At 40.5% G+C, this 288,358-nt stretch overlaps 4 protein-coding genes across 16 annotated transcripts; all 4 read right to left on the bottom strand.

Annotated features, from left to right (window-relative positions):
- Positions 1 to 13,086: 13,086 nt before the first annotated feature.
- On the bottom strand, positions 13,087 to 17,769 carry DUSP6 (dual specificity phosphatase 6). 2 transcript variants are annotated; one of them, XM_050899359.1, is made up of 3 exons: positions 17,079 to 17,769; positions 16,011 to 16,448; positions 13,087 to 14,616 (listed from the first exon to the last, which is right to left on the bottom strand). In XM_050899359.1, exons 1-3 carry the CDS (start codon positions 17,479 to 17,481, stop codon positions 14,309 to 14,311), a joined length of 1,149 nt encoding a protein of 382 aa, XP_050755316.1. In that variant the 5' UTR covers positions 17,482 to 17,769; the 3' UTR covers positions 13,087 to 14,308. The 2 variants fall into 2 exon arrangements, with proteins under 2 accessions (XP_050755316.1, XP_050755324.1); XM_050899367.1 differs by lacking the exon at positions 16,011 to 16,448.
- Positions 17,770 to 55,689: 37,920 nt separating this feature from the next.
- Positions 55,690 to 114,398, bottom strand: POC1B (POC1 centriolar protein B). Of its 2 annotated transcripts, XM_050895038.1 has the most exons (12): positions 114,351 to 114,398; positions 113,955 to 114,039; positions 104,889 to 105,060; positions 103,918 to 104,097; positions 102,521 to 102,628; positions 100,892 to 101,007; positions 100,374 to 100,507; positions 99,542 to 99,610; positions 94,050 to 94,202; positions 85,160 to 85,246; positions 57,975 to 58,157; positions 55,690 to 56,749 (listed from the first exon to the last, which is right to left on the bottom strand). In XM_050895038.1, the coding sequence occupies exons 1-12, from the start codon at positions 114,363 to 114,365 to the stop codon at positions 56,645 to 56,647; spliced, it is 1,407 nt and encodes a 468-aa protein (XP_050750995.1). In that variant the 5' UTR covers positions 114,366 to 114,398; the 3' UTR covers positions 55,690 to 56,644. The 2 variants fall into 2 exon arrangements, with proteins under 2 accessions (XP_050750995.1, XP_050751001.1); XM_050895044.1 differs by lacking the exons at positions 55,690 to 56,749; positions 57,975 to 58,157; positions 85,160 to 85,246; positions 94,050 to 94,202 and adding an exon at positions 97,568 to 98,168.
- On the bottom strand, positions 109,823 to 113,429 carry GALNT4 (polypeptide N-acetylgalactosaminyltransferase 4). The gene is made up of 2 exons (XM_050908993.1): positions 112,882 to 113,429; positions 109,823 to 112,761 (listed from the first exon to the last, which is right to left on the bottom strand). The coding sequence occupies exons 1-2, from the start codon at positions 113,427 to 113,429 to the stop codon at positions 111,678 to 111,680; spliced, it is 1,632 nt and encodes a 543-aa protein (XP_050764950.1). The 3' UTR covers positions 109,823 to 111,677.
- A 21,593-nt stretch (positions 114,399 to 135,991) lies between the features above and the next one.
- Positions 135,992 to 171,130, bottom strand: ATP2B1 (ATPase plasma membrane Ca2+ transporting 1). Of its 11 annotated transcripts, none has more exons than XM_050895109.1 (21): positions 170,734 to 171,130; positions 165,593 to 165,790; positions 164,476 to 164,730; positions 164,270 to 164,395; positions 163,758 to 163,901; positions 161,094 to 161,132; positions 159,806 to 159,967; positions 157,962 to 158,176; positions 156,530 to 156,772; positions 153,850 to 154,091; positions 150,808 to 151,045; positions 149,701 to 149,880; positions 149,530 to 149,617; positions 149,119 to 149,225; positions 146,959 to 147,150; positions 146,544 to 146,757; positions 146,203 to 146,414; positions 144,185 to 144,292; positions 142,099 to 142,281; positions 141,698 to 141,856; positions 135,992 to 137,456 (listed from the first exon to the last, which is right to left on the bottom strand). In XM_050895109.1, exons 1-21 carry the CDS (start codon positions 170,936 to 170,938, stop codon positions 137,145 to 137,147), a joined length of 3,822 nt encoding a protein of 1,273 aa, XP_050751066.1. In that variant the 5' UTR covers positions 170,939 to 171,130; the 3' UTR covers positions 135,992 to 137,144. The 11 variants fall into 11 exon arrangements, with proteins under 11 accessions (XP_050751066.1, XP_050751073.1, XP_050751090.1 ...); XM_050895116.1 differs by having other exon boundaries at positions 141,671 to 141,784; XM_050895133.1 differs by having other exon boundaries at positions 141,698 to 141,784.
- Between the last annotated feature and the right edge of the window lie 117,228 nt (positions 171,131 to 288,358).

Below are 288,358 nucleotides of genomic sequence, written 5' to 3'. Positions count from 1 at the left end.
GAGAGGAAGCCTGGACACAGTTGACAGAATAGTTTGCTCCAGGCTCCGCTCCAGACAGACAAAACGGACTTGGACTGCAGCAAGTTTAACTCCCTCAGTCCATGACAGTTGTCTGATGTTATTCCAATAGGCCTTGTGTCCTCAAATCCCCTACGTGCTGTCATGGCACGCCACAAGCAGGCAATACATACTTTGAATTAGTAAATCACAAATGCTTAATAATAAGCTCTCAGGGCCATACGGGAGAGGAGACCTGGGCCAAGGACTATCCCAAGTCTGGCCACACTGCCCTAAAGAGAATAGTTACTCCTGAGCAACATGGACAGGAGTCATCTTGCACCACTTGGCCTGGGGTCAGAGACTACCCTTGGGGCAGCTGCCCTGGTAGCACAGACACGGCCCCAGAGAAGCCAGGGCAGACGTCAGAGCTCCCAACAGAAGGACTTTGCTTCCAGGCTTACGGCTGGAATTTGAACTATTCACACCAATAGGTGCCACCCCTCGCCGTCAGCTTTCACTCGGGAGACTCGGGCAGCCTCTCCAGCCCTTCTCCTCAGAGGCTGGTTAAAGTATTCTCTCAAAATAGATAATGAGGTAATAATTTTATTTTCCTAGTTGCTTAAGGAGAGTGTTAGAGGAGTTAATCCAGGGATCAAAGGTCTTTGTTAGCAGAGAGTCTTTTGAATCCCATGTGTGCCGGTCACAAAAATAACACAGAAAGTGTACAGGTCTGAAAATGACAGCCAGGATGGAAACCAAATCAGCCACTACCTTCTAATGGCATTTAGTGTCTTTTAAATGTTTGGGTCAAGTTTGATTTCGCTGGTTTATGTAATCTGTTGTGAGATTTAGCCAGCTGCTGAATCTTTGCATGCAAGTAAAACTTTCCAAAAGGGCCTTAAACTCCAGTGACGAGTAGTTATTTGTATGTCAACTGCAGCTGCTATTTATAGGATGATGAAAATATCCCCCAATCAGTAACTCTCTAAGAGACAGGCATTTCATAAAAATAGATTATAAAAAACAAACAAAGAAGCAGGCCTATTTTAGGTCAACAAAAACATTGATATTCCAAACTCTCCTCGTAACCCTTGTATTTAAGACATCGGTAAATTCAGATAGTAAACCCATTCAGACACAAACACATCAACTTTACATAGGATAAGGAATTCGTGTATTCAGGGAAAAGGAATATTAATATATCCTATGGTGAATGAACACAAAAATAAGTGGAGGTTTTTAATGACTCACATAAAATTAAATTAACTGCTTTCTGTGATACCCAGTAGAGCTTGCATGAAGGCACTTACCAGAGGTGTATGTGCTTTTAAAGGGTGTTGATTTAAGACCTGATTTGTTTGAAGACTGACTTGAAAGAATTTCAAAGGATGTAGCTTAATTAAAAATATTCCAAACTTTGCATTCCTCGCAAAACCTTTTGACCTCTCATGACATTTAATGCTTGAAGGTGAGGAGTTGACTGACTGCTTCTCACTTCACCAAAGGCACTTCTGATCCTTCCCCCTATGCAACAACCGTCATTAATTGTTGATAGGTGCTCATTACACCAACCTAAAACGAGCACCTAGAGAAGTGGCAGGTTAGTATGTTGCAGGAACCTACTGCACCAGGGGTATTTTTTCCAGCTATGTGTCAAACATGGCTCACTCTTTCAAAGATCCCAAGAACACAGTGTGCACGCGAAGGTCTGCGCGTTGCAGCCATCGCAAAGTCTGGCATTGCCACCGACGGAGGAATCAAATGGAGCTATCCATTAACAGGCCAGCGAGGAGTCATTAGAGGGACTCCTCCGACCCCCGCTGCCTCCCGTGACGGATGGCCTGCTGTCACCCCCTCCGAGGGGGCCTCTCACCATGCAGGCTGTTTGCATTCAGTCAACACTTTGCTTTTATAGGCCTGTGGAGCCAAAGATTGCTAGACTTTTGAACCCCAGGCTAACTTCTGTCTGGCTACAGCCTCATTTTCTGGAGCCAAAATCTTTTTTAACAACTACACAATAACAAGTAATTAGGGTAAAGTCTGCTAATCTTCTCCTTTGGGCCTGGAGGTTGTGTATTCAGAATCTGTTGGGGTGAAGGTAGAATTACTGCCATCAAAGCCTGAGGTTACTTTGTAAAAGGGGTTGAACTCTAGGTCAAGGAAATGTTAACTGGACAAAGAGAGATCAGGGCAGATAGTGTTAAAATTAAAACTGTCCTACTGAGATAATGCAGAATTGACTGCTTTTGCTCTGGAAACTAGCTGAATGCAATACGTGAAGGGTAGGCTAGAGCATTTCTTTCAAAAGGTGAAAACATAGTTAGCAATAAAGGATCTATTGACTTACTTTTGTTTGGGAATTTATTTTTAGTCTCTTTATTCAGTAAGACAAAGTAAAAGTTCTTATTTTTTATGTCACCTTGTATTTGGGCCACCCTGTTTCCTAAAGCTGTTTGATTTACTAAATTAAATAAGCTATTTCTTAAATATCTTCTCTCTCTCTCCCAAAAGCCCCAGCACAAAATTCATTAGAAATGGAGAGGTTTCTGCTCTTAAGAGTCCTGAGGACAAATGGGACTTGCTGGGTGGCCGGAAGGATAAACAAGCCCAGACTCACACATACAGTGGAGGAAACGTGCTCCAGAAGAGCGCGGTGTCGGTGCAGTGTCCTGGATGTAGCACAAGGCTGATTTTTGTGCCTCCGCTGCTTGCACATAGCATAGGTCAAGGAGAGATTCCAGTTTTTCAAGGGATTAGAGCCCAACCACTGAAAATCTTTAAACATTCAAAATAAGACCACAGATTTTGCCTGGAAATCTGTCACAGAGCAGGGCAGCCCTCATTCCACAGCGTGGAGTCACTCCAAAATTAATTCCACTCGCTGCCGTCAAGGATAACAAATACACCGCTACCCCCTCACTGGTATCAAAGCTGACAGCTCTGACAGGATTGGCGGCACTTTGTTCTCCCCCGTTGCTGCGAGCAGCCCTTTGCCTGCTGCTGCCAGTGGATTTTGAGTCCCTATATGGGAGCGGAAGAGCGGAAATGTTGAGGCCAGCTATTTCCCGTGCCAGGTCCCACTGGGCTCTGCCACGGCACCCTGGCCACCTCCCTCGCTTTCGGGAAACGGACAGAAATGCTTCGGCTGACACAGGCAAGGGGTATCTTTGGAAATCCTCAGTATGTGATGGCAACTAGCACAGCAGTGGAATTACCTCACAGTTCAATTCTCAGGGCAAAGATGTATTTAATGGTGCTGCAGTTGCCAGCTGGATTAAGCCAAGCACAGTAAAGCAGATACGGCTTTCTGCTTCCAAGCTGAGCTATCAGAAGGATCCTCTTGTGGGTCCTCTGCAAAGTTGAAGGCTCCCAGAGTAGCTGATACAGGTACCATCATGGCAGAAAAAGTGTTTTGTACAAGACCAATGGTAACAAAACCAGCTCTCAGCTCTGTGGTGGAACACTTGAGTGCACAGGGAAAGACGTCTCCAGCCCCACATCTCTCTCCCAAGGAGGTGGCATCCTAGAGCTCTCCCCTGGGCTGTGGACAGAAGACTTTCCAGTCTCTCCACAAAAAAAGGCAATAGCCAATTTTCTTTAGTTCCCTGTCATTTTGTTGGCATTTCCCAGGAGTTTTAGGAACCCCAAGCTGGTATTACCTTCATGAAAATGTAAACTTTCTTGATACATGAGCTAAATGAAACAGGTTTCATCAGGAATAGCTTTCTTTTGTGATGGGTAGGTTTTGCATATATTTTCTTTTAATTATATCACAGTAAAATAAATTAGTGGTGATGACTAATCATGGACACAAAGCATTTTTTTTTCTTTTGAAGCATTCTTCTGACATGGAGATAGAAAATTACAAGTGCATTTTTACGTTAATTATGGCCATGTGAATTACCCCAGACAGATGGCACAACAACAATGCTAAAATCCACCAAAGTGAAGGGTGCCTTTTTTTCCGAAACCTAGCACAGGAGCAGTGTCCGTGATACAACAGACATTGGGATATGTTTCTTCAAGGTTCAGATTAGAAGTAACTGCTCTCCGCTGCACTATCAGCAACATCAAAACTAGTTAACTTTTGCCTGGTTTAAATGCCTCACAGATTAAACTAACCACTGTAACTGTACCGTGAAGCATTTCTATATTTGTGTGAATATAACAAATCGGTCTTTAGTCAGATACCTCTCAGACTGAAATGCAAACTTGTCTCCTAATTCAAATGTCTCCATCCATACTCTTTTCTGTTTTAACTCTGCAAAATGGCATTTTGTGGCTACCAGCGAAAACTGCCCACCAAAGCACCACACAATATTTCTTCAATTAGGACAGCTTTTCGGTTTAGAATATGATTTATAAGCACATTGTGGCTATTACACAAAGGTCTGTTCAAAATGGGAAGAAAAAGTAGACAGAAAATGATGCTGCAGAATAAAAAACCGGCCTTCTTCGGTGAGGAACTTGTAGTTTCGCACATGGGTGTTACCCTGTTGGGCAGCTAGCAAGGCAGTTTGGGGGTCTTGCAGGCTTGTTTCCTTTAGGAAAGAAATCAAGTGTGTGAGTCTGTCATGCCCTCTGGTACCACCCCACTTTAATTCTTGAAGATTTTTTCCATTAACCCAACAGAAGCAGAGATCAGGAAGCACTTTCCTTGCCCAGAAACCCCCCGGCCTGTCTTTCCAATTAATTCTATGCCCAGACACTGGGGCCATAGTTGGATTTTATAGCTAAGCCAATCTCAGCTCAAGCTAATGCCAAAAGATTCAGTTCTGTCTGTCCCTCTATTGCCACTAATTGCATCCTCCTATTCCCAGCATTGCACTATGCCTGATGCTTTTCTGACCTCATGGTGTGCGACATCAGGGCTAGATCACCAGAAAAAATATTGATAAGTTTTGCAGAGCTTTGCAGACAGGCAAATGCTTATGACAGCAAAGGAAGAAACAAGATGACACAACTGAAAACTGAGAAGAAGGAGAAAGGGAATAGACTGCCTTTTCAGAGGCATCTGATCATCTGATTGCCTGGCCTAGCATCAGACTGTACCCTGCACCCTGACTGTCTGCTCCATCTCAATGGGATGACCATGACTGTTTCCCTTATAGTCTGGTGACTTTTTTCTTTTCTGACAAACAACAGCTTGCCCATCATATTCTTGTTCTTGCATGCACAGACCAAGTATTTTAGTACTGCTCAAGCTTTGTCATGCAATCCTTGCCTTGGGCCATAACCCATGTCTGCTTCCTACCATCTTTGTATAATAGAGCATTTATTAAACTCTCTGGTACCTGAGTCCGAAAGAAGCAAACCCACTGTCTTTAGCCAGGTCTGTGATTACCAACAGATCAAAGACCTGCCTGACAAAAATTGTGACTTCAGGCAGACACCCAAGATAGATACAAAAACGGCTAGAAACTTCTACAGGGAATGAATCAATCCTCATCATCACCATAGGTAGAAGGCACAAGGAAGAGAATCATCTGACATGCACTTTGGAACAATACAAGTTCCTTTCTATGTTTCTTGAATAACAGTAACTCACATTTACAAGAATACATTACAAAGTCTGTTTTTCCTTTTTTCCCCCAAGTAATGGCACTCACATGCACAGCTCCTAGGCCTGATTCATCACTCTGTTACTTCAGCTTTATTTCAGGGACTCCATTTATAGTGCTGCAACAACATGAACTATGAGTCCTGTCTGTGATGCTCTCAAAAGCAAAAGGGTAGGATGGACTTTTAAGTGGCTCGTGACTTAGGACTGAGTTGCCTAAGTTCCCTGTTTGATGCTCCTCTGTGGGACCAGCTCCCCAGGGTGTGAGGGCTCTGCACTTCCCAAACAAACTGCTTCTTCCTCCCTTATGCTGAGCAGCCAAAACAGAAGGGCATTTAGCTCATTAGTTAATTCAGAAAATTCTAGTAATGTGAGAAATTGCCCTGCCCAAGAATTCCTAGCTTCTTCAATTGTTAGTCGACATTATCAATTCTTATGCAGCCTGCAGTGTGCAATGTGTTTTCACAGCCAAAAGAATGCCCCAGTGTCTGATTTTGCCAATAGTTAAGCATGTGAATAACTTACTGACAGGAATAAGCTCATTGAACTCTGTAATAAGACTCAGCAATCCAAGGATGTAGATAAGAACTGTCGTTCTGGAATATAGCAACATGCACATTATTTAAGTCAAGCTACACACTGTACGTGGCTATGCAGGACTCAGGAAAAAAGGAAATTTTCTTTTGACCTCAGATAATTATCGTATTTATTATTAACATCACAATACTGTCCCATAGCTCTAACCAGCTCTCATTAGCCGAGGTACTGTATAAACATACCGGATGATTAAATCCCTGCCAAAGGAAGATTACATGCACTTTGAAGCATAAAAAATGAGAATCCTGTTAATTTTATTCCACCATAATCGACACAGTTTTTTAAAACCTTAATACTGTAATAACAAACGGAGGGCTTGAGTGTGATCTCTGCTACTCTTGTGTAAAGCCATAGGAATGCCATTCATTTAGACCTCAACAGAGAGGTTGAAATATGTATTGTTGGCATGAAGTAAAAACACTGTTAGAAGAATATTAAGGTTGCAATGTCAAGCACTTTGAAGCTTACAGAAGAACTTGTGCACCTAGCTGACACCTGAGACACCTCAAAGTGTACAAAGTTTAACTGCCGATGAACCCCAGAAACAGCTACATTTTCTCATCTCTTGCCTTCCCAGCAACATCACCAAGGTGCCCTGCTTTCTGTCAGCTGACGTGCATTTTCTCCTCTGCCTAACACCAAAACTGTTCTTAGATGACTGATCTCATCTGTATTTTGCCCAGGGAAAACAGGGATGTAAAGAGTATTTATACCGCACAGTGCAGAGACACTCGAGACAGCTGTGATCAGTACTCCTCAGGTACAGAAACAGTATAGCTGTGCAATCAAACTTACCAGTTTCGAGGCAGATTTACTGCACAATCCTCTGCCTCACTGACACAACATTACACATCCCCTCCCTCCTCCCAGGGTGCTGTGCCGTCGCTGCTCGGTGGGGCTGGCAGCTCAACACCAGGAGCCAGCTCAGCTGAATTTTATCGCTGCTAACTTACAAAGAAAGTTCAAGATGCAGTTGCTTGGCATGTGCAAATCACCATCTTCCAACTTCTCAAATCTCGGGCAAAAGGAGCTTTTCAGGGAAGCAGCGCCAGGCGCATTCTCGACACACCCTGCCAGATTTTGTGTCCCTTCCTCCAGGCACAGAGTGCAGAAGATGTTCGAGAAAACAGTAACAGATTCTGTGACACAGACAAAAAACAAGGCATTTTGTTCAGAAAAAAGGGCCAAGTCTTTTAGGATGACATTTTCAGAGGGATATTAATTTCTTTTTGTCTTTATAGATCAGCCTGAGGCATTTATATTCGAGATCAAACAAAGTCTAGCAAAGCTGTAAACATCTGAAAAGTCCTCTTTTAAGAGGAAGCATTGGTCCACCTTAATAATAGACATTGTCTACTGTCTGCTCTGATGGTAATTTGCGAATATAAAAAAGCTTTTGTTCACATACAGTAGCCTGCAAAATTTCACTTAAAACAAAAAACCTGGGTGAGGGATTGTAAAGGTGTGTGTGAAAGACTAATCTGTTGTTCCTGTTCTGTATTCCCAGAAATCAGACGCATTTTGTCTTTATTTGTAACAGAAACATCGTGCACAGAATCTGAGCATTACTCAATTCCTAATGCTTAAATTGAATATCAGCTCAGTGCCGGGCTTCAGCATGGGCTGAATTTCAGCCCAGATGAGAGGTGCTGCGCTACATTTCTTCACAGAGAGCAGGGTTGGCCTAGAAACCCCTCAAGCAAATGAATGTGGTAGAAATACTGACACAGAAAATGCAATTTAGATCACTGATAGCACAGGAAATCCTAATCAATCACGCAATAGCTGAAGCCTCACTGATCCTGAATCATTTTTTTTTTATGTGTTAGTAGGTGCCCAGGACACTAAAATTACCATTTTTTAAAATAAGGAGAAAACTTCTCTCTCACCGCATTGAGACATTTTGACTTTCTAGCTCTATGTCTAGTTCAGAATCCTGTAGTGTTACTGTACACAGGGAAAAAGGATCTACAAAAATCACTAATGTCCCTAGTGGTCTCTATATAGAGGCAGATAATGTCTTCAAGGGGTTCAAGAGTGTTACGACCACCAGTCTGTGGCGGAGTCTCCACTGGCAGTCTCTGCTGCTATGCTGATTTACATCATTTGAGTGTCCAACCTATCAACTGAACAGCTAATGTGATTTCACAAATACTAAATACTAGTGCTTCCAGTCTGTTTTTGTAAGGACATCATTTCCCAGCAAAGGGAAAAAATGCCACCTTTAAACTATAAAGAACTTTTGCCCTGAGTAAACCAAGTGTCAGCCATCAGTATGTTTTTCAGATGGCTTCACTTGCAGATGGGAATTTATTTCCTACACAGTTGAGGTCAGCAGGAAAAAAAGATGAAAAAAGAGACTTTCGTAATGCCCCAAAACATGGCTTTAACAGAAAAACAGAGAAGTTCATTAAAATAAAAGTCTTGGAGTTAAGCAAGGACATTGCCCATTTGGGAAGGTGGAAGATCTCGGTAGCAGGACTTTCCACAACACTTGTGCCTCTGGCAAAATGAGCAAAGTGCTTCACCATGGTCTCCACGTTATGGTAAACAGACCTCCCACTTAGTATCATTTTATGTCGCTGGTATCTGCAGTGCTGGAACAGCCTAGGGATGGGAGAGTGCCAGCATTTCTGCGCGCTTCCTGCGTCCTGGGGATCGCAGCTGTGAAGTAGAGCAGGGCGCGCTTTCTGTTGCATCTCTCAAATATAGTCCTGAATGCAACTTCTGTCATTAAGAAATATTTCCTAAACAGACTCCATACCCCCACTTTCCATCTGATAATCATCTCCTTGTGTTTGTGGTAAGTCAACATCCTTCTTCTTTGCCTTATGAGGAAAAGCTATGGCTGTGAGCAGTCCAAAATTCCCTCAGTGCTTGCAGATCCCTACGATAACAAACAACAGAAAGCATCTTACACGCTTTTTTCCTTTCCTTACAGAGACAAGCACTTTACTCAAAAGACGGCAGCTCCCATACCAGCTTTCTGCCCGTGATATCTACTAAGTTACAGCACATGCTTATCTCTCAAATTTGGCAATGAAGAAAGGAGACGCATGATGCAGCACCATCCGTTTCTGGCTGTTGCAGGGGGGAGGAAAGGGCAGAGTTCGTACACCCCAGTGTCACCACATGCCGTGAGAAAACACCAGTGGGTAGCCTTTATTTCCCTTTGGCTATGAGGTGTTCAGAGCAAACTCAGCCACCTTCCTTGAATGCAGCATCTCGCTGGAGTCCCAGGAGTCACTCATATGTGCTGCTGTGTGATGGAGGGGTCTGGCCCCATACTTGCGTTCCTGGGGTAACTGAGCAATGCTGAACACGCACACTCAAGGTCTATGAGGGCACTGAACTGAGCTTAGCAATTTGTTCCACCACCTTCACTCAGGCAAAGCTTTCGGTGATTTATAGCAGTGTGGAGAGAGGGCCTAAGCTGAAGCCTCCTTTAAATGTTCACATGCAATTGTTTTTCCTGAAGCTCTGAATAAAGTGTCATCACGCTTCTCAACAGGGAAAAATTTTTGGGTAAGCTTTTCAGAGAAGCTGAAGAAATGCTCTCCAGACACAATTGTTAAGCCCGGCTTCAGTTTTGCTAGCAGAGCCGCCTTTGGTGGCCACGTTTTCAGTCTCTCCCCGCTTTCCTTACCACTCCCCGCTCCTCAGAGGGGGGTCAGTGCCCTGTGACGCTGGATGGGCCCCGAGGAAAGGCTGCTTCCTCACGCCCGCCCTCCCTGTTAGCAGCAGCAGAGTGCTGGGTGCTATACAGAGAGGAGCCAGGGAAGCCAATGTGGAGCCAAATCTACACAGTGACAGGGAATGGAGATGGGGAATAAGGTCATCTGCTAGGAAGTGGCAAGAGGACAGCAGTGGTATTTTCTTACTTCTTCCTCTCATATACACCTTTCCTATAGCTCACTACAACTGACCGAGCCCATGAGACTCATCCTGTTTTTCACTGTGAAAACAAAGAGGAGCAGGGAGGCTTAAGGCTGGGAGAAAGTGGAGTTGATTTAGGAAACATGACACAAACAGCAAGAGAGTAACGGGAAAAAGAGAGGGTAAGAAAATGAAAGGAAGTAAGAAAGGACGATGGAGCTTAGGAAAAGGTCTGTGAAAGAACAGAAGGCATAGGGGGAAGAGCAGCATTAAAAAAGAACAAGAAAGAGAATAGGGAAAGAGAACATTATGGCTACAACAACAAAAACCAGAATGAGTTGGAAGACATTTTGAAGGTGGCCATAGAGCGGTTTGAAAGGGTGTGAGCGGGAAAGAGGAAATGCAAGAAGGGGAACCAGTACAATGAGCTACACGATGTTATTGCACAGAAAATGGAAAGCAAAGTTCTAATGTGCACCCAAACACTGAGGGGAACCTTGGCCTTACCAGAGCAAGGTGGACATGGATGCCACAGGACACAATTTCACCCTTTGTGTTAAAGGCACAGATGGGTCGTGTGAGAAAGGTCTGATCACTCCTGAGGGTATAGTTTTCCTTCCTAATATCTCCATAGCTTCTGAAAGAATTCAGTACCTCACACTCCTACATTATAATATGAAGCAGGTTGCGATTTTTTTAGCTGCAAAGGGGGGATATTCCCCCCCTTTCCCCTATACACGTCAGGCCTGTCCCTACAGGCACAAAGGATTTATTCTTCCCTTTACAAATTACTTTACCAGCTGAGGAACTACAATAGCTGCTAAACCCCCCAGAAGCCCGAGACCTCTGCCCCATCCCAGCAAGGACTGAAACGAGGGAGGGGAGAAAGGAAGCGAGTTATTTTGAAACAAGTGCTGGGGGGGACTGCAGGAGCAAGCAGAGCCCGGCCTCAGAAATCTGGCAAGTGCTCGTGTAGCATGAACCATTCCCTTCACCATGCTGGGGCAGAGTTACCCAGGAGCCTGTGTGGGGAGGGTGAACGTCGCTGGTGAGAGCCCTCACCGCTTTTCCCTCCAAACCGTTTGTAATTAAGAGCCGGCACATGAGCGTGTGAACACCTCCAGCAAAATCAGAGGTTGAACCAGGTTTTGGGTTGGCTCCAGTTCTGGTTTGGGTTTTCCTGTGACCAAAGTTGTTCTCGCCCAGTCCTGGTTCAAGTTCAGCCAAGGTTTCTGACTAACAGCCCTGGTTCAGGCCTCGCTCGAGGAAAAATCTGGAACAAGTTTTCTGCCCAACTCTGCTGCGTGTGTGTGTGTGTGAGCAAAGTTGGTCTTCTTTGCTTGCCTGTCCCGAAAAATGATGAATTGCAGAAGTACCCATTTGGTTTTAGTCATTCGGTGAAGCAGGAAGGAAGCAGGAAGCCCTTGTGAGCACTAACTTTTCAAAGCAGCTTGCAAAGACAGCCAAGGCCCTCCTCCCCTAGGCTACATTGCTGCACGCTGCTCTTTACCTCCTCACCTTAACGGGCACCTAGTCACAATTAACATTTGCAACTCATTCAGCCGGAAATATTTGCCCGGTGCAAACAGCTGAGGCATTCGGCATCAGCCCTTTCTCTATGCAAGGCGTATTAAAAAGGGGGAGGGAAGAGGAGCCCTACACTTGCTGAACGGGAGAGGCCCAATTGCGCTCAACAGGTTCAGTTCACGCTGTGACCCTGCCCGGCTTCCTGCTATTCAGATGTGTTACTTCCCCTTTGTGGTAATGGCCTGTGGCAGCCGGCCAGAAAACACTATTAATTTCAGAAGTGGCCTGACAACAAACCCACAGTGAAACGAGAGGAAGTGGCGGGGAGGCCATCTGTTGACTTCAGCAGAACAGTAGGGATGCAGCTATGTAGGTTCTACAAGGAAAGCAGATTAATAATCCACAAAGAGGAAACTGGCTAAAATTATCCGCAGACCATATTAAAAAAAAAAAAAAAAAGAAAGAAAAAAAACCAAGGGAGTCACTTGAGCTGCAGCTGGACAGGAAATTGCTAGAGCTGCTTGCAAATCTCCACTTTGAACAGAGCAGCATAGGGAATGCCAAGAGCGGAAACCGTTCAAAACTGGATTAGCACAAGCCAAGTTTGACTGCAACCCACTTCTACTTTCACAGTTTATGCACTCAATCTAGGCCACTACTGCATGAGACACTGACTCACTTTTTTTCCCATGTTTTGTTTGCTTTTCTTTTCACACACTTGCAGTTTCTAAAATTATTTGAAATGTGCTCTGGCTGCCAGGAGTTCTGCAGAACCCCAGCCGACAGCCCCAGCTGCAGCACCAGCCCATCACCGTGGTACTGCACACAAAGTTTGGCACCACCCTACCTTGGGCCACTTCTCATCAGGAAGGATGTTAATGAAAATAAGTTGCAGCAGGAAGTTTTGCAGTCGCTATAATCCCCCTTTTTCCTTCTGCAGAGACAGGACTACTTGAAGGGTCCAAAGAGGAAATGAGGTGACTAAGGGTATATAGAGACTTTTCCTCCTTGCCTTCACCTGCTAAGTTGCAATGTGGCTGAACAGCAACAGAAAAAACATTTACAGGCTGCAGACCGTTGATGGATCTCTGCAAAATGAGTTCCTGCCAGACAGATAAGGAGAGCACGAACCCATCTCCTAGTATCTGTAATAGAGTGGCCAAAACTTGTAAACAAACCCAGAAAACAGCAGCTCCCTGCTCTTAAAAAAAAAAAAAAAAAAAAAAAAGGAACCTTATGGCCCAGGGTCAGGTGCATCCCTGGGGTAGCAAAGGGATGCTGGAATATTTTGCAATTAACCTAAAGGCCTTCAAAAGCATTCCATTCACCAAAGCAAGACAAGAATCCAGCACATGCACTGTTTATTCATTTAGGCACCACTCGACCAAAGGGGAAATCAAGGCTTTATTGTCTTAGGGGCTATACAAAAGCTATTGAAAGCAATCATTACCTTTAAACAGAACCATATGTGTATGTGCAATTAACCACACCCACAGAGAGGGGAAAGGGGGAATAAACCAGCCAGGTTCTCAATAGCCAAAAATAGTTATTTATTTATTAATAATTTAAGGTTTTACATTCTTATAATAAATTCCATCTTAAAACTTTTACACCGTGAATTAGACTCTCCCTTATTGGCAACCATGTGCAGGTTCACTGTGCGTACACACAGGTACAAATGCTCGCACATACTTCCAGTTTTATAAAAAAAAAAGAAAAAGATGCAAAATATTGCATTTGAGGTGAAGCTCCCTGAAGAATTTGTACAGAGGTAATGCACTGTTTAGCACATCTGAAAGTTTTAAAAAGTGATCAAAAATCTTTCTCATTCAAAGACAAACCTCCTCCCAGATGATCTATTTACAAAAGGTAAGGCAAAAAATTAATTTAATTTAAAAAAAAATATATATATCATGTGGAAACTACATCAAAAGCGTGAGAAAAAAAAATCACCACAAAGAAGAGAAAGATATATGAAAGAAGAAACTGTACTTGCTCACAAAACATGATTTGCAAACTTCTCACCATTGCCATTTCTCCCTCATGGAAAGCTTGCTTCAGTTGAACAATAAAATTAAGCATGCTGCAAATACATTATTTGCAATTAAAAAAAAAAAGAACAAACAAATAAAGCAGAATCTATGAAGAGAACAAAGACACAGATGTCCCTTGGATTGATTTCTTGAATACATGTGAACTAAAAAAAAAATTGCAAACCGATTTAAGATTAAGTATTTACATTGATCAAGTAGAATACTACCGAGCTTCCCGGCAAACAAGTACTCCAAATACACTAAGCTGAAATCTCTTTCTTTGGCTTCTCTAAATTAAAACAAACAAACAAACAAAAATAACCAGTCTTCACTGAAGACAAAGATGTGTGTCACAGATCCGAAAGCAGAGAGGGAAGCAGGACAGTTCCAGTCTCTAGAGAACACGTGCTCAGCCTGTCCAGCCTTACCCGACCCCCCTGGAAGTCCTCGGACCCAAGCCATGGCGCAAGCAGGGATGAGCACGCTGCCCACCTGCCGCCTGGTCACCGCGGTCCTTCCCAGAGAGCTCACCACGTTCCCTCCCTTCGCAACAGCCAATTCCATACTGTGTAACCTTTCCTAGCCTGCACTGGCAGCTGCTTTTTGATAGCAGAGGCCAGAAAAAGAGAAAGCTGCGTTTTCTTTATCGCTGCCAAAGAGAAACCATTGAGGAGTGATCCCATGAAACGGACAGGAGAAGGGAGGCGGTGGGAGCTCACGTGGACTGCAGGGAATCCACCTGGAAGACATTCTGGTTGGAAGGGGTGGTGAAGTACAGCTGCTGGTTCGGCACTCGATTGTCACAGGGGCTGCTCAGCCCCAGAGTCCGCTCAAAGTCCAGCAGCTGACCCATGAAGTTGAAGTTGGGCGAAATGTTGGACTTCTTCATCTTGACGATATCGTAGGCATCGTTCATGGACAAGTTGAGCTTCTGCATGAGGTAGGCCACTGTCACTGTGACCGAGCGGCTGATCCCTGCTAAGCAATGCACCAGGACGCCGCAGTTCTTCCCCCGTGCTTCATCTGTACAGAGACAAAGAGGTAGAGAAGGACACATAAGACAGGGGGTTGGTAACTGATCTCTCACCACAAGTGAGATTAGTATCAAGGAGGAAGAAATGATGATTCTGATCTCAGTGGCCAGCAGTGCAACGCAAGAGTTAACTTCACCGGCTTAAAACCAGGACAAGAGGAGAATCCACCCCTCTACGTACATGTACCCAAGAGCTGAGAAAACTAAGAATGAGACAAAGGGAGCAGGATACGCTGCATGACAGTTTTAAAAGTCAGTTTTAAAAGACACACTTTCGCCTGGAGATTTGCCTTAAATTCTTACAGTGCCCTTGCCCCAGCATGGAAATCCTGCAATATGTCACTGAATGCCTTTTATACAGACCAGCAGACGGCAAAGGTCTATTAAATTATTCTCCAACTGTTGTGCAGCTAACAATGGAGGTATTCAGGCATTTTAAAAGAATGAGGGAAGTCACAGGGGACAGCCCATTAGGAGGAACAGGATGTCAACATTGGTTGAAAATGGGTTCCTTTGTAATAGGAAATGCATTACAATGCCTGGAGATTAGTTTCTTTGTGGCTTCCAGCCCACATTTCTTCCTGCTGGGCTCAGATTACCTACATTCTCCACTATTACCGGTATCATTCAACCGGATTACAGCACAGCTTCCCAACAGATAATGCGATGCCCACCCCACCGCACCCCGATGGGGTGATTTTAGTTCTCCCCGAAACGAAGGAGAGTGCAAATTTTAACCAGAACTCCTTGAGCCCAAGGGGACGTGTTTCCAAAGCTGACGGATAATGTCTAAGGGCTGGCTAACCGAGGCACCGAGCCCGAGAGGTATATCATTATTACCACGAGATTCAATTAAAGCTCTGACTATGCATTTGCCAGGGATACCGCTTATGAATAACTTGTATTTAAAAGCTAAAGTTAGCTTCCCAGATCGTTTCTTTTTATTATACCGCTCCTTAGTAACCTCAAGAAGAAAAAAAAAAAACAAACCAACAAAAAAAAGGACGAATAAGCCATCAACCCCGGGCTCATTTACACTCCCCCCCCGCCAGGAAGAGATTTAAAAAGATCCCCCATCCTGCGCATTGCCCAGTCCCCAGCTCTGACAGAAACGGCTCAGGGAGGAATCCCACAGCCAGCCAAACCAGGTATGCGTTTGCAACCTGCAAACGTCGCTTACAATTCACCGGGACTCCTCAATAACCCCCCGAACAGTCCCCAGCCGCCCCTTAACTTAAGCCGGCTTTAAAACCAGAAAGCAGGCATCCCCCAGAGACTGCCAGAAACGCTGCTACCGCTTCTTGCCCGAAATCTCCTGAATTCTGCAAAACAAATTTAATTCTGCCGCTTGACTTATAGCTGTTAGCAAATAACCGGGTCTCACCTATAAAGGAGATGGCCTCAGGAAAGAACTGAGACAGATTTTGGCTCCAGTGGTCAGAGATCGGGATCTGCTTGTACTTGAATTCGCCGGCGTTTTCAAAGAGATTAGGCAGGTTGGGGGTAACATTCAAGATGTATTTAATGCCAAACTCTTCTAAAACGTCCAGATTAGTGGAGTCCTTGGCACAGCCCAAGTAGAGGTAGGGTAAAATCTCCACTGGGAAGGAAGGCTGGTTGTTGGAGAGAGGGCTGCCATCGGAGTCAGTGGCACTATTGGGGTCTCTGTCAATGTCAGATTCAATGTCTGATGAGGAATCGGAGCTGATTCGGAGGCCTCCCAAGCCCAGGACTGGCAAAGGAGGAGAGCTGCTGCTACACGAACTGTCTAGGTTAGTTTCGCAGTGCAGGGCGAACTCGGCCTGGAACTTGCTGAAACCACCTGGGGAGAAAAGCAAAGGGGGAGGGGGGGGAAATGCAAGCTGATATAAGATGGCAAGCCGGTTTACTTCCCTGGTGCAGCCCTGTCTGCAAAGGGGCATCTGTTTCCCACCCTCTCGAGCCCCGGGAAATAGAAAAAAAATATGTCACGCTCTCTCGCAGACAGACTAACCTAAAAGAAGGTTTAAGAAAATCGCCTGCTGCGGTGGAGGGCTCAGCACATTCAAGACTAACGCTCTGTGTCGCTTCGCCCTGCGGGGACCTCTGGAGAGATGTCTCGGCGGCAATTCTTTCTGCCCCCGCCGGCTCATGCCGGGATCCCCGTTAGCCCTGTCCTCCCCACGCTGCTACAGCGATTCCAGTCCTCGAGGTCTCTTTAAACAAAGCGAGGACAGGGATGCTGGGGGGGGGAGAGGGCAGGGGGAAAAGCCCCCTGCCCAGGTTGGTGTCCTCCCGGAGTGTCAGTGTGCAATGCCCGGGGGACGCTGCGGACGCCCCCCCCCCCCCTTCCCCGGGCAGAGAGCCGCACCGCCGAGCCGCGGGGCTCGCCTCCCCGGCACCCACAGCCCCGGGCCCCCAGGCAGGCAGGCAAGCAGCAATCTCTCCCCCAACCCCGGGCGGCCCTTCTCACCTTCCAGATAAAACGCCTTGCAGCCTTCGTCTTTGAGGCGCTTGAGGAGCAGCCCCAGCACGGACTCGCCGCCCGTGTTCTCGTTCCAGTCGCGGCTGTGCTCGTCGTACAGCACCACCGTGTCGGTGCCGCACCGGCGGGCGAAGCGCTCCCGGTCCTCCTCGCTGCTGGCGACGAGGGAGCGCAGGGGCAGGTTGCCCTTCTGCAGCCGCCGCAGCATGATGCCGGGGATGGCCACGTTGATGGCCGACTCGATGTGGGACGACTCGTACAACTCCTGCGGCCGACAGTCCATCAGCAGCAGCCGGTCATTGCCCATCTCCAGCTGCTCGTTCAGCCACGCCACGGATTTACTAATCGCCATTTCCGACGCGAAAGGGACGGGTCTGAACGTATCTAGCATGAGGAAGGACGGGGGGAGCGGAGCGTGCTCTGGAAGCGCTCCTCTCTCTCACAGAGGCATGCGGCTGGCTCGGCGGGCGGGCTGCACCCCTCCAACTCCGCACAACTTATCTCCCTCCGCCCCAGGAAAATGAATCACGCAGCCCCCCCGCGCCGCCTCCCCCGCGCCGGGCGGCGGTGGAGTCACGGGGAGGGAGAAGCGGCCCCGGCGTGCGTGTGTGTGTGTTAAGTGTGAGTGTGTGTGTGTGCCTGCGTGCGCGCAGCCAGCCTGCCCGGTCTCCTCTTTTTTTTTTTTCCTCAATGAATCCCTGAATGAACCTGCCTAATCGCCGCTGCAGCCCGAGCCCTTGGGCTTTTCCTCCGCCCCGAGTGAATGAAATCCAATTAACGTGCCGCCGAGCGGGGGCTCCCCCGCTGAGCGCGGAAACACCGCGCCGGTGCCGCCGGAGCCCCTTCCCCGCCCGCCCGCCCGCCCGGCAGCGGCGGCAGCAGCGCCCCTCGGCCGCGGCCCCGCGCAGCCCGGCGCCCGGCGGCTCCTCAATGGGTACAACCGCGGGACGTCTCAATGGATACATTCTCCGGCGCAGCCAATGGGGGCGCGCGGAAGGGGCTGTTGCCGCGGCGACGGGCCGGCTGGAACAGGTTGTGTTGATGAATCGTTAATGAGTTTGTCATTCACAAAAACGGAAAGGAATTTCCGCTCCGGATAAGCCGAGTGCAAACAAGCGGCAGCCGCGGCGCGGCGGGCGGGGGCGGCGGGGGCAGGTGAGGGGGCGCGGCCCTGCCCTCCCCTTCCCTCCCCTCCGCGGGCACTAGCCGCCGCCGGCGGAACGAAAGGCGCCTCTTCTCTCCCTCCATATTTTCTCTGCCTAAATCTGACGCCCGCGGGGGGCTGGCCGCGTCCCCCGCAGTTCCCCAGCGCCGATCGCGGCCCGGCTTTTCCTTAGGGCGTTCCGGGAATCCCGTTTTTAGGGAGGCGGGTAGCCGCTGTCCTCAGCTGATCTCTACACGGGTGAAGGGCAAACCCCGAGCTAATCTCTTCCTACGCGGCCCCGCTTTATTCACTGCACGAAGCGCAGCCGGGGAGCCGGCACCGCCTCAGGAACAGCCTGCGGGCACTGCTAAAGCCCGGGCGGGCCACCCCAAAAACGTGACCGGGGAAAGCGGCCCGCCTCGGCGCGGCCGGCCCCTCCAGGTAGCCGGTAATTGAACCGCGCTCGCCCGGCTGCGGCGTGCGGTCGCCGCCAGCGCGGAGCCCGTCGCCACCCCCGGCGGCGCGGGGAGCGCCCTACCCGCCGCCAGCACGGCGGGGTCCGGCCCGGCGGGGCCCCGCGCACCTGGCAGCCCCCGCGCAGGCGGCCCCCGGCCGCCGCACCGGCTCCTCCCGCCGGGCGCCCTGCGGGTGGGGCCCCGCTGCTTCCCCCGGCCCCGGCCGGGCGGAAGGGCACCGCGGTCCCCGCCGCACCGGGAGGCGGCGGCGGGGGGGGGGGGGGTGCGCTGCGGGGCCCGGCGGAGCGGCGCCGGGGTAGCTGGGGCCGGGGGGGACCGGGCGGAGTGGCGCCGGGGGTGCCGCGGGGCCGAAGGCTGAGGCGGGCGGGGCTGTTCCAAGGTGCGGGTTGGCCAATGGGTAAGTGAAAAGCGAGGAACGAAAACAAACCGGGAGAAGCCTGGCCTAAATGCTAATCCCGTCGCCAATATCTTCTTGGGAGTAAAATTGCTCTGAAGAGGCTAATCTCGTTTACACTGCTGCTGTGCTTCAGGGCTCATTATTTTTAACCCCGGCTGAAGGCGGTTCCTTAGGTAGTGAGTCGCTGGAGAGCGTTGACCCTGGGAACAGATAGTGGCCTGGACAGTCCTGTGTGTTCTGCACAGAAGACATCCGTGATGTTAATTAAAGTTGGCACGTCAATTGCTGCAGTTTCAAGCAAGGCTGACACCCAGATGGCATTAACGACATCCTCCCTAGCAGGGATTTTGAGAGGATCCGTGCTTGCTACCTTTTTCAAGGGCTTGAAAGTGGGACTGAAGTGTTCCACAAACCTTGCCCTGCCCCTAAACAGGGGGATTTGGCCAGGCTGATGTGTGACTCACTGGACACACACCACATACATACCTTGCCCCACCGCTCAGTGGGGGCAAATTGTCCAGTCCTCCTTGCCCACCGTGGTCTTGCCCTCTCTCGTTAAAAGAGTTTCCAGGCTGTTCTTGCCAGGTGCTTCACTTGTTGTTCAGCTCTGCATATTCAGGGTATGGTGCTCAAATTTTCAGAGCAGTGACAGATCAAAGCAGGAGCCTTTGATTTTTATTTATTTATTTGTTGATAATTTTTTCCCCCTCTCTGTTACATTTAAGTCTTTTGTTTTCACCCATGTCAGGGCTCAGGCAGGACAGCAAATTCTTTGGGGCTGGCACTGTTGGTCACTCTGCATTAGTATGACAAATAGCACAGTCCTGGTAAAATGAATAATCAGGTCATAATTTAAGTACTACTTTTTTTTTTTCCCCGTAAAATTAGCACCATGTTTATTCTTTATCCTTCTTCTCAAGTGTATCAGATCAACTTTAGTTCAAATTTTACAAACTAATATAACCCAAAATTCAACCTTACTAACCATGGGTTTCAGGCTTAAGAAATGAAAGTTCTGGAAATGGAAATTCTGCAAAGCATGAGCAACTGAAATAGAAATTCTCAAACCACCTCAGCTGTAGTTATCTCTTAAGGTGCAGTATAACATGATGCTTGTCTTTTACAACCATCTCAAACATTTCTTATTACACATTCTAATAATAAGCTGTATTTTCTCTCTTAACCTTCATCCCAACAGGAGCCACAGCCAGAAGAATCCTCAAATGTTCGATTGTCACATAAGGGGTCAACTTACTTAGAAAACAAGCAGAAGGAGTCATCTTAAACTATAGTGAATGTGACCTAAAAGTTAAAGATGGGGACAATTTCAGTATAACATTGAGACAATTCCCAGCAAGCTTGACACAATAATAAATACAATTTTTTCCCTTGTAATCCATGTTATAATTAATTAACATGGTTCTTTGGGGTTACATTGTACTTTGATTACATTTTTAAAAATGAAGATGCACAGGAAAACATCAGCACATTGCAGAGTTAGGATTCGAAGAAAACAGAACAAGCCCCAAACTACCTCCATCAAACACTTCCATATTCATATAAGGTAAACTTGCCTCTCTGATGACTAAAATATTTTAGGAAGAAAATATGTTCTGATTATCATCTTCAGGGCATTTTCAGTGATGTTTTATGGCAGTGGTTTAAAATAAAAATCTTAGTCATTCAACATTTTAACTGACAGCTGCATATTAGGCAAGCAGTTTATCAAACCCATTGAGATACCTGCCTAGTAGTAATGCAACAATAAATAATGGTAGCATTTAAAGAGATTTTTGTCATTAGTACTGTCAGAGCTAATTGAAATGTTATGAGCATTAAGGTTAAGTATATGAAGGCAATAAAATGTTAGATGAAGCATGCTCAAGAGGGTTGTATTTCCCAAGTGGAGCTGGGGGCAGAGACTTGTAATGATGATGGCTATAGCCAGCTCATTGCATGGCAGCAGTCTGAGGGTGGCATTTGGCGAGTTGGGAGCCAGGTAGGAGATTTTGCACTGCAGCAGAGTTAAACAAGTAAAATACAAATTACACCCTTTGAATTTGTAGTAGTACCTCCCTCAGCGCACACCAGCTGAAGAACTCTGAAGGAGAATGAAAACTACGTGGCACATCATTGTTATCTTTGTGTTTGCATGCATGCATGCATGCACTCACTTTTCCTCTCTCTGGCTGAACCACGCTGTCCTGTCAGTCACTGAGGGATGCAGGAATGGATTCAGTTAACCATGCTACTATCTGATGCTTTTTCAGAGACCAGATCTAAAACCCAAGCCTCACCAGGAGGTCACTTATCCTTCAACTTCCAGAAGTTTTTATAGTACCTAAGCAGTAAGAAGAGCCTATTCCTGTTAACCATATCCCCTCATTCATCCAGTCACTGGCAGAGTTAGCTTTTGAACCATGGAATATTTATTTCTGGGTGGGGTTTGTTTTATTTTGTTTTGTTTTTATGAATGAAACCTCTTCAGCCCAGCTGAAAGCTTATTCATCACAGAAAGCCTATTAGCTGGCTTTTGGACCATAAAATTTTTGCTCATTCTTATCACGTGTAGAGGCCCGAATAGATCTCCATGAGTGCTTATAACCTGAGCTTGTCTTGGCCAGAGATGCAGACACAGAGGACAAGAGCCTCGCATGGATGACGGAGATGAGGTCAGTGTTGCTTTGCCCAATTCCTTCATGTCTCTCCCTGTAATAGAAGCCCTGGCCCTGAATTAGGCAGACAGGCTATCTACATAGTGTAATGGGAGAGAGAAGTACCAAAAAGGCAGGTATCTATGACATTTTGAAACCAGGCCAACTGGGCCACTGTGGGACGCTTCACAGCCTGGGATACTCAGGCAGCAATGCAGGGGCATCCTGAGGAGGCTAAGTACTGATGAAGTTTCTTCTTGCAGTAGACATCAGGGATGGGACAGTTTTTTCCTTATATAAGTGCTTTCTTTCTCTAAAGATGCAGGTTCACACCTCTCTTCTACTTGATTTGGAGCAGATTTCAATAGGAGCCTGTCTTACTATGAGAAGATGGGGCCTAAAGTAGGAAAGGTTTTTCTGCTTCTTTGGTCAGACCTTTCCCATGTTGCATCAATCAATATTTACAAAAGCAGGGACTCCAGCCTTGGTTTTCCACATCCCACTGATGACCTGAGTCAAAGTGGCAGAGATGCGTTCTGTCTCTACACTGTTTAATGTCGGGTGAGTGAAGTACACTCTGGGATTGCCTGCTAGAGAAGGCCAAGGAGCATGAAACATGCTGGCATCAGGATTTTGGTTGAGATGCCAACTCAACTCAACTCTGGAAATGCAAGAGCTTGGAAAATGTAGTGGAGACAGGTTTCTCCACTGACAGGTCACACTTAGGCATGAATTTTGAGCATCTTGACTGTCAGCTTTGACTGAACCAGCAGATGCCTGTGATTCAGCTAGGTAGTCATTCAGCTTTAGATGTCAGAAGTTAGATGTTCACATTTTAGCTAGTTATTTCTCTTAATAATCACTTTCAGGGGGTCTTCAGAGAGGACAAACTGCACTCTGGTGCCACTCAGTTCCCTTCACTGTCTCTAAATAGTGCCTAGTTTAACCAGCCCTTACTTTTAGGTGCTTACCTTACAGTCTGTGATTCTCACCTCTAGGTTTATCTGTAAGTCCCTCTCACAGTTCCTTTTAATTTCAGTAAAAGTGAGAATTAATGATCTGTCTGTGTTGGTTTGTGTGAATGATCTATTTGAAAATAGAAATACACAAATCATCCTAGACCAAACTGGCCATAAAGTACAGTGCTTTTGGTGCAAAACTTTGGTGCAGGGTGCCTCAAAGGGAGAACAAAAGTGCCCTATAAAACATTTTATTTGTTTTATGTAAAGTACAAACAATTTATGGAAATGGCATTTAACTGATTATTCAATGTCCAATTATTCACATCTAAAATAATTCCTGAAGTTGGAGAAATAAAACACTGAATGACTCCGTTTAGGAAATCCTTTTGACTCAAGTGCTTTCCTTGAAACAGCAAATAGCTGGATGACCTCAAGCACATATTTAATTGTGCCTTGTAATAAAGTAATGTAATTAGCAATTACTTAGGAATGACGCTTTAAACTACTTAACAGCTACTACAGGCATGCATTTGTTCAAGAGGTTTTGTTTTCTTTTGACTTCTTGTAGTATAAACTAAGTTCCTTTCTGAATGTAGCTCATACGTGAGTTCTCCAAATGGTTCCTCAGGGTGTGCAAAGGTGAGCAGTTTTGTTTGACAGCAGATTGCTAATGGCTGTAGGGCTCTCCTTTCTTAGAGGATAAAACTAAGCTTGCAGGAGGCCAGTGCAAGGCACACATTTAGCCAGGCTCACAGTGTATTGGCCAAGCACACAGGCCAGCACTCTAATCTTTTTTTCTTCCTTTTTTTTTTTCCTTTTTTTTTTTCCCACTGCCATTGGTAATGGCAGTTTTGGTGGCACTGACCTGTGTATCACTTTACAGTGGTTTACATTCTGCTGGCAAAAGAAACGTAGCACAGGTGGGCAGCTCTGTCTTAAAAATAATAAACATGAAGAGAACAGAAGGCTATGTGTGTGCATACTTTTCTTATAATTAATTACATGTTAATTTGAAAGCTTTCAAATAAAAAATGGACTGTATAATAGAGGCAGAAAAGAGAAGCAAACTAAATTTTAAAAGTGGTACTGAGACTGTGATTGCATAAAAATACTGATACGCCCTTAAATTTGGTGGCAGTGATTGAATTAATAAATTAGCTTACCAGTTGGAATCCAGATTCATATGGTTCTGTTACCTTAGCTGAGGAAAATAGCAACTCCGATTCAAAAGTCCTGATCCATGGTGCAGGAATATCATGCTATTTGTATAGGGACAACAATGTGCTTGTATTATTTCTTTGCCAATACCAAAGAGTTCAGTAGTGCCCCAAAGCGTGTTCTCATGTTTTGCATGCTGGTGTGTTTCTCTCTGCTGTTGCCTGCTATTCAGGGACAGCCTGTATCACGCTATACTGGGCACATACATCACACCAGATGAGGCTGCTGAGAAAATGCTGTAATCTCTTTAGTGCTGCCCATTTTGATGTGCTTGGAAGGGCTTACTAGGCACTAACATGTGGGCTTACCTGAGGAGGCATTAGTGCTATCGCTAAAGTATGTTCCTTCAATAGCATTGTCCCATTTTCATCTCGTTCACTCATCCTACAAGGAAGCAAACCTGACAGCATCAAGCAAGTGTAGAAAGCAGCTCTCTCTTCTCAATGCTAAAGATTTATTTTCCTCTGCGTTTACGAGGTCCCCTGCTCCCAAATCTCTCTCTTGTTCTGACCATGGGAATAAAGCCTGCCCCTGGGATGACTGAAGGCTTGTTCTAGACCATGAAAAGAGTAAATAAGGACTGCATTTGCACAGTGCAGGGTAAATCAGCTGTGCAGAGAGCAGAGCAGGGACAGCAAATTACGTAAGAAAAAGATCTTCATCCTGGGACAGGCATATTCAGGAAAAGAAATGCCACACAGCTATCTTATATTCTAGTTCCAAAGAGAGGCAATTAGGAGTCCAACCCAGGCATGAACAATTCAATTTCCGCTGTCTGTTTTTTATATGGCCACTGGAATGTGTCCTGGGGACCCGATGGAGCCAAGCACACAGTTTGGCTCCAGGATGTCACAGGGGGAGAGACGTGGACAGATATATGTCCTGGCACCTGCAACTCCCATTTAGCACATCTGCTTTACTTTTCACAGCTGAAAAGTCCCGCATGGGGACCTCTCCTGGGCCAGGCAGGACCTGCACCAAATGGAGTAAATGCATTGACAGAGGCAAGTTTCCGTATTCTGGGGGTTTCCCTGGTGACCTGCTGCTGTCAAACACAGTTTGGTAAAAGCTTATCGAGGGGGAAGCACCAAACTGATGGCCCGACCTAGGTACTAAAATGTCCTACTCTGTTAAAAAAAAGGGCTCAAATCACATGCTGAATTTGAAGCATCAGCGGCATTGCTGGCTTCCAGGGAACAGCATGTGACATAAGTCTTCGTGTCCTGCGGTGCAAGGGCCTACCTTTCTGGTTTAGTTTGCTATATTTTACACCCACCTCCCCCCCCCCCCCCCAAACAAACAAACAAACAACCCAAACCAGGACATAAAAAGAAAACTGCCATACTACAGTGGTCTCAAGGGGTCAGTCACCACAACTCCTAAGTCCCACAGATCAACCTGGTAATTTCTTTTCATCTGGAAGCTCGAGAGACTTTGGTTGGTGGGAGAGGGAAACCAGTAGAAAGAATTTGGTGTAGATAGAACAAATGGGGAAAGGATAATGCCCTAAACATGGAGCAGTATTAAAAATGTCTGGGGCAGTATTGGGTTGTGCACACTACTAGGAAAGTATATATTTAAGGTGTAGAGTCCTTTTGAAAGGCGTACATCTCAAGGTATAGCCATAAATGGGTATGGCAGTTATTTCTTCATCTTTGATTCAGTATTTAAGAGCTTTGCAGTATACAACATAGCTTGAAGACTGGGTGTGTACAAGTGTAATCTCTGGAAATGTTGACAAGAGAATTACTGGTGTTAAGTTTATCCTGGCTTTAGTATGCTTAGATATTTATGAGGACTTAATGGTAGAACTGTCCCATCCAAATACCAGATCGTCACTTGGTATGTCAGAGCACAATGGCATGATGATTAAAGTACCGTTCATGGTCACAGTTTATATTACTCATTTGGTACATTGGTGCCACCAGCATACCACAAAGGTAAATTACATTAAATTATTACTTTCTCTGAGCAGTTTTGTAGTATAGCAATAGCTGTAAAGTATAAACCATTTTCACAAAGTTTCCTATTCTGGCTAAACTGTGCACATAAATCTCTGTTCAAGTGTTCACAAGAGGTTGTTGTAGAGATGCCTACACCCCTATGCTTTCCAGTGGTACATTGGAGCCTCCCTGCTCGCTCTTAGAGGTTTTCTCCGGTAACTGTTATAAATGTTGGCTTGTTATTTTGTTTTTGCTTCTAGTCCCATTTTGCACCAATCATCTGCTTCATTTAATGTGGCAGTCCCATCAGATCAGAGAAGTTAAGCATTTCTGGAGCACAACGGAATTTGAATGGGAATAAGACAGAAGTGTGCAGGAAGCAAGGACCAGGATTCAGCAGCTCCCTTTCCAGTCAGTGAGGTCAGTGCCTCAGCACAGGGTTAGGATGAGCTGCATAGAGGGGAGCGCTGTCCTGCAGATAAGAAGGTTCATGGCCAGCTGTAATAACTGGATTCAGAAAGGTGAACATTACACAGCACAGAGGTCAAAACTGAGTAGGTTGTAGGTACAGTTGCTCCTGTATCTTGTTTCAGCAAGGAGAATCCAGAAGACCATGGCCAGCCACATCTAATCCCAGCCCTGCCCTTGTATGGGGCTCAGGCAGATTTTTGGAGAGCAGATACTCTCTGCAGCATTGCCATTTTTGGCTGCTTCCTCCGTGGTGGGTAGGCAGGATCCCAAAGATATAGATTATCCTTTTTTTTTTTTTCCTGAGTGAAGTGTAACTTTATTGAATCAGGGGAATCACATTAGAATTACGCTATGGATGATGTATCCTAGATGGTTAGGTCTTCAGATACGTAGAGGAACGCTCAGTGAGTCAGCCCTGCAATTTTTGGTGGAGTAGGTCTATTCCGGCGTGTGGGTGTTCACAGAACAATTACGTAAGTGTCAGGGTAGCGAGGAACTTTTGACATTTCTGGCAGCTTAACTGAGTTCTTTTCAGTCAAAAATACACTAATTGTTGTTCTCTTGCATTAAACACACATCATTGCCTTAACTGGATTTGGAGGGCATTTTTTTAAGCGTCAGTTGTCAGGGCAAGATATTGGAGCAGTTTTATTCTTGAGAAAACAGGAGATTTTTCACAGTTACAGTGAGACGAACATTTGTGAGGACCGTTTTAAATCATATAAGAGGGTGCGAAAGTTGCTATGCCATATGCCTGGAATTTACTATGGTAAAGCTAATTACTGCCACTGCATGCAAGGGCCCGTCAGCATTTTCATCATCACACCCACCCTCAACACCTTTTCTTTTTTTTTTTTTTTTTTTTTTTTTTGAGTTTTAGTTTGCCTGACTTTTTTGCCTATATAGTTTTTGGGCTGCAGAATGATAACGCAACCACCAAACTAACACTTGAAATGCCTTATGGCCTATATTCAAGGTGAGTAGGTTCGGTACCCCACTGAAGTATGGTGGATTAAATTACAAGGCAACTGCTTTTCTACATGTATTTCAGAGGGAAAGAAGGAGAACTGGTTTGTCTCCCAAGAGCAAGATACCAAAATTAGTCAGACTAGGTCAGTGTCCAAATGGCATTTGCAGAGAAGATTTCTCTCTGAAATTTAAATATGAAAGAAACAAAAACTGATAACTGTTCTCTGTGCCTTGGGTACCAAACCCCTCCAGTCAAACTAGCCAACGGATTTTTTTTTTTGATCTGGATAAATATGAAATATTTCAAATGATCATGACCTTGATATACTGTCTCTTCCTCTACATGGTACAATTAATGAGCCAGGTCACAACTCTGAATGGTGCTGGGCATCCAGCTGACATGCCTGAGTGATCATCTAGCAAAACAGCATTTGTCCATGAATCTTGGGGAGTCAAATGGCTGTAGGATGTTTTTCACCTAAAAAAGTATATTTTCTGAAGTCAGTCAGAGAGAAGGGCTCTGTTACATGCTCTGTGGGTTCAGAGGGAGAACTGAACCTACCAGCTGTGTGGGTGCTTATCCACACACAGCATGTTGGCTGTGTTAGCAAGTCCTTACCGAGACTGGAAGTATGTAAGATGAGGACTCTACCAGTGACAGTATGTGGTGAGGAATCACTGGGATAACCTGTGTTCTTCGGGCTCCAACCAATATATTTTTGGCCAGGAATTTTCCTGATTAGTGAGGACAACTTCAGCCTGAATGTTCTGGCTTAACGATATATACATTATGCCAGCTCAGACTCTTAGCGTAAGGGGGTATATTTTATTACTTGTCTCTGAAAATAGTAGACTCGAAGTTTGAATCTGAATTCGCTGCAACCTTCCAATTGCTTCTCCAAAACTTAGAAAATTCTGGAGATCTGCAGAGTGAATCCATGGCCTTATATCACTTGCAGTCTGGTGGACTGAAGGGATTCATTGTTCTGATGTGTGCAGGAGGAATTGCTTAAATCCGATGAGCAAAAACAAAGGGACTCTCAGTGCCTCATATTTCCTCCCCAGGATTTATGCAAAGTAAATAAAGGAACCAAGTCTTCTGCATTGAGTACTCAGGATGAGAGCACTCTTCACTCTAGTCCAGTGCTTTCAACCGCCACCCGTGTTGATTCATGTAGTTACTCAGAGAAAACTGGAGGCAAATAAGTATGAGTTCTTGCATACCAAGAGCTCTCTATGCTCACTGATAAAATTAATCTCTCAGATTCAGACACAGACTGATTATTTAAAAACAATTGTTCCTGCTCCTTTGAAACTCATTAACAGCACACGTGATGCCTCTGCTATGTCAGGTGGACAAGAACTGTTATATACAGGTAAGGAGAGGTCACCTACCCACATCATTCAGCTTCAGGTCAACTCAGAAATGTACAACAGGGTATTTCCTTTGAAGAGTTTTGTTAGCTGGACTTCTTGTTTTCTGAAAGCCTATAAAAGTAAATGTATGAATACTGCATTATTAATTGGTAAAGCTAAGAGATATATTGCTATGGGAAAATACTGATTACAATCTGCTAATTATCAGATGCATACCTGTCCCTCTCTATTGAGGAGGTATCTCTTGATTCAATCACTTTGATGCTATTTATCTCATCTGAGTAAGAAGATCAGTATTCTTGAGCTAGAGACTGGACTGGAAACAAGTAGAGCAGTAGGTATTCTGGTTTTAGTGGCAAGGCAACTGTAGGTAAATTGACCCAATTATCTTCATCGATATGTTCCACAACAATAGCAACTGTAACATTAAAATAGTAGCAAGAAACAATAGAAAAATTCATAGTCATTAGAATAACAGCAGTCTGTGCTGTGAAAACCATTTTAGGTGTAGTGCCTCACCTCCCTGTGAGTGGTGTTACAGCAGTTTTTCAAGCTATGTTAGCTGACATAGTAAGGCAAAAGCAGTGCCTGGAATAGGACCCATGATGTTGATATTGTCTTTTTGCTCTTATAAGCATAGCCCATATTGATTTTGCAACTGAGTCCCTGCAAAAATATATTGCATATTACTTTAGAAGGCAAATGAGGCCAAAATTGCAGAGAAATTAACCAAGGGCTTTTTATTCTTAGGGCTTGGAATTGATCAGTCGCTCTGATCATCCATTAAGCTGGATTTAGCATATTGCCTTTAGAAAGAAGGGGAAAATGACCACAGAGACAGCAGGATGAGATGGGAGAAAACATGCCAGAGGGATCAGGTCCAGCTGTGGCAAGGCAAGCTCCAACCAGGGATTACAAGTAAGCTGAAGGTGACCCCAAAACCTCCCCTATGCCAACAGCTGCCCTGTGGATCTGTGCAGCTCCAGCCCTGTGCCTCATGTCTCCTTTCCTCTCAGATTCCTACCTGACCTTCATACTCAAGCCTCCAAAAATGTGTGAGCTGCCTCCATTCACTATGGGTTGAAGAGTTTGCCTGCGAGCAATTCCTGGGCATCTCATGTGTGTCCTACATGCACTGTCGTGAGGCACACTGATGAAAGGGTTACATGGCCCGGTGAGGAGGGAACTAAGCATTTGCTGAGGTTGTTTTTGCCTAAGGCCACCCTTTAGAGCAAGAGCTTGTTTGGGAGCAGCCAGGAGACTTTTTCCTCATTTGGGGTGGGGTTATGAACTGTGGCTGAGGTCAGGAAGGAAGGAGCAAGGTCTAGACAAAATGGGGCCGCTGAACCTGAGATAAGCCTCCCATGAAATGTGGTCTCTCTTTCTGAGAACAGGCTGCCCGCCTAGTCTGGTCTCTGTCTGAGCTCTTCTTACCAGCCTGGGGAGAAAATGCCTTAGCCAACATATTCTTAGATAGAGACTGTTTTCTTTAGCTCTTCATAATCTGTCCAGCAAGGGCATTTGTTAAAACTCAAGGTGTCTGTTTTTGTTTCTGCTGCTGGGTGAGAAAGCACCTCACGCTTCTCTGTGGGCATGGTCTAGTTCACTTTTGGAGGAAGTACAAAATGCTTCTTGGGAAGTGGCAGGGAGGACTTTGTTCTCTGACTCCTTTCCTTCTCTCAGGTCCAAAGAAGGGTTTCTAGGAGGCAATTTGGTTTTTTTCTTTAGAAGACATAGCACTTCTAGGAACCTACAGTCACTGTATACTTGGAAGAGAGAAGATGGATGTATCATTTCAGAGGAATCAAAATGAATTGCTGAGATCTGTATGTCAAATATTTCCTCCAAGGGTTTTCTTAGCACAAGGTCCATGTTCTTCTAAAATTTCCCATGTGTTCTCAGGGCTTTCATAAGAACATGTGGGCTATATTTGCTATGGAATGGCCCTTGGACCAAGGTGAATTTTACCTTCTAAGAATCAACTTCAGCTGAAGCAACCCAAAGATCATGTCAAAAATTTTTCTTTGCCCTGCTGTCAGTGACATTTGTGAATGATGGAAAACCATCCATATGGCTAAACAGACTATCTCCACTCCCCCACAAGTAGTGACTTAGAGGATGAAAGTGATACTCATCCTGATCATCTGTTTTGTAAAAGGATATTTATCTCAAGCTTTCAAGAATGTCATTATTATTGGGGGAGGAGGGGAATGGGCAGTAAGACAGGATCTGTAATAGATTATTGATGCTGGGAAGCGGGTAAGCCAGAGGGAAGGAAACCTGTCTGAACCCCACCAGCCCTGCTATTGCCCAGAAAGAGGGGCTATGGGCCCGTCATAATAGGAGGAGGAGGAGGAGGAAGCATTCTCACCGTGGTCAATTAGGAGTCCAAGGAGACTAAGTGGGGTTTGAAAAATGGTAGGGCCGTGAAAAGGAGGGGGACGACGACACATCTAGTGCATGTGAAGAGAAGACTGGTTAGGACAGGGACTAGGGACAAGGCTGTAAAACTGTTTCTGTGAGCACATCCTTGAAAGCTAATCCCGTTGCGCTGCAGGGAGGCTGGCAGTGCAGGAGGCTGAATCTCAGCTCTAGGACTCTGGTCCAGTTCAGCAAATGGCACGGTTCTGATTGATACTGGCCCAGAGTATGGCTCAGTGGTTGCAGCTGCCTAAAAATGACCTAATTTAAACTCCGTTTCTGAACTAAGGAGCATGAAAATTTCAAAGCTTTTTGCTTCCAGTCAGGACTTCCAGGGGTGGTATTAATAGCTTTGGTGAACTGTACTCCATTGATTTAAAGCACCTGTGCTTCTGAAAGTCAGGATTTTATCAATTTTTTATCACTTACACAGGAAGCAGTGCTGGGCTTAATGCTATTTATCCAGCTGGCCATATTGACTTTGACTTAGGAGATCAAAGCATTTGGGTTAGGGATTGTGTAACATCTTCCTATAAGAACTGTCAGGGGTAAATTTACCAAAGCTTGAAACTTTGATTGATGATCATTTTGCATGAGTGCTCAGCATCAGGAAGCACACAATAGACCCTTTCTCTTAATGGAGCTGCAGGCTGTGGCACCTTTCAACATACATATTTTGAAACACATTTCATCACCTCCTGGAACATAACAGTACACAAAACCCTGGAGGTACACTTGAAAGAGAGCTTTCCCTCGGCTCCAAGGAGGTGACCCAAGACCCTTTAAGATGCAGCTTGCTGTAGTGCAAATTGAGAGCCAGTAAGGAGAGTAAGTTATTTGTCTTTTTTTTTTTTTTTTTTTTTTTTTTTTTGCTTTTGCCATTGTAATAACAGCATGTCCCAATAGGTAAGAGGCTGGAAGGTGCTAGCTCAGGAGCTCAGAGATTCAGTCCTGTACTGCCATGAGTCCTCGTTGCAGCACTGCAGGCAACAGCACAGCCTGGCAGATGATAGATCCAGCCCTTCCTCTGAGGCTAGATAAAAGAGACTTGACTTCTTGTCCCAGCTTAAGGGGAGAAATGTCACCTTCTGTGAACCGACTTCCTCCATCTATTTATATGTGAAGGGTACTAAATATACTTGTTAAACACTTTGGCATCTTTTATCACGAATTATTGAGGGTTTATTCACATCCTCTAACTTTTAAAAGGCAGGACACTGGCCCCCTTCACGAGGGTACTGATGAGAGACTGCACAGAGCAGAGCTCAGCAGGAGATCCTAATTTAGGGGTGCTAGCTGCCCCCTAACAGAGAATACCTTCTACTGTTGGCTATAAAAGGAACCATGGAGAGTAATCTCCTGCCTGTGTCTCAAACGAAGCTGTGCAAAATATCTGTCCCAGCCTCAGTGGAATTAAAACGATAGCGGTCCCCTCATGACAGGAGGTGGTGTCAGCATGGATGTACTCTTTGGATAGTTGCCCTTGCTGCAGTAGCAGGGGGCATGTACAGAGTTAAAACAGATGAAATATGACAGCTAGTTGTCTGAGTTTTTTTCTCAACATAAAATTAAAACCCAATAAGTTATATAGCATTATACTGGCCTTATTACTGTCCATCCTGTGGGTTTGAAAGCCATGCAGAGCTTTGATCTGCTCTGAAAATTATTGCTGTTGTACAAGACAGTGTTACTCTTTTTTTTTTTGGCTAGGTGCTCAGAGTTCAGACTACGACCAAAAGATGGGCCAGCCCTACTTTGGCCCATCCCATCCTCTAGCTGTGCCCTGTGGGTCTGTCCTGGGGACCGAGTGTGGCTGCAGGGAGCCGTGCTGGCCAGCACTTACCCAAGACTCAGGCGTCTGCAGCCAGCTTGCTTCTACCCAGAGCAGCAAGGGTATTTTGAGTGGTGGTAAAGGGGGCTTGTCGCTGCTGCCGCCGTTTTGTCTGCTAGTCATAGCCTTCATCCTGAGTGTGCCACAGCCGGTGCACAGCTGGCCCGTGTTACTGCGGCGCGCAGAGGTCTCCTGTCCTGCAGAAGGGCGGCAGTTTGAAAATGTTCTGTGGGCTTTTAATTTCTTTTCCTTTTCTTTTTTTTTTTTAGCTACAAACAAACAAACAAAACCTAAATATTTGGAGTGCAGATTGCACGGCTCAAGGACCTAGGATGATTAAAAGCAGGAGCCATACAGAGACATCCAGAAATGATTGTTTTTAACAAGACAGGAACTTTGTCTGAAAACAGGATGACCTGCTGCAAAAGACGCCAACAAATCCCTGTAGAGCTTTAGAAAAAACAAGCAGGCGCCTGAGTGTGCTTTAAAAAAAAAAAATCCTGCCTAGTAATAAAAAGGGATGTGACGGTAAACAGGAAAAGAGCACTCCACGCTGCGAGCAGCCCGGAGGAGGAGAGGCTGGGAAGAGCGCTGATCTGAAAACCTGATATGGAAACTGAAGGGAAAGATTTCTTAATGTTCCCCAGGACAAGCTCCCTGTGAAAACACAGCCTCAATGCAGCTTTGAGTGGCAGTTGCCTACTAGTTCCCGTGTGCCTTTGTACCGGTAGTATGGAGGGTTTGGGAGAGTAGCACAGGCTCTGCAGCTTTTGTTGGCTGGCTTCCGTGGCTGTAAAGAAGTGTCATTTCTGACTTGCATGAAATACAGGTGTAAGAGACATTTCCACTGCATAACTGTATTTCCTGACAGTGAAGTTACTGCAGTTCTGCACACCTGTGCTGCAGTTATACTCCAGTATGGCTCACTCTCCCAATTTTAGTGTGAATTTCATGACATACGTTGTTTTCTGCTAAGCCCTAGCTCCTCAAGTCTTGCAATTTCATGACAGTCTCGGTTTTCATGTATCTGAAATAAGTCTTTCTAGTCTTCATGCCTAAGAAAGAAAATCTTGAAATCATAAAGGCAGCTTACCATAATGCGTAGACTGAAACCCCTATTATTGCTGTTTTTTGGATGGTGAATTTTAAAATCAAATACTATTTCGAGGAATTAGGATATTGATATTTGGGCTTCATCACGCTGACAACTTCTGCTTGTTGGCAGAATTTGCGGACTCAAATACTAAGCAGGTTTCCCATTGTAACCCGCGTACTGTCAGTGAGATACCCGTAGCGACAAATGTGATGGGATACGTATGCAGCATCAGGCCCAGGGACAGCAAAGTCCTTTACAGCAGGTTTCTCCTCGGTGCTGCTCCAAAGTCAAACACTTCCTCAGAACTGAAATAACAGCTTACTGCAGCTTGTGTGTTCACATGGGGCCAGAAATGGATTCAGCAGGCCGTAAAATCCACTGACAGTAAAAGATTCATCCCTCCAAATGTACGGCCTGGCCCGTACCAAAAGGCAGACGAGTGGTTTGGGTTGGTGTCAGTGGTTTGGCTTCGTGTTGGGGCTTTTGGCACGGAGGTTGCTCCCCTCTGGGCACCAGTCAGCTCTGTGCAGTCAGCTTGGCTGCGGCAGCGATGCTCCTGCCCTCGCCGAAAGAGCACAGCTTTTCTGTTTTGGTGGGTCCTGTGGGAAACGCTGCAGTTCAGACAAACACCTATGGCCTTACAGGGACCGACGGGAGTTACAGAGAAGTTTTTGGATCGCCTCCCGTGGATGCAGCCCTAAATCCCTGGTGATGCACGTCCAGTGCTCCGGCGCTCCTTCAGCTCCCTGCGGGTGTTTACCAGCCCTGGCTTGAGAGTGCCTCTGTGTCCCTCCATACCAGGCTGCCTTCCAGAGAGGCTCCAGCCTTTCTGAGTGGGGGGAGCGGGGAAGGAAGACTTGTTTGTGAGCTCTTCAGATAATGGAAAAGACATTAGTCTCCACCCTCTTCTGGGTATTGCTTTAAGGTTGACAAAGAACAACTTCTCCTTGCCCAGGAGAAGGATGGGTGCTGGAAGTGCTCAGCACAGCGGCTGCCCTGAAGCTGGGCATCTCAGATTGGGGGCCCAGCTCTGCAGCCGGTCACAGGGGCGACAGCTACCCCTGCACGCCTTTTCAGCCCCTGCATCTGATGCAAAATGCTTCCCACTCAGGAGCTGTTTGGTTTCGATTTGAAATCAGTTCACCTGCACCATGTGGTTTTGCACCTGCTTTCTCAGGTAGCCCAGTACCTTGGGCAAGGGGTTTTATCCATTCACATTTTTATTACATAACGGACATAGGTTTTTTTCTTTGCTTTAGTGTAAGTGAAAGGTGATTTGCTACTGTTAATGTATGTGACTGCCCATAGATCAAATACTTATCCGTGGCCTGCAGTACCCTTCAGCACTGCACTACTTGAGATTAAGAATTACATAGTAGACACTATGATCAGAGAAATTTCCAATTTCTGAGAAATGAAATTAAAACTGAATTAATTTTTAATCTCATCAAGATGGATAGAAATACCAGCTGTTTAGTCCACCCGTTACCTGATTATCTGATCCTCACATGCACGCTCACAGGGACACAAACAGCTATAGCAGCACGCTTTGGTTTGCCTCTAGAACTTCCAAACTCACTATGAACACGGAACACAAAAACCTACTTGCAGGGTGTCAATAAGCATGTCTGTGGAAGGATCTTGAGAATTTTATTCTTACAAGATGTTCTTATCCTCCTTAGACAAGCTAAGACATGATATCATTTATGGTGGTCTAAGAAAAATTAATTCTAAGTAAACATGTCAAGGTGGTGACAGCTTGATTTAAAAAAGATTGTAAAATAAGTGGGCAAGATACTTAAATACATCATTGGGGAAACAAAAAAGTGAATTCCTTCTCCATAAGCAAGAGATGCTTTAAACTCTGCCTTAAAATGAATACAAATAGGGTGAGATGTCCCAGGTCCCAAATTCATCTCACAAATTGCCAAAGGAGCACAGCAGAAGCAGCATCAGTGGAGATCTAACATGGCAAAAAATGTTTCATTTATGTTAAAAAATGGTGCATTCAGGGCAACTGCTTAGATTTCTGCAAATATATTTTTTTCCCCGTAGCTCTGTCTTAAGTAAGAGGTAGTGGCTTCTGTTTGTCACTTTTTATTTGAACGGTGGATCTTATGAGCCTTTTTTTTTGCATTTGCATTTGAGAACACTTTAACTCTTGTGAATGAATTGTTCACCTCAGCCTCTTGGAAGGGAGTCATGGAGGACTGATGCCATTAGTGCAGGATAACTTTTAGACCATTCACTCTTCAATGGGCTATGAAGTAATTGGCTATTTTTGTGCTGCCCGGCGGGGTCTCCGGCTTGGCCCAGTATTGTTCCCTCAGTGGCTGCCATGCCTGCGCCCCGCAAACGCCTGGAAGCACAAACCTCCTTCACTGACAAAAAAGGCCATTCAAGCCAGCCATGTTGCTGCAAAAAGCTCACTGTTTTGGGTGGTGAAAACACAGTCTTTTCACAACACCTCCCTCTCTCCAGGGGTATGCTGCCACTTGCAAGGGCTGGCCAGGCAGCACGAAGGTCATGCTGGGCACAGAGAGGTGCAGCCCAATGATGGCATCCCCGGCAGGGGACAGTCGTGGCTGCCGCCATCCCCTGAGCTGGCTGCGGGGAGGTGGCTCCTGGAGAGAAGACAGCGGGGAAGAGACCAAAGGCGAGGCAGGCTGTGATTAAGGTTTTGGGGAAAAGGGGCTATTTAAGCAACAGGCCAAGGCCGGCAGGGACCTCTGGAGACCATCCAGTCCAAGCCCCCTGCTCAGAGCAGGGTCAGCCAGAGCAGGTTGCCCAGGGCCAGATTCTGCGCCTCTAGCTGTCAGCGGTGCAGAAGCAAGCCTGAAGTTTGAAGCCTTGGAGCCAGAAGTTTGGCATTGCACAGCTTATGCCAAACTTGTGCTGAGAGGTTCTGAGCTACGAGGGATGATGCTCTGAAAAGATCATTTCAACAAAGCTCTTTTTCTTTGTATTCCAACTAGTCACAGATTATTTTTTCTTCTCCCTCCAGATATTATTTTGCATCATCCTTGCCATATGGAAGAAAGGAATGATGCCGTTCTGATCTGCTGCCATACAAATATGAACTGTTGTTTGTGTGATCTTCAGAGTAGATTAGAACTGGGAATTTCCACTTTGGGGGGATTTTCAACATGTTGAAATTAATTTTCCTTTCAATCTAGACAAGCTACAGTAGTGTCAAGTTTTCCTACAAATTAGAAATCCCGTCACAAATGGATTTGTAAAATATGTAAAAGTTTATTTATCTTTATAAACAGTGCTTCAAAGCAAGATGTTCATTGACAACTTCCTTTTATTATTTTAGATAATTTGATTTTTAGAAGTCAAATTTGATTTTTTTGGCCATCTAGATTCTCAAAATATTCCATGAGGAAGGATTCTCAGAGACAGTCAGCACCAACATCGCTGCTCCCTCTGAAGTCATCATTGACTTCTGGGAACACAACATCACAACAACATGAGTGCTTTTAGCAAGCCCAACGTTGAAGCATGCCATTTAGCACAAGGAGTTAAAAAAGAAACACTGTGAAGATGGGGGCTGCGGGTAAGCATCTCTCCAGTGATACGTGTCATCTGTGATCAGTCATACCTGAGTTGCGAGGCATGATGATGGAGCAGCCAGTGCAGGGGTTACTATAGTAAGCGTCTGTTTCCCTAACACTATAAAATGACATATGGATTTCCTTTACAGGAGGTTGGCTACTCCTGGTAATGGAAATAATACAGACACCACAGGTACAACTGCTCCTAATTCTCACAGAGGGTTTAGGTATCGCCGCATTACCTTTCCAGCACTCTGGTTTCTGAAGACACGCGTTGGCTGCAGTGGCAGCGAGCCAGTGCTCCCCAGGCAGGTTCTCCACTCCAGCTAATAAATCCTCCGGGAGCTGGGCTGGTAGCGCAGGGCAGTGCATTGGCACTTCAGTGGCTTGAAGAAGAGCTGGCTCGGATGTAGGGTTCATGCTTCGACAGAGCCACGCTGGAGACAGCCTGGGTCTCTCTGCCCCACATCCCAGCCACTTTTCCATGTCGGGAGGTGGTGCACTCGCGTCCCGGCCAGCTCTGCGTAGAGCTGATGGGTTTGGGCTTAGCCCTGCTGGGACACAGCCATCCTACTTCTTGCCTCATCTGGCTCTGGAAGCAGTACAGGCATGTCTGTGTGGTGCTGCCCCCGAGCCAGGAATCCCAGCTGGTTTGAGCCAACGTCCCGATGGCACTGTTTGTCCCCCAGACAGCTCAGCAGCCCAGACACTGGGATAGAAACAGACTCGAGGAGACCAGGTGGCGTCATTATACCTCTGTAAGAATTAGACGAGTTCGTGACTCTTACAAGGGCACTTACTTACAGTACAGGGGAGATTGGACTTTGCATCACTGAGTTTACATGCTGTGGCCTGGACTGTGCCAGCCCAGTCCCACATGTGGATGGCTTCTTACCCCTTCCCATCTTCATTTCTTAATCAGACGTAAGCAGTGCAATGCTGAAAGGTGCAAAGCAAAATGTAAAATTATTTATTAGGGTACGTTATACCAGTGCTCAAAAACAATGCAGCAAAAAGAAAAACAATGAACAACATGGAACTGTATCCACATGTATTTTGGATAACAGTTTGCAGTAGCACAGAACCAGTTTCTGAGGCATCTGACTTACAAAGTGCACCTTATGGCCTTTCCTGGTATGAAATTCAGAACATTTTCAAAGTTTCTTCGCAGTGCAGACGGCAAGTTACTGTTGACTAGATGAAGTGATGCCACAAGTGGGAAGTGATAGATGAGAAGACAATGACAGCTCTCGGGGCGCAGACGGATGCTTCTCCACTGCAGTGCAGGGATAGATGTATCTTGTTCAGTCCAAAATTGCATGTAAGTTGTTATTGTCCAGTGTCACCGCTGAGTGAAATAAAGCTGAACTGATTACTAATACAGTCTCCAGTCCTTTTCCTGTAATCTGAATCTATACATCATAGCTCCAGGTTAAATCATATGTATTAGGAACGAACATAAAATAGCTACAGAGCTCAGAAGTGCAGATGACTGCGAAATCATATGTTAATGAGATAAAAATTGTATTTTTCCTCCCAAATGCAAAGGGACTATTTAAAGAAATTTTCCTTGGGGGAAAAACCATTTCTGAGGGTTTTTTTCCATTGTTTTTCAGCTTCATTCCAGCCCAGCCAAATGAGCCAAGCTACCAAGAACAGGGCAGTATCACCCGTGAGTGATGCAAGAGCAGCTGGGGAAGGGGAGGAAGACGGTCAGGGACGAGTTGCTGGGGGAGATACCTGGGGCTTTGGCAGGGTGTTGCGCTAACTCCTGAAGAAAATCAAGCAGAGTCCAACTGGAGTCGAGAGCTGCTGCATGAGGGGAAGGAGGAGATGGGGTGGATTCTCTTTCCCAAGAATGATCCTGTGGTAAAAGATGAGCAATAACTATAAGGAGAAAAGAAATATAAGGGACAAGTGGAGAAAATGCTTAGTAAGGGACAGAAAATGCCAGGCCTTCTCATGGTCCACTGACTCCCTTGCCAAGCAGCTGTGTCCTGCAGCTGATGGATAATCCTGGACAGGGAACAGCCAGCCAGGGAAGGCATTTCATGAGTGGGGTGTATAGGAGGCAGTGCTTCATCTCTAGGCCTCGGTGGAGGAAAGGGAGCAGAGATAATGTCCTGATGGGTAGTAGCAGGCATAGATGTGATGTTCTTTCATCATGCTTGTTTACAGTGTGGCAGCTGGGCTGAACACGCTCATTTATATTGCATTGCACGGTGTGTGAGTGCTCAGCAAACAGAGGCAGGTATCTGAAAACAAGGTATTAATAAAGGCTGCAGATCAAGAGCACGGTGAAATAAACCTGATCACAAATAGGCGTTAATATTGCACTGCAGGACAGTAACTCCCGCACTAAAGCAAAGAAGGGCTTTGAATGTGTGGACTGCTGGCTTCGTGCACTCTGGCAAGGACCACCACACTGATGTTTATAAACCGTCCTAGAGGGTGTCTGAGAATAGCACAGGGGCTGAGCAAGGGCAGATAAGTTCTCCAGCAACACACTGCAGTTGAATTTAGGGGGTGAGGTAACTGAATTAGGCTTGGGCCACCCAGCAGCAGTCCAAACCTGGCCAGTCGTGCTGGGCTACACACCTGTGTAGACCTAGCTTGAGCAAAGTACTCCATTGGGGCTACCACAGCTTGGGCAGCCTTTGCTCATGGGAGTTTCTCTTTCTGAAGAGAGTAGAAGAAAAACAAGCTGGACAAGCAGGGCAAGGAAGGAGGAGAGATTTCAGACTCTTCTGTAAAGAACCCAAACTATAGCAAAGCATCTGGAAACATGCTTCCTGAGAGCGAACTGTTGCACGTGAAATGCTATGCTATGATAGGGAGTTGAAGAAAAAAAGATTGGTGACTTTGCAGATGAATGACCAAAGCGCCGACATGAGAAAATGAGCTCTTGGTTTGCCATAAAGGCATTTGTTAAGCTTTCAAGTGTTGAGCAACAGGAATGTAAAACCTCTTTCAGTTTGGTGGCAAAAGGCAGCTGAGAAGTAGGGGTACTTGTCTGAATTAAAAATCGACTTCTGCTAGACTAGTGTTCCTGGCAGGTTACAACTGCTTCCACCCCGTGCCTTGCTGCCACTTTGTCTGGAGCAACGCGCTCTTAACAATAGCTGGTGGCTGGAAGGTACAGCGTGTGCTACACTGCTCATTTCCCCTTCCTCCCAGCCTGATTGTTATTGCAGCAGTCGGGACCAAGAAGGGCTCTTTAACACCATTAAGCTGTGAGAAACTGCGGCTGTGACAGTGAGGGTCTGACTTCACGCCATACGAAGCTGAAGAAAAATATTTAAAGAGAGAAAATGCCTTCCTGTAAGTACTTTGTACTGTAAAGCATATGTATATACACAAACACTCGCATGCACATACATCCGGGAGGAGGTGTGTGTCCATGGGGGGAAATCCTGCCTGCACCAAAGTCAATGACAAAAATTCCCACTGACCTTGGCAGGGCAGGGCTTCAGCAACCATCTGTGCATGTGCTGGGACGTTGTGCAAGAGTTCAGGCACACTGCGAGTGCATTTACTCACGGTAGGGCTGGGGGATGGCAGCCCGAGCCATGCTAGCAATGCACTGAAATACAGCTGGGGAGTGAGGGCTCGTCCTCAAGCCAAGCCCACGCGCCAGCAGCGGTACGTCGCCATGTTGTCATGGCTTTCTGCGTCACATCTGAGCTGGAGCAGCTTTGCCTGCCTGCGAGTCACGAGAGCATTCCCAGGCAGTGTCCTTGCCTACCCCAAGGGACTGTCAGGGGTCTTTGGTTGCTTGTTTGGTTTTGGCTTGGGGACTTTTTCTTTGCTTGTTTGCTCCCTTGTTTGTTTGTCTTTTTAACATTTGTTTGGATTAGTCTAAAAATTGGTGAACTGCCTTCATTTACGCTGCTCCCAAAATAGGTAGGATAGTTTTCAAGGGTCAATTAGAATGGCCAACAGGCCCTTGGATAACCCTAATCCTACATTCAGTGATTTCATCCAGCTTATTTTACCCTTGGCTCTGCCTTTGGTGAGGCAGAAGTTCAAGAAACCTACTTCTACAACTGACTTTACTGGTTACTGTCTTGAAAACTACTATTTTAAGGTTGATGATAATTCTATTCCAGTGATTTTTTCCAACTGTTTTGAATTTGTGCAGCTCTAAGCATCTTTCAGTGATAATATAGATGGAAATTTAAGATCCTAGCATAATGAATATAAACCTTGGTCTCCTTAGGTACATTTTGGAGATCCATTAAAAGTAATTTAGGGGCCCAAGGTTTAAAGACCTGCTCTAGTATGTTTAGCTATAATGTGCCAAAACTTAAGTGGCTATTTTCACATCAATCCGTGCATGCAGTGGGCCAGCCACCTGATTTTATTAACATAAAATGTGTATTGTATTTATGGTTTCCTTCTGTTCATAACTATCATTTTGTAATAGCTGAATTTCATTTTTTCTGTCCTTCTCTGGCACCACAAGCATCACAAACCAGCATCACCACATGTGACAGGCATTTACCTGCCACCTTCATCCTCACCGCACACCTCCCAGCTGGGGCTCCTCTGTAGGGCACAGAATTAGGTGACTCCCAAAATCGGAGCTGTGATTCCTGCAGGAAAGCACTATGTATCCATGCCTGGGACCAGATTTGGGGCAGTATGCCAAGTTCTTTTGAGAGTTTGGCCCTAACTCTAATTACCATAGCTGATGGCTGCCCACTTCTGAAAATCTGCTGCAATGTTACGGGTGCTGAACATTTGGAAAATCTGGTGTTAAAGACCAGCCAGTCTGTGGAGTGCTGCCTCAGTTCAGGGGTGACGTGAAGGACAACAGAACAGGGGGCAAGAACTGCTAGTAAAGGAAACCAGAAATGCGTTCAGGGTAATAGACAGTGTCTGTTCAAGATTCCAAATACCTGGCGAAACCACACCAAAACAGGAGTATTACTAACAAATGTCAAGCATTCCTATTTCTGTGTAACAAGTATAAAACGCTAAATCACTTCCAGAACAACAGTCTGAATTACCTTTGCAAAAGACTAGCATGTCCTCAGCTCCTGCAGAAGAGCTCTGAACGAAGATCCTGAATCCAGAGCCTTCCAGTAGCTCTGGGCAAATGCATCCTCACTTCCATGCAGAGCTGTGGCCCCTTGGCCATGCTCTGCATTTCACTGGAAAAGCTGGTAATTGCAAGCTGCTGAAGAAGAAAAACTGCTGAACTGCTTTGGAGCTCTGAGGTCTGGGTGGGTGAAATTCATTTCAATTTAATGAAATTTTTTTTTTCATTCATTTTAAAGATGTGTATGAACCACTTTCAGAATGCCATTATCATCTGTACTTTTTTTTTCAGTGAATCTTTACACTGACTATTTACATATTCTTTACACTCTCCCTTTGGCACACCCTGTATATGGAAGCCTGTACAGGATAACACATAAAGGATTGTGGTAACCACTCTATAAAGATGTAAAGTGCAGTCATTGCCACAGTACCTACAAACCAGATTCTATCAAATTTACTTCCAAACAGGGATCTTGGCTGCCCCCGAACGTATCTGGATGACCCCCACATGTGTTAGCAATATGCTGCAATGACATACATGTGTTCCCACACGGCCTATCCCCACACCGACGGCACAGGTTCCTTTGTTCAGAATCACATTATGCATGTGTTTGTTATTCATGCTTCTGCTTCCCCAACTTTCCTTTGATGTAAATTTAATACAACTTTTTTCATCATTATTTGAAACAGAAGCTCTGGGACAAAAGGAGCATCAAATACAGGATACACTGAATAACATTAGGCAATGTTTTATACTTTTTCTGCAAGTCTAAGCCATAATAAAAAATACATATTTCTCAGAAGAAAAATAAAAGTCTCGACTTTTATTCAGGAGCTACAGACTTAGAGTTAGGGTCAGGCTGGGATGCCGTGGCACTAAGCTGACCGAAGTCTACTGCAGAGGGTTTGTGTCAGGGGAGGCAGGAGGAGATTCAGATTGGCTTCAGCTGTGCTAAAGACATTTTATTTTAAGTGGGCATTAGCTTCTAAGTGAGTCCCCTGCAAGTCCTATACTGTGTCATGTACAGTTTTGGAAAATGAATGGAAAGACGCTTATGTGAAGGCTGGGAAAGATGCTTAATCTTAAGCTTTACTTTCCTCTTTAAATGTTTCTGAACCACACCTTCACCTGTTATTAGCTTGCACGGTGTATGAAGATAATGCTACTCTGTGCTTAACCTTTAAATAAAATTTCTGTGATTACTGGCCCTGGTTCCCAAAGCGACTGTGAGAAATGAACAGAGCAGATGGGAGCAGGCTTTCCCAGTGGATGCTACAGAACATTTCTGTAATGATTTAAAGCCATGTTAAACAATAGCTTGTTCACATTCAAATGCAGAGCATCCCAAGATGCTGCGTGAGGCAGGGGAGAGAACTGAAATTGCTTTTGCGGAGATGCTAGGCATAATTAAAGGCTTACGTCTGAATCTTACAGCTAACAAACTGCTGTACAACAAGGGAAACAGCTCCCTAAGTAGCTTTTTACAAAACACTAAATATACTATCATAACAATAAAACCTAACTATGCAGCTGCTGGTGAATTATGTGCATTTGGTACTGTGGACATCACGTCCCCTCTCTCCCCTTGAATCCATCCCTTTCTGCTGCTGGAAAATAGCAAAGGTCCTCCAAGGAGCAGCTGAAAAGTTTAATAAAAGTAAGTCGGAGCAGCTTAATCTGCTTTTGCAATCTGGCTGTACTTTTTCTGAAAATCATGATTGTTCCTTTGGCAAAGTTTAGGGCGAAGTGCGAGCTGTTAGCATGACCCCGAAGAGGGGGGAGAAAAAAGCTGCTTGCTGTCTCCCCTTTTGACATGACAAATAAAGGCAAATGTGTGAAGGTATTAGAGCCCCACTGCAGAGCAGGAAGAGGAAAACAAATGGCACCACACCATATGCCCGTAATCCCAATTAAAATGCATTCAAATACATTTCTCTTCTCCTCAGCTTCCCTTTTCCACACCAGTGAACAAGCGTGTTTGACAACAGAGTGTGGGAATTTCTAGTTCACTGAGCAGGTTTCCTTTCTCTTTGCCCCTGCAGCTACCTGAGGCTGCTGCTCCAAACCCTCGCCGCACACGCCAAAGGAAGCCCTGTCTCCCCTCGCCATACAGCCAGGCATTGCGCACCGTGGCAGGGACTCAGGGAGAAAGCAAACTGGGAAGCAGCAGACACGGCTTGAGGTAAAGCGTTCTCAGTGGCAGTGCTGGGCTTTTGATTTCCTAAAAGGAAATCAAACCTTTTAGGCTCCCTGATGATGCCGTGCTTAGCTCGCTACCTTTCCCAGGCACGGAGCTTCCTGTGCTTGAGGAATACATACAGGGAAGCATCTAGCAGGCGAGCGGGACCTCCTGCCTTCAACAGGCACGGAGCAGCAGGCACGGCAGCCAAGGTGAAACCTACTCAGTGCCACTGGCAAGAAGGGGGCAGGGGAAAAATGCCGCAGGGTACTTAGGAGGCTGGAAAATGCCTTGGAGTCAGGGGGGTCATGAACATATGAGAGGATGGCAGCATGGGCTGTTCATTAGTGGCTGAACGGATCGAGATAGGGAGAGGATGTTAGTGTGGCAAATCAATCTGCAAGCATCAAATTGATTTTAAAAAATGCAAAAGGATGCACTCACCATTATAAAATCGAATAGGAAGAGCAACAAATAAACATGGTCTATGGTTCATAAAACCATGGTTAGCTAGATAGCAGAACCCTTTTCTCAGGCAGGATAGCAGGCAACCTCATCTGCAGCTTTTCACATTTCTACTTTTCACAGTTCTAATGCAGAATTAATTACTTCCCTCTAAAGGCCCTTCCCTCTCCTCTTCATCTTCCTATTGACATAAAAGCTATTGACTGGACCTATAATCACAGCATTGCTTTTCACTGTCTCTTGCTTCAAATTCTGTTGCTTTCTCCCTTGTAGCATCTCTCAGATCTCAACCAAGAATTCAAAACACTTGCTTATAACTTCGCGGTCTCCAGGTTTTGGGTTTTACATCCCCCTCCTTGCCAGCCTTTTCACATCTCCATCCCACTGCTTCCTACACAGAGTACAGCTGCCAGGTTGATGATACAGATGCAGAGATAAAATTCAATTCTCAAGAGCTGCCTTAGTAAAATGATTTTAACATACGGTTCCAGATAGTTTTCTCTGTGTGCATTTTCTTTATGCTTTTAGGTTCACCGCATCGACCTGTGCTTCTTGAGCAGGTGGAGCAACCAACAGCACTAGCAGGGTCCTCCGTGCTCACTCGCACCACAGGGAAACTGCACAGTTGGGAAAGATACCAAGCGAGTGGCTCAATAGATGTTTAGTCGAGCAAGAGGCTGCTCTGCAAACTGGTAGGAAACAGGGTCTAATGGACCAGGGTCATTTCTTCCTGTTGCCCCAAGCTTGACTTCTCCCAACACTACAAATCTCCTCGGTCCTGCTTCACACTCCTCGGTGTCTCGTACTGTCCCCATTCACTCTGCAGTTCTCAGATCTTCTCTTCTGTCTGTTTACCCCAGTCTCAATCTCCATGCTGAGCTAGTCTCAGTCCCACTGTATCCGCATTTCGTCTGGCCTGGGTCATTCTCTGTGATAGCTTTCAGTGAGCTGCCTGCCTGTGTCCTCAGAAGAAATGTTTCCTACACCAGTTCGCTCCCATCAGCTGTCCATATGATTTCTGATGCCAGAAGGTCTCCAGGAAAGGTCCAAAGGGGTGGTGGTGGTGGTGGTGTCACATTATCTCGTTCTTCAAAAAGGCTGAAAATTTCTAGAAAATTTCATCCTGAAAAGGATACCTAGCATGGAAAACTTCATTCAAGTGTTGGCAAATTTGTGGGAATGGCCTCTTACAAAAAGAAGTGCAGGAAATGAGGGCTATTTGTGGCACTCCTAGTCTGGTGGTTGAAATAATTATAGGAGCTCTTGCCCACCGCTTTCCTAACCAGGAGTAATGGCTCCCAAATGAGCTAAGTGATTCTGTATGTCAAGCCATACTAGTGCTGTATGAACTGTAATATTTACTTAAAACACTCTTGCAGACAACGTACTGATTCAAACTTGATCCTATAGCTGCTGCAAACAATGTCATTATTATACAGCTTGTTATCCCACGACAGCTGGCAGAAATGAGCTTGGTAATTCACACGCAACTTTGAAAATGTGCCTGCACTTCTGACTGTGTTATCCATCATGACTTCTTAATGGCCACTTGGACAGGCATCTACCTAACAGTATCGGCACTGACACTTCAGGCCGATCAAAAGAAATGAGTGAACACGAGGCAGATTCCTCCTGGCGTATGCTGAAGTTATGCCCGTGGTCTTTTTTTGCTGTGTAACTGTGGAGGCCACGGTGTCTCTGTTGTGTGAGGTAACCCACGAGAGAAATCTGCGAGGAGGCACAACGTTTTGAGGTTGCCTCATACTATTCAGGGTTTGGCAGGCCCATTGTTTATAAAACATTAATACCAAACTGATGCTTTTGGGAAACTCCACCCATGAGTGATCCAGAAAACTTCCTGATATGCCCAACAAGACTTCAGCCAAGTGCACTAATTGTAGGCTGCAAAATATTTTTTCAGAGGAAAAGGACAGGAGAAAAGAGAGGGTGAAAACACAGAGAGGAAGAGATAAGCAAAGAACTGATGGGCTACAGTAGGATGGACAATAGAGGCAGGACAAAGTATTAGTGCAGAAGGAGGCAGAGATTGTGGGTACATTTGGGAAGACCGTTCAACCTAATTATCAGAGGCTGTACTTAAGCAGAATGTGGTTCGTGTTTGTCCTCTCCCTCTCTCTCTCTCTGCCTGCATTCAGCTTCTGCTGGTGTTGCCTCTTCCACTCACACCCCTAAAATTTAAAGCCTCTTCTTCTCCTTGGAGGTTTCAGGGTCTGGCAGGGCTTACAGCATTGCCTAGAAAATTACACTGGGGCACATCCCTTTCTTCCCCATTCTTTCTATAGCTCCTGGCCATGCTGTGACAGCAATACAGTCTGATCCAGTTAGCTATGCTAGCCTCTTGGACAATCCACTTTCGTATGTAATGGGTTTCCTGATTGAGAAAATATCATTAAAACTGAGAGTTCTGGAAAAAAAGAGATACTCTAATGCTTAAAGAGAATACTAAAATGATGCTTACAGCTGGATTCTGTTGTTTGGTAACACCAAGACCAAATCAACTCCAGAGTTTAAATCATCAGATCTTGGCCAAACGCTTCTTCTCAATCAGATGCTTTTCAAAGCCAAGTTAACCCAAGTACACAGGCACAATTAACATACTGATGAAACTCATGCGCTGAAGGAAAAAAACGTATAGGAGGTTGTTAGAGGTTGAGAGTCTGGAGTACAAAGGCAGATAAAGTTGACTGCCTACAGCGTGAGCCCTGAGGTGAAAGAGAAGTTATCTGCCTTGCCCAGCTTGCTTCACCTATTGAGCCCCCAGGATCCTGGCACACGCCTGCACAAGGTCCTGCCTTCAGCTAACCCCACATTAAAGAGAAAAAATGAAACAACCAGCACCCCCCAGGTGATTCAGACTGAAGTGCAGAGAAATATCTCTGGCTCCAAGGGAAGATGGAGCAGATAAACCAGGGAGCAGCAGCCAAAGCACAAGCAGCTGGCCACTGAGGCGGCTTTCTAGAGTATATCTCTGTGCCTAAGGTCCCAAGAAACCACCTCACGTCCACAATTCCAGCAGCCACGAGTGCCCAGAAGACACTAGAGAGGTTGATGGAGCCTCTGTTCCAGAAACTGGCCTGGGAGAAATGAGTGAAGGAGACAGTGCTGAAGGGCACTAGTAGTACAGAGAAACTGAAATGCCATTAGGCAGTTTAGAAAATAGAGAGGAGGAGACAATATTGGCATCGGGAGTTCTGAAAATGCTCAGAAATTAAGCTCAATGTGGTATGAAAAATATGTCACTTCCAGAGCAGTTTAACCTGAGCAGCTTCTCTGGAAGGGAGGAAAGCTGCTCTGGGTCTCCCACATAACAAACCAAGGGACTGGGCTATGCGAGGTCCTTATTATCAAAATACCTAATTCTGAACAACCAGAAAAAGCCGGGCAGAGCCAATGTGTATTCCTCCCAAGACCTTTTCCCTCTAATTAAAAAAAAACAAAACAAAACAAAACTCAAAAAAGGAAGTCAGGAAGAATCACAGGTTGAGTCCAGAGCTGTCCTGGAGCCGCGGAGCCTGGAGCGCTGCCAGGCAAGCTGGCAGGAAATCAGGCGGGCTTGTGATGGAAACCTGCCTGTGTTTCATCGGAAGTTCATCCAAACAGAGACGCTTCTGCGAAACATTTTGCTTACGACAAATCGGCATTCTCTGACAAAAACCTGTCCTGTTGGAAACCTCCCAGCCAGTGTTTCTTATGGCATAATCGTTCCTTCAATAAAAAAAAAAAAAAAGAAGAAAGAAACTGGGTGTGTGATAGCTAACATTAATGGGCTACATTATATATAGTTTTGTAAGTGACTCCTTATATGGGGCAAATCTCAGAAATGAGACCTCGGGCATTTCAGTCTGGTTTTTCACAATAAGTGCTGAAGGCTCAGCTTTGTTACCCTACAATGTACACAAATGTAAAAGTAATGGTGAGATGCTGGGTGAGGATAGAGTGATTTGATTGTATGCATCATTTTTTCATTCTGAATAGCATTTTTCAGATGTTACAGATTGTTAGTTTTGTATTCCTCCCTGTTCCTCCCAAATCCATTAGACAGGAAAAATATGGGTAATTCCCTCCTAATGCTCAGATTATGTAACAAGGGCATAATTCTCTCACTTTGAAATGACGAACTTGAGCATTTAGAGAAAAGAGAGAAATGTGGAAAACACATACACAACTTGGAATAGCTGAATCGCTGAGAGCATTTTTCTTTATAAAAGAAAAAAAGACAAAATGAGGGATATTTCCCCTTTTATGGTTTGAATGATACTGGACACCTCTCTCATTGTAGCATCTCTTCCAAAGGACTACCCAAAAGGCTGTAGGATAAGGTCTGCATACAAACTGGGGACTTATTCCTGCATACTCTTCATTTATCTGAGATCTAGAGCCAGAAGTGGGAGGTTCTAATTCAGATAGCTGTGAATTAAATAGCAAAGTAGCCATTTAAACTAACCAGAAGCTCAAGTTATAATGGCTATATTTGTTTTCCACATACCTTTGAAAGAAAACAGCCATCAGCTGCTATTCAAATGTTCTTTCTTTGCCCCCCAGTTATGTGAATACAGTGCGCAAGATTAAGACATTTTCAGCATGTAACTTCAATCATGTGAGAAGTCCCACTGATTTCAGCCAGCGACTTCCTATTGAGTCAGCAAAGTACTTATGCCTGCGTGTGATTTTAAGATGACTAATCTCCCTGGCTGTGTCTGCACTGGCGGGTAGGTACATTGGGCAGGATGTCCTGCGGCCCCGGCCCCCAGCATACGCCCTGGCTGCATCCTGGCTCTGGGCTGGGACGAGATCGGCGTGACCACGAGCTCCCACATGCTGTGCTTTCGTTTGGAAAGAAATCCCTGTGCCCAGAGCTGGCAAGACGTGCAGCGTACTTTGTGAGAGTCTGCAGCCGGGGTGATTGAGGGGATGACTGGAGGGGCATCTACTCTGCTGCATGGCCAAAAGCCCAGCTTCGTGCTTAGTGTTACCCACATGCTGAAACTCTTTGGTAACTTGAAGTGGTACTATATCAGCCCTGGCTCGAATGAGGCTGTCACAACTTCTCTAATGAACCTCTCACAGTCTTTCAATAATGCAGCTATTTATAGGCTAGGTCTATACTGAATAGATTGCAGAAGCTGCACAAAAGCTCACAGTATTTCAGCAATGAAGCTGTAGAGAGACATCAGCGCAGAACAAAACCACTCAGTACGGTTACATACAATCAAATATTATAATCTACTATGCTTTGCCTGATTACTCTCACTGCTTAACTGAAAAGTTAATGGCATCTTATTACATTTATAAAATTTTCTTAGAAGTGAAAGCTGGTCTTGTGAAATACAAGAATTTTCAAGTCTTACAGATTAAGAGCTAAGCCCTGCTTTTGCTCAAAACACCAATTTTTAGGTGTAGCATCACTTAATTTTAACAGAATACCCCCAGTAATCAGTGCAGAACTTGGACACAGTCAGAAACCATCACCAACCATCTCATCTTTCTCTTTCAAGTTGCTCTTTTTAGGCTCTAGCAAACATCCTGGGTCTTGTGCTCCCAGCATGTATCACAGGGTGAAAATATTAATAAAAAGAATGATTAAAAAATGTTCGACAAGGGCTCTCATGAAGAAGAATTGCTGCTGGGAGCGTTCTGTCTTTTTCACCACCCAAGCACACTGCATCTTAAATGTTTCTTTTTGAGATGTGCGAGACAAAAGTAGCACGAAGCAGCAGGACCCTTTGCACATGGCTCACCTGAACCTTTCTTAGAAGAAATCAGAGAAAGGATTTTACTGCTTTGACCTTCCCAGAGTTCCGCCTCTATGACACTTGTTCACGAAATCCCAATAAACAGCAGACTGCCACAAACATGCTTTCCTTATGAATCTTATAAATCTTCTTCTGAATCTTATGAGAGAATTGACATTCAATACAGGTGTTGGAATAAGTGCCATAAGCCTTTGGCTTCCACCACTCTGGCCAGAAAAGGCTTCAGTGACACCCTCTAACACAGAGACTTGCAGTTCCTGCTACTTTCTCTTTGTCCTAAGGTTCTATCTCTCTAAAAGGAGCAGGGATTTCCTCTGGGGATTAGGAGGAGGAAAAAACTTGAGACAGAGGTACTATTTCATTACAATACAAAGCATAAAAGGATGAAAAAGATAGCTAATGGTTGTCTTTTCTTCTTCTCTTCTGGCAATTGCTTCCTCTTTAGCAGCTTTGAAGAGAAGTTGGGTCCCTCTGTTTTACCCAGGTCTGTAAGGGCACAGGCCATAAAGGGACTTACAAACCTAACTACTACTCTAAGTTGCAGAATCCTATATTTAGATGGCGTTGAGACCCTCAGTGTTTCTTCTCAGTCCACGCCTACTTCTGCAAGTGCACTGAGCCCTCTGATGCCCAGGTCCCTGCTATAGGCACGGGAAAAATCGTGTGACCCCAGTCACCAGCAGACTCAGTACCCCCATTAATGCCAAAGTTCCTGGAGGATTCCTGAACTAGATGTTCCTGCACTGGTCGAGACCATCGCTGCTTCCCAGACAGCTGAAGGACGAGGTTAGGTTAGGCACATGGATCCAAACCAAAGTCCCTGCTCCAGTGGACTCGTACGAGTAGCCTAGAAATTCCCAGAGATGCTTGGACTCAAACTATTAAACTATCAAACAGCAGCTCTTCTGACCCTGACACACCCAGATTTTTTTTTTCCACTTGTTTTAATAATTTTTGCTTCTGAAGACAGGGAAAATGGAGAGGCAAGGTGAAGACCTTAATCTGATTGTGTAGCTTTGTGGCAGGAAAAGTGTTAGTGAAAAGAAGCAATTTTTCTGCTTTAAGTTGCATTTACAAATACACCGGTGGTACCTTGTCTAGAACTGCTGACTTTCTTACAAAAGAAATATTTTGGAAGGGATGACACATTTTGTCTTGTATAAGGTTCCTCGGTGCTCAACAGTAAAATTCTTCAATAATCAAAGACCTTATTTTCATATTATTAAGACGTTTAAGTGTAAGTACAATACTAAGTTATAAATATGTTCTGTAACGGGTAATAAATGCAGCTTATTGCTCACTGACTAGTTTAGAAACTCTTTTTTTTTCTGCTGGATTTAAAATTTCTGGTGAAATTGGTGAGGAGTGTACTCAGCACATCCTGTTAGCTGAGTCAATTGAAATTGCACCTGTTCTTGGATGCAAGTCATAACAAATGCAACCCATATACATTGTAAAGAAAAGGACTTGTATGCACTTTTTCCAATTAACATCTGCCTTTTGGCAAGTCATTAACCTATTTTCTCACAAAGAAACGGCTTCAATTGTATTATGCATCTGAAGCGTGCAAAAGTCCCTGAGGGGGCACTCTGACAAAAACATACTGTTCCTGGATCCAATGTGAACATACATATTCATTAATTGTTTGGGGCAAAGAGTACAGAATTTCTGATTTTTACAAGTCTTACAAGGTAAACAGGTTACATAAAGCTATGTCCCTGGAAATACATTCACATCCCAGTTACCGTCGCTTAGTAGAAAACTCAAGAGTGGTTTTGTGCTGTGATATGGCAATGAAAATAATTGAGCAACACTGCAATAAGACTTTTAGGACAAAAAAACCCCCTGTTTACCCTAAGAATAGTACAGCATATTTATTTATTTAAATAAATTTAAATAAATAAATATAAATAAAGGTGAGAAGTTGTATTTCTCGAATCCCTCATGCTACAGGGATCTGTTCAGGCCATCCTAAAACAGCGAGGAGAAGCTATTCTACCACAATTTCTCCAGCCAGAAGATTAATCAAAATTTAAAACTACAGTTTAAGTTTCTCACCATAAAGATAATGATAATGAAACAACGAATTACTATCTTACACATGTAAAAGCAAGAAACAACAATCCCCCAAAGATGAGGGAGTTGTTCAGATACATTTGCCTCCAGGAACTGGTTTTCCAAAACCATAAGTTTATAAAAAAAATGTCACCAGTAGCAAAAAGTAAATACTGAAGATTTTTGGAGAATGTAGTGGTGTGTTTAAAAGAAAAACACCACCAAACCAAAAATGAAACAACCTCCAAAAAATAAAACAGAAAACCCAGAATACAGTTTGAGTTGTGAAGTTGGTCCATAAAGCACAATGGGTTATTGGCAAACTGATGTCTCAGTCTGATTTTGCCCTGGTATTTGAAAACTTCTATGTTCAGATCAAAAGAAAAAGTGAAGTGCCTTAAGGTCCAACGTTGTAACATTTAGCCATTTGGTGTCTGCCCCCATGGTGATAATTAGGAACCCCTAAACGCATTCCCAAAGGAAGTGCATATTGCCATCCAAAATGAAAAACTGAGAAAAATACCTTTATTGCCTCAACATCATGCTTTATGTAATGCCCAAGATAAAAATTCCATTAAAATTCCACTAAACTTTGATGGGAATTACAAACAAAATTTAAGACACAGTAGTAACTGGCAGCATTTCTTTCAGCTTGGAAGAGCTTTTTTGTTTCAAAATGTCTGCAGAAGCACGTATGATAAGTTGCTGAGCTACTGCATAACGCTTTGACACTTTAGGAATTTGAAGTTGGGTTCCTCCAGAGACAGTCTCCCAGCGACGCCAGCAGGAGAGGTTATTCCTGCTGCCACCTTCTCTCACAAACCTTGGGGATCTACTGCATGTCATTCAGACATTGGTGTTCTTTTTTTTAGTAATTGAGTCATTTTTGCAGTAGCTGGCCTGGATGCTGGAAGCAGTCTTTCTCCAACAGGGTGGCCTATTTACATTTACTATCAGAGGGATAACTTAGCTTGAGGAAAGCTGGACTGCATCAGGTACCTGGTTCAAGCTTGTTTAGAACAAGTATGGATTTTCAGTACTTCACTGCGGTCTGCAATACAGATATACTTTCCATAATAATTTAAAGACCTGTGCAATTATTTTTTCACATGGTGCAGAAGCACAACTAAGGCTAAACAGCAGTCATTTTCCTCTAGCTCTATAAGATAATTCAAATTAGTCAAGTCACCAGATATTTGACAGAGCACAAACCCTAGAGTAAATGCTTCTCAGAGTTTAACCAGCCTCTTCAGGTGCTTTTAAAGAAAGTTTTTCTATTCCATAGCTGTATTTGAAATTATATGGATCAAGAGAATGAGATAACTAGCCCACATCAACGTTCCTTTAAAAGAAACATCACGTTAGCTAGTTGTGGTTGTGTTTTAGGAGAGCCATCACAGCTTGAGGAAAATACCTCCATCCCGTTCTCAAACAACCATCTCTAGTTGTACAGACATCCCAAGTGTCATGCATGTTGAGTTTCAATATCAACAGACCACCTGATAGAATGACAAGAACATATCTTAATTGGAAATGTTATGTTAGTTCACCAGATTCAGAAACAGCAGAGGAATAAACTGGATTAAGTAGTAAATGCTCCAGATAATAGCTACTGAAAAGGAAGAAGGATTAGTGATAGGAGCTAAGGCAGCAGAAAGGAAAATTTCAGTGGAGATTTTATTAATACATACAGAAGTAAAAGAAATTTCCAAATCTCGTTGATAAATAATCCTGAAAAGCTTAACCAAAAAAATAATCTACTGATTTAAAACATATACATATATAGTCCACTCAGAGAAAACAAGAAACGGATTTTAATAGCTACATGGTTTTGCGTCTTCTAATGGAGCCAAGAAAAGGCAAAGACCAAAAGAGTATTTGCAAATGCATAAAGCAAAGTACATTTGACCTAAAAGACAGTATTTACATAACTATGCATTATATAGCATTATAAACAATTGCATAATCAAAGGTCAGGCTGTTCACATTGGAATATGTAAGACCATCCTTTCACAAAAAATCTGTGGCTAGGATGTTGCATAGAAATAGTTGCATCTAAAATTTTTATAAGAAGAGACTTCTTCTTTGCGATAAACAGTACTAAAGACTGAGCTGAAAATATGTAGTACTTGTTGGTAAAATTCAGAGTTTACCAAGCAAGTGAGGTGATGTCTGGCTATCTGAAGGTGATTACTATGAGAGAAAATGAAAAGTTATAAAAGAAAAATTGACTGCTCATTGCTTTGGCTTGAACCACAATAGTATTTGCAGTGAGCTTCTGTACTTAAGCTGAACTCTATTGATGTTAATAAGGTTCAGCCTGGCAAATGGGCTTTATCTATATACAGTCAGTTGCAGAATTGGATTAAAATGCTCCCCCCATTTGAAGTGTCCTATTTTTCAACAACAAAATGTGAAGCTGCAGAAATGGATGACTACGTAGTTTTAACTGTGGATTTACAACAGGTGTTCTGCAATTGCCATTTAAAAAAATAATAGGTAGGCATAAAGAAGCATAGATGTTTCCTATTAAAAAACAAGACCTACAATTGTCTTTCTAAAAATTGCAGTTTTATTAAAAATAAAACCAAAATCATCATACATTGTGAAGTCTTTCCTGATTTATGGCTTCATTCATAACACATTAACTGATGGGTGACATTCATAGCATGCAAAGCTCGAGCACCTGTGGAAGTCCTTGGAGGATGAGAATCTTTTGTATTTATCATCTAGATTTCGCATCATTTTGTGTTTGGTTCAAATATATTTTCCAGAAGTATGAAGCTGATTTTTATTTTTCTAAATATGAAAAATGAATTTTGATGGGGATGAGATAAGCAGAAGTGCTCAACTGCATCAGTCTTGCAGCTGAGTTCACACAGATGCAATTATATTTTCAAAGTTTAAGTGACTTCATTTTCATATTTGTAACTAAAAGTTTTTACACTACATCGTCTTACAATCATCACTAAAATGTTTAGAAGATATAGAGTAGCTGTCGCTACTTTTTGGTAAAAAATTCGAGAGTATGTAAGGGACAAAGAAAACCTCTGGCATTTTTGGAGTTAGGGCTAATTAGGTCTTATTTAATTTAGGTGCTTGAGTAATGTTGCCTTAGCACAAAGAGCATTATTTTTACAATCCTTACCTGAGTTAAAAAACCTGTATAGTGCACTTCCATAATAATTGCTATTCATCTAAAAATATGTAGTTTGTTGCTTAGTTGTATTCAAAGATCTTATTAGGTTGAAATAAGAGTCTTGTAACAGTCAATGGGAATGATTTTAGAAAATATTAGTTTTGGCTGGGCTACACTTTATTAAATATATAACCAGAATATCTGCTTGCTACCAATGTTTAAAATGTGTTGTCTATTTTTTCCTTCAGTTTTTATTACATTGACTTCTTAGAAAAGGAGGATTTTTTTTTTTGCTTATAGCAAAATCCAGTGAAGTAACATTTATTATTTCCTTGTGAATATATGAAACATATTCATCAATACAGTTTGTTTTCATCTTTTATTCTTCCTGTCTTCCCTGAAGTAACATTTTTTGCTGATTTTCTAAGCATTCTTTCAATTTATCTTCAGTCAAAGTCAGACGTTGTTCCAGGATTGAAATAGTCTGCACGAAGAGGACAGTAATTTCAATTTGTTTTTATATTACTCACATAGTATTATAAAAGTGTGCAACATAGTAACATAAGAAAAATCATTTTAACTCAACAGGAAAAAATATCCTAAGATGACTTTTCCTTAGCTATTCCACTATTTACAACTGTATTTAAAAATAATGGCTTTGTATCTATGGAGATTGTCTAAAGGTTTAAAATTGTTTTCACAAAATATTTTCTCTGAGAGAGAGAAATATATGCATGTATATATAAATTACTCTGAAATACTATGCGAAAGTTGCATCCATATTTCAACAGAAAAACAGCCATCACTGGTGACTCTGAATAATGTCTTCCAAAAACCTAAAAGAAACTTCTAAGGCATCCCCAAAAAGAGGAAGTGAGAAAAATACACTATTAACAGGGATTCTCCAAGAGATTACCTTCATCAGAAAAGGTAGGTTTCTGGACACATGCTGGCAGTTTCTTTTTAATCCAATTTACTACACAAATAATTTTCAACTGATGACTTTACTCCATACTTCCCAAAACTTATTTCTTGACTTAACATATATATTGCAAAAGACTGCAGAAAAAAAACCTCAGCCGCTCCCTTTTGATTTGGTTTAATGTTAATATATCACAGACTACAGAGTAGTATCTTAAAACATAGATTGGCTAAATTTGGATTACTAAAAAGAAGTATTGAGCATTTGCAAACAAGTGACTCAGAGTCACTGACTGAGACTAGTATTTGTGCAGTATCACTGACACTAGGAATTATTCCACTGCTTAGACTCCTACCTAAGCCAACACCTTGAACACTAAGTTTGAAAAGGGATTCAATGGTACATTGCCAATTTACTTTGTTCATCCCCTGCTAATGCATGAGTGTTCAAGCTGGAATCTGACAATGTCTGCTAAACAACTGGCTTCTGGCAAATCTACACTCGATCTCACTACTGAAAAATAATGACTCTTTTCCTCCAGAGTTAAAAATACAACAATAATCTTTATGATTATGTAGCAGGAAGCTTTCACTTTAGCAAACACAATACATGCGATCAATATTTGCTGAAAGGAAAAAACCAAAACAGTCATTTGACTATGCAACTATTCAAAATAACCCCATAGACTTTAATATTCTGATTTATGAACATGGTTCCTGGGGGTTTTTTGCCCATTGACAGCATTATCATTTTCCACTGCAAGTGTTATCTGTTATTGCATACTTACTAGAGTTAAAACATCCAGCTGCTCCACAATGTGCTCCAAAGCATTACCCAGGGAGGGGGAGATGCCTGTTTGCCTGTCCACATTATGCACAGCTGATTCGCTCTCATTCTCTGACTTCCTTTTTGAACTTGTTGCCAAGACTGAAGCAGGGGGATACTGCAAATCTTCACTGCTGACATCATCCTGTAACACAGAAACACCATTTGAAGATTCAGTTGCCTTTGTCTTCATTTAATTGGAACCATACAAGAAGAAGATAGGCAGAAAAGTCTGGCTTTTAATTTAAAAAAAAAAAAAAAATCTATTTACACATATATGCACACACACAAGGGCCTTCAGATTTGCTTCTTGTTCCAGGTCCAGTTCATAACACTTCAATTCGTTCTGACCTAAGAGAGAATTTCAGCTGCGATGGATGAGGCAACAAGAGAAATCTCAGCAGTCTTTAGGTACATGTTTCAGGTACATATGATTGAGGAACTACATGCTGTACTCCTAGAGCTTAAATTAAATCTTGAATAAATACTATTGCTGACTGGAGTTTTCTTCAAAAAGATAGCTCTAGTTCACAAAGGAATTCATTCACAGCAGTCATATGGATGAAAAATCCATGTGACTAGATGATCACAAGGATTCTTTCCACCTTTTTTTAGTACGAACTAACCTCTTCTTTCAGAATAAAATAAAATTAAGTAGTTTTTAGTTGTTTATTCAGTGGCATTATTTTTAAAGAAGCTGATTCCTTCAGAAAATGAAAGGAGGAAACAACAGCAAAGACCCACACAATGCAAAGTTTAGAGAGAAATAACTTTGATGTATAAACATTGTTCCAGGGTAAGTGAGAGAGCATGATCTTCCCAATTACTTCTGGTTTTGTTGTTGCCTTGAAGTTCTTAATGGTACTTTTGAACGAATGGTACTTAACACGAAAGGTTAAATCATCACTAATTCATTAGAAGGTCCTTCATAACAACTTTACCTGATTTATTAATGACTTTTTGAGATTTCTTTGAAAACTTCTTATACCTTCAGATAATTTTAGTTTATTTTTACACTAAAATAAACTGAGGTAGTCAAGTGTTATTATCTTTAATTATATTTCCAATATCCACAACATTTACAAAATCAAACTTTTAAATGGTTACAATTTAAGTGTTTCTCTGAAATTTATCGACAGCTGATGAAAATATCCATTAGCTATGCAAAGGGAAAATTTTAGCCTTACCTGATGTATTTAAAATATACAATATTTACAATGTATCCCAAATATATTTATGTTGTAAAGCTGAACAGATTTTCAAAAGAAAGAGTCTTAAAATCATTGTCAGACATTAAAAAAAAATTCTCCTAAGTCTATAAAATAATCTTGTAGAATGTAAATTGCTAGGCAGAATTAGTGGCAAACCTCTACAAGATTACTTGGGCATGTTGATGAGTTTCTGTCAAGAATGATTTATGTGTAGTTGACCCTGCCTTTGAATCAGGTAGGATCAGAGAGTGATGGATGAAATACTACTACTACGATAATGTCATGATTTTAAAAGTAAGTAATACTAAATCATATCAATATTATCAGGAACTTATAATGCTGCATTATCCACGATACTATTTGTGTGTCTTCAGTGCCATCCTGCACAGTCCTGACCAACTAACATGCTCTGTTCTCTGGACTCATTGTTGCTGATTCTCCAAAATCTTTTCTTCCCTAAGTGCTGGGGTTGTGCTATCTACATCAATGAGAGAGAACTAAGCAAGAGACAAGTTGTGTCCACCATCTATCTGGAAGAGCTTTTCTTTTTACTAGCTGTTGTGGTTTAACCCCAGCCAGCAACTAAGCACCACACAGCTGCTCCTCACTCCCCCTTGGTGGGATGGGGGAGAGAATCGGAAGAGTAAAAGTGAGAAAACTCGTGGGTTGAGATAAAGACAGTTTAAGAGGTAAAGCAAAAGCCACATGCACAAGCAAAGGAAAAAAAGGAATTCATTCACTGCTTCCCATCGGCAGGCAGGTGTTCAGCCATCTCCAGGAAAGCAGGGCTCCATCACGCCTAACAGTTACTTGGGAAGACAAAATGCCATCACTCCGAACATTCCACCCTTCCTTCTTCTTCCTCCAGCTTTATATGCTAAGCATGATGTCATATAGTATGCAATACCCCTTTGGTCAGTTGGGGTCAGCTGTCCTGGCTGTGTCCCCTCCCAACTTCTTGCGTACCCCCAGCCTACTTGCTGGTGGGGTGGTGTGAGCAGCAGAAAAGGCCTTGGCTCTGTGTAAGCACTGCTCAGCAATAACTAAAACATCCCTGTATTATCAACACTGTTTTCAGCACAAATCCAAAACGTAGTCCCATACTAGCTACTGTGAAGAAAATTAACTCTATCCCCGCCAAAATCAACACACTAGCAAAGCACAGGAGCAAATAAAAAATGCCACACACATAGAGTCAGTAGAAGACCGTGGGTCTAGGGAGAGGAATGGCTGAAAGCAGAGATTGTGGTGGGGTAAGAGGGTTTCGTATCTTAGGAAGAGGAGGGCAAAGAAGAAAGTCTCACCACCCTCTCTGGGTTAAAAGCTCCATTGTGCAGTTAAGTTCTGCAAGGACGGGTCTCAGCCTCCAAGCAAGAACCCATGAAGTGCAGAGCATGGGGTTGTTAGGGACAGGGGGAGATACCCCTGCATACACTTCAGACCTTAACTTAAAACGCTACAAAACCACATGAAATCCTTCTGAAGGTTTGATAGTACCATGGTATTTGGTGATAAGTCACTTTCATTGATTTCATTAAGATGAAAGAAACAGACAAATGAACTAGAAAGATACCTCCAGTTCCCCTTCAGCCCTCTTTTCTGTGCTTGGTGACTGATTTAGGCAAATGAACTAAGCATGTCAAGTAATAAAAGTCTGATGCAACTAATACTGAAATCCATTAGTGATTTGTATTGATACTGGGTTGTGTCAAAAAATAAAAGTGTGCTAGACATCAAACTACAGATTTCAAACACTAAACATCCCAGGCTGTTCTACAGAATGTCCTAATGGTTACAACATTTGCATTAGACTACAGAGAACTGGCCTTCTCAGTCTAAGGCTATTTAAACTCATGGCTCATAGCGCAATGCTTTGTCAGCCAGGCTGTTGCCTTTTAAAGGTGTGAAACTGTGGAAGAAAGGGTACTCTCTCTGCACATGCTGTTCGAGTTTTGCCACTGGTCAACAGAAAGCAGCTTTAGTTCAGTGGTTAGGACGTTCAGTCAGGAGCAGGTAAGTCCTGTTCCCATGAGAGGTTTTGTATTTTATATATAAGTGGATAAAATGAATAAAAACTCCATATGAGAAAGGATTTGAACCCAGAACTTCCCCACTCCTAACTAGATGGTTTAATTACATCTTTCTCTCCAGTACCATGAATTTCAATTTCTTCTCAATATGAAAAATCTTGTTATGTCAACTTCAAATTATTCCAAAGAATTGTACATTGTGAAGGAGTCACTTGTTAGCACAAAATGAAATAGAATACAAATGGTTTGATTTTTGGACAAGGTAGGCAGAAAACGAACTTCCCATTTAATTTTACTTTGCTTTAGCTCCTTGCTTTAAAGTGTTAGAAGTCCTCAAAGGAAAGTATTATGAATATCTCAGAATATTCTGGCTCACAATGTATCCCATGTACTTTTAGATGAGTATGAAGTACATAGGATTACTGCATCTTAAGACTGTCCATATCTTCCATTTGCAGATTTCATTATATGAGATACCATTAATTCAATCCTAGAAAAGTTCAGATTCACTGTGTTATTTCTGACTTATGAAGTTATATCTGAGGTCCTTGGGAAACAGGATTAATGGAAGTTTTTTGGCACGCTTACTAAATCACAAGATGGAGATAGCCTCAAATGCTGATTAACACGGAAAAGATTAAGCTCAATTTGGCATTCAAATACTAAAGAAAAAAAAATTGCCATACATTAAAGAATTTCTGCCTTACAACCAATCATACTATGAAGAACATCCTTGTATTTAACTACAACAGGAGAGTCTGTTAGAATAGACTTCTTAGTGAGATTTCTATAGAAAGATAGTGAGATTACAAAGATAGTGAGATTACAGAAACCTTGCTTCTGTCTGTAAATCTTGACTGCTTGCTCAGAAGCTTCCAAACCTCAACCAGGATTAGCCAAATTTGACAGAGAAGTAGAGGGCTCACTGATTAAGTTGCAACAAATTTCAGGAAAATTGGAGGCAGGGTAGATGGGATGCATTGCAGGAAAGACAGGTAGAACTCAAGCATTATATATTCTGCATGGCAGCAGTAAACCTGCCGAGTTATCACATGCCTTATAAAACGCAGGCAGTTGATGAGGGAAGTTAAAAGTGTCAGTGAAAAACAGCCAGTTGGTGCAGGAACAATTCGACAGCTTATGCAATTATTCTTTGTAGACACTTGTATGTGTCCTCTGAAAATTTTGGCACCTTTTGCTGATTTTAATCAAGCCTAATGAAGAGGTAGGGGTCTCACAAGTAATTAAGTTCCTGAAACCTTCAGGAAACCATTTGCCAGAGTTTCCCACCTGAGGTTAATGCAGCTCTCCAAGTTCACACTCCTTAGCTCCGACGGGGAATGAGGATGTGAGTTTCAGAAGTGTGAGAAAATCCCAGGCTGGAACCCATGTCTTCCCAGACAGCAATATCAATAAGCTCGTTGGAAATAAACCTATCGTAGTTTGTCTAATGTTAACAAAGAACTTGTATGAATGTTTTGAGAAGTACATTCATTTTCTTGCCGTTTGAATGATACAAGTAATTAAATAACACAGCCAAAACAGATGTAACTGTAAACTTCAACTGATACTCTCTGACTTTGATTAAAGGCATACTGCTTTGCAAGTTCAGCGTCCTATGGATAATCTATTAATTCTCAAGTACTTAAAAATAATAAAAAATAGATTTAACATTCAATAGCACTCCAATAAAAAATTTGCTGTCTGTGATTTGAAGTATTAGGATTTAAAATTAATTTAAATTAATGGAGCAGGAGAGGAAAACAATCTGAGGTTATTAGACATCGACAAGTTCTTCTAAAAACAGTTCTACTCTGAGGTTGGTGTTTCTCAGTTTCTTTTCAAACAAGCCTGCTGTACTTCAGACTGAAAATAAAGTAGAGATTTCAGTTTAAGCTCCCACAAAGTGATTACAAATTTTGGTACTAAAGGCAACCTAAATAGATTCTTCCAACCCAAGGAGGAAAGCTGTCAATTCAGGTAAACAGAGCAAATGCTAAGCTACTAAAAATCTCACCAAACATTTTTTTCTTGCAGTAAAATTGATCCAAAATTCAATGTATCTGACAAATAGGCTGTGAAAAATGCTTTGTAGCTCAGTAAAATGCCACCAACATTGCCAAGTCAGAGTGCTGGAAAAGTCTTCTTGTAATTTAGTGAGTTAAGCAGGAAACTGAGATTATTCTGTTATATACTCAAAGACGTATACGGACAATGCGACACGAAAGTGCTTACATAAATAAGGCAAAGGCCTCGATGTTTGTCAAATATGAAAGGATCAAATACAGATAAGCAAATAATTGAACTTTCAAAATTAGTAACAGAGAAATGAAATGAGACAGTTTCAAATTTTCAACTTATCTAAGTTGTGCCAAAATGGTTGTTATTTTTATCATATTCTTGAAACTTGTAGAGATTTTTAAACGTTGTCAGACATGAAGTATGCTGCTATACCCTTGAGGTGCCTGCTTTATATTTTAACCTTTCCTAGTATCTAAATTTACAGTCTCCTCCAGCTCAGTGAAGGGTCCAAAACTGCTGAAATCTAATGCAACACTCAAATGCCAAAACATTGTTATAAAGGAGTGACACTAGTCTCAGTAGATTTCCTTTACTTTTGGATACTGATCAGTTCATGTCCACAACTTCTATTCAGCATAATCTTTTTTATAAAAGTTCTTTTTAAAGAAACTCTTTCTACCCAACAGCCTATTTTACATAAAGTGTTTCAAGAACTAGATGTTCCCTTTCCTTCAAATTAGCCCCTTTCTAAAGTACTTTAAATACTACCAATTCATACACAATTCTATATGTTGCCATCAATGTAGTAAAAATGCCTCATAAGTCATAAAACCAAACAATTCTGAAAGACTTCAGAGCTATAGCTTATTTTGAGAATAAATTTGAATAAGGCAATCAATTTTAAATTGTTACTTCTGAGCAAAGCTAAAAAGAAAACTAAAATGTGTACAGTGTTTCCATTCACAGCCCGTTAGTAATAAAATGGACTCACATTTGGGCAAATTCATGCGAGTTACAAATAAGGAGGAGAAGGAACAGATTTAATTAATCAATAGGAAGTTATTTCCATGACATTACCAAGCGGATGTTCAGTAGAAAATTAAATTTAGTTTATAAATGATGTCACAAACAGCAAACCATAATTGCTCATCTTTGTTTTCTGTCAAGCAAAATAGCCAAAACTCTGTGGGTGGTACTTAATCAACTTGTGAAAAATCCTTACACATAACCTTATCACCTTTGCCTATTCCCAAATGTTTTCCCACGAAACGTTCACAGATCAGATAGAAACAAACATTGCATCCCAGTCTCCCTTCACTTCATGATGTGTAAGAATAGAATCTGAGTAAAATGCATCCATATATAAAGATGCCTGAGCAGTTTTATTTATAGAGAAAAAAAATTCCCTCAAGGAAAAAAATATGAAAAAATACAAGTCTCTGTCACCCAATTGAAAATCATTAGTCTTCAATCTTCTAAGAGCTTCGAAATCAGAAAATATAGACAACAGCTTCCAAATGAATATCTTAATGATCTTATAATTAAGATGGGCTTATATGAAAAAGTGACATTGGTAAGCTTCCTAATGAATCACAAAAATTGGCATGGTCTGCTTTTTAAAAACAATCCTTTAAATTTTGAACACATGGTACATTTGCCTACTAATACTAAAACATTTCTGATACTGTGATTAAAACAACTACAAACAATTAGTCATAAGTAGGGGATTAAGCTCAAACAGACCAAAGAGCAAAGGCATAACAGAGTAGTCTCCCACCTTACCAGACCTTGATTTCCTGTTTTTTGGTTATTTGAAATCATGAGAAGTTTCTCAGGAGAAGTAACAGTACTATCATTATCACTGCTTTTCCCTCCATCTTGTGAGCCTACCCTCGAACGAAAATGGTTCACTGTGGATATGCCAAATTGAATCGTTCGGGAGATGGTTTTTTCTCTGTTTTTTTGTAGGCCGTAATTATTCACAGATCACTATTGCTTTGAAATTTTTTTTTCAGTCAAAAAGTGATCCACATAAAACAGAACTCTCTGATCTATTAGGCTAACACTAAGTATGTTAAATCACAATCTGTTTTATCAGTTTCTACTGCAGAAAACCTCCCTGTAGTTTCAGCTGATGACAGCACTCTTCATTTCCTCTCCTCTCGCGTGCACATGAATCAGCACAGCAAAAACCTGCCATGTGCCAAACTGCAGCTTTCTGCCCCTTGCTATCTGATGAGGTAGTTCTGGTATAATTTATTTGCAAACTTTAATTGAAGTTTTGCATTCAAGCAGTAAAATACAGATAAATTATGCAGCGCATCTAAACCAAAGTTCTACCCAGCATTTCTGGCTTGAGCAGACCTCTTTCATAACAACTCGTAACACAGAATTTCACACTTAATTCAAAGTCTTTCATGGCTTCTTACGCACCTCAGTCTTCTCTAGCTCTTAAAAGAATGTCCAAGCTAAAACGAAAAATTGGATGAGGTGCACTTACATTAAGTGCTTTCAATCTGACAAGGAAATATTTGGTGTCGTCCTCTCTGGCACAGGTATCATCACTGAAGGTAGCACATCCTTCAGTTTAGAACCTGACCACCTGAGTAGTGGTATCAGGATACAAACTCACAGCCGACAAACCAAGCCAGACTATCAGACTGTATTCCTTAGCAAAACAGGCATTTTCACCTAAAATGGTATAGCACTTTAGGTCTTGAAAACAACAAATTCAGCCTGAAGCTAACTGAGTTTATAGAGGTCATGAGCTTTTTCCCAGATTGCTGCTGATGGTCTGAGAAAACACTGTAAAACAGTGCACATTCAATGCACTGACTATTTTGCAATTCCACGTGTACAGAATCTAGTACAGAACAAAAAAATTCTTCATATTCCATTCATGTCAAGAGAACACAGAAAAAGAACTAAAAATAAGCCTTGTTTTCTCCAAGAAATATAAAAATTAATTATATTTCCCCAATAAAAAACTCATAGAAGTCCACAAATACTTGAGTGCATCCAGTTAGAAACAAATAATATTTCTGAAATATTTTTCTAAACTCTTAGGTAATCAGTAATACCTAAGCTTTACTTAAAAACAGATTAAAAAAAATTTTTTTTTAGTTTGCTCATTGATGTTAGTTTCTAACATCAATAGTTCTCTGCACAGTCAGAGTCTGATTCAGTAAAGGGATCCACAAAAATTGAAGAGCTATGCTCCGTTTCCACTGGATTTAGATAAACCTAACCCTTAAAATGAAATACAGTACCTAAATACAGTAGCTATACAGCTTGTAAAGGAAGAAAAAAACCACAGCCCCCTCAAACATGTTCTAATCAAACCACTACATTTAAAGCATTTAGAGAAAATTGAGGATTTCCCCCCACAAAACAAGCAATACTGCTGAAAAGTCAATAAATAAAAAAATAAATGTCATGAACTTCCCACACAAACTAGACAGAAATCATTAGAGGTTCAATTTCCAAAGGTGAGAATTTCCTTGCCAGGAAGTCAATTCTAAATATAACAATTCAGGAAGACCATATTCAAACACTTTCATAAATTATAAAAATACTTGCACCACAGGCACTAAAAATAACAATATGTATCCTATGGAATAAAGGTAAAGGAAGGTAATAAATGATCTTCAGTATATCTTCAGCTTCCACAAGAAGCTTTGTAAAGCTGAGGACAGATAATGTGAAACCATGGAAACATTCCCACTATTCACAATTACAAACAAAAGTAGCCAATTTTAATTTAGGCAAATTACTTTGGACTGCATGTGTGCACATCCAAGGGAACATCTTATAGCTAAAATCAATGCTAAAGTTTCAAGTGATGACTTCTTTTTACCCATATAGAGTCCTAATAAAAATTATATTACATACTCTGCTTGAACTTCTCATCCATACTAGGGCAGGGAAAAGCTGAAGGAGAGCAGGAGGAATACTTGTAACAGAAACTGGAAACATAATGAAACAGATACTAGAAATGAAATAATGACAGCAAATGAATAACCCTATATGGACAAGGCCTCCTATTCTAATACTATAAATAGAATATTGTGCTGTATTTGATACTATAAATGCTAATGAATAAAAACAGAAATAAAAAAACCTAGGACTTTCCTAGCATGTCGGCAAACTCTCTATACTCCAAGTAGCAGATTGTGCAGGTTCACAGAGGGCATCAAATACATGGAGGGAAGGAGGCAGGGTTACCTCAGAGTGTGAGTGAGAGCACAGCATCCTCACCAGGAACACATCTACTCAGAGAAATGACAACCGTTCTTCTGGATTGCCTGCTCAGGACTTCTTTCTGTCGTCTTCCCCCTACTTACTTAAGAAACTGACTGAAAGTCTCTGCTTTAGACCAATAGCTAGCTAAATAAGTCTAACTTTACAAAGAAACAATAGCTGGTAACAGTATGATTTATTGTGCAGAGTCTTCAAATATATATAAGGGCTAGCACTTCATCTATCTCATTCAAATGGCTGGCAAAGTCACCTAGTATATTCATTGGTATTGTTCAAAATTAATTTACAATGAAAAGAGATTGTTCAACAAACCCAAAGGAATTTCTCATTCTTGAAGGCACGTTTACTCCTAGGAAAATGAAACCAAAGCTATTTTCCTTAAGTTTAATCTTTCAAACTAAATCATATACTTTACAATATGTAATTGATTTCTCTTAGATAAGTGTCTCATATGCAACCTGTTGGGGCAAAACTAATCTTGATCAAGTTACACTGTATGTAAATGACAAGAGCTAAAGGAACACACTTCTGTCTTAAACCCCACCTCTCAATAAGAATGAACAAAAAATTACTGAAGACAAAATCCTGAAAAGACAGACTCTGCCAGGACAAGGAGAAGGATTGAAGGACGTGAGCAACCTCCTCCCAAACCCTGCAGAAAGCTGAGAAGAGCTGCAGTCCCTGTGCACCAGTCTTCACAGACCAGGGGTCTGGTGCTTCACAAGGGTGGGAGGCTGCTGTACAGGAGACCCAGTGCCTATGCTGCAGAGCCTCCCTTCATGAACATACACATACTACATTAGCAGAGCCCCCTGCTGTAGAAGGAGCGCAGAAGATCTGTTTGCCAGCCCATACATAAGTATATACTCATACATATCTACACACAACCTTCTTTCAAAGTTATAGGCAAAGCCAACAGAAGCTCTTTTCTGTTGGCACAGCTGCACCTGTACCAATGGTTTTTGTCAGGATAACAGCGTCACTGCTATGGTATGAATTTCTGTTTTGGTACTTCGTACCAACGTAACTCGTGTCAACAAAACTTTGTTGCATAGGCAAACCTAGCTTGCCTCCCGTTAGGGGATGCTAGGAGGTGCAGGGTGTCCACACAAAGATTTCACAGAGAAATCTTCTCTTGTTAGCTGAGATCTGGCAGCTTTGACTTCCCTTCAGAGCAGGGGTTACAACAGGAGGGTATACCACTTGACTGGGTGGCTATTGACAATATCATTGGGTTTGTTTGCTCCACAGAAGTAGAAGTAAAATCTCCTCCAAATTATTTACAAGAAAATATCAAGGAGTAAAAAGCATTAGAAACTAAGTTAGCAATCCAGCATATTAGAGTCCAAAGTTATATCCAACAGGGCCAGCACAATTGCTTGAAGACTTTGCCAAAGAGCCAGATGCTACTATTGTGGGGGGCGGGGGGAAGATGTCCAATGTTTCACAGCTTGGAACTGAAATTTCCTGACTATAGCCAGGAAAAAAATATTTTACTGTGTAATAGAGGAACACTGTTCCTCAGCATTTGACCAAGGCTTTTGTTAATAAAATGTTACACCTATAATGGATGACGAAGAAAGGTTTGACAAGGACATCAAACACTTTAACAGTAGTGTCACAGAAAACTCCCATAAGGATAAAATGAAGCTTCAAAATTTTCCTTAAAAAGTCAAATTTATGTGCTTTTGTTAGGTTTCATTTAATACCTGGAGAAAGAAGCAAAAGTCTACACTGAGCTATTTCAGTGCTCAGCATTAGTAATAAGCTGAAGGTTTGGACTAGCTGTCCAGTTTGTCCAGGTGAAAACAATACTCAGTGCTGCTGAGCTTAGTTCAGAGGTGGGATTTTCAAAAATTGCTTTAGCAGCAGTAGCATAACTTTGTACTTAAGTCAGTTGAGTTTTACTATTTACTGTGATAGGAATCAAATTAGGGAACTGCAGAAACTGAGAAATTTGAGAACTGCATACAAATATCCAAGAAATGTTAACTTTGGAGTGGTCTGACATGCCTGTTATACTCTTGAAAAATCTTTTATTTTAATTAGTGTTCTATTACAAACTTCTGTCAAAATACACACATTGTTCAGCACCAATTAAAATGCTAAATGTGTTGGCATATAAGATTGGTAGGTAGATAGGTTCTGCTTGGCTGTATTAAAAAAGGAATTCAACAACGATAAAAATTACAGTTAAAACATTAAAGTTGCCAATAATAGCTTTATTTTGAAATGCTTCATAATTTTCTCCCACTGTTGGGCTGTGACAGTTGGAACTTTGAGGAAACCAAAATAAACACCTTACTGATTTAAGAATATGTTCTGCAGTTCTGCCAGTTCATTAAAATCAGAATTCAATTAAAAAAAAAAAAAAAATCTCTGTGATAAGCTGAGAGAGTGGGTTTCATTGCTCAAGCAATTCATTAGCTACCACGCTCTAAAGATTCATCTTCTCCCTATTTGAGACTTGGTATTTGTATTTTAGCCAATTTCTTCCTACCTAAAGTGACAAAAATTAACAAACCATTGGAGGTGACTAACTGTCAGCATGGGATAAATGGCAACACCACTCTGACTGAATTTGGGTGGTCGGGGCAGGGGGAAGGGTAGGGATGGTGGCTGACTCAGTGAGTTACAATTCCAAGAACATTTGTTATTCTTAAATTTCACAGGAACATACTACTAGAAGAGGTCTTGATCACTGAATCCAGTCCTCAGGTACGAGAAGGAGTTTGCATCTATACCATTCTCATTAAGCAATCTCTTATTTTGGAACTGACAATATCTCCCATGGTAAATTTCTTTGATGACTATTTATTTATTTAAATTTTAAAAAGCATAAATATGGACAAAACTTAGTTTATACAGATTATGTTCTAGTCAAGTAAAAGCGTAAAACCTTCCCACTTCTGCCTCAACAGATGCTCTTAATATCACAGTGGTCACATCCACAGGCCTGTTGACTTTTGTTAAAATAAATATGGATAAATAAATAACAAGAGTAGTCAGCTAAAATTTAGGGGTTTGCTCTCCACTTCTGCAAATGATGCTGGGACAAAGCCTCCTTTTTCCTTAGTTCTTTGCATGAGAATGTCTTATGGATTAAGATCCTGATTAATATTATTAGTGATGTGACATGGCTGGCTACTTTGCAGTCAGCTTTTCCTCCCTGCCAACCCAAAAGAAGGGGGGCGGGGGGGGAATCTAGTACAAACTTCTGCCACTCTCAGCAGCAAAATGCTATGAGGCCAACAACTTGAGGGAGCTCTGCCTCATGATTCTTACAGGATTCCTTTGCCACCAAGCTGCAGAGAGGCAGTTGGTGAACACAGCAGAAGGGAAGCAACCTAGTCTAGTGTCCCCAACAATTCACAACTTCGTGTTCCAGATCCAGTCGCTGTCACACCTTATTACTCTTTCTTGCTACAAGAGCAAACTCCACTTACAGTTTCTGTTCTCTGTAGTGATGCTTACATGACCAGAAAAGCTGAGGTACTACAAGCAGATACACAACTCACAAGAAACAAGACCAATGCTTACTCCTTCATTCAGCAAGGTGTAGCATCTTTTGCACAGAAGAGGTTCTGAAGAACAGGCTCACTGTGGATTGGCACATCTCTCCATTTAATGTATATAAGCAGAAAATAATAATATAATTTATGATTTTTCAGAAAAACAGCATAACATCACGTAGGGCAGTACATACACAAAGCAATACCTCCTTAGAATATAAGGATATATAAAAAAGGCTATATATAAAAATACAAATATAAAAGTATATATATAACATTTTTCTATGTGTGTATATATGTACACGGATATATTCCATACATATATATGCATACACACACATTTATATAAAACACCTTACAAACTCTTACTACCTTAGACTAGAAATAAACTACAGCTCTGTCCCCTGTAACATGCCCAGCTTTAAAACTGTGTGTGTATATATGTATTAGGAAAATAAATGGAAAACACTAAATAAAGGGTTTACCATTTGAAGATAAATATTAAATTCCACTGGTCACAGTGTATTACTTTATTCATACATCCACCCAGGTCTAAATTAATTTGTTAAACACCCATGCAATTCTTCTGCACACAGTCCATATTTAATTATGTTTGCTGCTACATTACTAGCACTTGTGTGTTCGGGGGTTTTTGTTTGTTTTGAACAGCCAAACTTAAAACATTGATTAATGTTAGTATTCTCTGTGTGTTCAAAATGGGAAAAAATATGACAACACATTTATATATACTAAGTCATTGTTTAACTTGCTCACCTTCCTATTGCTCTAGCATACAAAAAGCGTCTTGGAATTATATTTAGTATTAGTAACATCCAGATCAGAACCATCACAGTCTAAAACAGTATTCAATATCAATTGTCTTTATATAGGTCTACACAACTCAATATATTCTTGTATGACTGCTGTATCAAAGTCCTGACAAAAAAAATGAATCTACATTGCCAACTGTTTCTTTTTGGTGTAAAGGAACATCCTTTTAACGTGACTAATCACACTGGCAGCCAAAACAGGAGCATCAGTATGTTCCACAAGTAGGACTGAAAGCCACAGTACATGTACGACTTGGAGCTGAAGCACAAGGGTAGAACTTGCTCATGTCACGGTATCTCAATAAACTACCGTATGTCTGTTCTGGAAATCTGGTCCTCTGGTTAGACCAGGGCAAAGAGAAACCAGAAACTTCTATTCTGTTCCTGCTTGCCATTTCTTTGGCATTGAGGTCTGATGCTTTACCGAGCAACAGAACAGAAATTTTGTTAAGAATCACCATGGATTCAAATTAAAGCCCTCTTGCTTTGTAATGATGACTAAGGTGCAGTCTCTCTACAACTTTTCTGTTTTTAGAAAAAACTCCCTTATTTGTACTAATACTATGATCTTTTACAATTTCTGAAAGGAAATATATACTTTGGTATTTTATTATCACCAGCAGCAGCCTGGTGATAGCAAAAATTTATGGAACTGTGTGTCCATGCAAGGTACAAGAAGATGTATCATTTCCCATACTCTAATGAAAACACAGCATCACTGGCACTCCCTGTCGCCTATGTCCCTGCATCTTAAGGAAAATAATTTATAATAATAATAATAATAGACAACATTAACACAAATCTTTTCTAGGAATCAATCAAGTTAAGTGCATAACACTTACATATAAGATACTCCTGCTAAGAACAGCAGCTTAGATTCTGAAATGTGCTTGCGATCCCTTGTGCTCATGGCACATAGTGCTTTCTTTGAAAGTAAAGCACATTTCTCTAAATAGTTTGGTTGTACGGGTTAGAGTTGGATTAGGGATATAACTGAATTAAAAGAAAGACATAAATCATATTTAAGTACTTCACTAAATTAGCATTAATGAAAAACTGCATTAAATACTATCCACTGGGGTATAGATAAGAAATATAAACACAACTATGCTAAAAGGCATGTAAAACAGAATATCATACTGTTATGTCCCCTTTATTAATTTCATTTGATTAAGGCTGACTGTGTGCTTGCAAGTGCATAGAAGAGCTAAACAATGTGTAATCAATTGTACAGTATCAGTTATGACAGGTAGTGGTCTAGTCAAGATGTGGAGATGCCACACTCAGTGGGATATGGAAGAAGGCATATCCCTACTGTGTGCCGCACTCCATACTTGATGTTAAAATGGCAATAAAACCGAAAGCAGTTGGCGCTATAATCCCAGATCAACAGCTGGCATTCCAGTCCTAAATGCCGAATTCCTGTTGGGGATTTAGAGCCTTCACAGATAAAATATACTGTCGCTTTTTACAGCTGTAAAAGGCAGAATAATACAAATGACCATAAATTAGAAGTGATGAAACACAGCTGATCAGGATAATTGAAGGCCTCAGCAAAAACTCTATAGCCATTAGAATTAGGAGCAACAAAAAGGACATTTTAGCCCACTTTCCTAAGGAAACAATGCTGAGACTATCATTTCTGTCTGCTTGTCCCCACACCTCACTTTTAAGTTTTGAACTTGTTGCAGATTTAAGAGAGTTTGATGGAGGAAAAGAGATCCTAGAGGAGATGATTTCATATAAGTTTCCTGAGAATAGATTGCCAGCTAAAGAAGAGAAATCAGTAAGTACTCCCACTGGGAGAAATGCTCTGGCATAAGTTTACACATTATTGTAGACCAGAGAATGCATGAGAGAAACAGAACTTATAATTACCTCAAAGCAAAGGAAAAGCTTCAAATAAAACCTTACAGTCAGCTATGAAACACAGATTTGTAAGAAGCTACGCTACATAATTTCTGTTACAGAAGGATTATTTGTACTTTACAAATATCAGGAACAAAAGAAGTCCTAGCAATGCCATACTTATTAGCTAGAGGTGTTAGAGTGATGCAGAAATTTTTTTAAGTGGTTAACGAAGTATTTTTATCTTCCATTTTGGAAGATAATAAATGCTGTAATTGTGTTTCTGGCAAATACTATCTATTCTAACTGTAGCAAAAAAGACTGTTAAACAATTTACACTGTATGTAAACATTTTTAAATCCTGGGTTACATAGTTTGAACTCAATGGTTTTGAAATAACAAGGTAATGATGTTGATTTTTAATATATCCTGGAATAATGGAGAAATACCAGGGGAGTGGGGAAGCTGACATTCCATCAGTAGTTAGAAAGGATAAACAGGATAACTGTGTGGTCACAGGTCACAGTCAGCTTGAGAATTGTGTCAGGGAAAAACACTGAAAAGTTGATTTAGGACATATATAGCAAAGATTTAAGGCATAACGTCAAGCAAATCAATACAGTTTGAGAAAGAAAAGAAATGGTCCACCAAATTGAAGATCTCTCTAGTGAAATATTTAGTCAAACTGTTCCTGAGAAAAGTACTTTTTTTTTTTTTTAAAGTCTGTAACATGCACGCTACAATTTTAATTAACACATTTTAGGTTGTAATGCAGTATGAAGTCAATTATCTAGCCAGTGTTTCTTCAAAAACAGTTAAATCAGAAGGTTACTACAAAATTACGCTGGTTTTAGTGATTCCACTGAAATCTATTCTTGTTTCAGTCCCATGCAAAATGTACCAGCAATCTGGAAGATCAAGTTTACAGACAACACAAAAAGGCATACCGGAAACCTACTAAAATAGTCAAGGTTACTTGGCAATCTGACTTCATTCAGCTGTCCAAATGCAACCTTATGTGCACATGTAAGACCTCAGAGATGAAGACACTCTAGAGTAATACATTATAGAAAGCAGAGGTGTTGAAAAGAATTACAATAACATAATATATAACTGAGTGAAATGATAAAACTTTGATGTGATAAGGTTATTGAGTGAAGAATTACAGTAACTTCTTACATGTAGTTATAACTAGCTGAAAGTACTGAGCAAGAGGTAGTATTGTACTCTTACACTACACTGGCAAAAATTGGAAGCATGGACACAGAATTCCTGTCCTAAGAGATGTGTAAGAAATGAGGAAACACCTATAAGAATGAATCATGGCTTGGAAGAGTAATCTTTTCAGTGAGCAACACTTGATACTGGTTTATCTAAGAATAGGTTAAGGATAAAGTAATTAATTCTCTTAAATCTCTATGTCAAGAAAGGGGTCTTCCTCTACAATAAAAATACTGCAATAGTCAACTCAGAGTTGCATTGCAATGCCTATGCTTCACGTATCTGATGTGCAGTGTGGAACTGACATCTTGACATTCAAGAAGTACAATCTCCACGCAGTTAGAACATGCCAGAGGACATCGATCTATCCCTCCAGTATCTATGCCTCCCTCCCTAGCACCAACCCAAGCTGGTACAACCAGAGTACCATACTGTGAGGGGATTTAAAAAAAAAAAAAAAAAAAAAAAAAAAAAAGGTACAGCTTTTCAGAACAGTGATGCCACATATCTCCACTTAGGGTGTCAGTCACACAGCTCCTACTTCTTTCTTTTCTTCTTCCCCCCCCCAAATACTATTTATTGCAAAATGCATAAGGGATGCAATGGAACCCAGTGTTTCTGTTCCAGAAGAACAGCCTAATCACTAACCATGGGCTGCTTCTCACTTGCTTTCCTCTGATGCCATATACTTTCAGCTTTTACTTTACAGTGCTTCAAATTCAAGCATGAAGGATGGAGCTGCCTCCATTCAGCCTCTGTCTCGATTACCTGCTGTTTAGGTTACAGCCATGCAGACAGAAGAAAGCAAGCTGAATCCTCTTAGGCTGAAAAAAATAACTGAATCCAACACACCTACTGCCTGAACAAAAGGAAGCCATTACTACCACCTCCTTTGCTCGTATTTTTCCATTGCATCTTAAGAAAGATGATGTTCAGATGTGTCATGCATGTAAGACACCCATATATGTTATAGCACAATCCCATTGGATACGTGGCTCCATGGACATCGGTCAACCTCACTTAGGTTACAGCCAGCACTAATCTCCTACTTAATCTCCAAATAATTTTTTCTCATTATTTCCTTTGTGCTGGTATTAGTGTTTGGATAGCTGAGCAGATCAGGGAATTGACTTGGATGGAATTAACCAGACAAAAACAGTCGTTAAGTTAAAATGACTGTGAAATCATCCTTTAGCATTGTCCTACCTAATTTCTGACCCCAAAACTATTTTGGTGGAAGATACAAGCCATGATGCTTTCAGAGTTTTTCTATATCAAACATCCATCTGATGAAGGAACATTTTTGCCCTTGGTGCTGAATTTTATTTGAAAAGTCTCAGTCTCACTTTAAGCAATCTATGTAATTTTTGGATCTGACTCAGTGTTTCCATTACCTCACATGAAGCAAGTAACTACATCTCTTACAGCAAACTAGATAGTAATGCAGCAAGGTTTGCAAGGAGAGATGTGTTGTATTAGAACAATTGATATATTTGGAAAACACTCAAACAAGCTTTTAGGCAGAAAGCACCCTCTGGGTTTAGATATCACTGTAATCTAAGTGATAAATAGAATTCGCTAGCACTTGTTCAAGCACCGTCATTTAGGAAAAATAGGAGAAGATTTAAACAGTGTTTGCTTTTGTAACAAGCTTGCATTAACCATTTCGAATTACATATTGATTATATATATATATTTCATTTTATATTCAAGGTTCTACCACACTGTTGCAAGCATGCTGCGCTAAATGTAGACTCCAGTAGTATTTAAGAACAAAGGGTAATTTAAGGGCAGTATTTTAGCTTTAGCATCTTGTTTTCTGACATGCTTGATCTGTAGCTCAGCTTTATTATCCAACTTAAGATAAACAAAAATAAAACCTTGCAATCTTCTCTTAGAGAATCACACACTATGAACTAATCTAAACATTCCCTTGTTTCTCAGTCCCACAAAATGTGCGATCTCAGAATTATTCAAGTCCCATGAATACTAAGAAGTTCAAAACTTAACTTGTGCTACTGCATGAAAAAAATTAAAACAGGTGTTTACAGAGTAACAGAGCTACTGAACTCTAACTTCATTAACTTCCATTAAGCTAAATGACTCACAAATGGCATTTAGATCAGTAGTAAATCATCATCTAGGTCAGCAGGAAGCTCATTACAGACTGACAATCCAAGTGACAGAAACACTTTTCTACAAGTGCTACAGTTGTAATTTCCTGTGTGAAAGGCTTGCTGCTGTTCCTGCATTCCTCAGGGGACGCTTCTTCTCAGAGGATGTTACTCTTCCCCAGGAAGAGGAAGGAACCAGTTGTTATTGGATGTGTGGGTTGATAGCTGTCGGGCATTTTCTGCATGCCGCAGAATCAGCTGTGAGAACTGTGAATACAGCTTAGATTCCCAGCCAAAGCAGGGGAAAACACTGCTTGGGCAGACAAGGTCAGAGCGTACATGTACAGTATCTCAGGAAGCTGAAACAGAAATAATACCTGGAACTTCCATCCCTCTAGTTCCCAGAAATGTGCTGATTTGCTAAAGGAACAATATATAGACATGGATCAACTTGAAAAGCATTCCTGAAGCACTGCACTGTTGCCACGATTAAGACCCTATACGAAGTAAAATATTGCCAGTTCTAAGTGTCATCTACAGCAAGCCAGTTATCTTACAAACCAGTACCGATAGCCCAGCAATAGCATCTGTTAATAGTGTCACTATGGGCAAAGGCAACATAATTAAACAAACTGCCTTGTGAGGAAACTAAATATTGAAGCTTGATTTTTTTATATGGCGGGGGAGCGGTGTGTGTAGATTTTTTTTCCTGTTGGGTCCCTCTCCTGAGCTTCCTGTCCTACAGCAACTCAAGCTCCCTCTGTATGTGCTGTGACACTCTTACAGGGCAGGTCACCAGTAGCTAGTCCATGCCTAGTCCAGTATCAGTGACTTCAGTGTCACATCCCACTGGCTTTTTCTTTAGTGGCAGCACTAATATTTTTCCTTATTTTACTAACTGCTTATTTCCAAACCTGGTTAAAAAAAAAAAATCCCACCAACTATTTGTTTCAAAAATTATTAGGGAGATAAGACAGAGACAGACAAATAAACAGTACAATCTCATAAGGTACATTTCCTCAGGAAAGCAGGCTAAAAATAGTATAGGAAATATTATATTCTTGCACTCTCTAGTGCCCAAATTCAGAATTCTGTCTCCAATGAAAACCTGACTTTCTCTCAAGCTCCAGTTCACTCAAAGAATATAATGAAGCCTATTAAGGAACATCAAGACATGTATTATTACCTAATTATGTAGCGGCACAACACATTTCCTGTTCTCTCCTTGTAAACCAGCAGTTACACACTGTGTTAGAATAGCATCACTGCAAAATGCAAGGGCCATTTGGATCATATTCTTCTTTTATTACAAATGTTGAGTTCACCTTCATGTATCTGATCTTTAAGCGTTATTTGATGCTAGTGGTATCAAAGCGTATTGCTTTTAAGATTAAGTACACAAATATTTTTAAACATGTCTGGGCCTCTACAGAGGCTCAAAATGCAAGTTTAGAAATTCACTGTTCAATATGCCAAACGCTTCATCCTTTTGGCACTTGTGACAGAAGATGAGCCATTTTGTTCATATACACCATACCTTCTTTGGAAGGCCCCTAGCTGGGGAACAGAAAAGGCACTCTACTGCCTCATGGTTGTTCCAGATGGATTAAGTGTAGCCTTTGGGAGGGATGGGAGACTTTCCTTCCCTGAGAGCAGCTGAACATGTTTAGCTGCAGAGCTGTGGGGAGAAGGCAGCCTATCCTCTTCCCCCAGCCCCACACATTGTACCTGCACAGCGTGCAAAGACTAGAGAGGTCTGTCTGGAGCATGCTGTAAGCCAAGATAACACTAAAAATTGCTTGTCCAAGAGCAAGATTGGACAGAGAGAAGGATTCGTTTGCAAAGACACAAGAGTGGAGTTTACAAATTCTTACTTTTATTCTGCTGCACTGAACACTTCGGAGTTCCTCTATTTACAGCATTTATACTATGTTTTTATAAGACCTAGCATCAGAGATTCAGAGCCTGTTTGAGAGTTTTTCATATGCTCATCTATGGAAAAGGTGCAGACAGTTTTACCTCAAAACTTTGGAGAAACAGAATCTCTTCACATTATTCCCTAATTTCATTCCGTGTTTGTGATTTGGAGTTCAGATCATGGATTTGGCAGTTTGTTCAAATATGCATTTACTGGTAATCAGAAGAATGGCAGTATATGAAAAAATCCATAGCTATTCAGGGAGTGGCCTTTCTTATTTCTCTGTCTGGGAGCAAGGAAGGTAAGATGATGTGAGAGGCTGGGAACTGTCAATTTTTATCAAAGCCCTTCTACTGGTGGGATCACTCCTCAATGCAGAGCTCAGTCTAATTGGCAACTGAGTTTTGGACAAGGAACACAAGCAGGACATTTTTCTCTTTTTCTTAGAGGACAATGATTCCAGTCTTCCTTTCAAAGAGATAGTGCCAGAACTTTCCTTTGGTAGAGAAAAATGTATGAATATCATGCAATGATCAGAGTTTAAGTGAAAGGCTAAACGTCCGAGGTCCCAAGAAAACTTGATATCCATGAACTACAGAAAGCTGTTGTGCTTTCGGATGAACTATAACAAGCAATAAGGGCAACCACTGTACACAGTGAAGTGCCATATGAGTTTTGCTCTACTGGCTGTTCCCTTCTGAATTGGACTTGGGCTCCAGAGGAGATGATCTATGTATAAAATTCCTATTCTTCCCTTTCTTCCTTTTCCCCTCCCCTTAACCTCACTGAAGACAGTTCGTGTTTATTTCCATGTAAGGCTGGAGCCAGGAAAGGATGTAAATCAGAATAAATTTAAAGTTGCACGATAAGAAAAATATGCAGTGTTTTTAGCTTTTAAGATAAAATTTCTGTTGTCATCCTCTTCTACAGGATTTTGGAATTGTGTTAAGCCATGCAAGGAAGAGACGTTACTCCAAGACCTTTTCAAAATAAGTTCCCGTGAGGAAGAATAGTTGTGTAAGCCTTCATGTACACACAGATGGAAGAATAGATGCAAATTTTGCATTCATAATTGCTGTCTTTGCAAAATGTGGGGTGTTTTTTAGGTTGGAGGGGTCTTTTTTGGTTGTACTCAAAATAAAGGCAGAAAAAATTGTATCAAAAATACCTAAACCCTGAAATACATACTGGGGAAGCAATGTGTATAGGATAAATTGAGAGTACAGCTACTTCTGCTTTTTGCATCAAGACACCTACTACAAACGCAGTACAGATAAACTAACAATGTCTTACCTTGAGTAATAAAAGTTGCACATGCTCTTATTTACTTTCACATATTTTACAAGTCGGGGGGCGAATTTATTTGGTCACTTTCTATTTTAAAACATAGTATGTTCCTCTTGCTCCAAACAGGAACAATCCTTATCTTTCCCCTTCCAATAATTAATCCAGTCTTAACTTTGCAGAAATCGTACTGTAAATGAACAATAAACATGTCTTGTTTTCAGTGTTAACTAGCGCTGGAAGAGAAAGAACAGCAAACATCTCCCAGCCAGCGCAGACATTCTGACTTCCAGATTACAGTACATTGCTTTGCTTCCTCCAAATCCTGTTTACATGAGCAAGGTCAGAGGATGGAACATTAGAGAGCCTCTACAGTGATTTCCTGCTGCTGTCAGTAAAAACTACCGAGACATCATCAACTTTCCCTTGTTCCCAACAGCTTATCAGGGACTGGAGGTTACCGATGTATTGCCTTACAGACTTGAAAAAACCCAACCTCTCTCAAAACTAAAAGTAAAATCAGAGGATGAAACAGGAGGAAATAGTTCCAAAGGGAAACAAGACTTCCAATTTTTCCTTTTCAATAGTTCAGAAAACAAAGGCAATATTAAGCTGCTTGACACATGGAGAAGAAGGGGTGGGAGAGAGGTAGTAATGCTTTCAGTCTCTTCAATGAGATAGTAAGGAGAAAGAAACACCACCCCCAGCCCCCAAACCTTGACCCCAATTCAGTGAACATTTTCAGAGTGTAAAAGGCTAGAACACACCTCATTTTTAATCACTGCAAAATATGAAGGCTCTTACCATTGGAAAAGTCAGGGCATTACGCAAATACCAGTTAGTTAAGCATATATAGCTTGGTTTTATACTGGTTTCAGTAACACACAGGAGAACTGAATAAATGAATCATCAAATTCAAAGCTATTTTCCTGACAATAATAATACACAGACAGGAATTCTTAATGTTTTTGTAATTATAGTCCAAAAGAAACCAGCTCCATACTGAAGATTACACTGAAGTTTTTCCATCAACACAATGACCATATTCCCTTCACTAAGTTTACAAAGGAAGTTGCATCAGTGTGAATCTTAGATGAAAACAGTTTTTTCACTGTGTTCAAAAAGAACTGGCCTTACAGCTTTAAGTTAGAACACAAGCTGAAAAGATAAGGTGTTGCTTTGATGAAGCAACAAATTAAAATTCCTTCAAAAGAAGAGGAGGAGTGTGAGGAAGAGATAATACCAGTATTTCCTCATACAGATAAAGCTCAAAATATAAATGAATTACTAAGAAAATATCTAAACATGTATTTTAAATCCACAATAAAGAATCAAGAGTGTTAAGTTTTTACATATTTGTTTTTCAAATCTTCTCCAGGCAGACCGTTGTCAAGAATAGATGACAGTGATACTTAGCTGCACCTTAATTATCTGGAGTTGTGTGTCCTGTTTTGGGCTTCTCAATACAAGACATTGACATCCTGGAGCAATTCCAGTGGAGGGCGAGCAAGATGGTGAGGGGGCTGGAACAAGAAAAGGCTGAGAACCAGGTTTGTTCAGCCTTAAAAAGGAAGGATACAGGGAAATCTTTACTGTCATCTGAAATATCTAATGGGTGGATAGAGAGAAGACAGAGCTAGACACTTATTAGAGGACCAGTGTGATAGAATTAGAGGCAACAGACATGTTGGAACACAGGAAATTCTAGCTACATATTATAAAAAAAAAAAAAAATATTTTCACCAGTCAAACACTAGAGCAAGCTGGATGGAGAGGTGGTGGAATGTCCATTCTTACGCATATTAACAAATGAACTGGACAAGGCCTTTAGGAATCTGATCCAAGCTGGCCTTGCTTTAAGGGGGAGGTTAGATAAAATGACTCCAGACATCACTCTCAACCTATACTGCTCTATCATTTTTATTAGCAAATCTTTACAGAAGGGAAGAAAAGGAATACCTTTTTGCTCTGCCACAAGTTATCTTAGGGGCAGTAATAGCATATTTCCTATGATCAGTAGGACAGGACAGAGTTCCAATAGCTAAAGAAGAGATTCTCAATAGGTAGAACACTTTCTCCTATTTCCTGGAGTAGCTTGAGATCTATGGGAGTTTTTCTGGTTACCATTAGGAATTTTGATAGCCATTCAACAAAACATTACGAGGTTTTGTATAGACTTCCAATCTCCCTGAAGATATTTCAGGGAGCTTTAGGGAACTCATCACAGATCCTACAAAAGCTTCAATGTTGTTACTTGTCCCAGAGAAGCCAGTCTTTAAATACTTCAGACAGTGATCCGAGAAAAGCTGTATCTCTCTTCTTCAGTAGAAAAATTAAAATAAATATGTCGATTAGCTACTTCCAGTGGTCCAGGGAGCCAAGGTGTTCTGTAAATAACCCTTAGGGCCCTGCTGTGTTACATGCATGATAAAGACATTGAACAAGAACCCTTAAAGATATGTAAGTGCAGAGTGCATTTTTCTCTCTACACATATCAGAAGGGCAGAAGAACTGCTTAAGGTAGAGCAAAACACTTCAAAAAGAATAAGTAGGTATAGACAGGACATTTGTAAATTAACCTGGCAAGCTGATCAAAGATTTTTAGTCATTTGAACAGCATTCTTCCAGTAGAAGTAGGACCAAAAAGCCATAAGCAGCTTTAAGATGGGTCTTGACAAGTTTGCAAGGGGAAAAAGAAAAAAAAAAAGTGTACAGTGATATTGTCTTTGACAACCAGTAGAAAAAGAGCAACTCAGGGGAGCTGGAATCAGGGAGAGGAATGGGGGAAGAGGATGAATTAGACTAGAGGTTGGTAACCTCAAGTTAGAGGAGGATAAAAAAAAAAAAACAAAAACCCACAAATAATGCACACAGTTTCATTCAAGTGAGGACAAACAGTATCAAGAGGAAATCTGGCAGTGAAGGTGGGATGGGAAGAAATCCAGCATCTGCCCTCCCCCTTTGATTTTTAGGAAGAACACATGAAGCCTCTGTAGACAGGGCCTCTATACATTAGGGAAGTTGAGCCAGCTTCAGATGAAAAGGTCCAAGTCACTGAGATCCAGAACCCTTTGGAAATAAGACACAAAGAGACTGGATAGCTGGCCTGATTAAGAAACAGGTGATAATTTCACAAACAACAGAAGCTGGTAATGCAGCAGACAGACACTGGACAGGATGATGACACTAAAAGATGAGTTGACATCAGAAAGTAGGGAGGACCAGATAGGTTGACAAAGTTGGGGAAAGTGTTACTTACTATGGGGGAGGAAGGATGCTAGTGGCAGAGAAAACATGCAAATGGTTTCTGGATTTGTGTCAATAGTAGTGTGTTGGACAGAGCAGTTGTCCTTAAGGCTGTAAGTAACAGGGATACAGAAATGTTGCTAGATGGAAAAAAGATGCAGATGGTGAATGCTGAGATGCAGAAAGGTGAGAATCAATGGTGAACAGGAGATCAAGATAATGGAAAAAAAATGTAGTGATTACTGACACAGTCAAAAGGCATGAATTTTGAAGCAACATTTTTGTAATGAAGAAGACTGTAAAACCAGCCAGCCAGCAATCAAAAGGATGCTGTCTCTAGTAGGTCAACTTATTCCTACTATAAGTTCTGGGCATAAAGTTTTATAAACTGCTCTCATATCAAAAGAATTAATGAAGGAGATGAAATGATTGGCAGATTTATAGGTATGTAACAAAGAATTACAGTGTAACCATACATTTTAACTCTGTGATCAGTATTAAGATCAGGAAGTAATGAACACAGAGTATTTTAAAGTGATAGGTAGCCAATAAATTATATCCACCACAATCCAGTATCTGTCAAGCCTACTAAAGAGATTTCTGTAAGTCTGCAAATCACTTTTGACAGAAGTTATCTTAAAGAACTGTATTTCCATTGTGAAAACACAACACGACAACTGCTAAACCTTAAAATATATGAATTCATCATCTCTCAAATAAAAGTTATATGATTATTTGTTTTGAAGAAAAGGTTTCTCTTAGACATCAACCTCTGTATCATGATCTTCAATAAATGATCTTAAAGAATTTTATAAAGTACCTACCTTCACAACATACCTTTTCATAAAACATTCATGACAAAATAGAACAGCAGAAACTACACCTGCTGCCTATTTATATGTATTAACCCTTCAGCCACACAAACTCTTGTTATGGTAACTAAAAATGCTCAAGATACAATTTATGCCTTCACAGGAACAGATTCAGAGCTAAAAGAGAAATTCTCATTTTAACCTAATTCTAGAACAGTACGTCTTTTAGATTTCATACCAGGAGAGCATATTTCTCCTCCTACGAAACTACCGTTAAAACATTGCCTTCCTTTCCTCCCACATGCCATACCAATGTCATATGAAAAGCTAACACTAGAAGGATCTAATCCTATGATTCTGTCTTAAAATGTATTACTTTTTTTTTTTTTTCTCCTAGAGAACTACTAGATGCCTTAAAAGGAGAAAAATTAAAACATCACTTTTGGAATTTTATCAATGAGACAACTATTCTTTAGGTTTCCCATTATTTGCAGATAAAGACAGTTACAAAAAGTGTTTGAGAATAAGCCACAAATTTTAACAGTAATATTTAGATATAAATAACATGGGCTTATAATTAGAATTTCTCCTTAGTATATGGGTAAAATTACTAGTATAACGTGAAAGCTTTGCTATTACACCATCTTCTGGTTAGCCTTGGGAACTGTGAAAGAAAGCTTGAGAAATTAGGATATTGAGCTCTGAGCAGTTGACAGTTGTTATTTCATTCAAAATATATTTCATTCATACCGACAGAAAGAGCACATTTCCAATAACATGTTAGTTTAAGCCATACCCTGTCTTTTCTTTTTTCTTCCCCCTCCCAGAAGGCAACTTACCGGAGTACTGAAAGATGAAGAGGAACTAATCTCTATGACAGGTGGGTCAAGTGCTTGTGTATTAGTCACATCAAAGGTAGGGTTGACCTGTTGAAAATGAATTATAATATTATTTCAGCACCAGCAGAGAAAGGGAAATAAGACTGAAATAAAAAGGACCACTTGCTACATTAAGGCACCACTATTCACTAAGGACTGGAAACAGGCTTCAGAATTTTTAAAAATAATGGTAGGTTGTTACCTTCCAACCATGTAAAATGCAATCATATAATACAGAAAGAGAATCCAGATACGCATTTATTACAGAAATAGAATTTATACTTCATAAACATCCATCACCCAAAACTAACTCAGGGGATTCCTACCACAAGAGGTACAAGTATTAAGAAGTTCAGTTGTATGACAAATCAATAAAAATGAAGTTACAAATACTAGTTGGAAATGGATTTATTAAGACAGCTAACTCAAAACCTGCCCAAGGCTGAAGCCATGCAATTAACAGAGTAGCCAAAGATGTTGCTGAAATACTGAACAGTAGGAAGTATTCAAGCAACTTCCCAACTCTGTAACTGTCACTTGCAGGTGCTTTTGAAAGTTTTTGCATATGCACAACAACTATAAGGGCTCCTGAAAGTCACCTTTGAGTTTTACTTTCCAGTGTCAATCACTTGCAGGTGCAGTGGTAGGCCGTCTTTCCTGTTTCTCCTTCCACCAGGAGGACTGTCCCCAGCAGAAGTGGTGTAGTACCCTGGATAACTCTAGAAGCTTGAGAGCTGCCCTCTAGCAATGATGCTCAATTAGCTTGTTACAGTCCACAGACAGCAATAGCCCTCCACTTGTGGAGGTTTCCATATACAACTATGCAGCACTCCGGTTTTTATGTTACACTGGTCCCCTGCCTGTTCTGGTTTAATTAGGGCACATCCTCACTCACAGTCTCATACCACAGCTTGTAAGTCCTTGTAATTCCATTCAGCCTGAGCTAGGATCAACGTGGTTGCAGCCACTCTGGCTCAGCAGTGCATAGGAAGGTGTGCACCAAGCCAGTCCCTAAGCCCGAGTTGCCTTACTGATGTGGGTACATCGTTAGCACCAAAGCTGAAAGTGAGCACACACTTAGCAGCCCAGATTGATCAGTTCCCAACTCACACTCAAGTTCCTCAAATCATCTATCGCTACCAGACAGACTGTCGACATGCTTGCTTCTTATGTGCCAACTCCGATTGTCAAAATAAGTTGAAAAACACTGTTGTGGAAAACAGGTAGGAGGTAACACTGAAATCTGTGATAAGTTAACTGGCCAAACACCGCTTTATACTGGGATAATGTCAGATGCTGATTGATCAGATATGTCATCACAACATCTGTGATTTTGACATCTTAATATCACAGTTGGACTACTCACTTATTGTTGGTTATAGGACTTAATCTATAACTTTAGCAATATTTTGCTTATGTCCTTTCCTGAAAGTGAAACATTAACAAAATATAAGAGCTGCTGCTTTTATTTATCTTATGGTTTCACCTAAGGATCAGAATATCCTCCCTATAAAAATCTGTGTGCGTATTTTCCCTACCATTGTATTATCTAGGTGTATCACAGCCTAATACGTTTGCCCTCTCAGCGTAATGTATGGAAGTACTATTCTTATTATTTTATGAACTGACAAAAATCACAGAAGGACTAGATGACTTTCAAATCACCAAGAAGTCTGGTGTAGTAAAGAGAAATGAACTTTCCTCTTTTCAACTTTTTATCAGTAATCCAACAGTGGCCTTATCAGAGACAGCATTAATTCCAACCATCTTACTTGAAAGTGGGAAAAAAATAAAGAAAAACCCCAAAACTCACACTTGCCTAGTGACAGGGTTATATTTTAGATGCTGAAAGTTTATTAGATACAAGGGTCATTTTATTTCACCTTTTCAAGGAGAAAGAACCTACCATTTCACCTGAAGACTGACAAAACTCTGACTCAGCTAGAGCTGCTCACTCAGTAACAGCTTCAGTGCTATTTCCACAAGCAAAAATCCCTGATGCTAGGGTCCATACCTTGGCATATAGACTTTTAGGTCAGAGATCCATTTGTTAAGTAGCTAGAATTAGATCTTAAAACTGGAGTTAGTAGCCAGGGAAGGCAGGCAATAGCATCTTGTACTGCCTGAAACCTTTTCATTCAGTTCATTTGGATTTCCATAACTCACATTCAGAAATTCAGGTTAAAACTCATAGAAGTAAGATCTTCCTCAGTAAATGTGGGCAAGGGGGCAAAAGAAGATGAACAAAGTTTACTAGCAAGCTAGAAGGTAAAAAGACATTTAAATACAGATGTTACCTGATTATTCAAGCTGAAAGTGATCCTCACACTTTGCAGCACTTCAAATCAAAGATGACGAGCCTTCCTTAAGGGGAGAGCTTAATGCTGTTTTTAAGCTAGTTCACCTTTCTGACTAGCAATGCTTAGCTCTTTCTTGGATTCAGTTTCAACAAGCCATTCTTCATCCATGAGCTCTTTTTTGGAGGTATTCTGTCTTTTAATTCAGATTATAGTTGCATCAATCGAGAATGACCTACCCAGAGACAATCAGGAAAACCCATCCTGCTACAGGGCTATCAGAGCTGATAACTTAAAATACTCCCTCAATTCGTAGATATTAGGGTCAAGTCTTGCTTTCTTCCAGTTTTGTCAAATGGACTTGAAGGAAAGAAAGGGAAAAAGGAGAACCAAATTCAGGTAACGTGGTCTAAGTAATAACTTTCCATTTATCTGAAAGTTCTACCATTTTAACTGGACTTCTCCTTTAGTTTCTTCTCTACAGAAACATGATTAATTAAAGTCTCCTCTGCATATAGTATTGCTTACCCCTTTATCAGAGTTAAGGTGAGGAAGAGGGGAACTGCAAATTTTTTTTTTTTTCCCCTCTATACTTACCTTGTCTATTTAGATTAAACGGACAACTGTCCTAAAGAGCTTACATTTGTTTAGTGCCCAGCATAACCAGGGTCATTTGCTTCTGACCTTCAGTCAGTCCTGTCATAAATATAATTAACACATTATCTGACTGTCAATCATACTATGGGCAGCTAAGCCTAAAGTCTTTTTCTGACATGCATCATTTGGGCACTGAAGAGAAGACAATGCACCTGCAGGACTCTGCAGAAGAGGGACAGCAGGTGCCTACCACCTATCAATACTCCAATGTAGACGAGCTACTGTAGTATTATTACTAATAGCTCTTGAAACATCTTTAAGATAATATCTCCTTGTTATATACATCAGAGATATTGTAGAATGAGTTAAATGCTTTTCTTGATACGGGGTTGCTAAATAAATACATGGTATGATTAAGTTAAGAAAATGTGCTCTTTATGTGGAAGTGTCACATCCTGGAGCTGGAATGAAAGTCTCCTCTGCATATAGTTCTGCTGATTGCTTTATGAGAGATAAGGGGAGGATGAGGGGCATTGCAAACACTGACTAGGGGTGCAGGAACTGTCATAGGCCATATTAAAAGATATATCTATGTATATAGATACATAAAATTGTTAAGCAACAAGTCAGAAATAGCAAAGTGTCTAAAGAAAAGAGCACAAAAACATGCAGGCTGTAGCTAAACCCTTCTTGCAGATATTCCTCTTTAATATTGCACTAAAAATTAATGAGGTAATGGAGGAAGTTAAGTGTAAAAGTTTCAAATGACTTGACATTTCCTGACAAGGTGATCTAGTTAGCTGTCAAATAACCTCACCAAACATATTTGGAAAAACTTAACTTTAAAAAACAAGAAAGAAAAACCTGAACACTAAAAAGCAAGGTAGAGAGAACTGTCATGTATTAAAGGTTTTCAAAAATACTCTTCTAAAGCTTTCCTTTAATTACCTGGTAAACTGATATATAAGTATTTTCAGTATCTTCTTCCAATACGGTGATACAATTATCACAATTTGATCCATGGCACAAGAAACTATATTTGAAGAAAGGTTTCTACAGAATCTTTTGAGTAAGGAATTGCAGATTTCTAAAGACTGAAGTGGAGCGAAACCAAAATATATTATTTAAAGAAAGTGAGAGGCAGGAATTAGGATCACTGCTTAGGACAGAGAACTAGGGGAAGAACAAAAGAAGCAGGCCCAACTTTGTGATTCTCAGCTATATGCTTTAAGTAAATGATTATGCCCCTACAGATATCCCTCTGTTAATTTGTATAAAGTATATCCAATCTCAAAAACAACCCCCACCCTTCACTTTAATTTTATTAATTTTTAGGTTTTTGATGTAACACCAACGTCTTATGAAATGCGTGATAAAAATAAAAGAGGACGTTTTAAATGACTCACATAAAGTATTTCCTAGGAAAGTGATGTAGCTAGCTGTGAAATAGTCTCTCCAAACATACCAAGAGAAAGTTAGCTTTCAATTTGATTAAACACTGTTCTTTGTGCTAGACTGGAGCCCTCAAGCCAAGCAAGCCATATATTCTTATTTCTACTGCCACCTAGTGTATATTTGGATTTCCTTCATCTAAGAAAATACAACTGAAATTACACTGAAAATTTTAAGATGAAACTAAATCAACAGTAGCTTTTCATGCTCAAGATATAAACTCTACACAACTTAATATGTTCAAACCTCAATGCTATGTTTTTAAAGGAAATTTGGTTCTATCTCCATCTGCGTTAAAGGGGTCTCTAGTATATCAAAGATTATGTACAAACATAGGAAATTCAGACATACAACTGTCACCAAGTAGAATGCATTTCTTTTAGTATATTGCACTAAAACTACATTACTGACTAAACACACTATTTTCAAATATCTCCAAAAGCTCCTTATTTCAAAGAAAGACAATGAGTGGGATTTATCTCAGCTAAATTTAGACATACTGCTAGACACCTGTATTTGAGCTGCTCACCCAAGATTACCTCTATGGTAAGTGGAAAAAAGTAGGCGCCTTCCAAATTGACTGAATAATTGTAATGATTATTAAGCTTTAAACCTCTACTTACTTGAATATTCAAGAATCACATTGATCAGTGCAGTTGGAGAACAGTTGTAAAGATTTATAGGTCAAGAACATGAAATTCAACACTTAAAATTTAGGCTACTGCTGGTCTGAAGAGGAGGAGATACAAGTAAGAAATTTCTTGTAAAAGTTAATTATGCTTCAAAAAGTAGACAGGGAGAGAGAAAAATCTAGAGAAGGTATCTTAAATATTACTGGCTCTGTGTATAGCTTTGAAGAGTGAATAAGGAAAAGTTCTGAGAAAAGGTGGAAGTACACTCAAGCTCCACATTTCAGTCACTATTCTGAAGGCAAAAGACCAGGTGATACCTGCAATTCTTAATGCCCTTGTGCAAGCTGTTTTGTTCAAAATAGCATTTCCAACTGGTGAGGCGTGAAAACACTACAACTGTCTCTCTGAACCCAGCTGAATAAATTCTGAACAAAGCCAGTTCCATTTTATGTGTACTATTTTCCCAGAATCAAGTTCGGGAATAGCAGGGACCTTGCCACATTGAGGCAAGCAGGGATAGAGAAGCAACAGGTACCCAAAAGCAGTAAGAAACCTGGAGAGGCATGAAACATCAGGAATTAAAAAAGCACGGACAGAATTACTTCCCTCTTGAGTTCCACCTGTACACTTGTTGAAATTTTTGTGTTCTACCACACAATTTGGTGTGGTAATCACAAGGATTTGAATTTTATCCTGAGGCAATCCATCTTCATTCCTGCTATAGAGATGACTAAACTTAACCAGCTCAGCATAACTCAGGGCAATGTATTATAACACATCTCAAGTGTCTAGATGACATTGTAGTGGCTTGTAGCAAACCTTAAAAGGTCATCTGTACTTTTAAATATCCCATATTTGAACTGCCTCCTCTGTCTGCCTGTAACTCTTGCATATGTTACTAAGTCTCTTAAAATACTGTTACTTCAGTTTAGTCCAGATCAATCATCTTCCCTTGTTCCTCATGAAAAAGAAAATAAACAGAAAGCAAGCAGTTCTGCATTTTACCTGAGGTGCAGATAAGACACTAGGAAACACTGTGTCATCACAACTGCTGTGCTGTAGTGGAACAGATCACGCAGAGAGACTGGGGAATCTCCATCCCTCTTCAAGGCCCCCTAACTAGACACAGCCATGGCTGACTTGATGTACCACTGGCAACAAGACTAAATGACCTCCAAAAGCTCCCTCTGACATGTCTGTGGTTCAACTCCTCCTTTCCCCGATATATTAGAAACATGATGAGCCATAGAAAGAGGAGGTTGGTGCTGCAGTGGAACTACCTAGTGCTAAAATTCTCTCTATTGCCTGTTGCTCAGAAAGAGGTTGGGATGTTAAAAAAAGAAAAAAAAAAGTATGTTTGTTTTAACTGAAGGGGAACAAAAATCTTTTTCTTTTTTTTCTTCTCCAGAGTACAGCATAGCACAGTGGGGCTAGAAATGCTGCTTTTTTTCAGTTACAGGAGGAAATACTTAAGAAGATGGAACACTGAAAAATTTCAAGCATAGTTAGTGCCACTAAAACATGTGACTACTGGTAGTAATCTGATACTAGTTTTGTCTGGATAAGTTATGTCTCTGTCCATATGGTGAGGTCCATTCTTCCTCGCCACAACAAAAACCCCATAATTTTTGTTGAGACAGACAGGAGGGGCAGTAAAAAAAGGAAAAGACATATGGAGCAACAAACCTTGATAACTTCACTTTAACACTGTCTAAACTATTATATTATTACATTAATTCTGAAAATAAGCTGCAAAAGATATCCTAATCATTATTATTATATTAATTTACAAACATAAAAATATAGTACATTACAGTAATATCAGTTTTGTTGAAAATATCAGACACTGTTCTGTCTCAAAGAATATAATGTACTTCATGTTTATTTGAGAGCAAGATAGCCTACACATAATGTGATGTTAATAGAAAACCGAACACAGCAACCTTATTCTTAACATTCTGAAATTAGGCCAGAAAATACACCAGAAGAGTCCAAAACTTTGCTACAACAAATGCAAAGCCATAGAGCCCTTTCACTACTATGGAGCAGCTAACCCAGAAGCCTATAAGCTGCTACAAATGTTACAGCCATGAAGAAATGCAGACATTAGGTTAAGTGAAATCTGTCAAAGCTAACTGATAAATAATTTCTTGACGTTCAACTATCAAATTTCCTTTATATGCCCTTTCAGTATTGGTAATGAGGTGCTTCCTAGCCTTAGTTTAACTTTAGCCTGAACTCTAATGCTTTTCCAGAGCTTCTCAATTACCTGGGACCAGGGATAAAAAAAAAAAAAAAAAAAAAAAAAAAAAAAAATCTGGAAAATTGCTTCAGATAATATTCATATATTTGCCAGGCATCTAAGCAGCAGAGGTCTGGAAAAGTTGACACGAAAAGAAAGCAACTGAACCCTACAGCTATAAGCTACTGTGTTTGTTTAGCACATGTTATAACTGGGTGCAATTTGAATGGGTCTTGAAGCAAACTGTTGATGCAGCAAGAGTGGTTTAGATCTGCTGGCAAATGCTGTGACTGAGTTTGTTCCAGCACTGACCACCTATACTGAAGGCTGGTACCAATAAACTTAACTTCATTCATTGACCTTACAATGAATATGATAGTCTGGCACAGAAGTTTGTTTATGAAGCTTGTCATACATGCAGTTGTCCTATTCTTGTTCTGACCAAAATGCTAAGCATCAGAAACCCTCACATCCAACTTGACAAGAGAACCAGACACATGGGAATACTTAGTGATGGATTCTATCAGGGTTCCCCTCCTCCAACAAAATATTTTCAGTCTTTATACTACTCATATTGCATATATTCATATTGCATACACACACACACAACCCCCCCCCCCCCCCCCAGTTCAATATCCTCAAATCTCAATGTTTTAAAAGTCTGAGCAGGAGACAAATACCATGGCAGCAGTATCTGTGTTTTATATGAACAAAAACAGGTAATGGTGAATTTCTATAGTACTCTATTAGTGTATGACAGCAACTAAAAAGTTCCTAGATTTATATCAGATACAGCTCTTGGACACTAGAGGCACCCAGAGAATATCAAAGAAGAGATAAAAGTATAGGTAATCACCATGCAGAAGCTAGCCAGATCTACCAAGGACAGTCACAAATATATCCATGGGGTTTTAGCATAAACAATGGTCTTGTCGAAGGCATAGTACTGTTTACCCATTTAGCATAGCTTTCAGACAACCTGACAAACACAGGATTTTCCAAATACTGACACAGAATATTTGACATTTCACTTTGGTTCCCTAATTCCCAATACTTCCAAGGGTTGCTGGTAGAAGGTTTGACAGTAAAGTAGCTGAAGAATGAAATTATCAGGAAATCAGACTACATAGTGACATAAAACACACTACTAGCCTAGAAGGGCTTTCTAAACTTTTAGATAGATATCAAGATCTTCTCACAATACCTAAAGGTCTTAGAAAGAGGGACAACTTGTGACAATCAAGTATTTGACTTTCAGTAATAACACCACCTTGTCCTGCTTATGATATATTTTGTGTAGTATCCTAAGGCTCACTGAAGATTCAGATATCTTCTGCAACAGTTGCCATATTACTTCAGAAACCAGACTGTCACCTATGTTTTGTCTAAATCAGGTGTAGAGTACAGACTTACACAAGAAGCGTGAAAGGAATTCACCAGGATAAGTCTGACAGCATCAGCTAGCCTAATAACCTTAATGTGGATTCATAAGTTATGGTTGCTTCCAAAGTATTATACATAACAACAAAAAGTTCTCTGGTATACATAGAACACACTTAACTATAAATGCTAGACAGATAGTGTTTACAAAAGCTTCTGATTTCCTGTATTAGAGTACTTACTGCACTCACCTCAACTGACTGAAATTTTTCATCATGGAGATGAGGTGACCTCGGGTAAATATCAAGAAGATGAGGAGGATCATCAATATGTGTTCTTCTAATATGGTGTTTAAGAACTTCTTTATAATCAAATGAATCAAAGTTGGTTTTCCATAGTAATACCTGTAAGAAGCCATCATATCAGTAACTACTTGAAGCTTATTCAGTGCTCAAAATGTAACTATTCAGTGAAGTCTGTTATTACTAATAGATCACAACACCAGAATGAGCCTGCTGTCATCACTTAGTCTGATCTCTACTACAACACAGGCACTTCCCCAGAGTATCTTGTACTTCAAGTCTAACAGATGTGGTTCAATCTATTTAAAAAAAAAAAAAAAAAAAAAAAATCTCTAAAAGATGTCTCAATAACCATAGAACAAAGCAAACTTCTGTCCCACTGGACTGTACTAAGTTATTTTTCTGCCAAATCAAGGGGTCATATACTATCAAATTTCTGTCCCTTATAAAGACTTGCAGGTCAAATGAGAAAGTTTGAAGGGATAAGAGAAATGACAGAGTTCCACAGAACTCTAAAGCACCTGGTTCCAGTATTTTAGCAACAGGAATCTGTTTTCTGAACCTTGTCCAATTACATTCAAGGTAGAAACAAATACAACAGTCACACCATGGCCAAATGCAGAAGTAAGGTACTAGAATGCAGAGGTAGATAGCAGAAGGTAGTCTATTCAGCCTTATGGATAGACCAGGAAACCAAATCATAACGCACAATAATGCTCTCTCATGTCACAAAATAATTGTATATGTAAGTAATTTAATTAAGTTTACCACAAGTTTACATGATTTGTGTCATCTTTGTTACTTTAAGTGCTAAGGGAAAAAAGAAAATAAAAAAGGAAGTTCATAACACTTAGAACATGTCAGTTTCCAAAAGTACAATATTGATTTTTATAGCTGCTCCCTAAATTAGGAGGAAACAAAAATGGGACCGTGATCTGACTTTAGATTACTTGCCTATCCAGACAAAAATATTTTTGACAACCATTAGAAGTATTTTTCAGAAATTAATAAACTATACATAAGCAGCACAAATCACAGATTTGTTCACAGAAATTCCAAGCAGACTAAATCATATTTTTAAGATATTCCTGAGTAGCTGCATTGTTACAAGTTCATTTCAGGTTCAACAACTATCATGACACTGTTGAGTGGAAGACCCTAAATATGCACTGGGAGACACAGTGCACCAATAAAGATGGATCGACACTGACTCAGGCATTAGTAACAGTGAAAGTGGGATGCATGGATCTCAGTACAAACTATACAAACCTGCCTCAGAACCTGGCACTTGCAGGACAGTTAGGTGTTAGATTAATTGATTCACAGCAGCTCGCTGTGCTGTAAGAGGGAGGTCCTGCTTTCTCTCCCTTCTCTTCTCAGCTATGTAGTTCCACTACCTCCATCACCCAATCCAGCATTTTTTATGTGGCTTTTCCCCATTTTTTCAGGCTAATTTTCTGCTGGTTTAGCAATTTGAACTGGCTCAGCACTGAGTGTAAACAAGGGTATAGGCAGGAGACAGCAGAAGTAGGACCTTTCATCAGTGGAGAGCATTTGAGCTGCTTGAGCTCTAAATAAGTTTCATTTTGCTTTAAAGTAGAAGGCTATACCACCACAGCTTCATCATTACAGATAACAAAATTAGTAAGAGTAAAACCAGCACGGAAAGATCCGTATATGCCTTGAGTATCTCAACTGCAATGCAAACAGTGTAAAAGCAACTATGCACAATCCAAGAAAAACAGTTATTCCATAAGGAAGTATTTCCCTTTACGTCAAGGCAGTCACCAGACACAATGAGTTGTCTCTTCTATATGGTAAGAATTGAATTAACAGCACAGGCTACTACCTTCCAAAGGAATAAGTATAACTTTGCTCTTTCACTTAAAAGTAAAAGGTCTTATGTCTTCCGTGGAAGCAGGTAAATGAAATAATTTGTCATGTGCACATATAGCCAAGAACTGCGAAGAACATGAACTTCAGAACTCTACATGTTTGTGTTTTTTTGATTGAGGAAAGAAGCAAGCAGGAAGAAACAAAAGAAGTATCCAGTGCTTGTTTCAAGTACTTAATGTGCTTCTGAACAAAGCTTTCAGCTGGCTCTGCACCAACCAGAAAGAAACTTGAAACTAGAAGCGGAGATACAGGTTTTCCTTCTTTGATGGAGGAAAAACAGGTCTGTTGTTTGAAAATGTAACAGTCTTGAAATAATATGTGTATAGAGCAAGTAATCTGTGGTAAACTTACACTGAACCAGCTGCCTCCAACTCATGCTGTGGACAGACGGTATCTTTTGGCTTCCGCATGTCCTGGTTTCAGCTGGGATAGAGTTAATTTTCTTCCTAGTAGCTGGTATAGTGCAGTGTTTTGGATTTAGTATGAGAATAATGTTGATAACACACTGATGCTTTTAGTTGTTGCTAAGTAGTCTTTATACTAAGCCAAGGACTTTTCAGCTTCTCACGCCCAGCCAGCAAGAAGGCTGGAGGGGCACAAGAAGCTGTGAGGGGACGCAGCCAGGACAGCTGACCCAAACTGGCCAAAGGAATATTCCATACCATATGATGTCATGCCCAGTATCTAAACTGGGGGGAGTTGGCTGGGAGGGGTGGATCGCTGCTCAGGAACTAACTGGGCATCAGCCAGCGAGTGGTGAGCAATTGCACTGTGCATCACTTGTTTTGTATAGTCTAAGTCTTCTAGTAGTATCATTGTCATTTTATTATTGTCATCACTATAATTATTTTTCTTCCTTTCTGTCCTATCAAACTGTCTTTATCTCAGCCCCCGAGGTCGTTGTTTTTTGGTGGGTTTTTTTTTTTTTCCTCCTCTATTCCACTGGGTGGGGAGAGTGAGCGAGTGGCATTTTTCCTGGAGGAATCCCCTTTTGCGGTTGTTTTTCCTCATAACTCACGTACTCGTGCATCTAGGGTTGAGGCAGGTTTTCTATCCCACTTCCTCATGTCTTCTCCGTGGTCACACAGGTAAAACCACAGGGTACCCCATGGTGTCTACCTCCTATATTCTCTCTCTCGAGCAGAGGAATGCTCACTCCTAATAGCTGAGCTACTGGTCCATACAGGTGGGGAGTAGGACTTTTCGATCAGTTTGATCAGTTTTTTCGGCTGGGATAGAGTTAATTTTCTTCCTTGTAGCAGGTACAGTGTGGAGAGAGAACACTAGGAAGAAAATTAACTCTATCCCAGCTGAAACCAGGACACTGCACAAGGGATAGAAGATGACACTTCTAGGGCCAGCCTCTGCTCATGAGCTTGACATTGCCAGGAGAATAGTGTGATAGAATGAAGTTGGTTTACTGTAAATGTAGGGTGTATTCATTTGAAACGTTCTGCTGACAGATTGGCAGACCTGAAAGAGGGCTGTGGACAGGTCAGCAAAAAAGGATGTTTGTGGAGTACGTGTGTGTATACACCAACAGAAAATGGACACTGAGGAATAAAGCTCTTCTGTTTACTATAGATAAAGATATATTCATAGGCAGTTACCACACAATGGTTAGCACTGCACATTTTAAAACTTACAATACAAAAGTGAAAGTTACAGCAAAATAAGTAGCCCTCTCCCACTGGAACATCCACAAGAAAAAGGGAGAAACTTCAACAGATAAAAACGTGCCTTTCTGTAAGGTAAATAAAACCAGGATTCATTACTAGACCTACTATGACTACTTTTTTTAATTCAACATTTACCTAAGAAAGCACTTCCTGATGAAACTGGATCTTCTCTCTCATGCATTCAGTATGAAACCACTATACCAAACTGCTGAGAAACATGAGTCATCTTACAGATTTTGCACTACAACACCTACTCACTCCATGATCCCACGTGCCACCAGCTCTACAGCATGGAGTCAGAGCAGAAAAAAGGCAATGACATGACTGCACTGAACATACATGTCATTCAGGAGGCCCCAAATTCAAAGGAAACTTGCAATAAGACAGGCATTCCCTGGGTATGCTGGCATTTGTTTGGGAGGTTGAGTTAGGCTTAATACTGTAGGTCCTTTCCATCATCATAGCTTCTCAGATGAATCTTCTGTCATGTGACCTAGTTTAAGACATGCACTTCACTTCCTCTCAAATTAAGTATAATATACCAATCATCATAACACTCAAGAGAAAGTACTCATGAAAAGTAAGGTCAACAAATCAGGATTACCTAGGAATCAAAGTTTCATTTTGGAACTGACAAATTCTCATAAAAAAAACCTTTAGTATGGAAAAAAAAAAAGATTAGACTAGTGGCTCAAGGAATAAATATCTTTTGCCCATTCTTGGTTTTTTTTCTGCTTGTAAAATTAATATTGGAAGTTTGCTAACATTTTCACTTTTCCCAGTAACTGCAAGTCTTGGCACTGCTTCTTACTAATGCCTTGTGATAGAAAGCAATTTTAATTTTTTTCTTTGAGTGCTTTCAAGTCATTCTAGAAAGGGTGCTACCTGAAGCATCCAGTGAAAACCAGAAACAGACTGTATTCTTTCTAATGATACTGAAGTTTTTAATTGAAAAGTATTTATTATTTTCCAAGACTGTCTCTGTTACTGGCCGAAATATTTCAAACTCCACAAAACAGAATATAAACATGATTTATAGTAAATTCAAACGATCTTCATTTCTGCAGCATGGCTTTCTGTGTCTACATCGAGCTTTTAGCTTTTTTATAACAGGAAACAACGAAAAAGACAACTAATATTAAGGAACATTTCAGACAGTGAAACTCTAAGCCTTGGGCTACAAAAGTGCTTTCTTTTTGCAGAATGTAAAGACCTGATAGAGATGATTCCAAGCTTGATAGTATTTTTGTAATTATGAGATTTATCACAGCATATGAAGATTAATTGTATGATTTACTGTTTAATTTAAAATAACTTTTTTTTTTAAATGCTCAAACAACTCTTCACTACATAAAACCCAGTACTTTGCTGTTTCACCAATGTAAATTAGCAAAGCTAACACAGGATTTTTTTCCCAATTCTAGCCAAAGTTTACCCAGCAGTACAACTTAATTCTTACGATTACAGACTAGTGACTTTAAAAGAAGTGAAAACCTAATGGAGCGTGTAGGCGTTAATGAGAGTTACAACACAACTACTTTGTTGACACCAAATTGCAACACTTAAAAAGTTTCTATTTAAAAATCATTCCTTTATTTTAATATGTAAAACAGAAGTGGCTAGTATTGTGGTCTTCTCATCATAACATCCAATTGAATGTAGTTAAGATCCACTTTTTAAAGGATGGATTTATCTTTTTTCTCCCCAAATTTAACTTTAGGCTAAACATAGTCTATATAACACACCACTAGACAGAATGCATGTCAGCATACTGTAATTAGCATGTTACTGTAACATACTATATTTAACTCCCATCCACTGTAACAAACATTAAGACATTTAATTTAAAGAGACAATACCACAAACCTGAGCATCTGCTCCACCTGAGGCAAATTTTTCACCACCTTTTGAAAAAGCCACAGAAAGTACAGGTCCCTGAAAGAAAAAAAAAGCATACAGTAAAATTACACTATTACTGTAATCATGGTATTTTAATGCAAAGAAAAAACACACTTATGCCGTTATCTAATATAAATAGATTCTTCAATTTCAATAAAATAAGGAACAATTTAACTGTAGTGAAATTTTTGCAAAACAACTTGATTGAAGAGTTAATATTGCACATCTTTGTAAGATGCTGCATTACAATTAGTACAATCAATACCAGGAAAATAGTGGCATTTTCCTTAGATTTTATGCTTTAACTCTGCAATGAAAAAATATCAAATATGTATTACATTACTCAAGACAATGTGTTTGAGTGATTCATTATCAAAAGTAAGGTTTGTTTTGCATTAAGAGGAAAGGGAGAAAATGTCTGCCATTCTTCACAAAAATTATCTTCCATAAGCTTCCCCCTCCTTAGAAAGCACTGTTTTTCAATAGACAAAAAGACTAATGTAACAAATAATTGATTTTGACAATCAAGAGAGTTAATAATTAATTAATTCAGAACATGATCTATTACTTAACATTAAGCACGCATACAATATTAACAGATTGACTGCATGGTTGTAAGTAAAATTGATGCATTTCCTTATGCACTTGTGACAAGGTATATTAATACACTTTGCTGTCCACTAAAGTTTGTCTGCAAGTTGCAAGATACAAGACACAATGGCATAAATGTTACTTTCCCTTTGAAAAGATACTGAATAATCTATTAAGATCTCTATTTAAATAGGATTATTGTGTATACCTTGTGTCCATGAAGAGTGTAAATAAGTCTTCCTTCTAAGAGGTCCAAAATCTTAAGGGTACCATCAGTAGAAGCAGTGGTGAGATAGTTACCAGAAGGATGGAATGATACACAATTAACCCCTGCTCTGTGAACTAATTTACAGAAGATAATATTCAAAGACTGTAGATATCTACTAACAGGAAATGTACACTATTTCTTTGCTCTTTTCTACTTCCCAAAGAACAACCTACTTCATTTAAGGGAAAAACAACCAAAGAGCTGGGGCATAGCAGACTCTCCAAAGTATTTGCTTAGTTCTGTTCTAAAAATTAAGAGAAGCATTGCAAAAGAATAATTAGGATTCAGATTGGATTTTTAGAGTTGCTAGACTACAAAAAGATTACTTACAAAATGCCAACATGACCTGTTTGTCCACTTTCCCCAGTAAGGAATGAAATCATATAATCTAAATAAATCACATTTCATTGCAAAGAGCTCCATTCTAAAGAAAATACAACAAATTACACTGTTTTTACCTTTGTAATGCTGCAGTAGCTTGTTCATTCGAATATCCCACAGTTTCACCGTATGATTAGAACCTGCAGAAGCTATACACGTACCACTTGGGTTGAAATCCACAAAATTTGCAAATCTAAATATAATTAATGAAAATAGATTGATTACATGTTTCCATAGAAATATTTGGGTGTACAGATAGACATATATATAAAACACAATATTAACACTGAGTTGCCACAAACTTGTGTGGAATCCACATGTATGGAAACTCAAATAAGGTATTTCAAGCAACTGAAATAAGCACAAGAAAACAAGATGTGCATGATAAATCAGACTGTATAATTTGGCTTTCGTTAAAAAGCTAGTACAGTTGTCCTGACTCAAACCTTCACAACCAAGTTTGTGTTGGAGTACAAAGTTCCTAGAAGAAAGTGCTACAAAGAGTTTGTAAGCAAGTAAAATAATTTTGTCTAAGAACAAAATATCTAGCTATAAGAACCTTTTAGCTTGGAAAAGGGATAGAGATGGCAGCCATGAAATTAGCAAAGCACATATACAAGATTAATATTCCATTGCATTTCTTATTAAAACTCTGGTTCCAAGACGTTCAAGAAAGTAGCAGATAAGTAAAAACAAGTATTTTGTAAACCTAAATAAGGCAGGTCACTGAAGCTAACAGAATACTGTTTTCATCAACAAGTGGAGAATTCTTAAACTTCTCTTCTTGTGGAAGCATCCGACATCAAATAGCATTATCAAAACGGAGGAAAAACATGGAAACATTCAAAAATCCAAAAACAATCTGACTTCTCTCTGGCTTATTTCATGACTGTTGGAAAACAGCTGGATAAGTGCAGCCAGTTAACATCTTTAGAAATATGTGAAATGAATCATTTTAGTTTACATGGGTGGTAGAAGCTTGATCTATTTTCAGATATAACATATTGTTGTGGTTTAACCCCAGCCAGCGACTAAGCACCACACAGCTGCTCGCTCACTCCCCCCCCCGCAGTGGGACAGGGGAGAGAATCGGGGGGGGGAAGCAAAAACCAAAAAAACCCCAGAAACCTCAGGGGTTGAGATGAAGACAGTTTGATAGGACAGAAAGGAAGAAAAATAATAATAAGGATAATAATAGTAATAAAATGACAATAATAATACTAAAAGAATTAGACTATACAAAACAAGTGATGCACAATGCAATTGCTCACCACTCGCTGACCGATGCCCAGATAGTTCCCGAGCAGCGATCCACCCCTCCCAGCCAACTCCCCCCAGTTTAGATACTGGGCATGACGTCATATGGTATGGAACATTCCTTTGGCCAGTTTGGGTCAGCTGTCCTGGCTGCGTCCCCTCACAGCTTCTTGTGCCCCTCCAGCCTTCTTGCTGGCTGGGCATGAGAAGCTGAAAAGTCCTTGGCTTAGTATAAACACTACTTAGCAACAACTAAAAGCATCAGTGTGTTATCAACATTATTCTCATACTAAATACAAAACACTGCACTATACCAGCTACTAGGAAGAAAATTAACTCTATCCCAGCTGAAACCAGGACACATACATAGACATTAATACCACAAAACAGGAATTTAATTTCATTAAAATTACACATTTACATTTCTCCTTTTTTCTAGTAACACTTACCCTCCATAATCTAAGAAGCTATCAATACAAGTTTTATTTCTCGTATCCCAGATCTTAACAGATTTATCCTCACTGCAAGATGCTATTAGTCTTCCATCAGGTGAAAATCTGGAACATGCAAGTGTATACATTACTAAACAACTGATACTACCTAGATTAGCATTAGAGACATAAGTAGCTAAAGACCAGAATCAAGAAAGCCTGTTTGGAATTAAAATGTGCAACATTCAAAGGACATTTGAATTTCTCATATTTCTCATGGAGTAATAAAACTGAAAAGAAAAGCTTCTCCCCTCACTCCTCCCCCCTCCATTTCACAATCAACTACAATTAAAAACAGAGCCATAAGCAAGAGAAAGGGGTGGGGGGAAGGTAACAGCAGCCTAAGGTTGTCACTTCAGATATCAAAGAGATTATTATAGAAAGCTATAGGCAAAAAGACAAAGAGGACACAGTAGAACCTTGCGTTCAATTTTAACCTACATATATATTCTCCTGTGAGTTCTCTCTAGACTTACAAACTGTCAGCAAAACATTCATGATTATTCCTAGACTAGCAGACTAGATTTTTAAACAGAAAAATTGATTTGTCTATAATTTCACCAATCATTATTATTTCTCATATTGAGCAACTGCACAAGGACATTAGAACACTGCTAAAGAACTTTCACATATGATTTCCTACAGCTTTTATTTTTCTTTTCAATGATCAGATACTTTGGAACTTTGTAAGGCTCTGCACTTCACCAGTGTTAAATTTCTTTCTCAAGAGGTTTAAATCGGGCCTCTCTTAGCTGCAGATTTTCCATTACTATGGAGGAAAGAAAAAAAAATATCAGCAAAGAACAATCTTTTCTTGTCTTTGAAGAGCTGCCCTGCCTTTAAATAGAGTGCAAATCTTAACTTGCAATACAAAGGCCATTTCTTTTACCTTTTCCGATTACGTAAGCTTAACTCATTTTGACTCATGACCATTCTTTTATGCCACTACTGTTCCAAGAATAGTTGAGAAAACCCCTACCATGCATAATAAATCTAGAAACAAGTGAATGCTGTAAAGCGTTAATACAGCACAAAAACATACAAAACTGGGGAACGACAGGATACTGACTGAAAATAAATACAGAAGACCCTATTTGTCCTTTAAAGTAAAAGAATTAACACCCAGCAACAGATTTAATATGTACACATATTAACACAGAGCAAGCTTTCAGACTTCAGTGAGGAGATACATGTAAAACGTGTGTGCATAAGATTGATTTATTAAAATTTCATTATTAGCCATAGATTATAATTTATCATTCACAGACTTTACTTCTCTTAGTTCTGCCCTGGAAAATAAAAACCCTTTGTTAGGAGTTCTACTTCTTTACAAAGAGAATAAAAACAATGCTTACTTGGCACAGCGAACCCAATGAGTGTGTTGGAATAGGGAAAACAAAAAGTGCTGATGGCGAACACTCCATATTTTTATTGATTTATCATTGGATGCTGAAACTAGGAAGTGGCCATCATGCGAGAAGCTCACGCTACGAACAGATGCTGTATGACCTTTCAGTACCGATGATTCTCCATGACTGGGGGGGGGAGAAAAAACCACAACAAAAAACAAGACACAAAACACAATTGTATTAAACTGAAAGAGTTTAAAACCCCATAAAACTCAAAGTTAACATACTTGGAATCTTATCCAAATGAAAAAGCAACGTATACAGGCTGAATCTTAGCGTTGCCAATATTTTTGGCCTTATTTGAATATTAATTATTAGAATAACAGACTTTAAAGTAATTGTATTCAATATGACCAATTTTGGATAACAGTGCGATTAACTAGCAGCATTAGCCACTATACAGTATTTGAAAGAGAATTTATTATATTTTTTGATACAGTAATCTACAAAATGCTTAAAAGTTAAAGTAACACCAGTCTTCCTAAGATCATTCTGAATAGCTCGTAATCACTACTACTTGAGAACAGTCTAAAAAGGCAAGTCAATGCAAAATATTTTTTTCCAAAAATGCTATTTTTTGTTTCCTTCATCACTTGTCTCCCCAAAATGAAGTGCAGCCATGCAATCCTTATTAAAAGAAATACATCCTTTTAGCTAGAGAAATACTACCAAGCACAGTTCTACATACATGAAATTAGGACCTCTGAATTGCTATATTTTTCTTTTGAAACTACAGAATACTCAGTAAAGAACAAAGTAACACATTAAAGAACCGTGTTGCTTGTGCTCCCCAATCTCTCTTTCTGTCAAAGCCCAGGGATGTGGGAAGGAAAGAGAAACTTTTCTTGGGTAAAGACTCCAATATTCACATTGCACATTAATGAAACACATAGCCAGCATCACCCAGTTACACTCACATGCAAGGAATCCATAGTCTGACAGTACGATCTTGAGAAGCTGAAGCAAGTAGCTGCCCATCTGGTGAGAACTGTACGCTGGTCACCGCTTCTGCATGGCCTACAAATTTGTAGGCTCTGCATTGTGTCTTCAGCTTCCACACCATAAGAAACCTATCCAAAGAGGAGGTAGCTGGCAAGAAATAAAAGATATTATGAGTCCGCTCATTGTTATTAGAAAAATCAGAGCTAATGACTATGGATTTGGATTCACCAGTGAACTTACTGGGTATTAGGGGGAGGGAGCAGTTATTGGGTTTTAATGGATACTTGGCCTGAGCAGAAGCTTGGCAGCCAGCAATGCCAACACCAGGCTTTTAGAAGGATATCAGAAGACTGGGAGGAATAAAGGATCATTCTTAACAGGTAGCTCTGCCACACATTAAACAAACTGGCTTACAAGTACTTTAAAGATATAGAACAAAAAATCCAAAGCCGAACATCATGCACATGTCATGAAGTATGAATCCAGATTTGGCATTAGCAAATACTAAGAACAAGAGACAAATTCTTCAGTGATCTCACTTTGATCTCCGAGATGGAATTTGTTTCAAGCATTAAGTGTTTAACTCTGAAAAGACAGGCCAATTTAAACTCAAGATATCATTTCTAATACTTCAGATATCTACGCTGAAGTGAATATCCAGATACGATAATTCTATAATCCTATTTAAGTACCAATTTTTTTTAATACTAACATTTGTCTAGTTCAAAACACAATGTGAAGTTTTCAGTCTGATAATAGAAAGAGCACGAACTTTTTTTTTTTTTGCAGTCATTTTACAGGTGGACCATACTATCTACATTTGAGAAGGCAGACATAGCTTTTACCAGAGCTTGATCATTTTCAGGAAACTATAAGCAGCAAAAGCAATGAGCAGTTGAATTAAACTGACAAGTGTGATAGTCCTACGCTCCTATTATCTTCATCTCTGCTAAGTGCTAGCATGCAGAACATAAAAAAACCCAAGGGATTCGCACTCCCACCCCTTAATTATAACATCCCTACCCCTAGTACAGAAAAGGAGGGAGAAGAAGAACAGGGACCTCCTGGAAGTTGAAGAGGACATGAAAAGGATGGCTCTTCCCTTCCCAACCTGTTTCAGGCACCAACATAGCACAAAGGAATGGAGTCTGTTTATTAGCATGCATGTCAAGGCAAGCCTCAAACAGAATATTACATATTAAACTCTCCTTAGGGATTTGGCACAGAGATATTATTTTATTCCCAAAGACTAGTTTCTGGTAAGAGATGTGGGACCAGACTATCCCTATGCCCATATCAATAGCCCTAAATTTGACACAGAAGTACAGGATATTTTCCGCCCTCCAACTTTTCAGAACTCTATTTTACAGCAGGCTCTAATTGTACTTGAATGATTTCTTTTTTCCCTTTGATTCAGAAAAATGTGACCTAGAGTTTAAAAACAGAAAGGAAGAAGTGAAATGTAAGCTAAAATAGAATTTGAAGGTGTCACATTAGAAATGTGGAACAGACAAGATTGATGGTTTCTAAAACAAATAATGCACAAACTACCAAGTACCTGCGGTACCTCATGAACTGCATGAAGGCCGTGTAATACCAGCCCTCTTTGCTTTCAGTTCTAAAACCTGAAGGAACTATTTTACATGACAGTACAACAAATTCAAAGCCTGGTTTCTTGTACCTTGCTCTCTCACAGATGGGTTATCCCAAGGTTAATGAGACACAAGCAGTGAGTGACCTGAAGTTCTCCTTTCCCTGGGACATCCACAAGCATCTTCCTTGTTCTCCCTCTGGACTCCCTGTTGCCTATGCTCACACAGCATTGTCTCTCCATCCTTAGGTAGGTTCCTCTCTTGAAGCCACCCACTCATTACCATGACACTCAAAGGCTATTCTTATCTCTGGTACTGCAGTTCCAGCCCAGCTGACACCACCCCAGGGGTGACGGAGGGAAGAAGTTCAGGACCTGCACAGGAAAGGGTAACTGACAGACCCGTTGCAGAATTATTTTCCCGAGGCACACAGGCCGATGTGACTGTATCTGAACAGCATGGGAGAGGCGTAAACCCAGACAAAGAAACTCTAAGCCAAAACTCTGAATCTATATTCAATTTTGGCCCCTATCCTGCCACGGAATACAAGTCACTTTATCATTAATGAGCCTCAGCCAAGCCAAGCTATTCCCTGTTCAAGCAGGCTGAAATCAATTTTGGTGCATATGGTTAAGCATTTTGCTGTAACAGTAAACGTTTCATCTTAGCTAACCAGCTCACAGGGACTAAATACAAGTCTATAGAGACAATGATGTTGGCAGCAATCCATTATCAATACTAATCTTAAAAACAGTCTTACACATGAAAAATGTACTATTACTATTATCAAATAAACTTCTCTATTTCTCTTTTTATTCCATGTTAAGGGATTTTGCCTACTTTATAACAATGCTTCTCCAATTTACTCAAGCACAGTATTTTAAGGATTGCTTCTTAATCCTTTACACATTTTTCTCCCCTCAAGTTCATGTTGTCCATGCATTTAAGCGTTCAAAAGGAGGGGAGCAAGAACCTTCCAGGACAGATTACACATGAGGTCCTACAGCAGTGCAGACCAGACCCAGTTCATGCATTCTGTCAGCAGTTGCTAAGTACGCCAGCACCCTACAGTCTGACTTTCAATTACCAGATCACCAGTAAGTGTCCCACAACATATCTCTAAGGCTAATTTAAAATATTGGAACTGAAACAAAAGAAACACAGAAGGTCCAGAAGAATTTTTTAGGATGGGCTGTACCACCAACAGGTCTGTTGCACATGCTCCTCAGAGAAAACACGACATAACCAGAACCATGTTTAGTGCCAAACGACAAAATTTGTCCTTGCTGTAGTAATGAAAATATTTGATCAACTGCAAAATACAACTAGAAAGAAGAAAGCTGAAAATTCACACTGAGCTGACTCCAATATGCAACTTAGTCCAGTTTATAAACTCAGTGCCTTTTTTTGTTGTTGTTTTGTAACTGTCAGTGCTTTCTGTACACGCCCAAGTATAGCTGATGCATCTCTAGGTAATTTGCTTTTCTGGTGATGAGTCATAACAGAATTGAACACCAAAGAATAAAGACTTGGCCTTGAGCAAAGGCCAAGTTTACACATAGCTTTGCTGCGGTTCTCTAAACAGATATCTGGGCTTCACATATGCCACAAAAAAGTTTTTATGGTATTTGCAATGAAACCAAGTTCAATTTATAAGTTGTGAATACTGATGGTATACATTTTCATATATACACATGTATATACGAAGACATAGGTTGCCACAATATGGAATTACCATTACACTCTTATTTCCCACAATACCACAGTAGTGACTACAAGAAAGTTGTGCAAAGATCAGAAGAGACATACTCAGCCAGGCTTTAACAGCTAGATGCACCTCTCGGTCATCCTTTTCCCCTCCCAAAATACCGAAGCATCCACAATATAATTAACTCAGTGCAAGAATTACAGGTCAGATGGAGTACAGGGCTGTGTGCATGATGTACGTGTCGATATTCAACCACCACCAAACCCACACACTTTACAGGAACCCTGCAAATCTCAGTGTGATAAGGTGCAACATCACTATACAAACACATTTAACAGTGATTTGCAAGATTTTCTACTTGGAGAAAAACAATTATTAATTGAACCTCTGTCAAGGGAGCCAATCTGGAATTCTAAGCACAGTGGATAAATTACAAGGAACTTTTAATAACTCCCATATGTTCAAGTTCATGGCAGTTTTTATTGTCTACTGTAGGTACTTGCACAAATGGAAGAGAATTGAAAAGAGTCAGCACGCTAGCCAACATTTAATTATCATTCTGGATTTTATTTTTTTAAAAAGAAACCCCAAAGCCCTCCCACATTTATTCAGTGTTAAGTTTACATTCAATTTCTTTTGAGTCACTTAAAATCAGTAGTTTAAAATACATACAAGTGTTCCCCAAATTTTCAAAATCTAGCAGAATAGAAAAACTTTCAGAGTTTCAGATTTTCCAGAAATCTGTACACACTGAAAAACAACTGGATTGGAGTATTCCTGTAGAATTGCTGCAACTCAGTTCAAAACTAGTGGAACTTGAAATGGCAAGGTTTTTGTCTTCTATCTTTCTCTCTCCTTCTCTAGCCCCTCCTCCTCCCTCCCAACCTTTTTATTCCCATTGGGAAGAATTTTTTTTTTTTTTTTTTTGAGAACCAGGTTATTTACTTTTGCTTTTCTTTTCCTTTTGGTTTTTAAATAACCACAAAAATAGAATGGCAGGTGGTGGGGAGAAGGAGGAAGGTTTCAGATCCATACAGAGAGAATAACTTTTCAGACTTCAAGAGGCAGATTCACTTAGACGTATTGCTTAAATAGATAAGGAACGCTTTGAATGTCAGTTTTAACATGAAGGTAGTTCTTTATATGAAACGTAGTTTCGGCCAAGTCCTAAAAAATTTAATTGTATAAAAGTTGCATAGTCTATATTCACATCATTTAATTCCTTTCATCTGAGGAAACATGCATTGCACATACAACTTATGCTCTGCCATGTAGGAGAACCCAGGCCTTTTTCCCTGTCATTTCTGTTGAATGTAACAGTCTACAGCAAGCTTTTTACAAAAGCACATACTTTATATAATTTATTGCCCCAGTACATAATGACTGGCTGCCTTTTAAAATTTGATAAATGGTTCATAACTTGTAGGTCCACAAAAGAATTCCTTGCTGCAGAGTGGAATGGAATTTTTCAGGAATGTCTCCCTTATATAGTAAAGAAGTTCCCTTTTTCCAAAAAAACACAAAAAAACCCCCAAAAACAACAACAAAAAAACAGCGGGGGGGGGGGAGGAAAAAAAAAAAAAAAAATCAAACTGCAAGTAACCTCCTAAAAATAAGTTACAGACTTAAAACAACCCATGCCACACAGCGGCAAGCATTTTCAGCATGATTCAATGCTACACCCCCAGCTCCAAATTTTCTTCTTCTGTTCCCATTCTATCTTGCCTGCTTCCACCCAAACCTCGCAACTCTTTAAAACCACTAAGATTCAAGAATACATCTTAATTTACTCTTGCTTTATTTTTGGCAAATCTTCACTTATTTCAGGTCTCACTTGCTCCCTTCTAACCCTTCTACCTACTAACACCTGCAGTAAATGCACACGTACTACATTCCTCAAGTATCCAGATTCTTATTGCTCACTAGATCAAGTTCCTACCTACCAGTCCCATGTCAAGAATCACTACACTGTGGCTGCTGAAGAACATTTATCACTTCAGTGAAAGTAATCAAAAAAGCTGGAATGCCTGAAACATTAAGATAAGTGTTCAACTTAAATCATATAAAGCTAAAAAACACAGATACTAACACAAGGTTTTTTTTTTCAAGTACACAATATATCTATCACATCTACCGTCTATAATCACACTCAAAACAGATTAGTGACACAATTCAAGAATCAATATTCTTCAAAACTCAGCATAACAGGATACAGAAAACATTCTAAGTAGTTGTTCTTAACCACCTAGCCAACAAATCTTGGCTTCCTCCAAGCTGCCCTTTGCCTTTTCAACTCCCCTCTCTTCAAGAACTCCAGCTTCCCAGACTTTCCCAAGGTCTCCCATGGTACTACTGTGACTAGAAAGAGGCAGCGTATGCTGCATTATTTCAAAACTCTACCTAGGGCTGATAACTGCCAGCTGTTGCCAAAATACATAACGCAAAATAAAACAGCCCAAGTTTTCCTCTGTGTCTTCTTCCTCTACCCCGCTGACAGACCAAAAAAAAAAAAAATATGCATACATGGTATAGTCACATAAGCTATGTGTCCCTAGGATGCCAGGCTTAACGTGGAGAAGCTTACACAGAGGCAATGTAAATATTAAATATATAGCTAAGAAACAGCAGTAGCTAATGCAATTCTGTGCTTTCTTTCCTTCTCCATTACCTTTAAACAGAATTATTACTTGCAGCCGTCCCTATTTCTTCCCATTTGTGGTACCGCTAGCATGTCCTTGGTTCCACTGCTACCACACTCTTCTCTAAATGCATGAGGGCTCCTGACTCACCCTCATGAGGGAAGTTTTCCAGAATAGGCACAAGACTGCAAAACAGTACCAAATCCCATCTACTAAAAAACCTTCTTTTTCTTCAATGTAATATAGCTAGTTGTCACCCTGAAACCCTAAAGAGCATGTAAATTCCCAGAAAACCGTGAAATGTTACAAGGCTTAAGATTCAACTTTCCACATCAATGTTGATTCAATCACATGCTACTGTAGCATAACTTAGAGTGTTAGATACATATGTTATAATGTATCTGCAACATAGGTCAGTTAATTCTACTGCAAGAACCTTAACTTTTACTTCTGTAAGATTCTTTACTTTCATGTTATGTTATCTTGCAGGTTTAACGTGTATAATGTCTTTTTTAAGAAAAAAATACCCCTCCTCAGTCCACTCAAAAGCCTTTGTTTTACCATAATCAAGACATCCCAAGGTAAGAAAATAACAGATCAAAATCTTACAAAAATAAAAGGCATTAGATCTGTATTCAACGTTTTAGAAACTAAACCCCAGTATTTACTTTTGCTTTCCATACAGTTCACCCCAGCAGATACAGTTTCTACACCACTACAGATGCATCTAAAGACATTCCAAGGTATACAATCAAACGTCGCTATCTGCTCACGCATGTAAAAACCTTGGAGATCAGTCCATTCAATTCGTACTGCCAGCAGTGATTATTTTTCAAATTTCCAAATCTGATTTTTATCTGCAGCATTACAAGTTCTCATTTGCACATCAGCACGCCCCTCAGTTGTACGATAAGCAGTAAGGCACTTTCCTGAATGAGGATGATAAACAGTCCCATCTTCTTTGAAATGCCATATAATAATTTCTGGGACAGGAGACCCATCTTTTGGGCAGCTCCTCATACCTATGAAGTCTTCATGCTCAGGGACTTCAGCACATAGCTCAGTTACAGAGTTAAATCTAATCTCCTTATTTGATGTGTATTCAAAAAATTGATTGCCTCCCTGACCATGACATCCGAAGAGAGAAAGGTGAGCCCCAGTGGGATGATGTTCTGGTAAGACGTAGTCGAGGCATTCTGAAGCTATTCCTGCACTGCGGATAGCACCATGCCAGCCAGGACGATCTTCTGGTACATGTAACTCGGCAAATATGTTTTTTAAATACCAGTTAAAACTCTTGCATTTCAAACGCTCTCTTAGTATCTTTCTTTCAGAAATATCTCCATAGTTTTCTTTTCTTGCTGAAGGATTTCTGTTGTAAAAGTGCTCTTTGTACTCATCCATCCACACCTCAGCAGCACGTGCTGTGTTCTGAAGGAAATTCGGTCTAGCATAGGGCGCACGCTTTGGAAACACATGGCCTACATGGGAGCATGGATGAATTTCCAACATGCCTCCACACTGCCAAACCCTAAACGATAATTCTAAGTTCTCCCCTCCCCAAACATCCATTCCTGTATCATAGGTACCCAGGTACTCAAAATACTTCTTGCTGACAGCAAACAAGCCACCAGCCATAGTTGGGGATCTGATTGGGTCAGTTTCAGATTTGCGCCTGAGACGTTCATGTTTAGGCACCGAGTGCCACTGGAATGTCAGCCGCCAGTCAAACCCCCCAATCATGGGCTCTGAAGTTTGCATGTAGTATTCAAATGTTTTCCAGTCAATGGTGTCAATGACAGGACAAACAATAACAGTCTCATTCTCAGCAATCCTCTCGAGCAGTGGTTCCAGCCAGCCAGAGACACATTCACAGTGACAGTCTAAAAATGTGAGGACATCACCAGTAGCAAAGGTAGCGCCAATTAAGCGTGCACGAACCAATCCTTCTCGTTTGTTGGTTCTTATCAAACGAACTCTTTTCAGACTGCTTATGTATTTTTCAAGTTCAGTCTTCAAATACACTTTATCACTCAAGTCATCCACCAGTATAATTTCTTTTAGAAGCACCGAAGGTGATGTTTCAAGAACACTATGTATCGTCCGCAGCAACGTTGACCAGGCTTCATTGTAAAAAGCGATTATAACAGATGTCGTGGGCAGCCTTCTGTAGTTGTAAGATTTAGTTTTACAGCCACTCAGTCGATTATCCTCAATGTGCCGGTGGAGAGAGATTTTATCACTCACATAAATATTAATTGCATACTTCTCAATCAGCTCTTCTTCCTGTTTCTTCTCCTCAGGACTCAGCTGCAGGCGAGAAGGCTTACCCCATTCTCCTGGGGCATAAGGATCAGGCGGGGATTTGTCATAAACTGGACGAGCCAAATCCACAGCCTCTTCTGCTCTGTCAGAAAAGAGCCTCTCCCATCTCCCTTTGGTGATGCTCTCCCCGGCGAGAGAGGCACCGAAAGAAGAAACCGACAGCTCGACCACAAAGTAAGCGATCATCAAGAAGCCGAGAAACACGCAGCTTTTGCGGACCCACGTCCATCTTCTCACCAGGCGGATCCTCATCGTAGGCGATTAAAAGCAGCTCCTAGCAGAGAGGAGCTCCGTGAACTACGGCTGGCTCCCCGCCGGGCCCCCAGGACGGAGGGGGCTGCAGGCACTCCCAGCTTCGGGCTCGGGCCGCCGGCCGAGTTTACAGCCAGCCCCTCCGTGGCGGGCCCAGAGGTTTCCAGGGGGACCGCGGGGGGAGCGGGGCAGCAGTGGAGGCACGGAGCAGCCCCCCGCCCCTCCGGCCTCGGCGCTCCTCTCCCTTACTTCCTCCTCCTCCTCCTCTCTCGCCGCGGGACAAACCCCTCCTCCCGCTTTGTGGTTTGCTCAAAAAGTTGTCGCTTAAGGAAGGGGCAGAGACTCCTCGGCCCGCCCGGCCGGCGCGGGAGCCCGCCCCGCCTCCGCACCCGGACCTGCGCCCGGAACCGCCCGGCGGCTCCGCCGGCTGCCGGGAGGAGGGAGGGAGGGAGGAAGGGACGGAGGGAGCCGCCCCGCCCGGAAAGCAAACGGCGCCCGACCCCGCCGCCGGCCCCTCGCACTCACCCAGCCCCGCGGCGTCCGCGTTGAAGGCGACGCCCGTCACCGCCGCTCTGTGGCCTCGGAAAGGCCGGATCAAGACGGGGTCCTCCTGGGGGAGAGGGTGCGCACCGTCAGGCTCCGGGTGGGGGCGGCCCCCGCCCCCGCCCAGCCCCTCCCTCCCTTCAGGAGCCGTTAGCGTCCCGCACGCGCCGGAAGCACGGCGGCAAGTGCTCCCTGCACCCTGAGCGCTCCCACCGGCGGGTGCAGCGGCCGCACCGGCCGTAGCCGCTCAGCCCTCGGCACCAGGCGACACCCGCCGGCCGCGGTGCCTGCCCACTTGCAGGCCGGCAGCCGCAGCTCGCCTGCCCGCCGGAGCGCCGCCCTGGCTGCCCCCGCCCGGGGCCGGGGCCGAGCCCTTACCAGCGCGGAGGCCATGGGCGGAGCGGGGCGCCGTGGCAACGGCAGCTGCCGGAGCGGAGCGGCGCGGCGGACCGTCAAACCCCCCGCGCTCCAGGCGCGGCCGGCCGAGCCCCGAATTCATCCGCGGCGCCAACCGCGCGTCTTTCGATCCGCCCATTCGCCGGCCGCCCCGCGGGGGCGGGGCCGCAGAGCCACCTATCGGTCGTGTAGGTGCTCGACTCCCTCTTAAAGGCATAGCGCCGCAGCGCCCCTCGCGTTGCCTGGCTACCGCGCGAGCGGGCGGCGCCGCCTCAGCGGTGCCCGGGTGTTCCCCGGCCGGGCCCGGGCCCGGGCTTGGGCTCGGCGGCCGCGGAGCGGAGCGGCCTCCCCGGTCGGGCCGGACAAATTAAAGTCCCCGAGTCTTGTCTCCGAGTTTGTCCGTTGGTTGGGACAGAGCGGCCTGTGGCTGGGAGGGGCTGAGCTACCGCCGAGGGGGCGCGGTTCGGTGGGTGCTGGAGCAGGCGGGGCAGGAGGTGGGAAACTCGACCTGGGGGTTATTATTAAAAAAAACCCAAACAAAACCAAAACCCCCAAACCAACCCAAACTACAGTTTTTTCCTACCAGCCTGTGAGGGAACCCCCCAGTGCTGGGCTGGTTCTCAAGGCAGGCGGCAGCGCGGCGCTCTGAGCCGCACCGACGGTGTTTTGCCTGGGCTGCCGGAGGAGCCGCGGGCCGCGGGGAGGCCCCGGGGGCCTGAGGGCGCTGGCCCCGGCCTGGTGGCAGGCGGAGCATGCTTTCGCTTGCCTCTTCTTGGGGGCCTTTTCTTTCAGGTTAGCTGAAAGGAAACCTGAAGAAGCAAAATCTTCAAAGCTAGTGGAAGATCTGGCCCATGTTACCTCGCTTTTGTGACTTACAAGTTGATGCAGGATAGCTCTGTTTAACACCTCAGACTGATTTTGTATTAAGCCACCTTAGGTAGTTTGGCCTCTTTGTCTTTTTCCCAGTTGTTTCTTAGCCTGTTAATACTTTCTGGATTTCCAAGTCAGCGCTCGTGTTTCTATCATACAGAGTTGTTGTTAAACAGTCCCTTAATGCTCTAAAAAAGCACAACTACCTTTTTAAAAAAAAAAAAAAAACATTAAAAAGAAAACACAGAAATGTTGGTATTAGTAGTGCTATGAAAGTTTATGTAGCTTCATGGTAAGCTAGATAAGGGAACCAATCTCACTGAAAAAATACTGCTCCAATAGCTATGCTAGTAAAAAGAGGGTTGACATCAATTAGCAAAAGGGAGGGCTGTGATAGCAAAACTGTCATTTGATATGCAAGTGTTCGCGAAGAACTTACACTGCAATTACCCTTTTTTTTTTTAAATCCAGCCTGCATTTTACAGAGTTTCATCTGACGTTAAACTCTTACATCTACAGAATCAGGTCAGTAATTAGGCCAACATGTAAGATTTGTCAGTTATAGGGCAGTTCCAAATCAATTGTGTTTAACCATGAAATGCACATTTAAAATGATAATTTTAAAAGTGCTGAAAAAAGCAGGATTATCACAAAAAGTATATCAGAAGATTTCCATGAAAATCTGCTAGCCACTCGTTACATTGATGTTATGCAGGCTGATAATTTGCCTTTACAGCTTCAGAACATAAAAGAAGTTTAAAAAAAAAAGTGGTGGGACAGGACACGTTGACTTTAACTTGGACCTAACTAAAGCTACGGTTTTATGTCATTATTTGTTCTTGGTTTGGTTTGTTGGGTTTTTTTCTACACAACTCACTCACCCATCCCTTTGTGTTAGCTCCCGTGGTTTAGTTATCACAAAGTAAAATGTAGCATTAAAGAAAGTTGGTAATGATAAGACTTAAATGTCCCACATTCTACCATGTTGGAGGAACAGTGAGTTAACTAGTTAAACTCACTTGGCCTCTTCACCACTATTGAAGTCTTCCAGCCTTTTCTCAACTGTTTTGCCAACTACCCTCTTTCTCCTAGGATTTATCAGCTGTGAATGACACCTCTCAGCAGGGAGACAGCCAAGCTACATTTAGATCCTATCCCTCTGGGAAGCAGGTTTAGTACCAAACTTGGAGTGATCTTCAGTTATTCCGTGTTCTCCTTTCCTTTGCTTTTCTTCTCTCTTGAATGAGAGAAACTCCCCTCTGTGCTGCTGTAACTGTGTATTATGGAATATCAGTATTTCTGGTACCTTATGTTCTCAGGTTCAAATGTGTTCTGGAAGCTTCTTAAGATGCAGTGGACAGAAGGATATGTTATTTTATTTACAAGCTGAGCTAAATGACAGTTCCCAGTCATACTGAATCTTTTTCCTGTAGTCTTCTTCACAGCTGCTACACTTCCAGCAACTCAGTATCCTTTACTCATTTTGGAGTGCTAGCAATAAACTGGAATCTGCACCTGCCCACAAAATTCCTGAATTATAAAGTGCCAGGTGATAGGCACAAAGCAAAGGAAGGACTGTGATTACTGAGAGATAGAGGGCGGCATCCCGCTTTCCACAAATTGCTGGAAAAGCGTTTCTCAAATTGCAGGGCTTACAAAGTTAGTCTGTTCTTTACTGCTTCTCTTCACCTGAGAGTGTTTTGAAGACTCCCAAATGCTTGTAGGAAGCAAAGTATTCCCTTGCCGCAGACATATAATTAGCTATAATGACCATAGTTCTGAAGCTGGCAGGTAATAGTTTTTATGCTGATTATTTTTTCTCATTAGCATGCATAGATTTTATTTTCAGAATGATTTTAAGATTATTGTAACTCCTAATAATTTAATACAATTATGAGTTGGCATTGTCTATTTAAGGTGGACAATAACTGTTCTGTGATATACAAGTGCAATCTACTGTATTACGTTGTTGTGCACTGTGATGACAATGATAAAAGGTGCATCAGAAAATATCTTCCAAGCGTAGAATCTTCCAATCCTTCTCAGTAGGCTGTTGTTTCAGCAGCCGTGAAGTTTTTTTCTCAGGCACTGAGTTAAGGTAGTATATGTCCAAACAGAAATTGTTTGTATAGAGGAACACTTTAAGATTGTAACTCAAGGCTCATGCAGGCTGCGTGGTCACTGTAGGAAAGGACCTAGTAAAACTACGTGTAGAATTCAAGGACACATAGACAAACTTGGTGCATGTATGTTGCAATGCACACATAAATTACACTGATCACATATGATTTCATAATAATTGAGGTAATACAATGCATGTGCACAAGGGGGAAATGTCATATACTGGCCCACCTAAAATTCTGTCATATCTAAAATGAGGCCTTTTAACTTAATGTTAATCCTACTTTAAAATAAAATTGAGAACCCCAACTTTAATTACGTGGGATCATATTGGGAGCAGCTGTGTTAGCAGCAGAGCTGTCCAGACCCCCGGAGAGGCCTTTGGCCCTCGGGCTGTTGGCAGACGGGAGACACAAGCAGGCTGTGGTGCGCCATGGATGTTAGAGGGGAGCGTGAGATATGCTTTGCCAGCATGGTGTCGGTTATTCATCCACCTACATGCAGGAGAAGAATGTAGCCTCAGGGCACGAAGATTTAATTATAGGCCGTCTTGCAGTTGTAGAACCATTATACCTTATGCCCCTGGCATCCTTCCAACTTCTGATCCTGCCTTTTTTTCTCCTACATCAAAATGGTTATGAAAATAAATATTAAGACTGTAAAGTAACTTGCGGAGTACTAGGTTTTTTTTGGTTTGTTGAAATTTTCCTATCAAAATCCCATTAAAGTCTGTTTGCCAACAGCAGCAAGAAAACGGAAAAGAAAAGGATACGAAGTAGGTACATATAGATTTGAAGTGCAAGGATGATTTGGAATATATATGATGTTACTTTTAGTCTAAGAAATATATACTCTAAGAAACATCCCAGGGTCCTGAGGGTATTGGCAGGTGTAGCTGCTAAGCCATTCTCCATCATATTTGAAAAGTCATGGCAGTCAGGTGAAGTCCCCAGTGACTGGAGACAAGGCAATATCATACCCAGACTCTGGGAACTACTGAGCAGTCAGGGTCACTTCTGTGCCTGGTAAGATCACGGAGCAGATCCTTCTGGAAGTTATGTTGAAGCATATGGAAGATGAGGAGGTGATTAGAGACAGCCAGCATGGCTTTACCAAGGGCAAATCATGCCTGACTAATCCAGTGGCCTTCTGTGATGGAGTGACTGCATCAGTGGACAAGGGAAGAGTAACTGATGTCATCTACCTGAACTTCTGTAAAGCCTTTAATACGGTCCCCCACAACATTCTTGCCTCTAAATTGGAGTGGTATGGATTTGATGAATGGACTATTACATGGATAAGGAATTGGCTGGATGGCTGCATCCAAAGAGTGACAGTCAATGGATCAGTGTCCAAATGGAAACAAGTAACGAGTGGTGTCCCTCAAGGGTCTGTTTTGGGACCGATACTATTTAATATCTTCATTAATGACATAGACAGTGGGATTGAGTGCACCTTCAGCAAGTTTGTGGATGACACCAAGCTGAGTGGTGCAATTGATATGATAGAGGGAAGGGATGCCATCCAGGGGACCTTGACAGGCTTGAGGAATGGGCCCATGCAAACCTCAAGAAGTTCAACAAGGCCAAGTGCAAGGTCCTGCACCTGGCTTGGGGCAATCCCCAGTACCAATATAGGCTGGGAGATGAATGAATTGAGAGCAGCCCTGAGGAGAAGGACTTGGGAATACTGGTGGATGAAAAGCTGGACATGAGCTGGCAATGTGCGCTCACAGCCCAGAAAGCCAACCGTATCCTGGGCTGCATCAAAAGAAGCCTGGCCAGCAGGTCGAGGGAGGTGATTCTCCCCCTCTGCTCCGCTCTGGTGAGACCCAACCTGGAGTACTGCCTTCAGCTCTGGAGTCCCCAGTACAAGAAAGACATGGACCTGTTGGAGTGGGTCCAGAGAAGGGCCATGAAAATGATCAGAGGGCTGTTGTAGCTGATAGATATTTGAGATTTTTCCCTGTTCAGTGTATAGTATTTGTAGTGAAGGATAAATAAGACAACTTAAAGTGCCTGAAGGGAAATGTGTACAGGAAAACTGCATAATTTAAAACCAGCACTTTAAACCAAATAACCATCTGGATTAGAAGCTGAGAGTGACAATTACTCTACCAAAGAACTTGTTTTAAAGTCATTAGAATTTGTATAAAAGTGGGTGTGTTATCCAAAGGCATTTTTCCGTTTGTTCTTTTTAATTAGATGTTTTTGTATAAAATATACATATCTTTCTAATGACTACAGGGATTAAATTCCTTAATGTTTCTTCCTAAGTACCCAAACAGCACAATAAAAATACTGACTTAGTAATATGCAGCTGAAGCACGCACTGAGCTGCATGTAAACCTCTCTTAGTGTTACCTTCAATGTCAGATTATAACTCATACTGTCTATAATGTATGTGCATTATTTGAATCTGAGAATGTTTGCAGCCACTGATTGTTTTCTGATAATGGGACTGGTTTGAGTATGGAATTTTCTGGGATAATCCTATTATGGTGTTTGATAGCAGTGGCATCACTACCTGGCTGGATACCCACATGCAATTCCAAATTTAAAGAACATCTTTCTCTTTCTTCTTCCTTTTTTTTTTTTTTTTTTGGTAATGTTTTAATGGATGATCAATACCAGTAATGTTTGCTGTGTTGCCAGTAACATGGGTATGTTGGTAAATATATTTTTATTTCAGTGAGCTTGCATCTAGCTTTTCTAAAAATAAGTAAAGCAGTTGTTTTCTAAATAGATATGTGGTATGATGGCTCTTTGCCATTGTACACAATACCTGAGAAACTGTCATGTTGCAAAATTAAATGAGTTGGAATCAAGTTACTTTAGCAAATTGCTTGGTAATGTGTGTTTAAAATCAAGAACTACTCATGTCTTACTGGGCTCATGAGGGTTAGAACAAGTTTGGAAGAATTTAGTACAGTGTAGCAAAGGTTAGAACAAATTTATTAATGCTTCAGCAGATGCAGTATAGAATGGTGTTTATAAAATATCTTCCATTTAGTACTGCTTAACAACAGCATCATCTACTATAATGTGGATATTAACTGCAAGAGTGAGTCAATTAAAATTGATGAACAATGAACTGTTGTATGGAGATACCTAGCTTGGTGAAGTATCTGTTTAGGTATGTATCACAAGGCAACACTTCATCTAAAGAATCTGGTAAGGAGAATGAACTAGGGAATGGAATAAACAGGACCAAAAGAAACTAAAATAAGAAAGGTAACTAGAAAAATGAGCTCTTGATATCGGAGCTCGCTTAATTTTAGAAAAAAATGTAGCTTTTATTGAAGTCCAAACTCTGTGAAACCAAATTCTGGCTTAACTCACAAATTTATGAATAAAAGGTGGCAGTAAATCTATTTGCTGGATGTTAACGAGGAACTTGGTATTTGCACATAGCAGAATTCATATTAGTAGGTATTTTATAAGTTCATGTGGTTTGTTTTCAACCAGACTCCATTAAAACTGTATGGGTGAGGTTTTCAACCATTAAACTGAAGATACAGACAATATAAGGCATGATAAAACCTTAATATATCATGCTTGACTCAGCTTTTCAAAAGGAAAACTACTATATGCATTAGCTTTAAACAGAAAATGTAGAGAAGCACCTGTTTTAACCACTTCCAATTACAATTGATCAGTATATTTCAGGAACTCAAAAAGCTGTTAGAAACACTCAGCAAAATACACAAATTTTCCTTCATACATAGATAGACAAACATGGTATGAGACAGAAACATGAACTGAAGGCTGTGTAATAATCCAGAGTATATCAGTGAGGTTGGGTAGTTGATGATACACCAGTGAAGACCAAAGACAAGAATGTGTTTTTTTTCTGTACTTGAAGGAACAAAGCAGAAAGGGATGCATAGGTGTTACTATGAGGCTTTGGGGAACTAGTGGGATTGAATGAAAAATTACAATATGTGCATGTTATAGCAAAAATAATCAGATACATTAAGGATCAGATACATGGTGCTTTTTATTCAGAGATTGTGAAGTATTTTTCTAGTTCTATTAGTTGTTCTACAGGTAGGAAGTTGCTTGCTTTCACATTTCTGTAGAAGCATACAAAATGATGAAGGCTATTGGAAGACTGCTGTTGAAAATGTGCACTCCAAAGAAACTAATTTTATAGAGGATTATAGCAAAATCAGAAACAGCATTAACATCTGACTCCCAATTCTGATTTCAGGGCTCCAAGAAATTACTAGTATGCCTCCAGGGAATACTTACCTGCCAAAATTATGTAGAAATAAAATTCAGAGTTGTAAGAATTGTTTTTTAAGTAAGGCCACTTGCTAAAATTACCTGTAAATGAGGATAACACAGTCCCACTTGGCTAATGACATTTTCTGTTCAATAATCCTGATATTATTCCAGATTCAACCAATGTTTTGTGTCATGCCTTGTTCAGATCCCATTTCTTACTGTACTTTATGTTATGTTAAGACAGTAGTAGTCACTTCTGTCATCTTAGCTGGTTAAATTCACACCAGTAGTATAGTATTTGAGTACGCCTGTAGCTTTTGTTTTCCACTAGCTATTTGTTGGGGATTCTTTTGGTGGTATCAGAGTCATATGGAAGAACAAGGGAATGGCTGTTTCTGTGTTTCTTGCATTGCCTTGGATATGGTGGTTTATAGCAAGAGGTATATAGGCAGTACCTGGATTCCCAGTGTGGTTTAGGCCTGAGTCACAACTCAAGGGGTTTTTTAAATCTCTCTTGCTTATGCTGATAAATTCTAAATTTGGTTTAACTGTCTCCTAGCTCAGGCTGAAGCTTAATGGGCAGTCCAGTACCAGCAAGGTGTGTCAAGGTTTGTGCACTGACAGTATGTCTAAATATGCTAGTTTAAGACTAGCTCATTTCAGGTGCTTTTAAAATCAAGTTACTCCGTTAATTTTGAATTTTCTTGCATCCCTGTACCATTTTTATACGTAGTTGTTGTACCAAAACAGACATAAATAAACCTAGTGGTTAGCTGCTGCCAAAAGGGGCATCATCACTCCTTCTTTTCTTGTTGGCATTAGTGGTCATCTGACCTAGAAGTGAAGTGGTTTAGAAAGCTAAACCAACATGAATAGTACTGTGGTGGTTGCTTATTTATTGTTGGTTTAGTGTTCTGCCAGTTTAGTGCATTGAATTTGTTCTTCTCAGGATCAGATCAATGGTAACTGGCACACATTAAGTGGTTGGAGCTTGCTGCTGAGCGCGGGACTGCTCCTTTTGGCAATATTTAGCCAACACATTGTCTTAGAGAAGCAGCTACACCCTTAGACAATTAATTTTCCTAGTTTCATCAGCATACAGCTGCTACCTCGTGCTCAACCAGTAAGAACAACAATCATGATTCCTATGCTAATTTATTTTTTCTGCTACTGATGGGAGGGGAAATGGAAATTACCTTACTTTCTGTCTTTCATAAGCTTGCTTGTCTGCACTTACACAAGGAGGACTAGCAGAAAACACACATAAACATATCAAATATGAGCGAACAGTGAAGGTACAATGGAAAAACTAAAGCAAGTGCTTGAAACCAATGACCAGAACTGCCAGGTACAAAGTATGAGAAATGATAACAGAATGATAAATGATTACAGAAACAAATGAGGAAAAACAATATGCCGCTATTATTGGAAAACAAGGAACCTAATGGTGGCTGAACACCTGCAGCTACAGGTAGAGGAAAGGAGTAAGCAGGTGTAAAAAAAATCACAAGGGGAGGTCAGTGGGCAACTTGATCTTCTGGGTCCTCCACTATGACTTCCAGTTTAACAAGCCTGTTTATAGTGGCAAAGGAGGGGGAACATGGTATCCAGAGAGATGGAGAAGGAAGCAGAAGAGCGCACTCAGTGGAGCAGGGATGGTCTTCAACTGCACAGCCTGGTGCACATACCATGTTTTATCTGTGGCGTTAGTTTCTTCTGCTAAATGCTTGCTGAAGGCCAGGGTCTGACCCATCAGACACTTTAGGTGCTTAGCACAGGGCTGTGCTATATGCATTTGTTTAGCAATGTCATAATGCTAGTCTCCCAGCTCCACACCACCCATGCATCCTCTGAAAAGGATCCTTGACTCCGTGTCTCATGACTGGTCCAGAGATGACTTGGGCACTGAATTAGAAATGTCATTGCTCTCTCCTCTGCTGCCCCTTTGTGGCATGTATCTAAGGAATGAACCACCAGTTTATTTTACCAGGGCTGAACTAGATTTTTGTTAGTACACTTAAAAGAACTAGGAGAACTTGGTTCCACTCTTCCCTTAGGTTAGTTACCAGAGGGACAGGAGTAAGGCAAGGTGTTTCTGACCAGCAGTGGCAGCTGCTTCAGATTCAGGATTGTTACAGAGAAGCCTGGGGCACATGAGAGAGAGAAAACCTTACAGATTACATTTTTGTCACTTCACAGGTAACTCAAAATGCTGATTGATCTGCGTTGGTCATTGCCATAGCAGAGCAGGGTAGGGACTTCTTCGTCTGGAGAAGGAAAGCCTGCATCTGTACTTTTTTTTTTTTTTTCTTCTTCCTGTTGCAGCTCTGGCTGCTTGGGCAGGAAGAGCTTTCCAGCATGACAGTTGGCAAACCCACCACATGACAGAGTACCACAGATCCTTCCTGCTGCTATCATTTAGATTTTCTCTTGAATATTACTTGTGTGGCTGATGCATACAGAAGGATGAAGGGGGTAATCAGTAGTTTCAGACTCTCAGAAGTTTTACGATTAAATACACTGCCCTGTTTGCGTGCCTGCATCGAGTATAAAAGCTGCCACTGTAAATGAGACAGCTAGACACTGGTCTGATTCAAAGAGTAAGTGGTGTAGTTACATCTTGTCAAATGCTGCTTAAGAAATGATAAAAATCTAACCAATGGGCCCCATTCCACTGATGAGGCATGCAAGTATAGTGGGTCAGTTTGGGCGTAGAAAGTCCAAACTGCAAATATCTTCCCCACTCCACACGTTCTTTTTTTAAACTCCCTTTCCTCTCCCTGCAGGAAAGCTGTATACATGCCTAGCTGGATGTGTGTCAGCTTGCTTTAAGACTTCTTGCAGGGGCTCTAATATTATGAATTTTTATGCTGATCTCAGCATAATGACTGGTTTTGTTTCAGAGAGGGGCAACTTCTGAATGGCTGAACAACCCATGTACTGTACAGTGCAGAGGAGCAGAATGTGGCATCTGCTTAATACTACAAAATGGAGCAGGGAAGAATGCCCTTAATTTTCTTGTTAAAACAAGTTTGTGAGAACACTGCTCAGACTCCCTGTAGCATTCTGTTGTATCACAAAACATTACTTGTTTTTATCATTTTGCATACTTCTAATCACAAGGCTGCTGCATATGGACACACTACACCCAGAACCTCCATCACAATCCAGTTGGGATTCCGCAGAGCGTTTTACAGTGGCAGTTAGCATACAGGTACTATGAAGACTGTGGCCTCATAGCAGACAAGGTATGCAGCGCATCAGTATCACTGTAATCCCTGAGCACTACAGAAAAGAAAACAGAAGTCAAAGCGCCTTCCCTTTCAAAGTTAGAAGGGATATCTGGGCGCTGCAGCTTTTGCGGATGCAGTAGCAGGAATCGCACAGGAAGCGTGCTCTGATGGCTTCTGCCTGTTCAAAACTAACCCAGGCAGTTTTCCTTCAGTATGCTGTCAGGCTGCAACCCAACAAGTATTTTCACACCACACAATCTCTCTGATGGAGGCAAAATATTAAATTCATGCTAAAATGATCACAAGGCAGCCTGTTAGAGATGATAGCACCTAACTTACTCTGTGCACTGCTTGCATTTTTTTCCACTAATTGTTACTTAGAAATTGTTTGCTGGCTACTTTCACTCTAGTTTAAGAGAATTCATCCTTAACTAGACTTTTGTTTTGAAGAACAGAGCCTCCTGTTAAACAGCTTGTTCTTGTACCCACAGAACAGACAGGGTGTGCTTTGAATTTCCCAGTTGTCAGAAAAGGGTCTTATGTGCTTGCTACCAGAGCTGCCTTCAAGATCACTCCTGCTGCAAGGAAGTTTTCCTGCCATAGTACTGATTATGATCAGGAAACTTATGTCTTCACCAAAAGCATATGAACACTTGCAGATAGGCACATTTTACTGTGACACACCACTTAATTATGTTAGCCACATTTAATTTTGGTATTTTAAATAAAAAGCACTAGATTCTTACATCAGTTTACTTGGAACATTTGGTATTCTAGTCTTGTTACACTCCCTCCAACTTCTCATTACTTATGTGAAATCATATAATGATCCATAGTGGTTGTCAAATTTCAGTATTCAGATTCACAGCACAGATCATAGTAGGTTCTCCTCTAAACCAAAACAAGAAGTAAAGATGACTGAAATGCTCAAGCAAAAGTATGAACTGATAGAGGGCATAGTTTGTAGCACTCCTGGCATTAGTGCCTCAAGCCGGAGGAGCCTGCTTTAAGATACACGCTTTTCAACTCGTATATTCATTCTTTTTGCTCCTCTCACTCCTATCCTGTTATCCTGCTTTGCTTCCCTTGCAGCTTTCAGCAACTTCCTCGCTGCTCATGCTTTTCTTTCCACTCTCCTCTTTCAACTCCCACTTAACTTCCTTCATCCACAGTATTTTAGATGTTGCTTCCTCCACCTCTAGTTACTGGGGCACTAGGTGCCACAGAGGGGAGCACCTTTCTGCTTGAATTTTGCTGCCCAGAGAACAGCCCATGCAGCCGATAGCATCGCATCCTACAAGCATCAGCTTGCAGCAGCAGTTTACCCAGAAGCGGTTCCAGTGTGGTTCACCACGCTGTCAACAGAAGCTGTTGAAATGGCACAACTGAGGGGACACTGCAGGAAGAGAGGAGCGGAGCAGAGGAGTTAACCTGAGCCAGCATCATGGACTACAATCCTGCTGTGTGAAAGGCTCAGTTGCAACCCAGTCGCATCCCCCTGCAACCAGGCAGAGCAGTTTGCTCAGAACAGGTACAATTTTCAGAGAATTTTGCTGAACAATGGACAAGGCTGACTATATAGATATTTAACAGGTTGCAACTTGTCCATGCTTTCCACTGGGATAGCAAAAGACATCCCAAGTACCAGGAGATCCTCCCTGACAATTGTTAAAGCTTGTTCAAAAGCTTGGAGATGACAGACTATCAGCAGCAACAAGCATTAACAGAAGAATAACACTTCCCCCTCGAATTCCATTGTTTGAAATGGCTAAGCCCTTTTATTTCATAACATTACTCTTCTTCCCCCCAAAAGCAAACTTCTTGAGCTGTAAAATTTTATCAGGGTGGTTAGTGCTTAAATGTATTTCTCCATGAAGTTTCCTCAAAGGCCTGATTTCTAAGTTACAGTACAACCATCAAGCCTTGCAAGACTGAAACAAGGCAAGAAAGCCACAGGAGTGCTTGTCTTGTATTTGGCAATATCCCAGACATAGTCAGTTTGGAAATAACTATCTACGGCTCAACTGTTGAACTTGGATTGATTTTAAGTGCAACGTTTCAAACTGGGTTTATGATAGCACGCAGGAGTATGTTTCAGCATTTCAGTCTTTTTGACAATGATTGTCAGAGACCAAGCATGACTTTGGAAAACAAACCCTGAGGGATCTATTGGTTGTGCTGATTGCCTTCGGGGACAGTAATGAAGAAAGCTGATGTAAAGTAGTATTCTCAAGTGGTATTTTATCAGCTCACACTCCTCATTCAGTGATCAAAAAGCCTGTAGCACTTCTTCATTCAAACATATAAAATGCTGATCATGTTGATTGGTATCAAGCTGACACATGATCATTTAGTTGATATTCAGACTTGGACTGTTTGTGGCCCTCTTGAAAAAGAACGAAGTCAGTGAGATTTAAAGCTGTAATAATTGTATTCAAGTATTGACATGCCTGCAAAATGTCTGAGGACCCCTGCTGTCCCAAACTCTTTAACAATGGCAATTCAGAATACTTTTAACCTCCTACTGTAGAGTTTAGTTCATCTTTTATTGAAACATTAATATCTTTGAAATGAAACATGCTGCAATATACTGGCCCTACAGAAGAAAATTCAAATTATTTCTGCACCTTTAAGGTAGAGAGCCAGAATGCAGCATATTAAGATTTAGTGGTGTAGGCACTCCTCCACATCTTCTAAACATACTTATTTTAAATCTGTTTTAGTTTCAAAAGCAATGTGTTATTTATAAAAAAAAAAAAAAAAAAGGCTATGACAACTGTTTTGCAGAAGCCCAGCTATTTTTTCAATAGCTAGAATGTCAAATTTCTATTTGAATCATCTCACATTATTTTAACATTTGGTCAGCCAGCCAGCTAGTTTACTATACAGCTTATACGTGGAATATTTGACAGAAGCTTTTTCCTATTACCTCCTGTTTAAGACCAGAATGGCAGTTTTGTAATGTCAGGCTTCCTACATTAGCATTTAAAGTTTTATATGCAATTATCTGAGAACCAGTAAAAAGACACTCCAAATCTGATATAACACTAAGTTGTCTAAGTGTAACAAAGTACTTCTGTAACTCAAGGCAAAAGAGGGAGCATTTATATGTAACAGCAGAACTGATATTGTATTTAATTTAATTTCGCTGATACTTTGCTCAGTTAGATAAAAGCCTGTAACACCACCACTCTATGAACTAAGCTAAGGAGAAAAGTCAGCTTCTCAATTCCATTTAAATTATAGGCTTCTATGATTGAAAATATATTTTTCAGTGCTCTTTATCCTTGATCAGTTAGAACAATAATATAGATTTCATTAACTTTATATGCCTGCAAGAGAACTTTCTTTTTGAGAAACTGATCTTAAACACATAAAACCAGAAAAAACCCACAGCAGCTTTGAGAAAAAGGAGCAGGTTCTTGCAAGAGAGTCCTAAGTAGAGAGCAGGGCAATGAAACCACACAAATCTGCAAATAAGTCAGCTTTTCATTTTCCTTAGAAATAGCTACAATTTTTATTCTTTATATACCTGGAAGATTTGAAAGAGCCAAATAGCAGAGTGAGAAATCCTCTTCTTCCTTGAGGAGCCGCTGCTTTCCACAGACCTGCAGCATAGCTTTCTGGAGATCACGTTAAAAACTGTGGGCTTTCCCATGAATTACAGACTGTTACTTTGAAGTGGCTAAGCATGTCTGGCTTGTAGTAAAAACCACAAATATTAGAAGGCATAAGCAAAGTTTAACAGATACCCATTGAAGACAGTTTAAAAATAGGATCACAGGATAATTCAGGTTGGAAGGGGCCTTGGGAAGTCATCTAGCACAAACTCCTGCTCAAAGCAGTAGAACTTCATGAAGTTTCATTCAGATTATTTCATGAAGCATCATTCCTTTAATGCCTGCAAAGACAAGATGACTGTGAATTTTCCTCACTAAAGAGTAATTTTCTGCTGAATAGTCTCCCATCTCTGCAAAAGAATAACTGAATAAGCTGTTATTTTGAACATTTGAATACTGATTTAACCCAGTATCCCTCTTCACAGCTCAGAATATCTTCCCAGACAGCTGTCTGCAGAACTGCATTGCACTGTAATGGGATAAACTCAGGAAGGAGGGGAAGGGGCAGGGATTAGAAGCCACACAAAATCTATGCAATTCAGCACTGAACAGTAACAACTAAGCTCTGTGTTATTTCTCCTGCAAGTTTCTCTGCTAACAGGAGATGAGAAAAGCTCAAGTCCTGTTTAAGCTTCACCAACCTTTACTAAGATTCACTAGGAGTGAAAAAAAAAAAAAAAAAAGCCAAGGTATCTGAAGCTTCTGACAAGGAGCTTTTCATTCGTGACCAGTAATTTAATTCCTGACCATCTCTGAAATTTAAAAATATCACCACTGAAGACTTCAAGATTAGATGTTAGCTTAAGTTCAGCTCACTAGAGAACAACTCTAAGAAATGTAAAAACACTTAAGTAACATTATTTGCACCTAGCTTCATGTTACTTACTTTAGCCATAGGACAAACTTTTCTTTTTATTCCATTTTCAACTTGTAAGATGATATGAGAAAGAGCTGCTAGAAGAAAGAAAAGAAAAATGCATGCTTCTGTTTACTAAAAGATGCTTCTACAGAGGAATGGGAACTGCAAGTTTTCTTCAATGCACATATGCTGTCCCCTTTTCTTCTGCACCTAATGACCTATCTTTCCAAAAAAGATCAAAACCACTGGCGATATTTTAGACAACCTGAGTCCCTCTCTTGTAAGAAGTCCTCTGGGATACCTAACAGGCCAGCAAGCATAGGATATCATCTTGCATGCAGTAACTTAAAGCCTGAAAGTTGTAGCATTTTAGATAAAAAACAAGCAGAGTTGCTTATGCTTAATCATATAATTTTGGGAGTACTTTTTAAACGGTAGCATCTTTCAGTGCTGTTGTCTAGAGCAACTCATAGGAGAGCGCTTTTGACAAGATGTATGGAAAGAACTAGCTTTGAAAAATATGTATTTTTAATATAGAGGGACAGCTTTTTTTCCCCATGAGAAAAACAACAGTATGAGTTTAATTTCAAAGTTTTGAAGCCCAAAAGAACTATCACCAGAATTGCTTAGCTGGTTACTCAGCGTGTCAGGACTCCAGAAGGCCCATCTACAGACATAGCTAAAGTTGATGCCGTTTTAAGACATTAATTTTTGACCTTCCCAGTCAGTCATCATTCAAAAAGGTTTACTATAGCCGAAGTGATCCAAGCTCTGCTATCACAGTAAGCGTTACAGCAGGCAAATATCAGCAGGCCCATTGGTCACGTCAGTTTAAGATAAGAGAAAGACAAGCGTAAGTTCCTTTCTTGCTTTGCCTCAGGTTTGATCACTCCAGTGAGTGATTTCTTTGTTGAATTCCATCTATGTGTACAAATAATATCCATGAGGCTAATGGGGAAACCCTATAAAAATTACACTTCCTGCTCAAGAATTTCAGGATCACAGAATGGCCGAGGTTGGCAGGGACCTCTGCAGATCACCTAGCCCAACCCCCTGCTCAAAGCAGGGTCAGCTACAGCAGGTTGCTCCGGGCTGTGTCTAGTTGGGTTTTGAGTGTCTCCAAGGATGGAGACTCCATAACTTCTCTGGGCAACCTGGTCCAGCATTTGACCACAAGCACAGTAAAATAAAAAGTGTTTTCTTGTGTTCAGGCAGAATTTCACATGTGGTAACTTGTGCTCGTTGCCTCTTGTCCTGTCAGTGGGCACCACTGAGAAGAGTCTGGCTCCCTCCTTTGATTCCACCCATCACACATGCACAATTGTGGCAGATTAGACCCCTATACAGCTGAAGAGCTTAATGCTTGTTTTTGGGGTTGGGTGGTGGGGAGGAAGAGGGGCTGTTAAGCAGGTGTTTGCTACCTGTGGCCAAGGGATCTGTGCAGCACAGCACTGCCTGCACCTACACATGTTAATTGTGTTGTGGATCAATCACTCCTCCATGGACAGGGGTCTGCAGGTCAGGATCACTACGCTTTTTCACGTAAGTAGATGTTTTATTATCTAGCTACCTTACATTGCCTTCGCATGTATTTTCCCTATTCAATCCTCATATGCATTTCATGCATATTTTCAAAGCCCTGCTCTTAGGACTTTTTACTAGAAGTGAGTCTTCAAGATACACCTGACAGAAGTCTACTGTAAGGCATAACGCTTTACATAAGCCTGCCCAAGGCTTAAATTTAGAAGTGTTATCCTAATTCTCAGCACCTGTACATCTGCAAACATGACCAAAATCCCACTGTGTGTAGAGCTGGAACCTTGTCTATATACCAAGGTGATTTCATATAAGCAGGCACAGAGGTATGGACGAACATCAAGGGCTCAGCTAGGTAAGGGGTTTTTATGAACTACCTGGGAGAAATATTTGGTCTTAAATGTTCATTCTCTATGGCTCATTCTTATGTTCATTCACTGTTCATTCTTAGTCTAAAACCTAATTCTTCAAGTCTTCACACCAATCAAAAATTGGAAGGAGCACATCAAGGACCCTTCACTGGAAACACCAACAGCCACATTGCACAGCAGTTTTCCAGTGTGTTACTGATAGTGGGTGAGATCTTGAAGTAGAAGGCAGAAGAGATGATCATAAGGCAGGGTAGCAGGATGATAAAGGAGACAAATCCACAATTGTACCTCTTACTCCATCTGGCCTTCACTGATTCCCTACAATAGCCCTTGGCAGACTGGAAGGGAGAAAAGGAGAAAGGGAGAAGATACCAAGTTTTAGGTCATGTCCATACTACTGCTAGATTTATTAAAACAGAGCCTAGTTGATTTGGTAAAAGGAAAAAAGCTAGGAATGACTCATATTTTTGGAAATTCAAATACAACAGAAAGTACCTTTTCCAGAGTTTTTATTTAAAAACACTAGTTTAATAGAGTGCTTTTTGGATGATGGTCCTCGATGAATTAGACTGTTACACTGATCAGAATATTAATGACCAATACATGGCAAGTGAGTAAAGACATACATTTCCATCTTTAAAAGTATTGTTGTCAGAAAGCAAATCCTATTGCTTCTACTAAAATATCAATTCCAACAGCTCCCTACTTGATGTAATCTATGCCTGACCCGTGTATCCTTTGACAGGTCCTATGACAAGGATCTGAATGTTCTAAATTGATAGTTTTGCAGGTTATCTCCTAAAATACATAGCACAAAACACTATACAGTAGCTGCCAGCATAGTATTCAAAATAAGCTGCGTATTTCCCCACAAACATCAGCCAAATAGAGGCTTACCTTCAGGAGATCTTGAGACTAGCTTAGGTCATAACTGAAGATGCTTTGTACCTACAACCATCAGAGCAATCAACTTGTGGAAGAGGGAAAAAGTCAAGTTAAATCCTGTATTGGTAAAACTGAAATTGTCAAAGATAACAGATGTATCTTCTAGGGTTTATTTGTAGAGTGTTTTTGGGGTTTTTTTATTGTAGTTCCTTAAATCAGAAGTTTTGGGAGGCTATTCACACAAAGTTTAGAAACATTTGAACTGTACACTCCGATTCTCTACAGGAGACTCTGAAAGCTTTTAAACAGGAAAAGCTAGTATTTACTTTGTGCCTTAGCAATTGTCATAGAGCCACGCCAAGATTGTGCCTTTGCTAAGGAGGAAGCCATAGAAGGTTTTCTGTATGATCGTACTTACGGTCTTCCAGCATACTTCAGCTTCATGCCCTGTAAGAGAGGCAGCCTAGGAAAGCAGATGAAGATGTTCAGAATACTGCCAGATACTGCTAGCTTTGCAATGAATCAAAGGGATACAGAATGCCTACTTGCATTTCAGCGAGCAACTGCTGCTTCATAGTTGAATTGACACTTGTCACTACACCAGAATTTGAGATGCCAGCTGATGTTGCAGTATTCCAGAATGTACACTTCCATCAACCAAAAGCTGTTAATTCCCAGAAATCCCCTTGCTAGTCATTTTTCCAAGCTTGAATTCCCACTGTCTTCCAGTAGGGGCAAGCCAAGGAACCCTTTTCAGCCTAACAATTTTATAGATTTTTAGAAAACTAGGAGATGTCAGGTGCACATAACAGTAGTAAATAGTTACAGAGGAATTCACTAAATCTTGAAGATCAGATACGGCTGAAGCAAGCTACTGCCCATCTTCTGCAATGCTAGGCATCCTTATCTATCTTTCAAAGGAATACACCCAGAACACTAACAAGATCTGAAGTGGTCATAAAATTGTATGTGGACACAGAACAAAGCCCTCTGCCTGCTCCATACAGGGCAGGAGAAACCTGCTTGCTTCCTTGCAGCTGTTCATGTTTTGGACATAAACTATGTCAATCTCTTCTCCTTTTATATATAATCTCCTATTAATGCCGCTGAGTTACTTTGAAAGCGTAAGAGCCATGTCCAGCTTGTTTCCCCTACTGAGGAATACTCCTTGCTTTGTCAGATTTGCAGCGTAAGTACCAACCCTAGTTTTATGCTTTGCAACTACAATGGTGCTGCCACTCTCTAGTGAGCTACCTTTTTCATGCTGTCTTCTTTCAGGTGTTTAAGCCCATCCCATAGTTTTCTAAGCAAATCCTTGTCCTAGACCTCACTTGGAACAAAAAGGACAAGTAGTACCTGTAGGAGGCTTTTGGTTTAGACACTGTGTAAGCCATATCTCCTTGATTGATGCTGCAGTCTCTTGAAGAAGGTGGTTAGGTAGTTCTGTATACCGTCCAGGGGAGAAGATAAGCAGGAACAGCTCTAAGGCTCTTGATTCTGGCCCAGAATTTCTCATGACATGGCCCTGAGTAAGCAGGCCAGTTCAGTCTGGAGATAAGTCGGAGCTGGACCCTTCACGCTGGCCAGGCTCATCCAACAAAGTTAAGGTATTGCAGTGAGGGCTTGAAATCTGTAAGATCAGAAGATATGCACTGCCTGGGGAGAAGATCGAGGTGGAAAAAAGCAGGAGCTCTTTAGAACCAAGTATTTGCGTCAGAAAAGCAGTATGGACATAAAGACATTCCACTTTAATTTATGCAAGGCTTATCATGATCTGGATTCTTCTAGGGCTCTACAGATGTTGGCACTACTGGCAGTAGAAACTGAACTTATCAGGCCTTTGGAATAACTTCCCAATACAGTCAGCCATACATGAGTTATCCTTCCATGAATATCACATTTGCTTGCTTACTTCGAAACACATTGAAAAACTTCCTATTATTCTAAGAAAGTCTCTGAGAGTGTTAGTTCATATTTTTTGGCTGCTTACACTTGCTACAGACCCCTGCATTTACCCAGTGGTTTGGCATTAAGGCATTTGTTTCCATTATTCTCTCCAGACTACTCCGTGATGCAGCATTTTCCTCTTCCTGTTAAGACCAATACAGAAAAAATGAGTCCTCATAGAACAATTTTCACCCCTCCCTCAAGGCCAAGATTAGGTGTCCTAACATTTGTCTTACACACAAGCATAGTAGACATCCTACCCAGGATACTGAATTTTAAGCCACTTTAAACAGTGATCAGTCTAGAACTGCATTTATGTTAAAAGTTACTATTGCTTGATCATAATACCATGTACACCATGACCTCTTGAAAGGGAATGAGCTTAAAGGCATAGCAAGAGCTATTTTATAGAATCAGCATGCATTTCAGGTTTAAATCAGTACTGTACTGACATTCAAGAATTTCAGTCCCCATACAGACTGAGATGAACAGCACTTTTATTTATTTCAGTTACAAGAAGAAAGACAAGTAAACCTTACAACCAGAAAGGCAATGAAGGCCTCATGAGCTTAGTGATAACCATTTCATAATCTAGGCAACATGTTATGATTTCTTGAGATCACAAAGAAAGCATACCCCACTCTTAAACAACTTTTCCTTATTCCTGTAAGGAAATTTCCTGTAAGAACAGCACACTGATGTTAACAGAATCAAGAGGGACCACCGATGTACAAAGCCTGCATTCACCCTCCCACCCCCCCCTCAGAAGGCTTAAGTGTAGACTTTATTCAAAAAAAGATAACACGCAGTCACGATCACAGCTAGAAGAGAGGGAAAAATTAAAGTCTGTTTTCAAATGAAGTCAAATTATGATGTGTCAATGAAGTTAAATGAAGATACTTTCTCACATGGCACTGTACTTCATGGGTAAAGAAACTCTCCTCATTTTAAGCCAATGCTTATCTGACTTCGGTAGTAGGGAAAAAACAGCTTACATAAAAACTAGTCCCCCTACCAAGCACTCTAGGTAAGAACTATGACATAAGGGAAGTGCTAGAAACATGTGGGAGAAATTACTATACAAAGTGTCAAGTGCAAACCCCCCTTGCCTGGAATTCAGTGTTTTTACTTAAGTACAATAGAAATGACTGAATTCAGGAGTGGTTGACAGTGGGATACAGTGCTACAGGTTGAACATTAGCCACTAAAGGACAAACCCAAGCATGCATGTATCCCATCACAAGGAAAAGATACGCTTGAGCTTCCTAACCTGCTTATTTCTGCAGTTTGCTCTAGTATTATCTCCTCCCTCATTACCAACTTAATTCCTGCACTCCTTTGAAGGGAACTCTAAGAATCTTCAAAAATTCTGGATTATTTGGCAAAAAAATTCACTCGCTATTTTAAAGAACACAGAGCTGGAAAAAGAAAGAAAAAAGTTTACAACTCATCCCTTCGGTTGCTCTTCTAAGCAGTATTGGACCTAGAAGACATGAGGAAGTACCAGATCAAGTACTGTTCCATCATCCTTCGCTGTTTAAACAATACAGTTGAGGCAGACCATAGCTTTTTCAGTCAATCACTAGCAGGTCAGTTTTTAGTGTATAAGATATTAATCAGCTGAAAAATGTATTTTCACCCGTGCTATATGTCAGTTCTCAGTTTCCCCTCACTTAAGTGGTCAGGGATACATTTATTACGCAGTACTCACAGTAAGTCTCTGAATTTCAGGCAGACCTATTCATTCCCAAGGAGTATCCTTTTGGCTCAGTGAAGATTTTTGAGAACCTTAGCTTACATTCATTCTGGAGGCAGCCACCATGATTCCAATTACCCAAAGTACTTTCTTTAGTGGGGCTGTTACCATCTTGAAATTGCAGTTTAAAGTTAACCAGTAATACAAAAGAGTACTTTTCAGTGTTTCCAGTGAAGGAGCTGAGAAAAAAAAAATCTGTAAGAAACCATTGCTGCAATTTTATTTTAACAAAAGGGCAGATTTATTCATGTTTACAAACAAGTTTCAAAAACAAAAAGGAGAACATGTATGCTACCCACTAACAACCTTTCAAAATGCCAACAGCCCTCATGCTGCATGAAGGGTTCTATAGATTAGAAAAAAAAATCACAGTTCCACTCACAGTTCACCAAGACAGCACTAAACTAACATGTTTAGACAAAAACAAAGGACTAAGATTCTGATGTATTTTGATTTAATCCATTTTGCCCGAGATAACAGAAATATTTCAAGCAAGTTCCATCACATATTGATGTCCTGCATTAAACAATCCTACTAAGTTCTGAACAAAAGTTATTCAGTAAGTTTCTCAAAATTTTTAAAAATTAAACAGTTGTTTCAAAACCATTAAGTAGTAAATGTATTTAAGAAACTAATTAGGACAGAGGCCATAACTTCATTAGAACACCACTGCTCATGTTTTTACAAAGCATTAGTGTTATCTATTTGGCTATTAGTATTAGCAATTTATCTACAATATTTAACAAGGTAAATTGCAGGCAAAATTTAGTACAGTTTCAATAGAAACACCCTTTTTCCTGAAAATACAGCAGTATTTGAAGGACTAGTTTTTTTGTTTTTTGTTTTTTTTTCTCTGCATCATTTATAAGGAAGCTTCCCATCTATGAACAGGAACAAAAAAAGTATCTACAAACCTTGTAAACAGATCTGTATCATTTATAAACATAAATAATCCAAATTATTAACAGCCAACAGCAGAAATTAAAGTATCAATTCAATGATCCAGGGCCTCCTTGCCCTTCCCAGCCTTCCCCTCAGAAAAGGATCATGATAAACTAAAGCTCTGCTAACACACTGTTCAGGACCATTCTTAAGTACAACAGATGATCCACAGGTCACTTATGCTGAGTTACTGTTTATCTGTCAGAGTTCATTATTACTCCCATCCCCAGAAAAGCACCCTCCAGTCTGGCAGAAAGCTTTTTTTAAAAAAATAAATCTACATTCGTACAAGTGTGTCTTCTGTTGAAGTCCAAGACAAGAGTATCATCTTGTCCATCGTAATGTGTGAAGAGACCCAGTTTCAATTTCTTTACAATGCAGCTAGTGTGTTAACATTCAGCTTACAATCAGAGCGATGTTTCCAAACTATGTAGCGGGCTCCCTGGGGATGAAGAGGTAGCAGACTTGTTCATGTCTGTTGTAAGGTGAATTCCACTGTCAACCGCATTGTTATTTTTATTGGGAGAGGGTGGGGGAGTAGAGTTGCGTTTTGTTGGAGCATCGTCTTCAGCATCAGTATCATCAATAAGGGGAATATGAGGCTCGGAGTCTTCTATTCTAAACTCAGGATGCGTCATAAAATTGTGAATTGAACTTCGTGTCTCAGGTTTCTCTAGCCCCTCGTACAAGGAGCTACGAAATGCATTCACCACTCGGATCTGCAAACAAAGAAAGAAGGTTGTTAAAATGCTGCAGATTTACTGGTAATGGCATGGTTCTTATGAGTTTGAATCCACAAACAGCTAGACATGAGTGAATCAAATTTGTATGTGATGCAGTGGAACTTGCAATAAACTGTAAAAAATGAAGAGCATTTCAGTAGAGCACTGCCAGTCTACACAGTAGGAATAAAAATTGTAAGAGTACTGCAAAAAGCTGAAGGGCCTAAAAATTCAGACATGGCACTAGAATTGTTCAATTATTTAACATGGGCTAAGCATTTTTCAGAAGTGAGGCCAACAATTATTTACTTATTCACAAATTAAATAAATCTCAATGAGTGTTTTATTGAATACTTGGGGGAGGTGGGAGGCGGGGGAAGGAGGGGAGAGACTGAAAATAAGTTAGAGGATAAAAGGGTTACTAATTCTCATGCTAGGAATTAGGATGTCAACTGACTATGAAAAAGCCAAGCAAGTGTAAGCCAATGTCACAATGACCGGACATTTACGAAGAGTCATGCAAAAAAAGGATACCGCTGTAACAGCTGTAAATATTCGAGTATATACCCATTTAGCACACTAGAGAAAGTTCCTTACTGAATAGCGCTTTGGAAACTTAAGACCAGAACTAGGAAACTGAATGCTGTATTGTACCATTAAGTAGCCACGACAGGTTGTAACTTTGAAGAGACTATTCAAGTAGCACAAAGTATGAGAAAAGCAGGTGATCAGCCTTTGCTTGAGCCTTCAATTTACATTGAATTCATGGACAAAATTCCCAGGCTGAGTATTATTTCAAGTCCTTTCATTGTTTAACTAACATTTTTCAAATCAGAAAGCTAAGTTCACAGAATTTGTAAATAAACATATCAGAGTGAAATTAGATAGAATAAAGTACAGCTTCATTTTGCAAATTGTGCATGTCCAGGTTGACTTAAATTTAAGCTTTCCAAATTGTGATTTCAATGATGAAACCACCTGCCTGTACCACCCCTCCTCCTCCCACGCCCCACACATTTCCCTGACCAACTACAGGAAATCAGGATTCATTCTTGAACTGATAAAACAAATAAGGTTAGGCAGAAGTCAGTGACCCGTTTGTCCAACACTTTTGTCAAGATACAGTTTCCCCCTTCTATTAGCTCCCTATTCAATTCTCAACATCTCTACTCTGAGTAAGTCTCCAGCAAAGCACAGTTTCAATCCCAAAGGTCCTCTGTTGTATAGTAAGCAGCAGAGCAACTCGGTAGTAAGCAAGAACTTACTGTTACAAACAGTAAGTCCAATTTAAAGATATTTTTTAGCACATCCCAGATGACTTGCTTCAAGCTGAGAAATATGTCATGACTAGTGCTTCCGTAGAGGTCCTTGACAGTAAAAATAAAGTGACTTCCAGGTGAATGAATGAAGCTGGAAGGTCAAGCAGATCAAGAGCACAGACTTCAAAACAGCTAAGATACACCAAACAACCTCACTGTAAACACAGAGAAGGGCTCCCCAAAAGCAATGCATTATCAAATTTGTTACCACAGAACCACTGCACATGATAAAGTCTTAGGTCCTGACTGTGTTCTTTGACCTCTAGAAATAGCATTGTTCCCCCACCTCTACCCCCCTCAGAGCACTTGCACAAAGAATTTTACTCAAAAGCTATCATGTCCCCATTTTTATACTACTGGTACACAGCTGAGCCCCATTAACCATGGAAACCATGGCGGGGGGGTGGGGGGTGGGGACCACACACGCAAGGGGGAGGATCTAACTACCAATAAAGGGAGGACAGGGAATAGCATGAATGTGCTGGAGAAGTAAAAGATTACAACAGCAGCTAGTACTTTACTGTTCATCACATGAAAAAATTGAGCACGTGTTACATGAGCTTTAAACAAGTCCAGCAAGCTGCATAAACTGTCTTGGCACTTACCAAGAAAATCAGCAGTGCCAATGCTAGACTGAAAGTTTGCATTGCCTTTATTTGGCATGTTGCATCCCACTGTGCCACTGATGCATGTGGCAAAATGAAATATGCCTCATGGGACTGGTTTTTCATTGCGTACAGATGGTAAGTTAGAACATAAGCAGTAATGGAAAACAATTTTTGGCTTAACAGGACAGCTGTAATTATCATAGGAATATAAGCATAGCCACAATAAAGGCTTGATTCCCATGCAGAATGCATACTAAACATGTGGTCTACACACTCCTATGAATACAGGACCCTCAGAGTCCAGCCATGAAGGCAGAAATCAGACTATTGGCATTTAAAGTTATACTTAAAAAGGGAAAAATCTAGTGTTTTGAAGGCTTTACTTTCAACTACTCAAGATAATTAGACGAGAGAGGTAACTATAAATAAATTGCATAAGTGAGGAGCAAACAAGACAATTTGTTATATGTAATTTATACTGTCATCAGGCCTTCCTCATATTAGTACCAGAATAGCAAGGAATGCAGTAAGCACTCCAAATCCTCCTAGCCAGATGGCTGCTTAAGAGTTGCAGCCTCACCTCATAGGAACAGCTGAACTATTTTCCAACAAACAGCTCCAAAAGAGAGACACAATGAAATAACACATCTGCTTCCCATTAATACATATTAGTCATCAAAAGTTGTTCTCCTGGAGGGTGTAGCAAAACGCTGTACTACTCAGCGAGGATCAAAAACTACTTCTCTGCTATTGTGGCTCCGTATCTGCATTGGTCATTTGATGCAATGAGATGCTGCAGTGCCCATTAGATTCTGCTCGAATGGCAGCATGGCATGAAGTTGCTCTCTAGAGAATTCTGAATGTCTAATTAATGTTCTTGAGTGTAGTTAGGGATACAGGTTACTAATTAGCATTTTAACTAGGAGATGCAATCCTGTGCATCCTTACTGTTAAATCTACCTTTCATTTCATGTTCTTGAGGCATGCAAATTTGTGAGCTGACCTTCTCAATACTACTGCAAGGCAGGGAAATACCTGTCTCGCCAATGGAGAACAAGTATAGAGGTAAATATTTGTGCAAGCTCACACAGGAATTCTGGCCAAGCCAAAAAAAAAAAAAAAAAAAAAATCAGAAGAGAACATTTCATTTAAGACAGCTCCTGAAATTAAGGGTCTTCATCCGTCTGGTAATCTGAAAGTTTAAAAAGCAGAGGGAAAAAAGAAGCCCTCTCAGAGTTATTTTAAAAAACAATTATTTAATCAGTCTCTAGGAAGTTAGAGGAGAAGGGAGTTAAACATGTAATATATAATTAAAGTGGAAAACTCTTTCAACAATAGATATTAGCTATCAGTATTCAACTACAACTGTTATGCATCTTCAGGCTCCAGAGTTTAAGCCTACATACACAAGTAATTAAATCTCTAACCTCTACAGAAAGGAAGGCTGAAACTGAAATGCCACTTAGAGCGCAATATAAAGAGGGCAGAATTAAGGTGAGACAAACTTTACTTTCACTGATGGCTTATGAACTGCTGCCAGAAGAACCTAGAGAGGAAAAAAACCCTTCAGATTTGAATGAAAGTTTCACCATTCAATGCTTAAACCTTTTTTTCCTTTTCATATTAGCTAATTAAATGTTTCTTCTGACTTGTACACATTTTAGAAGCCTTGTTTCGCCACCTGAATCCTGATGTTGAGAAAGTTGTGTTATTCAGTAAAAAAGGTCCAGCAAAAGCAGAGATTCAGAAGTTCCTTATAGGCTACAAAGAAAATGCATTTAGTGCTCCATGTTCTAACTACATTCTTATTTTTAACATACTATTTGCTTTCCCATCAGCTTGTTTACCTTAAGTATCATTTGTGCTGCAGTGCAAGACATCTATTTTTGTTGACCTGGGTCCATGATTATACAGTTAATTCACTTATTCAATGTAAGTCACCCTAAGAGGCATATACTCGAAAATTTACAACAGTTTTCCCATTTTATCTTAAACATCCCTCTGTACACGAATGGATGAAGGCACAGGATGTGCAGGCTCACAGCTTTCACATTAAAGTCTTTTGCTGAAACTGTTCCACCTGTTCTCAGCCCTCTAAGAAAAAAAAGTCTTGAGGACTCCACTTTGTGGAAGAGCTCTATAAAAGCCTGAACGATGATTTTAAGCACTAAGGAGAAAATGAGAAACGTTAGGTACGTGAATTAGGAAATGTTAATTTCATGCACTTTAGGAACACACACTCACACCCCACAGTAGTAGAAGCAGTAGTAGAGGAAAACACTACATGTGTAGGGGTAGAAATATTTGTTACATCATGGTGCTGGCTGGCGATGGAGGGTTGCCGCCTTAGAGCCCCCTGAATGGTACTTCCACTCTGGAAAGCATTCACTACATCCATCTGCAAGGAATCAGAGATTGTGACAGCTTGCTCAGCAAGAGAGAGAGAGAACAAGAGAAAGGACCATCCCATCTATAATACACAAAAAGTAAAGAAAAAAGGCACTTTTCTTAATAGAACAGATACACAGGCAAGAGTTGCATTTAGAGCTGAAGAAAACAGAGGACCCTGAGGGATTACACATCCATCCATACCCCCTTTTGACAGTCTCAGTCACACTAGTTAGAACTGCCACCTTAGTCAAAGGACTGGAGATGGAGAGGAGAGATTTCCCTCATAACACCCACTGTGTCCTACCTTTTTCAAGACCATACCTGAGTTTGTATCCTGTTTAGGCCCCTAAACCACAAGATCTGACCACGACGTAATTCTCTCTCAGCATGATCGATCTCCTCTACATCTTCTGCTAGTTCTTCTTCAGGAATCTCTTCCTTTTGTGTTCCATGACCAGCTTCTTTAAGGAATTTCAGACGGCTGGTTGGAATTGTTGAAATCAGCTAACGGTGGATGAAAAATATGAATCAGGTTTATTCTTTTTAAAAAAATAATAAATGTAATACCAGACTTAAGACTTAACATAATATCCTGCATACAATTAGCAAAGTTGAAAAAACAGGTTATGTAAATGGGATGAGTGCAGCAATGTAGAGTGATCACTCCAGCTGAATAGCTGCAAAGCTGTGAATATCCTTACCACCTCAACTGAGGTGTGAAATTAAACTTGGACTACAAACCTAGAAAACAAAACATCCTTGCTAGGGACAAAGAATTCCACTTTAACATTACTTGACTATGCCAGGAAGGAGCAGTACTGAAACTACAAGAGCCATTAATTCTGTAGACTGTGCTTGTATCTAGAGCTTTCAGAGCTCCATCAGTTTGATGAGCGTGATGTGTTACCTCAAGTGAGAGCTACGTCATTTAATTAAAAGTATCTAATTCAGAAATACAAAACATACATGCATTCTTTTGTGACCTGGAAGGTATCAATCCATTTGCAAGGTGAGTGATGTTTCCAAAACACTTATCCCAAACTCTTACTTTGCTTCTTGGTGTACACTAGTTCATCTATCTTAAACTAAACAAAAGCTACATATGGCTGTTCCAGCTTTCTTTTTCATCCCCACCTTCAGGGCTATTCTGGTCAACTATGCAGTTAAAGGGAGTCATCTTTTGATATGTCACATCTAGCAGATCCAGATCAGTTCTAAGACTGCTTTCCTTGATCATCACAAACCTAGAAGACCATTTCAGCAGCTGCAGAGGAAAAAGACTGCTCCAAAAGCAAGATAAACAGCCCTTTATGCTGAAATTGCTACTATGAATGCTCCCAGATCACACTTCAGTTTCTACTATTCTCAGAAAGTCAAAAGCTCTTTGACTTTAATGAGATGCCAGACCAGCATGAACTACAGCAGTGAAGCTTTGCCCTTGCAAGACACTTTGGGTCAAAGGTACTTCAAGCCATCTCGATTCTCTTCTAGGCTACTTTTAAACCTCAGAGTGGCTCTATTTGATTTTTTAAATAATTAATTTTCCAGAGAACCTTATTAAAAAGCTTATACCCACTTTTAGAATATGCGTCTATGTATGTTTGTATTTACAACTAAAATTCACCCTACCAATTTTATACTGAAACCTGAAGTGTCCTTTACAAAATGGAAGGAAAGAAACTGTAATGGAAAACTCTTCATGTGGTATGAAAAGTTTAGACAACTATGTCATTAAATAATGGAAAACTCTGTAGCTCTAAAGTTTCATGTAAATAAGCTTGCTGCTTACAAGCACTGTTGTGCATGCAATAGTAATAAAACCTAGGTGGGGGTGGATGGATAAAAATCAAAACGCAATAGCTTAATAGGTGGGAGAACTTTCCAATTATTTCATAATTATACAAAGGAAGATTAAAGAGAAAGTTGTTTTGAGTTTTGCTGCGTTTCTTGCTACTCCAGGAAGTTTTTAAATCAAGAAAATACTAGCAAGTTTAACAAGTCTGATTTTTTCAAGAAAACCATTCAACACTAAGTTAAATATATTTCAACATTAACATGTTCATTGCATCTGTATGCGTACAGAACTTCTTCTAATAGTTATCTGGCTAAAGACAATTTCATATTTAAAAGGTAACTACAGCTGCTTCTAGTTAAAAGTTACTAAACATAAGCCAGCCATAGCATCTAGTTATGAAATGTAACTAATTGACCAAGTCAGAGTAAGGAATATCCAACTAAGGACTTTAGCTATTGAACTAGTCAATTTTAATCAGTATTTACTGTTAATCTCCATATATTCATATAGTTCACTTGAAAGATCTGAATACTAAAGATAGTGTATTTGTATTTTCCATGTAAAGTATTCTAATGCAAGTAGGTATCTGGCATTTTGAAAAAGCTAGCTTACCTGGCCCCAGAGTAGTGTTCCCATGCCCAGAAAAATGGACCACAGCCACTGTTCAATCGAGAGTTCTGAGCAACTGAAAGGCTTCCCACCAAACTGCACAATAATTATCTGTGAAGAACAACATGTATCAGTGACCTGTTACTAGAAAATTCCCTAATGCTTCATGATCACTACAGACAACTCTCCACTAGAACATAGGATTAAGCATACACTTCCACTGTCCCAGCGGCTTGAGCAAGTTTCCAAACCTAAGCCGCCATCTTATGCTTTTCAGTATTTCAAGAACTACCCATTTATTCTTCAAATGTCACACTCACAAAAACCTGTTGACTACTTCATTTTGCTTGCAGTACTTACCCTTCATTTCACAATTACAGTATGTATTCGATGCTACAAATTTACAGTGATTATTTATCATATGAACACCCATCTCAAAAGCAAGTTGATTAATAAACTTGTATTAATAGAAGTCATAGATCCACAAGACGTGAAACATTTCAGAAATAATTCAACAGAATATTACTATGTGTCCCATCAGTGTTAAATGTCAGACTTTAAATCATCACGGTGTGACATCTATGTAGTAAGTCTTGGGGGAAGGGGGCAGATATCTCAAAAGCTAAATTAAATGAGCTCCTACTGACTTACCTATTACAACAAGCTGTACAGGTCCTAATGAGCAAGGTATCCCTCTGCATAGGAATTATATGCATGAAAGCCTGCCCTGGAGAATCAACAATTCAAGTAGCAGGGCAGGCATGAAAAGGAGACAGTATTGACCGTTAAGTAGGACACCTGACAGCTAAAAAGCCCAAGAGTATCTTCTTTTATTAACACAGAATAAAACACTGAGACAACAACTCAGGAGTTACTTATTTGGGAAGGCATTCAGTCCACCAAGTTTATAAAGGGAACACAGTTGCAGTCAGGAGTAATTTCTACATATTTGGCTTTGTTGCACAACAACAGTCAGCCTGCTGCATATGTAAATGCAAACCTAAAAATAAGAGGAGCTTCTGAAGAAGTGTCATCTAAAAAAATCTAAACCTGGGAGAATAAGTGAACTAACTTTATGTGAAGCAGAAGTGCATACATTTGCATTGATTGAACCGCAATGAATGTGGTCAACTTCACGGAATCCCAAGTCCAAGGAGAAGCTTAAGGTGTAGGTTATATCTTAAGTCTGAAATAACTTAAGTCAAAATGAAAAAGAGTTCTGAAAAAGAGTAGTATATGGATTTGTTGGTTATTTCTTCTGATGCATTAAAAGTTAAGGCCATTTAGAAGGTGAAACTATTTCTTGTAAACTATTCTCTTTAGATTCAATTTTGACTGTGTTTCTCAACACCAGTGTGTTAACCCAATCAATTTCAGATAATTTCATTTCATTTGTTAGCATATACTGAGTTAACTAACTAGCTTTTACAAATCTGGCTAGATGCACCAACAGAAGGTCCCTAGACATCAGTGTTTTTCCACCTAAAACAGCAGCGTCTATACAGATAACTGTAAAACATATACCAATACAAATAACTGATTTCTGCATCAGGAAGATAAAAACTGATACTTAAGTTTCTACAGCTTATTCATGTCCTAATCTCATTAAGAAGATACGAGAAGCTGTAACTTTTCTATAATTGTTTAAATGGGGTCTCATTCAGATGCACAGGCAGATACTATGAGGAAGAGTTCTGACTGGGGGGGGGACGGGGGGACATACAACTTCTTCAATATTTTTGAAGAGACTAGAACATTAAGATCAAATTGAAGGACTAGAAAATTCAAAAGGTAAATGCCAGTACTTCTACGTTCCAATTTTACCAATTTCAAAGAGGTCTTACCCGAAAACCCTGTCAAGCAGCAATTCCAAGTGATATATAGCACGTTTGACACTGAAGGTTTTTCACATTGCAGAATTGAAATGCCTGGCACTAGTTGATTAGCATTTCCAAGGTAAGCAAGTACATCTGTATACTAAGCGCATTTCCCCCCCCCCCACCTTCCAAGAATTTACTTACCTGCACAACAAATGTCCCCAGAACAATAGAACAGAAGATAGCGTTGTTAAAGATTCCTTCAAAAACGTTTCTTTCACCATGAATTTTTCGGGCATTAATTTCATTAAACAGCTGCATCATCACGAACGTATTAAATACAATAGTATAATGCTCTGAAGGAGGAGCATGCAGTGGTGCATTTCGTCCACTATCGATATCAAAAATTCTCTCACCTGTGTATAAAAGGCATTTATCAGCAGCTTCATTGGTGTTTTTACACACATACTACAAGAAAAACTAGTTTTAAGATCACATCTCTGTACAACTTTTAGAATAACTTTGTAAAGCCTCAGTGTTCTTACCAGCAAACAGGAGTGTGAAGACCACTACGAGTTGGTAGAATGCATGACCCAAAATGTTCTTCATCATTGTACGAGAAATCAAAGGTTTGTTTCTACCATAAGGCTTTCGCAGCAGAAGAGCTTCAGTGGGTGGTTCTGTTGCCAGGGCAAGAGAAGCTAATGTGTCCATTATGAGATTTACCCACAGCATCTGCACAGCTTTAAGCGGAGAATCCTATAAAGACAGACACATAAAACCTCCAACATAAGTGAACAAATTGCAGCTATTAAAGGCATTTATTATACAACATGGGCATGTTCTGAAGAGCATTATGTTCTTTGGACTAGTATTTAACTGAAAGTTTGAATTCAAGAGTTAATCAGTCATGACATTTTCAACCTTTATTAGCTGAAACAATCCACCACCAGTACGTACTTGTGTTATGCATGCTCCTGTAAAAGCAACAATTACTGCTACTACATTGACAGTAAGCTGGAACTGAAGAAATTTGGAGATGCTGTCATACACATTTCGTCCCCACATAACTGCTTTAACAATACTTGTGAAGTTGTCGTCTGTAAGGATAATATCAGAAGCTTCTTTAGCTACGTCTGTTCCAGCAATACCCTGGTAGAAAAAGAAAAACACTATGAAATATAACAGGATGCACTGACTTATGGAAGAGAAGCTATTGCTATATGCTTGGTCAGCATTCACTTTGATGCACCGTGTCTGAAGGACTATTTTAATGTAAGCACCTAAAGTTCTACTGAATCAAGTTCTGCTTGCAAGGTCTACTCAAGCATGGGAAAATGTAAACAACAGAAAAGGTAATGTTGTCTTTATTTTGAAGACCTTAATAAAAACCCTCAAGTTGATGATAAAGACACTGTAAGTTCTCCCAAAGAAATGTTACTGAATGCTGTTCAAGTTGAAGGCCGCCAGATGGTGCAGTACTACAGTTTAGTCTACGTCCTAATGAGTTTGCTATATGGATTCCAGCAGTAGGGCAATGCATGTGTTCATAACACAGTAGAATGATACACATTACCAAAAATCTTTTGCAGAAGAGCACTGGCATTAAACAGTAGAATATGCAATGTCATTGCATACGACATTTCAATGCAATATGACATTCTTAAGTTTTAAGCACCTGTAGCCTCCTACAGTATCCAAACAATTAAGCTGAGTTCTGTATAATACCTACTTCAAGGATATTTATTTTGCTTTCAGCATTTCAAAAATGCTAACACAATAGCAAATTTAAGGATCATTATTCTTGATACATTATTTTGCCAAGGAAATGAGTCACCTGCACAGCTATGTGTACACCTTGAAAGGTACCTTTAAATATCATGTAGTAGATAGTATATTTTAAGTGCTATTTAGATAAACAGTTAGAGAAATTAGTTTCTTACACAGATGAACATAGACAGCACCTGCAGGAAACATTTAAGTTCTGGAAGATGAAAATAAATCTGCCCCTGACAGTGCCAACTACAGCAGCTATACAATAGCAGAAAACAGATACTCGTTCAAACAAGACTGTTACAGTCTAGAGAACAGTTCATGTGTAATTGTCAAATTTGTAAGTTATGCTTTTGAAAAACGCTCCTTGAGAATGACACAAAAGCTCTTCCTCTTCCCATTTTTTCCTTCAAGATTAGCATCTGAGTCAGTGCATCTGCATGTGGTGTAGGAGGAGTGTGGCCTTCATTTTTTTTTTCCCCCCTTCAAATGCTTAATACTGAGTTTTTAAAGACTAAAGTGACCTACTAGCACCAAACTGTACCTTTTCAGCTTAAGACTGAGGAGGAATCTTGAGGAATCTATCTTACAGTGTTTTGAAAGAGACAGAAGAAAGCTGAAGCCTACATACTTAAGGCATGAGTCCATCTAGTACTAGCACTTAAAGCGAAGACTTGGTTTGGCTACCATTTGAAAGGGTAGTTGAGAATTTAAATTGAGAAAGCCAACTAATCTAAGGAACCATCCAGACAAATGCAGATCCTAGATCGTCATAAAATGCTGTTACTTCAGTTGTACTAGAGATGTCTCTTAGTATAGCCTCCAAAGCCATTCTAAACATCAACTAGCAGCCTCTCTCATTATAGTCTCCCTGTTCCTATGCATCATTTCATGTAAAACAGATGAATAAGCTCATTCCATATTGTGTATAAGCTTTACTCAAAGTCAACATAGTGTGCTATTTACCACCTAAAGTCATTTTGCCTTATGTTGAACAGATAGAATTTCAGAAATCCTTAGTATCAGTAATTCTGTTCCTACATTTTGCAACAAGCCCTTGTGTAAAAAGGTTTTGATTGGCACGTGACTGGACATCTGCATTTTTAAAGTTTTATTCAATGTCAAATGCCACAAGGACATTTTCCATCAAATAAAAACATGGTTAAGTTGGAAGACTGAGGAAGGAGGAAAAAGTAATTAGTATTAAGTGAGAGATGTTGACTCCATTAACTTAGTTGTATATTAGGCTCATGAAACAAGCGAGGTTGTTTAATCTTTTAAGTGATTTGATAAGTTATTTTATTAAAATAGGTCTCCAAAATACTGACGATTTAAAAAAAATCATACCATAGCAAATCCAACATCTGCCTTCTTCAGAGCTGGACCATCATTGGTACCATCACCAGTTACTGCTACAACTTGCCTCTGTTCAAAGACAGTGCTGTCAATTATACCTAAAATAAAATGACATCTCGTTGTTACAGTTCAAAATTGACAACACAGCACAGATTAAACCTGAAAGAGAAACCCAGTTTTTGTCTTCCTCAGTCTTAAAAAGGAAAAAAAAAAAGGAAAAAAAAAAAAAATCACACCAGATAGTTCTAGTTGGCTCCATTTCTCAAGCAGAAAAAAAAAAAATGAGTTGGCAAATGAAGACACCCTCATAGGCATTTCCCACTGCTCAGTCCTAGATTTTTTTCTAGAAGCAGAAAAAAAAAAATCTAGCTTTACTTAGAAGCTCAGATAGTTTTTACTTACCTTTTACTAGAGTGTGTTTGTCAGTGGGAGAAGATCTTGCAAGAACACGAAGCTTTGGCCAAATTTTATCTATTCGCTCTTGCTCTATCTGCAAAAAGAACATTGGTTATATTTTACAGTTAGGAGACTTAGAATATCTGCTGATCTACTTTACATAGTCAGTATGCTTACCTCTCCTTTTTCATTGCGTATTCTCCTGTTAAAGTCTTTGCCCTCTAAACACAGGAAGTCTTCACCAGGATTCAGAATACCACATTTTAATGCAATAGCACGAGCAGTGTTAATGTTATCGCCAGTGACCATACGTACAGTTATGCCTGCACGCTGACACTTTTTTATTGCATCAGGTACCTGTAAGCAAAAAAAAAAAACAAAACAACCCCACAGGCTCAGAGACTGTACATTAGCTGAATAAATCTAGACATGTGAGTGAAAGGAATGTTTTTGGCTCAATCCAGGATAACTCTTATTTTAAAATCAAGACTGTTGATATGGAACATTTTAAAAAAATTTAGTAGCTTACCACAATTCTTTTCCTGAAAAACACACAAATGGCAATTCTGGCAAAAGGGGCTTTGTTGTTGTTACGTCATGTCCCCTTCCCCCTCCCCCCTTCATTTTTCAAATACTGCAGTATTCAAAAATACCACAAAAATCCTCATGACTTATTATGCTGTAGTACTCAAAGGTACTGAGTACTGGCTTTTCATTTATGGTTATGTGAAATAAACTACAGCTCACACTCCACTACTTCACCCATAACCTTTAGTGTGAAGTGATGATAATGCAGATCAGACTGGAGTTCCACTTACATGTGGCATAAAAGCTTTCACTATTGAAAAATACTGCCCTCCTTAGACCTCAACCACAAGCCTGACTCCTTACCTCAGTTCCCAGGTGACAAATCCTCCTCTCCACCATTCCCCATGAGAAGCTGGCAACAAGCACAATGGCTAATATTATCCTAAACAATACTCCTAATATTCCAAGTAGTAAAAAAATGACAAGTTGTTCCATCTACTAAGACCCTGCACAGTAAGCACCTTAAATCATTAGTTGGTACAGAGCTTCAGTAACACAGCATAAGTGACATTAAGAAGTTTTAATCTGCTTTTATAGCTCCATTAACTTTCCCCCCAATAAATTAGATTTTCATTTATCAACTATGCTTAAGGCATACAATAGCAATTCAGTTTCTTGTACTCTCTGCATGATGAGCAACAACATGAATCAAGATCCGTTGTAACAGAATCACTGCAGTTTAGTCACTGACCCTACCTCAGGTCTCACAGGATCTTCAATCCCAACAACAGCAATGCACGTCAGACCAGTAACAATATCATTTTCATTGTCCCATTCCGGCTCAGGTTCCCCTGCTGGGAAGTCTCTGAATGCCAGGCAGATGGTTCTGAGCCCTTCAGAAGCCATTGGCTCAATTACAGTTTTCACGATATCATCACGGTCCCTAGGTCTAAATACCTTTGGTTCTCCATTAGCACTCAGTATTTTGAAGCACCTGAAAAGGAAGGTTTAAAGAGTTATCAAATTTTAACCAGAAGTTCAGTCCATTCAATGGCTTATTAGTCAACTCCAGTAAGTTTCCACAAGCCTTTTTTTTCCACTAGACTCAGACACACACAAAGCCAGTAGCAGCATCTCTAAGGTCATCTTCTCCACATGCACTTACTCTCTTCCCAATTGCAAAACATACTAGCTGTAGAAAGGTAACTGAGCCAGTCATCCTAGGATGAAAATAACGCCCAATGAATTTAGGACACAAACATTAGTTACCTCCCAGAAGTATCCATTTCTCCATTGTATGTAAACAGACTGGTGTCTGCACTGGTTGAGTCAATCAATCCAGTTTCAAGCTCAACAAAATAATCCCATCTTGTTAACAGTTATACAAGTCTCAGAAGTACAGTACGCATCCAGAACATGCATGTGGTGCTTAAACAGCTGTAAGCACTAAACTTAACAGCACTAAAAGCAAACTCTGGTACTGCTATCCTTAAGAGTAGTAAGGTTTGCCGCCCCCCCACCCCACAATTTAAGTGCAGAGAATTCAGAGAGCATCTGGCATAGAGTTCTTAATGTGAAGTATTAAATTAAAAAAAATACTTAAATCTGATTTAAATGTTTGTATAAGACACTAGATTCAACACTACGTACTCTAGCTTTCAACACATGCTCTTTTAGTTATGTTTCTTCGTGCCAAAGATGCCACTGCTTTCATAGACAGTATACATACTTAACCACTATTGATGCCATGAATATAACACTACCAAATATTTTGAACAATAAATTTAGTCTTATTCATCTGTGTCCTTGTCAAAGTTTTGCCATAAAGCAACGCCATAAGCATTTGCTTTACAAATGAGTGCTAATGTGGCACTAAAAAATATAAGAATTTATGGCTTCTTTTAAAATTTCAGGTTCAGACCTGGCAGATCTGCTAAGAAGACTACTGTTACATTTAAGTGTTTAGTTCAAGGGTTTAGGGAATTCCCAGGTGCAATACATATAAAAAAATTTCCACCTCAGCCAGGAAATGAAAATGAAGCAGTCCCTTAAAGCTTCATAGTATTCATCATAACTGAAATTTGAAGTCTATCTGAATTTCCTGATTTTGGTAATCTGTTCAAATGTCAGCAACTGCTAAGGATATCTTGTGTTAACTGCAATCATAGGGCTTGTGATAAATTCAAAGCATTCCAAGATGACTAAATGGAAGCCAATAAGCTTTATGTAAAGATTTCATTGAAACTCACTTCCAATATTTGACTTGATGGTAAGGAAAGAAGAATAAAACTGCTCTGCTTGAAGAGTTTGCTGCATTTCTTCTACACTTATTAGTGACTCATTTGTGTCTTATAAATATTTATGTTTAAGCTTTCAGTGCTCAAGAATAGTCATACATGTTATAATAAAGAATAAGCAGCACAATTGACAAACCAGGTTACAAGCTCTGAGATTAATTTCTGGCACTGCATACGTAGTGGGTAAAGAAAGTGGCTTATGATACTAAGACTTTTTCCTAGCCGGTGCATACTCTGAAATAGTTTTGGAACTACAACTATTCCAACAGTATCCAAATCAGTCTAGGTTTTCTTGTTCTTTGCCAAATGCCCTTATTTATTTTCTTATCTCAGTTATGAAGCCAAGTGAACCACATGAGTCTGGGCTGAATGAGTTCTAGCAACTTCTACAGTTCAATTGCTCAATGAGATAATAAGGTACAAAATACTTCTGAAAGTAGAAGTAATGCAAATATAGGCATACTTATTCACTGATGAGACTTGGCTTAAAATCTAGCTATGAAAAAATTCACATCTAAATCTAAGTTCCGTATCAAAATGAACAAGAGTCCTTTAAAGATTGACCTTTTGTTGTCAGCACTAAGTTGAGGAGAAGGAGGATTTAATCTTTTTTCTTTAGTGCATTGGTAGTTTCCTAGATAATGATTTGGGGGGCTAGTAGCAAGCAAAAAAGGCAAATTGAACTGATGAACATTACCTATGCACTACGCAGACTAGAAATAGTCTGACATTAGAACCAAAACCAGACTGGCTACAACTGCTGTTCCCAGAGAACATGACACATACATGCTTGACTTCTCCCCTCACCTAGTTAGGAGTTACCACAGCCTTCTTCACACCTAAAGGTTTGTCCCAGTGGTGACTAATCTCTCGCTAAGAGTCTAACCTAATTCTAATAAATGCTTTATAGATGGGCAGATGGATAAGGAAGCAATTTGCTTTGTCACACTAAAAACCCTCAAGGTACTCCATTGGCCAAGTTCAAACTCGTGTTAAAATGATCAGCTTGGACACCAACTTGCATAGTCTTTTGAAGCTAAAAGTAATCACTTTTCAAAGGCACAAGTCCTCCCTGGAATTTAGGCATATCAGCTGTTGGGACTTTACTGGAAGATGGGTGAGCATTTTGACCAACCATACCTAAAACTAAAATAGTTTAACTAGAGAATAGATCAATTCATAGATGCTTTCCTGTATCAGAGCAGAGTTTGCAAGTTAAAATTAATCATGACCAGCTCTTTTTTGGGGGGCAGGGCTGGGGTGTGAGAATTAAAGTAACTGAAATGTTAATTGCCCGTCTTACTGTACAAAGTCAAACAAGGGAGACAAGCTGGGAAGCTGGCTGCAATCACAAGGGTATAGGACTGCTGCACTTGTTTGTGAATAGGGTAACAAATATTTCACAGACTATGGCACAATGTTGTTTAGCACTTCAGTCTCTTCACCTATCACAACATTTAGCCAAACTTAAGTGCTGAATTACAACATTAGTTGTTCTTACTTTTTAAGAACTATCTCAGAGGCACCTTTACTGAATATCCGGAAACTGCCATCAGAGTTTTTTAACACAGTACTCATAGATTTTCTAACAGAGTTGAAGGTGTACACTTTGTACAAATCCTCTTCTGGTATCTCATTTCTTACGTCCTGATAATCACGTTTTAAATCCAAGAGCAATCCCAGCAAGGCACATTCAGTTTTATTTCCAACATGACGTGGTAGGCCACCTTCTTTTTCAGGAGGCTGCAAGAAGAACAAGAACCTTCGCTGATTAGGAGGTTAACATATGAACCACTAAAGTACAGCATTTAGAAAACAAGGAAGTTAAGGCCAAGCTTAGCTCTGGGATGGGGAATTTTCACTTTCACAATGATTACTCTATAAATTCCTATGAGTCATGAGCCAAAGTCATACTGTTGGCTTTTGTAAGTAACTTCTCCTGTACCTGTTTACGATCTTTCAGTCCCTTTCTCAGACTCAAAAATCACCCATTAGTTGTATCAAATCCCAACATGACCGTTCTAAAAGGCATTTTCCATTTCTTGACATTTCTATCTGATCAATTGAGTGTAGTCCCTGAATAATTATTTTGCATTTTAAAAGTACAGATAAGTTTAAGTAAACTGATTTAAGCAAGCTAAATGGCATTTTTTCTGCTAAATTAAAGTATCTTCTCTTGTAATAACTCTTCCTCAATGACTTAGACTACGATCACATCACCTGTTAGCCTTCTACTGAACAAACTAAGTCTTTAAGCTTCTTAAGTCTCACTACAAGTTCTGTTTTCCAGGCCATGGCCTATTTAACTGGAAAGAGTTCAGAAACAAGTTTCCAGCCCTTTAATACGAGAACAAGTTTCTTATCTCAGCAATGTGGAATATGCACGTACTAGTGCTATAAGTAAAGGAGTATTTCTCTCAAGATATTTCTCAGCTTATATAGCTATAACATAGCAGTGTAGTTTGTAGCAAAAAAGGCAGAAGCACTTAGCCTGACATGCCTCAGGCAGCTAGAGCTGAACTATATTAATCATAAGTCAGTGATCCATTTTCATCGTTCAGAGCTGCAAGATCTTCGATTTGGCTGTACTGAATACTCACACTTTCAAAATGTTCACTTTAATGTGCAGTTTAAGATGTCTAGTTCTGGGCTCTCCAGTACAAGAGACATAGACATCCAGGAGCAAGTCCAGCCATGGGCCACAAAGACGATAAAGGGACTGGAGCATCTGACATAATGAGGACAGGCTGAGAGAGCTGGGACTGTTCAGCCTGGAGAAAAGAAGGCTCTGGGGGAGAAACTTATCAGTATGTATTAAATGCCTGAATGGGGCAGGTGGGTGGAGCAATGGTAAAGACTGCCAAGCCAGACTACATAGTGGTGCCCAGCGAGAGGACAACAGGCAATGGGTACAAACTGAAACTCTTGAAATTCCATTTGAACATAAGGAAATACCTTTTTACTCTAAATGTGGTCAAATACTTGACCAGGTTGCCCAGAGGTTGCAGAGTCTCCATCCTTGGAGATTCTTAAAACCTGACTGGACATAGCCCTGAGCAATGTGCTCTGGCTGACCCTGCTTTGAGCAGGGGGGTTGGACCAGAGGATCTCAAGAAGTCCCTTTCAGCCCTCTGTGATTCTGTAAAGCAGACTAACTCTGACTGCATTGGATGTAATTTGATTAAAATTGTAGTAGTAAGGGACCTGGTCAGTTTACATGCAGCTACTTTTTTTCTTTCTATAAAAAGATCTTTAGAAAATAGACTGTGAAACTCCTCGCATACTATAACTCATTAGTAGTATTTCAGTCTTGTTTCAGAGAAATTGGTGCTGGTGATCTTGATGTGTCACCTCAAGTACTGCTGTTGAGGAAATTCTTGCAGAGGTACCATCTTTATTTGCTGAAAAGTAGCTTTTGGACTGGCGTTTTACTGCTATTCCTGTACAAAGCATTCATAGTAGAGGCTTCTACTAAATCTTGAAGTGCTAATTTATTTATTTTTTAAAGCTAAATCCTAACTATTATTTTTACTGCCCAAAAGAATATAAGTTATGCAACACATTGGAATAACTACAGCAAGGAAGCTATGTGTGGAGTTGCAGACACAAAAGTGCTAAATAGTTCAGTATTTAAAATGTGTAACAGTCCATTATGCTTTTTATTTCAAAATAGTTTGGAAGTCTCAAACAAGGTATGAGCAAAGACGTTACAGTTCTAAAGCCTACAAACTCGTACAACAGTATCTGGAATAAAAATCCATCAAAATCCTCATCTGTACTTGCATTTTCTCATTACATTCTAGCTAATGTTATGCTACTCTTACACGTTTACTTTGAAGTAGCACTCAAATTGAGCCAAGATGCTCTTCAAGTATGGTAAACGGCCCCACTTATAAAAACAAATTTATACACAACTGTGAACTTAAAGGAAGTTATCTCCCTGAGATTGTATCTTTGAATTATCAGTTCAAAACCTAAGTTATCAGTTCTAACTGAAATAAGCTATTTTTGAAGTTTAGTCTCAAATGAACGGTTGAGCAATTTACAGCAGGTACAAAATACCTTACACTGCATTTTCCCACACACTTACACTTAACTGCCTACCACATGGCCAGCAGACAATTTGCATCTTTTGAGGAAGTTGTTTAGTTACCTTGGTTAGAAGGAAGAAATCCACTTACCAGTATTTTGGAAGTATAAGCACAATTAACAGAAATTCCTGTCACAAGGTAAGCCATAGTTTTCTCTGGAATAGCTTCTGGTTCTGGAATTTTTTTATAATGTTTTTCATTGATGTAGGCTTGGACCACTGTCATTCTGTTCATCGTCAATGTTCCCGTTTTATCTGAGCAAATAGCTGTTGCATTGCCCATTGTTTCACATGCATCCAGATGTCTCACCAAGTTATTATCTTTCATCATTTTCTAAGGAAATAAAAGCAGGCAATGGCTACCCATGACCATTACTTCACATTTCAGAAATTCTCATTTAGGGTGTCCAGTCTTACACAGCAGTTTCAGAAGACACGCAGCCTTTAAGTCATCTGGCATCTTACAGAGGAAGAATTTCTAGCTACCACATTCTGTAACAATTCCTTTAGGTCTATTATGTCACCGTAAACTTCATTTTGAACAAGGTTCATAAATACAGTCTGTCTCCTGTATCTGCACATCACACTGACTACTGATACTATTCAGACTGTTATGAGCAAGTAGTTTATGATGATATTTAGAAATACGAGGAGACGTACAGACTGAACTTTACTGATACAACATTAAAAAAAGTCTTTCTGCTTACAAGAAAGATCAAGTAAGCTATGTTACAAACTTATCCGAACATCAGATGATATATATTTCAAAGATGCTAGAGTAAGACTTAAAATCAAACACAAACTGGGAGCCTAATGTTTCAGCTAAGGTAGTGAGGATTATACAAGTCTCATAGGTCAAATATCGCTTTAGATTCTTTACTTAACAGGTTTGGATAGTATTTTAACCTCAAAGAGGCAGAGGAACTTCAAATGATACAATACTAAGGCCACTACTAGTTAGTGCTATAAGTTATTACATTTTAGAACACAGCCTAAACAGTCATTGTCTTTACAATTAGATTTTCAGATCAATAACCAGTCCCAGCACGCTCAAGCAATAAGAAAACTAAAAGAACAAAGAGTATGACTTAAAAAAAAATGCTGTGTAATAAATAGAAAGCTATATGTTCTACAATATTCAGTCCTCAAGGAGAATCAATCTGGAAACTTTTGTAGTAGTTGCTTAACACATCAGTTAGGTAGAAGTTCAGGTTTACAGAAGAGTTTGTTATTTACAAACTCTAACACATCAATTTATTATAAGCAAATGCTACAATGTTGTGAGCTAAACCCATTCACCTTTAGTTGGTGACAACAGGCTGTCACTGCTCCCTGTTCATGTTAGTGTGTATTCAGAGATTAAGAAAAACACTGTGGTGGATTTCTTATGCAGTTCAGGGAAACAAGAAAAGCTTCTCCCCAGTCTGTTACGTATATTTGATGCAGCATATGTCAGCTGAGATTTTACAGCTGATGAATACACCCACCTACCTTTAAAATCTGTTCCCCATCTATCCACTTACCTTAACAGAGTAAGCCAGAGATATAGTGACTGCAAGTGGAAGACCTTCCGGTACTGCCACCACCAAGACTGTAACTCCAATAATGAAGAACTTCACAAAATACTGAATATAAATTGGTGTACATTCAGCAAGCCAAGGTCTCTTCTGAACCCAGAAGGTATCAATTACAAAATATAACACAAGGATAATGACTGTGATTGCAGACATCAACAAACCTTGTTAAAAAGAGAATAAACAGTTTTCAGAAATTATCTCAAATAATTGACAATACAGACTGTGGATAAGTCAAGTGCAAATACTTCTGCCTTTATAGAATTTAGTTTATAATTAAGATTTTAAACAGGCAAGTCAGGAAACATTGAGGTAGTTCTCAAAGGTGCTCCAACTTCCAATGCAACTATTTCCTCATGCATTTCACCTAGAAACTTCTAAAATATTTTTTTTTCTTCCCATGTAATTGGAAAGTGTAGATCTAATTATGAACAGGAGAGACCAATATGTAAAGTCACTTGACTAAGCAGAATAAGAACTGAAATAATTCAGCAGGCCTTCAACGATTGTACTGCTGACTTACTCAGTAGACAAAGCTGCTGACAGTCTGTACCCTGCTTCCTGCTGAAGGCGGGATTAAATATGGCAGCTAAGCACAGTGTTCAATGAACTGGGAGTAACTGGGAAGACAAATCAGCTTGTTAGCAAGCTGAGTGGCACACTTGAGACACCACATGAAAACAGTGAGGGAAAATGGACCTGGCTGGAATAAAGGAACAGAAGTCACTGAACTGTCAGCTTTTTATAGAAAGATGCTTCAGTGTGTACTGTCCCAAAGCAGCAGGACAGAAAAATGCATGCATGAAGTAGATGAGCATTAAGGGTGCATGGGGAATTACAATGGGTCAAAAAGGTGCATAAAGGAAAACAAGACCTCTTACTTATGAGAGATGTGAAAAAATTGTCTGATAAGAACAGCATTTTACACTAACCATACCATGGAAGCTTTATTCAACATTTGTCAGTACAAGTTTCTCTGAAAAATTAACATTGCTATACATAACTATGGATTGCTAAAACTAAAAGTTTAATTGCTTTGTCCTCACACCATAACTGTCTTATGACATAGATGCTGAAGTCAGCCCTTTTTGAGCTGTGGGCCGGACTACAAGACTTCTAGAAGTTCCTTCTAGCCTAAATTTTTCAACAATTCTACATGGACCAAAATAAATCCTAAAATATTTGAATTAAACCTCTACATACTAGATAATGTGGCCTAAAATTTACACTGAACTTCATTGTTGTTTTAGTCTACTTTCAAGAAGCAACAGTTTTGACAAGACAGCTGAATATTAGCTGATAGAAGAGTAACAGAAGCTAAAGGATAGTAGAAAGTCAATAAAAATGTTACATATCAGCAAGGCATATGTTAAGTGGAAATTCCTAAGCCTCTGGAAGTACCAGAGATAACCTGGTCAATCCTACCTCATTTTCCAGACTTCACTCAATTTATAGTTCTCTAGGTACATCGCTAAGTGCCATATCTTATCTAAAAACATCTTTCATAACAGTTGTCCAATGTTATGAAGTTGGAATTTTCTCTCCCAGAAGCTGACACTCTAAAGCCTGAATCTATTTAAATCAGGGAAAAATAAAAGCTATCCACATGACAGTCTGAGAAGCCATCAGCACACTCAGGCACAATGGCATACTTGCATGCATTAGTATTTTGCACTTAAAATAATCAAACCGGTCAAGGCTAGCTACTTAAGTTACCCCCTCACAAACTATGCATCTTCCAACTTTATTCAAATGTATGACATCAACATAAGGAGGGTACTGATACATCTTACCTGCTTTGCCAATCTGAACTGCAAGCTTTGTAAGTTTGCCTTGAAGAACCGACTTTTCTTTCTTTGGCAAATTTGCTCTCTTCTTGTCTTTCTCATCTCCGTCCCCACCATCCTCACTCTTCAGTGGTTGCATTTCCATGGCTGCACCATCCTGAGCTTTAGCTAGAAGTTAAGATCAAATAATGTTTAGCCATTGGGGAGCCCCCAAAATCAATGATACTTCAAAAACTTAATAACACCAGGCTCCACTAAACACTAGTACTGCGTAGTACCTTGTATCCAGAGATACTACATACATACTACACGTGAATGTTTAAATAAGTGTATTGGGTGTAGGTGCCCAGGTGCTGGCAGCAGGGGAGCTGCAGCCCATGGATAAGACCATGGTGAGGCAGGTTGTCCCACTGCAGCCCATGGAGGACCACAGCAGAGCAGACATCCACATCGCAGCCCATGGAGGACCCCATGCCGCAGCAGGCGGATGTGCTTTGAAGGAAGCTCCAGCCCATGAAGGGCCTGTGCTGGAGCAGGCTCCTGGCAGGAGCTGTGGCCCGTGGGAGATCCATGCTTGTGCAGTCTGTTCCTGAAGGACTGTACCCTGTGGAAACGACCCACACTGGAGAAGTTCATGAAGGTCTGTATCCCGTGGGAGGGACCCCACGATGGAGCAGGGGAAGAGCATGAGGACGAAGGAGCAGCAGAGACAAGCGTTATGAACTGACCAAAAACCCCTATTCTCCATCCCACTGAGCTCCTCAGAGGGAACAGGTAGAGAAGTCAGGAGTGAAGTCGAACCTGGAAGGAAGGGGGTGTGGGGGGAAGGTGGTTTTAGTTGTTCTTGTTTCTCACCATCCTACTCTATTTTTAAGTGGCAATAAATTAGTCTTCCCCAAGTTGAGTCTGTTTTGCCCATGAAGATAATTAGTAAGTGATCTCCCTGTCCTTATCTCAACCCACAAGCTTTTCATCCTATTTTCTGCCCTGTCCTGCTGAGGAGGGGGAGTGAGAGAGTAGCTGAGTGGGTATCTGACAGCCAGCCAAGGTTAACTCACCTCAACAAGGTAGCTTGAAAATCATTGGTAAAGTTTACTTTTGTAGTATCTAGCTATGTTGAGACTACTAAGTTCATTTAAGTATTTGTTTTGGGCAGATTCACTTATGTCATCTTTAGCATAAGCACTTTGGATCTAAGTATTCAACATGCATTTTCATAGGAAAGTGTGTATTCATTACATACAGTCTCAGAAAATAGGGACTTGCAAGAAAGGATCAGAGAACCTGTATTTACCTTTGTTACGGTTTTCAACAGCTCCATCTTGCTTTTTACCTGTTGGAGAAGGGAACAAGTTGTGTTTTAAATTGGCTGTGCAGAGTTCATTTCAGCATTTATGTTTATATATGATGCATACATTACCCACATGCTGAAACAAGCAACTGGATTTTTAAAAAAAGTGTAGAACAAACTGGAGACAGAGGGCCGACATAACTGAGGCTTCTAAAAGTATAAGTCAACTCACAGAAACAGCTCACATCAGTTTTTTGGACTTTACTTTTCCCATACAAGACTGCTGCAGTGTTATGCTACCATAGTTAAGTTTGCACAAATTACTGATACAGACATTTATTACTTGTGAGGAAAGCTTTTAAAAAGCTTGCCTAAACGTTTTTCTAGGAAAAAAATTTGTGACATTAAAGTGATTTTGGTGGTCTGTCTTGCTCTCTGCTCTTCCAACACTTGGCAACTGTATCTGACTACTACCGTAAATGAACCGTAGGATCTCACTTCCAGAATCAGTGCTTTCGTGCAACATTGCAGAAGCTACTGTAGTATAAAATATTTATAAATCCACACCAAAGCTTAATGGAGGTACAGCACTGGATTACTGGATCTATGCTAACCCTATTTACGCAAGCATGGACATAATCTGTTGGCAACATGCCAATATTACGCCACTAAGAGAATAGTTCAAGTTCATAATAAAGTATCACTCCTACCTCTGTTCAGAAACAGAGTTCAACAAGAGATCATAAAGAAGGACAGTGAAATAATGAAAGAAAGTAATGAGTGAAACATTGAAGGTAACTAGAAGACCGACACATCATGTGTAGCTTATTGGGGCACGGGGGCACACTACCTTTTTTGTTTGGGTTTTCAAGTAAAAAGGTTTAGATACTACCTTGGCAAGTGACAAAACTTTTCTCGTAAGTACAGAAAGCAAGGGTTATAGTTACTATTTGCAATGACCTGAAACGAAAGCACAAAATTGAGGAACTTAGAACAAAAAAATAGAATTTTTCAGTATCACTGGTAATTCATTAAGTCTTCGGCCTTAGGTTATGTAGACTGAAATGTATGAGAGTACTCAGGTAGAAGAAAATCAAATTATCAAGCAGCCTGTCTGGCATGACATTTAATACCTCCACTACATTATTACTGTAGACATAGTCTGACTTCTATACATAAGATTTCCCACCAAGCATCCTCAGAACAGCTGAGGAGGAAAAAAAAAGCATGTTCGCACCTTCTCCAGAAGATGCCACTTCAAACTTCTTAAGAAGTCATCATTGTCTCCTAATTTAGTATTTGTTCTTTCCTAGTTCCCCTTTCCCTCTTACAAGAGCAAGGTTCTACGCTTGAGTTACTTCTAACTCCTTGTACATACATTTGCTTTCACTCTGAACCAAGCCATACACAGCCAACTAAAAATAGCCACTTTAATCTCCTTAACATTCAGAGAAGCTAATTTAGTTTAACCTGAGTTTTACCAAGGAGAATCTTATCAGGCACCTAACTTAAGGGAAAGAGGAAGTTGTCTATCTTGGGAGACAAAAAACCCCACAAGTGTTCAGGCCCTAGGATACACCAAAACACTACTTGTCAAAAGACTTCTGCTTATAGAATAATAAACACTGGCAGAATATTAATAAAAGCTATAATCTTCTCCATATCTCCTGTAGCAGCTAGTACCGTTGCTTGCTTCCTTCTCCTTCCTCTGAAAGGAAGGAGCAAAGGATGGAAACTGTTCCACACTAATCCCTGGGAGTGTTGCAGGTCAACTTTTACTCTTCGCTACCACGCTTGAGCTTGAAACTAATTTTGAACTTTCAATTCTTCTTGTAACAATTCTTGTAACTTACTCCTGAAGAAACTTACTACTGTAAGTTTCAAGAACAGTCAGAATTGTAAAGTATTTGTGGATTAGGACAAGACGAAAAGCACAGTTCAATCCTAATTCCTGCACAGAGCACACATTTCAACAATTGCCTCTTTAGTTTGAAGGCCACTGAGATTCCTAAGCACATTTCTGTATGGCTTTCCATTACTATTTCATATTCCTCTGATGAAAAAGTCTAGTTTTCTGCCAAGAATCCTCAGACTCAGTCCTATCCAGTAGACCTCACAACAGTTTCTAGAAAATTTTTTGCTGTGGTGCAGCTCAGTCCTGAACATGCCTTGTGAGAGCATGTGTCAAAACATTACTGGTTAACATTTCTAAGCTTTGATTCTCAGGATAAAGGCTATGGCTTAGATAAGTGACCTTGTAATTCCAGCTACTGAGCAATTCCTTCAGAATAAGGAAGGCAGCCCATTTCACACTTCACAGAAGGGCTCCAAAATGCTCTGGCTTACAAGCCCCTCATCCCTCCAAAAATAAAGTTTATAGAAAAATGCTGCCAGGGATTTGCCTTGTGTATATCTCTGAGCATTCAAAGTTTCAGCTCTGGAAGAAAAGGAGTGGCAGAAGAAGCTGTCTGCTCATCTTTATGAAAATCAGTCTTATATATGCTTAAGATATCCACTGGACCTGTGCTTTTTTTCCTGTGAAACCTACTGAAAGTAGCAGCTTTAAAAAAAAGATTTCTGGCTCCAGATGACTAGAACATGTTTTTATCCAGTAACATTTAGGAGTTCGCCCCTCCCTCCCCAGGGATTTAAGATTATTATGCCTACTTTTCTTGTCCTTCTTCTCTTTTTCCTTCTCCTTCTCCTCTTCATCTCCTCCAGCCCCAAGTAAGGTAAAGATGATTCCAGTCTGAGAGTTCACACCTACAGCAGTAACTACCATTCTTCCAGAGCCTTCCATCACATGTGTACCTGAAGGATTGAATCAGGTTTTCCACTGAGACTTGAGCAGTTATACGGCAGAGCACAAAGAAAAAAGTTCTCAAACTTTATGTTGACAAAACCTTAAGATGTGCATATATACCAGTGTGTTACCCTAGAGCTTTAATTGCCAAAACTATCTGGAAAATAAAACCATAAGCAACTACACAGGATGTTTGTCAGTTTTAAGAGTCTGCTCATTTTGACAAAGTTTTGTACTAGTTGCACTGGTTTTGGATACTTTTTAGAAGTCAGCCTAGATAAGGTCCAGTTTGCCAGACTTTAACCTGAAAATTTAAATAATCAGTTTATCCCCAGAAACAAACCACTTTCTTCAAGAATTGTCAAACGTTACACACCTGACAGCAGCATAGGATCTCTGTCCAGAGATTTCTTTACATGATCAGATTCTCCAGTCAGTGAGCTTTCATCAATTTTGAGGTCATTTCCTTGAATGAGTACACCATCAGCTGGTAAAAGATCACCTACGAGAGATCACTGCGTATGTTGACTGCAGTTCCTTTTTTAAAAATAAAAGAAAGTTCAACTTTAAAAATATGTTTACCATATTTCACTTGTGCAATATCTCCAACAATTATGTCAGCTACTGGTATTTGGATGACTTGGCCACCTCTGATGACTGTGAATTTCTGTTCTTGTTCAATACGGCTCTGCAATCCCCGAAACTGTTTCTCTTTACTCCAGTCATTGAAAGCTGTTACTAATACCACACAAACTACAGATAGGAGGATTGCTGCTCCTTCAATCCAACCTGCTTCAGATTCCTCCTCTTCTTCACCAATATTTACTGATCCACATACTGCAGAAAACAGGTTTTAAATTTAAGAAAGTTCATGCAGACAGTTATTTCAACAACAAAAACAAGTTTTGCTAAACAGAAGAAACTAATAGTTGCTAAACCTTTTCCATGCTAGCCTTCTTTGCAATTTTACATTTATTTTCAGTAAGGGTAACACAAAAAGAAGTTAAAGAACCTGAAAGCTAGAGCAGCTCAAGAAAGTTAAACCACCTAGAATTTACATCCCTGCTTATCTGAACATAAGAGAAGTTGATATAGAGAGTTACCTGTCCTTATTGTCTTGTTAAATGATGGCGTAAGAGTGCCAGACTAGACAATTAGTTAACCACCTTCTGCTTTCTCAACATTTCCCACTTTACCTTTTTCTTAACAAGCCAGATATCATTGCAAAAATTCAGTTCAACGAAGGCCAGATCCCTTCATTTTCTGTTTAGAAGTATAAATATAGCTTCATTTCTTAAATTAGAAAGTTACCAGTGTCACATTGCAAATCAAGGCAAATTTAAGACTTGCTGACTCCCCAAAGGAAAGCACATGACCACAAATTATAAATGGCTTAAGTATCTGAGGCAAAGCTAAAAACACACTTGCACAGAAACATGACTGGATCTAAGACAAGTCCTTGTTCATGATGCTTGCACTTTACCTTTAGCGCTATTTTGGTCAGAATGATACCAGGGAAATCTCATGTTGCCCTTTTAGGGCAAGCTAGAGTTTTAGTGGTTTTCTCTCAATAAGGAACAATAAGCTGCTTTTCCACTGACTTACTGTCTCCCATCAGATTTACAGTATAGGCATGTTGGACCAGGAAAGTCAGTAGTATAATACAGGTAGATACCTACTTTTTAAAAAGTTTACTTACATGATTCATTTCCTCCTGGAGGTTGGTAAAAAGAAAGGCCCAAGGATACTACGGCTGCAATTTCTAATATAATTAGTGTAACATCCTGTAGTGCTTCCCATACTAACTGAAGAAATGTTTTTGGCTTTTTAGGAGGTATAAAGTTCTTCCCAAAAACTGCTTCTCTCCTTTCTATATCTGCTGGATTTCCACTTAAACCTATTTAATAATAAGACAAAGTTAGTGACACTTATTTGCATTTCTCCTTCACATTAGAAGTGATTGAGGTTTCCCATTCAGGGAGTCAAGTCCCACTCCATATTTCAGTAACAATACTGAAAAGCCATATCTCAAATATAATTACATAAGTATTATCCTTAAATCAGAGTCACTATAGAAAACCAGCTATATTTTATAATTCACATTTTGCCAATACAAAGTAAGCTGATGGTCTACCTACTTGCACTTAATATGACATAGCAACAGAGTAATAGTAACAGACATACCTTCGTACAAAGTAAACAAGTTTGCAAGACAAGATCATTAGTAGAGTTACTACTATCGAGACTGAGTAGCACCATGCAGCTTTAGCAAGACCACAGCCTGTGAAGCCAGCTCTGGTTCCCACTGTAGGGATTCTGTATTCAGAGATAACATCCTAGGATCCTACAATTAATGTAACATTTATAATGAAATATTTAATATAATTAATAATATAAAATACTATAAATATTATATTTGTGTATTATTTAATTATGATATAAAATACTATTAAAAGCTGGTGAAGCTCTCCAGGCATCATGTGGAGAGAGGCAGCCACTTAATGAGGCTGCTTCCGCCTGGACAGCAGTTGCTTGCTCTTCTGAAGCTTCACTTTCTTTCTATCTTCTCTCACATAGAGAGCACCTATATTTAGCACTGTGCAGGGTCTGTCACCTCAGTTTTGTACCTAGCTTCTTTCTTATATGGCATATTTCTTTCAGAGTTCTCTTCTCTCTCAACTCTTGTACCATCCTTAAGGGACACTAGCAGGCAAGAGTGAGGGGCCTTCACTAAAAGGCACTGCATGCTTCAAGAGTTAGCCAAGTCCTTAAAAACAAAGGAATACCAAGTATACTCAGTGCAAGGTCATGCACTCAAGGTCTTCCATAAGTACACCTCCTATTTACTCCTTCAACGGTTTCCAGCTGCCTAACCTGCCATTCAGAATTTAAGCCACTAGCTCATTTTTCAAAGCAAAATGGCCAAACATCCAGCCATGTTCAGAGCAAAGGTCTGGACACTTCAACCATACTGCCCCCAAGGTTATGATCAGCACCTGCTTAAAGACAACAATTTTCTTAGTAGCAGTTTTTTTAGTAGTTAACCCAACTGCTTAGTGATAAAGGCATTGCAAACATGCTAGGTAATCAATAAGAACAGTGACCACTGCAACTGGCTTTCATAATAAGTGGGGTATTTAACATCTCTAACAGACATTTCCTAGAACCATCACATGATATTTCAAGACACTTTGCAAAGACTACTGAGCTGCAAAACTCAGTTTTAAATGCTAACAACTGCTATGTGATCACTTAACCGAACAGCAAAATATTACGTGCAGATCTTTTCAAAAGTGAAACTAATTAAACATGCTCTTAGCATACATAATAAATTAGATTTACTCTAACACTCTTAGTTTCACCTTGAATTCATGCCTTTGGAAGTTTTAATACAAAGGAGCAATTTTACTGGTTAGCCATAACACTACACTTCTTGAAGTTCAAGCTTTGAGGTGCTTACTTTCACTCTCAACTCAAAGAGCACTGCAAGACCATTTTCAAAATTAAGCCATACGAGAGGATCTAGAGAAACTCAGGACAGCTTGGCCATTCCAAAAGACTGGACCATATTGCTATTTTGCAACAGATACCATTTGTCTCTTCCTTTTAACATGGCAGAGTTTGGAAGATTATTTACATAATGTCAGTGGCACCACTTTCCTCCCTCCTTCACAAGGTACCAGGATGCAGAACATCAGAAGTATACAGCAATGGTCTTTGAAGAATGAAAAGCTTTTTCCAACACAGCTATATAAAGTCAAGCTACTATCAGAACCACTTAGTGAAGATTAGTAAATAAGCCTAGCAAAGACAAAAAGCATTTGTATTTTTAGTATTCACCATAATACACCATGCACCATTATTGAACTTGCTACATTTACCATGTGGCTGGCAATTTCATGGTTCACAATCTACAGTCCTGAGGTCAAAACTACTGCTATTATATTGTTCATTATGTATCTTAACTAGGGTAATTTATGTTATTTGGGGTCAAGTTTGAAAAATATTAGGCAAGGGACTAATTAAAGCTTCATATACAAATTCTACTAGAAATCTAGAAGTTATAGACGATCAAAATTATGTAGACTTGTGGAAATATTGATGGTGGTCCATCTCTCCAGAATATAGGAAGGACTTTTGCTACTACACATATATCAAACATTCATTTATTCACATTTGTATACATCTGTACACATGTAAAGGACATTATAAACATTAAATACTAAAAAAAGACACCAAGCACTTTACTGCTTAGTAATACTGGTAAAGGACAGTTCCCGTTTCTCATTTCAAATCAGGCAGGTCTGATCCACATTTTGCCTGAAAACAGACATTGCCTTACATTGTCAGCAACTTCAAAGCAAGAAATTATACAAGCTGAACTCATCCACTGTGTAGCATTTCAGAACTACCTGTACTTTTGCTGTGAAGCCACTGGTAATTACACAAGTCAGCATTTCATATCATAAATAAAGCTTCTGAATAGGAACAAGTGTCATAGGGCCTTGCAGGTGTACACACGAGATTTGAGAGCTAGAACTAGTGTAACACATAGCAGTTTTCTGCATAGATCTTGCTTAGATTTTCTCCATTAGAAATGTCTCCATTTCTATACTTACAACTTGAATTTGACAAGAGAAGAGACCTAGTTATACTTTTACAAGAGCTCTCCAGTACTACCTCCAAGAAATTTATAGCAGCTTACCTGACAGAGAGGCTGGTTCTCTAAAGTTTCATGTAGTGATTTAGAGCCAAAACGACACCTTTGTAGAGGACACTGCTCTAACTCATCTTACTTAACCTTTTCTGAGCTAATTATCACATTCAACTGTTGAGGCCTTGCTGTGTTTATGAGCTGCTCTCACACTTCAAGAAAAAGATGGTGCCCTTTAATCAAGTTAGTTATTGTATTTAACTGATTGCAGGACAGTACATCTAAATGTCAAATCCTTTTGAAAGGGAAAGGCCTTGATCACACAGTCCTCACTACAGCAGAATCAGTCTGCAGGAAAGGGCATCTAACCCCTTCTAGTTTTAGTACGCTGACACTCATCATTCCCATGTGTTAACTTGCCTGTTACATTAAGGGACATAAAGTGGATCCTGCGGTATACCAGGTATTTGGTGCTTAGTGCATCATGGCCGTCTGCAATCGTACACCCACCCAGCCTGCAGTAATAATGGGCCTTCAACCTTGCAGATTACTGCAAAACAGTACTCAACTCTCAGTTCAGTTCCTGATTGTAGAAAACTACAGCCCTTTTCACTGAAGAAGGAAACTGCCTTTCAATACTACGCAACAGGTCAACAGGGTAGAGACTGCTCTTCCTATCTAAGAGGTGTTGCACTGCTTGCACACAGCAGTGCTTCCCATGCATGCACTAAACTTTACAACTCCATTGATGCCGAGGAACAGAAGTTTGCAATCCTCATGTTTTACAAATTTCTTCAGCCTAAAACTGGTCTACTCCTATTCACTGGCAGATCAGGCATGAGCGCTGGCTACTCTCAGTTTGGTAAGAGGAACCGAGTTCACGTACTGAAATAATTTCAGGAGTCTGGAAATCAGGAGTCTGGCTTCAAAAGCAGATGAAGCCAAAACATGCTAAATGCAGGTGTACCCAGAGATACCTTACAGCATTAGAAGGCTGTTCTTGATCCAAGGAGACAAACCTTTCCATAGCATTTCTGAAGAAAAGAAAGCAACAGCTCTCCAGGATTAAGACAGCAGGTACTTTACTGCCACCAACATGACGCCACATTGGTTAAAAGCTATGTGAGTGCTTAAATGCTGAGACACCACAATTTGCCAAAATCTTGATTTTGGTACTTCTCAATCACTACCAACAGCAAGACTTCACATTGAGTCACTGTTACATAAAAATATGTAAAAATGTTTGTACAGGATACTACAGTTCAGATATCTTAAGCAATACGACTTGCATCTTTCTTTCACAAACTAAAGCTTATAGCTTTCATTTACATTGGAAGAGGGTAGTAAGAGGGCCAGATCTTAAGGAAAACTTCTGGAAAGCCCTCAGGAAGGAAACTTGATACATTTATTTCCTTCTTCACATTTGTACAGTCTGTCTAGGAGTAATAACTCTAGAAAGCAAAAGCATCAGGTAGCCACACTTCACAGAATGCCATCAAGCCCAATTTGGCAAAGACTTCTTTAAAGATGCTTATTTTTAGAGAATAAGATTGTGTGATCACTTTGCAAACCTACTAATAGTGACAGTACCTCTTAGTGCCTCAAGCTGTATTGATAGTTATTTTCTATAGATCAAATGAAATCTACAGAAATACTATAGATTTAAAAACTAAATCCTGCTATTAAGAATTCAATGCAGTACAAATAGAAAACAGATGTCACCAGTTTTAAAAATTGTTGCATTAGGGAATACAAAAACTAGGTAGCAACACAGAAGCATTAATAAGCCCTGCATTAGACTATTAAAACCTTGTGTTCTACGACAGCATGATCTGAATTATGAACTATAGGTCATATGAGCTATTCGCAAAACTTATACAGTAAGTTGAACATTGCTATGTTGCATTGCTATTTCATATGTGGATGCCTACATCAATTAACTTTATTCAAAAGTGCAACTTCACCACTAATCCAACATCTCACATGCAGCTAGACCAATTGAAAAAACTCTTGCTTACTTATTACCATTGAATACCTCTGCCTTAGAGGAGTAAGAAGCAGTATTTTATTATGGTAACTGAAATACTTTTATGAACTTTGTTATATTAAAAAAAAGGAAGTAGTTTGCTTGACTAAGGTTTTTCCTAAATGGAGTTTCCTCAATAATAGTGTTAAAATTGACTTACCTTCATTTGGTGAAGTTTTCAATTTTGTACAGATGCCATGTACATCTCCATAGCATTCTTGTATTTTATGCAGTGCATCTGTAGCTCGAAGTTCCATAAGAGAACGGAGCTCTGCAAGAGTAACTCCAAAATCTCCATGATTAGCTTCTTTTACAGCATTTTTTACGCCACTATATGCAACCGAGTTGTTTGCCATATCACCCATGATGTGTGCAGTCTTTAGAGTAGACAGTTTCCAGTAAGGAACAAGATTTCAACTTAAAATATTTCCAAAAGGAAAATAAATCCTTCAGGTATGAAGACAGTCAGGAGAGCAGACACATCACCCAAGTAAGAGACCCCGTCTGGAGAGATATCTTTGAGGTTGTCCCATGGCGTGTTCTGTTCGCCAAGTCAAATGGCATGTACAGTCTAGGGAAAGAATAAATATACATTCAGTTACATAAGAGCTATACTGAAATACATTGTAAGACAACCCTACTCTTTGTATTAAGGTTACAGAACAGATTTCTGCATATGGACAATTTCTTCATATTTCCTATAATATTCTTAGTTAGCATTCAGCTGGCAAGAGTGACGAGGCATAAAATGGATGTTGCCCATCCCAAAATAACTTTGCATTATTATACTTTCTTAAATCATTAACTTCTTAGAACAGCTGTTGCCTTTAAGTCTTGCATTTTGCTTGGTATATCCATATGGTTCATCATCAGGAGAAAACCTTTAAAAACACCTGGAAGTAAATCTGTTTCCAGGGAAATGGAGTTTGGAGCATCCACCACTGATGTCACATGGGGTAAGAACACGCTCAAGTTAAAAATCCCGACTTTTCACCAAAGCTTTCACCTCAGAGTTTGGGATGAGCAAGCTTTTGTGTGTTCCCATGAATTAATTTGTGCAAAGCTCAAGGAAAACATTTTCAACACTAAGTTAGCCTACGCAGGAAGTACTTTTGTAGCGTAAGTAGGAGTATATCTTCAGGCAGACCTAGGTCTTAATGCATTTTCATATCCAAACACTTTTAGCCCCCCTCCAGCCCATTTCATCACAACTCAAGCCTCCCACAGTATCTGCATTTAATTCTTTGAACAGAGGGGAAAATTGCACAATACCACCTTCCTACAGAAGGGATAGGGAGACTAAGAGCAGCTCTTCCGTCTGATTATGAGAGCACTGCAGCTGAGAAATTAACGTCTACCCACAGGATTCTTAACCTGCACAGGCACTCTATATTTAATTCCCACTCGGCTGACACATCTTGCACGTACACATGTAGCTACACAACAGTATAGTGAATGCACAAACACTTCATGCCTATATAAAGATCTGCTGTATGCAGAAGACAGAAGTCTGATCACATAAGTCAGCGTTATCGACATAACAGGGCACAGTGAAGCACAAGTAACAATATATTCCCTCATGAAACATTATGACTGCCAGGCTCAGATGAACAGTAACTTGGACACTTCCAGGTCAGCAAGACCCTCAGGTGCCACATGCCTAGCAAAGGCAAACAGTTACTACTGACTGCATTGCTTTACGAAGGCAAAGAGTCAAACAGCAAAGAAAAGACTTCTGGCTATTGCCCTGCCAGGTTAGAGGACTGTTCGGCTGAACCACCGTGTCTATGTTGAGGTCCAGGTATAAGCACCTAATTACCAGAAATTTAAGGTCTTGGTTCCAGGGAAGTCTCAGTTCTCTGCTCTGGAAACAATCAGCTTCAGCTATAGTCAATCCACCTGTCCTGGTTTCGGCTGGGATAAAGTTAATTCTGTTCTTAGTAGCTGGTACAGTGCTGTATTTTGGATTTAGTGTGAGAATACTGTTGATAACACGCTGATGTTTTAGTTGTTGCTAAGTAGCGCTTATCTTAAGCCAAGGACTTTTCAGTTTCCCATGCTCTGCCAGCAAGCAGGTGTGCAAGAAGCTGGGAGGGAGCATAGCCGGGAGAGCTGGCCTGAACTAGCCAAAGGGATATTCCATACCATAGAACATCATGCCCAGTATATAAATGGGGAGGAGTTGGCCGGGAGGGGCGGATCGCTGCTCAGGCATCAGTCAGCAGGTGGTGAGCAATTGCATTGTGCATCGCTGGGTTTTTTCCTTCCCCCCCCCCTCTTTTTTTTGTTATATTCCTTTTCATTACAATTATTATTATTACATTTCATTATTATTAATAGTAGTATTATATTTTACTTTAGTTACTAAACTGTTCTTATCTCAACCCACAAGTTTTACCTTTTTTCCCCGATTCTCCTCCCCATCCCACTGGGAGCGGGGGGGAGTGAGGGAGCGGCTGCGCGGTGCTTAGTTGCTGGCTGGGGTTAAACCACAGCACTACCGTTTGAAGCACCGTGCCACAGTACTGCATTTGCACTGAAGACAACCACTGATGCTGAAACGCCTTGAAGTGACGTCACCTGACCACAAGTGACAGTCCCATGTCCAACAGAACTACAACTGCTCCTCTCTTCCTATCACTAGGAGATTCTGAGAAAAGCACTGTCTATGGCTGTTTTCTGGAGAGCGACAAAAAGCATAAAGCAATCAATATTCATATGCATAAAACTTCAACATCCTATAACATCAACAAGGTACCTAATTTAAAATTTCATTTTACATCTTCATTGTTTTGTCTGTTACTCTCAAACAAATATTACAACAGTTGAAGAGTCCATGATGACGGAGTTAACCTGCATGCTAGGATGCAGTTTTGATTAACACACATTCTTCATCTGACTATAACATGTTCTGCTAGAGTATCCTGTAAGTGAAGAAATTCATGCAAATCATGTATGAAAGAATGCTCTTTAAAGCCACACCACATCTTTATCTGATGCCCAAAAGCTGGATGCTGTTGGCCAACTAGTAGCCTAGGAGGATTTATCAATTGGTATCTGATCATAAGCTATGACAGTATAACAAGAAGCAGATCAGGCAAATGAGTTTGTATAGCTATGGAGAAGATGCTGCAGCTGCTAATTAGGCAAAAATAGACCAAGCAGAATGCCCCACAACTAATTACATCAAACTTGATTCAATTTTATTTATGAAAAGCTCTGTTCAAGCCTCTAGCAGGGGCCCTGCACTTCAGGCCCAAATATACCCAAATCCAAGTACAAACATGAGGTTAGGAAAAGCTACAGCTCTAGTCACTGCTCACTTGGCATTGAAAAGCTTTGAGACTGAATACCGGGCCAGGGCAAGACTTGCTTTCATGCACAAGTAATCTTAAGAGCAATAACATTGCTTAATCATAGCTCATACCGTGCTTTGCATCTATGCATCTAGATCCATTTTTGTTAAGACATAATAGTCCAGTGATTAGCTATTACGAACAGTTTATACTGAAAGGGGTTCTTCGATGTTTTGAAGTACCTCAATGGTGCCCTAACATACCAATGGACCCTTAGGGTTCACAGACAAGTTCAAAAAGCTTACATTAACACTACAAAAGCAGTGTGGTTCTGCAGATCAGCTCTAGTAGTGTTACAGACTATTTGGCACATCCATGTTAGGAAATAGCTGTGGAAAATTGAGAGGAACAGCGTGAAGACTCTTCAAATTCTGAATACTGAGCAAGAGCAGTTTGGCTCCAAGTCATAAAAACTTGGTTAAACATTAGCAATTGTTACACCAAATCAGACCAGAAAGCATCTGCTCCAGTAGCCCATTTTTACCAGGCATTTCAATGGACAGTACAAAAGCCTCTCAGCACATGGGTACAGAATGGACTTACCTCAACGTAGGTTTTTTGCTGCTTCCTATAGAAAAATCTCGCTACAAATTTCTTTAAGAAATATCCTTAATGCAGTTTTGATGCCAAACCTTGCAACATTCAATCGCTTCCTGTTACAGCAAGTTCCAACAGTTCACTTTTGTAACAAAGTGGCAATGCATAATGCAACTATAAACAGTGAAATTCAAGTATCATAAAAGAAAGCATATTTTTAAGCTACAAAGATTATCTAATAATATTTATCTCTTCAACTAGTGGAATATTTTATTTGTTTTGTCCAGTGTTCCAGTTCTCAACTCAATACTTGCAGCAGCCATCTGAGATACATTATTCAAGTAGCATGAGCTCTGAAGCACTATAGTTAAAAGCAACTCACCTCAAACTTCCAATCTACTAATATCTCAAATTTTAAATTCAAGAAACAGTTATCAAACTAAAAGTCACTTATACACCACTGCTGAAGTTCCAGCTTATGTAAAGTTTACTTCAGTTGAAGTTATGTTAGTGTCCAGCTTAAACAAGCTGCACACAAGATGATGAAAAGAAGTCTGTCTTTCATTAGGCACATCAACTTTTGGATAATCCTTTGTTTACATATCACTGAGACTAGGAGCAACTTTAAAGCTATTGTCTGTCACACTCAAGAGACTAAAAATCCTGTACTGCAGAGGCACCTTACGGTAGCAGCACATACTCTCACAGGCAGGAGTCAGATACTTGTGCAAATCTCTCTGAAAAGACTCTGCTGCTGTATGACTGTAATAGCTTCACTGACACATCATGTCATTGTGGCTGCCTACGAGGAGTACTGCATCTTTACCCAAATCAAATTAATAATTATTGCTAAGTGAGTGTGCTTTGTTACCAGACAAAGACAATAATTCCAAACCATAACCCATGAAACAAAGGTTAGATAATTTTACCAGTGTTAGAAGTTCGACAACCTCACGAGCCTCTGTAGCTGGGCTGGAAAAAGGACAAGCTCTAAACAGAAGTCTACATGTAGAGATGTTTAGCAAAGCATGAAGAGACTATAGATTACACCTCTGTTTAGTGCCACCAGAACGTACTGGGTTGACCAAGCTAGAAGAAGCTGTAACGTTTCCTGAAGTGTTCTTGTAACAACACTTTAAACATAAACCCATGTTAATCCCCTGCCCTGTCCCAAAAAGCAGCTACTATTGAGGCACCCTAGAACATCAAGTATGCTTCAAAAAGGGCTCCAGAGATAGTCCTTCACAGGTGAAAGTATTTAGTAAGTAGTAATTTAGTATTTCGCAATTCCTTCTATTTAGAAGAAAGCTATAATCTGTGTTCTACATTCATTAAAATTAAGGCTACCTTGAAGTGATACTTTGCAGTGGCCACGCATTGACAATCAAATGTCAATTAACAGCAGAGTTAACAGTGGCATAATTACTATTGCCCAGATGCACAGGACCTAGCATACCTTAGACTCCTATCCAAGCCTTTCCTATTATTGAATTTGCATTTAATACTTGCTTCACCAACCTACAGGAAATGCATTTTAATATTAATAAAATTAAATCTTAAAACACTTAAGCAAACTCATACTTCAAGAGTCAAAGCCCCTGCAATTATATATCCTGTGTCATTCAATTTAATTTATACATTTGCTTGAACACTATGCATTCAGATATTAAGCATTAGCTGGTACTAGCATTTGACCTTCAACAACACACTGAAGCTGGTTGCTGCAATATAAGAAAAGGCTTGCCAAGTGATTATCTCAGGAAAGCCTTTGATTAATCTAATCAGTTCAACGAAGACTGGACAGATCTACATACCAAGAGGTTGCAGTGATAAAAACTGTCCCCATATGTTTCAGTTGTTGTGCCATTTTAATCTGTTTCAAAAAACAGCTTTAAGGTACTGAAAAAATATAACATGCCTTTGCATACTTTAGTTTGAAACCCACAGCACTAGGTATGTTTTACAGCTTCAAGCCATCATATGACATTTTTCCTTAGGTGGAAAAAAAAAAAGTTGTCTGTAGTATTATTATAATGGAAAGTAACTGTAACTGAGCAAGTGACCTGGAAATCACACTGAAAAAGTCTGAGGTTTTCTGCTCTGGAGGGTCAGTTTTCTTATTTTAAGAGACAGACCCTCACAGCTACTTGAAAGGCTAGAGAAACTTGCCAGCTGTTTCACAAGAAATACGAATGAATGCTAATAAAACGAAAAGTTCATACAGAACAGTATGCATTCACAGGTCACTATCCCGTATGTTAAAATGTGCCTAACTGAACAACTAGGAGTTAAATCATTTCAGTGGCATGCTGTTGTTTTAGTGCAAACATCTCAGAGAGCCTGGCTTATGAAGAGACAATTACAAGCAGACTGAACAGCTAAGAGGGAGGGGGCACAATCGTGGCAGATGCTCCGCAACAACAAGTTTTTAATACATCACCTTCAGTCTTAAATGTGCCCAACAGTGTTGTAATGACAAGTTTCCCTTATTATAACTCCTGTGTTATAAATGGTAAATTCATCAAAAGACATGAGTTTTGCTGAGTTTTCAAAGAGAAATCTGACTTCATTCTGAAGCTTAATCTCTTGGGAGGCAGATGTACTCACCTAACTGAAATAAAAAACTGGCTGCTGTTCCTAGACTCTGCAGTGGATGTAAACACTGGTATTTATCACACTTAATCTAAAGGATTGCTGCTGCCTACTGTGATTGACACTTCTGTAGTAGGAGTTTCACCCAATGGTACTTTCTTTGCTTTAAGATGCCAAAGTATTTCTTATTGAAATGATGGCTAACAAATTAGAACTTCAGTAGTCTAAAGTCAATTCGGTAGTACAAGTTAGCAATGTTCACACAAAGGATTCCCGCATGATTTCCCTCTTATTTTGGTAGCAGCAAGGGAAAATTGTAACAGTCTTGAAGGTGAGTTATTATGGCATGAAGAAAATGACCTCCTCTTATGAAGCAGCTCACTCCACAGCCTCTACAAGGAGCCTGGCAAGTAAGCAGACATTGTCTTATGCCATCAACCAACCACACAGGCCTGTACTGCCTTGCCATTTCCAAGCCATGGCCTTTCCGCACTCATGAAGCAAGTCAACTCCGACTGAAGTGACAGCTGGGTTAAGAAACAAGAACGGAAAGTGCTGTATAGAATAGTCTGAGTAGAAAAACTATTTTATCAAAGCTTAAACTAATCATTAGCTTTCTGAATTTAAGGTATTTTAACCTGAATATGAAAGAACTAAATAGATAGAAGGGACTGATCCAACAAGTAGGGCTTCAGAACAACCTGTGAACACTGTCAAGGAACATCAGACTTTGAGACATACTGGAAAGCCCTAGAGAATAAAACCAATGAGATCATCATTACAGAAAGCATCAAGTGTCCCATGTATTTAAAATACTAGGCTTTAATACTCTCCTACTTCATATTACAATGCTGAGTTGTCCACAAGAAGCCAAACACTTGAAAACAAACCCATGCAGAAGATTTGAGATTTTAACTACTTAAAACGCTTTTCTGGAAGCAGTTACTCCTTCCAGATATCCGTTAACAGAGCAATGTCTTGAAGTGTCTCCTACAGTCCACAACTCTGATCAACACTCAGACAGCTTCTCCCTTCACCCACAGGCCCTGAAGCTTCCTTCTCAACACTTCCTTTTACTAGGCTCATCTACTTTTTGCTCTGTGATGACATCGTAAACTAAAACAAAAAGGCTAAATTTGACTGCTTGTAATACCAGGTAATTCCAAGTTAAGACTATAATCCCAGAGAAAAAAATTTAATTTCTAGATATCACTCTGTCCCATTCGTCATTGTTTCTAGCATGTTCAGGTACCTAAGATGCATTTACTGTGCGTGTGTCAGCTTCCTCAGATAACTTGAGATGAGTAGAGCTGCCAAAATTTGGACTAAGGCAGCTGATGGCTGAAGGCAAACCTGGGATATCACAAAGCTCCACCTACCGGTGTTTAAAATGCAAGAAAAAAAAGTTTGCCCAATGCCCATCAATATTTTCCCTTACTTGAGATCCACTGAGTCCTAAATAAGATGAATGAGGATTTAAAGTCTCTTAATCTTGCACAGTTCAGGCTAAAAATGTTTATTTGGGATAATTATGCTGTAAAGTAAGTTATATTAACAGGTCTGTCATATTAATAACTTAATATATAACTCTAAAAGTAGATGTATTTTTATTGTGTAGTAAAGTCATCCACTGACAAATATTCACATTAATAAGTTCAGGAACAGCTTACCACACTTTTCTCATCAATATTTATCAAAACCATATTGGCAAAAATTACAATACAAAAAGCTGAACTTCAAAAAAAAAAAAAAAGATGGTAGCATGGCATCCTACTTATTAAAATCATGCATCATAAGACTACAAAAGAGTTTACTTGCATTCCCAAATTACAAGATGCATTCCAGTCACAAAACCTGACAGGCATGTGTTAAATGAGGCATCTGACATCATTATATGCAGCTAAGTTTCAAGTAAAGGGAAAGTGAGATGGTACCAAATTTCATTCAACAGAGCTGGAATGGGATTCCTGGATTTCAGTCACTTGTTGCATTTAAAGCTTAGTGCATGCCTGTACGCAATGGATCCAGCTGGTCAGTTCTGACAACAATTATGACTCAGAGCAAAACAGCAGCCCGCTTCCTCATAACAGTTATTCCTACAGGTATATTACTTGTCTTGAGAAAACTTTTTACCTTTTTTCACAAAGCCTCTAATTTTTGCTGCTTCTCCTTAACCCTGCTTCTGATACCTTTTGAACTAAACACACATTTCAGATCTTACCTCTGTTTTTACTTCCATCTTTCAATTCCCACAATACCATACATACCATTGAAATTGCTTTAGTCAGTTTGAGAAATAATTTTATTCCCTTCCCATGTCATTAGACAGTTTGTAGCATTAATCGAATTTTTTTTGTTCTGAACCTCCAGGTCAACTTCAGTAGTTAACACCAGAAACCTCGTTTCAGAACATGTTGCACCCATTTAAATTAAAACATGTTCAAGTTAAATTGCATGTAACACTTCAGCCAGAACCAGACATTTACCATCTCATCGCGATTTGAACACAACCCCTATTTTTCTTCCAGAAAGTATTCTTTCATACTAATATCCATTTAAGCAGAGCAAGATGCTTTTGATTGTAACCATGCTTCCTGATATCAAAGAGGTGCCAAAAGCTCTTTAGAGCTATGAGCCTTCAGGCAAAGGGCAAAAGTCCATCCCTACCTGATTCTTTTTGTATTCAGGAAACCTTGAAAGAAATTTAAAATTAGTCTTAAAACTACTAGGAAATATTTATGCCTAATGAGATTAAGCCTAATTACTTCCATAAAGTCACTCTACATATGATTGACTCCTTTCTATTAGGGCAGTAAGATTAACTTAGTAGGGTAAGTTTTAAGGGTTTTTTTGCTACCTTGGACTAGCTTACTGCTATGTAGAAAGAGTACTATGAAATATTCTGTATGCTCATTGATCTGTAAACACATAAGGTATAAATAGTAATATTTATGTGGTAAATCATCAATTTATGATCCTCAAAATCATCATCCCCACCAAGCAATGGTTTGGAACATAAAAAAAAAACAAAACAAAAATTCCAGCTCTGGTCACCCATGTCAATGAGCACACACTATGATGCTAAGTTGGATATCTGTTTTGTCCTCTTGTGGCCAAAGTTTAAGCAGCTTCCCTCTTGTCCTGTAACATGCCAATTTAAGAGCCTTCATCTTCAGATTTTTCAAAAGCCTTTTGGAAATACAAGAACACAGTTTATCCTTATCCTCAAACCCTTAAAAAGCCTTATTTCTTGCAAAATTTATAATTTGAAAGCTATGCTAGCTTCCCCTGCATGTCATATTAATCCCTGCCTGCCAGAAATACACCAAGTAAACTGGCTAAAGAGTCATTCTGAGAACACGCCTTTCAAAAACTACAATTACATTTGCCATCTTCTATTCTTAAGGAGCCAAAGTTTTTTTTTAAATTCAGATATCATAACTAGTCTACACTTGAATAGCTCGTTCAGAACTATTGCACAAGTTTGCTGCTCCTGCTGGTGGTAGCAAAAGGAGGTTCAGGGGGGGTTTTTTATTGTTGGTTTGGTTGGTTTTTAACCTCAATATTTGAATTTGAGAATCCACTGTATGGCTTTGCAAGAAACACAGGTGTGGAATCTCTTGCAAACTTCTTCATTATGATTATACTGATCATCCCTTTAGCTATCTTTGATAAATTTTGAGAGCTTAGCTCACTAATCCATTCTAGTAGGCCTCCTCTTTCTGGTACAGTATAAGAAGCATCTTCACTAAGTTGAGCCTCATGGTCTTACCCGATATGTTTTACCATTTAGTGAGGCTACATACTGCTTTATCCCTCATGTACATCTCCAGTCTCAAAACTGGTCCTTCCTCATGAGTATACTTTTTGATCTTTCTGAAGTCTGACACCCACTTAAAGGCTAAGTTCTCATGTTGCCTGCACTGTCCTGCTCTTTTAGCTACTCCTTTTGAAGAACTCTCATTTATGCCAGGTTGGTTGCTGGTTTGGGATTTTTTGCATCCATTTAAGCATTACTGCAGTATAGCTATTGGTACCTGTCCATAGAATGATGTTGAATTAAATGCTGTGTGATCAGTATGAGTTACATGACAATCCCTTGTCCACCATTCAATATAAGGTAATAAATTCTTCTCTTGGCAGTTTGTTTCTTTAACAAAGACAAGGAGTGTGTAAGCACTGTTAGTAGACAGGATGTACAAAGCTGAGATTCCCATCATAGCACTTCATAAGTCTAACAATGCAAGTAGCAAGTCTGTCACATCCTCAGGTGACCGAAGGTATGGCTGTGGTACAGTGTCGAGGCATAAGACTTCCACCCACAGTAGTCCTGAAGCAACTCATATTATTTGACACTAACAACACTGCAACTTACACCTGCCGCCCTTATCCTCTTGCATTGGGAAAAGCCACCTACATTAATTGGCAACTGCGTTAATGAAGTGTCCTGCTTTCAGCCAGGATAGAGTTAACTCTCTTCTTAGTAGCTGGTACAGTGCTGTGTTTTGGATTTAGTGTGAGAATAATGTTGATAACACACTGATGTTTTAGTTGTTGCTAAGTAGTGCTTATCTGAAGTTAAGGATTTTTCAGTTTCCCATGCTCTGCCAGCAAGCAGGTGTGCAAGAAGCTGGGAGGGAGCATAGCCGGGGCAGCTGACCTGAACTAGCCAAAGGGATATTCCATACCATAGAATGTCATGCTCAGTCTATAAACTGGGGGGAGTTGGCCAGGAGGGGCAGGTCACTGCTCCGGCATCGGTCAGCGGGTGGTGAGCAATTGCATTGTGCATCACTGTTTTTTTCTTGGGTTTTACTTCTTTTTTTTTTCCCCCTTTTTTTTGTTATATTCCTTTTCATTACAATTATTATTGTATTTTTTTATTATTATTGTCAGTATTATATTTTATTTTACTTTAGTTACTAAACTGTTCTCATCTCAACCCACGAGTTTTACTTTTTTTCTGATTCTCCTCCCCATCCCACTGGGCGGGGGAGGAGTGAGCAAGCAGCTGCGTGGTGCTTAGTTGCTGGCTGGGGTTAAACCACCACATGAAGTAATAAGACTATGTGAAAGCCTGCTATATCATCAGTCACACAGGCAACCCAGGGATCAGAATGGTAACTTCTTGCGTGCCTTTTTACTCTTCTCTCACAGCACCTCAGCCACTGAGAGACAGCACTTTGTTTTGGGTCCTACTCTAAGTCCATCTCTCATGGGACACACAGCACTCCAACCAGTTTTAGCACCCCTTCCTTTACTAATCCTTTTTCTCCTGCTCTTGCCTTGTCCCTGCACTTCCATGATCTTTAAGAACAGACAGTTTTTTTGACAGCAATGAGATCTGCCCCTCCAGATCCAAGGAGATAGAAAGCACTATGCATGTTCCCAAGCCTCCACCCTCCCACTAGCTGTGATCGTAGCCATGCATTTCACTTCTCTACGGTCTAAGAGTGGGCTACTCACAGCAGCCTGTTGCAGAAAGCAGTCATCCAAAAATCATTTCCCTCACCCCACCCCCCCCCCCCCAAAATAAAGCCAAAAGTTTTAAATATCAAGGTTTCTACTGGCTGAACAAGTTACCACAACAGATTCCTCAGAAGTTTTTCCACAAGATGCCAGAATAGCCGATTTATTTGTAGAAGTCATAAAGGCAATGTGGGTATGCCAACTTAAGGGACACACATTCAGCTAATGATGGGAGCATCTTCATCATGGAACTATGTTGCTGCCACCTTTAAGATAACAATAATCTCCATTCAAGGAAAGGTTCATCTTCCCTCTGTTATTTCAGGTAAAGTGACATACCACTAAACAAATTGCGTGATCATAGAATCATAGAATGGTTTGGGTTGGCAGGGACCTTAAAGATCATCTAATTCCAACCTCCCTGCCATAGGCAGGGATACCTTCCACTAGATCAGGTTACTCAAAGCCCCATCCAGCCTGGCCTTTAACACTTCCAGGGAGAGAATCACCTCCCTCAACCTGCTAGCCACACTTCTTTTGATGCAGTCCAGGATGCGATTGGCTTTCTGCGCCATGAGCGCACATTGCTGTCTCATATTCAGGTTTTCATCCACTAATACCCCCAAGTCTTTCTCCTCAGGGCTGCTCTCAATCCACTCATCCCCCAGCCTGTATTTGTGCTTGGGATTGCCCCGACCCATGTGCAGGGGCACATCACTTTACTGCCAAGGCCAGACACCATTTGAACCGAATAGCAAATTCACCAGACCGTCAAATGGCAGCTCAAGCAGATTTAGTAAACTTAATTCATTTCTCAGTTTTGGTAGGCTATTAATAATTGCTGCACAAACTGGCTATGTGCAACTAACAATTGCAGCTTCATTTCTAAAGTCTTCAGGTGTGAAGATCTGTACTGTGCATAACTCTCTAGATTTCTGCAAGCACAAAGACATCAGTTGCATGATTAATTCATTAAAAAAAAAGTGACTGGGGAAAAGAATGCAAATGGAGCCATGCTCCATGATAATATTTAAAAGTCCTATTCCACCCAGTAAAGGAAATCCCTCTTCCAGTTTCCCGTAAACCAAAGGTCTTAACTTTTCACTAGTATCAGTGGATCCTAATGCAATTTATAGATGGTTGTGCTTCCAGTCTAAACAGCAAGCATTCAAATTAGGAGGTGAACTAGATGTCTACTTAGCTCTGGCACAATGCTTATACCTCTAGGTAGCTAAACGCCATGCCTTGAAAAACTTCATAGCAACCTGGTGGACCTATTCAGTGCTGAGGATCAGATATGTGTTTCCCTCACTCCCCTGACCAGTCAAAGCACAAGGCTATCAGAAATAACATGGTAAACCAGCAGGCACTCAGGTGCCTAGAGCATAACTACCATTGGCATACATAGTGAGGTGTCAGTCTCCTGCTAAGGCAGCTCTGAATCCTCAGCAGTAATTCCTAGTGGACAGTTCAATAATGGTAATATTCTTCCTTCCAAAAGACAGCACCCGAATTGGGAGCCTACTGCCATCAGTTCAGCTGCAGCTGTCCCTCAGGGCCAAGAGTCTACCCATCCATGAAGACTACAGATTGTCATTCTGACTCAGCTAAGTCAGACTTATTTTGTTCCTTCTACACAAAGCTACTTCCCACAAGTGTTTGTTTATTTTACAGAGGCACATAGTAACGTTCTGCAACTTCTGCAATCAGGTTGGTTTTAGCAATAGCATACAGTATCTCTGAAGAAAAGGAATTGGGAAGGGCAGTATCAGCTCCTCCACTCAAGTGACAAACTTCAAGCAACCTGCTAAACTGTTGCATTTGTGCATGTTAGACTAATTCCAACTGGCCACTGCTGAAGGCACAAACTCTTTTAAGAACCAAGATTTGTATGTCCAGCTCATGGTTTCCAACAAACTTCCTCAAAGGGCCACTGCAATTACACGTCTGACTGTAGTGAACCTCAGCTCAGCATGAGTTTCTTTCCCCATACAGCCATGTAGGGGCTCACAGACCAGCCCTGATAAGTCATCTAATCTAACCCCTGCAGCTCACAAGTTTCCCTTACTGCAGGAAACAGGTAAAGTAGAGAAGAGAAGCCGAGAGCTTCCTCTAGCCTGAGGTTAGCAAGACTCAGGGAAATGACTGTTTCCCCATTGGAAGGAAGTGACTGAGAAGAGCATCACAGTATCATGAAACAAGAGTGACACAGCACCATGAAACAAGAGATAACATGAATTACCAAAACTCCCACAGTTAGGGACTCGGTCTTTCTAGAGGTAATTTTGGAAGATGCATAGAAGTTTCCCCCTCTGCCTTCTAGTGCTCCACAGTTTCCCAAGCAGCCTCCTGTATCCCTGTCTTCCTCCCAGGATACCATCACCTGGTTTCTCAGCACCTTCAATAGACTCTTTAGCTTGAAGGACATATAGCAGTCTGTCTCCATTTCTAACGGAGAAGAGAAAGTAGACTGCTAGGAAGCAGCTGTGCTAGGACTTTCTCCAAAAACCTGCTTATTTCAGTCCCATTAAGAATGACTTATTTCAATTAGTTTGTCAAGGGAAGTACAAGAAGAAGCCATCTGAAAACCTTTATAATTAAGGATGACTTTAGTAGCATTTCCAAAAAACCTACCTGAGGTAGACAAGACTTAGAAAAAACTGGTGCAAGTATGAAGTCTGCTAGTAACAAGTAGCAGACTCATTTTTCACACTTTCAGACTTCGTAAGTTCTCTCTAGGCAGGCTACCAAACATCAGTTTGGAAGAAGTGAAACTTCTTACTGAGGAGTCCTACACATTGAAAAACAACCATACACCTCATTTCAAAGTTATGTTATGAATTTGGCTCATTTAAGTTATGTACATATTCAAGTCTGTACACCATGTCAAGCAGGTTGACAGCCACATTCTACCGTGGTCTCTAATCTATGTTTAGTTAAATTCTCAGTTTGATTCTACTTCCAGTATTCTACAACATTGTTTTCTGTTTCATCCTTTTCTGGAGGAAAGGGATGCTTTAAAATAGACACAAATTTATACCAACAGAATCCTGAATATCCTTCATATGTTTAACATTTACAGGTATAGCAGCGCAGCTTATACACAGTGCTTCCAGTTCACCTTCAGAACAAACACGCATTTAGACTGAACACTTACATGTAGTTTTGTATTTTGCACTTGTAGACTTGATACCAGAAGCTAGTAACTTTCTCTAGACTATTAACGGCAAGTTGATTCTTGGTGTGCTACACTCCTGCTACAGGAGTCAGATTTTTGCACATGTATCCATTCCTATTGAAATCTTTCCCTATAACCAAAACAGCATGAAATTGGGGTGGTGGTTTGTGGTTTGGGGGGGGGGGATGATGGAATATCTTATTTTGTTGGTATTTGAACAGTTTAGAGCAGTTATCTAATTAAAGGAACTCAGCAATGTGATCAAACAGTATATGGTCAGAATCCAGAATCAAACTAAGTGTGAAGAATTTTCGGCAGTTACACAGCTGTCTGTCAAAACCACAATCTAGTTTGAGGCATGATGCTTTATGCACATAATTAAGACTGAACAGCTTTCGAGACAGCTTTCTTCCTTAAAACTCAAAAAGTACTTACTAAAACATTACCTTGTTGTTGAGCAATTATTATTAAAAAAAGCCATTAGCTGTCAAAAAGTATTTTTCACTGAGCAAATATTTTCAAGTATTTAAACAATTGCCTCACTGCAAAATTGCTCAAAGAAAGCCTAAACCAAGCTATTTTAAGCTACTTTATTATTTTAAGCTATTTTAAGATTAGGAATCTCTGACTCCTTAACTTGGAGGTTTCTAAAATACACTAGGCTTTCCTAGAAAATGGAAGCATTTCCCTGTGCACTGAGAATCCTCAGCTGTTCTTGCTTGACAAGATTAAGGTTCAAGGCAGGCATTGCTAAGCTAAATTTTATGGCCTATATTATGCAGGTCCGCAAGTTTTGGTTGACTTGTCAACTAACGTGAACATTATTAAAATAAAACTTTTGGGCATTAAAACAAAAATTATTGACCATGGCAGTAAAACTCTAAATTCTGACCATAAGTGGGGGATATCCAAGTCATAGGGCTAAACTTCAGGACCTTCATCCACAATAGCATGGCCAAAGGGAAAAGCTGGCAGAGCAGGATATTTGGTAGGGCGAACACACTTGCTGTGAGGAAGACTTGTTCTAACCTTCATGTGAATGCCTGGGCAACTGCCTGTTTTTATACAGCCAAGCAGACCCTTCTCAGTGCAGCAAAGCCTAAAGACATCTGCAGACAGCCACAGGTATACCCAAAGAGAAATCTAACAGGAGGAACCACAGAGTGTTTGGCTGCACCAAATTCTTAAATCAGGTTTGCACAGCAGCCTTACCATTCCAAAGTATTTGAGTCATGAATTATACAAGCAAACATCTGGACAAAAGACTGCGCTTTCCAGGAAATGCACCTTGCGGGCATGAAAAGCCAGAAAACATCCTCAGACTTAGCAACCAAAAGCCAGGCTCTCCACATCACAAGGCTCAGGGGTTCTTGTTGAGAGACATTCTGAACTAGCAAATGCTAAAAAGGCAGTTTGGTTTGTTATTCCACTTATCCAGCTTCAGACCAGTTACTGACCAGTATAGCAAAGTAGGTTATTCTCTCAGTCCTCCGAAACTGTTAAACCATCCCTAAATTCCAGAAAGCAAAAATAACCAGAATGGTAGTATAATAGAGTAATAGTATCAGAAAACAAGAAAACACAATGAACTGCATTGGCATGTAAAGGTGTCTGTTGACTTCCAAGAGCAATTGTTTTGGTTATGGACATAACACCTATATATACACCAAGGCCTCGTTCAAGGCCTGAACTTCTTCCATTCTCGCTGAGAATTTTTATATCCGATATCTCTTCATATAGGAAGAAGCCAGTAGTCTCAGAATAAGCAAATAGATGTACGGAACACTGTAATTTATGGAAGATATAAGTTCTCTTTCCCTGTGGGAGGCTTCCAGATATCATACCTCTTTATGTACATATAGCACACAATACCTATAAAAATAGGGCTCAGAAGTATGACTAGATGTACAAGTATTTGGTATCTTAATTTGGATAGCCCCATACACTTGTTGATACACACAAACAGACCAGACTACAATTACAACGGTATATAGAACACCAGTGTTTACCATTATAGCAGGAGATAGCATCTGAGACACCTGATTAGCTTTCAGCAACTATTTGTTGACCCATTTTTCAGGAAAATCCCTCTTCCATTCATTAAACTGTTCTTAACTTAGAATTTCACACAGGCATATTTGTAAGAGGTGCTACTCAACTATTTAAGCTCATGAAAGCTATTTTTGCAGAGCCAGCAGAGGGAGTACAGACATCATTTTACTTATCAGCTGTGGAAAAGATACCTTGTAAGAAAGCACTAAGAGCTGTGCCTGCAAATCTAATGTAGTTAGCTTGAAGCATGCCAAGAACTTCCTCAGGCTTTCACAGACATGTATGTCAATGGCCAGTAGAGTTGGTGTTTTGTTTCTGATTCCCAACCAGCAGTCACGTCTCAAAGTCTCGTATCTGACAAAAATGGCAGGATCAACTCTAACAGTACTAACAAGTACCATAAGCCTGACGCTTCACATGTCAAAAAAAAAAAAATTGTATAGCTACAGTTCAACCTAGTCAACAGTTTTTACTCCTATGGATTATGCTGTTTCTCAATTTCAGAAAAGCTAAACCCTTTTGGTTATTCATTTCTTAAAAAGCAGCTTCACCTGGAAGAAAAGTTGAGAAACTCAGAGTTCAAGACAACCCACTAGCAAAGGAGCCAGGAAGGTATGGCGCAGTGTTGGACTGGAAAGTAACAAACAGCTAACCTTTCTGCTGGCGTTTGCAGAGGCACGCACCTACTGGCAAATCTGGTTTTACACATCCTCTGAGGCAAGAGCTCTGCTGCTTTATTTAGCATTTCCATTGATCAGCCTGCTTTGGAGTCGGCAATTAGGACTGAATGGTGTTGACACAGTGGCGGCTGTGGAAACAGTCTGAAAAGAGGAACAGGCTTTAAGCAGACAGACTGATAGCTTTTTGCCATCTCGTGGAGGTGAATGCTAAGCTCTAGGCCAACACAAGACAACATACCTTCCTGGCAAAAACTCCAGACACTCCTTACTTGTTTAGACTGCAAAATTTTGACAGGATTTTTTTCTTTTTTTTAAACTAAAGTCAGTATTTCCCAACTTGTTGGTAAGAGGCTAAGCTAATACAAAATTCTTGCCCATCTTAAGCATTTATCAAACTATTTTATTGGGTGGCTATTTCTAAGTTTCACTATTTAAAATTTTGTATATGAAGAGTTCGCACAAATGTGATGAGCTCCTTAGTTTCAAAACGTCCTCTAGAAGAGCAGCAAAACACTCTCCTCCTCCCAAAGAAAAGATAAATTTCCATCTTAAACTTCACATGAACTTTAAAAAGCTCTGACAGCTTGAATCATTAGATTTTGATTACTACCTACCCAAGAAGAAGAATGAGCCTGTAGCCATGGAATTTAGCCTTCACTTGTTTCAAGTTTTGAAAATAGAAGAACCACCCTTCGGCAAGTTAGATGGCTGCTTCTGCTCCTTGCTTCCTACAGGAAAGTGGTGTTCACTTCTCAGCTTCATTTTCATGTAGTAGATTCACTAAATGAGTAAGTCAAAGTGGGCCAAACTGGTTCCCATCTTATAGAGCTTACAACTGAATATTGTATAGCTGACTAAAGTTTCTCCCATAGCATGGGATGAGACCACCTCAGTTTTGCTGTTGAAATTCAGGGCTCCAGCAGCATTTCCTATTTGTGTGCTGTGCCTGGTTGGTTCCCAGAACTCCGGCCAGGCTGCTCAGTATGCTTTATGTAGGGCAACCACAGCAGGAAAAGCCCTACCTCTTCCATCGCAAACATGGTGATGCCCAAGTATCAGGATGTGTCCCAACCACTCTGATCACCCTGCCCTTCCCCAACTTATTGCTGTCTCTTGTGACAACAGTGAAGTTTCTGCAGATACATGAGAAGCTGATCCAGATAGGAAAAATGCTGTTTTTCAGGCAAACTGGTTATCTACCCAGACGCACCACATACATATTCCAATACCAGTGCCAACTCAAAACAGGACACAGAACTACACTGAACCTGCTTAAGTCAAGCAAATGTGAAACCATACTTGCAGGAAAGATGCATTTTTCAAAAGACGTGACTGAATTTATGACTACGAAGTTGTAAACAGGTGGTATAAGCAAGGTGAATGCCAAAAATTCACATAGCAATTTATTCGTTGAGTATGATGCCACAACTCTAATTCATCCTGCAACTGGAGCCTCATTAAGTTCCCAAATAATTACGTTTATAATACCTTTTACATTTGAGAGACTGACATTAGGCTTCTAATCAGCAAGTTAAAACATGTGATCCATTTATATGGAATAGGTAGGGTGGGGGGAAGCACTGAAAAGCCCCTTGAAACAGGAGTATGTCTGGAGCACTCTTCCTCTTGGATAAGTTTCTACAGCAAATTCCACAGAATTTTACACTTTAAAATTACTACAGCTGCCTTTAAGGATATACGGAGGTTTGTTGTTATTTCAGTTTTTAACCTGAAAAGCCAAAGACCTTACATTTAACACACAGCTGAACAATTACTGATTCCAGTATTAATCACTCCCCAAGATTTAGTACTTCAATAATTAGTAACAGACAGCATGCAGCAGATGCAAGAGCTTTTTAGAAGCCAATGCTGAAGTTGTGCTCTTCCCCATCCCCTTCTCCTCTCACCACCCAGACGTCCTAACTGAAGTTCTGAAGCCTGTTTGCATTCCACAGGTTAAAAGTTTACATTCCTCCCATCACATGTGAGATTCACCTGACCAAATGGTAACACCTATATCTAAGGTAGGCACTTCAGGCTTTTTTTTTTTTTTTTTAATAGGCAATGGATAAATTATAACTTCTCTGCCGAAAGATTAAATTTATCCACCTAGGACACGATCTAAAATAGTCACATGAACCTCATCTTAGATGCGCTTGTGTCTCTTCAACAACAGAAGAGGCCCATAGCGACAAGTTTCAGTTTTTTAAGATGCTTATGTAAGTGGCCAGGATTGCTCTGCTGAAGTTAAGTGCAGTCGGCTGGGCTGAACTCACATATCAAGCAGCTGCACTACCATGTCAGAGCAGGCACATGCAAGAGGAAGGATGTGGTTTCACAGTTAGTTTAGGAATATCCGAGCCTACGCTGCTGCCAGAAGGTACAGTCCTGCGCCCTGGCCTGCACCAGCACTGATGCTCACCTGAGCTCAAGGTCAGGGGACAGCCCTAGATGAGAACCGGTGACAAGGAAGAAGACAGCGGCAATGCCGGCGGTTCCTCCTGAAGGTCACACGGGTGACAGGGACTACTCCCTTCCAGTGCAGCACAGGCCTCACCAGCTCAAGTCGATCATGGAAGCTCTTCTCCTCACCCCCATGTTCATCCAGGGAAAAAGAAGAGCCTGGCTGCACCTTCTCTGTGACGCCGCACTGAAGACCATCACCAGGGTCCCTCCTTAGCCTTCTCCCTTCCAGGTCAAGCCAAGCCACCTCACTCAACCTCTCAGGACTCAACACACCACAGGACAGCCCCTAACCAGCTTAGTGACCCTCTGCCAGCCTCTCTCTGTCAGGAGAGGTGCAACACAGGACACCATTTTGGATGTGGCCCCATGAGCAGGATGGAGGGCAATAACCTGCTGGCCACACTCTTGCTAATGCAGCCCAGCGTGGGCTAGTCCTCGCCAGCACAGGAAAATCCTGCTGCTGACTCGGGCTCCCCCTGTCCAGCAGGGTGGCCGAGACCTTTCCTACAGACCTCCTCCTCCTCCAGCCCCACCGCATGGGGACAGGCGCCAGGCAGCCAAGGCAGCCCCAACTTTCCTGTTCACCCTCACCCCTAGGGATCTAGACCACCCAGCAGCCCTACCACCACAATCCAGCACTGGACACACGTTGCCATTTCCAGCTACTCCCAACTGTCACAGTGAAGAGGAAAGCTCGCCAGTAGTGTTTTTACTTTGTTGGCTCGGTAATACTCAGGAGGGGCCTTTGGCAACTCCCACCAGGAGCTTGAAACAGGCCTCTCTTATGATCACTGCCTCAAAGTAACACGTATTTACTTTGTCCAGTTCAAAGCATTTTGCCTGTGGTTATATATATAGCTTTATTCCCCATATTAATTTCTCTAGCTTCAGATTTGACAATAGAATGACAACATAAAGCTTCAAGCCTATGCAAATTCAGTGTTTCAGTTTTGGAGTGAGCAGTCCACTTACCAAAAATGTTACTACAGTATCTTCCCAGAAAATACAAAGTACTCCTCTCAAGCATCCACCCCTTGTATTTTTCCATCTGGTAAACTGATTTCCTGTGCTTTGAGGTAGCTTAAGTTCACACCGCAGCTTTAGGGTGTCAGACTTTGCATAACCAAGACAACCTTTTCTGAATGGTTTTGGTAATATGGTTTGAGGTGCTGCTGTCCAGTGCCCAGCAATGCCAGGGTCAAAGAAAAAAGAAAGCCACATATGAATTGTTCACTCACAAGTAGACAATATCCTTAGTATGCACCACTGCTTTATATGCTGGTATTTCATTTTTGGAAGTGCGTGTTTGTACTAAAGCTCTTTCAAAAGGTTGCTGTAACCTGGTATGCACTGTGAGCAGCCATCTCTCATCTGTAGGATAGCTCCACTACGACTGCCTCCACTAACAGAAACCAACTAACACGCAAAAAAAATTTTGAAGGTAAGAGACCATGCTTTTCTCAAATCCTAGGTAATTTAGTGCTTTATTACCAAATCTCTTTCAACTAGCTTTAGAAATACAGCTCCAGTTTAGAAACAAACCCCTAGATCTGCAGTCACCATAGCCAGATCTACCTATTACCAAAACACACATCTGAAATCAGACTTTGTGAAGATGTTAAGACATTTCACTATGCAAAGCAAGCTCATTGCAGAATGTGAAAATTGCTGTCACTGTGAACTACATGGATTTCAGAGCTGAAGTAGGTGAACACAAGCTGAAATGATTTGAGTTGTTAATAAAGCAGAAGTAAAGCAGTTGTGCTGGCAGTGGTAGAGCACCTTCCCTACCCTCCCCAGCTGTCAGTCTCAACTATGTATATTTGAAAGCTGTCTGGCACAGATCCTGCCAGCCAGTTTAAATCATTTCATGTTTCATACAACCTCACTGGAGTGAGGCTGCTAGACACTGCTCTAATTTAAGTATTGATTTGCACTGTATTCCATAGGCTTCATGAAGTTTCACACCAGCTTCATTCCAGAGTGAAAAAAAATTGGCAGACCCGAGCGACGTAAAGCAATTTAAAGTGCAATATCAACAGTGCTAGCAGTAGCACCTAGATGGAAGTGAAAAAACTCCGGCTCAATATGCATATTAAGATCCTGCTTTAGTCTCTACTATATCTAAATAGCCAGGAGAGGTTAAAAAATACCACCCTTTCTCAGATAATTTAAGGGCTAACCATACCTGTCATCTTTTCTACCCATTTCTTGTTACTATCTCCTCAGTCTTATCTAAGTAAAAGCCTCAGAAAGCAAGTCTGGATGCACAATATGACAAGCACTTTTTCATTTCCTTCACTGTAGTATCAGAAACCACCTAGGCATATAGCTAACGTGTTGTAATATTTTTTAATGTTTTACTTAGTGCAAAGACCTTTACGGATAGATCCAAATAATCTTTTCTGGAAAGCCATTAGTTGAAGGCTGGCACTCAAACTACTCTCCAATCTACTGTCAGAACAATAACTTCAAGTTCTTCTACGTAAAAAGGTTAATGCTCTCTAGGGAATGGTTTCGCGTGACAACCACGCAAGGAGGAATGTTCCCACACCACCGATCCGAAGACTCATGCTGCTTCCATCGTGCAAGCCTCATCTCTCACCTTGGAGAGCCCAGTCTGTGCATGAGGAATGTGTAACACAAATCATCTACTGGTGCAGCGAGCAGATGCAAAGGAGCAGAGATAGCACAAAGAAGGGGGCAGTTATTGAGCAGCCCGCAGCCCAGGACAGGGTGGAAATGAAAGTAGCTACCACACCACCTCAGCCACCCCATGAAACTTTCCACTCACGGTGACAAGCCAAACAGGCAAGTTCAAATGAAGCTGTCTCACTGTCCTCGCAGTCTCTTGGATTATGCTGATCAACACAGCAGCTTCAGAAGGCCATGATAAAAGTGTGCCATAACTTCGGAATATTAAAAAAGCAATCAAACATCTTATATTAACAGAAGTGACTAGCATGTCTTTTGATCACGACTTAAAAGACTCCCATCTCTTGAAACACCTACCATACAAACCCAAGTGTTTTCCAAGCTTTTGGAGAGTCACGGTGGCCATCCTCTTAACTTTTGATAATATTCTATAAGTATTCCTAAAAAAAGTTTGCAGTAGCCACAAGACTACTTCACTGCTAGTGGCTAAGTTCCTTATTTCAATGAAGAGCATAGCACTATGGCTATTTCTTTCTATAGTGGAAAAACTCCATCAAACACAGCTAATGTCTCTTCTTCCCCCTTTCCCCATATGGAGCTATCAGTTGTTTTTTTATTTGTTTTAAATCCAGATAGATATTCTGATCTGATTTGCAGACGGAAGTTTATTCTATCATACAGCTATATATATATTTTTTTTTTAATTTTTTTTTTTTTAAGAAATCTGTTATCACATAAGACCCAAGACATCTTGATTTCATTAGAAATGCAGTAGTTCAGGAAGCCAAAGTACACACCGCAAGCAACACACCCTTGTATTTGCATAGACACAGAAGCAATCCTGAAAGAGCCACGTGGACAAGCCGCCAGTCACTTGTTGAATAAGAAGTGCAAAAAAAGTTGTGTGATCTCTGTGTAAGGGCACATCTGTAACACTCCAGTGAAAAGAGCATGGATTTTTCTTCCACTGGTGCATGTATTGTAAAGGTGATTAAGATCATCTCGGATTCAAATCTTAAAATGAATACCAAAGTCTGAGTTTCAATAAAGACATAAGAAAAGCAGAAAAAGAGCACACCACTGTGAACCTTGGGTTGAGCCCCAGGAAGTTAGATAGTTGCTAAAAGCAAGAGTGGCTGAATCATCTTTTCTGCCTTGAGATGGGGTTTGTTGCTATCGACTATGCAGAGTACGGTATATCCCGGGCCTCCTCTTCATAGACCAGACACTGTACACCAAGTGGTCAGAACCCAACAGTGTTGTATTCCCTGCTGCCACCTTATCTTTCTGTGAATATAAGGGCACAAGTAAGGGTAGCAGATTACAAGTGATAGGCTCCACAGAAGCGTGTTTTAAGAACACTGTGTTTCCTGTGCTTACTGGGAATTAAGGCGGCATCCAGCTTGTAAGCAATATTAAAAAAAAAAACCCAAACCTGAGACACGCAGACCACTGAAGTTCACCCTAAGTAGGGGGCCATGCAGGAACTTACCTAGCTCTCTCCTCCAAAGCAGTATCAGAAAATAGTCAGCAATAAGCCAACACTACCCCTAGTGCTGAGACCGGTCATATTTTAAGCGGCAAACCAGCCAGACTTAGTGGCCACCACTAAAGGTTATCAACTCTGTCATCTTCAAAATGCATCCATGCACTCCTTAACTGCACAGTACAGTTGCAAACAGCAGTAAGGGGAGGATATACCCTTTTCCTCAGTCCATTCCCCTCCAAAGGCAAGGCAGATGTTATTTGTCTGTCTTGTAACAGCATGTTACATCTTATCTCTTACTGGACAAAAAAAATTGGATTTATTTTCTGAGCTATTTCTGGCTTTTTTTTTTTTTTAAACGCCTCCTACATTTTCTTTACATTTCTTCTCCCACCAGACCTTTGAAATACCAACTGAGAAAGCCTCATGCCTACTTTGCAATCCAGCAAAATTAAACTAATAACACCTCCTGCTGTCATCTGTCAGTTAGAATAAGATTTGTAAGTGGCAGCAGAAATCACTTTCATAATGTTTACTGGAATATGAATAGCCTGAACAGGCAGATCCCTCAAATTTACTGTTCATATTAAGTGAAACCTGTCATGAAAACTAGAAACTCATTTTTATAAACTGTATTTGAAAGCCTGATAATTTAGAAATAAAAGACGAACTGGACGATATCATGTACTTGTGTTGAAATTACATTCCGTGTGAAAAGGTGCGACTATTCCAAGATGGGTTGGTCTAATATTTTGCCTGTTGATTTCATTGTACATGTTACCTCCCAGAAATCCTCCTTCTATACTGCTTATTATCATTGCTTCCATCTTCTGTGCGCAACTGCCCTGTTTCAGAGATGCTGAACACATTTTTAGTTCTTACATGCGGATACAAACGTTTGGGGGGCTTCATGAACAAAAAATCCTTCCTTCCTTATTTTTTATCACTCTGCTGTGCAATTAGTGAACATGGTCTTTTCAACTATTTGAACCCAAAGCTAGGGGAAAACTAACATTAGTGACAGTTATTTAAAAGTGAAAAAATCCAAATCTAAAGACAAGCCATTCTGAGTTAATTAGTGATTCTTAATGCTTGTGAGAAATACCCATCCTCTACATAAATCATCACAGGTTCACTTTTCTTTTTCAAACGGGCAACAGTATCACCTCATGTCCGCTGCCCTCCTTGTTCTTCAATCAGTTAACTTAGTAAGGAGAAATAAAAATGATGCCTTCAAGAGAAAATTCAACAGGTTTGAATAATAAAAAATAAAGCTACTTGAGACTGTTGCACCATAGCAAGCCAGTAGGCAGAGCTAATCTTAGCTTTTTAGACACAATACTGTAACCCCTAGATTTTATCTAATTTTTAATTAAAATACTCTACAGACAAAGATTATTATCTCCTGAACAGCAGCTTTTAACAAGTTTTATTATTATTATTCATTTTAAGACAAGTTGAGAATACTAAAGAGTACAAATTTAAGAATATTATTGCAATTTTTTGATCCTTTTGGAGGAAAGTAAGCATGCATTTATATAACAAAATCTGCTATAGATTCAAGTAGTCTTCCTTATTTCTCAAAAGATATTTACATTTAAATGCCCTGGGCTAATCATGGCTGTTCATTATTCTGCATTAGATTAAATTTTGCTAACTGAAATCCGACTTCAACTCTGAGCAAAATGCACATCCTTGTTGCACTAGTGTTATTTTCCCTTTAAAACCAGAAGAGAACATAGATTAAAATAAACAGTTCAAACACTGAAAGACATCACTGAGGTCACATTTCAGTGGTAAAGAATGCTCAGTGCCATTAATATTTAGTCTACCTTAATGGAAGAAATTTGAGTTAGAAGATACTTTAGGTTATCTTGTCCACCCTTATGTCAAGGGAGACTTGCTTGCTATGGCATGTTATTAATTGCCTTGCCAACTCCATTTTGAACTTGTCAGTTAATCTTGAGTTCCCAGCTCTAAAATCTTAAATGTTGGCAAAGTTAATTCTTCCAAAGCATCTGTTTTTGAGGTGGCTTCAGCAGATCCAACCTATGCTTCTTCCTTCTTCATATCTTCATCTTATGACTGTCTCCAGTTCAGCATATTCTTCTTTTCCAAATAAACTCAAACAGTTAAAAAAAAAAGGTAATTACTAGACCTTCATGACTAAGCTGCAGGACATTTACAAGCCTCTCAGCTTCCTGTTAAGCTTCCACAACATGGTTTAGAGGTTCTCAATTTTAACAGCTGACAGAAGTTCTCTATATTGTGGTCCATGAAAGAGTCACTTTCTAAACAAGATTCTAACGTTAGACTGCAGAGCATTTTAGTTGGTAGGATCACTCACAGATTATTTATTAGCTGATTGTATATTACACGAATAGGGATCCTTTGCTTATATCGTTATTTGTATGTAATGCAACTTTGTAAGAAACCAATACACAGTTTACCCAATGCTAATGTGACACTAGTTTGTCTTCTGCTTTAAGTTCCCAAACACATCTGCTTAATATGCAATAGTGAGTCACTGTATGTGTGCATACACAGAGTGCAGCCACAATTCCCTTTAAAATTAGTTTTGACTTGTATCATTTTAGTTACCCACATTGTAAGCAGCATTTTTCTTTGAATGAATTGAAGCAGTAATGTTGCAATTCAGCACGGAGATAGCAACATTGATTGGGAAAACCTGCAAGCGTCTGTACACAACACAGGATCCCTGTTTCCTTCAGATACCCCAACCTGGGTGGGTTACCAGGATGAACAGAAAGAGCAGCAATACAGCAAACGACCCAACGATGCTATTCCAGACCGAAAATTTCACATTGAAGCGTACAAGTTTTTTTTCCTCACTGAATTCAGTGACCACTTTTTCCACTGACACCGAGAGAGTTTCCATTCATTATGCCATAAGTAGTAAAGTCCTAGTACATTGGAAGCTATTCCTGCCAAAAGAGCCAATAGTTTAAAGATACCCAAGTTTACTTCTGTTTGAATTCACAATTTGTGGTGTTTGGAACAAATCCTTGAAAAATCCAACAAGCAGGGGAAAAAAAAAAAAAGGCACCGGCTATAGCCACAGCTACCACCTTCTGAATACACTGTATCATGAACCAAGGAGCTGGCAAATTATGTAGCCAAGATCTTTTCAAGCACCTAAAAACACTATTTCAACTCAAATTCATTAGGACCCACCAGTGTTTTCAAGATGCAGCAGCTTTTGGACAGGTGGTGGTTTTCCAAAGGCACACTCTACTTCTCCCCCCAGCAAGTCAAGACTGTCAATCGCTAATGATGCGAGACATATTTCACTGGCACATTTGGCTTGGGACTTCACTTCCAAGAAGGGACATGTTAAGGGACACGATTTGAATATTCACATAGCTAGTCACCCCTCAAACACTGTTAAGCGAGATACCAGAGCAAACACATTCTCAGAATGACGGTTTAAGACAAGGCATAAGGTATTATCACCAGTTCCTTTCGAACAGACCTTGCGAAGAAAGCCTCAGCACCTGAAGTTACGAATTTAAGAATGCTGTATGTAATAGATATTTAAGGATTTCTGTAATGGCGATCTTAAAATGACAAGAAAAAAGCCCCCGAAGTTTTGTTACCGTGCATCCTTCTTTCCCATCTCCCTTCTCATACAGTTTAAAAAGTGAAATGCAAAAAAAAAAAAATTTAAATATTACTAAGGATTTATGTCGAGTGTGGAACACGCATAGCGCCGCATAGACTCCTATTACAGCTGTGCCAATAGGTTACCCCTCAGGTTGAAAAGCCTGGGACAGACTCACCCACAGCTCCCGATTTCCAAACGCTTCTCCGGGCTCAGGCCGACACCCCCACCCCTCCGGCCACACCACTGGCACCGCTGGACGCCGCGCTACAAGAAACGCTCCCGAAGACCACGCAACCACCTCTGCCCGTCAGCGTCCCGTGAGACCTTCCTCCCGAAATCCTAAATCCTTCCGACCTCAGCCTTTTCCGACAGCCCCTGGGGCTCGGCGGGAAGCCCGGGCAGACGGCGGCGCGGACACCCGCCCTCCCACCGCCCCGCTCCGCTCCACCGTAAGCGGCGAGCGCTCCCTCCCGCGCCTGGCAGCGGCCAGCCATCCCGCGGCGGAGGCTCCGGCCCGCTCCCAAACTCACGTGGTGCCACATCCAAAGGTTACACGCACCGCCAGGACGAGGATGACACCGCCGCCACCGCCGTGAGACGCGCTTCCCACCGCGGAGCGGCCCCGCGCGGGTCCACGCTCACCCGCGGCGCAACGCCCGCCAGGGCTTCGCGCAGCCGGCTCCCGGAGGGGCGCCGCATCCCTTCCCCGCCCGCGCCGGTCGATGAGCAGCCCGGCCAGGCATCGATAAATCAAAGCAGCCCGCCCGCTCCGACGGAGAGCGGCGTACGACCCAGCCGCGGCCAAAAACACCGCCCCGGGGTGGGAGGAGGCGGCGGCGGGGGAGGCTGCGCGGGTGCGGGTGCCGGGCTCCCGGCCCCCGCGGGGCGGCGGAGAGGCGCCCGGGATGTCGGTGTCGTGCAGCCGCAGCGGGCTAATCCCGGCTACTTAACCCGGCGGGCGGCGGGGGCTGAGCACCATCTTAATCCGCGGCGTGTGCGCGCCCGGCCGCCCGCCCGCCCGCCGGGGGCTGCGGGGCCGTGGCGTGCCGGCCCTGCCCGGCCGCGGGGTCTCCGCGGCGGTGTGGCGGCGCCGCGCCCGGCGGCTGCGCTCCCGCGGAGGCTCAGCTCCGCATCCGCTGCCCTCAAGGTCACGCCGCGCTTCGGCTGCACGGCGGCGGCCAGGTGCGCGCTCCGGTTACCTGCGGGGAAAACCGGCGAAAGCCTGGGAGAGCGGCACCCAGCCCCACCGGCGGCCCCGCTGCCGCGGCCGCCCCGCTGCACCAGCCGCGCCGCCCGCCGCCTCCCCGGGCGAGCCCGGCCACGGCCCGCAGCCCCGCGGCGGGAGCGGAGCAACGCTGCACCTGCCGCCGCGCCGCTGCCCGCCCCGGCCAGCCGGGAGGAGATCCGCCCCAAGCCGCCGCCGCCGTGCTTACCTCGGCACTGCGGGGCCGACCCCGCCGCCGCCGCCGCCGCCCAGCCGCCAGCCGGGGGCCGGGACGAGGCGCCCGTGAACCTGCCGCCGCCCGCTCGCCGAGCGCACAAGGTCCCCGCGCTCCCCGCCCTGCCCACGGCCGGCCGGCCCCGCCGCGCCGCCCCCGCCCTGCGGCCGCGGGGGGAGGGAGGAGGGCGGGAGAGGGGGCGGGGGGGAAGCGGCGACCGAATTGGGGAGGGAAGGAGGGAGGGAGGGGGCACCGGCGCGGGGAGAGCCGGGGGAGGAGGAGGAGGAGGAGGAAGGAGGGGGGGGTGCGGACGGCCCGCCCCGCCCCCGTCGCCTCACCGGCAGGAACCAGCGATTCGCCCTCCTCGCCGGCGCTCCCGCCGCCGCCGCCGCTTCCCGGGGCCCGCCCGCCTCCTTCCCCCCGCACGCACCGGGCAGCGCCGAGCGCGCCGCCGAGCCCCAGCGCCGCAGAGCAACCGCTACAGGAGCCGGGCGCCACCGGGCAGGGCGGGGCGGAGCGCAGCGATCCGCCCGCCTCCCTCCTCCGCCCGCCCTGCCCGCCCGCCGCGGTCACTCGCTCGCTCGCTCCCACCGCCCCCTCCCCTCCCGGCGCCGCAGCCGCCGGTCCCCGCCGCCCCCCTCACCGCCTGCGGAGCGCCGGTCACGTGACGGGGCCCCTCGCGCGGCCGGGGAAGGGGGGGTCCCGACGTGCGGCGTCTTCAATGGGGGAGGAGGAGGAGGGGCTCCGATAGGCACGGCGCCTGCGGGGGCGGGGCCCCGCGCCTCTCCCCGCCCCCCCGCCGCCGCCACTGGCGGGCGGGAGGCTGACGCGCTTGTTTCCATGACGTCGGTGGGCGGGTCGCGGCGTTTGATGGAGCCCGGCGGGCTTCGGGGGTCGGTGACTTTGCCACGAGCGGCTCCCGCGGGGCGGGGCGGGGCGGCGTGTCCCCCCGCCCGTGGGTCGCGGGCCGCCTCGGGAGGGCGGGGATCCCCCGGCGGCGGGAAAGGCCGCGGTCCCGCGAGGGAGGGGCGGGCGGGAGCGAGCGGGTTCGCGGGTCCGGGGCGCGTCGGTTGCCCCGGTGGGCGGGAGCCGCGCGCGGGGCCGCGGCCGGGGCCGGGGCCGTCCCGGGGGCGGTGGCGACGCCGTGAGGGGAGGCGTGACCGCGCGGGGCCGCACTAACGGTCCGCCGGCGCGCCCGGGGCGCGGTCCTCCCCTGCCCCAGGGGGCGCGGGGGCGCCGTGCCGTGCCCGCCGGGGCCCGGGGCGGTGTCGCCTCACGGCCTGCCCCCTCCCGAGGGCAGCCGGGTCGGTGCCTGTGGGAGCCGCCGGGGCCTCACCGGCTCGTTCGCGGCTCCTCGCCAGCGGGCGCGGGGAGCACGGCGGAGCCTGGGCGAGGCTCAGCTGCGGCTGCAGGGATGCATCGGGCGCCCCGAGGGGCGCCGCGGCGGGAGGTGCCGGGTCCCCTCTTGCGCGGGGCCGCTGAGGTCCGGAGCGGCAGGAACGAGCGGGCCGCTCGCTGCCGGTGGTGGGGACCGGGGAGCACCGGGTCCAGCCTCCCATCAGGCGTGCCCGCCTCTCGGGGAGCCCTGGTAGCTCCCGCAGGAGGACGGGGAAGGTGCGGGGGCCGCAGGTGTTCAGCACCTCCCTGTCTCCAGCTGAAGGCTCTTCGGTTAGAGAAAGAAAAATAAATGGGGTGAAGAAGTGAGCCCAAGTGAGTTGTCCGGGGAGACGCTGGAAGTGAGTAACAGGGCTGGGAATTAAACTGGAAATAAAAGACCCTGATTTCGGTTCTCCTCTTCCAATGCAGTAGATCACCCCCCACCCCCCCCGAAAAATCCCCATCCATAAACCATACGTAATTCTATAACCCCTTTGTGTGGTTTTTCGAGCCTTGTTTTGACATCCTACCCGCCCCTCTGTTGGGCATCTCGCTGGAATGACTGGCCAGCTGTGCCACAGGCTGTCAGGTTCTTTGAGCCTGCCATAAATACCCTGCTTCTCCTTTGTTACCGTTCAAATCCCACTGCTGCCAGAGCCAGTGCTGCAAAAAAAATGAAACGGGGAAGCTCACGTATCGCTACTGTTGCAGACCCGAGATGGTGCAGAGCGTAGAGGGTTAAAGCAACAGGATGAAGTCAGCACAAAACAGCCCGCAAGGACTGGCAAATAAATAAATCATCCTAACTACGTTGTTATCATGGCTTGCCTGAGCTTCATTGTCTCTTTCTTTCTTACCTGAATGCCTGTTACATTTTTCTCCTTGTTCGAGAGAGGCAATCAAAAGAGACTGTGAGCAGTAAATGGCTCCTGCCCGTTTTGGATGTTGCTAAAAATACTACCTTACCTCTCCATATCTAGAGGTCAATTGAAAAATCAAAATACTGAGGTAAGCAATCTTGCAGACTGTTCTGTTGAGGGAATTTCTTGCATTTCTTCTCAGAAGGAGAATGTAAAGCTCTGAACACACATAAAACAAATGCTCTTACATTCTGTCTGCAGTTCAGCACCCTCCTCTGCACTGATCACTGTAGCTCAGTGAGGCTTCCCCAGGCACTTGGAAACTGCATTTCTCGATACAGCTTTGTAAGACTGGCAGATGTGTTCTGCACAGTTCTGTCACATCTCCTAGCTCTCAGGCAAACAAAATTAGCTTTGGTACAGCTAAGAAGGAGATGATGTGTTTAACGCATTGCAGTTTGGGTACATGTCTGTACCTGCTTCCTTTTGTCTTGAGAGAAGGTAGGTAGGTTGTGCTTCAGTTCTTTGTCTATGAAATGGGAATAATATCCCATTTTCTTCGCAGGAAGGAAGCAAAGGTGGGAGGGGTACGTATCAACATTAATTTTTTGAGATACTGTTATGGTAGAGTTCTCTAAGTGGATACATTTTTCAAGGCACAAAATAGTTATTATTTAATGTTCCTCTTGCACTGATCTATGGGGATAGCATAAAAACATGCAATACTGACTGAAAGTAAGAAGAAATTTCTTCTAGCTCTACAGGATCCTCTCCCTGAGGATTTAAAAATGTTTTCCAAATTAATCCTCAAGCTGCAACACTCTTCATGATTTTTGTGAGAAAATAGGCACTCCTCCTCTTTCTAAAGGTTAGGACATGTAATTGACTAACAGAAAACATTCCATGTAATGTAGGTCACCAATCATATAAAGCAAGCAAAACCAAGATGCACAAAGGAATATTTCTGGAGATCTTTCATTTAACTTTTGAGGAAACATTACCATTTCAGGAAAATTCAGCGTGGTTTGCAGACAATTTGGAAAGGCCAGACTTGACAAATCAGTGACAATAGCTCCACTCATTCCGTGACCAACACTTTAACAGAATATGTTTTAACAGAGGCAGAAAATGTGTCACAGAGGATTTAAGTGGGTTGCCTGAATCTGCTCTACTTACTATGAGACTTTTAACATAAAGAGTATGAATTGGAGTATTTGGATTGTTACAATATATGGTCAAAAATGAGTAAGGCGGCCAAGGTCTGAGTGACCACCTCACCATCCCATATGAACTAGGGGCCTTTTCGCAAAATCGCATGATGGGCTTGCCCTGAGAAGAGAAAGTAGAAAAGAGACTTTTCGTGGTTTGTGCATAGATCTAAACTTTATTTCATTTCGAAACTGGTTTCTTGACTATCCTGCTAGTGCCGATCCTGTTCAAACTCAGTCAACGGATTAAATGTGATGAAACTGGAGAGCATGGAGAAAGCATGAGAAGTTAGGAGAATATTTGTGTCTGAGCACGGAGAGATGAGTGTCCAAAGCTTCCATGGGGCTTGCAGAGCCAAACATTTTCCATACCAGCTACACTTCTCCCAGTCGGCTTTCTCAGCCCAGTACTACTGTTTGACCGCTCTCCGCAAACCACCCTGGAGAAGATTCCTGTTCCCCGTGCTCCTGGCTGGGGCCCTGCCCTGATTCCCGCCGGGCTGTGGAGGCTGCATTTTGTGATGGTTCCAGTACCCTGCATCCTAACAGATCAGTCTGTTGCCTAAAAGACCAAACAACCGTCTAGATAAGCAAACAGTTGAGCTCTTGCTCATCTTGCAGGTGTCACAATGACCAAATTGCTCTATCATCCACCCAGGCAGCTTAGCAATGACCTTGTGAAACAAAACTGCATCACCCAATTCATCCTGAAATTGTCCGCCCCCCCTTAGGAAAGAGGCCTATCTGTAAACATTTGCATTTTTATCAGGTCAAAATTCTTTCTCTTGACTGTTCAGGAGCTCAGGCTTTATGTATAATGTGTTTCTTGTTGTGAATGCATACGAAAATTTAAAATACTTGAATTTTTTTGCTCTATTCCATTTCTCTCACAACATTTTTGGTTTGATTTTTTTTTTCTTTTAGTTTTGTGTTCTTTTACTGCGATATTGCAAGATCAGGAGGGGGAAAGATAAAAAAGAAATAAAGGAATGTGAGAAGCAACAGTTATTGCACAAATCACTTTTTCATATATATTATATTTGAACTATATCAGAAAAAATACACTTGACTTCATACGTTAACTGTTTCTTCTTTACATGTTCTTTTCGGGTGCCACCACAGCACAGCAGCATTACAGCCCCAGACCAGATCAAAGAGTAGAACGATATTTCATGAATGAAGGCGCAATGTCTACGTGCAAAGAAAAAAAATAACAAAACATAAAATCCTGGAACTGTGGAGAATATGACCAATTAAAGGACTTGGATCTGGCATGAGAGAAGAGAAGAAAAAAGAGCAGGGTAGGAAAACCATGCTTTACACTGCTATAAAGCGCAGGAAAAAACATGATTGCGAAACTTTTTACGATAAAACATTAAAAAATAAAAACAAGTATGGATATGATGAGACAGTATGACCATGGCTGCCTCTTAGGAAGTGAGAAATCACAGGTGAATGGATGTGTGCTATTATTCTGCAAATAGCATGCTAGCAGAGGTCAAAAATACATACAGCAAGCACGCAGCTACCGCCACTGCAGTGGCTTTTCCTATGTAGCACTTCCCCAGTTTGGAGCTGATACTTTCTCCCCTATGGCCAGACCCTTCCCGCTTCCTTGTTGCATTCCTAAAGGATGGCTGAAGTCTCAAGCAAGGCTGTCCTGGAAGCAATTCAGTCCGGTTCACTAGGAGGGTTTGTTAAAAGTAACACTGTTGTTGCCGTCTCCCTGGAGCTGTTATTAGCCATCATCTCTCAGTTCCTGTCCTTGGTATGGATATGTATTGGTCAGGCAGCTCACCTACCACCCCAAGACTCAAAATGTGGGAGTATCCATTACAATTACGGAGGTGCAAAAGTGCTTTTGGGGGTTCATGGTATGTACAATTCTGGATTGAAATAAAAAGTGTTAGTTCATTTGACTTATGCAACTGTGGGTGCTTTTAGATGTGTTGCTTTTTAAGGCTTTTCTGCTGAACTTGTCTGATGAAGTTGTGGTCTTATCTTTGAGAGCCTCTTGTCAGCTGATGTTAGTTTGTGAAGCTTCATGGATTTCACTCTTTTTGTGGACCTGTTCCAATTCATGCTGACTGAATATCTGGTTCATAAATTGTAATGTTGTGATCCTCTCCTCTGTGATCAAGTGACAAGGGTTTTGTTTATTTTTCCTCCCCTCCTCAAGATAAGAAGCAACACGGGTAACCGACCTATCTCTCTCTGAGGCTATCATCAACATCACTGACCACTCTGAGTCACGCTCCTTACTCACAAAAAATAGTTGTAGGAAGAGTAAATGTAGCCCCTCCTCTCTGTCATCAGTGCTGGGTAATTGTCTTGAGGAGAACAATAAATTGTCTCTTAGCAATGCTACTTCAAAGTCCTTTGGATAAGAAAATAGATAATTCAGTTAAGCCTTAGGTTCCTTCAGCAAACATTAGCATTTCTGCCCCTTGGCGATTGTTCAACATGGTTTTGAAACATTTAAGAGTCATTAGAGCTAATAGCTCCCATTCTGCATTTCCTTCAAGGAGGAGTATCAGAAAAAATGCACTACCTTACTCCTACTACCTTAATCAAGAATTAATCATTCAAATGATAAACAATGACTGGAGCATACTGGAATAAATTATTTGTTTTCTTTGTTGATCAGATACAGCTCTAAATCATCTTGGCTGTTTTTAAGATACAAAGAAAAATATCCCACCTACCTAAATCTGCATTTAAAAAATACTAATAATGACCTATTTCACATGCATAGTTTAAGACTCTGGGCTCAGCCTTGCAAGCCTCATTCAGGAATAATCATTTCCAGATTACAAATAACAGATCTGGAGATTATCAAGATCAAAATTTAGATATCTATGAAAAGGTGTGGATATAAAGTAACTAGTATCAAAGCCTTAAAATAAATCACTCTTCATAGTAGTATAAATTATAGTAAACGTATTACATAAAATGTTTATACTTGTGTATATATAAAATCAAGTATGCTCAGAGTGCTTAAGCATAGATTATGGGCAGTCAAAAGAGTAGAGTCTAGGGCATTGTCTCTATTATCAGGTAATAATACAACTATAAATATTAAGGTGAGTAGGAACAAACTTTTAAAAATAATTCAGAATGTTACTTGTTAGCTCATAAAAATGAGGAAAATTAACTGAGTTCTTGTGACATCAACTATATTTCTATTATGTACTAGCAGAAAAGATCAATAGGATTTTCCTCTGCCTAAGTTCCCTTTTATCAATTGGATAACATGACAGCCTTGTATTGAACCACCAGAGTTTAAATATATCATGTTATGGGCACATCTAGTAATAGGACTGCTGTAGGTTATTTTCAGGCTACAACATGTTATGCAGCAGTAAAGGCAGTTTGGTTTAGGACAGAAGTGGATTAAAAGATAGAAAAATATTTTGTACATGACAGCAGTCCAAACATTGACAGTTTTGTTATCTTCAGTTCTGACTGGATTCAGTGAGAGCTGCACATGCTTAATAATTACTAAAACTGACACCTATGTTACTAAAAATACCTTGGATTACTAAAAGGGATTTTAAAATGAATCCCCATAAAAGGCTTTTAGATCTACTCAATTTTAGATTTACAGTAAATCTTATATTTGTTTATCTTTTGTGTTTCACTCAGCCTGATGTCACTGAGAACGGTGCACCGGGATATCAGAAAGGGCCCACAGCTGCTCTGTGGGACTATAGTTAGGAGTAAATGTATGAGATGTCCTTGACAGCATATGTAATGGTCTTTAAAAATGTTAAGGGCTAGTGATAATCCACTGGTCCAAAGCATCTGAGAACCACTATCCTAGCACATTTGTGCAGGTTTTGGCTATATACATTGAAAACATATATTTACTTACTGTTAATGAATCAGTCTCTACAGGAATACTTGCTCTACAGGTCGCTGCGGAAGGACTTGTAATGGCACTGGAGTGTGGGAGGTTTAAATCAAGCTGAGCTAGAATCACCTCTCCCCATCGTCTCCTCTGGACTAAGAATAGTAGAGGGAAGACTTTTGTTTTATAATGGGGATGACCCAAGTGTTCATACTTCTCTGCTGTACGTAGGGAAAATGCAGAGTTGAACCTATCAAGAATTCAGTCACATCATAGCAGTTTCAGAAACAGCCGAGGTAGGCATTTGGGATCTTCTAGAGATCTTTCTTTAGGACTTGCCCAGCCCTGCGCTAAAGTGCTGAGCCACACTCTTCCACCCGCTTTGTTCCTTTGCATGACTCCCTTTGCCTCTCTTCCTTTTATGTACTCTCTCCTTCACTTTTCCTTCAGTTCAGCTTTTTTTCCCAAGTAACACCTTTCCCAGACTTCCTGCCAAACAAACCAAACCAAAGCAAACGCCAAGAACATCCCATGGAACTAATGCATCAGATGATGAATTTGCAGTTTGTGCTGTTGGTGTGTGGTATTCCTCCCCTTGCCAGTGGGAAGGGATTCATTTGTCTTCATATGGGCATCTAAAAGGGACACATCTAGACCTGTACTAGTAACCCTAGACTCCTTTTATAGTTAATGGTGAGAAGCTGCAGCCTCCAGAAGGCAATATGTCATTCTGAGTTTAATATTTAGGACAATTCTGTAGTTGTCTCTATTTCTTCTTTAATTCTGGAGGTAAACAAGGGTGAGTAGTTTAAATTTAAATGTCTAACTCTTAGAAGGTTAACAGTGGGTATATGAGATGAACTTCTCTTTCAGACTACATGATTTTCTGGACTTTCTTAATCTACCAGTTGTTACTTTGAAGTGGCCACTGAACTGGAGAATGTATGCCAAAAAGCCAAAAGGAGAAAAATGCAATAGGAGAGTTACGTTTTAAAACAATCCATTGCTAATGATTTTTAATGAATGCAACTTTCTTAATTAGTGCAACTTTTGCTAACAACTTTTAGTAATTAAGGCACGGAAACTTGAATTGAGGTGAATAATCCTTATGAAGTAAATGACATGATCTTAAGTAACGACATGAGTGAAGTATGTCTGAGTCCAGTGGAGCTATCTGTAAGGAAAGGGATACTGGCATGTGGAAGGCTTGCAGGACATGGCTCCTGGCTTGAATTCCACTGAGCTGTTCGGTCGTGGTCCTGATAGATTCAGTTTAGACTGAACTCCCCTGAGATCGTATACTTCGTTGCTGGACTAGCCAGCCATGGAAAGAAAATGACTGTGGGTCCCATACTGGATGTAGTGCACAGAGTTTCTTAAGAATAAGGTTTGAGATGCAGGATGGAAGTGCCAGCACTATCACAGCCTATTTTGAAAATGACACTGAGACTTGAGTGACACTGAGACTTAAGCTTTGATCTTTCTAATCACTATATGTTTGTCTGCATCCCACCTTTATGTGGTTCTGTTGAAGTCCGTGATGCTCTGCCGAAGTGCAGGGAAATGTTAGCACTTGGAAAAGTGTTGAGAATCCCCCTCAAAAGAACAGTGTTGATGTGTATAAATAAATATAAAAATATACATATACATAAAGAACACTTGCTTTAGAAGGAAACTGTAATCTAAAAATATGTCCAGCTAAAACTCTAAACCAGTATTACATTTAGCAAAAATAATAAAAATTTTAAAATTGTAAATCAACAGTAAAATGTCCATAAATTCTGTTGGTGTTAGAAAATCCAGCTTGTTACCTAAAACAAAATTGTTCCTTTCCTTATTACTGATCTTTTCCTCATGCATATCCCCATCCATTTTAATTTTGCTGAGAAGACAAGCAAAAATATCCATTTTAGAAAAAGTTAGGAGGTCTGATGGTTTATATGGGAACCATAAAAATTTTTTTTCTTTTTTTAAAACGGAGCCAAAACTCTTATGGTGAACAATGGATGTTAACCATGAGAAATGAAACCAGCAAGAGTTAATTAAGACCTCTAAAGCCAGAAAACAGTTAATGTTGTACAGATAAGTTTTTTTTGCCCCGATCTTTTCCTCTTTTCTAAATTAGATAAAAAACTACATGAAACATTAAATTGGCGGACAAGTAAACCTAAGATAAAGTACTTCCCTTAAACCCATAGCACCAGGAAATTCAGCGGTGAAGCTACAACATTACTCTTATGCCATACTGCAGTACTTTTGGTGTGTGGAGTTTCTCATTGTTGACATAATACTGAGGTAGGTAAGAAGACAGATAATTTTTTGTCTTCCCTCAAAATTTTTTGTTCTGAGGTTGAGGTGTAGGATTTTTGAATGGCTTACTACAACATTTCTATTTTCTCCTTCAATGTGTTCTGCACATTGGAATGTCTTCTTATTTTATTTTTGGTTTTACGGTTGACAAAAGTAAATAAAATGATGGGAGAGAAAGCAATGAATATAATATATATCTCATACCTGTATTAGATGAGGGTTTTTTTATTATTCTGTTGCAAGTTCCAAACAGAAACATGTATGTAGATTAAGTTAAACAACTTGTGCATGCCTTTGCAGGTTTAGGACATAAACTGCCTAAAGGAATTCATGAAAATATATTGCTTGTGTTGTATCAGGGAGTTTCTGTATCTCTCAGTATAGTCATTGTTTTCCATTCGCAATATTAAAAAGCATTTGCTAGAACTCCAGTCTGTTAATTTGAAAATTTAAACATGTACACTTATTTTCCATTGTTATGAGAATAAGGAATGTTTTGTTTCTTCATGTATTTCAACTTTATTGCACTCCTGAAAAGAAGTATCTGATCTGAAGCCTCACAGTGTGCGTCATTTTCAGCAGGGTTACAAGGATCAGCAAGTATTTTTAAAATAGAAATCACTGGGCAGGTCCAATTTATTTCGTTGTCCAACTTTTCCCAGTTTTTGCCTGTGGTCCACTGTGTGGAAAGGATGAACGACTTTGCTGAGTGTTCACCTCTTTCAAGAAGTGATAGGAGGGAGGGAGGAAGGAAGAAAATTAATCAATGAAGTCCTGGTTCCACACACCCCTACTCAACTACCACTTTGTATACCTTGACCTATTATAGTAGAAAGGCATTTATTAATTCTTCAGAGTAAGGAGGAATCAGAGAGGTAATGGATCTCAAGCATGAGCCTCTGAGTCATTGTATCTTAGATATTCATTCACAGACTGGTGCAATCTAGCCGTCTCCTATTTTTCAGGGCTGTCTTTAGAGGTACTCTGTCAGTCTACAGGAATTAAAAACTAGCTGAGCACAAAAATACAAATAATTAATCATATAAAATGCATTCACCTGTGTTCCAATTCCTTTAATCTATATTTTGAACCATCAGTTAAATAAGAGGTGTAATAAATCCAAATTTATCTAAATTATGTTTCAAAGTTTTTTTTTTAGTGTTTAAGACAGATATTGCATTTTTATACCATAATCTATATAAACATCAATGGCATGGTCTGTTTCCACTTGGCTTTAGTCACAAGTTATTTTTTGTTTTATTTTGTTTTTAAACGTGACTCATGAGGTTTTTCTATGCTTCTTATACAATACTTCTTCCTTCCTGATAATGCCTATTTGTTCTCTATTTTTGGCTTGCTTTTCCATTGTTATCTCTAAATTATGTACATTTAGCTGATGACTGGATGATCTGTTTAATTAATACAACCATTACAGAATAGTTACCATATTTTGCTATATATTAAATGTCTTCAGAGAATTAATTTTTAGTATTTGGTGCTTTCATTTTATTCTTCTGCAGTGATCCTATACTATGATACACGCTATGCATTAATTATGATTTATCTGATTACAAAGCCAAAAATAAGTTTCAAATATAGTCAGGTTTCCCTGAAGAAGGAGAAGTTTCACGTTATCAAAATCAAATGCAAGAAGGAGTAAAAGGTGATATTTATGTAAACTGTGGAAAATATATCAAAGGTTCATGAGGATTCAGATGAGCTAAAATAATATTCGTATACATTGATAAGACAGTATACTAACTTTTTATTGTGGTTAAAAAGAGAACAGCCTTCTAATGGACTATCAATGCAACAGCTTTTAGAAAAACTAATTCACTAAATGCCAGATAGTACCAGTTTAGTAGGTAAATAAGTAAAGCTGTATTCACCCAAAATGAGCATGACAGAGTCAAGCTTCTAACAGTCTAAAGAACAGCTGGGGGAAAGGTATCCATATTTTATTCTTGTCTTCCCTGATATTTGCTTTCCCCTATAGTTAATATTTATCCTAAAGATGGGTTTAATATTGCTTCGAGAAACATATGATATAGTGAAAGAAAATATGTATCATCAACAGTGTATAAGATCAGTTTGTTCTCTAAATTTTAAAATTCTAATTTCCTTAATAAAGTTTACAATCCTGATTTTTAAAGATAAAATCTAATCTACAAAGAGATATTTGTTATCCTTTGGTACACTTTAAGTTTCATATATTGTTCACTCATTAAATTTCATTTTACAAGATAATAACAGGGATATATTTTTATGAATATAGTTTGATATAATTGCTACTCCTTATTTAATGAAAGTATTACCTTGCAATTAAACAATTTGCTTTACCCATACAAAAGGTTTCCATGATATATCCTTTTCTTTTTGTCCACTGAATTGCTGCCAATTCTTAGGTGAAACTATTTGCCTTTTCATCACACTCTTTTATCCTCTTATTTATTTATTACCTTCCCTCTCTGGAAGGAAACGGGAGACCTGGTTACCTGGGACATGGAGAAGGCTGAGGTACTCAATCACTTTTTTGCCTCAGTCTTCACCAGCAAGTGCTCCAGCCACACCGCCCAAGTCACAGAAGGCAAAGGCAGAGACTGGGAGAATGAAGAACTGCCCACCATAGGAGAAGATCAGGTTCGAGACCATCTAAGGAACCTGAAGGTGCACAAGTCCATGGGACCTGATGAGATGCATCCGTGGGTCCTGAGGGAACTGGCGGATGAAGTGGCTAAGCCACTATCCATCATGTTTGAGAAGTTGTGGCAGTCCGGGCAAGTTTCTGCTGACTGGAAAAGGAGAAACATAACCCCCATTTTTAAAAAGGGAAAAAAGGAAGACCTGGGGAACTACAGGCCAGTCAGTCTCACCTCTGTGCCCAGCAAGATCATGGAGTGGATCTTCCTGGAAATTATGCTAAGGCACATGGAAAATAAGGAGGTGATTGGTGACAGCCTACATGGCTTCACTAAGGGCAAATCGTGCCTGACTAGTTTGGTGGCCTTCTACAATGGGGTTACAGCGTTGGTGGATAAGGGAAGAGCAAGGAACGCCATCTACCTGGACTTGTGCAAAGCATTTGACACTGTCCCGCATGACATCCTCGTCTCTAAGTTGGAGAGACATGGATTTGACGGATGGACCACTCAGTGGATAAGGACTTGGCTGGATGGTCCCACTCAAAGAGTTGCGGTCAACGGCTCGATGTCCAAGTGGAAACCAGTGACGAGTGGTATTCCTCAGGGGTCGGTATTGGGACTGGCACTGTTTAACATCTTTGTCGGCGACACAGACAGTGGGATTGAGTGCACCCTCAGCAAGTTTGCCAATGACACCAAGCTGTGTGGTGCAGTTGATACACTGAAGGGAAGGGATGCCATCCAGAGGGGCCTTGTCAGGCTTGAGAGGTAAGCCCATGAGAACCTCACGAAGTTCAACAAGGCCACATGCAAGGTCCTGCACCTGAATCGGGGCAATCCCAGGCACAAATACAGGCTGGGCGATGAGTGGATTGAGAGCAGCCCTGAGGAGAAGGACCTGGGGACGTTAGTTGACGAGAAGGTCAACATGACCCAGAAATGTGCATCTGCAGCCCAGAAAGCCAACCATATCCTGGCTGCATCAAAAGAAGTGTGACCAACAAGTCAAGGGAAGTGATTCTCCCCCTCTACTCCTCTCCTGTGAGACCCCACCTGGAGTACTGCCTTCAGCTCTGGGGCCCCCAACATAAGAAGGATGTGGACCTGTTGGAGAGAGTCCAGAGGAGGGCCACAAAGATGATCAGAGGGCTGGAGCACCTCTCCTATGAAGACAGGCTGAGAGAGTTGGGGTTGTTCAGCCTGGAGAAGGGAAGGCTCTGGGGAGACCTTATAGCAGCCTGCCAGTACCTAAAGGGGGCCTACAAGAAAGCTGGAGAGGGACTTTTTACAAGGGCATGTAGTGATAGGACAAGGGGTAATGGCTTTAAACTGAAAGAGGGTAGATTTAGACTAGATGTAGGGAAGAAGTTCCTCACTGTGAGGGTGGTGAGGCACAGGAACAGGTTGCCCAGAGAGGCTGTGGATGCCCCCTCCCTGGAAGTGTTCAAGGCCAGGCTGGATGGGGTTTTGAGCAACCTCATCTAGTGGAAGGTGTCCCTGTCCATGGCAGGGGGCATTGGAACTAGATGATCTTTAAGGTCCCTTCCAACCCAAACCATTCTATGATTCTATGATTCTATTTAATGCACACTTAAGTGTTCTCCTGAACTCTGGATGTTTGATGTCAGGCTTGCAAGGTTCAAAACATTTGATTTGTTGGATGAAGTCCTTTGGAAACAGAAAACACAGAAGAAAAAATAGTGTTGCCTCTGAAGACCTGAATGGGATATAAATTGTCTTTCATAGCCAGTATAAACCCATGAGGGCTATGCCTCTGCAGGATAATAATGAGACACTTTAAAGGAGAAGAATTCCAGTTTCTATTTTTGATGGATGGTTGTCTGCCTTTAATCGTACCCGACTTATTTTATAAGTTATGTGGTCTTTTACTACTAAGTTATGTAGTCTTTTACTACTAAGTTATGTAGTCGTTCAAGAGTTCTGTCTGTGGTACAGTGTCTACTCATCAAATCTGTAGTCAGCCACCAGTTGTATAATGGTCTGAAGTGCTGTGGTGCAACCGAGTTTTTAGATCAGCATTACAGTCTGTCTGACAGAGACCGCTGCATGTTTTGGATATGTTTTTCAGAGACACTCTCTCCTGGTTTGTTGTTGTTGGAGCTGCTTTATCCATGAAACACCTTTCTCTCGCACAACAGCTTGAAAATCCTTTGAGCATATTCCCCTTAGAAGAGGGGATTCACGCACATAGTGTAATGACAACATCCATCACCTCTTCAGAAAAAAAACCTGTAGTGTAGGAAACACGGCGCTGAAGGGCTTTCAGGAAATTCTTTACTAAAAAGTATCCGCCAGATTGTTTGTGCTATGGGGAAACTGGTGGTAGGGAAAAGTAAGGCCAGAATTAACAAAGCATAAAGCCCAAAATCTTAGAAATGTAAAGCCAGTATCTATCTATCTGAGACATATGAGGGGAACAAACCACATTCTGCTTCAGCCTTACCTCTTCTGAAAATGTCCTCTGCTAAAGGTGAGAAGGAAAACTCGCCTGCGTGTCTATTTGACCATATCATTTGGTTTATTTATAAATTTAGCACTCTTTTACTTGTTCATATTTGTAGTTCTTCAGTAGCTGACAAGCAGTAACCAACACACATATGTGACAGCACAGCTTACCTACTCCAGCTTGAAATCCTAGCTAATGGCTAAGCCAGGTTCTTAACTAAGTTTTTCTGCCTTTCGTTCAGTTTTTACATCAAATACTGCATATTACATCCAGATTTTGATAATGTAAGGCACCACTTCAGCCAAATGGCCTCTATGAGTAAGGCAGAAACATTTTTTATTTTCTAGGGCAATTAATTAGACATCCACACTGTCACTCCCACACTTAAATTAATCTCCATATGTTCAGTTATCATAGGAAAAAAAAAAAATAAAAGAAGAAGCTGAAGGGAAATCTCATAGCGGCATCTTTGCAATGTTTTTTTCAGACACCTAAATTTCTGTCAGCATGTTGGGAATTCATAACCTCATTACTACATGCTTAGCTAATCAGCACACTTCATAACTTCTGTACAAACAATGGCCCTGTCACTTTTCATCATATATTTAAAATAGAGAAGAAAAAAAGCAGTCTCATGAGACTTCAGTACTTTTATTACATGCAGTTTAGGACAGTTACTAATTACCTGTGAAATACTACTTCCTATTTAAGTAGCACTTCTCAAGTTACTTGTTTTGTGATATATTGTCTTTGGTTCATTTAATTTCTTGTTTCATTTCCTTGCTAATTTGAAAAAAAAAAAAAATCCATACTTTCTCGGTCATTTTTCTGAATTGCCAAAGTTCTAATAGGTCTTGTTGGAAACCCTTTTAGATCACTTTTTAAATTGTCTCGTGTGATGGGTGGTCTCAGGTAAAAAAAGAAATATGGAAAGCACATCGGAACTAGAGAAGCACTTTAACACAGGAAATGTTAAGAACTTGTAGCTAGTGAAATGTAGAAATATATCCTGTAACAGCTTATGTATCCCTGGCCTGATACAGTTGTTTTCTTTATGTAACATTCCTGTGTTTCAAGGCATTAAAAATGTTCCCAGCCAAAAGTTTCCACCCTTGCCCCACCATTTCAGTTGGACAAGACGCGGTCTGACTGATCAGTACATACGAGGGAATAGACTTTACCATTGTACTGGGTCTGGCTGAGATGGAGTTAATTTTCCCCATAGCAGCCCTCATAGTGCTGTGCTCTGTGTTGGTAGCTAGAAAGCTGTTGATAACACACCAGTGTTTTGGCTACTGCTGAGCAGTGCTCGCACAGCATCAAGGCTGTCTCTCCAACATTCCCCCCTCACCAGTAGGCTGGAGTTGGGCAAGATCTTGGGAGGGAACACAGCCAGGACAGCTGACCCAAACTGCCCAAAGGGATATTCCATACCATATGATGTCTGCTCAGCAATAAAAGCTAAGAGAAAAGGGGAGGAGAGGGGGGCATTCGTTATTATGACATTTGTCTTCTGGAGCAGCCGCTACACATACTGAAGCCCCACTTCCCGGGAAGTGGCTGGACATCACCTGCTGATGGGAAGTAGAGAATAAATCTTCTGTTTTCCTTTGCTTCTGTGTGCGGCCTTTGCTTTTGCTTTATTAAACTGCCTTTATCTTGACCCATGAGGTTTTTTCCACCTTATTTTCTCCTCTCTCCGTCCTGCTGAGGAGAGGAGTGATAGAGCGGCTTGGTGGGCACCTGGTGTCCTGCCAAGGTCAACCCACCACAACCATACAGGCACAAATCTTTCATGCAGGGCTGCACAGTTAGCAAGGGACAGACTCGTCCCCTCTTTTAGGCTGGTGCACACCGGTGTTTAGGATGCTTACCACATAGTTCTGGCCATGATAAGGAGTTTTCTTCTCTCAGCTTTTGGAAAGGAGTATGACAAACGAATCTTAACCCTCTGCTGAGGCTGTTGAACCACGCTGATACTATCATTCTTTGCTCTACAGCACTTCAAGGCATAGCAGGTACTTGAAGCCCATAGTCTTAGGAAGTTGTCAACCTGCAGGATTTTATAGTCTCAGTAAACAAAATCAGATTAAGGAGGAAAGGCCTCAAGCCTTTATGTAAAGATCTGCTAGATATGCCTTATATTAGTTCTGTGACCTTCCTGTCTTTAAGGCTTCACTTTTAATGTCTGCATTTTTTGAATCTCAGGATCTCATTGCTTACTTGGTTCAATTTTTTCTTCCAGCCACTGCCTACTTGCTCACTTTTTTAATTCCAGCTGGGTTATTCTCCATGTATAGCTTTAGGACAGAGAAGACTGCTTAGTTATAGCCACACCTGTGCTTTTGTTGTTGTTGTTGTTGGTTTTTTTTGAAGAGATTGGAGAAGGGTGTTGGAGCTTAATCAGTTGTATTCAGAAGCAGAAGGCCTCCCTCCCTCCCTCCCTCCCTTTCTTCTTCTTCTTTTCCTGCCTTTCTCCCTTCCCTCCCATCCTTCCTCCCTTCCTCTCTTCTTCTCTTCCTTCTCTCCTTCCCTGTCCATAGAACCACTAAGGAATTCAGTGAGATTTCTGAATTGATTGTAACTATATAACTAGACATTAAAAGAATTGTTCTTCTGTGTAAGGGCAAATAAAACAGCAGTTTAGTGAGAAAATTTCCATGGAAACAATAGTTCAGTGACAATGAAAAATATTTCTCACCACAATGTGCTAAAAATAACTTCACAAATAACTTCATAAAATTGGACAATTTTTTATTGATAGCATGGCAGGCAAAACCATTGTATTTTTCATCTGGAGGATAATATGGGTCATTCCAAGTTCTGCATCCCTAATTCTTGAATAGGATAACTTTGCATTTCCAACCTGCTTTTTAAAGCCTATTCTGATGTTAGGTATTCTTATTCATCTAGATACAGGGATTACGAACCAAAGTGGGCTACATTGTGTGCTCGGTTGCTTGCCACTTGCTAAATTCTTCTGCATTGTTGCTATTTCACAGCAATACTAAGATCAGTTCCCCAGGCAAAGAGCAAGCAGCTTGGATCTGCACGTTCTTTGCTATTGCAAGAAAGCTGTGTCTTCTTTTACCTTTCCTACAATTTTTAAAGAAAGAAAGGTTGATTGGCAGTTCCTCTACAAGGTACAATAGAGCAGTTAAATTGGATAAGCAGTCCTCCTTTGTAAGAACTGTCACTGTACCATATATGCTGCTGCTTCTATCATTGGGCTTATGAATTTCCCTTTGGGATCTCAGTTTTATGTTAGTATCTCCAATAGTCATCTATGTCCTTGGGTTTTTTTTCTGCATTTGGTTTTCAAGTACAAATATATAAGTACGTATCTGTGATGATTTGTGTATTTAGCTATATCTAGTTGATTGATACTGGTTGATGTTACAAGGCATACACAAGTCCGCTGCAGACTGCAACTCTGTTTTGTCTGTAATGGTTGTATGGTCATACTTCGTTTTCCCATGGTGTTTCACTTTTTTAGTGAACTACAATTTCAGTGGAAATATCTGTATCGGTTGGTTTGTTTAGCTAACTAAAATATTGTAGTCATAGAGGAAGGAGTTAGTTTCTGTGAAATGAAGTAGAACTGTACAGATCACTTGGTCAACAGATTTGTCCAGCAGAGTTTTGTGGTCATCTGATGGGTCTTGTCTGACAGACAGACTGGAAAGTTTAGAACAGAAGGAGCTAAAGTAAATATGTATACTTTTTCATTTTTGACAGGCTACTTAAGGAGACATTGTCTGCAAGAGGAGTTTGAAGGAAGAAGAAATATTCCTGTCTTCTTGCTGACTGCTGGGCCCTCGGGGCTTTCAAGATGAATGGGCTTAGAAGTCCTGTATTTAGACCTGCATCTTATAAAGGAATCTCTGATTATCTTTGTTTTCTCCTTTGAGTAAATGAAACTGTATGTTTGAAAAGGTCATGCAGAAGTGCAGTTGCTCATAATTATCATGTGTTTTTCCTAAGAAAAGGTATATCTAGCTTATGGTGGTAGTTGGAACTGGATCCTATGTAGACATAACCAGATTGTGGGTTTGGCTCTTCGAGAAATGTTAGACAGTTATTCTATGTTTTCAAATTGAAAAGTAGCACTTGGATTCCATCCAGATGGTGGAGGTCTCAAAATGAGAGTCAGTAACTGAAGCTCCTCAGTTATATGAGAGTGTCCACAACTAGGTGCTTTATTAGGTGTTACAGTGGTGAACAATACCGGTTATGTTCTTGTGGTATCTTCTCTGCCAGGGACCTGCTCCTCTATGTCTGTGAACCACTCCCAAGAAGAAGTATGTCAGCAGGTTAAATGCCTTAAGAAATGACTTACAGAAAATTAGGGAAACTATCACAATTCAAATATGCAAACATTTAAACATGAACAAAGTCTTTAGGGTAAATACACCAAGACTGCATAGCATCCTCCAGTCATATGACGGTAAAGCAAACCTAATGCTCTTTTGAACACGAAATTCTGAAAAAAATAGTTTGAGATGTAAGATGGGGCATGCAATGATAAAATAATGACACCTTTGTCACATTGATAAAAAAGAATTCTAATGATCAATGTATTTTTCTTCAATGTTTTGTCCATCTGTGTAGTACGACATATTTACTTTCAGATCAGTGCAACTTAACGTTGAATATCTGTGACATATTTATGTACTGGTGGGAAAGAAAAAGCCTAAAATTTGGATCCTGAAGAAGAAAGTTGAGACAGAACTCTCAAATGAAGCTTTGACTGAAAGAACAGATTGGAGGGGGAGGACATACTCCTTATTTACAACTTTGAGGCAGAATGAACACAATAGCTGCAATCACTGAATAGGGCCAGTATAGAAGTGCAAAGAAAATGAAACCTGTCTTAAATGGAGCTTCTAGGTTAGGTAAGGACAGCCTGAAGCCTTGTTGGCCATTCTGCACAGGGTTTTGTGGCTGACAAAATGAATAGGGCCAGGACCCATCCATCTTGACTGTCAAAAATGCCTTTAGTCTACTAGTGGCCTTTTCTGGAAGAGAAAATTGCTTTCAAAACTAGTCTTAATATGCAGGTTTTATTATGTAAACATGTTCTAATTAGGCATCTCTGCATTGATTGAGTGACTTTAATTTCTTTGTGCTTAGAAGTTTTGTGGCAATCTCGTTAGTGATCATGCTTAAAAATACTTGCTTTGAGTAGACAGTCGTCTCTGCACAGTGGATTTAATAAATACCCTGAGCTTCAGCATTTGCAGTCAGAACTCCTTTTAAGTGGATTTTGAAATGTCAGATTGAACATACCCTCCTGCCTGTGATCCAGAGCAGTCACCCATGTGAAAGGTTTTCAGCCTCTATTTGTTTTTGCTCTTGGCTCCACTGGCAGTGTAGGTCTTGCACAGTCGATTTAAGCTGACTGTCAATAAGCAGTTTTCGTTGCTACCTGTTAAAGATACTGGTAACAGCTTATGCAGAATATGTAGTCCGTAACTTGAAAACCTTCAACTTAAGAAACTGTTACGCTACCTTATATGATATATTAAACGGTATATAGTGTGACAGACTTGAAATGGGCTTGTAGTAATGAGCATCTTATTCAATAATTATTTTAACTAGATCCCTTCCTTTGTGTTACATAAGCCTAGATCCAGAAAAGCATATATCTATATGTGTCTTCACTGATAGCTCATTTGACCCTGATAATGACCTCCAGCGAAGACCTGGTAGCCATTTATATTGCATATACCTAAGCTTTACTCTAGCAGAGTCTAGCTTTGTCCTGGAAGATCCAAAAATTCTCCCCAGAGGCTAACCCTGTTCCTGTGGAGTTTGGAAAGTGAATGCATGCTGCAGTGCTATTTATAGGCTGCAACTGTGGGTAATGAATTCCCGAATATGGAACTTCAAACTTGGCATCACCTGACACCTGTGTTGAGATGGGTTTGTTTCTACCAGTAGAGTTCCCCAAGCGGGCATAGGTCTGACCTGAGGGTGCTCAGAGGCACTGACGAACTCACAGGGTTGAAAGAGTGACTGAAATGCACGAATTAGACATCGGCTTCCAAAGTATGGATATTCAGCTAACCCACTGTGTGTATTCAGAGAACGTCAGCTGAAGAAAACCTACCCTAAACCCCGACTGTGATGCTGGAAGAACCCCCTTTAACTGCTTACCCAATGGTTAAATCTCTCACCTGTTAGATGGGGCACATGGGTCTGGTTTCCTTCTGTAGGAGATTTCAACCTGCCACTTCCTGGTGAAAGTCTGAAGACCAACCAGTAGGATATTCTGGGTTGGGCTCTTGCAGCCTCTTCCGATGAAAGATGAGAAAGAAAAGTCATTGTGTGGAAACACAGTGTTCACCTAGGTAAGGACACATCCAGGGTGCCAGCAGCTCCAGTGGGTACTTGAACATCCATTGTGACCCTCCTCCTAGGCTGATAAGGAGGGCTCCTTCTGCTTGGGCTGCTTCAGTTCTGCAGCTCATCCATTCTTCTCACAAAGGATGTGAGGCTTTCCTCATCCTATGTTTCCCAGAAGCGGAACTGGCTTTCTTCTGTTCTTGTATTGAGGAGAGGAAAAATCTTTTTTTTTTTTTTAAGTATTCTAGTATTTAACTACTGTTTGGGATAGGTTGGTTGTTTTCTTGCTGTTTATATAAAAAGGTTGTCAGCGTTTCCTTCAAAACCAAAAAAAGCTGAGAGAAGACACAGTCTAATCTAAAGGAAAGGACTGCAAGCTCTGTTAACTCTTCTCCAACTTAGCTGCAGATGTTGCTTGAGGGAGATGGGTCAAACGTTTCTAGAGATCTAACTCTCATCAGCACAGGGAAATGCTGCAAACCTGTCCCAGTGCTGCTAGCAGCTGGTTTGCTCCTCAGGTGCTGGCAGCGTTTAGAGCCTTGGCTTAAACAAAGCTGCCCGCGTTTTCAACATTGTTAGCTATTTAGAGTAGGCCTAATCAACACTGCTTAAAATGTTAGAGGCTGTCTGTGCTCTGTTTATGCTATGGCTCCCAACTTTCCTGATAGTAGGGAAGGCGAATCAGTCAAGATTTTAGGTGTTGCCATGGTTTAGAGGCTTATAATTTGTTTTTTACTGAAGTCTGCTCCCAGACTGCGGAGTGTCCACTCTGCTTCCACTGGCCTGGCCGCGCTCTGCAAGCTGCCTTTGCAGCCTAGAGGTGTAGTAACACATTTTAGCTCCTCCCTAAAAGCTGGGATGATGGTGAGAAGTACAGGATGTTCTGCAGGAATGCAAGAGCTGTCATGTGGTGGGCCCTGAAGAAAACCTGCTTGTAATCTTGGTCCAGGCAGGAGGCTGCTATTTGAGAAGAATTGCCACCAGTTGTCATCAATGATGTAACACAAATCTTCTGTTACATCAGAATGAAAATTGATTATATATGAATTTCTTTTTTTTTTCAGTTAAAAGCTAGTAAATGAACTTTTCTTCCTAACCTTAAGCTAAATAATGAACCAGACTATATCAATATAGTCCTTTGGACTTCACTTGGATCAGAACACACTTTCATAATATTAAACTGTAGATGACTCTATTAAAACTCTTTATGTGTGTTTAGTAGGTCAAATTCTTAGCTTCTATGACATAAATCGGATTCTGATCTTGTGAATGCTCACATAGGGTGCTTTGCACTGTAAATCACATGTTTTTCAGTATACATTGTACTGCAAAGTAGAAAACAGCTTTTTGAGAGTCTGAGATTGGAAAAAAAGGTTGATATAAAGCACAACTGGAAAACTTCACAGTGCTTTTTATTGTGCCTTACATGACATAAAAATATATCTGAACATAGGATGATAAGGACAGAAAGTTTGATGAAGGCCCTTGGCTATTTTGGTGATACCTCAACTGTCTGCTTTGCTCTGTTTGCTTTGGTTTTGCCTTGTCTTTACTGAATATTTCATATTTTTTAAATGTTCATGTATTTATCAATGTTATTTTAAGCTTTAGTTTCCTTTAAGTTATTTGTATGTATTTCAAACTATATTTTGTTATAGAATTATCAGAGTGTAGACTTTAAAGGCTTGAATGGATTTCGTTCTTGCTTGTTAAGTGAGATTCTTGGGGACGCTCTCAGTTTATTTCAACTGGCGTTTCTCTTTCAAGTTTTAGGATAACATTCCTAAAAATGGAGATTTAGTCTACACAGAACTTATTTGTCACTGACCTTTTGTATTGCTACTCTGCCAAGTTCAAAGTACTGTAGATTTGTCTTTTTTCTTTTTTTTTCTTCAAGTTTAATTTGTTGCTAAGTTCCCACCACCGTATATGGTGTCATTGTTTCACTTATTCTATGTATTTTTGTGTTCTGACTAGATTTAGTGGAATGATTGAAAACAGAAAAGTTCTAAGCGTGCTTTGTGGGATACTAAAGCAGTATTTAATTTCTGGCAACATATTGTAGGTATTATCTCAGCTGTGTTGTAAAAATACTTAATATGGGTAGGAGGAAGGAAGGGGAGAAAGAGGCAAATCTTGCTCTCCCTTACATGGTTGTAGAAGACAGACAAGGTTGTGGAAGGAGCAAATAACATCTCTTTTATAGCCTGTGTAAAGGTTTTAGTAAGACCACAGGGTAGCTGCTGTCAATTTGCCCATCCTGAAATAGACTTGTTGGAAAACAATGGAGAAGAAGTGGGAAAAAAGGTCACTAGCTGGTACAATGAATATTGTACCTGTCAAAAATGTGTACCAGTTGACTTCCCTTCCTCCCTTATTGACACAGCAGCATATCTCAAGAAGATGCTGTGAGTAGCAGAATGTTTCCACAAGAAACTCTCAAGCACCCCAGAAGGTTGAATAACTGGTTTGTTCTTCTGTGCTTCGGAAAAAAAAACAAACCCCGCCCCCACCCCCCCCCCCCCCCACCCCCCCCCCCCGGTAAACATGGTTCCAAGCATGAAGATCTTCCAAAAGTCAGCTTTGGACAACACAGAACATGAAAAAGGTTCAGGAAGAGGAAGGCATGAACAAAAATTGGGTAGGTTAGTAAAGGTGCAATGAGGTAGTGGGTTTTAAATAGGGCTTGAAAGCAAAGAAAGATGCTTGGCTGACAATGAGTAGGAGGCTTCCAAACATAGGAAGCAACATTAAAGAATGTAAAAGTTGAAAGAGGCAGAAGGATAAAAGAAATGAAGAAAGGAGCCAAAGCTGAGTGTAGGGACACAAAGGGTCATTTGAAGTTTTCCAGTTCTAGTAGACTTTTTATTTATTTTTTCCCCTGTCAGAATCTCCATCTCTTCAGTTATCTAACTTTTGAGTGGCTTTCTCTTCTTTCTTTTTGGAATGAGTTATGTACTAAACACTAATGTCAACATATTTGTGTTTAAAGTCACTGGGCAGCACGAGTTCTACTCCCTCTTTCCCTATTCTGATAGTGGAAGAGAACTTAAAAACACTTTTTTTCATCTGTTTGTGAAGCCAAAATGAATGAGATTGAGATCTGAGACTTGCTACTCAGCACCTGAATAGCAACTCCTTTTTAGCTGGAAAAAAAAGCATTGATCTGAGACTTGGCTTGGCAGGTCTTACATTTTCATTAAATATTGATACTCAAACATCATCTTTGTTTACACTGCATGCTGCTTCCTCTAAGTTTTAAACAAGGTGGGTTTTTTGCAGACAGTGTTGAAGTCAGGAGTTCATAACAACTTCACTTATTGATGTGTGATAAGAGTTTATCAGTGTGCATTGAACAATATAGATATACGCAGGTACTGTGAATGATGCTTAAAAGAGGTGGTTTTTGTGATATCAGGTTTCTGACTCCAGTCATCTTAGAGAATGCTTTCGATTAAAACAGTCATAGTCTATGTCGTGGTTTAACCCCAGCCGGCAGCTAAGCACCACGCAGACGCTCGCTCACTGCCCCCCCACCCCTGGGATGGGGGAGAGAATCAGGAAAAAAACCTCGTGAGTTGAGATAAAGACAGTTTAATAGGACAGAAAGGAATGAAAAACAATGATAATGATAATAATAATAATATGACAATAGTAATACTAAAAGAATTAAACTATACAAAGCAAGTGGTGCACAATGCAATTGCTCACCACTCGTTGACCGATGCCCAGTTAGTTCCCGAGCCGTGATCCCCCCTCCCAGCCAACTCCCCCCAGTTTATATACTGGGCATGATGTCATATGGTATGGAATAGCTCTTTGGCCAGTTTGGGTCAGCTGTCCTGATGGTGTCCCCTCCCAGCTTCTTGTGCCCCTCCAGCCTTCTTGCTGGCTGGGCACGAGAAGCTGAAAAATCCTTGACTTGGTATAAACACTACTTAGCAACAACTGAAAACATCAGTGTGTTATCAACATTATTTTCCTACTAAATCCAAAACACAGCACTATACCAGCTACTAGGAAGAAAATTAACTCTGTCCTAGCTGAAACCAGGACAGTCTAATAAATAATCTGCATAAATGTCATGTTAGGTTTGGTCAATGCACAAGGGTGTGAACAGTAAACTTTAAGGACATCAACATTTGAAATTAATTTAATCTGCCATCTAGTTCCAGTTGTTTGTATTGTATTTGCTTTCTAGTGAAACATATTCTGGTGATTTAAATGAAAAAAATTTCTTGTGTGTATAGTCCTTTAGTTTGATTTTCCTGTTTTCAATAAATCACTATCTTTTATTTTGTATTTGTCTCAGGGTTTAGGGAGAGGCAGAAGGAAGGCTGAGAAGAAACAATTTAAAGCTGTTTAGAAGTAAAATTTTGAGATATTTTGAAAATAAGCAAGGCCCTGCTCGTGTGTTTAGGTTCCCAAATCAGGGTCAGATCCTTCCTTGAGGTCATTACAGCAGGGTAAGTTGGCTGCTGTTAGCTGTTGCTGCCTTGTGGATGGAAGTGTAGGGATTGCACAACTGCACAACCGACAAGTCACTTGTAACATAAATGGAAGCAGTTTTTGCTCAGGGTACAGCGGAAAGGGGAAGGGCTGCCTCCATCTTACTTCCCCATGTCTCTTCTAATAAAATCACAAAAGAGAGAATTAAATCAGCACTTTTTCACTTGTCAGTAATATCAGTACCCTCCCAGTTCATGGGAATGGAAAGTTATATCCGCAAAGTCAGCGATTCAAGAAGCAGTGGATGTGGCATGGTGATAAAGTTTGCACGTTGCTACCTCAGCCTAGATTTAAGTGGTCCTGACTGCCACACAGAGCAGGTGAGAGAGCATGGAGCTGTACCACAAATACCTGCTACAAGGGTAATGTAAGAAGACACCAAAAAGCATGTTAGAAGGCATAGGCATAGGGTAACTCTGTCTTGCTTTTCCCATAGCCACCCACTCAGAGCTCTTCTTGCTTCCACTCCTTGCGTACAGTAATTCTGGCTTACCCTAGTGCCATCTGCAGCACCAGAGACACCTATGCTACATTACTGTCATATCAAGATACATCATATCATATATAACCACCTCTTATCTATGAAAGATCCTGACAGATATCATCCACTTGCTAAAAGGAAGCTGTTTGAATCTGATGCAGTCTCATGTTACCGAGAAACATCCAGATTATACAACCCAGCCTCCCTGCCATCCTCATTTTGGACGGCTCTTGGGTTGCTGAGGCCATCGTCCTCTTTCTGCACTCTGCTGGACTGGATCTGCTGGTCTTCCCCTTTACGCTGGTGTTGATGACCCTCAAAACAAATGTAAAATAAACTAACTCAAGAGGGCAAAACCAAGTGTGTCCAAGATAGAGACCTCTGAGCCGCAGATACACATTAAGCAAGCCTGATGGACTATTAGAATAATTTATCAAACGAGACAGTCTATTCACTGTTCAACCCTTACAGACTGATTTTCTTTTTCATAGAGATACTGTAGTTCAATCAGAAGTGATGGGCTTCATGCAGAAATTATTTGGATTAAAATTGATGACCTAGATTATCACTGTGAATATATTTGTTTTGCAAGCAGAGTCCATGCAGTAATCTGCTTATATCTAGCTGCAAAGAATAGGTAGGCATCAACATAATTAAAAGAAAATAAATCTAAGCATAGATGCAAACTGGAAAAACTTCCCTGAAGTCAGTAGAGTTATTCTGATGTAAACTGGCATAGGTTCGCAGTGAATCACAAGCAAGTCATAAATACTGTTTGGAAAGGAAAGAAGGCATATGGAATATTAATATCTTAAACAAAGAGTAAAGGTGAGTTACTATCACCAGCTCATTTTGTTTATCATAGTAATGACTGGCTATGGAGGGAGGCAAGTATTTCATAATTTTCCATGAGTAAGTTTTTCCATTGTATCTTTTGTGCCCACACATAACAACTGAAGATGCAATGAGGAGTCGTAAAATGGTTTCTGAAATTGCACGCCACTGGCAAGCTCAGGTTGGAGGTAAATGGGTGTGCCCGCTGCTGCATGGGGCTGAGCTGTGCCGGCCACCGTGCCAGGAGGCATGCCAGGACACCCTGCTGTCAGGAGGTTCCTCCCGCCCCGAGCTCCAGACTGGGCCATAGGACCCATCACCAGCACCAAATCTGTTAATCAGTGCTAACAGGAGCCTGATGTTTGAACGCCGACAGGGTCAGTCAGCAGATCTGAGAAAAGCAAGTGAAAGGAAGAGGACGGTCTGAGCAAAGCCTAGATCTTCTGTGCCAGGAAAAATGGGTAATAAATTAATTAACCTTCACAAGAGGCACAGAAATCTGGGCATCGAAACAAAGAGGGAGTTGATTGTTGAGTCAGTCTTTCCACTGGACTAAATAACTGGTACAGTTAATGCCCTGAAGACCACCACCGTTCCTTCCACTTGTTGGTGTGTGTCTGAGAGGGGCAGAGGGAAAGGCAGGGCGAGAGCTGTCGCATCATGCATGGAGCCGACAGATCTAGTTTGTCTGTCATCCATTTGTGCCTGGTTTGTTTGCGTGTTAGCCTTTGGCTCTGGGTTCACTAATGAGGTCTTTTTTTTCTTTTTTTTTTTCTTTTTTGGTCCCCCATTTTTTTTAACACTTCTGGGAGATATCTTGCATCTGTTTCTTAAGTTGAATGTTTCCTGGTGAGCTAATCCTCTCTGACTGCATGTAACATGCAGACTCAGCAGCTCAGCTTTTCTTCTTCTCATGCTTTCCCGAAATGTCAGACAGCAGCATTCATATCTGTGCAACGGCAGGGCAGGAATCAGCCTGAAAAGAGGGTTTCGGTATTGATGCAGTTCTAGTTTCTTTTCAGCTGAGTGGAAAAAACCTGACTATTTTTTCGTCAGTTTTAATAGTGAATTAAACCATTTTTCTGTATGTGCATGTGAATTGTGCCACCCTGACAGCAGCAAGGTATGGAAATTAATGTAGAAACTCAGCTTGACCACTACACTTCAACAATACAAATCTGGTTGATTAAGCTGGGTTTACGCTGCTTCATATTGCCAAATAAAATAAAGATAGATTTGGTAAAAACAAAACCATCAGATAATCATTCAAAAGTTGTAGCCAGGACATGTTTTCCTGTATTGTCGTATTAAGTGTTTGCATATTTCCCTGCTCTCAGAAATGCATCCTAGGCCATTTATTGTGATGACAATGGGAATTTTGATTATTGTGTGCATTGCTGAAGAGATCATATAATTTTGTTTAGACTTGAGAGAAAAGAGTGTTCAGAAAGTAGTGCCAGAGTCAAGAGACTATGAAAAATATATTTATAGCAGTTACATTTGACTGGCATAACCTCTGTCTAATTGATCTATACTCGGGGGGAGCACTCCCCTTTTCTGGCATGATTTACATGTCATAATAAAAGCTATGAAGAAAGAAATGAGACTTGATCTAGTACAGAATTGTGGGTTTGAGTGGCCTCTTAATGTTCAATATGGCTTTGTCTACAACAGTGTACAATAAGTCATATTTAAGCTAGTATGATTTCTTGATTGTAATGAGATCTGTGATCTCTACCATCAGACATAAAGCCTACGGTTTTGGTCTCTCCAGGACAGAATGAAGGAGGGGAGAGAGAGCTGAGTATATATGTGTGAGGAACACAATGAAAATAAGACCACACTGCATGCTCATAAGCAAAAAAAATCAAGTTACTAAGAATCCAAGAGCTTTAATGGTTTCTTTAGTCCAGAGCGTTGGTGCTAGAGAGAATAGAGAAAACATGCATTGACTGAGAATTCATTTTGCAGATGTGTGAACTCTTTTCTGCAAAATGCTGTTTGATCAGTTTTTACCACACCTTTCCTGTCTTCTAAAAAAAGCTAAAAATATAAACGAGGACTTGCAGTTAGAAACTGACAACACTTATTTTGTTGCATGGTTACAGGCTGTAAGCATATAATATCTGTTAGGGTAAATGGATTTATGTTATTGTCAGCTCCAAGTGTTTTGTGACGTTGTTTCTAGGTACAGTCCCAGAAGCAGTTGTGCAGATCAACAGAAACTAAACAATCAGTGTTTTGATGAACAACTGCTGAGTTTGGTCAAAAAGGAAAAGGAACAACTGAAATAACGAGTAAATTTCTATATGCCGAAAATGAGAATAATGTTTACATCTTACTGTAATTTCGTTGGGGGATTAATGGGATTTGGCTCTGCATTTTTGAGGGGAAAAGAGGATGAAAGATGTCTTACAGTAGCAATCGCAGAACATAAACTGTGCAGAACTGTCCCTGAATATTTTAAGTATCTTGGAGGTTGTTTACAGGGAAGAGTTACTACATTTTTAGAGCATACCTGTACTTTAGGCTAACCTGGTTTGGATGTGCTTAGCATGCAGTGTGCATGATACAGATGCTTCCACTTACAAGCATTTCACAACCTGAAAAAAAGGAAGAACCTTCAAAAAAATGGGCACAAAAAGCAATATCAGAAGTAGAAGCTTGGCTCTTGAAATGCAGTGTAGGTTTAGGTCTCTATACTAAAGTATGCAATCTTTAAAACAGAATAAAATAAAGTAAATAATATAGAAATAGACCTGAATGACGAGAACAGGGTCCTCAAATTATTGAGGAATGTAATTTTTCTGGCAAAAGTCCCTTGCAGGCAGTTTGGTGGTTAAGACAATATCCTGTGAGGGGGAAGGGGCTACTCAGCTTCAGCTCCCTACTGGGTATATTGCAGGAGTAAAAAGTAATGTAAAATTCAGAAAGTTTCCTGGAAACAGATGATAGAGTAATCCTTCAAACAATGTGCAGTTGATTTAGAAACAAATGGGGCAGGAGCAGAAATGGAAGTGAGGCAACAGGACAAAATGTCACAAACACTGTTGTGGAAATCCTAATAGTATTCACAGATTGTTCTTACCCTCATTGCAGTCACTGATAACTTTGTTGGTTGCTCTCAGAAGGCTGAATAGAAGCGATGTGGGTGTGTAAGTACTGAGCCTGTCTAGCGGAACTTTACTTCTACACTGGCTTTGATTTATGGGGGTTTGGGCTGCAAAAAGCCTCATTAGATCCCTAAAATTTGCTTACTAGCAAGGAAAATGCTGACTTGTTACCCAGTTGTCATGACATCTTCAACCATACAGCTGCCAGACCTGGGATGAAGGCATCTATTCAACCTCTCTGTAGGGAGACAGTAATAACATGGCACTCTGCTAGAGCTATCCTCTCATTCTTATTAGGGACAAGCACAGTAAATGGAGCATAAGACCTCTCTCAGACAGTCCAAAAAGGGCATTTTTGCAGCAGGGCATTATACTGTGCGAACTGGCATAACAGTCATTGACTGAAATGGAAATAAGCTGATTTATACAGGAGGTGTCATTTGAAAAGGAAAATCTTCTTGCAGAACTGTGTACTGCTGCTAAAACTCTTGGGAAAAAAATGCAAGCAGGCCAATGGAAAAAAAAAAACCCACAACATTTTAAGATTATTACATTAATTTTACAAAGTATCAATATACATACTGCTAAAATGAGTTGTAAAAGATGGGCTAATGACAAAATGATGTATTAGATGATGGAATTAAAACCAGGTGCTTGCTACATTAAGAACACTTGATATTTCATCATCATCTATACATTTATCAGCATTGTGACTGAGATGGCATGTAATTTGCTCCTGAAAGTATCCTCCTGCAGTCCTTGGGTCTTCAGAAGCCATTAAAGCATATTAGCAACAAAAGTCTAGAGATCAAAGATAGGCTGCCAAAAAGCAGGGCATGGATTTTCAAAACCATAGGTATAGTAATACCAGATAAAAATCTTAATGTGTCCCTGCAGCTGTAGTCCATGGCAAACATCAAGTCTGGCAATGATTATATTGTAATAGCAATTTCTTTTTGCCTGAAAAATCTATGCCTTTAATAGACATTACACATTAAAGTTTAGTAAAAGTATGTATTTAATTTAAAAAAAAAAAGGCAAAAGAAGTTTTTTTGGATTTTTTTTTATTTTAACTTAAATTTTTTTTTTAAAGGCAATCCAGCTATTGCTGATACTCTTAGCAGAAAATGGACATAGTTTAGGAAAGCCTGTCTACTGAATCTAGCTCGGGTGTATATAAGCATGTGGGCTTCATGTCTGTAGAATCTGCAGTATTAAGGACAAGAAAAACATTTGGCAGACAGTTATCTGAAAGGGAGGTTACAGACTGCATAATGCTGGTAAAGTAAGCTCACACTGTTTATGTCCGCACCATATGGCCTATGTATAAACACAGTAGTTCAATACTTGTCTCATTCTTACCCAACATTCTCTTCCTCTTGTTCTCATCTTCACTTCCTTGTTTATTTTTTCTGTTAACATCAACAGCATTATCTGTGGACTAGACAGGCATGAGCACTAGAGTTACATATAAAGCTGTAATTCCCATGACTGGCTTTGTTTTTTTGCAGTGGTCAGCATCTTGAACTATTCAGAAGAGTCTACAACCCTTAAATATGTGAATGTAAATTCCTCAAGCCCAATTAGTAGCAGGGTTCTTTGGAACTATGCTAAAAGGGAATCTGACCACTCATGCCTAAAGAATGAGTACAGAGGAACAAAGAAATATTGTGATAGGTTATCACTGGACTGGGTGGACAGTGAGTGTTTGAATGTTAAATGGTCAACAGTGAAGGTTAGCAAAACCATTCTCCAACTGAAACTGTAACCACAGGGGCAAGATGGACACTGGTTTGACCAAATCATGTTTGTTTTGATTGCTTCTAGCTTGGCTGATGATACCTGTTGCTAGCCAATGGAATAATGAAATCCTGTTGCTGCTGCAGTTACTGTCCTCTTCCTTTTCCATGCCTAAGAACAGTTGATTATATTTACTAGGTCTACCCTGTCTTACATCAGCTAGTTAAGATATGCAAGCAGAAACTGTTTCCTATTATCTTTGTGTAATCCTATGGACCTCCACTGGCACTACTAATGTTGATGAGAGAGGCAATATTGGAAGTATCAGAAAGATGGAAACCTGTGCCTTTAAACATATACATGCATACTTGTTTTTGTATTTGCTTATACATTGTGGCATCTATGAGAAGATGTATCAGGCTGACAGATGAAAACATATCTAGCAACATCAAACCATTAAGGACTGAGTATGAGCCAGCAGTGTACCCTGGCTGCAAGGAAGGCCAGCAGCATCCTGGGTTGTGCTAACAGGAGCACAGGCAGTAGATCGATGGAACTGATTATTCCCCTTTACTCATGAGACCACATCTAGATATTTCATCCAGTTTTAGGCCTCCCGGCATGGGAAAGACACCAGTGAATTGAGCAAGCTCAGCAAAGGGCCACCAAGTTGGCTGGGGCTGGAGCACCTGTCACGTGAGGAGAGACTAAAGAACCAAGGCTGGTTCAGCCTGGACAAAAGAAGTTTTCAGGGAGACCTAATAGCTGTCCTCCACCACCACAATGCCCAGTACCTACAAGGTATCAAGAAGACAGAGCCAGGCTCTTCATGGTGGTGCATGGTGGGTGGACAAGAAACAGCCGGGATACATTAGGACAAGAGGGGTTCCTACCTGATAATTTTTTTTTTTACCATGAGGACAGTCAAGCAGTGGATCCTCTAAATTAAATTTTTCACTGTGAGGACAGTCAAGCAGTGGTTGCCTACAGAGGCTGTGCAGTCTCCATCCTTAGAGGTTTCCAAGACCTGACTGGATAAGGCTCTGAGTAACCTAGCCTAATCTCAAAGATGAATCTGCTGTGAGTGAGAGTTTGGACTACAGACCTCCTGAGATCCTTCCAACTGGAATTATTCTGTGATTTTGTGATTCTATGATTCTACGTGGATGAACACATTTACCATCTTGAACTTTAAATTCAGCCCTATTTAAGCAAAAGAAAACTGGGAGACTGTTCTGCTATTATTTGTGCTACAGCTGTGATTGCGAAGCTAAGATGTCAAGAAATGATACACAAAAAAAGTGCATTTCAGTTAAGTTTAATTTTGGAAAACCTCTTCCTTACAAACCAGATCTCAATTTCTTGAGAATTTCTTGAGAGTACAGCAAATGTGATATGGCAGACTTACTGCGTGTACATAGAAGACTATATATCAGACCAGACTTATTACATAAGCATGCACAGAGAACTTTACATATTACATGTCATGTGTTGAATTTCCTGATATTTGTTGTTGTTTGGGAACCGTGTAAAACTAGAGAACTGAAGGCTGGTATCCTGTAGAATGGCTTTGCCTTGTCTAGTTTTTTTCCTTGAGGAATAAAAAAATGGTCACACACCATATTTTGCCTCACTCCAGGTATGTGAAATGATGTTCAAGACCAATATCTTTAATATTTTATAAGCATTTCATGTTTCTTATATTTTAAAATAGAACTGCGTCAATAAACAATAGGATAATATAAATAAGGGTGACAAAATAGAGGGAAAGCAGCAAAGTTACTATTCTCTTTACCAGACAGGAACATTTGAGTTTGGTTTTTTTTAAATTTCTCTGGAGTTGCTCTGGAATTCCCTGTTTGTAACAGCAGAATTAGACCCATTTGTAAATGTAATTTTTGAATAAAGCAAGATGCAGTGAAAAGTGCTATTCTGGAATTGAAGAATGCACAGATGATGTTCAATTTGGCTTCATTTTCATTTACTCAAAGTAAATCTCTCTTCTATGGCAAGGGGGGAATCTGATTCAAATACCATTTATATCAGCTCCTTCCAAACAAGTGAAAATATAAGAACTCTTTTTCTTAACAGCAGTGAATGAGTTGGATCAGATGAGATAAAATGTGGTTCTACCCAGGCAGCATTTTGCACTCTGAAATTATAGGGTGAGGGAGTCTAGTGTTTTCCAAGGACAAACACAAGCTTTAGTACTGCCTGTAATTTAGCTAGTGATTTCAGAAGAGCAGTCGTGTGTTTAACAGTGCTATAATTCATAGCAGTTATTGAAGTAAAGGTGGCAGAACAGCCTCCTGATCAAAACACATCTCTGGAAGTGTTTAACCCCATTACAGAGTTTGGTATGTTATCTAATGCAGGTTAACGAGCACTTTTTTACTTTCTGGAATCCTGACATGCCTGGGTATCCTAGGTCCGTCTGGACCGTGCAGGACCTGGATGTGAAATGAGGAAGGTAGATGCAGCTTGTACACCTCCTTCATAGCTCCCAGCTCCCAGAGGTACCTGAGAACCATTCTGATTGTTGTATGTGACCACTTCAATCACAGGTCACTCTGGTGACAGAATACGTAAGGTGTACAAGCATTCTGGAAGCACACATTTTTTCAGGAAAAAATCTAGGCCTACCAACTCGCACTTACAGATTTTTTCTCAGAGGAAATTTCTCTCTGGTCAAACATCTATATTTATGTGCTACTTGCACCACTAGACAGGTGAGAGTGATGTTAAGTGCTCAAGGTTGCACAATGAATCTGTGGCAGAGGGAGTTAGCTCAGATCTCTTGGGCCCCAGTCTATTTTGAAATTAGATGTGAAGACATTGGACTCAGAGGTTGTGAATTCTCTTATTCTATAATATAAACACTTGTGCTCAAAATGCGCCACTGAAAACAACCATCTTTAACTAAATCTGTTGTTTTAATAGAAAAGGCTTTCATTCCTTTTTTTAAAAAAAATATAGAGACTGACTCTGCAATAGAAATTTCCCTGCTGATCAAACCATATTCTGTTTTAGAGACGGGCTAACTTGTTGTGCTAATAATTCAAGTACTCTCATTCGTGATAGCCCTGTCATCAAAACATTGCTTGCAATTTATTCTAGCTCTGGGTGAGAATCATATTACAATAGTACTTGCACTCCAAACAGAATTGGTGTCTCATTCTATGTAGGTACAAACACATAGAAAAGATTGTTTTGCCTGTGAAGAGTTTTCATGATTAACTAGATGTCTGGTTGTTAGAGACACACAATATCTATATTTCAACTAAGACAGGGCTTTAAATTAATTAGCTGACATTCCTTAGATGTGGCTCTACATAGAGGACTTTGGGTTCATAGATACTAACCTCTGTTCAGTTTCAAAACTCACTGAAAAAACCCTCTCTTCACCTCACACCGTTTGAAAGCTATATGTAAAAGAATGCAACAAAACAGAAGTGCAATTTTTTCTTCTTTATTAACTGAGTCCTCTCCTATGATGTGAACCACCTATCTCTCCACTGGAGCCTCAGTAATACTCAGTGTCCTCAGGAGCTTTGAATTAACTAGCGGGGGTCCTACTTAGTCTTGTAATTTACCCATTGTAGTATGGAGTTGTTAATTTCCTCTTTCAGCTGTCCTCATGCCAGGGGCTGATTACCTGACAACTATTCCCGTCCATTTTACTTTCAACAGGCAAATAGCAGATAGTATTGACAGCATGTTGACCATTTCTATTTTGCCTTGAATCTGTAGATCCTCCTCCTCCCAAATAGTTGGCCTGCTGAGATTAAGTAAAGCCTAGTTTGTAGTTGCTTCTTCTTCTTCTCATTACAGCTGATCCATAACTCCTTCTGTGCTGTTGTCCTATACATTGCCACAGAATGAGTTTTCTTCTATTTGCCTCATCAGATATTTTCTCCTATTCTTTTAAAACCTATTATAGAAGCACAGAGCTCAGCATTATCTAATTACCTTATCAAGAGGCCCATGTTGAGCTCCATGCTACTCTACTGAGGGGACTACTGTCATCTAAGCTAGGTAGTAAGTTAATGCTGGCTTAAACATATGTTTTTACAGTGCAGTAGAGGTGCTCTGCTAATATATGTCATGTCATTCAACACCCAAAATACCTGATATGATCTTTCTTTTCTTTCCCAATTTGAAGAATGGCTGCAACCCAAACTGAAAAGAACTGTAATACAATTAAATTTGTTACAACGCTTCATGGCTTCTGTCTTAGAAATGAAAAAGTAATTATGGAGAACTATGCAAAAGAATTTTACCATGTCCTTTTAAATACACTTTCAGTGCAAAATAAGTTCAAAGTTGCACTTTCATGTGCAAACTGGTTGATTAGATTAACCACTCATGCAAACAACTGTTTGGACAAAATAAAGTTGCAATTTAGAGGCTTTTTTGTGTATATACATTTTTTCACAACAGGAGAGCTATTGTTGTCTTGATTTTGTTACTGAAAACTTCCCCTGAAATTCAAATTAAAGATAATGTGTAACAGAATCATGTTGTGTTTAAAGACCACTGAAAGTAGGAGAAAAGATCAGAATGATCCTGGAGATTACTTTGATACCCAGGGCAGAGGCAGGCTTTATTTACATGGAATTATCATCTTTACATTGAAGATGAACTCCCAATGTGACAGTGTAGTTAAAAGCACTGGTGTAGCTCAACTGTAGAAACAAAACCTATGAGCATGGAGGCTCTATCACCTCTGTGCTTGTGAAAGCAACCTCTACTGGAATAGTGTGTCCATTTCATGTGTCCAGAGCTCAAGAGAAGTATTGAAAACAGAATGGGTGAAAGGAAGAGTTATTGGGAGTAAGAGAAATGTGATAACAAAGCAGTCTTCAGCAGACACATTGTCTGCATTTGAAGTAAAACACATTCAATCTTGAATTAAGGAACATGGTTTTTTTTTCAGAAAAGATAATTAAATATCAGAATCATTTACCAAGGTGGATTCTTCATCAGAAATGCTTAAATATAACATAGTTTTTGGGGGGGTTTGTTTGGTTGGTTGGTTTGTTTGTTTGTTTTTTGAAAAACATGCTGTAGTTCAAACAGGAACAATTTGGGAAAAGTCCTGTAGCCTAGTGGAGATCAGAAATATCAGTCATTGCACTTAGCTGACTGATGTGCTATTGCTAGTCCACATAACTTCTAATTATACTAAGGAGAAATGTGGGGGCAGAAAGGGATGTTAATCCTATTCCTAACTCTATCTCAGCTCACAAGGGTGATGAAACTAAAGAATAAGTGAGAAGAGACACCAGACACTAATTGCTATTACTATAAAAGCAATGGCGAGTGTAAATATTTCATCATGGGTCTGAGTGATATTGGATGTTTTTTTCTTAGAAGTGTAATTCTTGAAAACCAATGACTGGGATTTTCAACTTTTCTTAAAACAGCAAAAAAAATATCTTCCTAATCTTCTCCTTTCAAAGAGAAACTTGAAAACAAGACACAGTTTCACCCTGAAGGCTCAGAAAGTGAGAGATAAAAGCATGTAAATACATAATTAAATAAAACATCATGATTTTTTTGAGAGAAGCGATTCATAAATTTTACATGTTTGAGGTTGGCAGTACTGTCACTAACACACTTGAGTAATACACTAATCCGGGTACTCTAGGCACTACGTCCTGTGCTTCAACTTTGGAGAACATGGAAAAGAGCAGATGCGACCCGGTTCAGATCACATGAGAAGGACATTGCTGTGGCTCAATGAAGTAGTGTTTAATCCTGAAATCACTTAAGATTCCTGTTTTCTTTTTAATGCCTATGAAAGGCATTCAATTGCCAACTACAGAAAAAGGCAAGTGGTTCTAAACCATGTTGAGGCTACGAGTAGCCAAGAACAGCAGGAGGCAAATGACGGATGTTAACAGAAGTGATAGATTCCTTCAAGCACCTCCTGCTTCCTTCCACCACCTCCTGCCCTTCTTAATACTGTCGATTTCACCTAGGGCTTGCAAAAAACTCGCATACAGCATTCATTAAGTGTGACTGGGTCAAAAATTTTTCATTGCCTGTTTGCTTCTTGCGCTTCAACCTGGACTCATAAACTAATGCAATGGCTTCCTAAGGATATTTAGTCATTTAGCAAGAAACCAGTTGTTAGGAATGTGGGCTCCTCAGATGAGTTAGGGACCTAAGGGGTCTATGTGTGCTTAATTAATAATCAAGATGAACTAATGATGAGACCTGAACTACAAGTACGTTATTAGGTCCTTTGCTATTGTAGTTAGAGAAAATATTCCTTATCTTAATTCTTTGAGGTTACAATGCACTGAATTTTGATGATGCTGTATGACTCAATAATAAACTTAGATGATGTTTCTTTTTTTCTTTCTCTTTATTATATTTGGATATTAAATAAGACATTTAACAATTTAAAAAGACATTTCAAATAATTTTTTTAGGAAGGGATACAGATTTAATTTAAATTTCATTTTCTGAGTTGTTAATTTCCAAATGTTTTTCTGGACGTTTCAGAGCTATTCACATGCTTGCTTTTTGGAGTAGACTTTTATTTTGGATTCTTGTCTGTTGTGGATAAACTCTATCTTGGTATGTTCAGTTAGCTGCTTAGAGCTGACAAAGTCTGAGCAATTTAAAGATTTATTTTGTACAATTATTTATATAAATATTTTTATTATAAAAATAATCATTATTTAGTAATTGCAAACTAGTTTATACTCCAACTGCGAACGTGTGATCCCTAAAAAGAAGACTGGTTGGCATATAGGTGATAACTTGGGACCTGCAAATTGACAATATAAACATGAGTTAGTCAAAATGAGTCAATCAACTTCTGTGTAAGGTACAGTACAATATTTTAAAAATATGTTAAATCTCAAAGTAGCGCCTTAGTCAGCCAAGTTTGTGAAACAGCTGGGAGGAGAGAAGCAGTGGACTTACACAGAGCCGTAATTATATGATATTCCAGCTTGCTCAAAGGTCAGGTCCCTGGCCTCATGTCCAATTGCACTAAGGTTCTCAAGCAGTGCAAGGCAAGGAGGAATCTGCTCTTAGTACAGTCACATCCTTGTTATTAGAGACTCCTAGTCCCTTCCCCTCACAGCCACGCAATGTCAAATCAGGGATAGACAGCTTTTACAGCACTCATTCCCATGATTCTGCCTAAAAGAACTATTTTAATTGGAGATTTGTGTCGTGAGGAAAGCTGAGCCACAGCCTTATGGACTCATCTCATTCTGGACTGGCAGAGTGGTCCTCCTAGATCTGCTGTAGCCAAAAGCCTATGGAGCCTTGGGCAACCTGAGTTATTCCAGAGATGTTAATCCCAAGGTGGTTCCAGATTGAGGAAGACCAAAAAGGAGATTTAAGAGTCCATTCCTGTGTAAACCATGATCACAGATAGCTCAACGTTCTTCAGCAATGTGCAAAAATCCAGGCTGTGTCCCCTGGGAACATACAAACTTGGACAGTTCTTCCATGTGAAGGCAAGATGCCAGAGCAGAACTTTGGAGGTCAGTGTACCTTTTTTTTAATGCAAGAGGGTTAAAAAGTGTCAGTTCTGCCAGTGTCTGGTCCTGCCTGGAAAAGACGCCACTAACCCTCCTGTTCCTAATTGCTGGTTCTCCCACCCTTTCATGGTTGCAACCACAGCTGACCAGCATACTCTGACTCTTCCTTCTCAACAGCAGCTGCAGACCTGGCTTTCTAGGGCTTGAATAGCCATTTGCTGCCCCTGGCTCTACTACCATGGACAACTTACTCCTTTACCTGTATCTATAACTTGCCCTGAATGTAGTGCCATTGAATGTCTAGTTTGGACTCTTCTGATTCTCTAAGTATTTCTAGACCAGCTGAGAAAACAGTCAGTATCCCCCCAGTACACCTTACTCCATTGCTATTGCTTTTCCAGCCTTTTCCTGGTGAGGTTCTTAATTTTATGATAGCAGAAATTGAATGCTTTTGGTACTAACTGATCTTGATATCATCTAGACTAATGTCACTTCATGTCTCCATTTCTATGGTTTCTCCACATAATTGAAATTAAAGGTCTGTTCTTATTATTGCTGTCAAACAAAGATCACCCCTTCCTCTATTCATGTCGTGAAGGTTAGTCTAATAACTTTATAGGAGAGAGAGAATTCAGGTAGCTGTGTGGGAAAAATTGGTTCAGAGTGAGAAATCTCAGTATGTTGGAGACAAGAAGGATTCCTCATATCCTATCCTGCATAGGATTCTTGCTTTAAGATGTCTCCCAAGGCAGGACTGCACTTCATCACACATATTGTTCCCAGGAATATATGATTGACTTACTTACCCATATAATTATGCTCTGACTGCAAGAAACATGTTAAAGGACTGTGAGAAATGTCCTTGTTTAACTTTGTATGTTGACATGAAATATGGCATAAAGGCAGCTTTTTTCTATGTAGAAGACCCCTGAGCTTCTATCCAGAAATGTCAGAGTTTGGTTTTGAAATACATATTTCTTCCCTGTACTGGTGTCACAGGTTCTGGATTTGGAATTCATACTGGCAAAATTGTTTGTAAATGTGTGTGTATGTGCAAATGGAGATATTCATATGCTTCTGTGTAGTGGTGGAATTATAAACCTTGATACAAAGGAGGCTAATGGATTTCAGTGTACAGTGGAATGTTTAATTCAGAATTTAAAATTTCCAATACTAGCCTAATTTTTAAAATTAAGTCCTTTGTGCCATTATTGGTCAGTCAACTATATGGAGCTAAAGTATTAAAGAAGTAACAAGACTTCAAAAATGGAAGAATGATGCTGTTTATAGTTTTGAGGTGATTAATTTCAGATCCTTAAATAGACCTGTTTTTTTGAGAGTAGATCTTCATCACTTCATGGAAAACTAACATCTGTAAAACTTCTCAGTGTGGATATCAAAACACTGAGCTATCCCAAAGCATCGGTTTCTGCTTGATTAGAACAAGTGCCCAGAAAATTATTGCAAATAAGACTGTGTAACTATCTTGTTCATGTAGCATTTTATGTTGTAGTAACAACAAACATTTCTAAAGCGTGTTATTTACATTCTGCTTTTTTACAGTCCTTTTACTTGATTTTTTGGTAAAATTTTGTATTGATTCTAATCTGTCAACCAGATTTAAATCACTTTGTTCTTATACCTTTGTTAGAAAGTATATCAACATTCACAAAGAGGTAATGGTATATCTAGACTGAAGTATTTGCAGAACACTTGAGGGGATTAATTATCCCACCACATTGAACTCAGTTAACTGAGGTGAAGTAAATGGAAAACTTCTACATCTGGAATGTTTAAAGAAGCAGAAATTTAAATTCCTGGGTTTATTTGTGTTTGACCTATGCTTAGAATTTGCCACTGTAATTGAACATGTGATAGCCATGAAGTGTGCTAACTGACTTCTGTGCGTTGGTGCTATAATAAACACTGTTCTGTTTCATGGTCAAATTCTCTTCATCAACAGAACGTTTTAAAAGTTTCAACTGCAAAATTATAACAACTTTCATTTGGGAAAAATTTTAGTAAGATGCTGGTTATAGACAGCTTCATATTTCCTGGCAAGTAAGTAAAGCAGGTTGAAATATTTTTACATGAAAATTTTTCCTCTTGGAAAATGTAGTTTTGCTGAAATAACAACTTTTTGTGGGAAAATGTCAATTTCAATACATATTTTTTATTTTACAGTTGGGGTAACCAAAACAAAGCCCCCCACATTTCAAGGTGACAGTTTGAAACAAATATACTTTTCAGTTCCAAATAATTATTTGAATTAAAAAAAACCCAAAAAACCAACAGATCAAGTTACACAGGAACATTTGTTCCAATCACAGGTGTGTTAATTTTTCACTTTGACAATTTTTTTTGAAACTTTTCATAGTTTTTTGTCCTACTTTTTTGATACTCCAATTTTTCATTCTGCTTTGAAGTAGAAACTAATTTCTCATGGAACAAAATTTTGTTTCCCAACCAGGTCTACAGGAGACCAATCAGTGAATATTTTCAATAGGAATGAGGGAGAAATACCTTATGAATATATGTATATCAGTTACAGTTACCTGTCTGATCTCCCAAGCTGTTTTCAAACAGCCTGGGAGAAAATTATGTCATTATTAGATGTAGAGCTCCTCAGAGCACCTTTATAAGCAACATTACACATGTGAAGCTATTTTAGATTTTCCTTTGACTAGGTTACACACACAAGTACTTCAGAAACCATCTTTTTTTGAATCAATTCAGAAACCTTCCTCAGATCTGTCACTAAAATCTGTGAGAAATGGGGACAATTTTTCCATGTGAGAAGGATGTAAAGACCTCACCAACACTTTACGTTCCCAAGAGGACATCATCCTGCATGATCAGTACCCTTCAGTCTGATTGCTTTTTCTTATCTCATGAAATTATATGTGTTAGCATGTGTAGTCAAGGATCTAACAATCTGAAAAGTCATATCTGAGGAATCACCTCTCTTTGGTTTCCACTCCACTCGGTAAGTAGCTTCTTTTGTTCACCACAAGACCTTCACAACCACCCTCTCTGTCATCTTCTATGAACAATGATCTACTCAACAAATACTATGTAAACCACGCCTGAAGAACATTGCAGATGACCAGTTAAATTATTTTTATAACTTGAGATGATCAAATGTTCTGTAAGAAATAAATTATTCTCTAAACATAGCTTTTACTTGGCCTGATTGTTCCTATCTAGACTTTACTGTCTGGCTCCCAGAAATACGGGATTATTTTTCACTTGAGTTTTAGTCTCTGTTTTGAGAATCTAGATACACTGAAAAATACATCTCTAAAAATAATACATCCATCTCACATATTTTGGGAAGATTAGCCAGAAAAACTTGGGAATTCCACTAATTATGTTATTGTTTATGATTTTGACTGTGGTGGTAGCAGATCAGCACCATTGTAGCTAGGAAATAATATCTAACAAATATCTCTTCCAGCACAGAAGTGATGCTAGGAACAGCATCAGTAAACCTGGAATATACCCACTGAGGTGAAGTGCTGGATGCTATTGAAGAAGAAAATAAATCTGTCTTTGTTTCTGGAGGCCATGTAGCTAAAAAGAAGTATAATGCTATAAACAGCTTGTTTCAGAACAAGAATTTTCATTGCAGAAGATATGTGGTATTTTCCTCATTCTTTCCTGATTCATTCTGAGGGTAGACTTTACAGTATCATCTAAAAAGACTTCTATTAGGCATAAATAACAAGGAACTGCTTCCTTAATCATATCATAAAAGTCAACAGTTTGATTAGCCAAAGTGTTTAACAGAATGAATCAGAGAGCAAGACGGTTCCTTGTAGATAGAACATGCTCTTAAGAAAGGACTTTGGGAACAGCTTGCGGGACTAAGATTAAATGTCTTATACACACATACATGGTCATGCATCTTGGATATATCTCAAGATTCAGGATGTAATCACTGGAAAACAGTCAGCTTTCCCAGAGTGTTATAAGATGGAAGTAGATAAACTCAGTTCCCTGATGGGCAAGGGAAGGAAGCCACGCATAAGCTTCACAGTTTACAGCACTGTGGCTATCAGTGTATGGCTGGGCAATAATTAGTGTAGCTGGCTCTCAGTGACAGCATTTATACCTGGACCCAACCCTCCACAGAGTTCATGGATGTTTTGTTTCAGTCCCATCACAGTTGATGACAGTCATGTGTTTCAATCCATTGTCTCAGACTGGGATGGTCAAAAGATTGCTTGAGCAGAGATCTTTAAGAAACATGGGATCTGCAGGAAACGAGATACACAACACACTTCTTTCTGAGACCTTACTACTAAACCATATATCTGCTATGATTCTGTGAAGATTTTTATGGCCTGCAAAGAGTGCTCAGCTTCTTATACCATTGGAACTCTTGACTCTGCCGCAATTCATCGGCACTGCTTGAGGAGGGGAGGAAACAGAAGCTCAGGTTTTATTTTACTTGGATGCTCTCTTCCGTGGTTTCCAAGAGGTGCCAAAGTTCAAAGGGGAGAAGTTATCTAATATTCTTTTTCTGTAAATCTTAGAAAGAAACTATCTGTATGAAGTAAACCTCATCTATCAAATAGGAGCTCTAAAGACAGTACATGGTTGACGTTTCTTTTTCTGTCACAGGGGTGACACTATTCAACAAGCAGTTAAACCCATTTGGGTAGAAAAAAACATAGTTCCCTGCCATAATGCAGTAGGCTATTATCCAATTAAAAATGGTCTGATAAAAACACTTTTTAACATTTGTCACATTTTTTGCCTGTTTGTGATCCAGCCAAAGAATTTCTATCATTTTCTGAATGCAACTAAGATGTAACTAACTGTTGCCATACCAATAACGAGGAAGAAAAAGAACCGCCTCCACATAGACTACCCACACAGATCTGATGGGCACAGTTTGTGAAATGCCTTGGGAATAAAATGGTGTGGTGACTGATGGTGTGCACATGGCTGCTGCAGTTGGAACTGGCCTTAGACTTACATGCTCTGTGTGTGTGTATGTGCATACGTTGTGTGAATCACTGAGGCATTGTATCTGCTCATGTTCCCAATCGCATCTCCCATTTAAGTTGCTGGCTACTCTTTTTTTCCTCAGTCTGTCAAACTGTACTGTGTCAGAGGAGCTGTGGACCTGAGTCTGGCTGCAGCTCTCCAACAGCACAACTCACATCATAATCCTCACAACAGAAAAATGAATGAGATTTTTCTTACGTTTTTTGCTCTAACTTGAGGACAGGTTTGCCTATGAATCATCTTGAGTTCTTTGATGTCTATGTGTTCAGTGATACCTGTTCAGTGACACTAGATGTTGAGACATTCATATGTAAAGTGAAAAAGACTTCATACACTGCACCTTACACATATTTTCACTTTTAATATGCCCACTAAATTTCCTTTTAAAGCAGCATTTCTTTTCCCCTTCCTTCTTTCTGTCTTCTTGGCTGTTAGATTGTGAGTATCTTGGAATAGCATTCAACTATTTCTGGATGATTGCAGTGGGCTTAACACATCATGAAAACTAATACATATATATTTTAAAAAAGATGAGTCTGAAGAAGTGTCTGAGTTACTTATTTCTCATTTATGTTATAAAACAGTAAAAAAAAAAATCAATCTCTGTAGTGCATGGAAAACACTCAGTACAAAAGAGAGAGCAGAATATATAATTCCTTAAATCTTTAGACTCTCAAAGATATTGAATTTACTACTCAGTTATTGTTGTCTTGTAATACTAATGTTATGACATGACTTACTGTAATGAATAAATGTAGTCATTGAACCCCCAAAACTGAAAAAATTAGGCCAGTTCAAGTCAAAAGAAATTTTGCATGAGAAGAAAGGATTTCTGCAAAATGAAAAAGGAAATCCATGTTGCTTCATTTTCACATCAGTAAAAAAAAAAAGCTTAATCTGAAACAAAATATCATTTGGTTGTGGGCTATTTAAGACTTTTAACCCTTCCTTCCTTATTTTAATCTGCTATGAACATTTTTTTTATTTTGAAAGCATAGAAAGCAAAGATTTTGGCCTTTCCAAAACGAAAATTATAAAAATGTTTTGACATTTAAAAAACTCCCTTGATTTTTTCAGCTAACATTTTTCATCAGATCCTATCCACACTTGCAGACAGCTTCTGCCATGTGTGCCCCTTCACCTCACTGAAAATGCCATTAAAAATAATAGTAATTTCACTGATCATCAAAAGCATGTACTCCCATTTTAACAATGGAGTCGTACTTTTATATACACTTAAGTGTCTGCAAGATTTCATAAATCATGTTCCAATGCAATATATGCAGTCATTTTAAATGTGTCTAATCACTCTTTATTGAATTCAAGCTTTTATCACTCAGATCTGTCTTCTCACTTAAGACTATAGGGATTTTTATGCAGTGCTTTGTTAGTAACAGGACTATTTTCACTTACGTTTGCTAATGAAAATGTCTTCTAAGATATTTGATAGAAAAAATTCAGAAGTTTAGGCTGGATCCGCCTCTCTACATTCCTGTCTTTTGGCTCCTCATTTCCTACTTTCTGTGTTTCCCTCTGTGAGAGCACAAACTTATTTGTTGCTCAAATAGCTTTAACGTGGGACAGGTTCTAGTCTATATTTGCAGGCTGTACACCATCTCCTATATTTGTCCAATGTCTTCTTTAGCACTTGTTGCAAAAGGATAGAAAGGTTATCTTATTAGAGATTTACATGTGAATGTCCGAAGAATACAGGATATGGTGTATGGCAGTACAAGCAATTAATGGTTTCCAAGTCATAGAATCGTAGAATTGTAGAATCGTAGAATCATAGAATCATAGAATAGTTTAGGTTGGAAGGGACCTTTAAAGGTCATCTTGTCCAACCGCCCCTGCAATGAGCAGGGACATCACTAGATCAGGTTGCTCAGAATCCTGTCCAACCTAACCTTGAATGTTTCCAGGGATGGGGCGTCTACCACCTCTCGGGGCAACATGTTCCAGTGTCTCACCACCCTCATCATAAAAGATTTCTTCCTTATATCTAGTTTGAATCTACCCTCTTTTAGTTTAAAACCATTACCCCTTGTCTTATCGCGACAGGCCCTGCTGAAAAGTCTGTCCCCATCTTTCTTATAAGTCCCCTTTAAGTATTGAAAGATCGCAAAAAGGTCTCCCCAGAGCATTCTCTTCTCCAGGCTGAACAACCCCAACTCTTAGCCTTTCCTCATAGGAGAGGTGTTCCATCCCTCTGAAACATTTTTGTGGCCCTTCTCTGGACCCTCTCCAACAGGTCCATGTCTTTCCTGTGCTGAAGACTCCAGAGCTGGACGCAGTACTCCAGGTGGGGTCTCACCAGCGTGGTATAGAGGGTCAGAATCACCTCCCTCAACCTGCTGGCCATGCTCCTTTTTATGCAGCGCAGGATATGGAAGTGATCTTCTAGTATGACTAGACATCATAGGATTCACCCACTTAGATCCACAGTGGTTCCAGCAACTCATGATGAAGAAAACTGCACAGGGCTTCTTATGTCAGATTTGATAAAACTGCAGCTAAAGCGTCCATTCAGATGGGTCAGAAGTTTTAATGGTAAATCTGTCAGACTAGGGCATTTTTTCTGAGGTCATGAACTTTGAAGGATTTGTTCCTTGTGGCTCTCAGTAGGTCTGCTCTTCTGGAAAATAAAAGCAGTATTTAGCTAAGGATCCAGCTCTCCTCTGGGACACACACATACCACTCTGTTCGATTTCAGTGGGGCTTATGAAGTTGTACCTGAGGATTAAATGACCCCTCTAATAATTAATTGCAAGGATTTTTAGGTTAATGTTAACCTGTGCTGTTCCAGTTAAAAGTCCCAGTGCAGAACCTTTGATAGTAGCAGACCAAGCAGTAGAAAGGCATCAGTCTCTTGGTCTCACCTGGTATCAGTCTCAGTCTCCCCTGGTATAGTAGTCACATACATACATAGCAACTCTCTGCTGAGGTTAAAGGGGAAAAAATATTAAATGTAATTTCTTTATCTCCTCACTGCTGTGCTTGTAGGAAGGCTGGCTTTGGTTTTCCACAGGAAATTTCAGCTCCAGTAGAGCCAGCATCTTCCTGCATCTCTACAAGGCCTTCTAAGTTATGCAGACATGGATAGTAGGGTCCAAGAGCTAAGGGAAAACCCATCCCACACTATACTGGAGTGAATTGGGATCACTGAATGCACAACCTCTTCTGCTATTTCCTGCACCACAGATGGCTACATAACATCTGTGTGTCTGTTCTCTTAATGGCGCACACAATTGTATAGGTTGGACTACAATCTAATCTTAAACTAACTTCGCACCGTTAATAAAAAATTAATGTCTTTCCAGTTATGATAATAGGACTTTATTGTCAACGCATAACTATTTCCCTTCAAAAAAGTGAACTTCATAATGGGTTCAGGGTTTCGCAACTGATTCCCTCAAGTTCCAGTCTTGGTGTTGTATAATGTACTTTAATACTCCTTCATACTGACTTTCTGTTTACTTAATAGAAAGCTATTTAGCTTTTGGAACGTTACAGATTTTGGCACACTAAAAGAAACCAACCTGCTTTATTAAATTCATGATTGAAGGAAATCACTGTAAGCCTAATAAGATTTACGTGTTTCCATTCAATGTCAGCAGGGAGTCAGATTAAATCAAGGCTGAAGGTCTCAGCTGCATTCGAACCCTTGATCAAGCTACTAATGCTTCAGTTTGAAAAGTGTGACAAGATGATTAGATGATTTAAATAGCCCTGTGCTTTTTGAGATGGCTGATATCACTAAAGCAATTATTTTTTGCAGTCAAATTATGGATTTCTTATAGTCATATTAATAAAATGTGCTTTGTCAAGTTTTTCAGTAAGGTGGTTTAATGAAAAGAATAATTTGTTTCTTTTGTTTAACACAGTTACCTGTTATACAAGCTGTTTATTACTAAAAACATAATACCTGATACTTATATAAAGTTGTCCTCAAAGCATTTTACAAAAGAGGTCTGTGTGATTATCCTTTTCTATAGATATGGAATGCAAAATCTTTAATGTTGCAGTTATTGGATGACATCCCAGGATTTCAATATCTGTGCTGATCCAGAGCGACTAGGGATTCGTTACCTTTCGAGATCTTGTCCCATAAATAAAGCTAAAATACATCTGAAAAGAAGGAGTCATTTAACCTGCATTGAGTGTTTGGAACAATTTTCTTGTACCATCTGAAGATTAACTAGCATTAGTTGGTATGCTTTCATGAGGGATGTTCCAAAGGCTGCCCATGAAGGTCTACAAACTGACTCGTCCTCTTCACTTCTTCCAAGGTGAGACCAATGCTGTACCAATGCTCTTAGTACCTGTTGCTACCCATAGCATTCATGAGACTTGTAGTCAAGGATGGATGTCTGAAATTTTCAAGACCGGCTGCTGGATTTAGAAACATGTCTTCTATCATTTTAATGGAATTAAATGTATTTTCAGTCTACTCCAATTTATGCAAAATAGGCTTGGATTTTGGGCCACTAGCAGCCTGCTGAAGAAATCCAGGGACATGAAGGGAAATCTTGGGAACCTTATTTTCATGAGCTGCATGTGATGAAAATATTGAAATCAGTCAATCAAACTATGGTTCTGATAAAGTACACACTTTGAAAGCCAAGATGATTAATACACCTTTTGCCTCAATGTCTGCAAACCAAAACTGTAATCCCTGACAGTCAGTCTGGGAGCTAAAAACTGTAGATAATGGATCCATTTGTGATCAAGTCAAAAGATAAGCCAAGCATTAAGGAAGATGGTGGATATGGAGGCCTACAAACTCACCTAGATTTTATCCAGACTAAGTTCCTTTCTAAACCATGCTTTTCTTCCTGTATGAGCTGAGTGATCTTTGCTGGCTTTGTAGGTTTGCAATGCTGTGCAGCTTGTTCCAAAAACTGATTGGCACTGCTGTAAAATGGATGCACAAATCAAACTTGGCTTTGGCAACAAGGTATTTCCTAGTCCTTGTTGGGACTAAATGACAACCTCGGACACTGAAAGCTGGCAGTAAAGCAGTTTTTAGACATTTTATTACAGTCTAGGCACCTTTCTGAAATTTTAGCCTGTATCCTGTACTGGACTTCACGCACAGGCATCAAGAACTTGTACTAGAAAATGGTCAAGGTCTAACCATGTGGTGCTAGAATTTTTCTGTAGTGAAAGGAGTAATGGGAAACTGCTTCCTAGGTTCTCATCTGGAGTACAGGGAACCCTACCACTCTGCCAAGCAAGGTGGATGTGGCCGTAGGGAAGATCACGGATTGACGCTTAGCTGGTGTAGATCACTTCACATGAGAAAGACTTAGGCCTACTAGATTAAGAGGCATCATTGTTGATAATGTCATGGAATTGTCTGAATTGTAATCACACTGCACCTCGTTAGCCTGGGAGATAAGTATTTTCCCTTTGCTCTTAGCAAATTGATAGCTGAGAACTCTCCTTACAATGTTTCGGGTCACTGAAAGCTATTTTCCCCTTAATGAACACCTAAAAAAAAGTGACGAGCAGATGGACAAACTGATTCTTCAACATATATCACTCAGGACTGTGTAGTCAAGGATCCTCTAATGAAGCGAAATGTTGTGGGCTGATATAAACTGTCAGTCTCATCCTCTATTGCTACTTGCCAGTTTGCTGTGGCCGTATAATGTTATCAGTCTACTGTACTTCGAGAACGTTGATATATAGAGATAAGAAGTTTCCGTTGTTTATCCCAATCAGATAAAAGTAATGGCAGTCTTAAATACAAGTGTCCCCTCTACTTTCAAACTCAATGGGTACACAGCTTGCTTTGACTAATGTGGTCTGTAAAAATTTCAAATAATGCAATGACTGAAGCAAGAAAACACAAACACATTGCATACTAGATGCAGTTGAGTGAGTACTGACTGACCAGCTGCAGCTCCCTGGCAATAAATTCTATATGGTTCAGGAGTCTTAATTGCAGAAGTGTCCTAAAATATGCAAAAATGTCCTTTATGAAATGCAAGCATACATGAATGATTTATTCTAAATGTAGGAAGCAAGAAATTTTATATATATATATTTTTATATATATAAAATGTTCAGCATGACTGAAAAAGTGGCAAGGGTAAAGGGACATAAGTTGAAAGGAAACTCTCTTTTTTGTGAGTAAATCAATAGAGGAGTATTTTGCAAAGCCATCCAGTGAACTGATTGAACTTTCCAACATTGCTGTAGGCTAGTGACCACAAAACAAAATGCTTATGCACCTATTTTGTTACAGGCTGTGAAACGTTGTGTTTGCGTAGAATCTGTTTAATGATGAAGGCCTGGTAGAGGAATTTCACTTCTTCCTGCATGAATTTCCTATTAACATGAATGCCTTTTCTCAAGCAGTGCTCTTGGCTAAGACTCTGCAGCAACTGGCCAAGCTCACACAAGTGAGATAAGACAACTTCTGAATGGCAGGTGTCAGCAGTGTAGGCAGCTGCGTGACGTGTGACTGACATGGAAGGAGCAGGCTGGCTGCCAAGACCTCTAAGCAGCGATGTGCTTGAGGTATGTGTGAAATGCTGAAATTGGTGCCTCAGTTGCGGGGCTGCTCTGACCCGTTTTGTGCTCACATATAGAATGTGTCTGCAAGTGCTGGAGATAAAGATGGAGCAATGTGAGACTGAGAGGCACATGTGCAACCGTAGCACTGAACACCCTTAGATAACTTGAATGGACTCCAAAGTGAGAGGAACTCATGTCTGCTGTGATAAAAGTGCCAAATGACTAAGGGCTAGACTGATAACTGGCAGTGCAGAGGCGCAAGGTGGGCTCTGACATACTCGGTGGCCACCATAACTTTAATGCTAACCTTTCTTTTCCATAAGCATGGGAACCCAGTAACTCCCATGAATAAATAAAGAGGAACCAGAGTCTGTCAATGACAATCCTGTTTCTGCCTCTTCAGATTCAGTGGTCAAGAGTTTTTCAGATGCTAACTGCTATTTTACAGAGAGATACGAAACTGCTGTGACTGTCAAATAGATAGCAATGACACAGATTCTAATGCTGCCAGGCCTTAGCTTATCTCTGGGACTTTCAAACTACTGAGTGGCACACAGACTCCCAGGGCATGTGGGAAAACACAAGCTGCGTGCTCCCCTAGCCTTTCTCTCTCCTCTGCTATCCGCTCTCAGGGATCATTATTCTGCCTTCTGACTCCTTGACTGTTTGAGGTTTTAATTTTTAATGTCTCTACATGCTGCTTTTTTGTGCGCAGTGCCAACAGTAATGGATGAAGTGTCTTTTTTTAGTAAGTTACCATGTTTGTTTATGCAATAGAATATCTATATGGGACTGCTCTGAATATTTTTCTGCTGTGGAAGAACAAAGATTGTTATTTACTGACACGTTGTCCACCAGTGTTAGTGGAATCCATAAATTAATAGTCTTATCCCTAAATCCAGAGAGCCTTATTCTTCCTTTGTTTTTATCCTAATGTAGATACCTTCATACCTGTGAAAAAGCCAAGAAGGGAATCCTTGTCTGATAGTGTTCACCTCCTTCCAGGGACATTGCCGCATGGTCTGTGTTGGGCAGCTATTGCAGGTTAGCATGGGGATGCTTGTACGAGCTCCACTCATATTGTACCTATAGGTGGCTAGCTGCTCTTTGGGGCTCACCATCCAACGTTTCTGAAAGCATTGCATTTATTCTAGCAACAGTAATTTTGCTGTGCAATTAGCCTGTTATTACACTTCATCTATTGGAATATGCATGCAGGTGGAGAGATGCTGCAGCTCTTCTCCTGCTAAAAGTGGGGTGAGAGGGTATGTGGAGGAAGAGAAATTGCTATTGTTTTTAGAGTGTTTGCAAAAATTAGGAAAAAAGAGCCATATGCTCAGACAAAAGTTGAAATCTTATTAATTCAAACCAGCATGACAATGAGGACATTGTAACTCCATCACCTACATCTTTCATTGGCTCAAGTGAGCCAATAATACATCAGGGATAGAAAAAATGCTATACATCTACTTGCTTAATCACTCCTTCCTGAAGCTCTGAACGCAAACTAGTCCTGTTAACATTCAAAGCAATTCCTTTGTGTAAAATGCTGTCCGAAGAAGTTCCTGCAGAGAAGCTTTCTTTTTCTATGGAAAGGTTTGGGAGTGTTACTGGCTACTTGGATACAAAGCTGAGGCTCTTTAGTGACTGTAAATCAGTCCCATCTTGTTACTGTCAGTAAGGCTATGCTAATTTATGCTTGCTAAAGTACTCAACCTGCCAACAGGCACCTGGTTAAATACGTATGTTTAACCTGCTGGAGTTCCTCAGAAGCAATTAAAGCAGCAACCACTCCATTAGATGTGGAAGGGTTAAAGTGTCACCCAGTTCAAGTCCATCTCTCACTTCAACATCAGGGGCATTAGGGTCCCAGAGAGTGCCTTCCCAACGTCCCCCTCTCACTAAAGCCTCTGATGGAAATATGAAGTCAGAGGACTACAGATACTAACAACATGCTCTAGGAGCACTTGAAGAAGGAAGCTAAAGACTTGCTGAGACCTTGTCCTGCTGTGCCCTGTGCTGAATGATGGTATGATCCAAACTTCCCCTGCTATTGCCTTCACAGTCCTCACCTCGCTTTTCCCTTCTTAACCTGCCATATCTCCTTGGTCTCTTTCCTGCAGCTCTTGAACATATCTTCTTTTTGTTTATCATTACCACAAAAAAACCCCCAAACCAAAACAAAAAAAGAAGAAAAAACACCTGTTTGCTACGGCTGCTAACTCTGCTTATATACTGCCCACTTTTCCTCTCCTTTGTATCATCTACTTGGACTGTAAACTCTGAGCACTGGTTTTAGCTGAGCGCTATACAAACAATGGAGACCCGATCTTGGTTTGTCCTCGGGCATTACCATAATAAGAAACGCATTTCAATTTAGCGCAATATCATAAAGATGTGCCTGTTCCTAATGAGAGATTGTCTTTCCTAGCTCCTACCAATACAAACAAAGCAAAGAGAGACCAGAATGCTCATTATGAATAATACTTCAGCACAATCCTGCTATTTCATTGCCTTCTGCAGTCTACCAGCCACTTCTTTTCTTTACAAAATGTACCTGTTTAACAACAGCTAAAATATTATCATGAAACTGAGCAAAAAGAGTTATGCTAATGTGGCAAGTTGTGCCCTTGCAGGACTGATGACACAAATGATAAAAGAAACATAAAAAGCAGTTAGATTAATGTTTAAAATAACATATCACATTAAGGAATAGTTAAAAAAACATAATCCTGCAAACTTACAAAGTAACTTTCTGGAGACAAAGCAGTTAATTTTTCTGTTTTTTGTTTTGGTTTGTTTCTTTCTTGTTAGCATCTACTTTTCTGTCTTTATACAGGACACTACTTCCATACAGTAACATCCACTTTTGTTGGGGTTTTATATGGGTGGTGAGATGTCAGAGAAGATTTTGATTGCTTGACGGCAATGTTTCTTGTTTACGCCAGCAGTTGCACTGCTGTTCTCCTGACTGCAAATTGTTTGTTAAAAGCTTTAGCCTGGGCAATACAATAAAAAAGACATTTAGAAATGCTAGTGTAGTCACTTACATGGAAAGGGAATGTAAGTGTGGATGATTTTTACAACTGAAATCAATGTAACTCTGCTGTCTTCCTTTAGTAGATGGAGATATGAGACACCTCACCCAACTGTAAACACTCCCACTGTAGATATCTCCTTTGAGTAAGTCATTCTACTCCTTTTATAGTCAATGGAAAGAACTGCCCTATTTTACCCATTTCCTTTCAGATGAGATAGATTACACCCTGTAAGTGCTTGTTTCTCCCTAAAGGCCAATCTAGACTACAAGCTTAAGTGGGGATGTTTACAGTATAGACATTTGCATTCGGTCAACTGAGTCCTTTTCTTGGTGTTGGGTCTGTAAGGAGTGAAGAAAACGCATCTTCTGAAAGGCTTCACTCAACATGCACCCATTGCTCCTTCTATGCATCCCAGGCTTGGACCAGAGCTGGATGGCTTCTGAGTTTGAGGCAAAACCGAAAATTGCTGTGAATGGGAAGGATAGTCAGACAGGGTCTGCAGCACAAGAAGAAACAGGGCAAGGATGGAAAATCTAGAGGACTGGGCTTAACGGTCCCACCATCTCACTCCTCTCAGCTGTCATTGCTGCACCACATGCTCTGACACCTCCCTTGACTGCAGCAGGCAGCCTTGTCTCCAGCCCTCTGGCAGAGGGAAGCGATGCCCTGGGCCCGTGGCCTTTCTGACACCTCTGCTGATTACTGCTTCTGGTGTCTCTGACACGAGCTAGCTTTGGCCTGAGAAGAAAAAGAGGTATGCTTCCAGACCAGGTGTTCTCAGGGATAAGTCATCTTTCCTTGTTCATCTGTCCAGCTGCACTTTTTATTTGCCACTTATTTGAAAGACTGTGATAAGTGATAATTGGTACAAGATAGTACAGGCAGGCATCTGCCTCCCGTAGTAATGAAGGGGATGAAATATTGTGAAGAAATTTGCTTTCCTTCAGAAACTTAATTCTATTTACAGGCCTTCCTGTCATTTAAATAACTAATCTCAGGAGGTGGGACATGGCTCGGGGTTATGGGAACAGTTAACTCCTGACTGCCACTTGCTCCTTGTGAAGAGTATATCCTTCATGGTTCTCTTTTTCAAAGATGCCTGAAACTAATATAATGATGAACATTAAGGTTTATATCCTTTTTTTGAGGTAGTGGTAGGCCACACAAAACCAATACAGGAGAGGCATTATTACTATTTCACGTGTCTGTGACACAAAAACCACTATGGTAATTTTGGTGGGAATTAAATAATGGATCAAAATCACAGAATAGTCTCAGAGGAGATGTAAAGGCCCAAAATATTTGTTTCAATATTTAACGAGTTATATATACCACTTTTCTAGTCTGAAGAGGTTTTTTGTTTTGCAATTATTTTATTTTAAAGATTTTTTTCAAAGAAAAGAGATTCTCCAAACAAAAATGAAAACAACATATTTGGTTTCTGAACCAGTCTGAACCAATCTTGTTCACCAAACCTAAAAGGCCATTATTCATAAAATGGTACTTAGAAAAACTGGAGACAGATGAGAGAAACATTTTTTCCCCAGGCTCCTTGGAGACCAGTGAAGCTGCTAGTAGCTTGCTTTAATGCAGAGCTGGAAAAGGGCTCTGCCTACCCACACAGTATAGCTGTATTTATCTGAACGTGTGCTATTACTTTGCATTGGATACAATTAATTATTTTGCACCTACGGTGTTCTGTGGCATATCATTACATCACATTAGCCTTCTATTTGACATCAAACTGATGCAATGTGATACATTAGGAGTTTTATCAGAGCTGTTTTAATTAGGCAAGATATTTTATTCACTTAGTGAATATTTGCTTTGGGTTGCCTGTAAAAGACCATAAAGTACAAGCACCTAAATGCTCCCAACTAAACGTCAGATGGGGTATCTTGCACTCTGCTGATTAATTACATAATATTTAGATCATTTAGCTAATCTGTTGAATGCATATCACACAGTTAATGAAAGATTTCAAAGCTGCAGGCAGACTTGAGAAATGAATCGTGTACAGTACACAGTCTTCATTACTCACTGCAGAAATGCAGCATCCATAGGTACTAAGTTTGAACCGGGAGAGGTGCAAATGGCAAGGTTACCTTGCCAAACTCTGCTTGCTCTCTGTTTTCTGCTTACTTGAGGAGTCACACACAGCAGGGTGAGTAGATATTCTGGCTCCTCTGTGGGGCAGAAACTGATCCCTGAGGTACCGACGAGGAAGGGGACTCATCAGTATTCTCTTCTCTAGAGTGCTGCAGCCCCTATGAATCAGGCTCTCGCCTTGCATCGCTGCTCTGGGTAAAATTTTAAGGAGGTAAAGGAATGGTAATGCTTGCCCAAGCAGAAAAAGTTCTGGGAGGTGCTAGAGATTGTGCACACCTGTTTGGTTTTTTTTTTTTTTCTTCTTCCCACATGCAGCGATGTGCAATGATTAGCTAGCAAAGGTTGAAAAGTCAACATTATCATCACCACCTATTGTCATGGCTTGAATAGCTCATTCCATTTTCAGGGTGGTTTTTTTCAGCTTGTTAGCAGCAATTAAAGGTATCAGTTGACTTCTAAAATGACCATGAGGTTTTTTTTCCATAACTCTGAGGGCTGGAGGTTTATTGAGTTTCTCTGGGATGATGGAGGAGAAAAGATTGCTTGTTTTTTTTAGGGAAAAGATCTGGGAACATGAAATGGAAGCTTCGCTGAACTCCAGATCATTGATGTTCTGTGATCTGGCTCATTAGGTCTGGGCTGGAAGCCTTAGGCTTATAGCAAAACACTTTATGAGGGCTTAGTAGATGAAAAGGTGAAAACAAATTAGAAACAGTAAAGAAGAAAGGCAGATGGGCTGAGAAGGCAAAAATGAGATCTATTTAGTTATTATGATTTAGCTGATCAGGCAACTCCTCACTCACAGATTGCCTGTGGAAAGAAATGACATGAACGGTGTGACACACTACCACAAACAAACAAAAAATAGCAGAAACTATCCTCTGGGATGCAGCCAGGAGACTCCAGAGCAACATTCCTCTCCACATCTCTCTCACATCAGTGTTCTGCACCATTATCAGTGCTCAGGAGCGTTGGGGGTCATCCTGCCCTCGGCTCCCTGGGTGGGACGAATAGTGAGTGCTCTCCCTGTCTGACTCAGCCAAAGTCAGCTGGAATAGCTAATATCCATCTACTCCTGTTTTTTAAAACTAGCTCTGGCTGAAGCAGATTAAGGACCATTTGCGCTATCCCTCTGTCTACTAACCCTCCAACGGAGGGGTGGGAACAAACATCTGAGTTGGGAGTGATAGTGTCTTATCTGCTCCAGCCACTTTCTGAGTGAGTATCTGTTCGGGGTCTGGAGGGTATATAACAAAAAGCAGCATACATCTCCTCCCCTTGTTTAAAAAATTCCTGTATGTGGTCAGAACCTGAGTTTTATATCTCATCTGGAAGATAACACCTCCAGAAGAGCATCTTGGGAGAGCAATTTAGTACTGAGTCAGAGTGAAGAGAATGAGTCACTGCAGCTCTTAGATTTTTCTTGGAAGTTTCTCACTAAAGCATTGACCCAGCCTGACACTGTTTAGTAGATGACATCAGAGAGACTAGAGTTTATGCTAAATTCAGAGTGGATAAAGGCTAGAATCCCAGGAAACTGGTTTGAAAAGAGTGGTTAATTTTTTGTGGGGCAGTTAAAAAGTACTTAATTGGGGTACGTTCATCATACACTTACTGTAAAGCCAAAGTAAACAACCCCCCAAAAAAATCAGAAGGGAAGACTGTCTAACCAGATCTTAACATGCTGTTAAGTAGGATACAGCATGTGTCACATTACAGACTGTTCCTTCCTTTAGCAATGGCACACAAAGTGAACTCATTATAATTGAATTGTATTTGGCTAGAAAAAGTGCTGGTCTTTTTTTTCTTTTTTTTTTCTTTTTTTCTTTTTTTTTTTTTTTTTTTTTTAAATCTTACTATGCAGCTACCTGATTTTTGCAGTAAAGCTGCCTGCAATCCTATGAAGGATCCCCTCATCAACAGCAAGACATCAATGGCAGTGCCAGGTTGTCATTGTGGAGTGGTGCTCTGGTGATTATCAGTGAATTGACAATGATTAGTGACTCACTGTTGCTCATTCTTAATCCAGCCCACTCCACCACTGCTTGTACTGCCTTGTGGGAAGCAAATCTAAGCACATGCACAGGAAGAAGCCTTGGTGTTATTTTGCTGGCAGCCTTCCAGAAACCTCCTTTGCACTGTAACTTCTTGTCTGCTACCCACGGAGTTTGCCATCCGGCTAAAGATTTTCTTCCAGCCCTATAGGGACTTCAGAAGGTATACACTCTACGTTAATGCCGAATGGTGAAAAAATAAAAATTATTTAAGCCAGTGATGTATGAGATGTGCATGTATGTGATACAATGCTAGCGTGTACGTGAATGAAAAATGGACTTGCTGGCAAGAATCACTGCGGTCAGTCTCCTGAGGAATCTCCCTGTGCTGAAGAGATCACCTCCTGTGGAACGCAGTGGTACCTACATTGGCATCCTTAAGAAGGGAGCCAAAACCAGAAAGGTTTGCTTAAGCTTCTTGTCTGCTGCTGCAGGCTTGAAGCCACATGACATGCAGACAACTGTAGATATGCAAAAGCTGTGTTTGCTGTGTCTTGCCCTCAGTATGCTATGCCAAGACTGTTCAAAATGCAGACCAGGTTGAACAGTGGTGTGGTTCCTGCCTGGCCCATGTGCCTTGGCTCACCCCTGTTAGATATAGCAGAACTTAGACAGCCTGTAGGCCAGAAGTCCCCCCACCAGGTATCACAATCACATGAGATCAAGAAAGGAGGAGAGTAGAAGGGCAGGTCAGAAACCGAGAGGAGTTCAGCTGCAGAAGTATGACTTTTAACAGCCTGAGCTGGTGAGCTGGAAATGAACCTGCCAGTGGAAGTATCTGAGACTCACTGTGGCTGTCTCAGTTCTCTTAAAATGCTATAAAGTCTGTCTCTTTCCTACTATCCCCTTCTGCCTCTGTCATACCAACATATTTTCTCCATGAAGCTGGCCAATAAAACCTGAGCTTCCTCTACGATTAAACACTCAAGGTGCAAGCAAAAGGAAGCCCAACATATTTTCAACAGGCTATTCTTTAAAAGCTAAGGGAAGCAATAGGTGCCTATACAAATGGCAGTCTTTCTAGTCTAGCCCTCATATTTGAAACAATAATACTCAGAAACTGTACTGAAGGCAAAAACATGCTCAACAGCTATATGTTCAACAGCATTATTCCTGGAAAGGAAGAACATTTCTGATACTTGAATGAATTTATAAAACAAGGCAAAGTGTTCTATGATCACTTTGAGAAAAAGGGGTACGTCTGCTAGGGTCTCTAGTCTTTGACTTTGCTCTTCATGCCAAACATATTTTGTCACATTTGCTCTCATTGCTTTGAGCTGTTTCTGGCAAACCGAGCAAGTTCTGCTTACTGCAGCTATACATCTTGAACAAACATGAAGTTGTTTATACGTAATGTTTTGACGGATGGAATGAAAGCTGGCATTTCAAGGCACATTTCAAGTGTTTGCATCCAGGGTTCTTGGCACACTTGTGCATCCTGCAAAAAAAATTGTTCTGTCTCAATAATACGGAAAACCTCAGCTATATTTAATGAGTGGCCACAGCTAAGGTAGCATCCACACAGCTACCTGCCAGGTACTCTTTCCAGGTGTCCAGGCATGTACTGAACTGGGCAGCATGTCCCCTTTACAGTGCAAGGCATCTGTCTATGCCTGAGGGAGGCCACACTTGCTAGACTGAGAAGCAAATCTGTTATTCTAAAGATGAAAGGATACCTCCCAAAAGACTTTTGGACATCCCTCTGGTGTCTTTATTTAGGTTTTGACTTTCTGTGGTTACCTTTAGAGTTAAAAGGGATCCACTTACCCTCTGTCCTTTCTCTCACTGAAGTCCTTGTCCACATGTCTTGTAGGCAAAAGACAACTGAGATCTACTCTTTTTTATGTACACTAATTTCTCAAGCCTTCATACTTCTGTTTCAGGAGAGAACTGGACTATTCAAATTTCTTGTCAACTGAGGCATGAGATAACATGGGACTGGGTTGTGTGACTTGTGATGTACCTGGCCTCTTTGAGCTACATGGCATGGGATGTGACTCCAGGTACTATCCCTTGTGTATGGGTGCCTTTCTGGTTAACACATCCTTGGGCTATAGCACAGTGCTGTGGTCTTCTGCTCAGTGAGACTAGCAGCTGGTCAGCAAGCCACAGACTAGGCTGATCAGCAGTGGCATAGAGTGTTGGAGTGGGATAGAGACCTTGGCTTTGTGCTGCATAAATGGGGCAGAGCAGATGATGTTGCTAGGCAGGAGTCAGTCATGAAACTTGTACAGTGTGTGAGGTGTGACAGGTCTGCCGAAGGCTATCGCTTCTTACCATCAAGTATCTATCTGCTCCGTGGTTCTTCATTAGCAGCTGCAGTGATTGAGAAACCTCAGGCTCCTGCTTTTGACATCACTTTCAGGTCACTGTTTCCTAGCACCAGGCTGCACCAACAAGCGTGCCAAGGACATGTGCTGTGTCTGTGCTCCTCACGCTTGTTAGGGCAGGCTCTCCTCCTGCTGCAGTTGAAACCAAAGGACAAAACGCCCATTGAAGCTAATGAGAACATGGGAAAGCCTACTTCCCATATGGTGCCTGTCAACCACGTGTTTAAGAAACATCTGATATATTTTTATTCTGATCATGTGTTTGGTATAAAGATTGAGACTTGTAAGTCCTGAGACTGTAGACCATAAGAAATTCCCAAGTTTTGTATAAATATCCAGCTTTGTTCTTTTGTGAGAGAACCACATGCAAGCATGAGAACTCATATGATTTTGGGTTGAACTTACTTAGACAAGCCATCTGCTTTAAGGTACACTTATAGCACTCTGTGGCAAACCCTGTGACTCCTGTCAGTGCAGTGTTTGTTTACACAAACCTAAAGTGGCAGGTCACTTTGAATTTCTGATGAATAATTGGAAAATATTAAGGCTGACCCTTATGATTTTTGCATTTCTGTGGCTTTTGTATGGCTTTAGGATATCTGCCACCATGGCAGTTTAGTCATTCTGAAGCTGTAATGCTATCACCGTTGTTGTAAAATAAATCTACACTTCTTGTTTGAAACATAAACAGAAACTTTTATACAAGACTTTAGCCGAGAGCATCACCTTTACAGTTAAAATACTTCCTGTAATAAAGCTGCTGTAACATAAAATCATTGGAATGATATTAGATCCTGATATCTATTCTCCACTGATTAATATCTTGTAAGGTGGTTCATTTCAATTTAAATAGGTCCCTGAACTTCAAGTAGATGACCAAAATTTTAATATGACATTATAGTGGACAGGATTTATCTGTTATGAAACAAGCTTACTGTTTTATGTCACCTTGACTTTGAGCAAATGTATCATATTATAACTGAAATTGTTCAGAGTACAATGGAGCATAAAAGAAATATGATTCTGAACAAGGCACAGGCACAAGTTGACTTTCATGCTTCCTAAGGACAGAGGCTCAAGGAAGGTGTGGAACATCATCTTTCTTGGTTTGCTTTTACTCTCCAGAGTTGTCTGGGGAGTCCTCCAAGACTCATGGATTGCACTTGAGTGGACTGGATGTAAATAGCATATGGCTTAGGAAAGATGCAAAAAACAAAGATACCTTCCCAAAATTTGTTTCTATTGTAGTAAATTGCTGATAGTGTCACCAAAGCAGAGACCATCTTGTGTTTTCTTATGCTAACAGTAAGAGTCAGGAAAATTTTTCTTGTTTTACTGTTTCATAATAGCTATACTTCCTGTATCAATCCTATTTTGCATATTAGTTTGTGAGCAATAAAGGGCTGATAGAGGAAAGGAATAGAACCACACAGCAGCTATGTTATTTATAGGAAACCAGAGTGAATTTAATATAATTTATTCTATTCAGGATAAAAATCAATATCTATCATCTCAAACAGATAAGAACCTATCTTGAGTGGACAAAAATCTTCATTTATTTCCACTGCACCCACAGTGATTTCCCACTCTGCTGCCTAAAGCTCATTCTTCACAGTTAATAATAAACATCATTGACTAAATGATGACTGTAGTTCCTCTGCTAGAATCACAAGTGATCGTTTATGTTTCAGCCAGTGCTGGTCTTCCTTCAGTGCATTCATTCACAGTGCACTCTGCATTACCAAACCCTCTGCTTGATCCCTGGCTTCAGCCACTGTCAAACTCACTTAAAGTAAAGCCGTAAACATTTTCCAAATAGTTGTGAAACACCTAATAAACCTGTGCGTTCTCTTTGTGCTTCAGTTCGTCACTGCCTATTTACCATAAGGAAAAAAAAGAAGGACTTTGACCTCTAGAATAGAATTTCAGGGGCTATCTCATCCAGAACGTCTGAAAAATGTGTCACCTCAAGCCACTAACCAATTTAACCTTTACTGTGTTTCTTACTTAACAGGGAAAACAATTCCCTCTAACTGTATCCTAAGGGTACTGGAGAGATACTGATATCACTTACAGTGTATTCTGGCAGATAAGGTTTCATTTTCATCTTTGTCATTCGAAGATGTTAAGTCTAATGACACTATAAAAATGGTGATCTCTTCTACATTAATTTCCAAAATCCTAATTAGGTAATGCAAAAGGTCAGTGGTGGTGAGCTTCTGAATGTGGTTCATTTGTCTACTGTTTAAAAAACGTTGGCTTGGCTTCTTAATAAATAGGTGGCTGAGTTAAGTCCTGGAGTGTTAACCAAAATAGTTGTTAGTAATCTGAGAAAGTCTAAAGGTTGTTTGAAAGACTTGTGCATTATTTTTTCAAAATGGACTGGAACAAACTCTTCATGTGCTGTATGTTAGTCCTCCAAATAGTATAAAATGTCTGTAAATCCTGAAATACTGTTTGAAGAGTTTCTCGGGGCTATGGTTATAAAGCATCCGTTTTAAAAGTTAATGTTAATCAAGGCTTAGTTATGAGTGAGAGAAAAACGCACCTGAATAACTACTCAGTATATCTCCTTAACCTAGATAGCTTGTGTTCTGCTTCTGTTCCACTGAAAATATATCTCCTCCTGGATTATTTGCTACTTTCTTGTAATCTAAGAAATAGTTTGCCATAGAGGCGATAAACTTTCCATGATAAATGCAATAGGAAAATATTTCAGTTCCAAATTTATTTATCTTCCTAGTGGTGCCAGGCACGCACCAGCCATGTAACATAATATAATGGCATGCTGCGCAGCAGAACGGGAGTCGCTCGAGGAAGCCACGCACTGGTTGTGTAGCGCCTTGAGCACAGTCCTGTGAGGCCGTGCCTACCTGCTTGTATTGAGTCTGCGCACCCGAAATACTGTACGTTATGTTTCTGTCTCGAGTAACTAATTAATGAAGGCTGAAATAATTAATGATGAATGTAACAGAAGAACAGTGTAGGTGCTGAGGTTAACAAGTTTATCTTATTTCTTGCCATCCATTATCTGTGCATCTCTGATATTAATCGAGTAAACTGCCAAATCAAGAATTGGGTAAGTATAACCTAAAACCTATGAGTCCTGCAATATTCCAATTACATTTTTGGCAATGTGAAAGATATGTGGTAAGTCATCAATCCGATTACTGAAGTGAGAGTGTTGCAGGTAACACCAGAAGATCCATTCCCTGGGAATAATTGCATCTTTATGACTCCCTATTATTAAGCAGCGATACTCTCTAAAGGACAGCAAAATAATTATGTTGTTTTAGTTCAGTTTGGATGCTGATGTCATTCTTGTCAAAGTGAATGTGAAAAATCCAGTTGGGAGGCAGACTTCAGCATGACTTCAGCTCCTGCTCAAGTGATAGTGGAAGGTGCTTAGGATACTCCAGGAAATGTTTAGCAACTCGGTGAACCAGGTTCAGAACCTGGAGGAAAGGGAATCATTCTTGTATCCACTTCTAAAAAATTTAAAGAAAAGCAAATCTTTCTTGTTATTAAAAACAAATTTCCCAAGAGCATCTGGACTTCCCAAATGTTTAGCATGTGGATGACTCACCAGCTTTATGCTAAGATACCATGCTGTTATTTCAAAACCAAAATATCAGCTTTGACATTTTTATATGTCGCACAGAAATCCATAGTCTTTCTTATTATTACATATCATTTCAGCTTTTAAAAATCTAAAAAGAAGCTTGGATTAAGCATGATGCTGATTTTGAATCTAGGAAGGTCTCTTACAAAAAGATTTTTCTCTGACAAACCATTTGGCAGAGGAATTGTATTTTAAAAAGCCTTTATTTTTCTTGTCTGGCCAGACTCTCATGGTAGCTGAATTGATCTTGTTGCGGAATTTGAAATAGGAAGAAAAAAGTTATCCTTTTTTCCAGCTAGCTTAGAACTTAGAATGGACCAAAGGCTGTCCTGAGCTGGGCCAACTAAGATGGTCTTTCCAGTACTCCTCTGCTCACTGGGTCTTGCTAGAAGACAATTCAAATTGTAGCTCTTCCACCACTTCTTGTCAAGAGGTCTTCACTACTCCAAAACATCATTTTTAAAGGGGGTGGGAGGGAAGGGAAGATTGAAAATACCTTTATGTGTATGCAGATTTCTTTGTTTTGAGAACTTTTACCAATATGAGTAGTTTAAAGGAGAGCTGAAGCTTTGCTTTTTGGTGCTTGTATAAAAAGCAAAGTAAAATGTCCTCCTTAAAGAATTTACATCTGCAAGACTTCATTTTGGCTTCTGTGACTATATGTAATTTCCATGCATAAGGAATTATATGTGCACAAGGAATATATACTTAAAGCCTCAGTGTGGTCATGCAAGTTATTACTTGGAATAAAATAAACTATGAGTCTTCTTGAATGGCCAGTACTAGGAAGGAGAAAGTAATCTAAGCCAAGGAAGGAAAACTGCATTCCCTAGACATATCTATTGCTTGTGATAAACAAATAAAGAATGAATTTGTTATTTTTGTTACAGTGAAGCATGGAGTTTCAGATAAAGAAAAATTTAGTCCCCAGAGATTTCTAGATCTTCAGCACAAGGTGATCTTTTGGTTGGTGTAATAGAAAGAGCAGGGCTGAAGTATCTTCTGTAACAGCATCTGGAGATCTTTTGGTTAACTCATCTTAGACTGACATCTAGATGATCTCAGGATCAAGAAGAAAATGGGTATATAAGGCTTCCCTATCTCCACGATTTAGTGCTAAGGTTGTGTTATAAAATGTGTGCATATATACCAAGTCCAGAGAGAATGATTTTCAGTGTACGGAGACCTACATCACAAATACAGGAATCTGTGTTTTGATTTTGAATTTGATTTTGACCTGTTTTGAATATCAGGTCCCTGTGTATGTGCTATGTAAAATAAGAAGCTCTGGACTTACTATGTACTATTTTTCATGATAAATTGGAGTCTTTCTTTAGCCACATAGGCTCGTTAATTTTACATTTCCCTGGGTTCTCTCCAAATAGAAGGGAGGCTACTTTTTACTGTAGGTGTATTTGTATCTAGTACAGATATCAAATGATTTCTATATGTTTTATTGAAAGCTGTGATTATAGTGGCATGACCCAAGAGTATGGAGTCTGTCAAGCAGCTGCTAAATTATATTTCTTGTCCCATTCCCAAAAGGCCTTGCTCTTACACACCTGACACAGGTGTCTGCAGGCCTGAATAAAATAGGTATAGGTAGGAGAAGAGACCAACTTCCTCTCAAAAGGCTACACTATTCGTTGGCAGTGTCCTATCAAAGCAAGCTAGAACTTTTTAGCTACACTTTAATGTGATGGATAGGCTGGATATGCATCATTGTAACTTCATAATCCCTCTGTATGTGGTCATTGTTATTTTTCTATGGCTCTGTAAACAAGATAATTGAATAAGAGAGGGGCAACAGTCCCTCTCCTAGGGAACAGACTGCATTTCTTGAGCCCTGAAAATCCCTTTGCCTTCCCTGCTCCTATGCCTGCTATCCATTGCAGGCCATTAGGTATACAGTTCCCTCTCAGTAGCTAATGAGACTTAAATAAACATACTGAGAGACGAACACGGCCTCTACAGTTTAATAAATGATGCTGATTCTGGTCTCAATTACGCTGGTGTAAATCTGGAACACCACCACTGCTTACAGTTGAATTACTCTAGATTTATATCAGAGCTGAATTTAGCCCATAGATTTCAAGTTTTTAACCCACTGGAATTTTATCACTGTGATTTAAGCCATTTTTAAAACCCAAATATAGAGACAGTTTAGCAGATCAAGTTGTGTACCTAATTTTTTCCGTATCTCTTTGCATACTGCAACTCTAGCTTTATTTTTATCTGTTTTTAAACCTTACTCTTCCAATAGTCAAGGAACTGATAACATTGTACTGATAACTGATAAGATAACATTACATATTATAATTAGAAGATCAATGCTGCTTTTCTTAGAGAAAGCCCTTTAACTCTGCCCTTGATTTTTTGTACTTTTGGCTACAAGTAACATGCAGCCCAAGTTTTTAAGCATAGTTTGACATCTGGTTCATGATTAAAATGAAGTGATTTGATGGATGGAAGAAACACAATTCATCTTAAACTAGTCAGAGGAACAAAATACTGTTTTGTTCTATAAAACAAGTAGCGCCAGACATACTATGATCACTTCACCAGTGTTATAATAATGAACAGGTTGTTCAGAATCTGCCAAAAATCAAAGGTGAGTCAGTGGAAAAAAGACAGTAAGAGGGGAGACACAGCCAGTCAGCTCACAGGCAACATAAACCTTTGAGTCAAACAGCTTTCTACCACAGTCTTCCTTTTAGGTCAAAATACTAGTAAATGACAACACCCTCTACAGAAATAGAGTAGTCTTCCTTTAGATTATTCTTAGCTCAGATAGATAGAGTATGAGTAGCAATAACTATGTACAGTATAAAGAAGGAAATTTCTATGTGTTTTAATTCTAAGATGGAGATGCCAAACATGCATGAAATGTCGCGATTTTAACTTTGTTTGAAGCTGATTCAGCTCATTAATGCTTCTGGAAAGTGTTAGAATTTGGTGAAAAAGAGGAATATGAATTGATGCAGTAAAGGTAAGAGGGAGCAGGAATCTTGGATTGTATGAGTCTTGACAACATAAAATATGAAGGTATTCCAAGCTGACTTTGGGTTAAATGCAATTGCCAATCTCGATGAAGCAATAATCTTCAGTGGTGCTGAGGACAGGAATCCATACATCTCGTAATAGTTACCCATATCTTCTTGTTATAATAAAAAGAAAATGTGTGTGGGAAGGGGGAGGGGGAAGAAGATATAAAAACCTGTGCAACAGAAGCCATTTAAAAGACAAGATTTCCCAACTATCGTTACCATAGTTACCTTGCATTATAATTTTGGAAGAAAGATCTGTGGTGGTCTTATTTAACCATGTGTGGGATGTATCGGTGATTGGATGATGACCTCTATTCTATGAAATAGGGATGAGACATACCCTCTCTCAGCACATCAGACTCATGGAAATGAATTAACAAACTCATTAAAAAAGTCAACCTGTCAGTGTAATAATAATGAATTATGTTTATTTCAAGACATCTGGTTACATTTCCTGGAGATGTACAACTGAAAATTTCTTAAGAACAGGAAAAAAAGTTAGCTGAGTGCCTTAGTGTTAATTTTCAAACCCACTAAGTCAGGTCATGTGTTCTGAGAGAGCTGATATGCTCCTACCAAAGAATTAAAGTACACTGACAAGTCTAGATTAACTTTGAGGATTGAACAGGATTCTGTTTTTTAAAGTTATATATGTAAGCCTCCATTTTTTCTTTGTTCTTCCTATTCGTAAACTGGTCATTCCTGAGACATGCATGCTCTCTTCCTATAGCTTGTCACTTTGGAGATTTTTTTGATTTGTTCATCTTGGGAAAAAAAGAATTGGGGATTTTCAGAATAAACTTAACAGTGTAGGAGAGCACACATTCTCTGGCTGTTTTTCCTTGCAAATCATACTGGTCCAGACCTGGTGTGGGGCTTCGAAGACACAGAAATTCTAGCATTGCCATACCCTATTGCATCCAAATTCTCCTTTGGATTCTTGTGCCTGGTACAACCCATGGACTACTTGTAGATCATTTGTCTTGCCATTGTTCTACCATTTCTCCTGGGGACACTGATATACAAGACTGCACAAGGCAAAGATACATGCTAACTCATGTGCCTAGGAACAGTTACTCATAGAAACGCAAAGATGTAAACCTCTTGAACTTCCCCTGTAAGCCCTGGGAAGAATTTGCAGTATCAAGTCTTTAATCCTTCCTAATTGGTTAGTTCCCCAAGTTGATCTTTTTTTTCCCTTTTGGAAGCTTCCTCCTACATATCATTATGAAAAACCTACAGCTCAGTAAAATATAAAACTGTACTTACATGAGGGAGGGACTGTTTTGTAGCCTGGTGGCTTCTGAGTCACAGCTGCGTTGGCCTTTTCAGATGCCGTAGATATATTTACATTGTGGTTAAACAACTGATCCTGCTATAAGCTGGCTAATTTGGGACCTGCTAGCATCATCATCATGACTGCTCAACTTAGCTGCCCTTGTATTTATCTACTTCTGGGGCAGATTTTGCAGCCTCCTTTGAGCTTGTGGCTGCCTCTTCTACCACTGAGATCAGGACCCAAAATAAAGTTTAAAATTACACTAAGTGTGTCTACAAGGGTCGGAATGCATCACTTCTTCGACTATAAACATAAAACATGCTGTGCCATGTTATGATTCATGCTTAACTTTCTGTCAGTTTGGCATTTTCTATGGCAACACCATTACTTTTTCATTAGATCGTGTTTCCCACAGCGTTTTTCTCTTCTTTCTGAGAAAAATCAACCTGACTGTTCTCCCATTTTTCTACCCAGACTACTCATACTTCTGTCACCCAAATCACAGCATACCCATGAAGCAAGGAAACACTATAGTCCTGTTTATTATAAAGAGAAGACCTTGGTTTACATAAGGTTTTCATAGGGCTATCTAGGGCATTGAACACTAGCCAATTCCTGCTTGATTGGTTTTTAGGCTCTCATCATGGCTGCAGAGGAGGAGTTACCACAATATCAACAGTTCTGCCACCTCCCTGTTCTGAGTTTCTGTTTTATTCTGTTGTAATTCTAGCCTGGTTTCCAAATTTCATTTAGTTCTACATTAAAGATGCCCTGAAATATAACTAAAAAAAAAAAATCCCTATCCTGAAACATTTTTCTTTTTAATTCACTAAATTTTTACTTGTCAGAAAAAGTCTGAAAAACACTTAATCCATTTTGCATGTGTTATTTGTTTTCTGCTCTGCCACTGACACAGAGATATCAATCGTTTAGATAGTCCCACTTGTAGGACAGGTTTTTTAGTTAGTGTAAACTGGAGTAACTCTTGATTCTGCTGGGCTATGCCAGCCTACATATATTGATAGTCTGACCTGTAATTTGCTTGTTCTCTATATACTGAACATTCACTCATCCTACACCTACAATGAAGGACGGAAGTGGGAAGGAAATAAAAAGAGTCTGGTATTTTTCTTACTGTGCAAAACAATTCTTATTCTACTCACATACTGATATGTCAAAGAAACCAGTAAATCTTAAGAGTATGTTTCAGGTCAGCATTTTAATCTTTTTTCTTTGTGATGAAGGGATTAATCATAAAGGTGCAATACTTTATGGCATTGAAAAAATATATTGATGGAAATTATTTTTATGGGGCTCACACTGCCTTATTAGTCTCCATAACATGATTAAAACAATTCAGAGAAGCAAACCATGGCAACATCTGTATACTTCCTGAATCCTATCCTTTCTTTACAGAGTATCATTTATTGCCTGGAGAGGAGATTAACTAAGGACTAGAAAGACCCAAATATTCCATACTTGCTGCATGACCATGGAGTCTGTAGAATCTCTAAAGCCACTTGATACTATTTCTGCAGTCTTCTGTGAAGCCTAACAGCCTGAATATGCGAAAAAGATCTGTTAGTTAATTTTCAGTTGGGGAGATTGTAGCTTTTGACTGATGCCCCACATGCATGAACGACTAAATTTAAGCCTGTTAAGCCTTTTCTTCAGGTATCAATCTTGATTAGATATAAAGGATGGGGGAACATTTCTCATTCTGAGTACCCTCCATTTTACACAACAGAAGTGGTAAGCATCACAGATTCTTCTGTGCTGAGGAAACAGTGTAAGGCTGTTAAGATGTAACTACAAATTTTCTTAATTTTGGAGTGGGTTTTCCTTTTTCATCCATAGCAATAATGCAGTAATGAACATGAATAATTATTTCTCACTGTAAAGCCAGATGCTACATTGTTTCACAAGCAAATTGTTTGTTTATGCAAGTGAGATAATAGGCCCTTAAACTCCTTTTTGCACATATATACTGTGCCTAATATTAACATACTAACGTGGCCTAAACATTGTGGTTGCAGCCATTTGGACATGTGGAGGCATATGCACAAAGGAGCTTGCTGATACAGTTCTGGTCCAAAAGCTCACACTGAAGAAACCAACCTCACTGAGCTATCTGATTTTAAGAATCAGAACTTTTATTTTAATAAGAATCTTTTCAAAATGCATGTTCAGGATTTAATCCAGCAATGTTGAAATGGGTAAGAAAAGCTTAGTAGTTCATTGGTTCACTCTATGGGAATTATTATTAAACAAGAATTTGCAAGACTAGAATCTTAAATTTGAAACTTTGCTGTGGGGATGATAGCAGTGTCCAATTATCTAAGGAAAGAGCGTTCATTGAGGTGAGCCAATGTCAAACATCCGGCACCTGGAATCTCAGTAAGATTTTTTTTTTTCCACTTCTCTGTCTTCTATTTTACTCCTACATCTGCAGATTTGAATATTCAAGCACAAGCTGAGAGTGGGAGTACATTATTTTGGGCTACTGGTATTTAGTTTGAAATTGTCAATCAGCCTACAGTCAGTGTACAGTGAAGAACAAATACTGCCACAATCTGAAAAAAAGCACTCATTACTGTTAATATAAAATGAGTTTATACTGAATAATCCTAAATTAAATGTTAATAGTTCATAGATTGTGTATTAAATGTTGGTGCATGTTGACTTCCTCACAGGGTTCTGCAGTAGCGTAAGCAGAAGTACGCATGGTGCATAAGTAAAAATGACTTCCCATGAACTCATTTTTCTTACAGTTTTCTCAAGGTCAGTAGCAATTTTCCTGCAGTGAATTAAAAAAATGCAATTTTCTTTTGTCTTTTCTGTATCCTTCACACAACTGTATTTAGACTTCACACTCCAAAGCTGCTACTCATATAAGACAGGAACATCGGTACATGCTCAGTCTGCTATCAACTAAATAAACTCAACCTTCAGAAGCTGCTCAAAGAAAACAGAACAAATTCATACACATCCAGTAGCTCTATGTCAGCATCACCTCTGGAAGAAATGCACATGATATAAGAAAATATATAGGGTACCTGTAAATAAATTAAAATTTCCCAAAGCATTGGTGATATGAAGATGCTTATACAAAAACTTGGGAATTAAAAAGTGAACAGCAATGTCATTGTCAAGTTGTAGAGAATTGGGTAGAATGTTGCCTTCTCTATTTTTCCAAGTAAAGGTGATTTTTCAGAAGAAAGATTAGACGTCACAGTGACTTCAGCTAAGCTACTGGCTGAAGTTTGGCCTGTGGAATGTCTGTCTGGTGCCATGTTGACATGGTGGCCACCTGTTTGGTTGGTTTTATGACACTGTGGTGGAATGGTTTGTAAGAAACCTTGCTGAACTGTTGAGAGGTAAGTGGAATGCTTCTATACTGGAAAATACTAATTTATCAATATAGAAAAATTTCCATAAAATACATTTCTTTTGAGAAAAAGGTTTACTAAGAGGGCAACTCAGATCCAGTGTGAAATTTCTATTCAGAAAGAGAGAAAGGGTCGATACAGACCTTCTTGGCATCTCAGGGTGCTGTAACACTTTGTTTGTCTGGCCACTATTCTGAGGAACTCTGGATCTTGAAAAACACAGCACACTGCATTTTTCCTGGCTTGTTTTTTAAAAGTGGGTTCTATTTTTTTTCATGCTAACTTGGGAGGAAACAATCCTGAAAATCTCTTTTTTTTGCAATTCTTGTTGGATTGTTGATGTTGCTGTTCAGTAATTTTGTAGTAGGTATTTGCGTGAGGTTATGATTCAAGCATCTTCGAAAAATAATTAACGTATATTCCCTTGGTACATTTGTTAGTGATAAGTGAAATAGAACATTCTTATGTATGTGTTTGAATATGTAATATTTCTCCCTTCAAAAATAAGCTTAATTTTGACTTCTATTCAGGATAGTAACCTTAATCTGTTTTATTTACATATTAAACCCACTAAAATATCTTAATAACTAATGACCCCCGAAGTACTTTGTTCAGAAAATACAGTTTGCTAGAATTTACTGAATTACTTCTTGCAGTGTTAGTAAAGCAAATTATTCCATTGTAATTAGTAGAAATCAGACAATGCTGTAACATCAATCTGAAAAGTTTGTGTAGGTCTTCCGAGGGCAATGAGTAGTTAGTAATACACAGTCTGATATGCACCATCCCTGTTATGGAAGATAATACTGCTAATTATGCAGTGAACTTTGCCAGAAGGAACTACTCAGAAAACCTAACAAGCCCTTTGCAGAAGAGAAGTCATTGCTGACAATAAAGGTAGAGCAGAACTGTCAATACAGGTATAACCGAATGGTGGTCTCTGGATTTATGTGCCACAGTGTGAAGCTGTGGAAGTTCTACTTTCAGAGGTTGTTTCATGAAGGTTAATTTCCTGTGCAGATCCTTTTCTTGTTCAATTATTATTGGACATATGCCCAAGTCAAGATTGTATCTAGGCAGGTTGATCTCCTTGCAGAACTATCTCTGTGAATATATTTTAATAAGAATAAATCTACGTATTTCTAGCTATCCAGATTCATGTTCTTGTCCTAGCATCTGTAACCAAACCAGCTGAATAGTGAAATAGCTATATACTTTTGTCAAGGGTTTTTTTGACTTGTTTGTAGGATTTTAATTTTTAAGCTTTTCTGTATAATTTTGAATGGTGACAGAGAACCTTTGCATGGGCTTGATATTAAGGTAGATACATGCTGTTTCTAGTCATGTAAGGTCAGCTTCGGAAAGTAGTCATCATATTTTTACCGGATGTCTATCTGGGCATCCAAAAGGAACAAATATAACTTGATCTTTCAGAACTGCTTGGTATCTGAATCTTCTGTTGGCCTTACTTCAATAGTCTGATATGCATTGAAATCACAAGGCACTTTTGGCTCCAAGCTACCATCAACTAAATTATGCATCAGCATAATCATGCTAAATCAACAGTACTCTATTGATACAAATACAGGATCACCTTAAGTACTGAACTGAAACACTTCATTTTCACTTATAGTTCATCTAACGAATTTTTTTACTTTTGTCTTCTGCAGAGTCTGGGGACTCTAAGCTACTCTGTTGGTTGTGAAACCATTTTGAGCATTCCACTGCTTCTCAGTGTTGAGTCATGTGAAAGAAATAAATTGACACAATCTTTTTTAGACTTGCCTCTTGACAGTCATATACTTCAGGGGAAGATGCAGGTTGTCCACGTTTTTTGAAGTCAATCATTTTTATGTAGCTTTCTGTACTTTGAAGGAAAGGGTCATTCCCATTTCCACTTGCATTTTATAATCTTCTCACTAAGATTACAGTACTTTACTGTTAGGCTTTGACCTGGTACTCTGCTAAACTGCCATAAGCTTTGGTACTATATCTGGGAAATATATGGAATATTGTTCCATTGCAAACAAACCCTAACAGTGTGGCTTCAACATCACTGATACTGAAGAGATGGAAAATACTGCCCTTCCATGTTTGCAAATATGATCTTTTATAAAGCAGTGGGAACTGCCTGTACATATGGGAAGCAGAAATTTGCCCTGAATTAAAATGAACGTATGAAAAAATCTGAGAACTCAGGACTTACAGAAAATGTTTCTTTGCCTGCTGTCTCCAAAGCGCCAGTTCAGATAGAGGCCAGGAAAGCAGTGACTAGTTGCTGTCACCATTTGGTAGTCTGTGTGAAATGAGATAGTAAGTGCTGCCAGTTACATTTTCTGACTAATCCAATGCCTGTTCAGCTATGGGAGTTGAGAATGTGCCTGAATAATGAAATATTTCCCATGCTTAAAATCAAGCAGGTGGTTTAGTACCTTGATGAGTCAGGTGTCATAACAGAAAACACTATAACTCTTAATGCTTATTGGCATGTCTATAGGTAGGCTCAGCCAAGAGGACAAGAAAGGAACAGACTTCTCAGCCCAGGAAGCTTGTTGGCAGCATAATGTGGGAGCTTACCCTGTCACTGCCTAGGCTGTGCTGGAAGATTAATGGTTATTTTATTCTGACTGCTTTCAAGTAGGAAACTGTGCTACAGCCTCTTTAAGAATGGCTAAAAGTTTGTGTGTGCATCTCTGTATAAACACACAATTATATATAACATGCATACACGCACATGTGCACAACACATACATACAGACTCTCATAATGTAAATGGCTCTGCTACTACAGGCATTCACATAAAAAACTCAGAGTTTCACCAGCCTTTCTTTGCACCTTACAGCTATCACCCCTCAATCAACTTCTTCACTTTCTTTGGGGTGACATTTTTTCATTGCAAAGTGAATAAAATTAAGAAAGAATGGCTAACAACACGGTAGGAACATTAAGAATTGTAAACCTTGTGTCTAATCAGATGTTTTTCTAGAGTTTTGTCATTATGAATTTTCTGCATGAGAGAGTGGTGTGCAGAGAACATCTGAGGAATTACTATAGTTAAAAGGAAGTGGAAAATATTTATTTTATGATTTCCAAGGACTGGCTTTTCAATGGCTGTTTTGTTTATATGTCTCAAAGTATGCACATAGACAGACAAGAGTTTAAAGTTCTTTCCCATGTCTTCAAACCCAGCAGTTTATTCCTCCTTTTGAAAGCAGAGGCCTAACTCACAGCTCAGAGAAAGGGGGTAAACCTTAGTACTCTCTAGGAGAAATCAGTTATTGTGATTTTGTAGCCGAGCTGGCCGATCACGCACACGAGCAGAGAGAGAAGCTCGTCATAACACTCACACGTTGTCCAAAAGTTGTGCCCTAGCCAATGTTTCAGGGGCATCATCAGGCACTGGATCAGCCATAGCGTGTATCCAAATGCCTGCAGCCAAACACATGGGCCAGAATGATCCTTTTGTGATTTTCTTCGCTCTCAACACATTTGAGGACTCCCGTGCTAGGTTTTCATGTGGGAGCGCAGTGCTCACTCTATTTGCAGCATGACTTTCTTCTGGCGCCCCACCACCTGTCACTGGCTGGTTGGTTCGCTGCCAAAGGCTGCTTACCACAGCCTGGAGAGGTATATTAAAAAACTAGAGCTTCACACTTGTAAGTGTGACTTGGCAGTAAGTATTGTCTCAAAAAATCCCATTGCTTAGGGAGGGGCAACCACTGGGTTGTGCTGGGGAAATCCCTAACTATTGTCTAATGGCCATAGAGATTGCAAGTTCATAAGGGTAGTGAACTATCTTAATGTATTTAACGTATACCTAAATCATACATAACAAGTCAAATGTCCTAGTACACCCATTTTACATGTTTTATATTAAAAAAAAAAAGGAAACAACTTGGTCATTCTACTGACTAAGCTGAAAAATGCATCTCTTATGTAGTAAGCTAATATTTACAACCATGGTTAGTAAGTTGGGTGTTCAGTTGAGATATTCAAAGACTAGTTCACTGAAAACATGAACACAAAGAGCCTCCTCTCTGAAAATGGGGCAGCTTTGAGATGCTCCATGTTAGGCAGCCAGAAATCTAGACATCCCAAGTAATTAGATATTTGCTGGGTTTGGGTTTTTTTCAGATGAGGCAAAGGCAGAAACCAATTTGCAAAACAGACCATTGTTCTTTCAATGGTCCATAAAACAACCCCGGATCTCCCTCTTGCTTCTGCTGTACCTGGGATCACCACACAGAACTGCTAAGTGCATGCCCAGAGTGTAACAGAGGAAGGCAGTGAGTTCACTCCAAACTCTGAAGAATATGAATCTGTCAAACTACTTTACCTTTGTCTCTGTGCTTTTATCTCCTCAATTGACCTTTTATGTTATTTTAAATTATTTAATAGCTATCTAAATTTAATTTCACAAACCTACAACAAATAAGACTGTAAGCAAAGAGAAACTCATATTTGTACTATTACACTAATAGGCTTAATAACAATAATCCACCAACATCTGCAATCATAAAATAAAAACTTCGTTATCATTTCAATACAGTTAATACAAATCCTCAGGTTCGCCAGTACACCAGCTGTGTCCTGGTGCTCAACAACACAAAATAGCAATTCATGCAAAATTACCAGTCTTTGTTACTGACTCTTTTCCCTGGCTCCAGTCCCAAAATATTCCTGCTGTTCAGGTCTTTTGTTTCCTCTCACTGGAAGTCTTTTATTTCCTAGGGGAATACAAAAAATCATCTCCAAGGATGCCTTCAGTAGTCTTCTCACCTCCAGTATCATGCCTCCAGCTCTTTATTCCTCATAGTTAAGAGCCTCAGGTGTTTGATTAATGGTCTCTACTGATTTGGACAATGTGCTTCTTTCTCTGGTGCTGCTGGCATTGCTCTAGACATGCCCACAATGTTCTCTAGCACCTCTAATCAGCTTGGAAGCTTAAAGCATTAGGAAAAATACTCATATAACAATAATATTTTCTGACATCTTTCCTTAAGGATTGCAAAATGCTCAGAAAAGCAAACCAACCAACATTTAAAGCTTCTCTTTGAATTAGGATGATACTCATAGTGTTGGATACTCTGTTGAGCCAGAAACTTGAGGCCTTAACCAGGAGCAAGGCCTGAATGTTGGGCACTGTGCTTGCTTTTTCTAGGAAAAGTTCCTCAGAAGGAGTTTGCAACTTAAAGGCATTACAGAGGCAAGAGGCTAAGAAGAGGATATAGGTTCAGGATGAAATATTTCTCTCCTGGATTTGAGCCAGTAATTCAGAAATAGTCCCATTGCACTGGACCTACTGGTTCAATCACTGACAGCAGCTTTCCAGAGTGCATTGTAAACATGCATTAGAGAGGTGACTGATCAGAGAGTTCATGATGCTGAGATATCACTCGTGTCCCTCCCAGGCAGCTTCTCATCTCTGCCAAGTAGCCAGCCAGAGAAAGGACAATTTATGTTTCAGACTCCTGGGTTGACCTTGTGTTTCCTCTCCATCTCACTCAGTTGACCATCTTGTCATTCCTGGTGTGGGTACAGAAGAGCTTGCGTGGTTGCTGACTGAGATAATGGATATCTTCCCAGCAGTTCTTTTGGGAGGGGAGGGAGGGGAAAGGAAGTAAAAAGTTTGTCTGTCAGTTGGCTGCATCTGTTATTCCCCAAAGCCTATTGAGAATACAAAAAGAGGAATGAACGTCTCAGATAATGCCCTATTATGTAGCAGACCACAGATCTCTCAAGCTGCCATTAAGATGAGATTTAGCACTGGTAGACAACAGAATAGTCTAAAATAATTATCCATTATGAAAGGGTTGGCACCTTTCCTGAAAGCATTCTGCACTGCACCTTGGTAGAAAGAGGACACAAGCTGTCTTAGCTCAATGTGCTAGCTACACATTCTCTCCCTCTTTTTATATTGGGAAGCTCCAGTGTTTCCGTGCCCCCTGGTACTCTGGCAAATAAAAGAGTGTCCAAACAAACAAGCAGCACATGTCTTTTAAGATCACAGATTTCCAAGGTGACAGGATACATGCCTCTTTATATTGATCATTTGGTCACTCACTAGTAGAGAGAATAAAGGCTGTCCAATGGTGTCTGGAGCACAAGAGTCTGTAAACAGTGTGGTTTCCTCACTGGGCAGGTGAAAAGCTTTGAGATGTAAACCATTTAAAGGTGTTTTAACCTCATTGGGAAGCTAACAACATCATGTTTTGATATTGCTTTTAAAATAAGTACCAGAATTGTGTTTGGGCAAATAACATGCCTGTAAAATGGGCAAAACACTTGTGACTTGAACTTACAAAGTGAGGGGAGCCAGATGCGATACTGCAGTCAGCCATTGTTCTTTTAGACAAATCACTTCCTCAATGCTGTCTCCTCCTGTCATTCCCTATCTTGTTTATTTGCATTGCAGACTCCTTACAGCATGACGTGTTTCCTAGTAAGAGTCTGTGCAATGCTTAAAATTTTCAGACCTTACTCCTTGTTCATTTTCATGCTGTTTTCAGATCTTAAGTGACTTGTACGGAGCAGGTCCAACGGGAGACTCTGCACAATGCATTCAGTGCCGTGGAACCAACTCAGGTGTGTCTACACTGAAAACATACTACAGCCCATATATCACTCATACTCTGTAAAAACCTAAGGAGTTATAAATTTGGCTTTTAAGGTCCAGCTTTGCAGCTACTGAGGTATTTTTGTTGCTGTGTATAGAGAATTTTTCATTTTAGTTTAAAGTTCACATTTTCAAGCCTGTAATCATTTCTCACAATGCCCAGGATTATAAAACTTCAATTCTGACACTTACTGTTAACATTTATATTAAAAAAATGAAGTCCAGGAGATGACCAACCCCAAACCAGCTCTGGACTTGTTATGTGACAGATGTGGGATTTTTCATTTTGTGTAGACTCCTAATTAACACTTCTCCACATAAGCCAATTTTATTTCAGCAACAATGAATTTCAAAAATGAAAGACAAAAAAGTTTTTCATTTTGATTCGAGATTGTCAGACCAAATCATTTGGTTAACAGCTTTATGACTGTTCCATTCTGCTATCGTTGCTATGTCTAAAGGTCAATCTCTTTGCCCCATAATACAGATTTTTTTTGTTTGCATAGCTGATTCAGTCTTTCCTCCCTGAGTCAGATGTAACAATTTCCCTTTGCCCTTCTCTGCAGGTGTTGTAGACAAAAGTCTGGACAAGATGTTAAGAGGGAATATGCACAGACTTTCAACTTTGACTATGGATTCAATAGAAGAGAAATACCGTCCAGCATCAGCATAAGAATATGAAAACATCCCACAGGAGTGGGATGCTTTCCTGAGCTCTTTGGGAATAAGGACTCTTCTCTTAGGAATACAATACAGCTACTAACTCATTAATTAGGCAGAGATTAGCACTTTGAAGTACCATGTATTTGATAATCTTTATATAGACCAAAGAGACAGCTTGATGGACGACATTTCTGATGTCAGCCTGTCACAATGACTCTCAACAAACTTGACATTTATCCCCTTTTTTCACGATTTCTGTTGTATAGTAGTAATAAGACAGTAAGTAAGCAGAGTGTTTCCAATCAATGGTGCATTTCTTGCCTGGTGGAAATCACTCAGCCTTCGTTTGTGTTTCCAGATTGCTTTACATGAAGATCAAAACAATTTCTTAGATATACCATGGACATTCACTGTCATGGCACTTCTGCAAATCACAGGCAGTCTCCAGTTTTTGACTAAATGAAATAATTTTCTGACAAATGGTGCCTGTAATACAGGTGATGATCTCAAAATATGAACCTAAGCCTGCTGTTCAAGTAGGGTGGGTAATGCAGCGTAACCTTACCAACAACAAATAGCCTGTCTGTTCCTTTTCTGTGTGGTTGCCACTGCAGTTCTGCTATGAGAAATAGGATTTTAAGGTATTATTAGCTTAGGACTCAGGACATCTGAATTCATTTCCTTGTGATACCAGTCATGTCCACTGGGATACCGGCTGCGCCTACATCCAACAAAGGACTTCAGTGCCCTGCAAGGCAACGTCCAGGCATAAGGAGTGCAGAGCTTTGTGTCTGGTAGTAGTTAGGCTTCCTACGTAGAGTCTTGTTATAAACGAGATATAAAATAGCTTTCCTATTAAGCACAAAGACTTGGGCACCTGAGTGCACTTTAGACCTTCAATGTCTGAGTCAAGGTGGCAGGTAAAAGCCTCCATTCATTCAACTAGTGCCCACAGTCTACCTCACAGAGATAGGTGCCTACATTTCTTTGAAGGAACAGGGCAAAGTTCTTTTATTTTTGTTGTTTTTATCTCTCCTACAGAATACAAGTGATAAATAAAACCATAATCTCCTCAATGGCTATCATCCTCTCCAAGTTCAGATTTTAGGACAGTATGACTGCGATTACTTAACTCCTAGAGAAAGTCTACCTTTTAACAGTGAAAACCTATCATAAAGTTTCTAGAAGACACTTTTATGCATCTCTTAAATTTTCCTCAGCTCTTTAGGTGAAATATCTGGGTGAATGTTGTCAGGTATTGTATATTATTGTGATTCCACTGTGTTCTTTACACCGATTGATGTGTACAGAGAATCTGGATATGTGCATCTGTTCCTTCCCTTTGCTTCAGCAAGGCAAGCCTTTTCTTTGAGGTCATGAGTCCTGCAGAATAAAACAAAAGCTTGAACCATCTCTGTCATAGCTCACTGTGTGCTTGCCAAAGCCTCCTGCTCAGTGTGAGACCATCCTAGTATGATTCCAGCAGAAAATCAGTGGCTATTTCCAACTTGCTATGTCTTAACTACTTCACAGGGTTGTTGCAGGTTGTTCAGCTTGCAAATGCATTTCAAAGGAGACAGTAAATTCAGATTGTTGTTGCAAAGGAGCAGCACAAAAGGTTTCCCACAGCATTTCCCTGCTGCAGCAAGCCTCCTTCTTCTGCGTGCTGCTGGAGCTTCCTTGTCTTCCATTCTGCCACCTCTCACAGTGTCCTCCCCCTTCTTCTACCTGAGGGCAAAAGGTGTGAGGAGGGTAAAGAGAGAAAGTTTATCCCATGTCTGGTTTGAACAATGTATACTTTATGTAATTCTCATAGATGTCAACACTGACATCTTTTTTTTTTTTTTTTTAATCACTACACCCTGACAAGGAGCTTTCAACATTCAGAGTCATGGGCAAATCACGGTTCCACAGTGCATACAAGCCCCAGCACAGCTGGACATACAGTCTTCAACTTCCACATTTCTGTAAAAGTGGCCAGTTCCTTGAGCCACCTAATGGAGAGGACATCTTTGTTCTAGGAGCATTCTTGCAAGTAAAACCTGTTAATAGTGGGTTCCTGGGCTAAATAAATGCAAAAGCAGTGGGTACTGAGTAGAAAAGCCATGCAGGGATTTGATCCAATAGAACCACTGGATGTGAGAGTCAACCACTTGCGAACAGTAACCCTATGCTCTGCTGTCTTGCACGTTAGTCATAAGGATCATCTAGAAAGGACATATTGATTTTGTAAGCAGTATGTGATATGCTGGAAAAAAGCTTGCTAACATCAGTATGTGAAGAACCTGACTTACACCTCCAGACCATTCAACATTCCTTATTTTGAAATTGTCCTACATGAATGAACTAGTGGATTTTTATGCACATTTACACACAATTATCTGTACTTTCAAAGGTGCATATAATACATTATTATTTTATCTCACTAGCTGAGAGCAAGCTCTGATCTTACCATTGGTCTGCACATTTTTTATTCAAGTCTTGCTTGCTTAGAGATGTAGCTTGATTTTTAATAGGTTTATCTATTCTATTTACTGTTCCAACAAACATACGTGAATATATACAAAGTTCAAGAAAATGTTTCTCCATGGCTGAATAAAGGAGTTTTCAAATTGTGGATCTGCAAACTGTGGAAACTGATACAATATGGAAAGGAAGGCCTTTTTTAAAGGGAGCTTGGGAGACCTTGCATACCTAACACTGACAAAAATAGCTGCGTGCTCTACACGCATTAGCTCCTGTCCCAGTTCTAGGTGGGCTACAACATTTTCTGAATAGTGGCTGTTCTGCAAAAGAGGTTACCTTTTTTCCGAAATCCTGCAAGGATATCAGACTTTTCCACAGCATTTCTGTGACTGAACTGTACATGGTACTGACAAAAAGCAAATGTTAAGCTGACAGTCCATTGGTATTTGTGTTAGAACTGGTTTGTGTTACATTGGACAGCACATTGGTAGACACAGAAGAAAGACAGAAACCCCTTTCAAAAGAGTTCTGTCACAGAGCACGTAAATTAGCCTGCCTGTGATGTGATTATCCCTGTTCTAAGCAACATTTAGCAGGTACTTTGTGCACATGAGAATAATAAAAAATAGAAATAAAGAGATTATATTAGACATTCCATAGAACAGAGACTCATTTTGGTCTCTTTTTGCTACCTTTAAGGAGTCCTTGTTCATGAATGTGGTTTGTGGGCAATAGGAAGTTTAATTAAAAAATAATTAATTATATTGGATCTTGCTGTTGTTAACTTTTTTCGGTCAGATAGACAGGACTTGAAGGACACAGAGAGGAAAGATTCAGATTTTGCCCAGGTACTTTAGTCCTGTTTATTGTCAGCTTCCCTCTTGGCTTTTCCCCAAGTGAGAGTCCAAGGTCTGGTAATTTCTTCAGACCCCTCCCTTTGTAAAAGTTCTGCCCATGAGAAGGAGTAGAAAACACATTACTATACTCAGTAACTACTCACAGTGAATGAACACGGGTCAATTTTTTGTCAATATTTGTGGTAGCTGTTTGTAACAAACTTTGTCACCTACAGAGCTTATGTAATGAATTAATTAAAGGAGAGAAAAACATTCTCAAGAAGTATTCCCAACCAGAAAACAATCCAGCTTTGTCATATTAATGCCTCAGCTCTATTCTGTAGTTTTCACAACACAGTATCTACAAATTTAGGTTGCGTGCCCTTAGTCTTTCTAGCCACAACACTCAGATTTATGACAGCATAGATTTCCCATTAGAACAGATGGCAAACTGCAGCAGAATTTATTAAAGCTGCATTTCCCAGACCCTTTTCTGTAGCACTTTTGCTCTTTCCCCTCCTTTTCCTAATGTGACAGGGCATCGTATGGCTCTGACACTGAAATTAGCATGAAGACATGTGTAGTTCCTTGCAAATCTGCTCTGCATAAATAATCATTCAGATTACTGACCTGCTAAGGCTCCTAGCTGGCAATCACACAGCAAAGCCTGTAATTTCTCCCATTTGGTGCTGCTCCACCATTCCCTTATCTTGACTTCTAAGCTGTTATATGTCTCTTGTGTCTGACATCAGAGAAGATAATCAGCTGTAGCTTAGGAATATTATCATTCTAGGTCTTATGTGTAAGTATCTTGGGTTAGTAAGAAGACAGATAGGTATCAAAAAAAGGATGTGACTGTACAAAATAAGGCCAAGTTATGAATGTTTAGGTTTCCAGGAAGTGTTATAATTTTTCCATAAATCAGGTTTGTAACAGATGGGTGAAATGTAGGTCAGATGCAGAAAGCATCTTAGTAAGCATTTGCTTTATGGTTTCTTTGATCATTTCTGTGTCTCTTGTCACGTGATAAAAGAAGGTTTAAATCAGTCCGTGCAGACCACTTCCAATAAGACAAGGGGTAATGAGAGGGCAAACCTGCAACATGAAGGGCAGGATTCTGGCATTCACTTGTGCCTTCAGCTAGGTTAATCCTGGATGCACACTGGATAAAGCAGTAGCGTTGCAGGCAGGCAGAATTTGCACCCCTGTTAATAAGTACTGTGACACATACGATACACAAGACGACACACCGAGCTGAAGCTCTTGCAATCCCAGGGTATCAAAGGGTCAACCAAGAACATAGTGGCAGCTTTGACTTTGAATTTCCTAGCTGTTTTTGACCAGCTCAATACCTGAGGTTTATGTGTCTGCCTTCATATTTTGAAAAAAGCTGTATGGGACACAGAGCCCCCTCCTCCAAAACAATAAGGAATTCCCAGTCCTTTCCTCTTAATGGCTCACAGCCCCTTCAGTAAACATATATATTGGAGAATTTAAATGATGGGGTTTTACATGGCATATCCTTTGGAGCTGTGAGGGCCTGCCGCATAAATACGTCATAATTCACAGGCACGAGGGATGTAGCGGCTCCTTTGGAGCTGTAATAGCCTCTGATTTTGATGTGCCTGCTGCACATGCTGCAGACTCTCATCTCGTGATGTATGCAGAGCTCGGTGTGTGCTGCTCTGCCCCTGCAGCTGCTCAGTGCATTGTTGGGCAGAGAGCTAATAGAGATTGCTGCTACTTATTTGATTTAGCTTTAAATATAAAAAGTAAATGTGCACAAAAAGATTCAAAATAAACTGTCATATTACCCTTTCTTCCTGAATGGCATTCCCTCCAACTGTTTTCCTCTCATCTGGCATCTTTTCCTAAATTAGACACCATGTTTCTTGTTTTACATCACTGACTGGGTGTTACTAGGATTTTAATCCCCAGTAAAAGGTGAGTCAAACCCAGGAATTATTTTCCTCATACATTTCTAAGTTTGCTTAGTTCTGAGCCTGAGAGCAAATTATTTTGGATAGTGACATTATTTCTTTACATACTTTATATATATTATTTGTTTATGTGCTCTACCTAGAGAAGCCAGCCAGTAAAGCACTTGCATATGTGCTTAATTCAATGGAATTGCCATTCAGCTTAAAGATACAAGTACTTCACTTTCTGACATCTCTGGGTAGAGCTGTAAATAGGAAATTATAGTTACTGATACAGAAAGATGTACTGATTTCAAAATCTCTGTCTTTTAGAATACTTTACAGCCTGTACGGAAAATAATTCTTGAACTAGATTCATCTCTGTGGGCAAAAGGTGGGTAAGAAATTACATTGTTTCCCTGCTATGCCTTTGGGAGCCACTGCTGTTAAATGCAAATCAGACCTGCAGTGGGGCAGATGAAGGCCAGGCTACCTCTTCCTCTGCAAGCATTGCATTAAGAGTGGTGCAACGGGAAGCCTCTGGCTGGGGCCTAAGGACAACATCCACTGGAACTGAAATCAATGGTAATCTTTCCATGGTGCGAAATAGCTTTTGGATAGGATCCAATAGGAAAATAAATTTTAGCTCACTGTGGAACTGAGTATCTTTGTTGCCATCCTGTTTATTTAAAAGGAATATGCGAAGTCCCATTTCCCCTCATGCAGCAGAAACTTGTCAGATACCACTTTTTTGGTGACACTTGTAAGCTCTCCTCTGGGAGCACTTATTCTGTAAGCATTTCTGAAGAATAGCTACCAGTACTTGTTCTGGCTTTGTTCCTGATTCTTCCTTGTTCTCTTCTCTATTGTCTTAACTCTACTGAATTAATTTGCTGGCTCTTCTATAACACATACAATAATAATCAGAGCCAGAGACATTTCGCCATGTACAAGTGAGCTGGATATGGTCATAAAAGCCTTTGGTGGGGACACTACTCTAGTTTCGCCGAAATAGTTACACAGAGATGCTTGTAGCCTACTTATCAGTACCCTAAAGAAACCTTGCAACTTCTCTTATCTTTGGAGAGATTTAATCCGATTCATCACAGCTACATTTTATGTTGTCTTCTTTCTAGATTGCACAAAATCAGAGAATTATGCTTTGTCTCCCTTCAGCTTTTGGCAGTTGGTGATCTCAGAAAATAGAGATGTTCTGGTGAGCTGTTCTTGACCGAAAGGGCCATGCAAAAGGCAACATACTTCTCTTCATTGCAACTCCAGGCTGCAGGTTCATTTGACACTATAAGTAGAATGGGATCTGTACTGATCAAATATCAAAATATCTTTGATAGAAAATTGCCTGCATAGAATAAATCTGTCACACGACAGTTACCCCACTTTTATGAGAAGTGGAAGAAGAATACTGTGACTTCTGACTGTGTCTAAGCCCTTAAATAAATATGAGGTAAATAATGATGTAAAAACTCTGCAATAAACATATCTTAATTTTTAATGACTCATCTGTTGTGGATGGAGAGCAACTGCCATTTTGACTTTCTGCACCTCTAGGAGGGTTGTTAGAAATTAAGCCTTTCTCCTTTTCACATTCTCACTGTTGTAACACAGCAAAAACCGAATGTGCCTCCTTGCTTGATGTTTCCCTGAAACTACATGTAGTAATGGATTATCAAAGCAGCGCAGCTCTGCTTGGCAGGGACATTTTCCAAAGTGGAGCTTTGACATACCATGGCCTAGAAATTGGCTCTGGGTTCTAACTAGTGCTGACGTGGATTTGATAAGGTGCAGAGGCAGGGCTTGGACCGCAGTTGCCAGAGTGGTGCCTTTCTCCCAGCATGAGCAGTTCCAGTACACCCACACCACCAGGGTAGTGAGCTGCCCTGTGATACAGCTTCACAGCCACATGGCATTTTATATGTGTTTCCACCATTAAAAAAACCCCACCCAAACTCAAAAAACCCTCAAGTAGAGAATGGAAATTGTAGCCTGACAAAGACGACATTTCTCAGGACTGGCTATCTCCAAAATGCAGCCTGTTGGTCACAATTGTTGAGTCATTAATTTCCTTTTGGGGCAAGCAATTAGCGCTCTGATTCCTGGGAAGAATATTTCCCTTTGGGTGGCAGAGAGAGAGGTTGGACAAATGATGACAGGTCTGCAGAGGTTGGGCAGCTGCCTAATCCTCAGAAAAGTTTCTGGCAAGATGTGTTTTACAGAGGAACACTTGCATGTCTGTAAATATCCATACACACATTCATTCACATACCACACAGAAATGTCAGCCACGATCCAGACCTCACTCTTCCCTGTACTGTAAAGATAGAGTTCATGCCTAAAAACCTAATAAACTCCACAGCTGATGCCACCTGGAAAGTGGTAGATCTATATAAATCAATGCTATTTAATTTATACCAACTGAGAAAAACTTAATTTCTCTGCCTGTATAGGAGCTTTGCTTGAATAAAGATCATAAAAAAAAATTATGACAATGTATACCTAAATATACTTTACTTGAACACAGATAGAGAATGAGAGAAATAAACAGACAGACTTTCTTTTTCTTCATTTTTTGTTGTACAGTTTATTTATCTCCGCTATTATAAGTGAAAACTAATAGACATTAATAAACTAAATATTTCTTACGGTGCATTTTATTTCTGTTGTTAGTGAGTGCTACTCACTTCAATTTCAAATCTGTTTCGGACTGCAGAGCGTTAATAAAGTCAACTGATGAAACAAATTCCACCCTTTATAATCCTAAGCTCTAAAAGATTTACCAAATTCTCATGTCCTTCGATCTCATGTGACTAGCACTGTCAGAGGAAAATATAAAAACTGCAGCTGGGCAGACAAGATTTGGATTAAGAGAACCATTACCTCATAACAACACTAGGAAGAGGATCACAAATGTTGAATTCAGTTTGGATGTTGCCCAAAGCAGAAAGTAAAGTGGTGGGAAGAGCCTGTGAACCCCGTGCTGCTGGGCAAATCTCTTTTCTTAATGCAGCTGCAGCACTTAGGTAACCAAAATATGACACTATACATTTCTTTTTCAGTTAAACAGGAATAATTGTGAATAAACTTTCCACAAAACCCTTTCCACCATTGAGCATGGCATTTCATATTGAAAATTGTGGCCCCACAGTCTTCAAAGGCCTTCAGGCACATGAACTTTTTCTCTAAGGTCTTGGATCCGAAGGGTAGTTATGGTTCCTGGACATATGGCCCACAGGATGGGTAAGGATGGGAACCTGCCCTCAGTATCACATGGCCAAGGGTAGATGATGCTGTGCCATTGCCAGTGGATTCCACCGCTCTTTGTGAAGCAAAGTGCTGGATGAGGTCCTCAGACCGTGCAGGTCCCCAGGGCATCAGCAGAACCTCAGGCTCCACCTGCAAAGCTGGCCACACGGTTTAATGCTTTCAGATATCAGCCCTCGGTTTTGCTTGAGCAGTGATCCAGTGGTCTTAATCTACTGGGGGATTTCTCTGGGTAAGCAATGAAGTGCTATTCCTTTTGGCACCTCTCTCTCCACCTCCTCCTTCCCCCGCTTGTCAAGTGCAGAGGGAAGGTTTGTTGGCTGGAGGGGAGATGAGGAGGGGAGGAATAACACACATCTCCATACTTCTCTGATCCTGGAGCTGCTGGCGTGGGAGGCAGAGCCACGTTGTCTCTGTTCTCATTGGCATTTGTAGTTAACGTTCCCCAGGGGACAATTATTTAGTCAGGAGCTTTATGAAGCAGTAATGGTCTCCCAGGGGTCAGTCCCTCGAGGTAGGCGAGAGGAGTAAGAAAACGGAGACAATGTTCTGGCTCTGTTTGCCAGGATATTTCCTCTGTGTTCGTTGTTTTTGCCTGTTCCTGGAAATGCAAAGGGCCCAGAAAAGGTTGTGGACCTGTCTGTACATGCTGATGTCAGCTCTCCTTTCAAGTTCATCCAAAGCTAGAAAGAAGAGTAATCTGAGAATTGATTTTTGCTTCTGTTGAGCTCTGAAATATGTGTCAGATTTGAGCTTCAAAGAAACTACTTATTCACCCACACAGGATTCCACTTTTTTATATTCTCCTTTGC

This window comes from Gymnogyps californianus, chromosome 1 (genome assembly GCF_018139145.2).
Source record: "Gymnogyps californianus isolate 813 chromosome 1, ASM1813914v2, whole genome shotgun sequence".
Taxonomy (NCBI): Eukaryota; Metazoa; Chordata; class Aves; order Accipitriformes; family Cathartidae; genus Gymnogyps; species Gymnogyps californianus.
This window is presented reverse-complemented; position numbering and strand designations above follow the sequence as displayed.

Coding starts and splice junctions, on each gene's coding strand:
- POC1B (XM_050895038.1), bottom strand. Junction 100,508..100,891: donor GCTACTGCAGCATTACAAAG/GTAAAAACAGTG, acceptor TCTGTAAATTAG/TTCACAGAGCAGGGGTTAAT. Junction 58,158..85,159: donor CTTCATCTTTCAGTACTCCG/GTAAGTTGCCTT, acceptor TCTGTGTTACAG/GATGATGTCAGCAGTGAAGA.
- GALNT4 (XM_050908993.1), bottom strand. CDS start 113,429: ATGAGGATCCGCCTGGTGAGAAGATGGACGTGGGTCCGCAAAAGCTGC. Junction 112,762..112,881: donor CTGGTGGATGACTTGAGTGA/TAAAGTGTATTT, acceptor CGCTACCTTTGC/TACTGGTGATGTCCTCACAT.
- DUSP6 (XM_050899359.1), bottom strand. CDS start 17,481: ATGCTAGATACGTTCAGACCCGTCCCTTTCGCGTCGGAAATGGCGATT. Junction 16,449..17,078: donor CAAGGCGTTTTATCTGGAAG/GTGAGAAGGGCC, acceptor TTTTCTCCCCAG/GTGGTTTCAGCAAGTTCCAG. Junction 14,617..16,010: donor TGAGGCCATCTCCTTTATAG/GTGAGACCCGGT, acceptor GTCTCTGTACAG/ATGAAGCACGGGGGAAGAAC.
- ATP2B1 (XM_050895109.1), bottom strand. CDS start 170,938: ATGGGTGATATGGCAAACAACTCGGTTGCATATAGTGGCGTAAAAAAT. Junction 151,046..153,849: donor TCTGAGATAGTTCTTAAAAA/GTAAGAACAACT, acceptor CTTCCTTTTCAG/GTGCTTCAAAATACTGAGTG. Junction 144,293..146,202: donor TGGGGACATTTGTTGTGCAG/GTAAGTAAATTC, acceptor TGTTCTTCACAG/ATAATTATTGTGCAGTTTGG.